Source organism: Callionymus lyra, chromosome 3 (genome assembly GCF_982586985.1).
Source record: "Callionymus lyra chromosome 3, fCalLyr1.hap1.1, whole genome shotgun sequence".
Taxonomy (NCBI): domain Eukaryota; kingdom Metazoa; phylum Chordata; class Actinopteri; order Syngnathiformes; family Callionymidae; genus Callionymus; species Callionymus lyra.
In genome coordinates this window covers 24,325,128-24,538,180 of record NC_141820.1, presented here as the reverse complement: position 1 = coordinate 24,538,180, position 213,053 = coordinate 24,325,128, and the positions used below count along the sequence as shown (strand labels likewise).

General features: G+C 40.5%; 20 protein-coding genes and 1 pseudogene across 25 annotated transcripts; 13 read left to right on the top strand and 8 right to left on the bottom strand.

Moving 5' to 3' along the window:
• The first annotated feature begins 2,494 nt into the window (after window positions 1-2,494).
• On the top strand, window positions 2,495-4,938 carry LOC148083978 (uncharacterized). Its single transcript, XM_087787232.1, has 7 exons — window positions 2,495-2,542; window positions 2,841-2,899; window positions 3,012-3,050; window positions 3,460-4,059; window positions 4,310-4,543; window positions 4,625-4,669; window positions 4,768-4,938. The coding sequence occupies exons 1-7, from the start codon at window positions 2,532-2,534 to the stop codon at window positions 4,779-4,781; spliced, it is 1,002 nt and encodes a 333-aa protein (XP_087643358.1). The 5' UTR covers window positions 2,495-2,531; the 3' UTR covers window positions 4,782-4,938.
• Window positions 4,939-6,427: 1,489 nt separating this feature from the next.
• LOC148083977 (uncharacterized) lies at window positions 6,428-9,356 on the top strand. The gene is made up of 10 exons (XM_087785852.1): window positions 6,428-6,443; window positions 6,947-7,089; window positions 7,658-7,690; window positions 7,781-7,840; window positions 7,899-8,354; window positions 8,418-8,777; window positions 8,852-8,887; window positions 8,948-8,983; window positions 9,112-9,156; window positions 9,223-9,356. The coding sequence occupies exons 1-10, from the start codon at window positions 6,433-6,435 to the stop codon at window positions 9,255-9,257; spliced, it is 1,215 nt and encodes a 404-aa protein (XP_087641978.1). The 5' UTR covers window positions 6,428-6,432; the 3' UTR covers window positions 9,258-9,356.
• Window positions 9,357-10,025: 669 nt separating this feature from the next.
• hsf1 (heat shock transcription factor 1) lies at window positions 10,026-12,870 on the bottom strand. Its single transcript, XM_087787229.1, has 12 exons — window positions 12,584-12,870; window positions 12,240-12,348; window positions 12,021-12,157; window positions 11,818-11,936; window positions 11,670-11,745; window positions 11,537-11,598; window positions 11,303-11,381; window positions 10,848-11,227; window positions 10,661-10,766; window positions 10,547-10,597; window positions 10,429-10,471; window positions 10,026-10,369 (listed from the first exon to the last, which is right to left on the bottom strand). The coding sequence occupies exons 1-12, from the start codon at window positions 12,731-12,733 to the stop codon at window positions 10,197-10,199; spliced, it is 1,485 nt and encodes a 494-aa protein (XP_087643355.1). The 5' UTR covers window positions 12,734-12,870; the 3' UTR covers window positions 10,026-10,196.
• A 32-nt stretch (window positions 12,871-12,902) lies between these two features.
• Window positions 12,903-17,243, top strand: bop1 (BOP1 ribosomal biogenesis factor). Its single transcript, XM_087787228.1, has 15 exons — window positions 12,903-13,063; window positions 13,454-13,648; window positions 13,715-13,869; window positions 13,937-14,054; window positions 14,266-14,367; window positions 14,440-14,649; window positions 14,930-15,091; window positions 15,169-15,249; window positions 15,444-15,513; window positions 15,592-15,724; window positions 15,844-16,027; window positions 16,086-16,377; window positions 16,461-16,545; window positions 16,616-16,723; window positions 16,919-17,243. Exons 1-15 carry the CDS (start codon window positions 12,944-12,946, stop codon window positions 17,070-17,072), a joined length of 2,169 nt encoding a protein of 722 aa, XP_087643354.1. The 5' UTR covers window positions 12,903-12,943; the 3' UTR covers window positions 17,073-17,243.
• Window positions 17,244-17,886: 643 nt separating this feature from the next.
• On the top strand, window positions 17,887-22,991 carry lrp12 (low density lipoprotein receptor-related protein 12). Its single transcript, XM_087787227.1, has 10 exons — window positions 17,887-18,509; window positions 18,619-18,648; window positions 18,865-19,003; window positions 19,080-19,282; window positions 19,356-19,609; window positions 19,681-20,055; window positions 20,805-21,071; window positions 21,151-21,353; window positions 21,415-21,547; window positions 22,008-22,991. Exons 1-10 carry the CDS (start codon window positions 18,446-18,448, stop codon window positions 22,710-22,712), a joined length of 2,373 nt encoding a protein of 790 aa, XP_087643353.1. The 5' UTR covers window positions 17,887-18,445; the 3' UTR covers window positions 22,713-22,991.
• A 77-nt stretch (window positions 22,992-23,068) lies between these two features.
• LOC148083973 (regulating synaptic membrane exocytosis protein 2-like) lies at window positions 23,069-28,566 on the bottom strand. The gene is made up of 20 exons (XM_087786056.1): window positions 28,375-28,566; window positions 28,185-28,284; window positions 27,987-28,110; window positions 27,881-27,915; window positions 27,769-27,812; window positions 27,080-27,210; window positions 26,735-26,885; window positions 26,575-26,677; window positions 26,220-26,412; window positions 26,099-26,143; window positions 25,958-26,026; window positions 24,985-25,874; window positions 24,811-24,860; window positions 24,665-24,765; window positions 24,418-24,590; window positions 23,995-24,130; window positions 23,711-23,823; window positions 23,540-23,641; window positions 23,334-23,473; window positions 23,069-23,251 (listed from the first exon to the last, which is right to left on the bottom strand). The coding sequence occupies exons 1-20, from the start codon at window positions 28,564-28,566 to the stop codon at window positions 23,069-23,071; spliced, it is 3,075 nt and encodes a 1,024-aa protein (XP_087642182.1).
• Window positions 28,567-29,946: 1,380 nt separating this feature from the next.
• Window positions 29,947-35,813, bottom strand: mindy1 (MINDY lysine 48 deubiquitinase 1). Its single transcript, XM_087787226.1, has 12 exons — window positions 35,698-35,813; window positions 34,448-34,745; window positions 34,213-34,365; window positions 33,255-33,427; window positions 33,121-33,178; window positions 32,992-33,056; window positions 32,770-32,928; window positions 32,489-32,591; window positions 32,275-32,417; window positions 32,025-32,210; window positions 30,850-31,005; window positions 29,947-30,775 (listed from the first exon to the last, which is right to left on the bottom strand). Exons 2-12 carry the CDS (start codon window positions 34,677-34,679, stop codon window positions 30,704-30,706), a joined length of 1,500 nt encoding a protein of 499 aa, XP_087643352.1. The 5' UTR covers window positions 34,680-34,745; window positions 35,698-35,813; the 3' UTR covers window positions 29,947-30,703.
• Window positions 35,814-36,103: 290 nt separating this feature from the next.
• Window positions 36,104-37,646, top strand: mllt11 (MLLT11 transcription factor 7 cofactor). Of its 2 annotated transcripts, none has more exons than XM_087785851.1 (4): window positions 36,104-36,194; window positions 36,430-36,511; window positions 37,026-37,193; window positions 37,268-37,646. In XM_087785851.1, the coding sequence occupies exons 3-4, from the start codon at window positions 37,029-37,031 to the stop codon at window positions 37,358-37,360; spliced, it is 258 nt and encodes an 85-aa protein (XP_087641977.1). In that variant the 5' UTR covers window positions 36,104-36,194; window positions 36,430-36,511; window positions 37,026-37,028; the 3' UTR covers window positions 37,361-37,646. The 2 variants fall into 2 exon arrangements, with proteins under 2 accessions (XP_087641977.1, XP_087641976.1); XM_087785850.1 differs by having other exon boundaries at window positions 36,107-36,194; window positions 37,265-37,646.
• Window positions 37,647-38,834: 1,188 nt separating this feature from the next.
• On the top strand, window positions 38,835-43,976 carry gabpb2a (GA binding protein transcription factor subunit beta 2a). Its single transcript, XM_087787225.1, has 8 exons — window positions 38,835-39,045; window positions 40,248-40,355; window positions 40,716-40,883; window positions 40,945-41,139; window positions 41,207-41,354; window positions 42,656-42,829; window positions 42,897-43,006; window positions 43,111-43,976. The coding sequence occupies exons 2-8, from the start codon at window positions 40,248-40,250 to the stop codon at window positions 43,414-43,416; spliced, it is 1,209 nt and encodes a 402-aa protein (XP_087643351.1). The 5' UTR covers window positions 38,835-39,045; the 3' UTR covers window positions 43,417-43,976.
• A 3,531-nt stretch (window positions 43,977-47,507) lies between these two features.
• On the bottom strand, window positions 47,508-51,568 carry plekho1a (pleckstrin homology domain containing O1a). 2 transcript variants are annotated; one of them, XM_087787224.1, is made up of 10 exons: window positions 51,374-51,568; window positions 51,155-51,304; window positions 50,565-50,705; window positions 50,311-50,415; window positions 50,137-50,238; window positions 49,720-50,025; window positions 49,566-49,648; window positions 49,335-49,491; window positions 49,170-49,264; window positions 47,508-49,076 (listed from the first exon to the last, which is right to left on the bottom strand). In XM_087787224.1, the coding sequence occupies exons 1-10, from the start codon at window positions 51,395-51,397 to the stop codon at window positions 48,590-48,592; spliced, it is 1,650 nt and encodes a 549-aa protein (XP_087643350.1). In that variant the 5' UTR covers window positions 51,398-51,568; the 3' UTR covers window positions 47,508-48,589. The 2 variants fall into 2 exon arrangements, with proteins under 2 accessions (XP_087643350.1, XP_087643349.1); XM_087787223.1 differs by having other exon boundaries at window positions 47,508-49,079; window positions 51,374-51,567.
• A 6,142-nt stretch (window positions 51,569-57,710) lies between these two features.
• Window positions 57,711-63,153, top strand: LOC148083968 (BOLA class I histocompatibility antigen, alpha chain BL3-6-like). The gene is made up of 11 exons (XM_087787222.1): window positions 57,711-57,880; window positions 58,882-59,151; window positions 59,256-59,534; window positions 59,657-59,929; window positions 60,024-60,164; window positions 61,561-61,590; window positions 61,784-61,822; window positions 62,006-62,032; window positions 62,196-62,240; window positions 62,347-62,373; window positions 62,458-63,153. The coding sequence occupies exons 1-11, from the start codon at window positions 57,826-57,828 to the stop codon at window positions 62,490-62,492; spliced, it is 1,221 nt and encodes a 406-aa protein (XP_087643348.1). The 5' UTR covers window positions 57,711-57,825; the 3' UTR covers window positions 62,493-63,153.
• Window positions 63,154-63,587: 434 nt separating this feature from the next.
• On the top strand, window positions 63,588-73,048 carry LOC148083967 (zinc fingers and homeoboxes protein 1-like). The gene is made up of 8 exons (XM_087787221.1): window positions 63,588-63,898; window positions 65,307-65,659; window positions 66,693-67,262; window positions 67,816-67,942; window positions 68,028-68,447; window positions 69,284-70,015; window positions 70,076-70,207; window positions 71,654-73,048. The coding sequence occupies exons 2-8, from the start codon at window positions 65,364-65,366 to the stop codon at window positions 71,984-71,986; spliced, it is 2,610 nt and encodes an 869-aa protein (XP_087643347.1). The 5' UTR covers window positions 63,588-63,898; window positions 65,307-65,363; the 3' UTR covers window positions 71,987-73,048.
• A 6,534-nt stretch (window positions 73,049-79,582) lies between these two features.
• Window positions 79,583-103,000, bottom strand: LOC148083966 (zinc fingers and homeoboxes protein 2-like). Of its 2 annotated transcripts, none has more exons than XM_087787220.1 (4): window positions 102,535-103,000; window positions 84,712-87,014; window positions 83,091-83,236; window positions 79,583-81,542 (listed from the first exon to the last, which is right to left on the bottom strand). In XM_087787220.1, exons 2-3 carry the CDS (start codon window positions 86,886-86,888, stop codon window positions 83,095-83,097), a joined length of 2,319 nt encoding a protein of 772 aa, XP_087643346.1. In that variant the 5' UTR covers window positions 86,889-87,014; window positions 102,535-103,000; the 3' UTR covers window positions 79,583-81,542; window positions 83,091-83,094. The 2 variants fall into 2 exon arrangements, with proteins under 2 accessions (XP_087643346.1, XP_087643345.1); XM_087787219.1 differs by having other exon boundaries at window positions 83,091-83,239; window positions 102,535-102,999.
• Window positions 103,001-104,547: 1,547 nt separating this feature from the next.
• LOC148083965 (uncharacterized) lies at window positions 104,548-106,108 on the top strand (annotated as a pseudogene).
• A 3,522-nt stretch (window positions 106,109-109,630) lies between these two features.
• LOC148083964 (collagen alpha-1(XIV) chain-like) lies at window positions 109,631-136,606 on the bottom strand. Of its 2 annotated transcripts, none has more exons than XM_087787216.1 (47): window positions 136,531-136,606; window positions 135,312-135,407; window positions 134,225-134,341; window positions 132,076-132,222; window positions 131,129-131,212; window positions 126,722-126,880; window positions 126,531-126,650; window positions 126,160-126,324; window positions 125,619-125,953; window positions 125,194-125,320; window positions 124,482-124,627; window positions 124,173-124,302; window positions 123,968-124,107; window positions 123,165-123,291; window positions 122,964-123,103; window positions 122,140-122,272; window positions 122,015-122,059; window positions 121,798-121,943; window positions 121,502-121,631; window positions 121,157-121,279; window positions 120,935-121,084; window positions 120,655-120,771; window positions 120,401-120,550; window positions 120,209-120,283; window positions 119,516-119,655; window positions 119,210-119,333; window positions 118,865-119,008; window positions 118,608-118,772; window positions 118,499-118,537; window positions 117,906-118,044; window positions 117,701-117,843; window positions 117,515-117,624; window positions 117,200-117,358; window positions 115,042-115,119; window positions 114,881-114,967; window positions 114,751-114,804; window positions 114,591-114,686; window positions 114,412-114,465; window positions 114,254-114,307; window positions 114,122-114,175; window positions 111,979-112,050; window positions 111,607-111,642; window positions 111,464-111,530; window positions 111,196-111,384; window positions 111,053-111,130; window positions 110,817-110,972; window positions 109,631-110,336 (listed from the first exon to the last, which is right to left on the bottom strand). In XM_087787216.1, the coding sequence occupies exons 2-47, from the start codon at window positions 135,385-135,387 to the stop codon at window positions 110,122-110,124; spliced, it is 5,535 nt and encodes a 1,844-aa protein (XP_087643342.1). In that variant the 5' UTR covers window positions 135,388-135,407; window positions 136,531-136,606; the 3' UTR covers window positions 109,631-110,121. The 2 variants fall into 2 exon arrangements, with proteins under 2 accessions (XP_087643342.1, XP_087643343.1); XM_087787217.1 differs by having other exon boundaries at window positions 132,076-132,219.
• A 2,272-nt stretch (window positions 136,607-138,878) lies between these two features.
• LOC148083963 (uncharacterized) lies at window positions 138,879-142,798 on the top strand. 2 transcript variants are annotated; one of them, XM_087785849.1, is made up of 4 exons: window positions 138,879-139,507; window positions 141,327-141,407; window positions 142,071-142,273; window positions 142,354-142,798. In XM_087785849.1, the coding sequence occupies exons 1-4, from the start codon at window positions 139,468-139,470 to the stop codon at window positions 142,399-142,401; spliced, it is 372 nt and encodes a 123-aa protein (XP_087641975.1). In that variant the 5' UTR covers window positions 138,879-139,467; the 3' UTR covers window positions 142,402-142,798. The 2 variants fall into 2 exon arrangements, with proteins under 2 accessions (XP_087641975.1, XP_087641974.1); XM_087785848.1 differs by having other exon boundaries at window positions 142,351-142,798.
• A 2,132-nt stretch (window positions 142,799-144,930) lies between these two features.
• On the bottom strand, window positions 144,931-150,299 carry cart4 (cocaine- and amphetamine-regulated transcript 4). The gene is made up of 5 exons (XM_087787215.1): window positions 148,947-150,299; window positions 147,579-147,751; window positions 147,377-147,514; window positions 145,685-145,765; window positions 144,931-145,518 (listed from the first exon to the last, which is right to left on the bottom strand). Exons 3-5 carry the CDS (start codon window positions 147,494-147,496, stop codon window positions 145,411-145,413), a joined length of 309 nt encoding a protein of 102 aa, XP_087643341.1. The 5' UTR covers window positions 147,497-147,514; window positions 147,579-147,751; window positions 148,947-150,299; the 3' UTR covers window positions 144,931-145,410.
• A 1,475-nt stretch (window positions 150,300-151,774) lies between these two features.
• On the bottom strand, window positions 151,775-160,344 carry pogza (pogo transposable element derived with ZNF domain a). The gene is made up of 24 exons (XM_087787214.1): window positions 160,218-160,344; window positions 159,354-159,460; window positions 159,222-159,279; window positions 159,012-159,152; window positions 158,434-158,547; window positions 158,276-158,361; window positions 158,081-158,203; window positions 157,700-157,950; window positions 157,335-157,480; window positions 156,980-157,080; window positions 156,763-156,909; window positions 156,337-156,471; window positions 156,069-156,141; window positions 155,897-155,990; window positions 155,652-155,798; window positions 155,515-155,574; window positions 155,309-155,418; window positions 154,532-154,589; window positions 154,124-154,286; window positions 153,643-154,050; window positions 153,266-153,565; window positions 153,009-153,203; window positions 152,796-152,926; window positions 151,775-151,970 (listed from the first exon to the last, which is right to left on the bottom strand). Exons 2-24 carry the CDS (start codon window positions 159,411-159,413, stop codon window positions 151,877-151,879), a joined length of 3,195 nt encoding a protein of 1,064 aa, XP_087643340.1. The 5' UTR covers window positions 159,414-159,460; window positions 160,218-160,344; the 3' UTR covers window positions 151,775-151,876.
• Window positions 160,345-165,016: 4,672 nt separating this feature from the next.
• enpp2l (ectonucleotide pyrophosphatase/phosphodiesterase 2-like) lies at window positions 165,017-188,030 on the top strand. The gene is made up of 25 exons (XM_087787213.1): window positions 165,017-165,165; window positions 168,069-168,174; window positions 168,260-168,409; window positions 168,698-168,823; window positions 170,232-170,292; window positions 170,407-170,504; window positions 170,576-170,655; window positions 171,719-171,838; window positions 172,054-172,109; window positions 175,772-175,837; window positions 175,933-176,005; window positions 176,076-176,184; window positions 176,512-176,637; window positions 176,713-176,744; window positions 177,166-177,293; window positions 177,397-177,475; window positions 177,567-177,654; window positions 177,769-177,935; window positions 178,001-178,061; window positions 182,348-182,487; window positions 183,534-183,675; window positions 183,777-183,854; window positions 184,542-184,674; window positions 186,114-186,264; window positions 187,692-188,030. Exons 1-25 carry the CDS (start codon window positions 165,148-165,150, stop codon window positions 187,860-187,862), a joined length of 2,559 nt encoding a protein of 852 aa, XP_087643339.1. The 5' UTR covers window positions 165,017-165,147; the 3' UTR covers window positions 187,863-188,030.
• Window positions 188,031-188,870: 840 nt separating this feature from the next.
• LOC148083959 (venom phosphodiesterase CdcPDE) lies at window positions 188,871-204,922 on the top strand. The gene is made up of 25 exons (XM_087787212.1): window positions 188,871-188,930; window positions 190,222-190,309; window positions 190,574-190,708; window positions 190,783-190,908; window positions 191,672-191,732; window positions 192,934-193,031; window positions 193,543-193,622; window positions 194,084-194,203; window positions 194,894-195,003; window positions 195,948-196,013; window positions 196,084-196,156; window positions 196,551-196,659; window positions 197,204-197,326; window positions 198,227-198,258; window positions 198,335-198,462; window positions 198,579-198,648; window positions 198,717-198,804; window positions 198,909-199,081; window positions 201,267-201,312; window positions 201,370-201,521; window positions 202,443-202,578; window positions 202,897-202,974; window positions 203,045-203,177; window positions 203,639-203,783; window positions 204,405-204,922. Exons 1-25 carry the CDS (start codon window positions 188,898-188,900, stop codon window positions 204,576-204,578), a joined length of 2,577 nt encoding a protein of 858 aa, XP_087643338.1. The 5' UTR covers window positions 188,871-188,897; the 3' UTR covers window positions 204,579-204,922.
• A 653-nt stretch (window positions 204,923-205,575) lies between these two features.
• tnfrsf11b (tumor necrosis factor receptor superfamily, member 11b) lies at window positions 205,576-207,852 on the top strand. The gene is made up of 3 exons (XM_087785847.1): window positions 205,576-206,264; window positions 206,434-206,616; window positions 207,300-207,852. Exons 1-3 carry the CDS (start codon window positions 205,862-205,864, stop codon window positions 207,605-207,607), a joined length of 894 nt encoding a protein of 297 aa, XP_087641973.1. The 5' UTR covers window positions 205,576-205,861; the 3' UTR covers window positions 207,608-207,852.
• The last annotated feature ends 5,201 nt before the right edge of the window (window positions 207,853-213,053 follow it).

Here is a 213,053-nt window from a genome sequence, read left to right as displayed (position 1 = left end):
AGTTGACATAATGACTGCTGCCATCTAGCGGGCAGATGTTTAATTGCAACACAAAGATGAAAAAACTTTCTAAAAGAAAATAGAATTATTTTACTCTATATACACGTTCATGCAATATAAACTGGTTGTTGAACCACATTTCATTTCTATCATTTCCTTTCTATCATAGTTCTGGATGGATTATATTTCAAGAAACTGTATATAGATTGAAATAACTCCATTATATATATATATATATATATATATATATAAACATTTTCTGCCACTGCCAGCTATCCCTGTTTCTCCAGGCGAGAGGTGGGAGACAGTCTGAACAGGACGACAGTCCGTCACAAGCACAAAAAGACACACAACCTTTCACACACACTCAAACAATTTCCAGAAGGAGACCTCCAGAGGGATCAATTAAGTTGTACCTCTCTATCAATCTATCTATCTATCTATCTATACCTACAGGCAATTTACCCAAGTTCCCAAACAACCTCTGTATGTTTTTGGACTGTGGGAGGAAACCATAGTGCCCGGAGTAAACCCACGCATCATGTGTAGAACATACAAACTCCACACAGAAAGATCACAAGTTGCTTATATATAAGATGTTTTTTTTATTATCTTAGAGATCTATACAGTGCTTTTGAATATAGATAATATATTGAGAAAAAATATAGCAATATTTAAGTGTGTCTATATTTTCTCAAACCTCTTATTATCCCACGTTGACATCATGGTGCCCCACACTGTGTCTTCTGTTTCACACATGTATTTAAAAAAAAAAGGTTGGACTGCAGAGGTTGTCTTCATTTTAAAGGTGATGTGATTCAGCACCAACTAAGACTCCACCTCTTCAATTATTTAACATTATAAATGATCCAGTTCTGGACCGTTCACAGTTATCTAATTGTTAGGATTAACTGTGGAATCCAGTCCGAGTGGTTCTTTAAATAGAAAACATGTATCACGGTGAAATGAGTTTCTTGATTCCTTAGTGCAGACTAAGATTAGATTAGATTAGATTAGATAAACTTTATTGATCCCTCTGAAGGTCTCCTTTGGGGAAATTGTTTCTCCAGCACACAGCAACACAGACGATAGATAAACAAGAACAAAGTGCAATAAGAAGAAAGTGCGAAAAAAGACTTGAGCTGCTGTGAAGCTGCAAAAGAGTCCAATCCATGTTGTGCCTTCAAAAACAACACATGCACATTTGAATTTAAGCAAAACAACTTTAGCTTTTTGAATGTGATTTGTCAACGTCTAGGAGAGATGCTTGCCTAGCCCAGCCGTGGACTTTCTCCATGCTGCATTTTAGTGTCGAGTCCACCTGTTTCTTTTTTCCAGGAGGTTTCTTTTTAAATACATAGTTATATAATTCAATATCTATCTCCACTTGTGGTTTCCTAACGTGTCAACTAACTTTATTAAAATTATCGTTTTTTTTGCAAATGGTTTTGCTAACCTCTAAATGAGCGTCCATTTTTAAATCAGCTGACTTAAACAAAGGACTGTATGAATCTCAAGAGCACACGTGCGTTTATGCCGCATTCCTACTCACTCTCAAGAAAATTTAGCTTTCTGTGGTAAAAAGACTAAATGTATATAAATGTACAGTATATGCTACCACTAAAAACAATAAGCTACAAACATCAAACAAGCATATCTGTAAATAGATGTTTTGAGGGATTAAACAATGTTTAAGTTGATACACAAATAAGAAAGAAACAGATTAAAAATTATGGATGAAAATGTCAAAATAAGAACCTTTTACTAGTGCTGAGTTTAAACATGAAAGGTTAATTAACTAGTATCTGCCAAAATCTGCCATAAATTGATCTAAATCAATTAAGCTATTGTTTAGAAAAGCTCCAAACTTTGTTATTGTGGCATATCAAACTGGATTGATAAATGAGAAAATAAAACAATAAAATGAAAGACAAATTCACAGACAAGTGTTCATGATCAAACAACGTTTACTTCAGGATGTGACAATTGTTAACTGTAATCAGTAATTGTAATAAATGCGATATTTTGACACCATTACATTTTGATTGTTATTCAAATTCAATAAGGTCAGTAGTCGAAGACCTTATATGAAGGTTTAAAGAAGAGTGTTAGAGTTGTATTTATTTAGCTATCTTTAAATCTACTTGCTCTTTATGCAAATGGTCGTCCCGTGTTTTTTTTCTCTTTGCTAAACAGCCAACTCTTATCTGCAAATTTCACTGTCGGAGTTGAGTCCATTTTGAAAGTGTAATACATTTTTGTTCTTGTAAAAAAATAAATTGAAATGTAAAATGTAATTGCATTCATTTACTGGAGCCATTATTTCTAATTGTACTCAATTAGAGTTGAAGAGACTCTAATGACAAAATAGCCCATGTAAATAAGACCCGTGGGCGGCGCTTGGGTGGCGGCGGTGCGGGAGGGGCCGGGGTCAGATGGGTATAAGAGTGTGTGTGTGCACCTGGTCAGGTAGAACGCTCTGTGGAACCCTCGCTGTCAGCCTCACCTCCCAGATCCTCACCTCCTTCACCATGTTGACAAGGTTTGTTCGATTTCTATTTCAGGACATATTTAATTTTTTTTAATGGTGTTCTTTTCTGAAAAAGTTCTGAGCTAAAACAAGATCTAGAATAATTAAAAATACAGGACGATTTCACAATAAGTTTCTACTTTGTTTTGTTTCCTTCTCAAATTACCTCGGAAAAAAACTGAACAAAGATCTTTATGTACTTCATTTACGAGATATAATTTTCTTCTTCCTCCATGTCTCTGGTTATTCACTCATTCATTTCCTGACTCGCTACATTTCTCCCCATTGTTTCAATAAACACTGTGTGCAGGTGTGTCCTTGTGTTGTTAGTGGTTGTCTTCGCTGGATCTTTGGCGGCGCCTTTCAATGGTGAGTCCTAACTTAAATTAGTGGTCAGGGCTCCTCCCCTTCTCGAGTCACCTGCCAACAATCCCCATTTGCATCGCATTAGTCCTGACTATCCTCTCTCTTTTTGATACAGATGCGCATCATGAGGCATCGCAGCAACAAGATGAACGAGGTAGAAGAACCACGTCTTCAATTCCAATATCAATGTTGTTTTTAATTTATTTCAACATAAACCACGTTTGTTTTTACACATCGATACCAACTATAAATATATACATAACTTTTGTTGTGTGTCAATCTAATTACTATAAATTCATGAACACATTTTATACACAAGGATACGTACACGCCTAGATACACAAACACGCAAGTAGTAGTTTAGAGAAATACATTAGGAAAGAAACATTTTTAAAATTTAACTTCACCTTTATTTGCTAAATATAAAAGGAGGTGAAATGGGTTAAACAAAGTGAACACGTTTCTGATATTTTAACAGACAAAAACGACTAGTCTTACTAATTTTTTACGTGTCCATTGATGATTCTTCCCTTTTCTCATCTCGTTTATCTTTTCAAATTCAGATTTGACTTCGCCACTAGATAATCCAGTTGAAGGAACCTCATCAACAGATACTGATACAGCGCCTTCAGACCCTGATACTCCAGATGTGGACTCCCAAGAAACGACACTGGAGAAGACTGAAGAGAACTCTCCAGAAGAAAAGGAAGAGTCTGCAGATGAACACTCCTCTGAAGAAGTGGAAGATGTCGTCGTTGAAACGTCCTCTGAGGATCAGAACGATTCTGTAGCCGAGGCCTCCGAAGAGGTATCAAAAGTGTCTCACGATAACGACTCCCCGGAAACACAAGAAGATTCCGCAGTCGTGGTTGACGAAGACATTGCAGATCGTTCTGCAGAACCAAACCAGGCGACTGATAAAGCCTCCGACGAATCCGCAGCATCAGCAGAGTCTACAGATATTTCCGATGGAAAAGCCGAGAATGAGTTGGATACGACTTCACATGAGGCTTCTTCAGAAGCGTCGTCATCCCATCAGGAGACTGAAGAGTCTCAGGAGTCCTCAAAACCTAACAGTTCCGACCAAGAAGACGCAGAGATTGAAGAGGACGTTTCGGTGGAAAGCCGTGAGGAAATGGAGCACCAAGAGGAGCTCACAGAAGGTGAGTCGGGCTTAAACACAGTATTTGTGTGGGGTCAGGTTCTGTCTGGGGACTAGTTACTCACTTGACAAAAATGTTTACCTGATTTCACGAATCTTTATAAGAAGAAAGACACAACATATAAACATGTTTTTGCATTTAGTCTTGTGATGCAAAAAGACGAAGGGAAAATTTGAATAAATCTAAATTGGTCAAATCAGCTGAATAAGCAGTCCTTTAAGGACACGCACTGACATGGTTGTCCTTTCAGAAATAGAATCCACAGAGGAGGACGAGGACGTCGTAACATTGACCGACCCGCCCTCGAACGAGGAGGTTGCAGAAGAGGCCAACTCCGTGGGCGAAGAGCACGCCGTCGACGAATCCGGGACAGAAACAGACCCAACAGGGACAGACACCGACGAGAACACCAGTGACGCCACCAATCCTGAAGAGATTCCCGCCGGCGGGGGCCAGTCTGCAGACCAGACGGACCAAGTGGATGGTAAGATTCTTCTTCGATGTCGTCCATTTCTAAAAAGCCACAAGCAAAGTTTCATTTTTCGTCATCATTCGTTTTTTTTAGGGCTACCCGTGGTGCAGGCTGAGCAGGTCGACACTGACCATGATGGTAAGCGCCAATAATGTGACCATGCCTTCAATGTGACCATGCCTTCAATGTGATGCCATCCATGTGACGCCCTCTCCATTTTTGCTTCCTCCATCCAGTCAATACTAATTGAAGGCTGCCTGCTGTAAGCCCCGCCCCTTTGCCTGCTGTCCTGGCTTGTCTGTGATTGGTTGAAATTGTTGGTTTCTTCCTGGCCTGCCCAAAGTCTGCTTGCTATCTAATGTGCAAATAATGAATGATGTTAATAAAGTTTGAATTCTGAGAAGAAACATGTCTTTTTTGTGTGAATAAAAAAACAAAGACAATTGAGAAGGAGAAGAAAATAATTCATTTGTAAACTACACAATGAAGTGGTGTGGCGCTCATAAGCCTCGACAAGATCGACGATGATACTCAAACACACATGAAACAAATCATCGCATTAAAATAAAGGTTTGCTTGAAGGTCTTCGGGGGAAACGTTTGATGAGCCAGTTCATGGACTTGCCATAACATCAAGAGTCAAACATCAGCAAAGAGGCCCTGTACCCATGCATTAAGTGCTGATACGTGATCCGACCCAGTCGGAACCCAAAGTTTCCAACAGCAACAATAGGCATATTGACTGTTACCATGGGCACCCAGGAAGTGAGGAGCTAGGGGGAGCTGGAGTTCGGTTACTTAAAAGGCTTGTATGCAGGATTTTGTTGCTCAGTTGAAACAGTTGGTTCTTTAACCCAGTCAGGGGTAATCTCTTTCCTGGACCTGCTCCCAGAACCTGATCCGCTTTCCTTCAGGAGCCATTTTTTAAGAAAAAAAAGACATTAATTAAAAACGTATATGTATGGCTTTACTCGTGTGTAGTAGTTCCTGTTTGTTAAGTTTGTAGCACTGATAACTTTAGCAAGGAATGTTGAGGGTTTGGATCCAAATATTATTTCTGACTAAACCCTTTTCAGGGCCTTTATCTTTGGTGCTTTACTTCTCAGGGGAAACCACTTTTGAGGAAAGATGCGGCCAAAATCTTGTGATGCAACAATTTGAGTTTCTTTGGTCGAAGCAGAACCACTTCCACAATGCCCGGTCACCGTTTAAAGAAGTGAAAGTACATTTTCTCTCAATGAGGAGAACCATTCAACTACATTGATAGAAGCGACAGTATTTACCAGGCCATCGGGAAAATTAGGTTCTGTAGGATCCGGATCTTGGGTCCGAGGAATGTTGGCGTCGTTGACGATCATCTTGAGTTTCTGGGAATCTATCCCCAGCACAAAGTGACACTGTCTCTGCCCGCTGACTTAGAACAAGAATCTGAAACTTTGGAGAGCAGGATTACCACAAATAATACTGCTACTTATAAGAAAACTAGTTCTACTGCTGTGACATCCGCTTTCATGCTACCTTCGCTAAAGCTTCTTCCTTTTAAACTCTTGAAGTCAATGCAGGTGTTGCCATAAGTTATAACTGCATAACAGATGTCATTGATGCATCTTACATCTGTACTAGAAGTCCTGTTATTATCACCTATAATACTTACACTCAAAGTTGTTTTGGAACTAATGACAATTAAAGACACATTTATTGGACAAGATCATGTCGCAATAGCCATAAATGAAGTAATACCAGTTGGCAAAATTATAGTAATATTATATTGATACCAATACTTCTGCTACCATTGATACTCCTCGCAGCAGCACCTCCTGCTGGCTCCTCCTCCTCCTCTCAGACAAATATAAAAACTCTGAGTTAGGAGAAAGTCTTCAGTTCAACAGTTCAACAAGAAGCATGTTACCACAGTGAGTACTTTTCAATACTACCAGAGAAAAAAAAACTATTATTTGTATTAATGTTCTTGATCTTTTTCTTCACTTCTGAGGGCAACATAGTATTATTACAACACATACTTTTCTACCTTTTCTGTACTTCTATCGTGTGCTTTAACAATTGCTGTTGATAATTACTAGCTAATAATGCTGTAATAATAATGTCAGGATGTGCTGTTTTAACTCAAATGTATGAATGTATTAGTATCAGTGGTTTTGACTTTCCAGCGTCATAAATTAAATGCAGTTAATCTATTATTTTTTAAGTGTGCGTTTATGAAAGAATCATGTTGTTTGTGGATAACATAAATGTTTTATTATGATGATGATTTTCATCACACCTGCTGTATTAATGCTCAATATGCAAAACAACCGTTTCTCTGAAAATCATACTCAAATCCCTACTCCACGTTTAACAGTTCAGGTAATATTTGCACAGCTACCCACACCTTGACAGAAGATGTTTTGATGAGCAGGAAGCTACTGATGGCGTCGGTCCTGGTTGCCATGGTAACGGCAGCTCATGCAGCTCCCATGGATGCAGAGCACGAGGAGGCGGAGACCACCGAGGAGGCCGAGCCCGTGGAGGAGGAGGGGCAGCTCTCGGAGGAAGAGGAGGGTACGACGCCCCCCGTGTTTATGAGGGCTTGTTTTATATGGGAATCCAAATAATACACAAACATTAATCCGATCTGTTTATTAAATGTATTCATCTTTTAAATGACCAAATTATATTACCTAATGATAACCCAAATTAGCATTTAGTTCATCTTTAACCTATACTTAATAAGGGCCTCTAAGACAAATACAAATCAATCCATCTGGTCAAAGGATGGGGAGAAGGTGACCCTCTCTTTCAGCTCTCCTCTGAAAGGAGACACACTTCCATTCCCTAGGAAACCGATTTCATTCTTTTGAATGCCTTTGCATCCTCAAACCAGACTGAAATAATAAAACTTCTTAATCAAAGTCCCATCTTAGCAAATCAGACATGAGTACGAAGTAAAAAAGGATGTTCTTACACTTTGCTATTTCAGGACCTCCTAGCCTACATCTAAACCATCCATCGGGGGCCCAAGAAAATGGCCCTACTGCTGGCGATTTAATAGCAGTTGTCATGCAGATTAAAGTCACCGTCCAGCATGATAAATTTACATAATTAGGAATTAAACTATGTTTTTTTTCAGATGAAGAGTCAGAGAGTGCGGATAGGATTTTGGGTGAGACCCATTAGAACCCCATTCCTAATCCTGCTCCCGACTTCAGAACCCACTTGAGACTGACCCGACTACTTCTTCCCTCCCAAACAGGACTCCACGGTGTCCAAAAAACCACAATGGCTGCAGTGGTACCTCCAGGAAGAGTCTCAGGTAAATCTGCCCCAAACCCAAGAGTCCTGAACCAGGAGCCTTATGTTCTGTTCTTTAGTCCAATTAGACTCCAATGGGCCGCAGGGAGCAGGACCTGGCCTTGAGACTGGTGGGAGAGTCATTGCCTCTGCTTCTGGTCATTCTGGAGGATCCTCTCTTTTTGCAGACACCTTAGGTCAGGGAGGATACTCAGGTTCTCCAGGTGCAGGTTCTGGAGCGCAGCAGGTATCAGGAAGTTCTGGGTCTGCTCCGGCTGGAAGTCTCCCAGGCCACCAAGGTTCTGTAGAAACTGGACCAAGTTCTGGAGATTCTGGAAGTGCTGTAGTTTCTGTGGGTCATGGAATACCAGGTGCTTTGGGAGGTCATAGTTCAGGAAGCAGTGGAAGTCCTCAAGGTCCTAGCTCAGGAGGCTTTATAAGTTCTGGAGGTCAAGAAGAATTTGAAGGGCCTGTTTCTGGTATGTCTGGGAATGGAGTCAAACTACTGAACGGTGGTGGAGCTCACGGTCAGTCAGGTAAACCGGTTCAGATAAAGTTGTCACCAGTTAGTTTCTAACATGTGCTCAATGATCTTTCAGGGAACCAGATGTTGGTGGAGAGTGTTACCGAGCAGGTCCTCCTCACCAACCCTGAGCCTCTCAACATAACGCCAGACCCTCACCATCTGGCAGAATTACAGAACTTTACCTCAGACCTCCAAAATATAACTTCTGGCCTCCACTTATACCAGGACCTCCAGAATGTAACACCTGACCTCAGCACGGATCTCAACCTCCAGTTTGCTACTCCAGACTTGCAGCATATGAGTCCTGAGCTGCGCAGAGAACCAGATCCTCAGAATGCCACTCCAGATGTTCGCAGAGACGTCAATGGCATCACCCCGGGCCCGTCTGACCCGTCACACACCGTGGGCACGAACGCCATCGGCACTGATGCCGGTAAGCCACGCCCTCTTCCAATATGATAGATTATGACTGACAGCTGTACACTTACTTTCAACTTCCTTTCTTAGCATTTGTGGATCCAACCGGAACCAGCCTCTACAACGGTAAGACCAGCCTCCAAGGGTAGATGTTTAGGACTCATTTGAACACAAATGTTGTCACAGGTGCAACAACAGGGTGGGATCCGACCAGGACAGCTGGTAAGTTACGACCCGCTTCACAGAGTTGAAGAGCTTTAACAGTTCTAGTGGACTGACACCACACACACACGTCCAGGTTCTGAACCCTTGTTGCTTCTGGTTCTTTTGGTTTTGCTTGTCCCCTGCAGGTCCAGTTACTGAACAGTACAACCCATCTGGTTCGGGTCCTGAAGGTGAGTCCCGGCACAGAGTCAGGTTTATAGCTCGGATTAGTCCCTTGACCCTCTGGAACGTTTCAGGTGCAGAAAATGTGGAACTGGAGGATTCCTGCTGACTTGCACGTCAAGCCACAGGTCCGATTTCTGCGATACCGGTTCGACTGCACCGACCAATCAGCTGCAGGAGAGTCGGATCCCTCTCACTAGTGCTAGACCCGACAGTGAGACCATTTTATCTGTGACGTTGACGATTTTTTGAATTTGTAAAATAAACCTGGATGACTTCATCAAACCTGTGTACATAATCATGTGTCTGTACCAGCAACATCTAAACATGAGTTGAATACTGACGCTGTCTCTTCTGCAGCTAATAAAGATTTGACAGAGCTTCTCTAATCGTGTGGTTGTTGAAAACAAGTTGATCTTCATCTATAGTCATGCTTTTAGAGTGCAGAATGAAAAATAAAGTTGAACATTCCCAACGAGTCTAGGTTGCTTTTAATGATGAGCATTTATTCTTCAGTGATTCATTGTTGGGTTCACTAGATTTCAATGGAATTATTTAGGAGTTTATAGCTGCTTTAAACAAGCTCATTAGGATCATAGTATCAAAAATATTGATTACCTAATATATTAAGATATTTTCAACATTGTTGTGCAAAAAATACGAATTATTGATATTTGTCAAATATGTATATTATATTTAATTAAATCATATTAAATGCAATTCTAAACCGTCTAGGGTTCTGACGAGATGATGAGGATGTGTTCAGAAATATTTTGCCAAACAAATCCATCCAATAATAGCATTCGTTTTAGTATATTTGTTTATTTCTAGTTAAATGTGTGTGAGAGTAGAGTAACGACACGGCCACATTTCTAAAAGCTTTTTTTAATCAATTTACCGTTGCCACAGAATTCATAAATATTTTCGACAAAAAATATAATCTTGAACAAAGTAGTGTGGACTCAGCTTTGCTGTCAATCACAAACATTTTAAAAGGCGTTATAAAAAACAAAACAAAAAAAAAAACTTATTGCCTTTGAGTCTGACATCAGAGGACAGAGTCCAGGGTGCTGTAGCCAAGAAGCAAAGCATCCTCATCCTCGTCATTAGAGGGCGCTCCTGCAGGGAAGAGCAGCTCTGGTTCCAGCTGCAGGTTAGCATCGCCCTCGAGGGAGCTGATTGGTTCAGCAGGTGTGTACTGCACTATCTGCCTCCCTTGACCTATCACAGAATATCGGTAAGTTTCCAGAAAAAGAATCTACACTGAAAGAAACATTCACCTGACAGATTGTCGTTTTCCTTTGGGGACGTGTCGGAAAGAAGCTGGAGAAGAAAAAGATGTGTTACCGAAATAAAAGCATGAGATAAGATGAGAAATATAAAACGCTCTTCGCCTACCGTTTCAAAATCAAAGTTCAAGTCTCCGGAGGATCCCAGGGTGCTGAAGAACTGAACAAGAGAGGGTTAGTGAAGGCAATGGTTCGTTCATAGGTCAACATTTTCTCTACTGACATCCATGATGGGGGACGTGTCGAATGACAGCGTCTGATTGTTCAAGATGTTCTGGAGGTTATCCAGCCCGCTGTCAATGGAACTCAGATGGTCCGACAGTTCAATCCTGGAGTAGAAAGTACACACAATTTTCCTAATTTAGCCTCTGGACAAGAATAATGAACATGCTTGTAGGAGCATAACTTACTTATCGATGCAGGCAACAGTCTGACACTTCTTGCCGGGGTTGGTTTGACAGTCTGGTACCCGGCTGGACTCTGGTTGAGGAGAGGTCATCAGAACCAAAGGTTCATCTTGTTTGGCCAAACTGGAAGGGCTCGGGTTGGAGGCGTGGTCACTCAGAGTCGAGGGTTGGGCCGGATGTTGGGCGATGGGGACCTCTTCCAGTAGAATGGAGTTGATGAGAGTAGTAGGGGAGAGGGGCGTGTCCACAAACACTGGCTCCGGCTCCACCTTCGGACATGGACCGACGTCCTCGTTTGCCTCTTCAGCAGTGGGTGAGCTCACGTCCGTGATGTCAGAAATGATTGGACCAGAGGTAAGAGCACCGTCGCCCAAGAGCAGAGCCTAGGAGAAAATTCAACTGCATAAACCAGACCAGCAGATGTCAGGTGGTTACAGTGAGCAGGACCAGGTGCGTACCTGTACGTTGTCCACTGAAAAAGGTCGGCTGTACTTGGGCAAAGAGTGGGCGTGGCTGGAGTCACTTAGCATCAAAGGGCTGAAGCACAACCATGTTTAGAATCATAAACTTTTATTGCCAGTGTAAACACAATATAGGATTTTCTTATGGTGACAGTACAGAATAAAGGAATGACATAATAATACAACACAAAATGTCTAAATGTTTCATCTTATAACTGATGTGTTACTCACAGTTTTCTCTTCACTCCGACAATTCGGTTGGACTGTACCAGTGACACCAAGAACTGGATCAGCTAAACCAGATGAGACACTTGGTTTAACTCTCTGTTGATGTACATTTCGATGAATGTGCTGCTGCGTCTACCTTGTTAACCAGTTTCTGCTGCTGCGAATGTTTCTGTCTCAGAGAGGCGACTTCTCTCCACAGAGCCTCATTCTCACTGCCACGGAGAGAAAGAAGAGACCGGTTCAGGTAAGGTTTTGGTTCTGGTTTAAGTAACGTCTGGTCTTACTGTTTCATTGTAACAATCTTGGAGTCAATGGTTTCCTGTTTTCCCTTTAGCATCTGCACGTCTGTTAAGATGCGAGACACTTCGTCTATCTTCATGTCGTCCGTCCTAGCTGGCAAAGGCTGTTACCATGGAGACAAAGCAACGTACACGTTGGTTAAAACTCCCAATTCAACACACGCAGACTTTAGAGTTTAGACGCCTACATTGTTGACCTTTCGCTTGATCAGCTCTAAAAGGTGCTGTTGACCACGCTGGAAGAACTGATGTTGGAACTCAGTGTCATCCCGTTCTGGTTTGAAGAGCCCACCCTGCTCCAGGTGGACCACCTTCCGGAACCCGTCTTAAGGTGGGAGGGTTACAGGAACAGTCAGTGGCTTGTACTGGAGGATTTTACTCCGGGTACTCCAGAAGGTTTTACTCACACATGTTCAGCTGCCTGACAAAGCTCGCCATGTTATTGTGTTTGAAGAACTTTGGCAGGACTTCTTTGGAGAAACGGGCCTGGTCCAGAACATGAAAACTGGTACCACTCTGAGAGGATAAACAAAAAAGTATGACAGAATGTGAAATTCATATCGCGAGAGGCGGTTTTCTGATCCGTTTAAACCGTTTTATGAGTTTAACGGAACCACGCTGGCAAAATAGATTTACTATCAAACACTATATTGAAGTCAGTAACAGTTTTAAAACGCGCGGATTGAAGATATTGACTCTTGATCACAGCACAGGAATGCATTCTGAACCGAGCTAAACTATATTTAACTACCAAACTCCAGCGGATCAGCTGGTCAGTGTCGGGGTCCTCCACCAGGGTCCAGAGCTTGGTGAGGAACGCAGGGACGGCGTTAGCTCCGCTGAGGACGGCGGGCCCGGGTGCGAGGGCCCCGGCCACACTCCCGGCGTCAACTTCCTCCATCAAGACCAACTCTCTGGGGCCAAAAAAAAAACAAAAACAAAAGAGAGTTTGCTCCAGATCACTTTGGGGGGGTTCTACTCTGATCCGGATCAACAACAAGTAACTGCGCAAAGAGGTTACGGAAGTTACGTCACGTCGTCAGAACGTTGCTTGAGCGTCACGTCGCGGCGCACTGCTGACGTCACCGCCGCGACCACACGTGCTACAACCATGGCGGACGTTGAGAGCAGCGGATCGCTCAACAAGAAAGTTTTGGAGAAGAAGAAGAGGAAAGCGGATGAAAAGGAGAAGCATGAACCGATTCTGGAGAAGGACCTGTGCCAGAATCTGGTAGGACGAGTCACGCTCGTCGATGGCCGCGGAACTAGCTAACTTGCTTACTGTTTACAGAATAGATTTTGACTATACCGTTAAAATAAGATGATTATTTTTCCTATTCAAAAGCTTACTTGACTGACAGACTGTCTGCACATTTCTTCTCATTAAAATGCAGAATGTTTATTGAACCTCGTCTTTTTTTGTGTGGTAGAGGTGAATTGATGTGTGCGTGCCAGTGGTTGCCATCTTTTACCTCCTATGCACATATTTTAGTTAGACAGTAGAATATACAATACTTGCACTCAACAAGTGCATATGCACAAGTATAACTTCCATGAAATAAGTAACGACACTTTGGACACACACGTGGCACTGTTGATAACGCAATGTTTTTCTTATTAGAACTTGGGCAGCGATGGTGATGATGAAGATGATGAAGACGAGGAAAGCGTATTCTCTGGCCTGGAGGACTCTGGGAGTGACAGCGTTACTGATGACGACAAAGATGATGATGATGATGATGATAAAGAGTCTGAGGTTGAAGGTACCAAGCCTGTCCTCCCAGATGAATACCAGCAGGACTCCTCAGATGAAGAGGTAAGGAGTTTGTGACGCACACGTTGTGTTCTTGGAATATGTGATAACGCTCACATCTTTCTCCAGGACATAAGAAACACGGTTGGAAACATTCCTATGGAGTGGTACAAAGACTACCCCCACATTGGGTATGACTTGGATGGCAAACGTATCCTCAAGCCCATTAGAAATAAGGATGAGTTGGACCAGTTCCTTGAGAAGATGGAGAACCCAGACTACTGGTGGGTCAAAACTTTTTTTTTTCTCCCGTGGTGTCTTTTCTAAACAAAGTTGTCTTGTCTTTTTTAGGAAAACTGTCCATGATAAGACCACAGATAGTGACATAGTGCTTTCAGAGGAGCAGGTGGATCTGGTGAAGCGACTGCAGAGGGGACATTTTGGAGATGTCAACTTCAATGAATATCAGGTATTATTAAAAAGATGCAGATTGAGAACTAAACCAGAGTCCAATTAACTTTTGTGAAATAAGTTGCTGTTTAATCTTCACTACCCCCCCGTCTTACTCATTTGTATATTTTAATTATTGTAGCTTTTGTTTGACTCACCTGAAAAGCCAGTTGTCTATCGTTGGGATTCTGTTCTCCTGCTCATGCGTTTGTTTCTGGACTTGTTTACAGCCCACCATTGAGTTCTTCAGCGGAGATCTGATGATCCACCCAGTCACCAACCGACCAGAAGACAAGCGAAGCTTCATTCCTTCACTTATAGAAAAAGAAAAGGTAACCCATGTTCATTTTCATCTTTCCAGGTGTCACTTATAAAATAAGTTTGTCTTTTTTCTTTTTGTTTAGGTCTCCAAGTTGGTTCATGCCATTAAAATGGGTTGGATCAAGCCTAGAAGAGTGGATACTGACAAGGATCGCTACTATGATCTCTGGGCAAATGAGGATTCCTCTATTTTGGCCAATCACAAGATGCACCTGCCTGCACCTAGAATGGCCCTACCAGGTCACATGGAGTCCTACAACCCCCCACCCGAGTACCTGCTGACAGAAGAGGAGGTACATATGGGAGCACATTAATAAAGTCACAAAGATACATCTGAATATGAGAAAAATGTTAAGTAAACTGAAATCTTAAACTCTCCCTTTCTGTGCAAATTCTAAATAACAATTATTCACATTAATTTGTTGCCCAAAACCATGTGCTCATATTTTCAGTAAAGTTTGAAATATGTCCATAGGGTTCTTATTAACGTTGATCTAAAATCTGTGAAGATTGAACTTTACTGTTTGGAAATGTCTTGCAATGATTGCCAACATTAATATTCTTGATTTACAGCGTCTGCTGTGGGAGCAGCAGGACCCGGAGGACAGGAAGATCCCCTTCCTGCCCAAGATGTACTCCAGCCTCCGTCAAGTCCCGGCGTATGCACGATTTATACATGAGCGATTCGAGCGCTGCCTTGACCTGTACCTGGCACCTCGACAAAGAAAGATGAGGGTAAAGAGTCAAACCAGACTGAAAAGTATCCATGGAGATTAGGGTGGAAACTCACATTCTTTCCGTGGCCCCTGCAGGTCAATGTGGACCCCGAAGATCTAATCCCCAAGCTGCCCCGGCCCAGAGACCTGCAGCCATTTCCCAGCACCCAGTCACTGGTACGCACACACTCTTAAGAATTTAGCTAAAACTTTCCACTACACATTCCATTCTTGGTAATTCTTTAATTAGTTCTCTAAGGATGCTTGTAGGAACTTTTACTCTGTGGCGTCAAACTGTTTTTAATCCTAAACGCATCTGACTTTTGTTCCGGGTTGTAAAATTGTTCTCCATCTCATGCTGACCTGCGCAGGTGTACAAGGGTCACACTGGGATGGTTCGTTCCATCAGTGTGTCCCCGTCCGGCCAGTGGCTTGCTTCAGGTAACCCTTTCCCTTGTTGATCTTTGGTTGAAGACTCCTGCATCAAATTATTTCTTAAACCTTCTTATTCTTTCCCAGGCAGTGATGACGGAACAGTACGGTTCTGGGAAGTGTCTACTGCTCGCTCTATGTTTGTGGTTAAAGTTGGTGGAACCGTGAAGTGTGTCGCCTGGAACCCTAACCCGACTCTGTCATTACTTGCTGTAGCAGTGTAAGTGTTATTATTTTAAATACTGCTTCTTTTCTATCACTTCTGGATTCTAAAATACAAATGTCAAGTTAACCATTTTGACACAAAGCTCATTGTCTGTTTATCTCTCACGAATATAGGGATTCCGAAGTTCTTATTTTGTTTCCAACTCTCGCTGACCGCCAAGTTCGTACCGCCACCGAACGTCTTCTAACCGCGTCTGATGACGCCGAGCCTTCTGAGCAAGTCCAACCTGTGGCCTGGACGGTGACTGAGGGGGACGACCTGGTGCAGAATATTCGTCTGAAACTTCAACACCCCAAAGTGAGCACAGACTTCAATGCTACAGGACTGGTATTAGTAATAACATTTGTTGTTCCAGGCTGTTACCAGGGTGACGTGGCATCCAAAAGGGGACTATTTTGCATCTGTTGTGCCGGATAGTTCGAGTCATCAGCAAGTCTTCCTGCACCAGCTGAGCCGGCAGCGAAGTCAAAACCCCTTTAGACGGAATCATGGCATGGTCCAGTGTGCGGTGTTCCACCCGTTAAGGCCCCACCTGCTGGTGGCCACGCAGCGCAACATCCGCATCTACAACCTTATCAAGCAAGAGTGCACAAAGAAGCTGCAGGCAAATGCCAAGTGGGTGTCCAGCCTGGCAGTCCATCCAACAGGTATCTTTGAGTCAATTATTAAGGGTATCAACTTATTCCGAGTGTTACCTTGAGTCATGCAAACCCCAATCACTGTCCCTTAGGTGATCACGTGATCTGTGGCAGCTATGACTGTCGTCTGAGTTGGTTCGATCTGGATTTGTCCACCACACCATACCGAATGTTGAAGTGAGTGTGATCATGGCTCTCATTCAATAATATTTTCTGTGATGAGCTAAATGTTTACTTGTGTGTTCAGGCACCACAAGAAGGCTGTGAGGGGCGTGGCCTATCACAGACAATACCCACTTTTTGCTTCTGCAAGTGATGACGGAACCGTTATTGTGTGTCATGGAACCGTTTACAAGTGAGTACTAGCTCTTCCACTAATGTGCACCTTCTGTGATAGTCCACTTTGGAGAGACTACATTTGGGGGATTTAATTTTACAGAAATTAATTACAAAAAGTTTAAGAATGGAAAATGTTACATTTTAAAAGTGTAAATAATTGATTTTTGACAAATGATTACGTTAGTGTAATTGTGAACTTCTCATCCAACAGTGACCTCCTCCAGAATCCGCTTATTGTTCCTGTCAAAGTTCTGCGAGGTCACGTGACAACAGAGCAACTGGGTGTGATGGACGTGACCTTTCATCCCACGCAGCCGTGGCTCTTCTCCTCTGGCGCTGATGCCACCATTCGTCTCTACACCTAGCACCCGCACCCTTCCTTTTGGCAGACTCGCTGTCAATAAAATGTTTCTTTTAAAGTGTTAACGTCTCCCAGAGTGTGCCAAGGTGCTTTCTTTGTGACTCTGAATCATCAACATTGATATATTTTCTTGCTTTTGACAAAATTATGTTAACCAAATAAATGTTATGGGATATTTTGAGTTTGTGAGATTTTGGTTCAAGAATTCCAATAGCCAAAGCATTTACCGTGTCCTTGAAACAGAAATGAATTTGCAAATGCATAATGATGTCCTCCCACAGTCCAAAAACACACAGAGGTTGATAGAGAACTTTGGGGCAATTGTCCATAAGTATGGGAGCGGGTATGAATGGTTGTCTGTCTGTGCGTGTCCTGTGACAGACTGGTATCCCTGCCTCTCGCCCTATGATACTGGGATAGGTTCCAGTCTCCCCGTAACCCCAACCCCGGGATAAAGCGGTAGACAAAGAAGGAATAATGATGTCTAACTACGTTTTTTCAAAAGTTCTATTTAAAAGAAATGGCTGGTTATCCATTTTGACACTAGTTTTGGGTTAAGTTTGGAGATCACAACCTGTCTCAAGACATCTCAATCCCAAGATGCAGACTTGTGAAGTAAAAGCGGTATACAATACATGGATGAGGTACCATTAGAGTACAGACAGTTGCATAATAAGTTCTATGTGGAACAACTTTACTTTAGTAACCACTTTATGGCGGGTTTTATGGTGTTAATGTACGAATAAACTCACTCATGAGATCATGCTTTTAGCCCTGCTGGCGTTTAATCTTTATTTCTCTTTAAGCGGTCAGTGGATCTTTGTAGGCAAATGCAGCAAAGTAGCATTTCCACCCTTTTCATGTCAGAGGTCAAAAGATTTTGCCTTACATTCACTGTTCTAGACCAATATGTTTTGTTTTTTTTATGTTATCTAACAATTTTGATTGCAAAACGTTTTGTATGTCTATAATTACTGCGTTTCCTTATTTCGTTTGAGTACATTTTAGATATTATACATGATCGACCCGCTGTTGTGGATAATTCTTCGTGAATGTTTATGTGGAAGCAGCTGAGTGTCCAGTGACGTCACGTGGGCTGGGCGGAGTTTGTCTCAGCATCTGTTGTTGTTCGGTGGCTAACAGCTAACCTGCTAACAGCTGCTTAGCAAGTCCGCTCGACATGTCCTCGCACGGACGGGATTAAAAAGAAAGTGTACGACGCTGTTAGGATGTGGCCCGGTTATAGTTGCTAAGACCAGGATTCCCCGTGGATCCAAGTCCCGGTATTGTCCGGGTTCTTTGTAGGCTTTCTTTGTTAGCTTCGTTAGCAGCTAGCCTGGCTACAGCGGAGTGTCCTGAGCGTCCTCCTCGGGAACAATGACTCCCTGTCCGGCGTTTCTGAGTGTCTCGCTGGGCTGTCGAATCATATTCGTCCTCGCAGGTTCGTGCTTTACGATTATCCAATAAATATATTATAAGATACCGTGTGTTGAATTGCAACATAATCCGCTGGGTTGCTGCTTCAATGTGTATTTCTTGTCTGTGCCCAGGATGCTTTTGCGTGTCCGCGGTCCCTAACGGTGAGTACCAGAGCTGGAACCAACATACTTTGTTTCTATACATTCCTTTACATCTCTCTGATGACGTCATGACCAAACCCCCCCGTTTACTTTACGTCCCATTTTATAGTTTACAGAGCACAACAGGATTACATATAATCAATTATTTATAATGCTCTGATGTCTGTGATATAGCCAGAGAAGGATTGATGCTCATATCATGTTATTGTGACATAGCTTGTGGTGAAGGTGGGGCAGAGCTGTTGCCGTCACCCAGTGGTGTCATCACCAGTCCCGGCTGGCCGCTCCACTATTCTCCACACCTGAACTGCAGTTGGAACATACGCGGTCTCCCTGGCGACACTGTCACCATCAGGTAAAAACTCTAGACTCCATGACGTGTCTGTTTTTTTCCTAACTCCAATCTAACGGCTTTACCCCTCACGTTACAGCTTCCAGGACTTCGACTTGCAACGTTCCCACCACTGTTCCGCCGACTTCCTGTCCATAGGGAGTGACCAGGACTCTGTAGGCGTCCGTTTATGTGGCCTGTCCCTGCCATTGCCATTTACATCGTCGCAAAACCTGGTGTGGATACGGTTTCACTCTGATAATGCTCTGACCGGGAAGGGGTTCCGTCTTTCTTACATCACCGGTAAGCACCAGGGAATCCAACTTGCTTCCGATAGTAATAAGAGGTAGTAACTGACGTTGATTGCTCACAACAGGTCCGGTTGAGGCGTCTGTCTGCGAGGGCGACCAGTTCCACTGTGCTAATGGAAAGTGTATTCCAGCATGGTGGCGCTGTAACAAAATGGACGAGTGCGGCGACGATTCTGATGAGACAGAGTGTGGCAACAATGCACCTCAGCTTTCTTTTCAGCCGTGTGGAAGAAACCAGTTCCCTTGTCTTTCCCGGTACACCCGCGTATACACCTGCCTGCCACAAAGCCTGCGCTGCGATGGCGCCATAGATTGTCAGGTGAGAACGATATCCTCGGTTACTTTTCAAGTGCTGTTTATCAACACACTGAACCTCTTATGTCTTTGCAGGACCTTGGTGATGAGATTGACTGTGACGTCCCTGCCTGTGGTGAACGCCTCAAGAACTTCTTCGGATCCTTCGCGTCTCCGAACTACCCGGATTTGTACCCACCAGGCAGCGACTGCACCTGGCAGATAGATACAGGCGACCGCCGTAGAGTCTTGCTGCGCTTTACCGACTTTAAGCTGGATGGAACTGGCGCTGGAGACTATGTGAAAGTGTACGACGGTCTTGAGGAGAACCCGCGTCGCTTGCTGCGTGTTCTCACTGCCTTTGATTCACGAACTACTCCTGTTCAAGTGGTTTCATCCTCTGGACGATTGCGGATCCACTTCTATGCAGACAAGATCAATGCAGCCAGAGGCTTCAACGCAACATATCAGGTCAGTGAGCTTCAAACCACCTGACAAATGAATGGTTTGGGCTTAACGTAGCACTGTGGAAGATATTTTATCTACAGTATCTATCTATATTTAGATTTTGAAGCCCCCGACTGGTCGAATAATATATAAGTGAAAAACAGAAGTCTTCCTGGCTTTTTTGTTTTTATTTCATTAGCCTGATTATTAGGGCTGTGTATTTGCAAGAATCTGGCATATTTCTATATTGTGGAACAAGGATACATTTGTAGTATAGTCCAAGTACTTGACTGTGGCTTTACAGAATTTACAGACTGTATCCTAACTGCTTTTATCCGTTTTGAAACCAAAATATGTCCAAACATCAGCTTTATAAGCTGCTGGAGTCGACTGTATCCTCTCGTCCTTCGTCACTGCCAGGATCTAGTCGGATTTCATTGTTCCTTAAGCCTCGGAGTACATAATGACTGCTGCCATCTGGCTGACGAAAGTTTAATAACAACACACAATAAACAAACAATGTGAAAATTTGCATTTTAACGGTCAATCAGCTAAACTAATTACTATGATTTGAAAGCCTAAACATGGGATTTAAAGAAAATGATACAGTGCTGTCAAATATTCATGTTTAAGTATATCGATATTTTGTAATTATTTTTCCTGCTCTCCTCAGTATAAAATATGTTTGTGTTCAAGTGCATTACTTAACTATCTCATCGTAAATGTACATTTTGGATATACAATTGGAATGACATATTTGGTCCGCGTTTCAGGTGGACGGGTTCTGTCTGCCCTGGGAGGTTCCATGTGGGGGCAGTTGGGGGTGCTACACCGAGCAACAGCGCTGTGATGGCTTCTGGCACTGCGCCAACGGACGGGATGAAGTCAACTGCTCCACCTGCCAGCCAGATGAGTACCCATGCTCCCGGAGTGGCGCCTGCTACCCACGATCAGACCGATGCAACTATCAAAATCGATGCCCCAACGGATCGGACGAGAAGAACTGCTTCTTTTGCCAGCCAGGGAACTTCCACTGCAAGGTGAACAAACGACCCCTGTTGACTGAGAGACTGGAGGATTCAAGTGATTTTTTGAGCTCAAATTGTTTGTGTCCCACAGAACAATCGCTGCGTATTCGAGTCCTGGGTGTGTGACGCACAGGACGACTGTGGCGACGGCAGCGACGAAGAGCACTGTCCAGTGCTGGTACCCACCCGTGTAGTCACAGCAGCAGTGATTGGGAGTCTGGTCTGCGGCCTCCTGCTGGTCGTAGCACTCGGCTGCACCTGTAAGCTCTATTCGCTGCGACTCTTCGAGCGCAGGTGAGTCCCATAAACAATATAAATGCTGCTTCAGAATCTGACTGGTTACCCCTCGTTGAAGGTCGTTCGAGACCCAGTTGTCTAGAGTGGAGGCGGAGCTACTAAGGAGGGAAGCACCACCTTCCTATGGTCAGCTGATTGCCCAAGGCCTGATCCCTCCTGTTGAGGATTTTCCTGTGTGCACAGGCAGCCAGGTATGTGCACGTGACAATTATTCAGTAGAGTTGTGTGACCTAACTTGTGACCCTGGCCCAAATCTGGCCAGCCAACTCATTTTATATAGACAAAATGCAATTTGTTTTGGAAGGACAACACACACACAGATAAATAAGATACATTAAGCTCCATTAAAAAAGAAAGAAAGACAATATAAAAATCATATATACCGTTTGTTTGGTCCACAACTTGGAATGATAAATGATTTCAGTCCTTTTAATGATTGAGTTTGACACCTCTGATTTAAGGTGAGTCTTTATTGTATATTTCGAATTGCCATTCTGTTTAGTTGTTTCTTAATGTTGTGAATTAAGATCTATATTCCTCCTGTTACTTTATTAATTAAGTTTATCTCCGGCATGTATTTTAAAATGTTTTTTATTAATTCCAATATCATTTTAATGTCCCTAAAATGGCTAACGTATCAATGGTCCGCAGGCATCTGTGCTGGAGAATCTCCGCCTGGCTGTCCGCTCTCAGCTCGGGTTCACGTCACTCCGTCTGCCGTCCTCTGGTCGCAGGGGCAGCAGTCACACCCTTTGGCCTCGCCTCTTCTCCCGGTCCCGCCGACCCACCCCACTGGCACTGGTATCGGCGGACCTGGATAACAGCAGTGGCTCCGCACCTCCGAGCCCAGACGACACCGATTCAGAAGCCGAGCTTTTGCGGGAACGTGGGGGAGCTGTAGGTGGTCTTCCCTCGAAAACGATGCCAATCCCTGAGCCCGACGCAGTCTCAGCCAGGAGTCAAGTCGTGCAGCAAATTCCTCCCCCTTCTGATGTCACAACAGTGGATCCTCAGGTTCAGTCTACATCCTCTCTGCAGCGTCTGGTCCAAAACCTGCAGCGCTTGGCCCGTCCGTGGACGCGCACTACTCCAGATCAGAACCAGCCCTGGCCCCGCCTTCAGCCTCTGGAGGACCTGGATGACGTGGAACTGTTGATTCCTGACTCAGCCCCGTCACCCGTCCTGGAGCCTCGTCCACCAAACCCCACAGGTCACGTCGCTCGTCACCGCGATGACGGTGGTCGCTGTGGTGGTCCTTGTGAACACTGTGGGATCGTGCACACTGCCCTCATCCCCGAGTCTTGCCGAGCTTCTGGTCCCAAGATGGAGGACGATGAGCAATTGCTAGCCTGCTAACTGCAGGCAGCATTCCAAAGATAGATGACTGATGCTTGCAATTCAATGAAAATGTGTCAAGGTCGAACGTGCTGCTAGCAAGTGTTTGTTCCCGATGTGACTCTTATATCTGTAACTTTTCCTACAAAAATGAAAGCTTTCAAGCTAACCGCTAGCTACAGCTAGCTCTGTGGACTTGTCAGTTTTGGTACGTGTACTTGTGTTTATTTATTGTTTTTCTTTGTTGTTGTGTTGCATGACAATGTCACATTTCAATAAAATGGCTGTCATGGAGACCAATATGGCTTGTACTTGTTGCTAACTAGCAAACATTTGTAGTTTAATTAGGTTGTTCTTCTCAAAATCACATGCCCCACTCAATTTGCTACTGTCTCTTTGTTAGCAAGTGCAGCAAGAGCCGGGTCCACCAGGGTTATGGCAGGGAAAAGTTTGAACCAGCCAATCACCATGACTGATAGATCCAAGTCGTCCAATAAGATCTGAGCGGAACCCATAAACGACTTGTGGTCCATCCGTCCATAGTCGCCCCAGACAATCACCTGTCACACAACGGCTCGTTGAATAAATTGACCCAACATAGCAAATAAGTTTTCAACAGTTGCACCCGTTTCCTATAGTTACCTGCAGCACTTTTCCTTCTGGAGACTCTTCAAACTGCAGCTGTTGTTGATACATAGGATCCAGTGACTTTCTTGCCAGGCGAGTCCGACGCTTTAGCAAACACTTTCCGTTGTCCAGAAGATAGACTTTGACGTAGGCAGCTGATGAAAACGCCATAATAATGTAACAGATGAAGGAGCAAGTGTGTGTCTGCTTGTGAGTTTTACCTGGTGTGTTTTTGTTGCCCTGTTTTCCAACCAAACCTCTGGCTCGCACAACTTCCACATCCAATCGCTCTTTCCGGAAAAGCATTCCAATTTGAATGTCACCTAAAGGTTACCAGTTTGAGGTTTGAAATGGAACGTCCTTTTTCTTAATATATTCTGGCGAGCACTCACCCATAGCTGGTGTAGCTAATGTCTGTCTTCCAGTGATCTGACCAGGCCCTAGACCATCCAAAAATCCATTAAACTGAGTGTCTGTTGACAGTTTGACTGCAGGGAAGATGAGTCTTAAGAGATGAACAAAATAAAATACAGATTACAATTCAGTGAAAGGTAAAGAATAATTTAAATAAGCCAAGTGGTTATGAATATGTGAATATATGTGCTGTTTGCCACTCCTGTTTAAAGATGCAGATCAGCGAGAACATTTCCCCTAAAAAAAACATTTATTTACTCACGCTCCAGGTTTGGGATCTTCTGCATCAGGGTCACGGCTTGGTTGCCTTGTGAAACGACCTTTAAAATCAATGGCAAGGCCTGTCTCAATGCTTCTTTGCACTGGCAGTCGCACCACTTTCTTCTTCTTCTCTTCATCTAAAGTGACACAAAGAGGCTTAGATGAGGTGGAAATGTGTGAGGGCTCACTGTTAACTGTACCATTGTACAAAGTAAGCATTAAGAAGTTTGTTCTATCCCTGCCCTAAACATTAGTGAAATCATCTTTACCGACAGACTTGAAAAATAATTTTGAAATTAGTAGTTACGCTGGTGTGATGTTCATAAAGGTTAATTATCTGGTTGAAACACAGGGATAGTGTAGCACATTACATGAGAATGAGGGTTGCAAAGGGCCCCCCCTAAGTCTTCCTGCTTATACCTACCTTCTGGATTGAGTTGTGAGGCGCTCTGGCTCTTCTTGCCCAGGCCGACCATGCCCATCATCTTGGCACTTAAGCTGGATCGTCGCTTCTTGTCGTCATCGTCATCGTCGTTGCGGCTCAGTGAGCAGATGTCTCCACCAACACTGGCGGCCTTGGTCAGCGTGGGTGCTTGTCTGCAAAGGACTCATACTGAGTACATCCATTATAATGTTGATATTTAAGTACAGGGTCAGAACCCAACTCTTACTTCACAGGTACTGGCCCTTCTTCACCGCCCTCTTCTACGGATTCAATACTGACTCCCTTTTGCAGTTTGGCTCCCTCACCGCCCACCTCTTCCTTGGACGCCTCCACATCGGACGCCTCCACATCGGGCGCCTCCACCTCGGACACCTGCACCTCTGTGGTTACTTCTACCTCTGAGGAGAACTGCTTGCTCTCAACTGAGTTCAAAAGAGGAACACATCCGGTGAGGTTTTTGGGTGTCATGGACTGTTTAAAGAAACTAGGTCTCACGAGGGACGGACGGATAAGAAAGCTTAAGGGGTTATAACTATATATACTTACTACTATCTTTCTTTATCTGATCCTCCCATGTGACTGAGCGTCGCCCTGTCTCCGATGGCTGCGGTAAGACATCTTCAGCAGGTGGGGGTGCGGGTGAAGGAGCGGGGCTTGGTTCAGGAATTGGTGATGGAACTGGTTCAGGGGGTAGAGTCACTGGTGTTGAAACAGATGGGCCTTGATTTGTTGAAGTGAGCTGAGCTTGACTTTGGGACATGGGAGAATGTTGCACCTGGACGTGCACCGTAGAGGCTTGTGGGGTGCATGTGGGCAGAGGGGCCGTATTTTCGACATGGACAGTAGGATGGGTTGTTTCCTGGATTTCTAGGGCAGGCGTTGATTGAGCGTGATTTTGTAAAGAAGGGGGAGTGGCCTGTGCTGTAGCGGTAGGGCGGGCAGTGGATTGGACCTGTGGTACAGGTGGTGATGTTACTTGTGAGGCTGGAGGAGAGGTGGTTTTATTTTGTGAAGGGATTTGGCCATTAACTATAGGAGCAGGGGGTTGTACTTGTGAGAAAGGAGGTGAAGTTACTTGGGGAACAGGAGGCATTGCGACAGGGACTTGTGTGGTTGGAGGAGGCGGGGCTTGTTGTTGTGACGCAAGTGGGTTAAGAGCCTTGACAAAATTAGAAATACATGAAGGGACTTGAAATTGAGGAGGTGCATATGCTGACTGGACTGGTGTGGCTTGGACAGGGGATGCTGGACATGATAAGACTTGTGTGGGTTCAGGTAAGTGTCTGTGAGGCTGGAGGAGATGTCCAGGAGGGGTCGGCCCGTCCACCCGGATAGCTGGTGGGATTGGAGAGTACCTTAGCGGAACTCTTGGTGATCTTGGAGGGATGATGGGTAACTGGCGCCCACGAGGGTGTGGCTCCGGTGAAGACCTGAAACTGGAGTGGTATTTGAAGATTGAGATTTCGAATCCCCTTCTGTTATTATAAATGGCTTCAAAATAAGAATCAAACAGACTGACCTGCAATCATCAACGCTGCCACTCCTCGTGTTTGTAGTCCAGTTACCATAGCCAGAACCACAAAGGCTTCTTCCAATGAAACGCATGTGGTTACTATGGGGTTTATAAACCTATCCTACCAGAAGTTCTAGTTTTCCTTACCTGTCGGGGGGTGCAAACGAGTCTGGAACCGCCCTTGAAAAAGCCCTGGATCAAGAAAGAAAACCACAGTTAAGCAGTTGAAACTATCAGGAACATAGAGAATCACATTTGAGACAGCAACCTGTCCAAGCTGTGGTAGTGTCCAGCATCTGATTGGGTCCTGTTTAGTCTGGACCCTTGAAGGACTCTAATAGCATCTTGGCGGTACAAGGGGTATAGTGGGTCATCAATTGGTAGTAAACCACTTTCAGAACCAGAGTACAAGACCTGATCCGGAACTGACACGGTTGAGTTCAGACGGCTCCTCCTGACACCTGTACAAAGATCATGGAACATGGTCATGAACCATAGATGCTTTCTTTACCCCTAAAAGTTATTTATTGCCTCATGTAACACAATCAGTTCATAATTGTGTGTAAATGAGCCTACATTCTGTCTGCATTCTGTGTGTTTTTCTGGTGTTTTACTTTGCTTACCGTGGATATTCCAGGGCTCTGATTCTCGTGTAGGGTTGATTTCTTTTAGCTGGTACCAGTGTGGGTGGTCATCTAGTAAGTGTGGGTCCAGCTGGATGAGAACCTGCAGACAACAATTAAGTACTCCTTCTAGTTACTTCTTTGTAGAGATACTACTCACGTCTCCCAGAAACTCTTCCTCGCGGACTCGAAGCTGGTCCCATACACTTATGTCCAGAGCTGCATCTCTAAGGTTAACCGGGCCAAAGATAAAGGTCTGGTTCCAACGTGGGTCAATAGACTTCTTCACAATTTTGGTCCGTCGTGGTTCTCTGCCATGATATAAAAAAAATCCAATGCAGGTAGGACAGTGGTGTTCATCCAATGGGTTATTTTGTTTTGTTGCTGCAGCGTTTTGTTTAAACCTTTTCATTCGTCAGTTGTCAGATAAGGATTGTTCTACGGTTGTTTTAGAGCAGATGGTGTAACTATCGTTATGAAGTAGTTTGTGTTTGGTTATAGTCACCTTGTCTCAGGATGAAGCTGGATCTGAACATAGAGATTCCGTGGCCGTTCGTCTTCACGGATAGGAAGCTCTTTGGCGCCAAGAACAGTGACGATAAGCTGATGACCCGGGGTCTGGTACCAGAGTCTAATCTGCATGTGTATGTGCAGAAAATTAGAACAAGGAACACCCCCCCCATTCCGTGTTAGGATCAATCGATGAACCAGTTCAATTTTCGCCTTGTATCTTTGAATAAAATCAGATGTAACAGACATTTTAAAAACATTTCCCTCATGCGATATTTCCCCGACCCAGAATTATTTCCCCTTTTCACATTGTCACTGGATCCAAGGGCAGATTAATTTATTTTTACCACAGACACAGACAACATGCACTCTATTTAATACATAATCCAAAGATTTATTTTGAAATCTTTTATTAAAATTACACAAAATGTTTGATTAGTTTTAGATTTACCAAATATTGATTCTAGTCTAATCAAAATAAAAGTGTCGAGAGTCAATAAACTGTCTTGACATGAGAAAAATATTGACAATGTTTTGGGGAAAAATGACTAAACTGTATATGGATTCTGTCAATTACATAGAAACATGCATATGGTCATTCACAGCAGTTTAACTAACAGTTTGGACCACACTTGAAAGCCACCGGTTTTATAGAACGACACATTAGATCTTCTAAACATTTACCTGGATCCTCGGGACTGGTCCTCTTCTTGAAGCAGGGAATGAACCTGTATGCACACATATTGTATTTAGGTTTGTGCAAGTGTGTTTGTGTGTGTTCACAAGATGGACCTACTGGAGTAAAGCTGGCCGTTGGGAGAAGGTGAAGACCTGGAACACATGCACAATCATTGAGATTATGGCCAAAAAAGAGCCGCACAATCAGTAAATGCTTATCACACCTGATTGGTCGAGATACCAGAAGATCCACTTGTGGTTCTGCTTTGGATTCCATGATGATGTCAAAGACCTGCCTGAAGGTGGCACCTTGGAGAGCTTGTCCATTCCACTCCAACACCTGATCTCCTGTAAATAAAAGGGAGATCATCATCAAACCTTTCTCAAATTTTCAGCTGAATGAAAGTTTAAAAGGGTCTTACCTGGTCTCAGGTGACCCACGGTGTCAGCTACACTTCCACGCTTCACCTGAGTAATAATGGCACAGAGGGTCCCGTACTCGCTCCTCCTCCCGCCAATCACCTGACAACACAGCCACAGGTCTTAACTCTGCCCAGGTATTTGACAAACTGACGGACCACATTACAAAACCTATGTTACACAAAAACCCACCTTCAGTCCCAGCAGCGCCCCAACATCGTCAGCTCCACTCCTGGACCTCTTGTTCAGGAGGATTCGACCAATCAGATGTTGACTGTCCATGGAGGGCTGCCAAGAGACTGAGTCTGGGCAGGTGGGGGCGGGGCTCGGTGTGGGCGTGGTCTCCCTGGTCCAGGACGTGTCGTCCCACATTCGCTGTTCCATGTCACTCTGGAACCAACAACACAATTGTAACAGCAACTAAGGTTATAAAACAGCCTGTAAATGAATAGTATGATGAGTCTATTTGGTACATTTTTGTACCAAGTCTTTACTGATTTTAAATGATTTAGAAACTTTTGTCTAGAAATATCTACCTTATAGATGTGGTATTTATGCGAATCCTCAGTCCATCATCCGATCATTACTCTGATCCCCCAACGTACACCAGAGTCTTCCTCATCACCAACCAGCTCACCAAAGAAAATAGTTTTCTAGGCCTTTACAGAGTTTCTTTCGGTCTATCTGTGATTTCCAGTTGACTCTTGAGGCCATAAGGAGTCACTTGAATTATCCCAAAGTCCAAAATCAACATGACCAGGCAGTCAAGATGACAAAGCGGTCGAGCAGAGTAAAAATAAAATCCCACAGGTGGTCGGCGTTTGACAAGAATCCTCCACAAGCATTGAATTGTCGTCACACTCTACCTGATCTTCCAAACAAACCGTTAGAAGTTTCTCCAGCCACGTGACTAATCTCTTAATCAGATTATTGGGAGGGAGGGAAAGGACATGTCTTAAATTAACCTGTCGCGATGACACGTTAAATCCAGTGGGCTGCAACACTTTGTTAAATCTCTTTTCTTCTTTTCTTTTCATTCTCAAAAAGACGATTGTTTGTCCATTATTTGAGGTCATAATTAGAGAAAAAGATGTTTCAAGAAAAAAAAGATTTGTTGACTTTCACTTTTGATATTTCTCAAATTTAAAATTAGGTTTCTTTTTGCATTTTCAAAAAGCACCTTGTTTCACTAGGAACTTTTTTAACTTTCTTTTTTAGTTAAGATTGAGGTGCATCTTCTGATTGGCCAAAGCCAATGAGTGACATCATGATCTTATATGACGCAGGAGGATCTACTTAGAGGATTTGTTGTCCAGAGAAAATGAAGCTCAAAGTGTGCGTCTTCCTTCTTCTAACCATCACCTGGCTGTGTGTCCAAGTCCTTGGCAGACCACCAACTGATCAGAGTCCATTAGAAGTTCCACAGCGGACCAACCTCTCACCCCCATCCCTAGTCTGGGCCGATCAGAGACTTCCAGGACTCTGTCGTCGGTTGAAGAGACGACGAGTGACCATCCTGGTAAGAACTTCTATTTCAGTTGAACATCAGGCTCAGAGACTGTTTAACTCTGCCTGTAGCGACTCAATCAGATCAGCACAGATTAGGATTATGTAGAGATTATCCGACATGAAGATTACCAATATGAATATTAGAGATGAAACATGCAGCCGCACATAGACTGACAACCCCACCTTTCCACATGTAGTTTTCAGTCTGTTCGCTGGTCAGTTTATAAAGGTTAAAGAAGTTCAAACAAGAAATAGTTTTGATGTAGAATATCTTTAATTATTTCACATACATGCATTAAATCTTTTGTACTAAACTCTCGGAGTGTATATGTGAAAGGCACAGAGTGTTGTTGAGCATGAGTTTACCTATTTATTTTTATTCTAATCTTGTAGTGTCACTTGGAGAAGTTCTGCTGGCGCGGAGACATCGGTCGCAGCAGCTCTGGTCACGTCTGCAGATGTCCTCGAGGATCACGATGTACAAGTTTCTTCGTCAAGAGTCTTTGAGATATAATTTTAGTGTTTCCAGGTTCTTGCTATGCTAGCTCGACATCAGTAGAATTAGCTCTGTGACAGAAGCAGACATTTAACATTAAATCACTTACCACTATTTCCAGTTTTCTCTTTTATTAGATCAATAAAAATAAAAATCCCCCCTTCTGATGATAGCATGAAGCATAAGTTAAGACAATATTTCTCCAAGGTGAACAAAAGCAGCTTTGGTCTCAAGAGATTTGAATGAATGACGTTTCAGTCACATTTTAAAATCTTAAAACAGTATAACTTGTGAGTGGGTTCAGTAACGGGACATGTACAGAAGCTGGATGTAACTGGCAGCACGAGAATCAAAACAGTAATAGCCCTTTAAAAAACAAATGTAAGGCCGGCAACGGAAAACATGATGTGATTAAAAACAGGATAGTGAACTATAGGGTGCATGTGTCAGTCCATGACCGATTATGATCATGACAATCAGCTTCCAATAAGTGTGAGCCAGAGAAATAAAACGCATCTACAATAAGTTACATTCTGAATCTTTTTCTCGCCTCCGGGCTCCTCTGGGTTGTGATGGCTGAGCCCTCGCCTGGAAACAAACCAAACACTATTAACAGACTGAAGGTTTAAATGTTGTCTGACCAGCAAGATGCAGGTTATTACCTGCTGTTCAGCCGGCAAAGGGTTTTGCTGCTGTGGCTGCTGTGGCTGCTGCTGCTGGTACTCCTGCTGCTGGAGCTGACGGGCCAAGTCCAAATCCGTGAGGTTGCCCGACTCCGGGTCTTGCTGCTGTTGCAGGGACATGGCCACCAGGTAGTCCTGGAGCAAACACAATGGTTATCGAAGACTGAAAATATAGTTCATGGCTGTGTACATTGGTAAAACGGCGTAACTGCGGCGTCATGGAAACTATTCCTTGCCACGAATGTTTGTTTACACTTGGCTGTAAAACAAGATAAAGGCTCTCGTTGGGTTGGTTTCCTCTTTTATCTTCCTTGTAACTTAAAAAAAAAAAATTCCTTAGTAGAGCCTCGCCATAACGCGGTTCATCTTAACAGGTCTCGCAGATTTTCTTTTTTAGCACATACTTCATATTTAAATATATTGTAGAAAGCTGCAGTCAGGGAACAGATACAATTTTCATTGTATACTCCATTACAAAAAGGTTATTAAGTGGGATGCACTAATTACCAACCTTACTAACACTAAGTAAGTAAGTAAGGAATGGTTATTTTTAAAGTGCCTTTCTGGACCAGGGTCACAAAGCGCTTTAACAATACACAGATAAAACTATATTCTATAAAAGGCTAACCCACATAAGAAAAAGGAGAACCAGAAAATAAGGGAAAAGCCTGCACAAACAAAACAGTGAACTCCCATGATGCCCTACTACACACTGATCCATTTATGGTTTGCTACAATACTGTATTTAAATTCAACATCCGTGTTGATATGTCCAAAGGGATGGACAGGAGATTGCTGGGCAGCAGTAAACGGTTGGGGTCACCTTAGGTTGAGTGAGGGTTGTTAAGAAGGCTGGCACCTCATATGGAATGTTTAAATTAGATTTTCTTTAATGTGGTTTTAAGAATGAAACCCTCTAAAAATAAACAAGGGACAATTGTATTTCATATGAACACCGTCTCTGACCCACTGTTCGGTGGTCACATGGACACACACGGACTCTCCTGGTAGGTGGTCGAGACAAAGTTACGAAGTCAAGAACATCGCTAAAGTAGCTAATAAGCTAGTTCTACTGCATGGAGTAAAAGATGGCTTTTCAAATCAATAGTCACAGAAGATATAAATAAAAAAGAATAAAGTGCAGCTCTGAGCACCTGCTGGATCTGGCGCTGTGTGTTGCTGGAGTCTGGTGTGACCGGGGTGAGCCTCTGCTGGGGGTGACACAGTCTGAAGTTGCAGTCACAGAAGTTCCCGTCTCCTTCCAGGTTGTGTAGCGACTCCCAAACCAGCTGCTGCTGGTCCAGGAAACCCTGGTCGGTCACCAGCAGGTACAGGTGTCCCTGAAGATCCCCCATATTAACACGTTTGTTTTTCTAACATCTTTAACAAAGCATTTTGAAAAACCTTATGCTTGATCATGGTACTGAAATGGTTGTTTCTGAAGAACACGGAGATCTCGTCTTCTTTCACCGTCGAGTTGAGTTCACACAAACCGTGGTATGACAGCTGAGTGGCCGTGGACTCCAGGAACTGCTCTGCCACCAAACCTGGACACACATGCAAATAAGACATCTATTTATGCAATGTGTGTGTATGTGTGTGTGTATGTGTGTTTTACCTTCACCAACTAGGCTACTGTCTTCAGAATGTTTGCAATCGATAATTTTCTCCACCAACTGATTGTAGCTGAGTTTTCCCACGGACGCCACAGTCTCTACATTCTTCACACAGAAAAACACATATATAAGCCACAAATTATTGTTGTGTGTTGGAAAGCATATTGTCTTCTTCAAATCAACATTAAAACAAAGTTGACTAAAAATAGTGCACATTCAGACCTAATCGTCTCAATAACTGTTATATTATATTATCATAAAGGAGTGTGTGTGTGTGTGTCACCTGTGGATCCACCAGCCAGCCGTGGTAAAGTGGGATGTCTAACAAGTCAAAAACGATACACTCAGGTGTGTATTCGAAGTCAGTCACTCCAGTGAAGCGAACGTTCACATCCAGGCCGGTGGACAACTTGGGCAGGACTGCCATGACGTCACTAACGTTCTTCACACAGAAACACATCTTTAGAAAACATTCAAAAGCGTATACAAGTGTTTGTGAGTTCACCTGTTGAAAGTTCAGTTCCATCCCTTCAGCCTCTTCTCGTGGTGCCACAGACAAAACACACTCTCCTATAAGACAGACACGAACAATGTTTCAGAACCCAGCCGTGGCTCGTGAATCAGATGAGCTCACCCAAGTGGGTCATCAGGTCCTCTGTGGTGACTACTTCAGTCTTGGCGGGAAGACTTGCCTGAACACAGACAATGACTTTCAAACTTTACAGAATAAAACAAGTCATTGTCAACATCAGGCTTGAATTTTCTCACCTTCCATCGCAAGAAGAGAGTGTTCATGATGGCCAGCAGGGGGCAGGGACCGTTCTGACTCTGTGTGATGATGGGTGTTTTCTTCTCCTTCCAGGTGATCCACTTCACCAGGTAGTACGCAGGTTGTGAACTCTGCTCTGATGTAAAGGCACTTCGGTGGTCAACTGAGGGTCCTGGTAGTTGAAAAATCCGTTATAGAGAGGTTTAAAAAATAAATGTGTAGGCTCCCTTTACATGTCATGCCTTTTATAAATACAAATACAAACAAGACACAGACACGATGCGATTTGATACATTTGGAAAATAAATATTGAAAACCTAACAAACAACTTCATCAGATGAAAACATTTTGGATATTTTAGTTTCAATTCAATTCAATTTGATTCTTGTGTCTTATCATAACAAAGTTATCTCAAGACACTTTATAGTTGAAGTAAGACTATAGTTGATTAAGGAAAAACAGATCCCAGCAATTCAACAATGAGCAAGTTTCATTTACATGCATTTCAAAAATCTTTTCTCATGAGAGGTTTCAAAATGTTTTAAATTAAATTAGATTGGTGGATCAACTTCTGGAAAGATTATACAGAGGGGTCAGGAAAATTGACTTTTTCCCCAAATGTTCTAATGGTCTTAACATTGACTCTAATAATACACGGTAGGTGAACAATACAGGAACTGTCACTAAACCAAATATATAAATAGAAAGTTGGTACTTTATTTTTCCTTTGGAAAGGATTTTTATAGTAAATTAGAATTACAATTGATGCACAGCAGACAAAGGAAGAGCAAACAGATTGGTCAAAGCATAAATAGAAAAAAGAGCAGTTTACACTCAAGTCCAAATTGTTACCAGAAACCACTAAGTTTGTAACCAGTCTCATCTCCTCCATTACTTCCTCCATAAAAAATGATCACATCAAATCCTGTGAAGTTATGGATTATATTTCTAACCCACCAGCAATTTCATGTTCAGGCATGGAAGCAGCTTCTGGTGTTGCGATGTTTTCCTTGAAGTTTTCATCGGTGACCACGTCAGCTGGGGGGTCCAGGCAGAGCATAGATTCTGCCGAGTCCGGATGGCCTCCCTCCTTTGCACCAGAGTCTACTTCTACACAACCAGATTATAGCATATTAGTGGTCAACAAATGATAAACTATTTCAATGTTTCAATATCAACTGTGATCCCTCACCCAGCTGCCTCACACCATCCTCCGCCGTGTCCACACCTTCACCCTTGTCATCATCTCCTGTGGTGGTCAGCTTTTTCTCTTCACTGAAATCACTTTTCCTCTCCTCCACAATGGACTCTTCCTCATGTTGGGCATCAGTGGGCAAAGACGCCTCGTCAGTTAGTGTGACCAGAACATCTTTATCACAGCTAACCTCGACGGGAGAGTCATCGCGGGCTGCTGGTGTGGACATCTTTAATGGACACCGTGGTTCGGAGAAGAGGTCAGAACGGAGAGCTTTTCATGGTTAGCTCTCCTCCTGTGAAAGTCAGAGGACAATGATTAAAGTGACTCATGACACTCACTGAGAAACCTGCAAGTACAACAGAGAGGTCGTACAGATCTTAGTTTAACAACGGATAAACCAGCATCTTGCCAACAGTGTGCAAAAGGTCAACTGATCAGAATACTAGAAACTTCATAAGCCTAAACTTTAACTTCACTTTCCACCACGTGATGTAAATAAAGCCAACTTGCAGCCATGCTATATCTATTCTCTGATCCCTCTGAAGTAAAAAGGTATCAAGTGAGCAACTTGAATGTTTAAGAAAATGCATCAGTTTTATTATTTTTTATTATTACATTATTACCATTTGCTTTAACTGTTGCATTGCACTTTTAAGTTGCCTATTTTAGAAACCAGCCTTTAGCCAAACAAGTTCATTCTACCTTAGCAAAGTTAGCAGGCACGACAATATGAGAAGATTCACGTTGATCCTGAGGTGACAGACATACTGGGGGACCCCCTGGTACCGACACGGGTCACTACGGAAGCCCAAAGTTCCACCTGCCAAACGCAAACTCCGCCCACCAGGGAACACAAACAACTGCTTATGACGTCACGGTCCGACAACTCCGAAACTAGTTATTAGCGACATATAAACATGAACTCTGATTTAATGTTTCAAACACCAAAACCAATGATCGACTCCATGGTTGAATGTTCTGTTCGCAGGTGGATTTATAAGCTGGACTCGCTCTGGCTGTCGCTTCAGAAACATGTTTTTTTCAACCACAAAAACAAGGATAACAGGGAGATACAGGTGAAGGGGTTCGTGCGGATCCAAGCGGGACCGATCTTAGATGTTAGGAAAAAGGACACGTTTTCTGTATTTTGTCCCGAAACATTTCATATTTATACGTTAAAACAAAACATGTACATTCGCATTTGTTAAAATGCTGCGAGGAAGAAACACACGCCGTTGTCTCACCTCACAGGGAACATCCATCAGCAGTGACTGGAGTAGCGAATAGAAATACAATGTCAAACGAAATCTTGAGACTTTAAACTAAAGGACTTTGAAATGACGTATCACGTGACTCAGGAAGACCACTAATCACTTCCGGTAGCGGAACGGTCAGATACTAGAAAAAAATAAAATAATGTAAAATAAATTGACGAACAGTTCCAATAGGATTTATTTATTATTAACGTATTTAACTGAAACAAATAATATATTAATAATATGCGAAAATTCGTTTCACCTGTAAGTCAGCGCCTTTCTTCCTCTAGGTGGCGCTTGACCGCAAACGATAAAGCGACTTCATAGCGACTCTCCTTTTAAGTGTTGCGCAACTCCAACCCAGCATTGTCCATGTCACTGTACACGTCACGAACAACATTGCCGTAATCATTTAAAGAAGTATATACAACCGTAAGAAAGTAGACATTCGAACATCACTCGATGCTTTCACGGGTTTCTATCAGGTAGGTTTTTTAAGTTCAAGTGGTCAATACGGATTGAAAATAGATCATTGATATATTACCACAATAACACGTAATACGTTCAATTTTTTATTTGAGCTATGTATCAATTCTTAAATACTCTTATTATTATTATTATTGAAATTGTTCACCTAAAATGTAAATAATTTATTGTTTCCGGCCCATCCTCCTTTATTTTGAAATTACTCCCCGGAAACGTCTGATGTCTTCTTCATAGTCTTGACAGGAGCCCGTTCCACCCACTGGTATCCACCTGCAGCAGCTGAACCCAAATCAACAAAGCCCTTCGATACGACCAGGTAAAATCGTCTTTCTGTTTATTCCATACACATTAATAGTAAACGTATGTTCAACGTTGACACAATAAAAGGGCAACCGTTACCGCGGCCCAGTTTCTAACTGGTTAATGTATTCGCTTCTCTATTAAAATTGTGAACAAATATGATTAAAGTCACATCGTGACGACGTCTTCCTACATTTCACAAACCCCCATTTTAATTGTTACTCCATGTATCTGCTGTGAAACCGGCTCCTTGGCATCGTTGCTGGTCTCTGGGCCACGCCTCACCCTAAGCCGGCCGGTTCTTAGAAATAAAGAAAAACAGAAGAAATACGTTTTTAGAAAACCGCGTAAAAGGCCAGAGTTTGATGCAGAACCGGCACATTTAAAATAGCTGAGACGAGATTTCCAGGGAGCTAGGTGTTTATTTTAACCAGCTATGACCCACTTTCTATAAACACACTGCGACTCAGAATAAAAGTATCCAAGGCTGAAATAAAAGCTCAGAATAACCATCGATGTCTCCTCCTCAGCTCATGATGCAGAGATCCAGCAGTCAGTATGATTCTTTCCTGTTCTGGCGTCAACCCATCGCAGAGCTGGACCTGTCCGAGCTGGAGGATGTGGCTCTGACTGCAGCACCGGCCAGCAGCTGCAGCAAGGGTCAGGATAAGATGTACAGTCTGAGGAGCTGTTACAAGGTGAGCAATAGGATTGAGATGGAAGGGCTACTAATATGAGCGAGTGAATGACGTGTCGAAAATGATTCCAGCAGGACGAGCTTGCTCAGTTTTCTTCATTCAATTACTGGCGAGCTCCCATCGCAGACGTGGACTTGCTGCTCGCTGACCTGAACCTGCTCCTGTGAATCGTCGACGCCACATGTTATAGTTCCAGACGCCAATCAAATTAATTTATTTAAGTTTTTGTGTGCCTTTTATTTATGTCTTTGAGCTGCGCTCACTCATAGCATATTTCATGATGAAACCCATGTGGGAAACTGTTGCTATTTTGTTTTTTTTGTGACATTTAATTCAGATTCCCGGTCTGTTCATACACTGCTGGTAGCATCGATGGCTAAAGGTTTTGCTGAGTTGATGGTGACAAGTGACCCGCCATGAATGTTTAAAACACAATAAAGTCTAAATCTCTGATTATGGTGTGTTTGATACTCTGTAGTACATTACATATACTATATTTAACATTACATATCCTTATATTTTGTTGTGAAATAACATATCTGAAGCTGGGACACATCACCTATTGAAGGACTTTAAAAACGGAGTCATTGACTTTGCCCAAAGAATGAGGTGCTTAACTTCATGATCAGACTTGTATTTGTTATGGTTTAATGTTGTTGCAACTGGTTCTTCATCAGAAGTGTCCAGAAGCATCCTTTTTTTTCTTTTTTTTTTACCATGAAATGAAAGGGTTATAATTAAAAATGGAAACATACTACCAAAAACCTGATCCAATTCAAAAGTTATTTCTGCAACAAATATTGGAACTGGGTCTAATTTTATGTGATGAGACAAATTGATATAAATTAATCAAATTAAAAAAAAAAAAAAGTTTTACTGTGGGACAACCATTGCTTTATTTTGAATGGACAAATGATCGGTTACTGCACAGTAAATAATTTCACATTAAATAAACTGTTGAACTGGTGGATTTCTCTAACCACCATATGCGAAAATGTGTATGCTTTTAACCTTATTCGTTTTTAGTATTTATGGAGGTATATAAGTGTCATCAGAATATTAAATGGTTATATTTAACTTTTCAAAGTTGTTAAATCAATAAAAAGCATTGGATTGTTTTTTTTTTGTTTAACTATCAAATTATTGTTTTTTAAAGTTATTTTTATCACATTTATATTGAACAGTAGAATTAGTTTTTTAATTAATTGAATTCAATAATTTGTAAATTGAAAGGTTTTCCATTTTTCAACAGTTTGATATTCTTATTCCAATTTAATTTATATAATATGCCAATTGTTTTATTCAATTAAATAATTGAACGTTACAATATGCAAATTATTGAATTCCATTTCATTTTATTAAAATAAAAACAAAATTCAAACTTTCAAATTATTAAATTCAACGGTTCAATAAAAATATTAATCCTTTTAATATACATTATTTCTATATAGAGTTTGAACGTTTAAAATGTGAATTTAATATTCAATAATCTGATATACTACCATAAATATTCCCAGCAAGGTTTTTCCTAGTTTTCCTTGCGGATAATTGTCAAGCATGATCTGCCAGCATCTTGTACACGGTTGGATTCCGGTTTTATTTTGAAGCCATGTCTGACTTCCGGGAATACAACAGCCTCCGAAGTCTAACTCACAGCAAAAACAAGCAGTGGAGCCAGACATGCAGAAGTGGAGTTGAACCTTCACACTTTTTTTCCGCAAAGTGACCCATTTTCTCCATTTTCTCCCCATTGTGGAATAACAACAAAGACTCGGTACCGATTTTTTTCATCTTTTAGCCGCTAGTTGCTAACACAAGTGAAGCGGCGCCGAAATAATCAAAACTGGAGGCGGTAAGTTTTCAACACATTTACACGAATAAATGAAATCGTATCCACGAATAAACGCAAGATTTCAGCCATAAGTGGTCGAGTAAACTTGACTTGGTTACTCGAGACCAAGTGAAGCGGTTAGACTGCGCGCCTGAACTAACCGGATGTGGAAGTAGTTTTTTCTCCGAGTGTAAAATAGGACATTTCTTACTGACTTCCCCCGGAAAAACCAACAACTTAATATCAAACAGCTTCCTGTCGGCCCTACTGTATACAAATGTCAAGTGTTCGCCGTGTTCTGGTGGACATCGGTCGTGGTTATGGTCAACGTGGCACATGGCGGACTCTTTTCTGTCCATGAAGCTGAAAATGGCTCCTGGGCCGCGGCCTGTCCGTTAGCTTGTTAGCTTGTCATGCTAACTTGCTATTATCCGCGCTTGTTTAATTTCTCTTTTCGGCTTCGTCTTGGTTAAACTTGGTAAAAACAAACGTTTCTAGCACAGGACCTGTCCTCTTTGTATGTTTGGAATATATGTTTGTCAAAGACGAAAAACAAACAAAACATATGATATGTTCATGTTTAACTCGGAGATGTGTTGATTTAACTTTTGTGTTTATAAACAACTGACTGGTTTTATAGGATCCGGTTCCAAGCTTGTGTCTAATAAACATATGGGAACTTCATGTGGCTGAGGCTCTAAACAAAAACAAATCACAAGTTGAGAGTTTGACCACAAATCTCTGTCTCATCTTAATGCCTACAATGACGTCTCTAAATGCATGTTTGCTGCATGTAAGAGTTGTTTATGGGTGACAAGTCTCTTCTTGTAGGACAGCAAGAGTCAACTGTTGTTCCTCCTGTTCTTTTCAATTCATGCATTTACAGATAAAGTCAGAAAATATGTCAACGTATAATCCTGAATTTATCATTCAGTGTTGAGGGCAAACCTTCATGCATTCAGGACGATATAAGAAGCAACAATTGTTTGTAATGGACATACACACTAACCAATTCTCATGCGGCTATTCTGGTATGTTTTGTTAGTATGACAATCAATTCTATTTGGGTTTAATTGGAACCGACCATGGCCACATTATCTGAGAGGATAATTCATTTCTTGCTTGGATAAATCTTACACTTGCTTACTTGTATCAATGTCAGCATCAATATATCAAATGTTTTGATTGCCATCTGATACATGTCTCATGAACTTGACCATTAGATGTCGCTGGTGGACCTGGGCAAGCGTCTGCTGGAAGCTGCACGCAAAGGTCAAGATGATGAGGTCAGAAACTTAATGGCCAATGGTGCCCCGTTCACGACAGATTGGGTGAGTCTACAAAATGGTATTATTCGAAAATGTACTAAAATAGCAATGAGGCCAAGGATACGTCTGCCAAGGAATTAATTGCACATTATGAAGTCGGATCAATGAAATAATCTTGAACGTTTCAAGAAGTTGTGGTTGAAAAGGGAATTCTCTGACTGACGTACAATAGTGGATCTGACATAATCTAAAGTGGTTGAAGTTCTAGTGATTATATGCTTTTTAAAATGTCCCTTTTTCAATTTATCCTAAAATGTAATTTAAATAAAGATATACTGTACATCTTAACATGTTCATTATGATGTTGATCCACAACTTCCAGGGCTGCCATGGCAACAGCTCTAACATGTTTGATGTTCACAGTTGGGTACGTCTCCACTCCACCTGGCGGCGCAGCACGGTCACTACTCCACTGCCGATGTTCTGCTCAGAGCCGGCGTCAGCAGAGACGCTCGCACCAAAGTCGACCGAACACCGCTGCACATGGCAGCGGCCGAAGGTCACACCGTCATCGTGGAGTTGCTTGTCCGAGTAAGAGGTTCACGAACGCACACGGTCGTTGACAGTTCACTGACCCGTTGTTGCGCCGCAGAGTGGCGCCGACATCAACGCCAAGGACATGTTGAAGATGACGGCTCTGCATTGGGCCGCGCAGCACGGCCATCACGGCGTGGTGGAAACTCTCATCAAGCACGGCGCGGACGTGCACGCGCTCAGTAAGTTTGACAAGACGGCGTTCGACATCTCCGTGGACATCCAGAACACTGAGCTAATGCTCATGCTGCAGGTGAGACCCCCGATCTCTGCTGCCCGTGGACGGACCCGTGTTCACCGTGTTTGTGCTTCTGGTGTAGGAGGGAATGCAGAACCAGGTTAACATGAATCAAGTCAGTGTGAACGTGGACTCCAGCAACAACCAGCCGCAGTTCATTATCCAGGGACTTCCAGCTATCCAGGGCGGCGTGGTCAACCTGGCAGACTTGCTCTCAAAAAGCAACTCTGGTATGTTCACTCACTCAACGATGAACACACACATGCACACTCACTCATTGATGAACACACACATGCACACTCACTCATCGATGCATACACACATGCACACTCACTCATCGATGAACACACACATGCACACTCACTCATCGATGCATACACACATGCACACTCACTCATTGATGAACACACACATGCACACTCACTCATCGATGCATACACACATGCACACTCACTCATCGATGAACACACACATGCACACTCACTCATCGATGCATACACACATGCACAATCACTTATCGATGCACACATACACGCACGCACTCATTGATACATACACGCAGGTACACGCATTCACACACAAACTCGAACTCATCAATGCGTTCAGTTACACACACGTTTATCCAAGCCCGGCCGCACACACACACTTATCGATGCATGCATGCATAAATGCACACACACTCATCAATGCATAGATGCACGCACACACACACGCACGCATGCATACACTAAACCATACATACACGCAAGCTTACAAACACACACTCATTGATGCATACATATACACACACATGCACACTCATCAATGCATAGATGCGTGCACGCATTCACACAAACACACACACATTTATCTGTGCATTAACACACACTCATCAATGCATAGATGCGTGCACGCATTCACACAAACACACACACATTTATCTGTGCATTAACACACACTCATCAATGCTCATATGTTTGCTTAAATAAGGGCTTCTGTTTTTTTTATTATTAGAAACTGACACAAAATATCAAACTCTCAGTTATTTATCAACATATTTAGACATTTATAAAGAAAAAAGACATAAACAATGTCTTCAACTTAACTTAGTTTTATGTGTTTAAAGAATTTAAATTCTTCTGTCATTAAGGTTCAAAATGTTGTTATAGTGCCACCAAACAATACTTAATTGAAAGGATATGCGTTAAATAAATATTTAATTTAGAAAATAAATTAGAAATTGGAATTAGAATATAAAACTGTCATGTGTAAAAAAAAAAAAAAAGAAAAAAGGATCAGTTCTTATGAAAATACACAATTATGGAAATAATCTTTTCAATAAAAACTGACATTTTAACGAAAAGATTCAAAGTTTCAACATTTTAATGTTAAATTTAATAATGAAATATTGTAAATGCACTGATATACTTCCATACAGACCGATCCGGGTGTTCTTTAGATGTTAAATGTTTTCCAATGATTGGAGTTTCACTGTTTTAAATGCACATTAACCAAGTGTGTATGTGTGTGTGTGTGTGTGTGTGTGTTCTAGGAGAGTCGGAAGAGGCGATGGCAGCGAATGCTTTGGACTCCAACATTCAACATGCAGTGGTCAACGAAGGGGGTCAGAGGGTCATCACTATTGTCACCGACCAGCACGGCAACCTGCAGACCACTGGTGGGATGAGTCAGCCATTTTTTGTGACCATGCAGCACGGACAGCAAAGTATGACACACAGCAACAAACACACACACAGGGTTCTTATTTCTGGTCTGTGTGTGGGTGTAAACAGTGCTAGCAGTACCAGCTAACACAGTGACGGAGGAAGTGGTGACGGAGGAAGGACCGCCCTCGAGAAAAAGGAAACTGGAAACAAACAATCACAGCGAAGCCGGAGAGACGGTATGTAGCTCCACCTAGTTAGAGTTAACTCACACCCTCCGTGTCTGGACTGTCATTTGACGTGTGGTTTAGAAAGCCGGACATTAAATGGTGTTTATTTGCAGGAGCTGCTGCAGCGTCAGTTGAACGAGGCCAACAGGAAGGCGCAAGAGTACCGTCAGCAGCTTATGAGGAAGGAGCAGGAGGCGGAGCAGTACCGGATGAAGCTAGAGGCCATGAGTCAGAGCCGGGTCAAGAACGGAACCTCCGCGGTCAGCCCGGAGGAGGTGGTGGGCGGAGAGGAGGAAGACGGCCAGGTGGAGGATGGAGAGATGGTGGTCCTCCAGGAAGGGGGCATCATCATGGAAGGCGAGGAGGGTCACGTGACTCTGGTAGAGGCGGCCTCAGAAGCGGCGGAAGTCAACTCCTAACACACAGGAGGCGCCGTTGGCCATCGCGGTGGTCAGGAGGAGCGCTGGACTTTCTATCACATTAACTCTTTTTTTATTGTATCTGCGACAAACATCCGAATTAACTCCAAAATGTCTCCAGCTGGAATATCTTTGTGTGAACACATGAGCTCAAGTCCCATTCCAAACGTCCGTCATTTCTTGAATCAGCTACTCTGTCTAGTGTTTGTTACGTTGTCATACTCCTCCCTCCGAGCCCTTTTCTTTATTTTCACATTTATTTTACAGTCTTGTTACGCTGAAGTCTTGAAATGGACGGGCATGCAAGTTCACACATTTGAATCCTCTGTTCACTTTGACTTCTTCTCATCATGAATTTTTGTATTATTTTCCAAACTTTCCGACACTACAGCAATATCTCTCCGACTTTTGTGTTCTTATCAGTATTCAGCTGAGTCATGTGATCAGGAGCTCCACATGGGGATTGTGAAAGTTTGAGTTTTTACTCCGCAGTGACAACAGGAGATTGTGTACGTTTTCATAAACAAAATGTGTAAATAAACTAAATGACTTCTTTCGTAGATCTTTGGTTGTGTCCGACATGCTGTTTTTTTCACTCCTGCTTATCTTTCTTTCAGCTCATCAACTGTCAATATTTTTTTTTCTTCCTTTCAGCAGGTTTCCATAACTTTGCACATGAAGGACAGAAGGTAGGACCATGTAAGATTTGAAGTGTGACTATAATGAAAATGTAATTGGTTTTATTTTTAATACATGTGCAGGGAAATCTAAGAATTTTTTTTAAAAAAAGAAAGAGGTTTATGTTTTATGAAGTTAAAGTTAATTTATAAGTAACAAATGTTAACTTGGAGACGAATATAATCAAAACTTTTAACTATTTTGAAAAAAAGCCTGAAATAATGTGACTAATAGGATCTGTCAATGCCTTGTTTAATATCATAAAATGGGAAGTGCAAAACAAATACAAAAAGTCTTGAAAGAAAGGTTAGTTGTTTCTGCAGTTTTTACATTTTTTTACGTGTGTAAAATTACATTCAAGATTTTTTTTAATTTTATTTACCAGCATAATTGAAAGTTTTTATTGTCAGTCCTTCTAAATCTGATCTCTTGCTGCTCCTGCGCTGCTCTGTAGACCAGCGTTATTGAATTGTAATTTCTGCACCAGCCATACATGAGCCTTTGAGCAAACACTTGCCCTGTAGAGGGCGACACGGACTAATTCATGCACTTCGGCTCCTACGATCCAAAAAGAGGGATTTGCCCAGATTATTTTACTTAGATTAGCACTGAGATTCATTTTGAGATTCTGTCTCTAAAGTGGTCTATTGCTGTACTTTAATCTATGAACAAGAAAACAGCTTTTTAAATTTTAATTCATGCGCCTCTACATGTAGGTTCCTGTTCACCCAGTTCATGGTTATCCAGGTGGTTCCAAAGTGAGTCAAATGGAGTGTGTAGAGTTCTAGGAAGACATTTTACCTCATATCCGAGAGGTTTCTTCAGTTTCAGCTGCAACTGGAGAAACTTCATGGAATACACAGTTGAAAATATATACTTTAAAAGATCAAGACACATAAGACCATAAGGAGTTCCAGAGAATCAAGGAAAAGTCTGCACAAATAAAAAGGTCTTAAGATGTTTCTTGAAGGACTCAGTAGATCCATCAAACACAGAGAGAGAGAGGAGGACCTTTCCAAAGCTTAGGAGCAACAGTCTGGAAGTATTTCTCTCCTCTGGTCCGTAAGCGTGTTCAGGAACCATCAGTAGATTCTTAACCACAGACCTCAAAGCCTGAGCTGGGGTGTAAGGCTGGATCAGATCACTGATGTAAGAAGGAGTCTGACCATGAATGGTTCTGAAAGTAAGAACCATATTTTTTTTATTTATTCTGAAAGAAACTGGCAGAACAAATGCAGAGTTTTAAGGATTGGGGAAATGTGAGTTCTTCTACTAGAGCAGGTCAGAATTCTCGCTGCAGAGTTTTGTATTAACTGCAGGTGAGACAGCTCCTTCTTGTTGAGACATGAAAATAAACTGTTACAATAGTCCAGACAAGATGACACTGATGCATGGATTACAAGCTCCAGATGTGATGGGAAGTTCTTCTCAAGCAACACTATATGATAGGTAGACAGACAGACAGACAGACACCAATTTGTCCAACAGCAATGACACATCCGTCCAAACAAAAATCCATAAATACATGTAAAAAAACAACAATTAAATAAATACATAAATACAATGTATGGCAGATACGAAATTAAATAAAACATGAATAATGAATAGAAATTATAGTGTTAATGGCCTATCAAAGCACTCTAGCAAATGTTCTGAACCTGAATGACATCATCTTTTGTTCGCATGATGATTTTAAGACCTGTCCGAGAGGGAGGGCGGGAGAAAAAGGGAGGGAGAGAAATATTGATGCTAGAGTGAGCTAGTCATGAGAGAGACGGTGCGTTTTGATGAGAGTGAAGTTGAAGGAGAGAAAGTGAGAGGATGAAGGATGATTTGTCGTTTTGGATGTGATCATGTTGAGTTTCTGCTCTCTGGGTTTGAGTGGCACATCATGAGCATATATCGCAGGCATTTAGAGAGTCCCAGCTCTTTGATACATTTTCCTGATGGACTCAATTTTCATAAAATTTCTAATTTATGACTTTTCCGTTTCTTTGTAATGACAAAAAAAAAATGTTTTCACCATATCTGAAACTAGCCTGAAGGAACTTTGGGTTGATAATCTGGACTTCTTCAGTGAAGAACTGGAAGACATTTTAAAAATTCAGGAGAGTGACTTCGATTTGGCGTCATTTTGGTTTAAGCCAAGTGTTGTTTTTTTTATACAGCAACACTTTAACTCACAGAACTTCCCCTTAACTCCCAGCATGTGGTGAAGACATTTTAAATATTATTTGACTACAGCACCACAGTTGTAGTTGACACTGCAGCAACGTACTTACATGGTGGGTTTGGTGTCAGCGAGAGACACATTTTGAATGAGTAGTGTTATGAGAGTATGAGTTCACGTTATTTAAAAGGAACTACTCTGACTGTGAGAGAAGTAAATAGCCTAAATGTGACGGGAAAACGAATGTAAGAAAATAGAAAAGTTTGATTTTATATTTCCAAAAATTTGTATAAAAATGAAACTAATAGAATAAAAAACGTTTTTTTTTCTAAATGGGGGGAAAGTCCTTTTCATAAAAAGTAGAGTTGTATTAAGAGTTAGCTCAATATTAAATACCTAATCAAAGGCTTAGCTGTCAGGAAAATGTTCACCTCTGACCTCCTTAGGCCTCACTTTTCCCATGTCTGGTCCCGGAAGTCCCCTGCCCATCACCCATAGTAGCTGGGAATTAAGCATAATTACTAAATAAGAAATTATCCTGTTATGGCCCCCACAACCTCACTTACCACGGTGGCCCTTATTTTGGTCGTTCGCCCCCTTTAGCCGAACCTAGCTTAGTTAAGTGTGGCTGAAAATGTTTTTTTTTAAGATTTGTCAACATCATCTTTTGATTATGTTAGTCTGATGCAGGTCACATGACTTAACTATGAATAATTTCTGCGTCTGATGCTGTAGTTGTTCCCATGTTTTATTAACACGCACGCTCACACAGCAGGATTAGTTTGGGGGAGGAGTGGCGGGGGGGTGACTCAGAGCCCGGCAGCATTTTGTCCACGACCTCGTTTATCTTCAAAATTCTCGGTGCACTAGACTTATTCTTGAATATCCGTGCACCACATGAAGTTGTCGACTTGAACCCTCCAGCGTGACATCATGCGTGTCGTTTCACCTAGTGATGCTTTCGCCAGAGACGTGTCCTGATGTCATCTGTACCCCCCCCTCGGATGCTATGATGTCATCGGCGTTATCAGGGGTTCACATAATGTTGCTCGCTGATCAACACACGCACTTACACACTGCGAGCAGGCGTGTGTAATGGAGCGGCGATGGTGATGATGTGACCTACATCTGCTCTTCATCATCACAGCTCACTGAGAGCAGGGGGGCGGGGGAGGTTAGAGAGAGGATTGGGGAGGAAAGTGTAGCTCTCTAGTCGCATTAAAATAAAAAATCCAGGCAGAAGATACATATATTCGCAGTGTTTTAATGAGACACGTTAAAACAGAAATAATCTCACGTTGGTTTTTGTGTCGAGAAGAGAACAAGCAGTTGTTTTATGTTTACCGGCAGTCAACAACACAAACGTCTAAAAAAGTGCATCAGCAGAAACAACTAAACATTGAAATCACAAAACAAACTCGGTGCTTCTTTTTAAACAAGGATGGACGAGTGAAGCTGAAAAAACCTCTCAGCTCTTCCATGAAACACAAATGAAGGATTCTTTTTGGAAACATATTGCAAGTGAAAATTAATCCACACCATTTTCTCCCTCACAGTTTCTAGTCTTAAGAAATCAGTGTTTTTTATTCAAGTGATAAAACGGAAACGTTGACTTCTCATAAACTCCCTGATTTCATTTTTTTTTTTGTTCATACAAAAACTGCTACTGTCAGATAACGTCACACGTTCATGCACAAACACACATTAGCAGTAACAAACGCACAACGCCAGTGCCATTCAGGCCGTTGTGTCATCAACACACAGTGATTGTGTCAAATGTAAATTTTTCCTTCGTGAAAAAGTTTTCTTAAAAAGATTCCGACCTGAAAACCTTTAGTCGTTACAAAATGTTTTCCCCCGAACAGGGCAGCAGTGAGCGGGCGCTGGTTTAGTGCAAAGACTTCTGGGTAAAAAAAACACTCAATCATTGCTGGCTTTAGTTGAGTCTACAAAGTAGACATGTAGAGTACAAAATTTGATTTGGTACGTATCCAAAATAGTAATCAATAATCACGTGACCAGAGATTTAATGTAAGAGAATTATACGAGTGGAAGTCGAAGAAAAAAACAAAGTCAAAGATGATTGCACGTCCACAGAGGCTCATTAAAACGCGATTTACAAAGACATGCTAATAAAAGGAAGCACTAAATTGGAAGTAGCGATTGCAGTTCTCTAAGCTATTGCTCTTTTCCACTGCGAAGCAGGTGGACATCTTGGCGCCTCATCCTGGATGATCTAGGAGATGCTGGTGTTGAAGTCAGTGCTCGGACAGTAACTCACGTTAGGATTGCAACATTTTGGCTTTTTTCAAGTATGTTTTGTCGTCACGGAGTCCCGGACTCGTCCTCCTCGTGCGACGTGGAAGACTGCGGCGTGTCGTCCGCCTTCGCCATTTTCTCGTATGTTCTCCGCCGCTGCCGCCGCAGCGTCTGACTCTGCAGCTCCTTCACTTCCTGCAGCACTTCCTGCGCTTCCTTCCACGACGACACCGCCTCCACCAGCAGGCGCTCCGCCTCGGCGCGTTTCTTCTCCACGTCCTCGCAAGAAGAAACCTTCTCTTCCGCGGACGTCTTGTTCGGATCGCCGTTCTCCAGACCCTCGTCCTCCGCGTTGTAGCGATGAGTGCCGAGCAGAGGCGAGCGAACGACGTCGGTGTTCCTCGCCCCCGAGACGTCCGTCAGTCGAGGCGAGTGGCTGATTTTGCCGGCGGGTGACCTGGAACCGTGGGAGCGATTCCTCTTGACTTTGGAACAGGGAGAGTCTCTGAGACGCGGGGAATCGCTGCTCCGACTCCGCGAGGAACCTGAAGATCTGCTGCAAAGATTAGGACGAAATGTTTCTTTGGTCAACTGCCCAAAAGACAACGAATAGTTAAGTCGGAAGCGAAAGGAAAATGGCCAATACCTGGAATACGGTGAGGTGGCGCCTTTGAGCTGGTTGAGTCGCGGCGAGTCGGCGCTCTTGTGGAACTCTCTCTCCGACTTGGCCTTCTGTAATTCCTGTCAACCGCAGTCGTCTTTTAAACAGCTTCTGAATCGTCCACGAGGAACAACAAGGATTGGTTGGTACCTGCAGACGCATCTCCTCCAGCAGCTCCTGCGCCCGCTGCATCCGCTGGGCGATGAGACTCTGCAGCTGACCGACCGGCTGCACGGATCCCGCCGCCTCCTCCTCGGTGGCACATCGGCGCAGAGCGGAGCGCAGTTCGGAGCGTATCATCGCGGGTCTAGTCGGCAAGAACGACGATCAACAACGACAGAGACCAGAGGTAACAACAAGGTGACTGTTCAGAGCGTGTACCTGGACTTAAGGACCTGGTCCAGAGACGAACAGCGTCCCCTGGCTTGCATGTTGGATTTCTTCCCCGGCTGCGGCGTTCTGAACTAAAAATGCCACAATTCGGGACATCAAGATATTAATCATTCAGAACAATCATTTGCAAACGGAACCGTACCTGTCCCGGTTGGACCTTGTTCACCTTCGATACTTCCATGTGAGAATATTTCCCAAAGAAACGCTCACTTCCTCTGGGCAGACTTCCGGTCTTGACCTTAGGCTCCTTGGCCTTGGCCTGCAGCTTGGAGACGTCGGTTCCGGCCCTCTGACGACCCCCGACTTGCAGACATCCGACCTCCGCGATTTGGCCACACGACCCGCCCTTCTGTCCGGAATTGGTCTCCCAGAATTCCTGCATGTCGTCGTAGTCGAGGAAGCAGCCGTCTTCCTCTGCGACCAGATCCAGGGTCGAGGAGGCAGAGACCTGCGTTAAATTGACCGTTTATCATTTCTCGTCTTCATGATAACATCAAAATCTCAACCATGTGGGACTCAAACCGAAAACGAGTGACGACAAAACATAGATTTTTTTTACCGCCGACGTCAAGTGTCCACGTGTCGGCAGGCGGCGTCCTTGAGGAATCTTAGCTCTGTCTCTGGTGGGATGGACCAGCACGTTGTCCTGCTCAACAGTCACCTGGAAGAAGCAACCGTCAGACATTCACGTGGCATAATATGAGGAAAACAAATGGACAGAAACTGGCGGAACCTCATCGAACACTCGGTTCTTCGCCTTGACGATGCCGATGTTGATCGCGTTGATCCACAACTCCTTCTCCTCCGGACTCACAGCCAGGAACACCAGGTTCGGAACCTGTCGACGAGCAAACGCGACAATGAGTTGCTGCAAGGTTGTGTTTGTATTATTATTTATCCGTCTCAGCTTCAGCTTTGACTGCGAACATTTGCTTTTATTAGGGGTTTTCCCAGCATGTACATGTGAGGAAAGCGAGTCCCACCGACCTTGTTTCCTCGCTGTCTGCAACGAAGCACAGTGAAGCGACTGTGGTTCTTTTTACTGCGACTCTTTGCCTTGCGAAGCTCCTCGGAACGCTCGTAGTCCGCCAAATCGAAGACTTCTTGCGCCGCCTTCTCTTCTCGCACCTTTAAACAAAAATGATTTAAGATGCACCATATGGGGATAGTCCCCCCAAAAATCAAACTTCTGCTTAAAAATATAGACTTATTTCATTTTTTTTCAAAAACAATTTGACAGACGAGCGCCACAGAGGTAATTGTTTTTCAAGTGTGTCTTTTTGGATGAAGAACAGTGAGGTCACGTGAACATACATTTCACCCTATAACTCCAAAAAGGAACAGAATATAATCCCAAACCCTAGTCCACATGAGGGTGAGACATTTTTGAAAACCAAAACAGGGAAAGGGAAAAACAGGGGAGATGTTTCTATTCTTAGAAAAATAGGTCATGTGTATGTAAGACTTTACATAACAGAGCTCACGTTACAAACACTCTCATGTATTTACATGACGTGTCTGATAGTTCATGTTCCGCCATCACACCTGATGGCGTCGCTGTTCGAGCGCGTGTGTACCTCCTTGTTCGACAGGTACAGGTGATCTCCTCTCAGCGCCACATAGCGGCTCCTCCACAGCTCCCGGAAGATCCCACGACCACAGAACTTCCGGACCCATCCCGCCTTCTCTGGCTGTGGACCGGCTGGTGTCCCCGAGTCCGGGATTCCCTTTTATTTAGAACCAAAAAAACAGGTGAGCGACGGCCTGGTACCCCCCCCCCCCCTCCATCATCTTACCCTTCTGCTCTGGCTCTTCCTCATCCTGGTCCTCCGGAGCTCCCCTGGTCCTGGTCCTTCCTCCTCACGACGCGGTTCTCATCCTCCTCCTCCTCGTCCTCCACTTCTGCCTCTTCCACCTCCGCGCGCGTTTGACAGATGCTCCTAGCCCCGCGAGCGCGCACCCACGCGCACTTTAACCTATATTCCTGCGGCGCGTGCCACCCTCGCGCACACGCTTCTGGAAGCGATGTGATTTATGGGGTTTGGTGATAGCGCCATCTGCCGGTACGCGCACGCGCATCCAGCCTCTGAATAATTAACGACAACAAGCAAATGATTGAAATATTAATGAATATTTTTTTAAAGGATAAAACAATAGTGATTGAATGAGATCTGCAGATGGTTATTATCGAAACATGAAAGTATATATTTTATTGAGTATTGTTTCGATTGTTTAAGCGCTTTGTGACCTTGGTCTGGAAAAGCGCTATATAAATACAAATTACTTAACTTACTTACGTACCATGCAATGGACATAAATGGACGAAATTGAAGGTAACAATTCCCTCAGTGCTCAGTAAAATGTCTAGTCTCAGTGTGTCAGGAAACTCTACCCAGAGTCACCATGACATTGAGAACATTGTGGAGTAACAGTTGCACCACTCAACTCAAAAGACTGTTAACAGAAGTAGTCATGCTCCCAGGTATACTCGGGGAGACACGTAAGTTAAAATAGGATTCTAGACGATTAAAGGAGAAATGGCGTTCATCAAAAAAAAGATGAATTCTACCAGGTGTGGCAAGATGAGTTAAAATTATACAAGGCAGCTCTTAGGAAAGCCAGAGCCAGCTATTACTAATCACTTATAGGAGCAAATAAGAATAACCCCAAGTTCTTATTCAGCACTGTAGCCATCAGTCCGTTGAGCAGTCTATCCCTCCTCATCTCAGTAGCAGTGACTTCATGAACTTTTTGAATGAAAAAATAATAACTATTAGAGGAAAGATTTAAGACCTACTAGATTCTTCTAATACAACCTATGCAGCTTCACCGGACACAGACACTAAAACTGATATATATTTTGACTCCTTTTTTCCAGTGAGTCCTCGACAGTTAGTCCCTGATTGTTTCCTCCTCAAAGTCCACAACAATGTCTTCCGGATCCTACATAGCACATTCATACTTGACATTATTAACTTGTCAATGACATCAGGCTATGTGCCTCAGATTTGTAAGGTGTTGCAGTAATTAAACCTCTGCTTAAAAACCCCACTCTTGATCCAGAGGTTCTCACTAACTATAGGTCGATCTCTAATCTTCAATTTGAGATGTTTCAGTCTGGTTTTAGGGAACACCACAGCACAGAGACCGCCCTGGTAAAAGTTAGTAACGACCTGCTGATGGCCTCTGATCAGGGCCATGTTTCAGTTCTTGTTCTTCTAGATCTGAGTGCTGCATTTGACACTGTCGACCACCAAATCCTTCTAGAGAGGCTAGAAAACCATATAGGCATACGTGGAACTGCTCTTAACTGTTTTAAATCTTATCTGTCAGATAGAACGCACTATGAACATGTCAACCACCTCTCATCGACACACACTAAGGTCAGCTATGGTGTCCCACAAGGTTCTGTTCTTGGTCCTATCACCTCCTATTCACAATCTATATGCTCCCACTAGGGGACTTGATCAGAAGACACTCTATAAACTTTCACCGTTATGCTGATATCAAGTCCTGGATGATCTAAAACTTCCTTTTACTGAACTCGGAAAAAACTGAGGTTCTACTAGTTGGCCCACAACATCTCAGACAATCGTTAACTAATGATTTAGATTTACATAATGGACTTGCTCCTGCTACTAGCACCACTGTAAAGAATCTGGGTGTCTGCTTTGACAAGGACTTGTCATTTAACTCACACATAAAACAAATCTCACGGAAAAATCAGGCATTTCCTTCCTTTAGATGCTGCTGAGAAGCTCATCCATGCTTTTGTTACGTCCAGGCTGGACTATTGTAACTCTCCTCTATCAGGATGTTCTAAAAAGTCTCTCAGAACTCTTCGGCTGATTCAGAACTCTGCAGCTCAAGGCGCGAACACATTTCCCCTGTGCTGTCCTCTTTACATTGGCTTCCAGTAGAATTTATAATACAGTTTAAAATCCTTCTCTTAACCTATAAAACCTTACATGGCCTAACACCAACATACATTAAAGATCTAATCCAAAATTACCAACCCTCTATGACTTTAGGATCCTTAAACTCAGATCTATTAGTTAAACCACAAATGTAGATTTGGAGCCAGGGCCTTCAGTTTTCAAGCCGCTCTGCTGTTGAACCAACTACCGGCTTCAGTCCGGAGGGCAGACACCCTCTCTATGTTGTAACAATCTTAAAACCTTACTTTTCGATAAAGCCTATAATTAGGACTGAGTCGGTCTCTGCCTGAATCAGCCCTTTTTGCTTTTCTTAAGCTGCTTTAGGCTTAGACTGCTGTAGGAGTTTAAGAAACCGAGCTCTGTATATCCTTCCTTTTATGCATTACATTCATCATCTGTGCAGTTTAAACCCACACTTTTTATTTCTCTCCCTAAGATGGAGGGATCCACCTCCAGAGCTGCTGCTGAACCAGGACCTCCACCACATCATCGGACCCAGAGTTCTCTCCAGCACCTCCATGGACTCATCTATATTCTACTCTTTCCTCTCACTGTATCCTCCCTCATTCCTCTCTCCATCCATCCTTCCTCCCAGCTGGTCACAGTAGGAGGCTGTCAACAATGAGTCTGGTTCTGCTCGAGGTTTCTGCCTTCTAAAAGAAAGTTTTTTCCACGCCAACGCCACACTGAGCTTTACTCATTATTGAGTTGCTGGGATTCGTTTTTCCTTTCTTCACTATAGTCTTACTTAAACTGTAAAGTGTCTTGAGATAACTTTGTTATGATAAGACACTTTAAATAGAATTGAATTTAAATGCAAACATTAGGGATCATACATTACATGCAGAAAAATAAAGAAGGCCCAGACAGTTCTCAATTAAGAGAACTAAGCGGCTACTTAAGGCTCCCCAATTCCTTATAATTAATAATTCAAATAAAAAGTCATTTGGAAAAAAAGTTCTTATCAGGCATGACTGAACATTTTCATCTTCTGGGTCTGAATATGCATAATTTTTATTAATGTTTAATAATGTTTCTACTATGGCTGTCAGGATTAATGCATTAATACATGTGATTTAGCCAAAAAAAAACCTGCCCAAACCTCTGTTCCTCTAGAATGGGAAACTAGCGGAAATTGATCAGCTGCATAAGTGACTTTTGATGCTCCTCAAATGAATATATGCTTAAAAAAAGTTATGGGAATAAAAGGGTTTAACAATTTTAAAGTGAGGTAGTTTTTAGACAGTATTTACGGCAAGAAATCAATCTATCTATCTCAATACAATACATTTTTAAACTAGTTTCACTAGTTTCTATGTAAGTTTCATATGCCAAAACAGTTAATAACCGTTAATAATGTTGTAATATTATATGAAATAAAGTGTGTCATCTATAGTATAAGCAGCAGCTGATTTGTGTTTAATTAAACAGTTAATAACAGTTAATAAAGTCATAATATTATATGAAATAAAGTGTGTTATCTATAGTACAAGCAGCAGCTGATTTGTGTTTAATTAAACAGTTAATAACAGTTAATAACGTCATAATATTATATGAAATAAAGTGTGTTATCTATAGTACAAGCAGCAGCTGATTTGTGTTTAATTAAACAGTTAATAACAGTTAATAACATCATAATATTATATGAAATAAAGTGTGTTATCTATAGTATAAGCAGCAGCTGATTTGTGTTTAATTAAACAGTTAATAACAGTTACTAACGTCATAATATTAGATGAAATAAAGTGTGTTATCTATAGTACAAGCAGCAGCTGATTTGTGTTTAATTAAACAGTTAATAACAGTTACTAACGTCATAATATTAGATGAAATAAAGTGTGTTATCTATAGTATGAGCAGCAGCTGATTTGTGTTTAATTAAATACAGTCCACACAAAGTCACAGATTGCTGGTTAAGTGACAGCGTGATCTATTGTCAAACTATAAAACTGATTTTGTAAAGAAATGTGTGTATTAGTCGTACTATTATCTTAATTCAAATGATAAGATCTTGAATGTTTTTGTCTCACATTTGCATATTTTTTCTTCATTTCTTTTCTTTCTTGACCCTCCGATCAATAAAATAAAAGTATATTTGAATTAAATACCTTCATAAAACATTGGAGAAACTCAAAACTTGGATTATATTCATTTTTTTAAATTCATATTTCTGATGTCTTCACAGCCTGTCAAACTGAATTTTTAAATTTATTTTCAATAAAATGCATTTATGATTATTCTCCGTTTGTCTATGAATAATTTTTATCTTTTACTGTCATAAATTATGACATATAAATATTATCATTACACCACAGCCCCTCGTGTATAATGCACATTCATCAGAAACTTTAATTAAAACCCAAAACCCCTGTATCCTTTCATTAAAACATTCCAATGATAAAGACAACTGCCAGGATAGCAACCATGTGTGCAGACAGACGATCAGAGAGGAAGCTGCTATATTTATCCCATCCTTTGTCTCTTCAATTCTTCCCACTCAGTTCGTAGACTGGAAAGTTGATGCCGATGTTGTCGCCAACGGTAATTGGACTATGATTGGACACAATAATTAGAAGTGATTAGGAACACGAGAGCGAGTGGCTTCGCTTCCGCCCCAAGATTCTCTGACCTTGGTGACCGTCTGTCGGTCTACAACACGACCTCAAATGTTTAAACTTCCCTTCACTTGTATCTTAGTATTAAGGGAGAGTCGAGACATTGAAAAATATCTCACCTTTCCAGGGGATACATTGTTAAAGTTTAATTTGAACTTGAACCTATAGTCACTGCAATCCTGGTCCAGGTGAGCATGTGGCGCATCATTGCCATGACCACAGACGCTCCTCCTCAGAAGCATCTTAACGAAGACCCGTCAAGTTGTAACAAGGATGCAATTATCCTGATAGAGGTGATGTGTTTCTCCCCTGGAAGAATGAAGGTTAAGCACAAATGACGCCACTGACCCGCCAGCCAATGACCGTAGGGGACGCGGGTGGTCAAAAGAAACGAAGCAGCGACCCACTAGCCAAGAGTCGCACTAAAACATCTTGAGGTCCCAAAGAAGGTAAGAATCTGAATTTTACCCATTTGTCTGTCAATTGGGAGGAAATTGAAAGATTTTACCTTTGTCATATTTCTTTGTAATTCCGTGTGTAGAAGTGAGACTTGAGTGTTTGTTGTCACCATGTGGTTTTTAATCGTAGCAATGGCATTTTTCAAATTGTTTTTTTAAGCACAATGTGCAGATCAGAAATGTCACCCGGAGAAGCACACACAAATACACAAAGTCAACAGACCCAGACAAACAATCAAAAATACAGAAAAAGAACAAGATCCAGATTCCGGGTCTGGATAGAGAGTCACACTGTAGACCACCTGAGGAAACTATTACAAACAAGCAGCAGGACAAACTATTGAAATCTCAAAGTATCACAGCAAACATCTGAGTCTCACTTCTCAATTTTGTTTCCTCAACGTCCACCAGATGAGACTCCCTCTTCGGCCTGGCTGCTCCCACCTCACCCGTCTCGCCTTCGCTGTCCTCTGCATCGCTCTGTCAAGGGTCTCGCCTTTCCCCCACTCGCTGGAGGAGACCCAGAAAGACATTTTACAAATCAGGGTGGCCGTGAAATCCCCCGAGGAGCCCGAGTCCTGGGAGCTCAAGCGCCAGGAGGAGCTGCGAGAGGACAACAACCAATCCTGGGAGGAAGAGCCATTTTCCAGGGCCCAGAGGGGTGAATCTCGCCCTCTCATGCCCTTCTCCCAGGACATCATGTTCTACCAGGGAGTTGGGGAAGGACTGGGCGGTGGGATGAGAAAAGAAGCCCTCACCTCCATAGCAGGAGGACTACAGGCGGTCGACCGGGAGAAAGGGGGGTTCGGATTTCGCTTCGGAAGGAAGATCGAAGTGGAAGAGTGAAGTCTCCGTCAGCCATACGGTAGCTGTAAGCTAAAATAATAATGTACGCGTTTGTCATAAACAAACTATTTGTATTTATAAAAATGTAAATAAATGAATTGTTGACATGAGGTCCTGTGTTTGAATATGTCTTCAGATTACAGAGAAGCAAAAAAACACCTGACAAAGTGAGTCTTAACGTGTATTTTGGTGTGTCGAAGTTAATAGAAATCTGATCAATCTTCTTAGTTTGGTGGGAGTGTCGAGGTTGAGAAGTCATTCCCACTGTCAGCTCTCAGCTCTGATCTCAGTCAGTGACCAGGAAGGAGGTCTGACGCATGCGGCGGTTGAATCTTTAGAGCGTTTCTCCTGACACGGAATTTAAGAAAACAATCGAGAAACGTCTATTACGATGAGGATTTCGGCGATTTTTCTCCTGTTTGGAACCATCGGGATGTTAAATGGCGGTATGTTGTTTTTTTTTTTTTTTTAAGAAAAATGGCGTCAAAACAAAAGTGAAAGTAAATAAAACTCGCGTCGATCGAGCTCAATATGTGTTCGTTAACTATCCTTTAAACTTCGAAAAAGACTGAAAAATAGTTAAAACATGTTTAAGGTTTTAAGGTGAACAAATGTTTCCTTATGGCATCTGGACAATCTGGTCTGGTGTCTGAACAGGAAATACTGTTGTGTTGCCAAGTTCCGCGTTTTCAGCAGTGGCGCAGTTTAGAATTGATAGTTACATATTCATCCAATTCAACATAAACAGCAATAGAATTTCATTTCAGTTCAGTTTATTTAAAAGGACGTTTTTGTAGATCAATTTAATAAATAAATAAAAAGTTAAACTGGTTAAATGTGGATGTGAATATTCGTGAAGCCTCTTTAAACAATAGACGTTTCCAGTTTTTGGTGATCAAACGAAAATTATTTCAGCTTTGTTTTACATTTTTCCAAGACATACTTTATATATAAAAAAAAAAAAACGTTTTTACTCTGCAGTTAAACCATCCAAAATTATTATTTTCATATTTGTTTTATTAATACATAGATAATATCATTGGGAATTTGAAAAAGTTACGCCTTGTGTTCCAGTGAGTTGACCTTTATCATTTATTGGTGTGCATAGTCCAAATCTAAGAATATTTGACCAAATAAAATTCAACAATGTGGCAAACTTGACGCTGCCTGTAAATTATATTATAGAAAAAAATAAAAAGATAATGTTCAAATTGAAATCAATCACTGAGTATGTTTATCTTTATTTATTACTGAACAAGGTCTAAATTCAACGTTTCTGATCTCTTCAGATATGGCTCAGATAACTTAATGAAAACCTGAAAACCAACTAACAGTTGAATAGAAAGAAATGGAAAACTAAATAGTTGAGTAGAAAAACAGAGACTTGCTTCATGTCAACATCATCGTCCAGTGAAGTGAAGGGTCAATAATAAGGTCTGTTCGACAGAGATACGATCGCTCAGGTACATCTACACGGCGCTCTCTGATGGGGGGCCTTCACAGTTCCCGAACTTCATTGCCATGGGCCTTCTGGACCACAGACAGATCGACTACTTTGACATCAGAGGCAAGACCAAGGTTTGGAAGAAACAGTGGATGCTGGATAATCTTGGACAAGACTACTTTGACAAAGGTACTGAATCCCGAAGTAACAAGATGCAGTGGTTCAAAGTCAACCTGGATATCCTGATTGATCGACTTCATCAAAATAACTCGGGTAGGTCTCGTTCATATCCACTGACAGGAACGTTTGATCCCTTCTCTGTCTCCTCTTTAAGTACGTGAAGAGAAAAGTTGATTTAACCTTTTATTGTTGGACAGATTCCCACATCCTGCAGTGGCAGCACGGCTGTGTTGTTGACCTGCAGCCAGATGGAAAACCACACTTTATCAAAGGTATCGATAGATACAGTTATGATGAACACGACTTCCTGGCCTATGACAGTGGTGACAAGAAGTGGTATTCAACTATGAACGCTGGATTGCAAACCAAAGATAAATGGAACAGAGTACCAGATCTGATTCATTACACCAACAACTACCTGATGAATGAGTGCACAGACTGGCTGATCAAGTTCATTTCTTATGAAGTCAGAGAAGGTAATTTATTTCTCTTGATTTACTTCTCTTCTTCGCATGCTGACCTTCAACCTTTGACACATTTTCTCTTGAGTATAATATCCTGGTCTTTTGGTTATCTACCATGTGTTCTTCCTTCTTAGACAAACCTGAACTTCACATATTCTCAAAGAAATCTGTCAAGGACACAAACCACGTGCTAACATGTTTAGCGACGGGCCTGCCCTCCCAACACATCACTCTGAAGTTGAGACGAAATGGCAGAGTTCTGGAAACTTCGGATGGATTGGAAGAACATGCTTTTCTCCCAAATCATGATGAAACCTTTCAGAAACGAGTCTACGTGGAGGTTTCTCGCACAGACAAAAGTTCATTCAGCTGTCATGTGTCAGAGCTAAAGCTCGACACGGAATGGGGTGAGGTGTTGACTCGACTTTCTTTATGATGTGTGAACTTTTTGCTCTTGTTGGTATTTAAATTGAGTAATTGTGTATTTTATAAATTGTGTAGACGGGAAGCTTCCATCAGAGAACTCCAACATTGGCATCATAGTTGGTGCTGTGATCGCTCTGCTCATCATGGTTGCTTTAATGGCTGGTGGTGTTGTGTGTTTAAAGAGAAGAACACCAGGAGAACGAGTGATGATTACAGGTAAACCTACTCCATATTTCCCTTTTTTTCCTATTGTCACATTTCTCTCTTAAGACATCCTAATGAGTGATCTCGATTTCCTTTTGTTTTGTCACATAACTCTTGTGAATTCATGTTGTTGGTCAAGAGCAGGGGTGGACAATCTGGTCTAAGGTTTTTTTTAGTCAGACTGACAGTCAACCAGTTAAAGATTGATCAATGTTACGATCTTATATAACTTGACACATGACGGTTGTAAACTGAAGTTCAGATTTAATTGCACAGATTTCGATGTGCAATTAAATCAGTGTCACAGTCCAGTACTGCTGATAGTTGTGCCAAATGTAATTGCTACCCCCAGATTCTGTGGTTCAATGTTCATCTTCAGAAATGACAAATAGTTTAAATAGTCATCACATGGCCCTTCAGTCTGACAGACTATATAACAATTTGAAGCAAGGTGTGTGTTTAGCCCTCCAGCAATGTCTAGACATCCTTATCTTCTTAGGAGCACTGCCTAGAGGCTCACTTTAGTAAAGGTTCAGTTATTATTATTTTTTTTTGTGGTAAATGATTATTGAAGACATATTCGTTGTTCAAAACATACTTTACATATTACACTTGTGGACTCATGGGGTTTAAACATGTGCATTTAAAGCTTTTTTTTATTATAATTTCTTCTTCTGTGTGAACTTTGACCCTTGATTGTTGTAAATATTTGTTGATTCAAATTATTTTTGCAGACACATACTCTAGTATAATATGGACTCACAGTGGGGAAGGGTGACGTAATGATTACATGCTTTATTTCCCTATGTAATACTATTCTAGTTTTGTATTGGAAAATACTCTGTATCTCTATAGGAAACATTTTAAGGCAATGATTGGTTGGTGGAAATGTAGGAGCAACACTTAATAATTATGAATCAAATAATACATTTGAGTAAAAACATGTGAAAAAAATATGTTAACCTGACAGTGGCATTACAGGACCAGTTGTACTTGTTTTGATCTGTAGAAGGCTTTATTTGTGTTTCATTGTACCATTTCAAAAATCATTTAAGGTAAGGTAAGGTAAAACTTTATTGATCCCTCAGTGTTCAATTTATTGTGATTAATATTTATTCCTACTTTGCCAACAAGTAGATTCCTTTTAATTATTAAACTTTTTTATTTTATTTCAGTTTTTGACTGTGATGCAAAATATTAAATATATATTAATATATATGTAATGATTATGTTTTTATTATTATTAGTATGTTAAATCCTAATCATAATAATCATAATAAATTATATTATGATCAATAATAATAATTATTGATTATCTTTCTTGTGTCAATTCTTGTGTCATCTGCTGCAATTGCGTGAACTCATCTTAGATCGTTCCAAATTAATGTTGACTTAATTTTTTTTTCAGTTCCACCAAATGTGGAGCCTGACGAAGAGGGTGAGTGATGTTTTTTTTAAATCTGGTATTATATTTGGTGCCGCAGAATTGTTGCCTTGGTTTTGTTTCTATATTGCTTATTTTGTGTGTTTTTTTGTGTCTTTATATTATTCTGTACTGGCACCACAAAAATGTTGTTTTACAAAACTGGACACAAAAGTTTCTGATTCCGAATCTGAAAATGTTTTTTCAGTTCCGTGTTTGGATCTGAAAGAGATTGTTGATGAGACCGGTAAATATTAATTTAATTATTATGTTTTTACTATTATTATGATGGTCAATTGTTCATTTTACTAGCATAAATAATCATTGACTAATAAATAGATAAATTCTTCTCATCTGTTGGGGGGGAGGGAGTGAACTTTGAACCCTTGATTTTTGTAAATGTATAATTAAAAATGTATTGTTTCCCCAGACCAACACAAAGAGCCCATCGATGAAGGTTTGTAAGGTTCTTTTATTATTTAAGTATAAAATAAATTCATAGCTGTTAACAGTGACTTCATGAATACATGATTTATAGCTCCTATGATGGTCGAGTGTTTAGTGGAAATGTAGGTTGTATTCTCATTTATAATCTTAGCACAACTTTTTTTAATCTGCAGGATATCCTGGAGTGTCTGATAAAAGCAGCGTGGGTTCCTCATCTGGTGAGTATCACCGTCTCCACTCAGTGCTACGAAAAGTCTTTTTCATTTAAAAAATAATATCAGAACAATTACCCTGAAAATAAACACTTGATTATTTACTTTGCAGCGTCTATGTCGAGTGAGAATGGCTCACGTAAGTACATGCATGCGATAACAAACGTACATATTACACTTTTTAATCTTGGACTAATGGGTTTTAAAATTTGCTTTTCCAAAGACCATTCTTCGACTGACAGCGGAACAGGAAAATGAAAGATGCAGGCTTTTCCCTCGTTTGGGGGCACCAGTGTTTTTCTCGGTATTAATTGATCTTTTAAGTGTATTTTTTTTAATTGATTGTTTAAGCGCTTTGTGACCCTGGTCTAGAAAAGCGCTATATAAATATAAATTACTTACTTATATTTAGGAGAATTGGTTATAATTTTCTTTAAAACCAACACTGGTAACTTTTTCCTGATATAGACAAGGCCATGAAAAACATGGAACATACTCTGTGTGTTGTAACAGAAATGCTATAAAATCATGATATTATGATTAAATATGATACATAAATAAAATGAAGGCATGTGTTTTCTGCTGTTTGTCACGGTGGTTTAGTACAGTATATGGTGTTGCAGTGATTATATAGGCAATGCATTTGTGCTTGTGTGTAAGAGTGTGAGTCGAGCTAGAGTCAACGGTGTTGTCCAACATTAATGACAAGTTCATTCTCCCACAGATAATGTCGGTTTGTTAAGTAGGTTTAAGGTTTTGTTATGAAGCTGCAGATTATGTGTTTTGTTTAAACATCATTATATCTTTCTCTCTCTCTGGTGTTTCATTCGTTTTTTCTATATTGGTTATTTTGTGTGTTATGTTATATCATTTGTTTATTCTGTACTGCCACCATAAATAAACAACATTTGTTTTGTCACTGGCAATAAAAGTTTCTGTAGGCGCTGTAGAAATAATCATTACTTACTTACTAAAATCAGACATGTGTATTATATAAAGTAAGATTTTGTATTTTGACGAATGAAGTCATCTAATTTCTTAAAAATCTAAAATTTAAATAAAACTTAAAAAAACAACAACTTTTATTTACTTTAGTGGGGGCTGTTCTAGTACTATTGACAAATAAAAACAAATCATATTGGAAACCAAGATTAAACTTCAATTCAAATACGCGTTAAGCAACAATTATTCATCATAAATTAAATCAATAATACGTGGTCACAATATTATTATTAATTTAAAATTGCTGTTCTATTGCCGTATAAACAGGACGTGACGTAAGGCTTCACGTGAAGAAAGAAGTCACGTCACTTGATTTTTTTTTCCTCTTCTTTCCCTTTTCCGTACTTTACTTTGAAAATATCTAACCGGATGAGATTCAACAATTGACTAATATTGATGCTATTAAGATGTTAGTTCTTCCATAATAATCGGTTTAGTGTAAAACAGTCTTGCGTCGGCGGTGAAGGAGAGAATGAAGCGGGACCGGATGTCGGCTGGAGGCCTGTAGAGGCTGCAGACCTCCGCCGCCGTGCGGATCCTCGGTGGGTGAAGACGGTAAGACTGTGAGTCCGCCATCGAGCCAAGCACCAGCGGGCCAAAGACCGAGTGAGAGACACGGTGTCTGGTCCCACGATGCGCGGAAACTCCAGGGTGTTGTTCAGGTAAACAAACGTCTTGCTCTGGTTGTTAGCAGCGTTAGCTAGTGCAGCTGCGGTGAGTGTTGTCGCCCCAGTGTCTCACTCACGGGGCGACAACACTACCTGGACCGCGATTTAGATTTAAGTTCTAAGTGCTGTTCACTCTTAGAGTCATTCCTGGTCAGAACATTATCTCTGATACCTCACGACATTTTACCAACCGAACCTGTCATCGTCAGGAAATGACAGATGTGATACCAGAACAAAACGAGCCACTTCCCACAAAATAAGGCCTTTGGATTTTCATGTCTTTCAAGCCCCTGTCATTTATTTGCGATTATTTTTTATATATTTTCCCCTCAGTTTTAAGAACCTTTCTACATTGTCTCAAGGTGCACAGAAATGTTTTTAGTTTCTGTTTGCAGTGTGAACTTGAGACCATCATTCGTATTGAGGTCATTTAGTCTGGCTCCTCATCCCTAAGTCTGAAGCCATAGTTGTTCACTATAAACCAATGTAAAGATGACTCCTCATCCAGCTGTCAACCAAATATTTGCCTTGGACACTTTTATTCCCTGGCTTTTAACACAGCGTGAGACTCGGTAGCGTTTTTTAGTGCCTTTTACTTGTTTTATTCGGTATAGTTTAATCCTAGTGTTTTTAACCGTGCTTATTTTAGTGATATTTTTATGTTCCTGTACAGCACTTTCTATCAACCGCTGTTGTTTTTTTAAGTGCTTTATAAATAAAGTTGAGTAAGTTGAATAGAGTTGGTCCAATATAGAAGATAATTTAGAATTTGTCTTTGTCTGAGATGGATTGATATTCAAGTCAATAACTGAATTTGGATTAAGATCGAACATGGGCAGACATGTTGATAACGAAATTAAAAAGCTAAATTTTTCAAAACTTGTGGAATAAATCCTTTAGAATTTCAATCGAATGAAGAATAATTTACGATGAGTCACTCGAAAATGAAAATCTTTCTAAACGTTTATTAGGGGAGTCTTGCGTGAATACATCTGATGGTTGCATATTACAATTTAAATGTATATTTATTATTGATTTCAACATCACAATCACGTTTTTATTTTCAGGATTTATTTATGTTTCCTTTAAAGAATTTTGATGTAAAGTTAAGAATGATTATTCTATAACAACAAAGCTTTTATAATATTTTATATAAATTGAAATAACAATTGTAGCTTATTTAGCTTTGTTATAAAATGTTGCGGAATAACGCCATATTTTTCTCTTTTTTTGGCGGGGGGGGGATTTTGTTCCTTCTTTCTATCAGCTTGATGGATCCTTACATAATGTTGCCTCGAGGAAAATAAACTGCCCACCTCTGAACTAGAGATTGCATTTGTTTTGAATACAATCCTGTTAAAAAATCCTGTAGAAGATTATTTTTTCCTTTCTCTTTCTTCAGAAAGTGAGGTGTAACTTAGGTGTGGGCCCCTGTGAGGTTGTTCTACGGCAAGGAAACATGGCTAGCAGGAGGAAGTCGAGCACGCCATGCATGGTCCTGCCCGCTCAGGAGGCGGTGGAAGAAGCGGCGATGGGCAGCGACACGGACGAGGCCATGCAGGTGTCTCACAGCGACGAGGTGGAGCTGAAGCGCTTCGTGGAAGTGAGCTCGGTGGAGGGAGGCTACGAGTGCAAGTACTGCAGCTTCAGGACGTCCGACCTGAACCTGTTCACCACCCATGTGGACGACGAGCATCCCGACATGGTCAACAACACCTCGTACGTCTGTGTACAGTGTGACTTTCACACCAAAAGGTATGTCTCCGTCTTTGTAATTGCTCCTAACAGAAGCATCCAGACAAATGTCAAGTCGCTCTCATTTTAAAACAAACAAATAAATACAGGATGAGGGACCAGGACTCATTCTCTGAATAAACACTTTGTGACTTCATTAGTAGGGTTGGGGCGTCAAGAAATAAATGTATCCTTTTAGATATGCTTTGTTAGACATCAACATCTTGCATTTGTGAATTGGAAAACATTAACAATTTCCTTATCTGATTTATGAGTTTAAAATATTGTATTATATGATTTTTAGTCATGGTAAACTTTCTACTTTCTTCAAATCTCACCAAAAATTATATAATGCATCCGCTAGATATGAAATGAATAATTTACCCTCAGATTTCTTGTCCAATACTGCCCAGCCCTACATGGAGGCCCCAGCTTCTTCGGATTATTTTTCTATCAAATTTAAAAGTCTAAAAACATTGAATTATTTAAATTAGGATATCAAACTCATTCATTTAGAAAATATTTAAATCTATTAATTGAATAATGACAATTTTTTTTTCAAACTATTCGATATACAAATAAAAAAATAACGACAAAAGTAAAAAAGTTTCAAAGTTTTTTCATTCATGTCCAACATGTTGCAGTGCAAACCTCTAGTGATCAATGATGTATTCACAGGGTTTTGTAAGTAAGTAAGTAAGTAATTTTTATTTATATAGTGCTTTTCCAGACCAGGGTCACAAAGCGCTTAAACAATCAAAACAATATTCAATAAAGTATATACTTTAAAGATCAAGATAAAACTGATAACACAACAGGAGTTCCAGAAAAGCCTGAACAAATAGAAACGTCTTAAGATGTTTCTTGAAGGAGTCAGTAGATCATCAAACACACAGAGAGATGAAGATCGTTCCAAAGCTTAGGAGCAACAGCCTGGAAGGATTTCTCTCCTCTGGTCCTGCACCGTGTGCGAGGAACCATCAGTAGATTCTGATCCACAGACCACACAGACTTTGTGTTGACTTATTGTTCAAATGTTGTTGTCGTCCTGCAGTTACGACACTCTTCAGGCCCACAACACTCGCCTACACCCAGGCAAGGAAAACTTCACTCGCACCTTGGTGAGGCGAAACAACGAGACCGTTTTCCAGCAGACTCTCCCCGAGCTCGCTCCGGACGTCAAACTGGAGGGTGACGAGGACGACGCCTCCTCCCGCGGCATAGCTCTCAGCAAGACGCCCATCATGCGGACTAAAAGCCGACTCGAGGTCAAGAAGTTTGTCGGGTTCCACCATCTGGAAGCTGCTGACGTCATCAAATTGGAGAGCGACGAGGAGAACGAGGAGAACATGGAGCCGCCGTCACTGTCGCCGGCCCCTATAGCCACCCCCCCACCTGTAGTGCAGGCGGCCCCCCCGAGCTTGATGGTGAACAGCGGCAACATTCTGCAGGTGAAAGGAAGTGCCGGCGGCGTGCTGTCTCCTGGGACGCTGGCGCAGGTGTTGTCGGCGCTGCAGCAGCAGCAGAGCAGCACTCAGACTCAGCTGCTCATCCCCATCAGCAGCATTCCCACCTACAACTCCGCCATGGACAACAACGTCCTTCTGGTCAGCGCCTACAACAGGTAAGGACCGTGTATTGGCAAGAGACGATGCGATATCACCATACTGTAGGAACGAGGATATATTTGTAATATTGTCGAGTACTTGACTCTGGTGTCGCAGAATTTACAGACCACATGACTCTTGACGAAGTCGCAACTTTTAGAATTTGTTTTGAGACAAAAATATGTCCAAACATCAGCTTTAAAAGCTGCTGCGACTGTATCCCCTTGTCCTCAGTCATTTCTTGGATCTTGCGGGATTTCATTGTTCTTAAAGCTGCAGAGGACATGATGAGTGGCATCTATTTGCTACACAAACATGTTTTTTGTTTTATATCGATACAGAGTTGACTGTATCCTCTTGTCCTCAGTCATCGCGGGGATAAAACTAACGTTTTTTTTTTTTAATATGGATACAGTGCTGTAAATATTGCCTTTTTCAGTGTATCAGTAGTTTGTGACTCACCTAAGCAGAATCAAAATGTAATTTGTGTTACACTTTTGTGAGTTGCATGAAGTCTATCAAGCCACCTCAAGCTATCTCAGGTTCACCTGAAAACTATGCTGTGCGCAGATTTCCGTACCCATCGGTTTCGGAGATCTTGGGATTGTCGTCGCAGACCAAGTTCACTGAGGAGCAGATCAAAGTCTGGTTTTCGGCCCAGCGTCTGAAACGTGGAGTCAGTTGGACTCCGGAGGAGGTGAGAGTTTTTAACACGACACACGCCATACGTGTTCGGAAAAACCGGCCCACAACATTTTTTTTTTGTTCGTCCGATCCCGCAGGTGGACGAGGCTCGCAAGAAGAATCGTAACGGGTCCGTGCAGCAAAGTGCCTCCACGACCATCACAGTCATTCCCGCCAGCATGGCTTCCGCCAACGGCAGCAGCCTCCCGTCCATCTTCCAGACGTGCCAGATCGTGGGCCAGCCCGGGCTCGTGCTGACACAAGTACCACCCGGTGGCGGCGGCAGCGTACCCATCGCCTCACCCATCACCTTGGCGGTGGCTAACGTCTCAGGAAACGTGGCGAAAGCCGCCGAACCCCTGCCCGCGGAATCCAAGATGGAAACGTCCGCCACCGCGCCTCTGAGCTTCAATGGTCCGTTGAAGCCGAAGAAGTCGAAGGAGCAGCTCGCTGTGCTGAAGGCCAGCTACGGCCGGAGACAGTTCGCCACTGACGCCGAGATCTCACGACTCATGCAGGTGACTTTGCTCTATTACATTGTTTTTTCTGGTCTCTCGTCTATTACGGGGGTTACCTTCTGAAATCCCCCCCAGATTCAACAAAAAAAAGTTCCCAAATTGTCGTCAACATTTTCCACATTCTGGCACAGTTTATTATCTCAGAAACCTCTATTTTAACGACTTGACGTTATTAATACTTACAATAACTAAATAGATAATGAGCAACATTTATTCAGCAGCATTTATTTAAGGTTGCAAATGTAAAATTGTATGTGAAGAGCCATCCCTCTTAATTCTCTCAGTAACGTTGACTGGATCAGCACCTACAATGCTTTGCCGCCCAGCCCACCAAACGCAGCTGCCGATTACTTTTGACATGGAAAAATATTGAAATACAGTGTTGAAGCAACCAAGCGGCCGCCACTCAATGGAGCAGAATGTAGAAAGGCATCATGGGAGGTTATCTTAATTATGGTGGCAATAGACAGGAAGTGCTTCAGGTAAACACGGCAAGTGTTTCCAGATCGCACACGATCTACTGCCTACTCTTATAGAACTTGCAATGTTTATCTGGAGAACTTAAAACTTCTGCTAAAAACTAGCTTTAAATAAAGATGGATTCATTTTTGTCTGTAACTCTAACAAGGAACTGATGACTCGTAAATACTCCAGACCCTTAGTATTGAATATCACGTTGACAAAACACAAGGTGTTTCACTCTTCCTGGCTGCAGCTGATAAGCAGTATAGTACCAATATTTTATAGTATATATATATATATTTTAAATTCCACTCATTGATCATTCACTTTTAATACAATTCAGAACAATTCATCTACTGTGTTTTTACAATCAGGTGACTAAACTGTCCAAGCGTGCCATCAAGAAGTGGTTCAGTGACACGCGCTACAACCAAAGGAGTGCCAAGGAACACCAGCAGGGTGCGCTACTGACCACCAGCCCGTCCGGCAGGCGCGGCCGAAGCCCCTGCGGCCCCTTCAACGAGAACTCCGCGCCCGGCACCATCGTCATCGACTCGAGCGACGACGCCAGCGACTCCCCGCCCACCGCTTCCGCCGCCGCCGTTGCCGCCGCCGCCGCTCCCGGCCTCCCTCGGCTGAAGGTCCGACACGCCTTTCCCGACTTCACGCCCCAGAGGTTCAAGGAGAAGACGGCCGAGCAGCTCATGCTCCTGGAGGCCAGCTACCGCCAGTGCGACACGCCGCCCGACGACGAGCTGAGCCGCCTGCGGGTGGCGACCAAACTCACCAGGCGGGAGGTGGACGCGTGGTTCATCGAGCGGCGCAAAGTAAGTCAACACGGCGCCGCCGAAGCCGAGGGCGAGAGTCCGACGACGCCTCCCGTCGCCTCGGCCAACAACAAGAAGATCCCGAAGAAGACGACGGAGCAGCTTCACGTGCTCAAGAAGGCGTTCGTGCGGACGCAGTGGCCGACGGCGGAGGAGTACGACAAGCTGGTGGAGGACAGCGGGCTGCAGAGGTCCGACATCGTCAACTGGTTCGGGGACACGCGCTACGCTTGCAAGAACAGCAGCCTGAAGTGGTACTACCTCTACCAGAGCGGGAAGGTGAGCAGTCCCCCGCCCGACCGCCCGGCCGGCGCCGCTCTAACGGCTCTCAACACACAGGTGGACGAGGCGCTGAATGGCGGCGGGCGAGTGCAGAAGAAAGGAAGGAAGAGGTTCAGAGGATGGTCGAGGAGGACGAGACGCCAAAATCCTAGCAAAGGGTCACCACAGGGGGGCGCCACCCCAATCAAGGTCGGTGGTTCAACGATGAAATTCAAAGAAGCTTTTTACTAAACGGTAGCACTTGTCGTCTCTCTGAGACGTTTTTATTGCTTTACGTTGTTTTCTTTTTTCAAGATTTAAACTAATAAATCCTATGTTGTGTTTACAACACTGGCAAAAAAAGTTTCTGGTTAGTGTTTAACAAGACTACTACTAACCAATTTCCCGAAGGAGATCTCCAGACGGTTTGATAAAGTCAATCTATCCAAGTCTCAGTGAAGATTTTTACACTAGCGGAGGAGGACATAGATAAATTCAGATTAGGGGTAAACAATTTAGGGGGAAATTTAATTGGGATTATTTATTTAGTTATTTCTAACCAATATTATGATTTCTATTCAGTATGTGTTTGTTCATTTATATATAAATTTGTTTCAATAAATTGTATTTTTTTAACTTTAGAACTGTAAAAATACCCGAAATGGACAATGTAACAAACAATTATAAATACCACAGAACTCCTGTTATTAACTAGTCAGAAAATAGAGGAACAAAAACAGGAACAAAGTTTTGTCTACATCAATGGAATATATAAAGCATTTAAAAAAAAGCAAAAGACAACTTCTGTGTTTTAAACAATTATTCTGTTCAGATCCAGAAACGTACTGTATATTCCACGAAACACTGTATCATGTTTTCAGGAAAAATTGTCTTTTTTTGTAACTTGTCTTTAAAAACTAACTTAGGTTTTTGTAAATTTTGTCTCTTAAAAACTTCTATGATGTTTGAACTGTCTCTCATAACCAGAATGTATTAAAACTAAGGGCACAAACTTTCTTCTATCACAGTAAACTTTATTTTACAGGGATTCATCTTGTTGCTTAGAGAAGTACACTAGTCTTGCTGTTTTTAAATTCAGACGGGATACACTGCCACCTACTGGATGTAGACTGAAACTTTTTTTAAAACGTCTTCTTATTTGACTAACAAAACCCAAAACGAAGAATAAAGAAATTAAATAAAACACAAAGCACTGCACTTTGCATTCAGTATGATACATCCTCTTATGAATGTTGGTGCCTTGAATAGATGTGACAAGTATTTTTGAAATATTCTATAAATGAATGTTAAAATCTTTGTCCTTCTTTTTCTTAACTTAATTCGTATAGAGTTTGAGTTCAAGCCAAGGGTTCTTTGAGAGACTGCAGCACAAGTTGAGCTAAGAAAGTACATTAAAATGAGAGACTACGACACAAACACATATTTATTATCATTTATTGATGTATCCATTTGTTTTTCATTTCCCCACATCAAATTTTTGCATGCATCACAGGACTATTTTCTGAAGATAAGTTCAACTTCTTATAGAATCTAGTGATAATTATAAACTTGTCATTCAGGGGAGAGTCTGAAGAGAGTGTGTTGAACCTCCTCCACCTGTCACTTTAAATAACTGTGTGGCTGATGTGGTTTCAGGTGAAGTCGGGTCGCGACTTTTTGAAGGACTACTACCTCAAACACGGGAGTCTGAACGAGAAGGACCTGGACGACCTTGTTGCCAAGTCCAGCATGAGCTACGAGCAGGTGAGGGACTGGTTCAGAACCACGCAGCAGCGAGCCGAGGAGGGGAAGGAGCCCTTCACTGACCAAGAGGTGGAGGAGCAGGAGGAGTTGGTGGAGCCAGAGGAAGAAGAAGAAGAGGAAGAGGAGGAAGTGGAGGAAGATCAGGATCAAGAGGAGGAAGAGCCAACAGCAGCCGAGGATCCAGGTCCTTCAGAGTCCGAGGAGGTCATGGAGGAGGGGACATGATGGATGAGCGAGTTTCTAAACAATGACATTTACCAAAAACTTTTAAAAGAAATCTTCTGTGTAACTCTGCCAGTGACATGGGCGGCTCCATTACTGCGGTTGAGAAAGGACGACTTTTCTTTTTTGCGCTGACGCCTGGCCTTTTTCATACTTTTGCAGTCTCTTGCCTGTTTTGGTAAGTTTTATATGAAAAATATTTCAAAAAGACGAGCGACAGTTTCTCTGCCTTGCTGAAATATTTGCAGTTACAGTTGTGTAAATGACTTCAATTTGTGCGGTCTTGTTTTTGATACCTTTTTATTAACATTGTCAAACAATCGTTATTTTGTACAAGCTTGTTGCGGAAGTGGAATGTTGAGGAAAATTTCCAGAATATTTCAGAGCGCATCGTGAATGGACTGAACTGAGCGTTTACCTCACAGAGACGACAGTTTTACCTCAAGACTGTGAGCACGAAGACGTGACGATGTACGCTGAAACTTCACTGCTGTTACATGCGTATCAAATATGCGTGGCTTGTGTTTTTAAAGGAGAAGATGACGCCATTATTGGATGTAAACTAAATGCCTACAAGTCTTTTTAATGACGACGTTCTTCTTTCCAGTCAGTGAAGAAGCAGTGAAACCTACTGCATTAAGTACATGTACAAGTACATTAATACATTTCATCAAGACTGGATTTACGTAGTGAAACAAGTAAAAGTTGATCATGTGGAAGTTATACATAAGAAGTTATACAACATATTCGCTTCATAATGTTTTCGTCCTGGACTCTGGTTAATCAGAAATTCAAACGCTTTAGGTTTGTTTTTTTGAGGACAGTTTTCTTGCTGAAGTGGTGATGCAACAATGTTACTTGTATTTCTCATACACATGACTCTGAACATCTGCTGACGACGACAGCACAAATTTCTAAAATACGGGTAAAGGTTTGGCTTTTCACCAAAATACGACCCTTTCACATATTTTCGCCGGCACGGATCACGAGCCGTATTCCTATTTATTTATTATTTCTGTGCTTTGTGTTTGTCTGCGATCAGAAAAATAAAAAGACAGTACGTTTGATGGTTTTCATTTTTTCCTAATCATAAATATTTTGACTTGCAAGAATGTTACTTTATGAAAACTTACCGGGGCTTGCAGGTGTGGACAAAATGTGTTCATCTCTGGGGTGTTTCACAAAACGGTTCCATTTAACGAGCTCTCGATAAACCAAAAATATGGCAAATTGTAGTTAACTGGATGGAAAAGTGAGGTCAATTACATAGCTTGTGTAATGTAGCTGTTATTCTACGCCTTTTCGTAGTTTTGATCAAGAAAGTCCCACAAGTAATTGGTACCAAACAGATGAATTAAAGTACATTTTAAAACGATATTCTCCTTAAATTATTAAAATAATGCCCCTTGTATTCGTTTAAACGGTAATTTATCTCAAGATCTGAATTTTTATGAGTGAAACAGCAGGTAGTACAAAGTTGAGACGTGTAATCTAGCTTTAACAAAGACACTGTTTCTTAAAGCATCTCCAGATATTTCTCCTAGACTCCTACAGGAGCCAAGGTTGCAAGTAGTTCCAGAGCAGTTTGATTTTGATTTTGAATTTTCTATTTTTTTGGTCGATGCGATCAAAAAATAAATCTTGCCATCCTGTAAAACAGATTTATTTATTTTTTAAATGTCAAATGAAGGCAAGTTATAACTCGCTCTTTAACTTTATTATGGTTTTAAGATTATGAGACTAAAAAAATTGTAAGCGCCTGGAAAATAATGAAGGCAAGCGTGGGTCAAACATACTGTAACCAAACACTAACCCACGGAAACTTCTAGGAATCTAGGGCCTCAAAAGTCAATGGCTCAGAGCCAGGAATGACATTTTGTTGACGCTGTTCTAACTTCTGCCGGCAGGTGGCAGCGCTGCCTCACACCTCGCGCTCATGGCTCGTGATGGTAAAGATTCCTTTTGCAAAATAAGATAAATGATTACAGAATCTATTTATTACGTCTCCCTCATTTCTATTTACGTTGTCATATGATCTTCTGTCAGCATCTATGCGTGTGTGTGTGTGTGTGTGTAGTGTAAACATGCGTGTGTGTTGCGGGGTCATTCTGAGGACAGCGCTGCCCCCCCCCCCCTCTCTCTCTTTAGGCATCTGACTTCACCAGCTGCACGCAACCCACTTTACCACCGACACACACACCATACACACACATTCTCTCGGGCTCTCACACACTACATTCTCATCGTCAGAGTCTCTGAAGTCCATTTGATTGACAGACGAAAGTGTTTACCTTTCTGGCCTGTGGCTCTGGCTCATGGCTCTCCCAGGCCTTTCAGAAAGTGGGTCTCGGAGTCGATGCATTTGATAAACATCAGGTCATTTTTCTTTTCAAACCGTGTGTGAGAATTATTATCACAGCAACCCTCCCTCAAGTCTTTCAGCAGAAGCAGCAGCAGGCGACTCTTACACCAGTGACGTGCGGTTCATGGTTGCTGAGACTCCTTTAGCCTCAGATCTACAAGTAGATAAACCCAAAAGGGAAACTTATTCAATCGACTCCTGGTTATTTCATATCTCATCAGCATTCTTCACACACATATGAAGTTTAAAAAATATATGATTTCATTAATAATTTCTCAACTAGTCTGTATTGAATTGTTGTGATATTTTGTGGGATATTATTCTACATCCTCTAGATCTATGGCATTCATTGATTATGGATACATACTGATTCATAGCTTTATATACGTCATCTTTGACATTGACATAAGAGTCATAGCTGAAATATTGTGTTTAAATTATCGATTTATTTTAAATGATGCGTTCAAAATCTTTTAAAATCACATATTTAATGATCTGAGACCTTTCAATTGGTTGAAAATCTAAATTTGTTTTAAACAAATGGATATGAAAGGATGAATGAACTAATAAATAATTGACAAAGGATTAGCAAACGTGGATTTAAACAGTATAGAGTATGACTGTGATAATAAAGGATGACAAGGAAGACGCAACTGAATCAATGATTTAAATGTTTTATTGAAAGTCAAGCGTTTATTTCCTCCTATTAAATGGCGTTTGGGGAGTTTAGCGAGAACGCTCCAGATTGAATGCCCGGGTAACGATACGATATATTGTGGTATTTTCAAGTACTTGGCTCTGGTGTTGCAGAATTTACAGACCACATGACTCTTGATGAAGTCGTAACTGCTTTCATTTGTTTTGAAACCAAAATATGTCCAAACATCAGCTTTAAAAGCTGCTGGAGTCAACTGTATCCCCTTGTCCTCAGTCATTGTTGGGATCTTGCGGGATTTCATTGTTTTTAAAGCTGCAGAGGACATGATGAGTGCCATCTCTCAGTGTAAACAATTTCCCGAAGGAGACATCCTGAGGGATCAATAAAGTTTTACCTTACCTTACCTTACCTTATCTATTTGCTACACAAAAATGTTTTTTGTTTTATATCGATACAGTTCTATTGTTGCCTACTCCCATCAGTATGTGTGAATGGCTGTCAAAGCGCTTTGTGACCCTGGTCTAGAACGGCACTATATAAATAGACATTATTATTATTATTATTATATAAATACAGTATCATGAAAATATATGATATTTAAGTGTATAGATCTTTTCTCAGCCTCACCCTTAGAGTTTGTGGAGTGAATATAGTACTTAAAAAGCATATTTTGTCTGGAGTAAAAATCATACTCATACTGTCACTTAAATAAAAAAAAAGTCTTCTTACACGCTCAAAATCTGTCAATGTTTTCTCAGATTTATGCCACGAATGAAACAGTGTAGATTTTCAGCCACTTCATCAAGAGCTGCTCCAACAATATTGACAGGACCAGAGTTAAGAAGAAATGACACAAATAACTCATTAAGCTCACGAAAAATACATCTCATCTCTGGCCAAGAGTTAAGCCGTTTGAGTCATGGACATTTTTTGGACACCATCTCGTTTTTTTAGTGCATGTCAACGTCACATACAGGCCTGACCTTATTTTAAAGTATGTTTTCTTGTAACTTTGGCTAGTTTGCTGCGTTCAAAAACCTCGGAAATAGATTTAAAAAAAAAGGAATGTTTATGCTCAATTTGGAAATGACAACGTTGTTAGTAGCCGACCAATCAGGAAGCTGTATTTCCAGGTGTAAGGATGGGGGTCAGGTGGCACTTCCTCCGCCAGAGGCTCTGTAAGTGGTCGACTGAGTGACAGAAGCAAGTTGATCGCGAACGATCGCGACATGATGAGGAGAAAAGGAGGCGCGAAGAGATGTTTGTCTAGCGTTGAGCTAATGTGCAGAAGCCAAAGAAAGACAGGGGTCACATGACGGCGGCACGAGTGCGACAAAGTGAGGCTTCATCTTTTTGAGAGCTGAATATATGAATGACAAACATCCCTGACGCCCTTCCATCCAGCGGCACTCCAGGTTCTCCACCAACCAATCGCCACTTAACTGGGTCGAGTCGTCGAACCCACTGAGTTGAAGGATCTCCTTCACGTCGCAAACGTCTGTCTGCCATTAACTCCGTGTTGCAGGATGTTTAACTCGCTGGAAAAGAGAAACACATTGTTGTGTGTCGCTCACATCTGTGCTCAGGCTGTTACAAACACACACACACACATACACACACACACATCATCAATCATGAATCTGTCAGACAATTATCACTCGGACCTCCTCCCTCCTCTCCTCACTCCTCCTCCTCTCCTGCTCTGACAGTAGGTCACATGACGCCTGTCACTTTACGTCCTTCATCGTGTCGTTCTTACAGTAAAATACCAGCAGATGTGTTTTTTTTGAGACACATTTTTGTCATTTACAGCAAAGGAAATATATTGATACTGTTATTTGACAGTTAAGAAATGTTCTTAGTTCAACAAATTACTGTAAAAATGTAATCTTTACATGTAAAAAACAATGTTTTATCTAATCATTTAAGTTAAAGTAAAAAGAAATGGTAAAAGAACACAAGTTTATTTTTTAATAGTGTATTCTTTTCATGTTATCAATCCATTTTTATATATATATTATATGATACATCTGCAACATTAACCCCTCATTAACCCTTGTGTTGGGTAAAGGTGACCCGGAGGCCCAAAAACAAATGTGTTTGAAGTATCCCTTGTGTTACCACCGCGTCACTTTGACCCAGAGACAACACAAGGGAAAGACATGGAAAAATCTGAAAAATCCATGTTTCTGATTCAAATGCTTATCTCAAATTCAATTATTATTTTTATTTTATTGAAATGACCCTGATATAAGTCAGAAAATGACTTTAGACTGAGCATATATTTATTTATTTCAGATACAAAAACAAGGAACTTGTTATGATGGTAGTCGACCTAGTAAGAAACAATAAAAAAATGTAAAATTCAACTCAATTCATGAGTTCTTGACCACAATACTCTCCAAGAACGGCGACGACGACGCGCATCACGGAGGACACGGCCCGTGATTTGGATCAGTGTCGGGGCAGGCGGCCACATCAAAGTGATGCTTATCATCAAACACTTGAGGTCTCAGCTCATAATAAATTCTTGTGATTTCTTTGGAAACGGCACCAGAAATAGGAGTCCTGGGCGACCGCGGGCGCTCGACTTGTGAAAGCAGCCGGACAAAGAACGCACTGTCAGCACAAGTGTGTGATGAGACCTGAACTGACTCCACACATCTCAGGATTGATAGTCACTGCAAGTTGGAAGAAAAATAATCATTAATTAGCTTTTAATACTGAAAACCATGATCTAAATACTGATACTAACTAACTAAACTAAGAGTTGTTAACCAGGGCTCTCAAAAAGCAAGGATGGTAACTATGGCAACTAAGGATGTTGCCGGGTTGTTCCTTGAACTATATATCTTTTCTCTTTGAGTTCCTTCTCCTGTCAATCCTTCAATATAATGGGTGAATTTTTAAGATTTTATTTTTATTTTTTAAATAATTTAATCTAATAATCTGTATATTGAAAGGTTAATTGAGTATTTAAAAAATATATACATTATTTTTATATCTATCTATCTTCTTATATAGTTGGATTTTCTAATTCCACTGTGGCAGTATTATACAAACATTTGTATATTGAATATTAACAGCTATACATTAAAACATTTTGAATTTCAAAGATTTATTTTTGAACGATCGGGATGACAATATCATACTCTATGTGTATAATACTGTATTTATTTTGAAAATATTAGATTTTATTTTTAATTCAATGACTTAAAAAAAAAAGAAAGAGTTGTGTCTTCAGCCCGAACTGAACCGAAACGTGACAGTTGTGATGTCAGCAGGAGGATCAAGAAAGTCCAGGCTTTTATCTACCCAGAAACCTCCTTCAGGTGAATACTAAGGCGTTCCCCTGGCAACAGACTGATCCAGTCTCTCCGGCATGTCCTGGGGCCTCCTCCTGGACCCAGAGAGCCTCACCGTTGAGGCGTCCTCACATCAACTTGTTTCACCTGACGTGGACGAGCGAGAGGGAACGGACTTCACAGCATTCAAGACAAAAGGATAAAAAAAAAAAAAAACATTTTTTTTAATAGAAATGTTGTGCCAGTAAACACTCGAACAATCACATGCTCACGCGACATCCTTGTGTTTGTTGTTCATAGACCGTCGGTGGGAGTGAGATCAGGTAATAATTATGTCGTGTGAAATTAGATAATTTGTGTGAGGAACATTTGAGGTGTGAAAAATGACACTTCTCTGTGTGAGTTCAGCAGACACGTCTTGAGAACGTTCACCTGTTTGGTTACACGTGACGCGGCTCTGGAGCGCCGCCTGGACTTCATGCTGGGCAACTAGAACCTGTGTTTGTGATTGAAGTCCATGACGGACTTCTGTCTCGTGAGCGAGTGTCGAAGCAATTCAATTTTTATGGATGTGAACGTACTTCTAACAATGATTATTTTATACATTCAATTCTTTTAACTTTTTTAATATAATATTTTTTTTTTACTTGAATATATAGACATTGGATTCCTTACACTGACATGTCTTACATATTATTTTTACACTGAATTTATATTTATATATATATATCACCTTTTACAGAGGCACCATCGAGAGCATCCTGTCGAGCTGCATCACTGTGTGGTACGGCGCCTGCACCGTTTCCTGCCGCAAGACGCTGCAGCGCCCCTCCTGGACACATCTATAACAACCGCATCACCAGCAAGGACATCAGGATCACTGGTGACCCCACTCACCCGTCCCACAGCCTCTTCAGCCTGCTGTGAGAAGACTCAACTCCCTCCCTGTCCTACCATCTTGCACTACCTGTGCTTTAAATTTGTTTTTTTGTTTATATTCTGTTTATTAGTTGATTATTTAAGTTTGTTGATTATTTATTTCATTTTTTTTAATGTCTTAATGTATTCATGTTTTGCATCGTGGGTCAGAGAAGACCACAATTTCATTTATGCTGTATGTCTTAATTGACGTATTGAAAAAAAAAAAGTGCTTGAAATTTGACTTTTTTTTTCAAATTCCAGTGTTGATGGTGTAAAGATTTAGCGTTAGACATTTTTATAAATGGAACACATTTACTTTTATACATGTAAAACAAATAAAACACACACACACACACGCTTTGACCTTTATTTTATTGAAATAGAGCGACACCAACAGGTCGTTGAGACAACTGCGAGACACACAAACTGAAAACTGTTCCAGGAAAAGCTATTTTTCGCGTGGAACAGCGTTTCCGCGAGTGAGCGCAGGCTGGTTGAACGTAGCAGAAGAAGCAGAATGCTAACTGGCCTCAAACGCCTTCTTTTCTTTGCGTTAGAATTGTTGTAATTTTTTCCGTAGATGACCATTGGAGTGTGAACGTCAACGTAAATCAGCGGTTGAGGCTAGCGTTGCTAGTTTGTAAATACATTTTGGATAAATGTTATAAACTCTGACCAGGACATAACAGCAGCAGAAGCGACATAAACACGCTAATATTGAGCTATTTTTCATCACTTTGTGTCGGAATTCAAATAAGTTTCACGCCAACATGGTTAACTCGAGTAGTTGGAAATCTTTTCTCTGCGAGACCTGGACGACTTGGTCAAAAACACTCGATTCAGGTCCATTGACAACAGAAAGTCGTCCAAACATTCATGTCTGCCCTCATTTAACTTCTTTTTTTTTTTAACAAGAACCTGCTGATCTCACAGGATCTTCTCTCCCACGCTAGGTCCGACATCGAAGCACCTGAGACCCCGACATGTGGGGGGGCGCTCTTGCACATTCATGTTTCCTTGTTCCATCGCTAAGTCAGTTCCTGATGTTTACGAAAAACGTGGGGCACTTTGGTCAACACTTACATGGACTACACAAATAAAGTCGACAAACTTTATACTTAAAAACTTTTCGAGTGAAACTGGTTTGAAGCCGACACATTATGTACAACATTGTATTACCTGTGTAGTGGTTACGGAGCGACAGAGCAAGAAAAAAGAAGGAGAAATGAAGAGTCAAAGCCGTCGGCGGCCATCTTGAACTGGTTTCCCAAATCTTTTGTTGCTTTTTTTTTTTTTTTTTAGAACTAAAAAATATAAAAGCGTTGGACATCTCTCTTAGTAGGCACTTTTCTACCAGCAGGCGGCGTGTACAGTGCCTTTTTTTTTTTTTTTTTTTTAACTGTTGTCATTTATTTTTTTTAATAAACATGTGGTTAAAAACACAGTTCTGCAAATTTGCAACAGTTTTGCAACATCCAGAAGAGTTCAGGAAAAATAAACGCCATCTTCCTGGTTTGGCAGTGGCTTAGGAGGACGAGGAGGGAATCAAATTTCTTTTTTTTTTTTTTCTTCGTTGCCATCATTTACAAGTGCATATTTTTACAGTAGAGAAACGAGACCAAACACAAGTTTGTATTTACAACCAGACGTTTTTCTGTGGCTTTGGCACTCGGCGTTCATCCATTAGTCTCCGAGGCAACGCAGTTCACGCACACAACATCTGGAATTGAAATATAGTTTGTGAATCTGGTGCCACGAAACACCCCTCCAGCGTCTCCACGGAGTGAGGGACGGTCAGAGAGTTTTAGCAAAGAAGCCCAGACCTCCCTGTCCTGAGAAACCTTCAGCTCTCACACTGAGAGTCTTGTTAATCTGGGTTTAAATACTAGTTTTCTACTCAAGCTTTATGGGACCAGAAGCAGATCAGAGGGATATCATTCTCCTCATTATAGTTGGTCACACAAAAGTTTGGAGCTTAATACACGTGCAGCTAATAATATAAAATATATTTGGGTGCTGGCGCGAAGACGTGGTGGGGCTGGTGAGTCAATCCTTTAAACACATCTCTGTGCTGGACTTCATTTGAATTTTGGGAAAGATCCAACATGAACGGTGACCTCAATCAGGATCAGCCATGTTTGAACAGAGACTTTTCTTCATCAACCATTTGAACATTATTATCAGATGTTGTGTGCGTGACCTGGGAAGCGACAATCATGAAAATGTCTTCTCTTTTTTTTTTTTTTTTTTTAAATCTTGACAACAAAAAGCGTTTTCCTTCCACTTCAGCGTCTCTGCAACCGCGATGGTGACCTGCAGGGGGCGAGAGAGCAAAGACAAGGAAAGGTTGATTTAAACAGGAGGGAGATGTTTGTATTTTTGTCTTCAATTGATCTCTTTCCACACTGTGTTGGGATTGAGTGTTTGTCGGCCACACGAGAAAGGAGAGCATTGTTCGTCTTTCTCTTTCAGTGCTTAAGCTGCAGTTCTATGAGAGGACAGTGTTCTTCCACCAACTTCTGCCTTCATAGTCAGATTTATTTTCTATGAATTTATATCGATATATATATATATATTTTTTCTACACATTTTAATTTTTTTCCTTTCTTATCTCAAATTAAATTGAACCCATGTTTTAACTCTCTCTCTCTCTCTCTCATTTCCTTCCTATATATTTCGAATCAAACTCTACCCATCTTTATCAATATAGATAAATATCATTTTTCATATATATATATATATATATATATATATATATATATATTTTTTTTTTTTCTTCTTAAAATACATCTCAAATCAAATTCTATAAAAAGAAAGTACAAGATGAAAATCTAAGTGTAAAGATAAAGAACATTCTAAGTCTAAAGTTAAAGAACATAATTAATTAAATTAAGTTATTTATTTGGGGCAGGAGTGGAGTGAAAGTATCATGATGTTCTGTTCCATGTTAATCTTTGTATCCTTTGTCTTTGTTATTTTTCATTGATCCATGTTCTTTATCTTTATTTTAAGACTTAGATTGTATCATCTTGTTCTTTCTCTTTATTTCTATTTGTTCTTGTTCTTATTTTATTTTGATTATTTTTTATGAAAAACTGTGTATTTGCTGTGGCTAATTTGGAAAAAAACAATTTCCCGAAGGAGACCTCCGGAGGGATCAATAAAGTTCTACCTAACCTAACCTAATACATTTATTTTTGTTTTGTTTTAGCATTTGAAATATGAATGATAGCAATGAGATTCTGAAGAATCCATTGAAATCGATGAATCCGTTTTAAGGTATTTTTCACTTCCCGTGAAAAAATAAAATAGGACTGAAGATGTGCTAATGCTAAAATGCTAACCCTCAAATTCAAATAAACCACTCCAGATAGATCAACAAAAGTATAGTAAAGTACTTTAGCATTTGTCTTTTCCATCTCATCAAGATTTAGAATTTACATTAGGAATAATTAACATACTAATGAACAAACTAAACTGCGGCAACGATGTCAGACAGTCACGTGTTTAATTAATCCAGCAGAAATTAAGCAGGAACAGAACCAGAGATTCACATTCAATTGAATTGATGTCACACGATCACAGGCGTGCTTTAGGCAAATTCCTGGTGGGAACACAGTGAGCCTCTGCTGCGAGGGTGCAGGCAGCGCCAGGGAAACTTTGCACTCTACCAACCCATGCTCAGTCAACCAGGCCACGCACACAATAGCATGTTTATGCGTGACGTGTGAGTGTTAATGAGGAATCATGCGAGATGGTCTGGTTCGGCTGTAGATGCGTGTCCTGGTCTGTGCACGTGGCTCTGACTTCGTGTTGCCGAACAGATGGATTTTTTTTAAAGTTCAGTCGTTAATGTCTCACCGTTTCAGCCCATCAGCCTCGCCGATGCCTCCTCCGCCATCTTGTTGTCTCTCTGCGGCTGCAGCTCGCGTCCACGCTGCCACGGTCCGTCCTCGGGCCAGTTGACCGGCGCGCCGCCGTTCTGTCCGCCTTCCTGCTGCCGCGGCCTGCTGAACCAATCACAGCCTTACACTCCCCACACAGACACTTTTGTTCGCCTGAAACTAAAAATAATGTCTGAGGAAAACTGTCAATCAATTTTGACAAACAAAAAATCATCTTCAAAAAATGTATTTTCTTAAACATCAGAAGCCTCTGTGGTGCGTTTCAAAGCTTCAGCCCCGGGGGGCGCTCTCCTGGGAACTACAGCAGGCTCACACAAATACTCTGTGTTCACTTGAAGTGAGAGGAAACTAAACATTTACTGTCTTCCAGGAAGTTTCATGATATTGCAACGAAAAAATAAAATATGACATCTGTATGTTAGTTAAAGTGGAAATTACAAATCTCACTGTATTTCAGTACAAACAAACGAAGTAATGAGAATTTAAAAAATATATTAAAACTTTTTTTTTTTTTTTTCAGAATTTCAGCACCTTTCAGCAATCGTATGGTGCCTGAGCTTACTCTCTTCACTTGCTTGATACTTGATAAGATGGTGTAAAACATTTTAGGTGTTAACTTCACTTTTCATTAAAGTTCACGTCTAGAAACCTGATTCGTGGCTGTAGGTTTTGGTTAAATTTGGGGTTCAGTTCTAAAAAAATTTAAGCCAAAGGAAGAATTTTGCTGTAACTTCCAAAGAATCATATCATTTCAGAACACTTGAAAAAAACATCAATCACCTCTTGGCGTTCACTTAAACCAAACCAGGAGACGAGCCAGTGTACACATCCACAGTGTAGTGCACTTCACAGGCAGCTTGAAGGTTATGTTTTTTTAGGACTTGAGATACAATTTCCATAAAGATCCGTCTACATCAGACCTGGGGAATGTTTGGCCCGGGGCCACAGGCGTCCCTTTGACTGTATTTATGCAGCACCACATAAGAAACAAGTATGATACCTTTCATTTAGAAATGCATGTAGAGCAAAACAAACTATTTTATTTTGTATTTGTTGAATTAAACATTCAACAGATAACATGTTTTTTTCTATTTTTCAGTTTTTGCTTTTGTAAATATTCCTAAAAAAGATTATATGGATTACAGTTAAATAACAACTTCAATTTATGTCTATTAAACTTTTAAATATATTGTCACGGTATAACTAGACTTGATTGTTTTATTTAATTACATTTTGGTTAAGGTTTCGTCCCTTTTTTCATCTACAATCACGGTGTATAATGTGGCCCCTGAAAAAATGTTAATGCCTACCCTTTATACATCATCAAGCTGCCGCCGCTGCTGAATATTAATCAAAGTTAATACTTGATACTCTTTATAAAATTGAATTAAAAATGATTCATCGCCTCAATGAAGATTGAATAATTTGAAAACGTGACTGAAAAAATTAAAACTAAAATGAATTTTGTCTCAATGGCAAGATATATGGAAAAAAATTATTTTGGAGTTAATGTTTTATTAAATTTCTAACCCTCTTTTGTATCCGATTGATCGCGTTGAGACAATGCTTGTTCATACCTCGACAAGCGGTGAAGATCGTCATGCTGCTGGTCGCTGAGGTTGTTGGCTCGCTGCTCCATCAGCCAGCCAAGCTCCACCTCCAGGACTTTGTTGTTAGCCGTTAGCCCTCCATTGTGATTTGATATGCGTCCTCGGTTCACGCCAAAATTGTTGAACATTTCCATTCGACTATTGTACCAGCGGCTGATTTCTATGCTCATTGTTCCCATCTGAGCATTGGGTTGGCTGCACTCTTCATGTGATGGCCACCGACCAAAGTCGTCCTTAAACAGTGGTGGGAAACGGTTCTCAGGAGACACACAGTAAGAGTTGTTGTTGGGGGCCGAGTCTCTGATGATGGCAGGTGGACTTTGATGACAAACCACGCCATTGCTAGTGTTCCTGTTAAACGCTAGGGATTGATAATCCTGATGTTTCTTGGAACCCATTGAGTTAAGAAGGGCCAACTCAAGATTGTCACGCAACGCTCGCCTCTCCACGAACCAGCTGGTTATCTCCTGTTGAGATAACCTTAAGGTGCTTACCATTTTCTCAACTTCGTTGTGTGTGGGGAAACTATTCCTTAAAAAGTTTTCCTCCAAGATTTTGAGTTGTTCAGCAGACTTTCCTTTCAATCTTTCTAGCAGCGGAAACTGTGTCAAAACAGGCGCTTTTGATGGGAAATCAAGTTTGGTTACGGCTGTAACTTCTTCACCTTTTTGAGAGTTGGACATTATCTCTGTGGAGCGTTTGCCATTAATACGAGCTCCATTACAGTCAGCGAGTGGCATTAGAATTCCTCGTGGAACACTTGCTTTTAGGTTGACACCGTTGTTGTCTTTGTTGCGTGGAATGTTAACAGTTTGAGTCTTTGCCAATGTTGACTGAATGACAGCCGGTCTTGTCATTTGTGGAGCGGCGACGGCAGGAAGTTGCTCTTTTGGAGCATCACGAGGGACGAGAAAACAGTTCTGAAAAGATGGAGCGAATATGGGAAGGGGGGCAATCATTGGCCGAGTCAATGATTCTGGAAAGACCATGGAGGGCATCGACAGCACCGGCTTACTTTTGTTCCCCATTGATGACAGGCTCTTGACTTTGGCTGCCGAAGACTGAACTGTCCCATTGGGTAAGGGTCGATCTTTTGGAGGAGGTGGAGGCGGAGGAGCCATTAATAATTTGGCATCACCAGGGTTTGGGGCAACTGCCATCACCGGCCGTTTTGAATCAGGACCAAGGGGTGGGCTCATAGGAAGAGACCTTTTAAGACACTGGTTGCTCACACGATGGGACGATGAACATCTGACTGCTGGTGACGCTTCACCACTGGTGGAAAGGACAGTATACGTCTGATGCGCTTGAGGTATTGTTCCATTAAACATCTTCTTCCTGGCTTCTTCCACCTCTTCAGGCGACCAGGTGATGCCTTGTTTTAGCCGCTGAGTGGTGAACCAAATCCGGATCTGCTCCTCTGGGTGCTTGGAAGAGGCAGTTAGCCACGACAGCTCAGCATGTGTTGGGTACGGAAACTTGTTAAAAGACGAAATCAATGTTAGATTCTCGTCGAGGGATGGGTTGTACTGGACTGTGTTTAACGGGACAGCTACTTTCGGAATGGTGCTGATATTTGGTGGACGCTGAAGCGTTGGTGTCACATGATCCATATTGGAATCTGGGATGATGACCGTTCCGTTGATGTTCAGCGCCGTGACATGATCATTCTGGGTAGGATTGTTGATGATTGTCTGTTCTAAAACTGTGCTACTGTCCTTCAGAACCCGTTTAAACTTGAAGTCGCTGTGTCCCGGGTGCTTGGTCTTGTTGTGGTCTGTGAGGGAATCAAACTTATTGGTGTCAAAATGACAGACTGTGCAGCGATACAATGGGTTAAGAATGACGTTAGGGTGGTCAGAATCTACGTGCTCCTTGAAGTTTGTCAGGTTACTGGTGGTGAATGGGCAGTATTTGCACTGGAAGCCTGTGGGATGGTTCTTGTCTGATTGGTCACCAAGTTTGCCATCAGATTGCACCGCGTCAATATTTGGCACTTCAGTGTTTGACTCCTGGTTCAGAAGATTTGGGTTCTCATGTGGAAGATCTGGATCTGAAGCACCAGACTGCTCAGTCAGCTGCTCCATCGGGTCACCGGTCAACAGAACCATACAGGGAGTCGAAGACTTTCTTCTATTAGACATGGTTGAAGATTTTTGGAGTGTGAATCTCACGGGTGAGAGTGACCCAGTAGGTGGTGCCGGAGCAGTGTTTCTCCCTCATCAGCAGTGCTTTGTTCCAAATGTGACGTCATGAGAGGACATCCATAGCTGGAAGATAAGAAGTGTCGGAGAAAAATAAGTAAGTGTTTCCAAACCATTTGGAGTCATGACACATATTTGATGTTAGAACAATCACACGGAACACCGCCAAACAAACTTTCACGGAGCAGATTCGCCGACGACAAGTGGTCGTTTAAACAAAATAGACAAGAAGATCGAAGCCCAATGCGTGCTATAGCACCACAGTTGATGAATCTGACACACGCGCAGATAGATGTGTAGTTTACATAGTCCGGTGCGCCAGTAATAATTGCAATGTTTAAGCAACGCTAGCACCAAAGGTTTCCACTTTGGGGCTAGCATCTGTGGCGCACGAGAAAGTGGAGTCAGCGTGACGAAAACAGATACAGTTGCCGTGAATGTAGACTCTTAGAGTACCAATAGTACAATGGCGAAATAGGAAAGATTTCCACGGCACAGTGGTTGGCAATCCCAGATCTAAACTATACTTATCAGTACGGTTTGTTGTAGAGGTGGAAGACGGACAGTGGAAGACAAGGAGTAACCATGTCGCTATCGGCCAGTTAGGTGTCTTGCCGTGAAAAAGAATGAAAACAAAATATCAACGTAATATATCCACCATCTTTAAAGTGTGTGATCTCACCCGTACTGATTTGACGAATGAGGAAACGCGGTACTCACCATATAAATCTCAAAAGAGGTTTATATAAATAGTTCATTCAATGAGGTCCCACAAAAGAAGGCAAAATCACTTTTTAAAACTGTAAAAAAAAAGACTATCACTCTTTAAACTTTAAAAGTAAGTTTGTTAATAAAATAGGAGATGTTTTTCATTATCAGCCAAGTTATGCAATCGATAATTTCCTACCTGGTCTCGAAAAGCACTATATAAATAAATATTACTTACTTACTATTAAGTAAGTAAGTAATTCGTTTTTTATAGAGCGCTTTTCTAGACAATAAACAATCAAAAGAATACCCAATAAAAAATATACATAAAAGGTCAAGACAACATCGAGACACACAAGAATCAGTAGCTACATATTAGTTCATAATAAGTTTGATTTTCTTTTAAAAAAATCTATCGATATTTCCTCAATGGCTTTTACATTTTGTCGGATTGACTTTAAATTGTCAGAGAGCATAACAAGTCGTTGATGTTCTAAAGTGAATCCTGTACATTACTGATGTAATTTTTGACCATGTGTCAGCATGTAGCTCTGGTTCAGGGATGCCATCTTTGGTCCAGAAAGTACTGTTGCTCAAAGCAAAAACTTGTTCAGTATTTAGAACGGCTGTTATAAAAGGTACTCGTTTCAGACTTGACTAACAAACATTTCCTTCAATTCAATTTTTCAACTTTAGGCTTCTGGAAAGAAGACAACGGATCAGTTTTTAATTTAATTTCCATATTTTTCTATTTTATTTGGATGCTTAAAAGCGGCTCATGAGTGTTTGATCAGAGCGGAGACTCTGTGGGATGAACCTCTTCAGAACCTGACAGTAGGAGTTGAAGTTTATTAAAAAGTCGGGGTTTAAAGACAAAACATCAGAGCGGGACATTCACAGGATTACTACGCATGGACGGCGTCACACCGACGACACCGTTGACAGACGTTACTGCTAAAATGGCGAGCAGTCGAGTGGAACGTCGCCTGACACTGGAGAAGAAAGTGAAACAAGCAGAACAAGGTGCTGGAACACACACGACACTTTAAGGCTAGAAATAAAAACTGGCAGGAAAAATTGAAATTAATTCAACAGCTAATTAGCGTTAGCAAGCTGTTAATTTGTCCCCCGAGTTACAGAGACTTGGACTTGAATTGTCGTCTGATCCGATGCTCGTTTGTCGTCCAATCACACGATGGAAAATGATCACGGGCCACTTTTCACTGCCGTCCATCAGCGCTGCACATTATTTATAAAAAATATTGAAATATTAATGATTGGAACGAGCATCACTGGACTTCAGGAAATTAAACTCGTCCAGCCGTCACAGAGTTTTGCATAGTTCTAGGAAAACAAACTTTCTACTCTAGGAAATTGAAAATGTGAATTTTCAGGTTTTAATTTGGGAGTTGAAACAAGGCATAACTTTGAATCGTCCTGCAGGATCTTATCAACCCAGTAATTGGCTGCTGGTTCAGACGTGCGCCAGCATCCTCTCACTATATCTTCACATGATTTCCATGTCCTAAAGCTGCTTCTCATGAAGACTGACAAGTGGAGCTAATGTATTAGATTTACTTGACATCACCTCCAGTGACCAAGCGCACTCCTTTCTCCAGCTTGAAACATCAACCAGGTATTCTGCCTTAAAGGCAACTTCAGATTACATCTTTAAATGAATCTTTGAACTATATATTGGTTTATCTGCCCCCTTCATGTTGAACATATTGTATCTTATACTGGATTCTACAAACAAGAAGGATCTTCAGTACTGCACAGAGTCCCTCTCAAATCTTTCTTCGTCGAGTGGTTCTACTCTAGATCTGCAGCCTCTTCCCAGAAGAAGAGCATCAATCGTGGACTGGATCTTTGGCTGTAAAGGGCCCTTGTTGGTGGTGGGATGCTCCCAACAGCTCTTGTCTGTGCAGACCACCAAAACCATCCCGACTCTCTCCTGCCAGACCGAATAAGTCTGTTTAGCAGGATAAAAAATAAAATAAATAAGAATTTTTAATATTCTAGGGTGAAACTCTATTTGTAACTTACAGCCGATAAATCAGTAAAAAAAAAGAGAAGTAAATACAGATGAATATATTTGGGGCTTCAGCCCCCCCCCCAGATCCCCCTAAAAAAATAAAAAAATACAAAGACTCATTAAAAAGTGAAGGAGAAGAAGGAGGGGAGTGGCGCTTCCCTTCCACTGTGTTACCACAGCAACAGCAGAGACAGCAAGGAGGTGTTCTGTCATCTCAGCGCAGACGCCGAATATTAACCAGGACCCGAACACTCAGGTGCTAATTAACAGGAGTGTGTGTGTGTGTGTGTGTGTGTGTGTGTGTGTGTGTGTGTGTAAGTCACATTGGTATCACTCCTGCCACTAAAAACACACTTTAAACACTAATCAAGTTTATCATCCCCATCATCATCATCATCATCATCTTCATCATTATATTACCCATTAAACCATCAGCATCCTAGAGCCTCCATCACAACCATCATCATCCGAACCAAACCAACACAAGCGTCGCTACACTCTTCGCTCGCACACAAACAAAAAGGGGGATCGTTGGAAAAGAATTTGGAGGTTTCTCTCCAGGAGTTGTGCGCGAATGCATTTAAATCTCATCAGTTCTGCACAGAGACAACGCACGTGATCAGATTAGAAACGTTACTGACGCACACACAGCGCCGTGGATGGTTAAACACATCGCACAGCAAATGTGTGTGTGTGTGTGCTTTCATTAATTCTCGTGCAGACACCTCTCAAATCAGTTCAGGGAAACAGAAGGTTTGAGAATTCGGGTCGGACAGGTGGGCAAGTCCGCGAATTCAGCGAGTGCGCCACCCATGTTCTTCAGAACTATTAAACAAATTCTTCAACGCGTTAAGATTAATTACATCAAAAATAAAACAAATGAAATGACCACAAGAAGCATGAAATAAAACGACTGAACTGAGGGAGCGTGAGGGGTGAGTAGGGGGCTCTGGAACAAGTTACAGTACATACGCAACAATGACCCAGATGTAGCTGGAGGTTTGTCAATAAAGTATTTTTTGCCCTGAAACACCAGACACAAAGATACAAGTTAAGGATCCTAAACCGTACTTATTTTGTCCTGGTATCTGTATGAACATTTTTTATTGTTATTTGTTGTGAATTCTTTGTAATTAAAGCAAATCTGAGTCAATTAAATATTGTGTGTGTGTGTGTGTGTGTGTGTGTGTGTGTGTGTGTGTGTGTGTGTGTGTGTGTGTGTGTGTAATATTGGGGCGAGTGGGGTACTACTCTCTTCCTTCAGCGACCATGGAACTTGGTGCGTTGCCATGGAAACAGCCCAAACTGCACCAGAGGAGTGATTAGGAGGGACAGGGAAGAGTGTGCGTGTATCCAAACACAATCGCATTTCCTTGGGTGAAAAAAACCCCCCAAAAAACAGGCCGACATGATTAAAAACAAAATAAAATTGAAAATTTCAGCGTCCACTTACTTTATCTCTTTTTGCCATGTGTGGCTATTTGGATCAAATTGCAATACAAGCTTCAATTTTTCTCACCATTTGTAAAATACGGCATCAATAATTTGATGACTTTTGAATATTGCAAACACTCCAAACTTTCACTGGGTGGTCCAACTTAAAGGCAACTAACTATGGAGCATCTGATTTCACTTCTGTTGCAGGTTTCAGCATTAATTATCCTGAACTTAAATCATCTTTGACATACCGAGGCAGAAAAGTATTTTTATATGATGATCAACACAAGAATTCATTGTCTGGAAGTCAGTTTTTTGTTTGAAGGAGAAAACCAATCATGTATATTAAATCATGGTCTGCGGGAAAATGTGTTCGCTGAACGAAAACTGTAGGAAACGTCTCGAAGTTGATTTAATGCAAAACATTCCGCACTTGGTTTCTTTTGTGGCATCGACCGAAATGCTTTGTCTACGGTCTCAAGTTTCGATAATCACGTGTGAAATTTGGGTAATTTTCCCTAATAAAAACCGTTGACACAGGCAGGAAACATAATACTGATTTGACAATTAATAGTGTTACTTCGCTCTGGAAATGTGTTTATTTTTCTGTTACAAAACAGATGGAAGTGGAAATTTACCAAAGCTGCACATTTTAACTTAAGGTTTTTTACTATAAGTAATGTATTTCCTTTTTGTTAGAAACCTTATTCAAGTATCATCGAGAAAAGGAATCGGTAAAGTGACACTTTTTATGGCTGTTCTTCGGGTGCTGAAACAACAGCATCTCAATCCTGCTCCACTACCTCCGGTCTGTTATATTACTGGTCAACATATTTCAACTTTTAAGAAAATACAAATTATTTTTCACCCCAAGTTCCATCTGGATACAGGAAGGTTTTAAAAAACAGTATACAGTATAAAAAATAAATCAACTTTCTTGTGACTCTGACGGCATAAATGTGCTATTCTGGTTTAGTCTAAATTGTATTTAAGCTGCTAGATAAGATCGTGCTCTAGAGAGTCTGAAACATGCCTCTGGTGGACGACTGGTTACGACTCCGAGTCCGAGGTTGGGTAACTTCCTTTTTGCCGTGAGCTACCAAAACTCTTGAAATTTGGAGGTCGTTGTATTAATTGGATGCTGTGTCTTTTTTTCGAAGTTGTGTTCACTCTCCTAACTTCTCTCCCAAAAAGTCTGGTCTTTTGTTTAAGGTTGTTTCAGAATTAACGTCACCAGGTGTGTATGTGTTAAAATAAAGTGTGTGAAAGAACAAAATGGTGACAAAGACGCAGAGAGAAAGTCTCAGTGTGAAGGACAAAATGTACTGCCAAACTATTTCCTCTGCTTGGCTGCAGGCAGTGTGTGTCTGTCTGTGCACGCACTCACACACACACACACACTCAAACACACATTATAGTCATGTGACTTTATTAGTTGTTCATCAGTGAAACACAAAGTTGTTGAGAGGGAATTCCACAATGTAGTTGGTGAAAAAAAAAAAAAGGGACAAAAAGTGATTGGTTCGTTGGAAAATCAATCTGATTTTTCTGACCATTTGTCAGGTCAGTCACCTCCCGCGTCAAATCTGACACATGCACTAATGATTTACATGCACAATCATTAGTTCCAAGTCCACTTGAAGGTTCTGCTTTTATGGCAAGAACAGAACCTCCAGTCATCGGTGATAAAAAACATATTAAAAACACAAGATGCAACAAATGTACAACTCACAGCAGGACAGATATTCACATCAACCACAGATCTTGAATGGAAACATTTGAACAAAAACCATCTTCACACTCGAGCGTGTCAGGTGACAACCATGGAGGTATCAGGTGACACCTGCCGAGGTATCAGGTGAGCGGGATCACAGTTTTGGATCGGGGGGGTTTGACAATCTCCTCCACACTTTGCAAGAGACAGAGCATAGATAAGTGATGCAACCTTCTGCAACCTGTGTGCGTCCGTCCACCGCTGTGTGTATTTAAATTATTTAGGTGACGCAACAGCCATGAAAATGTGTATGTTGATATTCAGTGTGCGTCTCAGATCAGCAAGATACGAGTGTACGACCTCAAATGGATCTTTTGCGTGCAAAATGGTGGTGTGAATATCCCACACTTCCTGTTTGTGGACATACTGTCTCATGTCTCCTCCATGTGCTCTTGGTTAAGAATCCATTTCTATCAGATTCCAAATGTTCCATCAACAGAATCAAAAACATATGTGAAGTAGGAGCAGCTCATGTAGATTCATCGTACTTGAAGGATTCATTGTTGACTCATAAAACGTTTATTCCAGAAGGCTTTTGGAGCCTCACGTTAGGTGGGAGGGTTGTCGGGTGAGGACCCGACTGGAGGGGTGAGAAAATATTGATACTCCGATACACCCAAATATTTTTTTCACCAGAATGATGAATCAATATTCCAAAGCACGGTATCGATTTCTGGCTTTCAAACCTTATTGTTATATGTTATGACTTTGTCTTTTTTTTTTGTTGCATTTTTTCTTTTCTTTTCTTGCTTATTATTATTATTATTATTCCGGCTGCTAAAGCTAGCAGCTAAAGCCATAATAAATCAACAAGATTCTTGTTAATCAAGCAATAACTGGGGACAAGAGGATACAGTCGACTCCAGGAGCTTTTAACACTGATGTTTGGTCATATTTTGATTTCAAAACGTGGTCTGTAAAATCTGCAACACCAAAGTACTCAACAATACTACAAATAAATCCTACAGTATCACAATATATCACATTGTTGTCCCTGTATCATTATACGTACCGTATTACCGACTACCGGATATCAATTAATTTACGATTAATCGTGATAGAAAGCTCCTGAATACAGTTATAAAATCATGAGCCAAGGTGAATAATATAACAAATTCCAAACATGGGTGTTGTGTCGGGCTGAAGCGATCAATTTTCTGGCCGATTTATTAGCCATTTTTTGATGACATCCTGATCGGTGATCAAAGGTGAAACATTGTTGTCAAGATTTCTTTAAATTCATCCCAATGAATTTTGGTGCTACTAGGATGCTAACCAAGCAAAAGCTAGATGTAGCGAACTACAAGCAATAATATTGCTAAACCTCTTATAAACTGAAAAAACAAAAGCAATTACTCTAAAATAAGTTTATTTGTTTTAGATGAGCATCACGTTTGTGTGTCCCTGTACTGACAGCTATTGGAAGTTATCCGCACCACTTTTTGTACTTTAAGTTATTTATATTAACACTTTGAGTTTTGTATTGTTTATGTATTTCACTTTAAAAGTTGCAATTTTCATTGTTTTTTATTAAATAGGTTCATGTGATTAATTAAAAAAAAAGAGTGACTTATTAGCGTACCTTAGTTTTAGGGAATAAAAGTTAAAGACTCTCAAAAATAAAGCAATTGGTATCGGGCCCAAAAATTGCTGATTGATATTCCCTGTTGTTGGAAGTACAAAGGTAATACTTTGCTGAGAAAGAGGGGAACACATCCTCCTGTTCATCGACCCAACTTTGTCTGGCAAAGTAAAAGTGATTAAATACACAGTAACTGGATTAATTAACATCAATGTTTTCCTACCTGTTCCCAAGTTAATTAAATGTTAGCGTGTCATTAGCCGTGTTCAGCCTTGGTTTTCGGCGCTACGTGACAAATGACATGGCATCCATCTATTTCCTTATGTAAACATGGCTTCAGTTTGATTGCCTTTTTTTGTAGGCAGACTGTTTCGGCGCCGGTGTGCTGGAACCTGAACGTTAGGTTGTGTACTAACTTTACACACTCATGGTGTTGTGAAATCAATAAGCACATAATCACCGTGATTATCATTCCCTAGAGATGATCCGTCAGAATTGTTTTCACGTCAAACTTCTCTAAACCTCCATGAATATTTGTTCCCTCGCTCAAAAACTGTGACAGGTTCTGTGCAGGATCTTCACTCATCAGTTTAATGTTGAAGCAAGAAGAACGGCTCGTGTTGTCATCGAAGAACCGGTCAAAAGACTGTCTCCATGTCTGCATTATGTCCAACAAGTTCTGCGATGAGACTCTAAATTCATGGCCGTCCCCTTTCAGTTCTGGACCTGAATCTTCAGTTTTGGGGATCCATCCAAAAAAACGCTGAGGCAGTTTAGCGGCTTGGCGTCGGGCCGAGTGTTTGGATGATCCAGCAGCGAGGCCGAGTCCCGGCGCCGGGAACAGATTGAGACTCAGCAGGAGACAAACTCAAATGCACTCCTGCGCTGGCGCAGACACACCTGCTACATTTGGACTGAACTTTTTTTAAACATTTTTTTTTAATCAGTTTTTCAATAGAATATTTTGTTATGGATTTTTCTCCAATTTGTAATTTTGTCAAAATGAAGACAGAAATGTCCAGGAATCTGTATGAAAAATTGCAGCATAATTTCAATCGTAAAATGTACTTTATTTGCATTTCTAGTACGCAAATGTTACACCGAAGGGGAGGACAAATGAGAACACTCATCTAATGATTATTACACAATTAAAATAATTAAAGTAAACACAAACAGAACCTTATGTGTTTGTCTTACACTCCTTTACCGGTTATGACAGATCTTTTGATGATAGCGAACCAATAAGGTGCATATCGTCTATGATTCACAGATTTTTTTGAGGACCTCATTCAAGCATCACTGATATTCCAACTTTGTTAGAACCTTATTGCTTTGTCAACGCCTGATCCGATCTGAATCAACGCTCGCTGTTTGCTGCAGCGGCTTCAACATCGCAGTCACGCTCCAGTTTGGAGCAGCCGGGAGCAGGAATAAATGAACATTTCACTTTTTGTTATTCGGACACCGGCCAGATTATCCGTGACTTTTTTTGTTAGAATTGTGACCAAAGCCGTACCAGAGCTCATAACCAGGACAAGGAAGTAATAAAAAACGCACACACATGGAGTTGTGTTCAGGGGTGTAACTCTGGGGAGACATCACAACCGGAGTTTTAATCACACCACGAGTGAAAATTGTGTGCGATCTTTATTTGTGAGAGAATTGCTTCGCGGATGCTTTTGCCATGATGGGAGGGTAAAATATGTCGCTGAGTCTGTACATAAATGTTTGTGTATGAAGGCTGGACCATGTGTGTGTGTGCGCAAGGTGTGTGTCCCTGAAGGGAATCTTTGTATTTGTAATGTTTAATTACCTTCAATGACTTGCATTTCATTATTATCCGCCCTTATCCTCGACAGGTGACTGTTGGCAAGAATCTGGCGTATAAATATATACTGTTATACTAAAATATATATATTAAGGCTGCATGATATTGGAACTAGTGCAATGTTCGATATTGGCGTCTTAAATTGCGATATCAATATGAATGCGATATTTTTTTCTTTCAACTAAAAATGTAGCTGCGTGCACGCGCCTGTGCACGATTACTGTAGGGGAGTTCCGGGGGTTTGGATCAGGAAAACGATGCAATATTCCCCTTTCATTTATTTCCGCGCTTCGGTGCCGACATGATCGGAGAGTAGCGCTCTTAAGTTAGTCTTAAGTCTTACTTCCGTTTATATACTGAGACGTGCCGGCAAGACGCGTTGCCATAGCAACCGAGTTTAGCAAGCTGGGTAGCACAGCTGACAGACAGACGACATGTAAACGACAACGAGACATAGAAGTACAAATTGACAACTTTACCGAACGAGACACTGATCGGTCAAAGTGCGCATTTAAGAAATACTTGATTTATACAATAAAAAAGTGATAAATTATCGCAACAAAAATGTGTCCAAACATCAGCTTTTAAAGCTGCAAGAGTCAACTGTATCCTCTCGTCCTCAGTCGGTAAAAATTTCCAATTTAATTAAAAAAAAAGGCCCATTGCCATGATTTGCATGATTTTATCTTCCCTTTAGTGCTGGAGGATGTAATGAGTGCTGCCAACTAGTGGCCAGAAGTTTAATTACAACACAAAAACAAATGTAAAGGCCTTGACACACTGGCCGACTGAAAACCGGAAATGCTCTGGGACCAGTCGAGAACGGTCAGTGTATTCACCCGTTGAACGAAAGATAAAATAAAACTACGAAGACATTTCAACAATATTGTGTATCACTATTAGCACAAAATGACCATGAATAAGACACAGGGATAATGCACAAGTGTTGAGATGAAGGTGACTCGCATGAAAGGTTGCATGTGAACAACAATTCAAGATATTAACGTAAATGAGTTCATGGAGCAGGTGGTGATGAGATGTGTTCAAATGTTATGATAATGTAGCTGGATGCATGTGAATCATTCACATGATAATATTGGTGTGAATTTTCGATAAAAGTGTAGTTTCATCCATCGCTGCTTGTTCACAACAGTCACTTCCGTTTCATTGTCCTGCACTGATTCGCTAGCTAAACCTAGCAATCGACCAATCAGATTGACCATTGAGCCAGACTCACGACTCCAGACGGAACGTGTGCACTCTCCTCTTTTTCCGTCCGACTAGGACGGCGACTCCCGACTGGGGGTGACACACCAAAGGGACTCGGGGCGACGACTGCCTGACGGTGCCAGACGCCCGATCATCGGCGCGGTGTGTCAAGGCCTTTAAAGCGTTGGTTGAGCCAAAATTAATTTCCTACTCCCCCTCATGTCAACAAGGGTTGGGATACCCTTCATCCCTTCCTTTTTAGAGTTTAATTAATATCAATTTTGATGTAGCGACTGGAGCTCAATTGTCTTCTTCTTCATCTTCGTCCAAAAGAGGGTGAGTAGAATCTTGGGTGTAACTATCACTTTAAGGCGAAAAAAAAAATAGAAAAAAAACATTTTTATACAGACTTACGTAAATTAACCTTTCAATAACTATAGTAGAAACTAAACATAATTTAGAGGGAAAAAAAAATTATACAATACATTTTTTAATTAAATCCAAATCAAACTAGATCTGTACAGTGCTGTTGAATATCCACACAGTTTTGTGAAAACAACATTGAGATATTAAGGTGTAACTATATTTTCTTTCACCCATATTAACCTAGCCACAGCTCCCCCTGGCCAAACCTTGCCTATTCCTCCCCACTTGCACCCCCTCATCATCCTCCCCATCATCACTGGTACTTGGCAGGAAGCAGCTGTGACGGTGCTGATCCGTTTTCCATTTAAGTGGGAACTACACAGCAGCATATTTTGATGTTTCTACCTGGCTCGATACGGATCCAACTGAAACAGGGTTTTATCACTGAGGGGAACAAGACAAACTGAGGGTAGAAAGACTTGAGTGAAGTACTCAGTCCCTGCAGCTTTTTGGGCAAACGCATTTGCACGTATTTTTTTGCCAATAGAGTTTTACCTATTTACACTCAAACTTTAACATTCGAGACCATACTTGTCCAAGTGAAACAGGGTGATATCACCGAGAGGAAATTGACTGATAAAGAAGAAGAGTGAAATCTAAGCAAATATAAAACAGTGGAAATGTTAAAAGATATTTAAATGATAAACAGGTACGTGTCGCCATGCCCAAAGACATGCGGTCACTCGGTGCATTTTGGCTGCGGCAAGAATGAATTTGCCTCACAACCTGTTGCACCACGAAAGAAAAGCCCACAAGCTGGAGATAAAAAGGGGGTCACAGGTACATTTGTCCTGATGAAGATTCTACTTTCACTCCAGTTGCTCCTACTCGGATTGCAAGGAGGAGCTACTCATTCAGTGCTATGATGCCCCGCCTACTTTATATACCACCCAATCACAGTCTATTTCAAGGTTTGGGAACAACTGCACACACACGCATATAAGCTGCCAATCAGGGCACAGGATCAGTGGTCAGCCGACTGTCAACCAATGAGAGACCCACAAAGCTGGCGAGGTTCTGGTCTCGACCCCTCTCTACCCCCCCTTCTCCCAATTCTTGGACCTGATTTACATTCCTGCTGTTCCACAGACTCTGGTTCTGGATCAGTGTTAGGGTTCAAAAGGTAAAGTGTAGGATTGTGGGAAAGATGTTGAGGGAGGATGAGGGCAGTCGGAACACTGATACCTGTAGTTACGGCTGGACCTCACCGGGGTTCTACTGTAGCGCCACCACTCCTGTCACTATGAGGACCATTGTAAACTTTGGATTTGGGGTCGCAGGGTTCGGAAGTAAAACAGAATATCATTCAAGTTACAGAGACTGTTCTCTCCAATTCACCATCTCTCATTCTCAAATTACCATTTTATTGTAAAAGTATTTTTTCTTCTAGTTTTTTTTTTTTTCTTGACAGCTAGTTGCTGTCAAGAAACCATTAGATAGTCTTTTTTTTTCTTTACTTTAACTCTCTCTCCATTCCCCCTGTTGCAAAGTACTGGATAATTAACAGTGAATTACAATAAAATGGTTCTGGTGGAGAAAGTCGGAATTCAAACTTCAGTTTATTTGCATGAAAAAACAAAATAATGATTCTGGTTTGGTTTGGTGCAGGATATGTGTACCGTGTTTGGAAAAGGGTTGCAATACATGTTTGGTATAAAATATTGACAAAGTGTAGAAGTAGCAATAAATACTAAAATAGATGTAATCGTAGTTATAATCTGACGACATTAACTTACTCTACCCATTAGGTCCTTCTTGTCCCAATTCCCCAAAAATCTCGCCGGACAAAATCTCGTGTCTCAAGAGGTTTAAGTTTGCTGGTGCCCCGTCTAATCTCCCATGTGAACAGCGAGTACCACTCAGCCAAATGTCAGTTGTAGAAGCGAGACTCTGAAAATGTGTCGCTGCACGAAAGTCATTATTGCTGAACAGGTAGGAGAATAGACAATCACACACCAGAGGGAACTGAACCAGAGAGGTTTTTTTCCTTTAGTACAACAGAATGAAAAAAGGTAGAATTTGTACCTCAAACTTTTCAGAGCCATAGCAACAGACACAATTATATTTTAAAAAGACATCAAAAAGCCCAAATCTACCTCTTACCATATTTTAAAACAATCATTGTTGATAAAAAAAATTAAACTGTAACCGTATAATAGAACCTGTTGAACCTGCAACTTTAAGATAACCGCAAAGTGTATTATATTAAATCATGCGGAGTCATTACACAAAACAAGCCAGAACATTCACAATTTATTTTCTGTTCCATTCCAACACCAACATCGACAACAAAGAAAAATGATTATTATTTTCTGAATCACTAGGTGGTACCTAAAAATCTCACGCAGAAAGGTGTACGCTGACATGTGAACAAAAGAAAGAAAGAGAGAAGCTTTTGGATACAAGCATGCAAACTCTTAATTGGCTGCTATCAGACGGCATGTTAAAAACCTCCACTGTGACCCCCTTAGCCCCCCGAGGAGGTTGGGGCTTTTTAATGGGCTTTTAATTTGGTAACCTGATCAGATGAAAAGATTTAGGTCCATTTTGCCATAATAATTTTTTTTTCCCCTTGTCTGGAATCAGCGGTGAGTCACGAGTCACTGAAGAACAATTACAACAATAATAATCAGAAATAAATGGTCGGGGTTTTTTTTCTCTGCTGTCAACATTTTCCTTACAAATCTCTCTAATATAAATATTAATAAGCAGTTACTAAACATTTATCCTCTAAATGTTTTGGTTTCCCTTCAGCGAGACAAATGCAACAAAAAAAAAAAGGCTTCTTTATTTGCACGACATGTGGGTTTGTGTAAATGTGTGTTTGTGTGCGAGTATGGAGCATAAAATCAATTTCGAACAAACAAAACATTTTTGACCAATGAAAGGAATTGAAAACCAACATGTAGCTGTTGTATTCCGACCCACATGCAACGTTTCTCTCACCCCGGTGAATCATACACAACCATCCACACAAACAGACTTTTCTCAGTGACACACCCACACATTCTCTATTTTATACTGCACCACTATGTGTTTGACATGGCAAAAAAATGTGTGAAGTTGTGAGTTACTAATACAAAAACACACACACACACACACACACACACACACACACACACACACAACAAAAGGTGTGTGTGCTGTGAAACAAGTTCAAAAGAAAATTCCTTGTTGTGAATTATATATTAATTACAGTGATACATATTTTAAGCAACAACACTTATTATTAGATGAAATTAAAAAGAATAAAACTGTAACACAAACCAATTCTAAAACCTAAATGAATCCGAGAAACTAGAACCTTATTGAAATAGACACTGACCTCGAACCGCTTGCATAAAATGCTGACTGAAGATCGGCCGGATCCTTCCAGTACATTCACGTCTTCGAAGGTGCGTGACATGACGAGTGTGTATATTTTTGGGACACGAAGTGATACGTGTGTAACCGAACATGAAATGTGCTTTTGTTTGAAGTTGGGACACCGTGAGGTTAATGTGAATGTGATTTTATATTTTACATGAAACTTTTTAATAATATTTGCAATAACACAAAAATACTGTGGGTAGCATTAGATTCATTTTTATGTATATTCAACGTTTTTGGAGTTAGTTTTTAGAACGTGACTGTACACCGTAAAAACAGCAAGATAATATGTAGTGAAAACTCAATATAAATTCACTAAATGATAGTAAATCATGCTATATTTCTATTAACAAGAAGGGGATTGAGTTATAGTTTTCATTTTGGATATTTAATGAATATTAATGTCATCTAATTATTTTAACAGAACACGTTTCCACTGGTGACGCTTCTTTAAAAAAAAAAAATCCCGGTTATCCAATAAAAACAAAAAATAGGACAAAACGACGCAAGTGAAGTGAGAACAATCAAAATATACGGATTTATTTCCAAATCGTTTGAGTAAATCGGATCTTTTAAGGACAGCTTGTGAGCAGCACCGGTGTGTTGCTCGCTGCTGTCACCTCAGATGACCCAGCAGCCAGACTCGGCGTCTGCTAGCTCGCCCCGGATTGAACCGGGAGCCCGGGCGCGAGGAACCAGACACACACACGCATTTTCTGGCAAGAAACACGTTACATTTGACTGCGAAAGAGAAAATATAAAAAGTACTTGGCCCAGAAATAGACGGTGCTACTGGCGGAGTGGGAAGGGAAGAAGGAGGGGGGTGAAGCTAACGCGGTATAGCCGGGAGAAGCTAACGCAGGAGTGGGCAGCTCACCCGGGCTGCTGGGTGTCCGCGGCGGGGCTACAAGCTAACTCGAACCAACACCAACTATTTACTCGCGGCGGGCTTCTGTTAAAGTTGTATCCAATATTGAATCTTTTTTAAAAAAAATATCTAAGAAACAACTAAGAAAACACAATTTTAAGTTGCCCGACAAACGGAGTCCAAAAGTGCCTCTCGAGGTAGTTCGGTTCGGCCGAAAGGGGGGGAAGAGGGCGAGGAGGATGGAGGGTCCGGAGAGAGGGGGGAACCGGGACCGCAGCTCTGTCAACTTCTCCCAAAAAGAAGGGGGGAAGACGGTGCAGAATATGAAGAAGTTTCGCTTGTTTTCCTACCTGTTAGCGCTGTCCGGAGCCGCTGAAGTGAAAGTGCTTCCCGGGAGGCGGAGCGGCGGCGGCGCGTGTGAGCGCGTGTGAGCGCTGCCTCGGTACAGACCGGAGCATCAGAACCTGAAGACCGGGGAGAGGAAAAGCTGCTCGCTCTGCTCAGAGGGGGGTCGACGACAAAAACCACATGATCTTTTACGTCAGCTAGATTTGCATAGGATGCCTGGATTTTTTCAGGTGACGTGAGGATGCAAGAAGTTTTTTTTTTTTTTTCTTTTTTTTTTTTTCAGTGGTACCGGAACCGGGACACGGACCCTTGCTGGAACAGTGACCCGACGAATCCCCGGTCCCTCGTCTGACCCCCGGCACTAGACCCAAGAAAAAAAAAACATGCACTGCCCTCCCGTTTTTTAAAATTGTAACGTTTCTCCCTCGTGGCAGAAGATGTTTATTAATCCAATAATTAAAAAGCAGAAAATGCATCGATGGCAAAATATCACGAGATGGAAAAGCGAACAAAAAATAAAACAATAAAAAAAAGCGGCTTTCATGGGGAACCCAGCTCTTCTACAACACAGATGAGAACACTCGTGAATATTTTAATACATTTTAAACACGCGTTAATACGTTATGAGAGTGAAACAAAAACAAGGATTGAACCAGACACTTAGGACTTTAACACCTGTTTCCATCCTTGACTTCAACCAGCATCCTGGACCTGCGACAGGTTTCTTAAGTGTATCATATTCGACAGATGTGTCACTAAAACTCTACTCCTGTTCCACAAAATTTACATTGACATGGAGCAGAGATTTACCGTAGTACTGTCGTGGAGCGGCACCTGCTGGTCACACCAAGAAACATCAATAGAGCCTTTGTAGCTTGACCTTTGACCCCTTACAGCGCCATCATCTTCCAAATTTTCAATTTCCCCGACGCCCTTTTCTATACATATATGACAAAAACTCTCTATTGAGTTGAGAAACGGGTTGTTTTACGCGATTATTTGACGTATATCCTCCGAATAATATAATATATAAATAATATAATGGATAGATCATCCTTGTGCCTTTGCAAGAGCAATTAAAATTCCGCTCAATTCCTATATTAAAACAAGGTAGATGCCCTATTCTATCTTAAAGTGCGTAATATGTATGTGCAGCAGGAGTTGGAACTCTTTAAAAGGAAAGCAAAAAATAAATAGAAACTGGTCCAAGTTTTTTTTTTTCAAATGAACATTTCCACTGAGCTGAAGATTGAAACAGTGCATCTCTGGTTAAGGTAACTGTGGGCGGATTGTTCACCTCTGCTCCTGTGGGTTTCTTACAGGTCATCTAATAACAGATGAATGTTTGAATAAATTGACATGACCTGAACTCACCTCTCACACACGGGAGAAGAAAATGAAAGGCAGAATTCATATTTTTAATTATCATCCCCCTTTTATAAAGTGGCTGGCTTTGTGTCGTAAAGAATAAACCTAACATTTTCAAATTCAATAACATTTTTTTAAGAATAAGAAGAAATCATTTACAAAAACAATTAAACAAGCCATATTCATTCAGTTGCGTGTTCGCTGGAAGTCACGACGTTGCAAAGCCACAGTTGTCGAGAGCAGGAAGTGACGTCAGCACTGGTGGAAAAATCTGGCATGCGTGTGGCATTCAGACTGGTGTATCCAGAATGTTCCGGCAGCTGATGTTGCCCGGCAACTGAACCAGCTGCAGCAAATGAAAAGAGTTTTGGCCAAAATCACCTAGCAACTGAAGTTTCCCCCCTGAGTCTCTCTGCAATCATGAGGAGGTGCCACCTCAGTTTCAGGCGGAGGAAAAACATTCTGCTCCACCAAAACCATCCAAGCCTTTGGATAAAGGCAGATGCTACTTTTTACTTTTTAGGAACCCTTCAGAACCTCTCTATGTCCGCTCATTGACAGATGAAGGTGACCAAGTTGAGAATTTTGTAGAAAACAAAAAACCCCAACATATTTTGATGATAAAATTATTACAGCTTCAGCCACAGATGGCCCTCATAAACCCACAACTATCCTCCGTGGATTTTGCTCTGAGGGAGCCTACCTGGATAGAGGTTTGTGAGGTGGAGAAAGAAGCAAGGACTGTTTCAGCCCCAGGCCCTAGTGGCTGCCCACAACTCCTTCGTTGCCTGTGGAAGATCCTGAGGGTGAACTGGCGCAGGGGAAAAGTTGCCAACCAGTGGAGGTTTGCTGAGGGTGTGTGGATCCCTAAGGAAGAGGACTCCAGGGCCATCATACAGTTTTGAACCATCTCACTGCTTAGTGTCAAAGGCAAGATTTTCTTCAGTATCTAGTCACGACAACTAACGGAGTTCCTTCTGAAAAGTTACATAGACACATCAGTTCAAAAGGGTGGAATCCCTGGAGTGCCTGGCTGCTTGGAACATGCTGGTGTGGTAACACAACTCAACAGGGCTCGATCTCGCTTATGTGTATGGCTCCATCCCACACATTGCCCTCCATCGACATCTGAGCAGAGTCTCAGACCTTATTCTGGAGGACTACAGTAACTTCAGGCTAAGAGTCACCACTGGATCAGGTACATCAGATTGGCAACGGCTTGAGAAAGGTATTAAAACCGGCCGCATCATCTTAGTCATCCTGTTCGCCTTCGCCATGTACATGATGGTCAAGTCGGTGGAGGTAGAGTGCAGGGGCCCCTTGAAAACATCAGGAGTAGGCCAGACCCCCAATTAGAGCCTTCATGGATGACCTGACTGTCACCACCACATCCGTACTAGGCAGCAGCTGGATTCTCCAAGGCCTAGAGAAGCTCATCAGTTGGTCGAGAATGAGTTGTAAGCCAGCAAAATCAAGGTCTCTAGGGCTCAAGCGAGGAAAAGTAGTGGATAGATTCTGCTTCTCACTGTCTGGGGCCACCATCCCAACCATCACAGAAAAGCCAGTTAAGAGCCTGGGGAAGTACTTGGACTGCAGCCTCAAAGACTGTGCCTCAGTCCAAAGAACCAGCAAAGAGGACTTGAGGACTGGCTTAGCCGGGTTTACAAAACTGGTCTGCCAGTGAGGTTCAAAGCCTGGATTTACCAGCACTCCATCCTGCCCCGGATCCTCTGCTAGAGTACGCAGTACAGATAACAGTCAAGGACGTGGAGAGAAGGATCAGCAGCTACCTGCGAAGATGGCTTGGTCTACCCTGCAGCCTAAGCAGCTCTGCTCTGTATGGCACCAGCAACTTCCTGCAGCTCCCAATCAGCATCCTCACTGAAGAGTCCATGGTGTCCAGAACACGGGAAACATTGCAGTACAGAGAATCCAGAGACCCTAAGGGGGCATCAGCTGGTATCCAGGTGCGAACAGGCCGTAAGTGGAGTGCAGCTAAAGCTCTAGACTAACTGAGTCTCAGGTTAGGCAGAAGGCATTGTCAACGGTAAGGAGCGCCAACATCTGATCCAGGAGGAAGTGTGGGCAGGCATGGAGGAAGTAAGACCCAGCAGGATGGGGGGAATGGGGCAGCAAGGAGCATGGACTGAATGGGAGAAGGTTCTGCAACGGAAAATCACCTGTTCCAAAATCACATTAGGTTTTTAGTCCAGGCTGTTTATGATGTCCTTCCAAGCCCTGCAACCATCCTGTCCCCTCTGCTCAAGGTTGGGCTCCCTTGAACACCTACTCTGTACATTCAATTAGATTCCATTTTATTTAAATTGTCAAAACATTGCACAGTTTAAATAACACTATGTAAGAGAAGAGAAAGGAAAAAGTGGTGAGAAAAAACCTTTTAAAACGGCAGAAACCTTGTGTAGAACAAGACTCAATGTGAACCGTTATCTGCTATTACCCTGGTTAAGAGAGGGGGATGGATGGAGATGAAGAGAGGGAGAAGAGAACAGTGAAGAGGGAGCATTATGAATATAAGTACAGCAAAAGTAAGTAAGTAAGTATATAGCGCTTTTCCAGACCAGGGTCACAAAGCGCTTAATCAATCAAAACAATACTCAATAAAATATATACTTAAAAGGTCAAGACAACACCAAGACCACCACGGGAGTCTCAGAGAATCAAGGAAAAGCCTGAACGAATAAAAACGTCTTAAAATGTTTCTTGAAGGAGTCAGTAGATCATCAAACACAGAGAGAGAGGAAGATCGTTCCAAAGCTTAGGAGCAACAGCCTGGAAGGATTTCTCTCCTCTGGTCCTGAACCGTGTGAGAGGAACCATAAGTAGATTCTGATCCACAGACCTCAGAGCCCAAGCTGGGGTGTAAGTCTGGATCAGATCACTGATGTAAGGAGGAGCCTGACCATGAATAGATCTGAAAGTAAGAACCAGCATTTTAAAGTCGATCCTGAAAAGGATGAATTTAAATTAATTCAAGGACTAAAAAAAGTTTGAAATGCATAACCTTTACTATTTTTGAAAACCATGCACTGCCTCAAATTTAAATATGCAAATTAATCTTATTTGAGGTGAAAATAAAAACCCTTTTTTCATTTTTTTGGAAGAACCTAAAAATAAAAAGTATCAGTATTTTGTTCTGACCTGAAATCTTTTCAGCGACCAATCAAAGTTTTTGGGGATCGTTTCATCTCTGGGGGTCACAGAACCTGCGTGACAGAACACACCGGTTCTGGTAAAAATAACCTCCCTGCCCAGCAGGGGGCACTTCAGTGGGCGTCAGTCAATTCACCGTTTAATGTCACAAATGACACACGCACGCAGGCGCACGTGCTCCGGGACAGACAGACAGAGTGTTGAATGAACAGATGGCGGAAGAAGAGAAAACAAATAAACGCTACAAAAGCTCAAATAACTGAGGGGTCTGCATAATAAAGTAGTCGGAGACAGAAGCTCTCGGGGGAAGCGATGATCAGACGCTTTAATCTCAGAGTCAAACCACTGACTGCACCTTTAATGTCGTTTCAAGTGACGATGAAAACGCCGTCAAACAATTGACGCTCGTCAGACTGTGACATCATCGCCCCGGACCCCCGGCTTCTAAAGAGTCCCGGAATAGACGCAGACCAGACGCTCTTGTCCCGTCTGAAGACAAATGTGAAGTGACTTGAAAGTGAAGGGAGACGCGTCAGGTAACCTGCTCCTGTCACTCCCAGAGGTGTGGGTGGGAGGAGAGGGATGGAGGGAGGGAGGGAGGGAGGAGGAGGAGAGATGTTTTACTCTCAGCACCAGTTTTAATTTTCTTTTATGACATCTGAAACATGATGCATGGTGCAGTGGAGGATCCATCCACACATGAAGATACATGAACTATTGCTTCTGACTCTCGCGGTCTTTACTCAGGAATGCTGTCAGGTAGACTGACTTCCTGTCGTCAATCTTGACAGCAGTTTATTACATGTGAGGAGCAGGAACCAATCAGAAATCTGGATTTCAGTCTTACGAGGACGGTTTATATGCAAAATGTTTTTTTGTTTTTTTGTGTGTGTGTGTGAGCCAGACTGAGAGGAACAACAAGAGAAACACTAAAGTGTGCTCCTGTTGAGCTATTCAATCTTATGATAGCCTCATAAAATTATTTGAATAAGAAGAAGCTTTGTGAATTAAGATTTCAATATTGTCTGTGAACTAATTAGAAAATAAATTCTGCATTTGAATTGTTGAAATGGATGACTGTATCATATAAGAAGTGGACAGAAGGAGAAATAATTTAAGCTTTTCTAAAATATACATTAACAAATACGTATAATAAATCATATATATGTGAATGTACTTAAAGGAACTATGGGCAGAACCTTTGATTGTGTAGAGAGACAGATAAAATATTTTAAAAAGGTCTAAAGTATAAGGTCTAAGGTATAAAGTATAAAAAATTAGGTTAGGTTAGGTTAGGTTAGGTAGAACTTTATTGATCCCTCAGGAGGTCTCCTTCGGGAAATTGTTTTTTTCCACAGCAAATACAGCAATTTTTCATAAAAAATAATCCAAATAAAATAAGAACAAGAACAAAGAGAAATAAAGAGAAAGAACAAGATGATACAATCCAAGTCTAAAGATAAAGATAAAGAACATAGATCAAAGAAAAATAACAAAGACAAAGGATACAAAGATAAACATATTATAATATATATTGATTTACTTTTCAAAATTATATTTAACGACTAAAATTTAAATTGTATATATTAATAGCTGTGTGGAAAGAAGTAAAGACACAAACAAACATTAAAAGATCATTTAGTTGTGCGGGTTTTCAGTGTTTTTTGCAATCATTTGCCCAGACCAGAGTGAAAGCACAGCTTCACAGGACAGTAAAGAGAGCTGCCATGATGTACGTTTTGAAGTCAAAAGCACTGATACAAACAAAAGAATTGGAGTTAGATGAGTCAGATTTAAAGATGCTGAGGTTTTCATTTGGAGTGACTAGAAAGGACACAATTAGCAATGATTATATCAAAGTAAAAGTTAAGGTGGATGAGAAAGTAGGGGTCCCTGAGATGGTTTTGGACTCGTCGTGTTGCTAGACGTGACAGAAAAAGAACGTTAGAAGCATCAGGGCAAAGTCAGTTTTTCTTGGGTAATGTTATTAAAAAAGTGAGAAGAAAAGGTGATCACATTAAGTCCTTAACGTTGTCCAACCCCCTGACATATCAAGCAGAATTCTATACGTTCACCTTAAACCTTTCAAACAGCTGATAGACGCAGGTAAGACACCACGTTACACTAGAATTACGTCTCTGGAAAGTTTTGTGACAGAATGCAGAGACTGAGAAACTGCGACTGCGAGTACAAACAAGAAGCGACACTGGAGGGTTATCAACTGTCACAGGTGATGAATGCGAACAGGAAGTGACATCAAAGGTTAATATAACATGAGTGCAGTGGTAAAGACGTTACTCGAGGGAGCCGGCGTCATGTGACCCGTCAGTGTGGCAGGAATGTAAAGCAGCTTCCTTTGTTGTCAATCAAACGACATCAGAGACTTTGAGGATGAAAAAGTGTCGCGTCCCGCTGCTCGCGAGGTTAATGTGATGTAAACATTCAGACAGATCGACGGAGGGGGAATGTTTGAGTGTGCCTTTGATGGGCGGCGGAGATGAGAAGAATTTACACTCTTGAGTATATCGTTTGTTTTATTTTTGCATGAGAATTCAGTGGAAAGCAAAAATAAATAACTTCTGTTGTTGATCAAATGGGAGTTTTTACACAAATCGAGAACATTTAAAATATATACTCTTGAAAAATCGACCATAAAACTCTCCATTTGTAGTTTACTATTGCGTTATATTATTGATGATCTTCCATTATTACATGGCTTCATATCGCACCATGAAATAATAATTAAAATCTGTTCCTGTTGTTGTTCATCTTCGATAAAATTATGATCATCATTTCTGCTGTTATTCACTCACAAACATCCTTTTACAAGTACTTTTATAAAAAAAACCAGTCAAAAACAATCACTTTGAAGCACAAACCAAGACAACAAAAGGGTAAACAAATATACAAATACCCATTTAAAACACAAATTAAAAAGACAAGTCATCATTGATGACTTCAAATTGTTCATTAGAATTTGTCCACATTTGGACAGTCCAAAAAATGGCTCCAGGCAACCAATCGGAAGCGGCTCTTCCTGGCTCAGCTGACTAGCTCCGCCCCTTTATGCTCTCTTGAACATCGCCCTCTGGTGTCAGACCGCGTCTTTGGCGGTAAACCCCGGGCGACCTCGACTCCACGTCGTCCACGGTGGGATCCTCGGGCTCCACCGGTCGAGGCGCTGGATAGTTGGGCTGGTAGTAGCGATACGGGTCGTCCTCTTCAACTTCTCCGTAGTTCTGGAAGACGTTTGACGGCAATTGGACTGCAGGGGAAAGCGGCAGCATCAGTGATGTCACTGTCATCTGTGTAATCTGAGCGAGGCAGTGATGTCCCAAGACAGAGGCTGAACAGCTTAGATGAATTAAATAAAGTAAACGATAATTAGCCTAGCATAAATATGCTATACGTGCAGAGTGTAAAGTTCTAAAGCTAATTCTATTTATTGTCATTGTTTCAAACTGGTGCCTTTTGGGTCATATCCATATTCATATAAAAATAGTTATTTTTGATTAGGAATATAGATAATCTATCTCTGTCTTACAAAAGTAAGTAAGTAAGTAATATTTATTTATATAGCGCTTTTCGGACCAGGGTCACAAAGCGCTTAAACAATCAAAACAATACTCAAAAAAGTACATACTTTAAAGATCAAGATAATACTGAGAACACAACAGGAAAAATGTCCAAAAAAAAAAACAGCTTGTATGTCAGAAGATCCGAAGTGGAAACACTAACTACGTACCTCCAACATTGTAGCCCATACATGAGTTCTGGTCGCAGTAGCCTGGTGGACCGCTGGGGCCAATGGGTCCTGGTACTCCAGGCCGACCAGGCGCTCCGGGATTTCCGGGTCTTCCGGACGACCCTTGGTTCCCAGGTCTGCCTTGCCCCGTGGGACCTGTGAGAAGAAAGTTGACAACATGAACCGGGAGTCCATCCGACTTCTAAAAAACAGTCAAAGTCATCGATCGTTGTTACCTGGAGGTCCGGCTGGTCCCCGCGGACCTTGGACGCCGACACCAGGGGATCCTTTCTCGCCCTTTTCACCGAGCTGACCTGTAGAGGTAGAGTGGTTGAGATGGACCAGCGTGGAGCAGCTACTCCCTCTGTGGGCGACTCACCTCTTTCCCCAGGTTGTCCATTCAGTCCATTCTGTCCTGGGAATCCAGGTCTGCCCGGAGGACCTTGCTCTCCCTGTGGCCCTGGAGATCCGTTGCGCCCCGCTTCTCCTGGAGGACCGGGTACAGTACGGATGGACACCGGGGGACTTGGAGCCTGGTTGAGGATGGAATTGTAGCGGGCCAGGTGAGCTAAAGATGAAGAAGACAAGGACAGTGAGAACACAGACTAAGATCGTCTCAACACAGAACACAGGGTTTGGAGACTGACTTTGGATCAGCTGCTCGCAGACTTGCCGCGCGATGGCCTGGACTGACGCTGTCGACTGGAGGTCGCCCTGCACAGAAACACAAACACAATTTACATTTCCATCATGTAAAATATTTCTAAAATGTCTGATGAAAGCTTCTTACTCGTTCTCCTCGCTCTCCTTTGCTTCCTAGTGGACCCTGTGAAAACATCACTGCCAAAATTACTGAGGTTTTAATTAAAAAACCTTCAAGAATTTTGTTTTCACAGCCTTGAAAATCAATTTATTTCTTGTTATTTTTTTTTTTTAAACATACTCACAAACAACAGGAGCTTGCGATGTTCTTTATCAGTTTTATTCATTAAGCCTTTTCAATTTGAGTGCAATCATTTAGTTTTGGTGAACGCTGGCGCCAGTCGCCATGGCAACAGACCGTAAAATTGATGTGTTGCAAATGCAGCTAATAAATATCCACAATCACAAAAATGTCTCACAATCAGCTCGCATTGATCGCAGATAAGAGGTTTGCACTCACCGGGGGTCCCAGTTCTCCTTGCTTCCCCGATGGACCCGTGTTACCAGGTGAGCCTGGTGCCCCTGGACCCCCCTGAAGACAAAGTAAATGACCTTAACAGATCATTTTGGATTGGCAAGAAATGGAGACTTTTGTTTCAGGCAAGATGTGAGCGTGTTGAGGAGATGTCGGCAGTCTCAATCACACAAGGGGCCAACATCCTTAAACCGTCTTACGTCGTGGGCCACAAACGCTTATGATGAAAAGCGTCTTCAACAGGAAGTGGTAGTAAGGGTTGGGATTTTGTTTTCCATTCATTGAGGCTTGATATATCCCCAGTATCTATGTGTTTGTCCTCCTCCCGCAAACACCATTCATTCATTCATTTTCTATGACATCAGTTTCCTTTGATTGGAACGCTTGAAATTGTTAATACATTTCTGTGCCTTTATCTTAAACAGTGTCTTTAGGTCAAAATATCAACATAAACATGAATCTAGTTTGCTTTGAGCTAATCATCTGGTTCGGCTGCATTGAGTGTCTCTAAGGGATGGATTTTCCCCCGGGGACTGTAGTTTGACACTTGCACTGTACTATTGCAAAATAGGAATCAGAATAAAACATGTTTTCATTCTGGATTCTCGCTTGTTTAATCTCAGGAGATTGAAGGAGAAAAAGAAACCCTAATTTAAATCTCCAGCCATCACATTGTTGGAGAACCCACTCCAGGAGAGCAATAAATAAATCATATAAAAAGCCTACATTTCATACAAAAAAAGTTAGTTATTGCATAATACCCAATCATGTGTTATCTCAGGGCTAAGCCGATCTCAGTGTCAATTTGACCCAGAGGCCATGTTTTCATGAAAACAAGAAAATAACTGCCAATCAGTTGTATTCCCTTGCTTCATAATAAAGCTAAAAATAAATGAATAAAAATGAAATGCTCAGCAAGATTTATCTTTCACTTAGACACATAATAGGTTAAGATTTATTTTGAGAACACAACACACAAGCATTAATTAATTAATTTCTTCGTTGTTAACTGTTAAAAGGGCTGGGCAGTTTTGAATCGCAATTAGTTTGATAATGATAACATTTTATATTCAAAAGAAGTGTAAAGTGCCCTTCTATTAGAAGGTTCTTCTGCCATATAGTGCCGTGGCATTAATATTACCCAATTCATTTGGAAAAATAGAAAATCTACCACCAAAATCCTGAGACACAATCGTAACATTTTAAGAGACGATTTCTGAGGAAACAGCAGAATCTCTGAACAAAAGGTTCAGCTATAACCAGAAGAAGAGACTTGTTACAAACCACCACATTAATTTTCTCTGCGAGCCACGAAGTTGGCGCATCTCCAGTGCAGTGAATGACAGGAATGAATGAAGTTTTACTTCACATTCAGAGGCAGATAAAAAGACTCTTTAAAGTATACTCATCATTGTGTGATATTTAATTTACTGAATGCACTTGGCAACGCAGGAACACATCAACGGATCGGTTTTAAAAAAGCCAAAAATGAACAAGCAAGACAAACACAAAGGAAGAATTCTTGCAAACCAGAGTTTTTATTGTCAGAAAGACTTTTTATTTATATTTTATTTTTATTATTATGAATAATCGTCTGTATTGCTGAGTCTAATTGGAAAAACAATTTCCCTAAGGAGACCTCCTGAGGAATCAATAAAGTTCTACCTAACCTAAGAAAATAACTTTCGAGTTTGTCCATTTCCCCAAAAAAAGATTCCCAAAAGCAAGATATGAAATTTAAATAATGCAGGGAATGGCAGCATTAAAAAATAAGTCAATTATTTATTATAGCGTTCCGATATGGTCAGTCCAAGATCATCGGGGAAATATATTAATCAACAATTTATGATCTTACAGCCTGATTTTCATTAATTCAGACCTTCAAATCCAGATCTCCTGGTTTCTTGTTTCTTCATCAAATCTATCAATAGTAATCTATTACACACATTACAAAACAATTATTGAGCAACACAACATATAAACCTTGATTATAAGATCATAAAAAAAAAAACGGGGCATTGTTCTCTTAAAATGTATCAAAATGTGTCCACAAATGTTAAAAGCCACAGAATGCATACATACATGAACGTACACACATTATTTCAGATCCACATGTTTGTTTACTCACGATAACACCTGGAGATCCAGGTCTGCCAGAAGGTCCATCCTTGCCTGGTAACCCCTACCAAGAAAATAACATTTTGCATCATTCTTCAACAGTATATCAGTTGAGGACTTGAGGCTCGCATGTGCCACTCACTCTGGGTCCTGCACCTCCATCTCTGCCTGCTGGTCCGGGGCGACCAGTGATACCCTGCAGGTGAGAACAGGTAAGACAGATTAATTGTTAACATGACAGAAATGTCCTCTTGTTATTATGATATATAATTATATTAGTGTTAATCTGATAATATCGACCTGAAGTCCTTGTTGTCCAGTTTCACCCTTCTGGCCCCTCTCTCCTGGAGCCCCCTGCAGGTCAAAGAAAGAACTGTCAGAAATGTAAGAATCGATATTAGCTCAAATATTTAGCGAAATCATTTTGAATTCAAAACAGTTTTGTTAGATGAAACATTTTAAAAGGTGTGAAAATGTACTGGTTGTCCAATTATAGAGCGTCCACTGGGTCCCGGTGGTCCTGGTGCTCCTTGAGGTCCAGGTACACCAGGATCTCCGACAGAACCAGTCCCACCCTGAATCGGTATAATAACAGAATCAGCGTTTCTTCCTTTTCGACGTCTAAACCATATGATTTACCACTGGGCCAGGCTCTCCGCGATCTCCTCGGGCTCCCCGGATCCCAGGTCCACCCTGATGGATAAGAACGAACAGGATCTGAGGTTTGTTGTTGTGTATGTTTGAAACTGTTTGTTAAAGTGATACTGACTGGCGGTCCAGCAGAACCAGGGGGTCCTTTACTATCCTGGGTGCAGGTGCAAGATTTCGGCAGAGCTGGACACTCCTCCTCTTTTCTCTGTTTAACACAGACAATGAATCAATGAAGTCGTTGCGCTCAGCTGCCGAGGAAACACGGCAAAACCGTCTCACCAGTCCCGGGAGTTCGCAGCACTTGTCTCGGCCGGCCCAAGAGGTACTGCACACAATGTCAAAGTTCTGGAGCTGGAACTGAATGAGTGAAAACAGAATAATTTACTTCTTCTCAGTCCACATGTCTTTTGTTTCAAATGCTTTAAAAGTTTTAAAGAGATAATATGCAAGATTGAAAACGTTGTTACTGGCTCCACCTAGTGTCAATACAGCATAACTGATGTGTCCTGGAGATAAAGGTCCTTGTTGTGTCCGTTTCTGGACTTTCTGGTTACTTCAAAATAATTAATAATAATTTGCAAAATGATTTGCCAACAGGTTAAACAAACATAATCTTAGTTGTTTCATTGTTTCACTGTGAACTGGGTTATAAAGTTGCCAATTGTTGAATTGTTGTTCAAAAGATTTTGATCGAGTCAAATGTCATTATTTAGTTTTAGTTCTTTTATTGTTAGGGATTTTGTAATAATGTGGATAAGGCTTCTACTGTATATGCACATCCAAGAGCTGCAGTTCTAACTAATCGAGGGGCAGGGCAGGGTACTTGGTGGTATGCTTTGAGAATCTTGTAAAACCGATTTGAGCTGAACCCTTGATTTCAGTTATCAAAATTGGTCCCTCAGTTAATAAACCATCGTTGTATGCAGACGATATCCTTATATTCATCTCAGAACCACTGCCCTCTTTCCCGGCACTAAACAGGATCATAGGTGCATTACATATCTAGCTATCTACAAAGTCAACTAGACGAAATCTGAAGCCTTACCAATAACTCGACATAATACGAGGTCTTTTTTCAGGGTAACATGACTTGGCCAAGCGATGAGATCACTTTCCCACCAAGATTAACAGAACTTGAAAAGGTTAATAGATGTATTTATTTATTTCAGGGCCTTCTCATTAGTATCCCTAACAATTGGATGTATTTGGCATGTTGTGTATTACACGTCTGTGATATGGTAAACGACCACCATTAAATGTAAACTTATTTTTGTTATTTAGACTCACATGCATTTGCATGAACCCTTAATTATAAATTGATTAAAAAAACTCTTTCTTTTGGAAACAATGGGTGGAAAATTTCAACAATTTAACCCCCTACAGCAGACATTTTTAGAGATATCTTTTCTATGTTTTAATTACAACATTTTCCCTGTCAGACCTTTGGTTCCACTCTCCATGGTGCTGAAAGTTTCCAGCACTGGTCACAGGGCTTCAAAATACTATGCCATGCTGCTAAATAACTTAGTGCCAGAAGGACCTTGGAAGAAAGATTTGAATAAAATCTTTGAGGCAGAATGGGACAGTTATTTAAAGAATCTTAAAAAAGGTATCAGGAGAGCTAGAGACGAAAGACTGGCAAGATTTAAAAGTACTAAAAGGATTTACTGCTCACCATCAAGGCTACACAGAGTGGGTTTAAGAAACAGTCCCAACTGTTGAGATGTGGAAATTGTGGTCATCAAATTATAAAAATATTTAATTAGTAATTAAAGATGACTATCCTTTCAGTCCACATCTATTTATATTGGTTGATGCACGTCCATGAGAGGCTCTTCAGTCAGAGTGGCTGCAAACTTCTCTAATGTTGAGAAGGAAACTCATTGTTACTCAGTGGAAAACCAACCCTTTACTGCCACTTACATTATTGCTCTCCATGCTGGGAGTTGCTGCAGCCTTTGAACGTCTCTCTTACAGACTCATCAACCAGTGAGAAAAATACAAGTGCAGATTGGAAAGCTACTTATGTTCATTAACCCCCCCCCCCTTATCTAGCTCAGGTACTAGAATTGAGAGAAAAGACTAATTTGTCAGAAATATCACCAGTGACTGTTTGCTCATTTACGCTCAACATCTGCCTGTTATTATTATAATCGTGATCCTTTATTTCAATTTCTTATTTTCATTAAAATTCTTGATATTTTAACAGTTTATGGAAAACTTTACTTGGTTTTGTGCCAAAATCTCAAATACAAAATGTTCCGAAAGGGATTATTGATTTTTTTTTTTCCTTTTTCTTTCTCCTTTTTTATTGTCTGTCATCATTATTTTGTAAAGATCCTTTTGGTTTGCTTTAAAAAATAATAGTTATCTCCTATAAATGAATCAAAGAGTTTTATTTGAGAAGTATTTGTGAGTATTCGCTCGTGTTGCTCACCGGTGCAGAATTGTCCTTGTTCCCTCTGGACCGGACCATGCGTCCCAAAACCTCAACACCATCGGTGCTAATGTTTCCTGCGGCGTTGATAGATTTGTCCGTGACACTCTGACAGTCGATGGCGATGCTGGCGCTGGTTTTGCTGACTGTAATGTGGAGCTGTGACGATGACAGCATCAAGAAAGGTTTATTGATTGTTTGCTGTCATTATGGTTCCTTTTCTAATACGTCACAAATCATTCTTTCTCTGAATACGAAATATAAAAATTATTAATTGAACAGATTGATATTGAATAAGTAGTGCATCTATCAGACCTTGTGGAAACTTCCATGGAAAAGCTTCCGAATCTCTGGACCTTCAAATGTGACGGTCTGGAACTCGCCCTTGTAGTCGTTGTTAAAGAAGGTCAGTGTTTTTCCTCCGTCTGCGGGACGATAAAAAAAACATCAGAGTGTGCGGCAAACACACAACAGAACCTTCTCCCTTGGGTCGTCACACACTGTCCAAGATCACGCCCACCAGCGGTTCACTGTTGCGGTCCAGGATTTCCCAAAGAGCGAAGGGTTCGGCTGGAGTCTCGGGAAGAAGTCGGAACAGCAGGGAGATGGTGAAGTCAGAGGGCAGACCCTCGGGGTGGAGATACCTATCCGGGCCAGAAAGAAGAGCCAGATGAGTCAAGACCAAACATCCAGACGACCAGTATACCTGGTGGGTTGAGACAGCAGAGCGTCAGGGTGCAGCAGGTAACTGGGAAAAGTATTAAAGCTTCCAGGAACCAGAGAGACGCCAGGTTTGGCTCGGTACTGATCCTCCACCAGACCAAACATTTCCATCATCCTGAAGCCTAAACGCAGATGAACAAGGACCAGAGCCAGAGGAAGACAAGTCATTACTGGAAGTCTAACAATGATATCAACGAGGATACAAAATATTACACAAACAGAAACGACAAATCCCTATTTTTGAGTATAAAAGGTTTGAGATATAAATTCCCCGCTTTTTACCACGAAAAGTCCAGCCAATTTTTTATTAAAAATGAGAAGCTATGTCCTTTTTTGATTCAATACAAATAAAACCCATCCATTTTAAAATTGAACTGTGCTACGCCCCTTCAACGTAAAACATATCAATTAGTCACGTCCGCTTCATTAAAAACTATGAAGCCACGCCCTTTTAAATGTCTGGCGTTTTTCATTCAAGACCCTTTTAAATACAAGTCAGATAAGTCCCGCCTCTTTTTGATGAACAACTGATAAGTGGGGGTACCTGATATCAAACACATCTTACGTGGTACTCACCTGGTGTGCTGCTGCCACTCATGGGAACGGAAGGACAAGCTGAAAAACATAGAAAGGTCATGACATCTTCCAGACGACATCCAGACGACTTTAATATCTTCAGACTCACTGGCTGTTGCAGCTTCACACACGAACGTCACCAGTTTCTCTTCAATCTTCTTAAAAGCGTCAAAATCGTCCACAAAGAAAACGTGGCGGTTGCTGGGTTTGCTAGCGATGCTAACTAGCTCCCCGTAGTCGGCGTCCGCAAAACCGATGGCGAACACGATGAAACCTGAAATGATTCATTTGAAATGATTCAATGTGACTCTTATGATGGTAAATAATACGTTTATTACAATTAATGATGAATAAATCCAGCCTGACCTTCCATCTGCATCTCCCTGGAGACCTTGGTGACATCATCCTGCGACCGTCCATCTGTCAGCACCACCAAAACATTGGGGATCCCTCTCCGCACTCCACCTTCTACTGTGAAGATCTTTTCCTTCATGTGCCGGATCGCTGCCCCTATTTTGGATCAGAACACAGCAGAGATATTGAGAAGATTAGATTCTTGTCATAACTATAAATGCACAATCATGAGGGAATTGTTTCGAAGTCCACATTTTAAGCCCTGAACTTCTATCCGGGTCCTGTGTTCAGACTGAGGATGACTCTCCTCCCTTCTGGGTCAGAACCAGCTGGAGTTAAATGAATACATGGACTCGCCAGTCTTGGTGTTTCCTCCCTTGTAGGAGATCCCGTTGATCGCGTCCAGCAGCTGTTGCTTGTCCTTGTAGGAATTCAACTTGAACTCTGTGCGAGCGTCGTCACTGAACTGAGCCATCGCCACCTGTCAGTCACAGAAGATCAGAAAAATCCATATTTGACTGAGGAATGAAGGAATAATGTCAGTCAAACTCACAAATGGACTGAGGCAATATAACAAAATAAATAAAAGGTGAAAGATTTAAGTTATTCGTATCAGTTTCTCAGCTTCCTGTGGGTCATCCATTATTTACAAGAAGCTCTGACCTGAGTTCCACCTGGTCCGATTTGGTCGAGCGAGCCAGTGGTGCTGTACAGGAAGTTGATGATCTTCAGAAAGTTGTCATCTCCGATGCTCCAGGATCCATCGATGAGGAACGCCAGGTCTGCTTTAGCTGCTCTACACACTGCAGATGGACAGAAGGATGGACGGATGGGCCGGTAGGAATACAGACATAGAGACAGACAGACAGACACAAAGGCAGACATACAGACGGAGACACAGATAGAGAGATAGACAAAAGTACAGACAGACAGGGGAAAAGACAGACAGAAATGCAGATAGATAGAGATAGAGAAACAAGGAAAGACAGACAGACAGACACAAAGAAAAAAGACAGACAGATACAAAAAGCAAAGAGACACAAAGATAGACAGACAAAAAGTAGGACAGACAGACAGGCAGGCAGACAGACAGGGTGAAAAACAGACAGAAAAAAGGACAAACACAAATACAAACACAAGGACAGACAGACGGACAGGCAGAAAAAAAGACAAACACAAATACAGACAGACAGTCAGAAAAAAAAGACAAAAACAAATACAGACACAAGGACAGACAGACGGACAGATGGACAGACGGACAGACAGACGGACAGACAGACAGACGGACAGACGGACAGACAAACGGACAGACGGATAGACGGACAGACGGACAGACAGACAGACGCGAAGAATCACCTTCTTTGGCAGCTGGGATTGTGGGTAATGGAGTCGTAGTCGGTGGTTTAGTTGGAGCTGGTGTTGGAGCAGGAACTGTCGTCGCAGACAAAAACAAAAACAAACAAATCATGACCACTGCAGTCAATACAATAGTGCATTCAAATCTCTTGTTCTGTCGTTCTGATAAAGTTTGTAAGCATTCGTACGCACAGGTTTTCTCCACCACAGTAGCGGTTGGACCTTCGGTGCCGTCCGGCAACTGAGCGACCACGCTGACCTTGTATCTGCTGTCTGCCGTCAGTTTGTTGAAACAGTGACGGCTGGTTCCTCCGCCCAACCTCACCTCCTGCTTCTGACCATCTGTGACCAAACCAGAGTGCGACGATATCATCAACAGGTGCCTGATCCAGTAACGCTAGTTCTTCATCATGACACGAAAATGCATTTTTTTAACATCAACTCACTCCGGAGTGACTCTATAGCGACCCTGTAGGTGGAAGCATGTCGGTGCGTCTGCCACTGGACGCACAGAGAGCTGGTCCTCACCTGGTAGCTGCTCAGGTTGTTGACGCCCATAAACACTGCGATGAGAAAGAGGCGTGTCATGACCCGGAAAATAACATTTATTCTTTCGAAATATAACTACACGACTACTTAGAAATAAATAATAGATATAAATATCTTATTGTATAGTTTAAGGTCTAATCATTTTTATTATCTTCCAAACCTCAGAGTGTAGCTTACAAGTTTTGGCCCGTCCAGTCAGCGGGTCGCTGGACCCAGTGGTGTACGAGGCGATGACCTTCACGCTGTACTCTGTCCCGCTCAGCAGGTTGACTATGAGCATGGTGTTGATGTCTTCGCCCACAAAGGTCTCCAAAGCCGAGCCCGGAGCTGAAGGGAAGTCGTGGATTCGAGATCGAGTGCAGACGACTTTAAGTGGGGGATTTATTTTGGGTCACTCACCAGAAACCGGCTGATATACCACCCGGTAGCCCATGGTGGGAGCAGGAGGAATGTCCCAACTGATGCGGAAACGGTTGTACCACTCCTCGGACACTCGCAGGTTTCTTGGTGCAGAAAGAGGAACTGAACACAGAAAGACAAATGATGTTCGCAGTAACAACAAACATGTAATTGTTTCTCTTCCTGAGCAGTTATGTGAACTTGATGGTCCACGATTCTTATCTTCCTGCTACGTCGCTATGGTTACCGACACCCTGTGACATCATGACCCTTGATGGCGCATTGTGGGATCGACATGACTGTGACATTCTACATAATTTAACAAGATAGATGTCAAATACTGACGTGTTCTTCCGGTCATTCTGGCCGCCTGTCCTTCTCCCTCCTGGTAAACCGGCGTCACAGACACACGGTACTCTGTGTCGGACAGCAGCGGCTGCAGGATGACGCTGCTCTGTCCGGCGGGCACGATCATCTGGACGGCACGTTCACAAACACACGTTTATGGGTCAAAAATCATTAACATTTTGATCTAGAACAGGGGGTTTCAAAGTCAATCAGACTAAACTCTCTCTAGCTTTTTTGATCCCAAACACATTGATTTTGGCTCCATACGTATTAGCTCATCTGTCAAATCTCACCGACTCAGGGGCTCGGGCACCGTTGGCGCTGGCATAGCTCAGGAGAAAATGTTGAAGGTTCCAGGGGTTGATGGGCCGCCATGACACCTGCATACTCGAGGTCGTCTCCTCGTTGATTCTCAGGCCCTTCAGCGGTTCAAGAGGAGCTGGAGGCCCCGAGAGCCGGTCGGTCAGAGGTGGAGCTTTCAAATGTTTGTCAGACTCATATCAATCTTACCTGTGACGACGGCAGGCCTGGGTGCAGCTGTTACCACGATGTCGACTGAGAAAGAAAAAGAAAAAAAATAAAGAAATGTCGGGGATTGTCCTTACATGACAAATTGTTAGAGAGTCCAGACATACTAGTGGATTCTACCAAGACGACCTCATCGCTCTCGATGTCGTTGTTGTAGATGGCGGCAAGGAGAACCTCGTACTCTGTTGAAGACCGCAGACCGCTGATCAGATAACTGTTGATAGTCCCGTCCACCAGAACCTGCAGACACAAAGACACAACGCTTGACACTTTCACTCTGTGGTTTCAAACTCCGTCAGTCAAGAGGCAAAAACTCTTATAACATATTTTATAAAGTCAGGGAAAAGTTTAAAATCAAATAAAATTAAGCTATATTTATTGTTTAATAGCTGCTGTACTTTTGATTTTAACTGATGTAAAAGCACTTGTTTTCGAAAATGATAAAAGCTGTGCTTTCTTGTGCTGTGCTAAAAGCTATAAAAGCTAAAAGGTGGACGAAAAAAGGTACAACAAAAATCCTATAGTCATATTTAGAGACAAGTCATGAATTATAGCATTAAATATAAATAAATAAAAAGTTTTAACATTATCTTTCCCCTTATGAGGGCCACATAAATACAGTCAAAGGGCCACATGTCTGTATGTAAAGTAACAGGAAGTATGATTACGATATTATTCTATACTTGGAAGCGTAATATATCTATATTTTTTATTTGTGTTTGTCCTCCACTTTAAAACAATCACCAAGTAAATTCCTTTCTTAATCCTCAATTATACTGTTATCAGAAGTCTCTCTATGATTTTCTTGGTTCCTTATCTTATCTTCAACAATGGCAACCTTTAAGGTCATAATACCAACATGAACATTAATATACTTTGATTCAAGCGACACGCTCAATAGTTCTGGGTGAGCATGTTACCAGGAACCGACCTCCTGGCTGTCGCCTCCGTCCGTCGGGGTCCAGATGAGTCGATACAGAACCACATCCGAGGCTGGGTGCTGCCAAGACACTTGGAAGCTGTCAGTGGTGACGTCGCTGGTCCTCAAGCCCAGCGGGTCGGGGACGATCACTGAGGGCGTCAATGAGAGGTCAGCAATATGTCGGCGGTGGATTGAACACGTCAAACTCACGTGTGGTGAAGCTGTCGGTGGCCGGGTCGGCTTGTCCCTCGTCGTACATGGCAAACACACCCACCGTGTACTCGGTCAGCGCCGTCAGGTTTTGGAGCAACCAGGTGGCGCTGGGGCCGATGTCCACCTGAGATCACATGACCTGTTATACATTCTCTCCTGTATTGAAGGAGATCTGTTCCATCAGATTGAATGGTTGAATTTAAAGTTTTAAATGTTGAAACTGTGTTGGTTTTTTTTTCCTTGAAGTATTTCTATTTAAACATTTTATTCTTGATGATGATGATTCTAATTATGAATGATTAATGATAATAATTAAATATTACTAATTCAATATGAATTATGAATATGTGTTTGTACCGAGGTTCTTTATTAAATTCAAAAGGATTACAATTAAAAAATATTGAATGAAGAAGACTTATTTTTCAATTATTGGAATAAGGATATTCAACTCGAAAAAAAAAAACACCAAAGAAAAAAGATATGATTAATAACTTATATTTATATAGGAATTTTCTTTTTTCAATTATTTAAAAATAGAACACAAAATGATTGTGTATATTGAATTAAATGATTTACATGATAATATCATTTTCAAATAATTGAAGTATTGAAGTATTTCAAAATATAATTCAATGCTTAAGAACATTTCATTAAAACAAGTTTCAACATTCTATATGTTAAATGCAACCACTCAATATTGGTGGCATTTATATACTTTAACACTCCATCACCTTAAACTTAAACTTGGATGTTGTTTTCTGGTTAATCTGAGTTATTTTTTCGGATCCGTCTCCTCTCACCTCAGTGGGCTCCACTCCATCCGTGGGCACGTACATGATGCGATATCCAATCACGTTCCTCGATGCTGGATCCCAGCTGAGTCGGGCAGAGCTGTGGTCCACGTCGGAGAAGCGCAGGTTCCTCGCGGGGACCAAAGGAACTGCGGCAGGAAAATATATAAATGTAGTGTATGTTGATGCAGACAAGCGCGTGTGCGACACTTACGTGTGGTCTGCTGACTGGTCATTGGGTCACTTGCTTCTTCTCCGTAGAGAGCGTAGACGGTCACCGTGTACTCAGTGATCGGAGTTAGACCTTCAAGTTCCACTTGATTTACAGAGCTGTCCACCTTCACCTGTTCACACACACACACACACACACACACACACACACACACACACACACACACACACACACACACACACACACACACACACACACACACACACAAACACACACACACACACAAAGTTTAATAACACAACTATACTTTGTGAAAGTCTTTAGCAGTGTATCCTGTCTATGTCTACGAACCTCCTTCTCATCTGCGGGGTCCCCCTCAGTCAGAGGGGCGTAGAGGATCATGTACCCGGAGGCCCCGAGCGCGGTTCTCCAGCGCACCCTCATGGTGCTGTGGGTGACGTCGTACAGGTCCAGCTGGTTGACGGTAGGCAGCGCCACTGTGTGGTGAAATGAAGAAGTTCAGGAGAAGCTCGGACGAGACTTGGTGGGCAATTAAATATTCTCAAGGTTAATTCTCGGTTAAATACTATAACTGATGTAATTGTCCAACAAAGTGAGCGAAGAAGAGACAAAATATGATGGAAAAACTTAAAGAAAAAACAAGCACAAATTATTGTCAAAAATTATTTAAAAAAAAAAAGGCTTTGAAAACACTATATAAAACTAACTAAGCCAATAAAATATTTATTAAAACTTTCATTAAATAAAAACAACAACCTATACAAAACCTTTTTTTCTAAATATCTCAATATTAATTCTAACACATTTGAGGGGCAAGAAATAGTCATCAAAAAGACAAAAGAAAAGAGGCTAATATCTTAAAAACAAAGCACTTACGCAAGTTGTTTTTATAGTTAATAAAATAATTTAAAAAAATTAAAATTGTAAGCCACACTGTCAGAGACATTTTGTATTTGTTCTACGGATCAATTATACTCTGACATAATAAATACAGTCACAGGGCCAGGCCCCAGCGGATCAGCAGGTATTTCCAAAAACTTACAGGTGGTGGCGCTCCCTCTCAGGGCTTCACTGGCTGAGCTACTGTAGACTGCAAACACAGCCACTTGATACTCCGTGAGAGAGTTTAGATAGTTCAGCTCCACGCTGTTCTCTCCTCCGTCCACCACCTGGTGGCGCAATAGGTGACAGTTTAACATTTAAGATTTTGACGAAAACATTTCAACATTTGATTTTCACAGGTTTTTACTTGTTCACTTCTCTACTTTTTCACATTAGCATCCTCAGAATCAGAAAGCACTTATGGCTATTTCGGTAAAAAGTTTATTAGAGGATATTATTAAACAGAATTAATTAAATTATATAAAATAAATTGTTACCCTACATTAAAGTGTAAATAAATAAAAAATAAATAATAAACAACATTGGAAATGACTGATTCTGATTTTTTATCTCAAACACTCTCACCTTCTCGTCAGGTTGCCCTCCACTGGACGGGTAGTAGACCACTCTGTACTTCTGTACTTGGCCTGCAGGATGGGTCCAGGTCACACGGAAGCTGCGAGCTGTGATCTCGGAGGTCAAAAGGTCGCTCGGGGGTGCCACTTGACCGAGCTGAGGGCTGATGTCTGGCGTTCCCGTGTCCCGATTATTCCACCGGTGCTGCACTCGCTCACAGATGGTTCTGGTGAGACCTTCCACGATGTTGCTCATGACATTGAAGTCGGCAACGTTGTAGACGTGAGACTCTTCGGGTGGAGACGCAATCGCTCGCAGCTCGTTCTCATCTGCGTTCTTCACACCTACAGAGGTCAAGTTATCTCCATTAAACAATGTTGCACCTCTGCATGTTGATTTTAACCTCTTATTTACATTTAAAATGACAGTCATGTGAATCATCATAACACCAAATTCAACCATAATGTATTGTATTAATCTAAAGATAATTTTAGTTAAAATTGTTATTATTTTAACATGGATTTGAATGAAGGATGTTGGTTTAACGTACCGATGGCAAAAAGCTCAATCCCAGAGTCTCTCAGGCTCTGAGCAGGTGGGATGACGTCATCTTGTGATTTACCATCAGTGATCAGAATTCCTATTTTGGGAATTCCGCTTCTGGATCCTGATTCGGGTTTGAAACTGTTATCTTGGATAAAAGTCAGCGCCAAGCCTATGAAAAAAAAAAATCATATGCTCGGTTAAGACGACCTCTAGTGGTAAGACTCGTGATTACAACCAAGTAAATCATGAGGACCGTTCTTCCAACGATACAAAAATCAAGAAAATATAAACTTATAAACTAAGAAATAAAAACACATCATTTTCAATTAAAGTTTAAATGATAATAACATTTTTATGAAAACATTTTTTTGTCACCAGTCAGTGTGTTTCCTCCTTTGTACGGCAAATTCTTAACAGCTTCAATCACAGACTCTTTAGTTCCATGAGTATTGAGGTGCCACTCGATCCGAGGGTCTCCACTGTACTGAGCCAGACCTGAACACACACATGCTTTTATTATATATTTTCAGAATAACTTGAATAAATATGTGAGGTGAAAAACACACCTATCCTGATCTGATCCAGCTCCACGGAGAAGGCCTTCACCAAGTTCTCCAGGAAAGTCCGAACCAGCCTGAAGTTGATGCGGCCGATGCTCCACGATCCGTCCACCAGGATGACGACGTCAGCGATGGCTGCCGTCCGGCACATGAACGCTTCTTCAGCTGGAGAGAAACATTTGCACAAATATTTTCTTTAAAACACTGAACATTGTCTGACACAAAGGTGGCCAAGGAGCAACAAAGTCAGAATTTCCTTTCACAAAAATTGTTCCTATTGTGCTCTTTACATGAAACGCCTCTAGTATTGAAAATACATGTTATTAATTCACCTTTAAATCTATCTGTGATGAGTTTAATGTTCGACACAGAACATGACATTAATCTATTCAACATGCTGCAATTTTAAACGTGTTTATTTTCTGCCTCAGGGCAAGACCTTCAGCCAGAGAACAACAGCGCCCCCTCACGTCTCTCTCCTAAAACGGACGTTCTTGTGATGTTTTACAAACACCACTGTGACATAAGATTGGTGAAGTTTGATCTTGTTCATTGGGCCGAACTTAAAGACGCAAGTGACAGACAAGAATCCGTCAGCGTGGGGCGCTGTTCTTTCATCTGGTCAACTGTCTACATTTCAAGAAATCTTCATCATATGGATCATTACATCAAGTTCAAGCATGTTCTATCGAGGAGGGTATCATGTGTGTTTGTGTGCATGCATGCCTGTGTAGGTGTGAGTGTCTCCTTAGCAATGGACCATTACATTCATTCGATGACAGGAAGTGAAAGTGTAACTGCACAAGTCTGTACACTGTTTGGAATTCAAACCCACAAGATAGCACACACACACACACACACACACACACACACACACACACACACACACACACACACACACACACACACACACACACACACACACACACACACACACACACACACACACACCCCCACACACACACCCCCCCACACACACACACATACAGTTGATGATAGACATTAATGCCAGTGAAGGCCGTGACTTCATGATCGGACATGAATGCATCTGCATGTTGATTCATTAATAAGCCTCAGCAGTTCCTCAAACACGTATTTAAAGACTAAGTTTGGGTCAACAGGACGAGGAGCTGTGTAACTAGGATGACTGTCTCCAGGGGAAGGTGTTATGTTGCAGTGATTTATTTGGCACTGAAGTTGTATCAAGGAGCACGGAACGATGCCAAACATTCTTGTTTTTGTTTCACATACCAGCTGGTTTGTTGGAAAGAGAAACAGAACCACCTATTCATACCAGCATGAAGAGACAATGAACTAGATATTTGTCACATGTCCACCCAAAACAAACACTCACAATTCTATATTTAATCTGAACAAATCTAAATTGATTCTTATTTAAATTAAATGTGTTGCTATGACCAGGCACAAATAGCTTCTCCACTGGCTTGGGAATGTCTAATAAAGGTGTTTCGCCCACGAAAAACAAAGAATCAATGACACAATAATCATTCACAACCTTTGGTATTCTTTTCAAAGTATAAACATCAAAAGTTGAAATGTTTAAACTGCTGAACACGCTCTTTAATGATCCCAAAAAAATGAAGAAAATTGAAAAGTGAACCAATCTGGCGTGTACAGAGCATACTTGTAGAACAGTGACTTACATAATAGGTTTTGATCCTTTAAATAAAAAAAATGCTTGTATAAGCAACTTTTCCAGGGACAATGTTAATAACCTGAACACTGTATTTTAAAAATATTAATTTGTAATTGTATTAAGTTATATAAGTTGTTGTAAAATATAATGGAAATGTATTTTAATAAAACCATGAGATGAGGAAGATAATTTACGGATAATCCATGTTTAATTTAATAAAAAACATGAGTAAAATAATAATAATAGCTACAAACATGTGTCACTCCTCGTAAATAAAGCTTAAAAGTGTTTTGACTCTAAGTCAAAGTTGAAGTGATCAGAGTAGATGGGAGTAGCAGGGGTGGGGGGGATCACCTGCTCCGTCTCAGGTGAGCTAATACTCCTGGAGGCGCCTCGCTGACAGCTTTACCTGTGCTCAGCTAATTTACACAACAGGAGGGTCAAAGGTTAAACTGCCTCCAAGTCCAGTTACTCTTCATCTGAAGATTCTAGAAGTTTCTGACTGGAAGAAACAACATGTGCAACTGAAAGTGAGTTTTCTTTACTGATAACTCTGTCATAATGATGTCATCATCACTTATGTAGGTCATTGAGGTGATGAGTTCATTTATCAATACATCAGTTCATAGAGAATGTTGCACTGAACTTATAGCCACTCACGTACCTCAACACTTTAAACCTCAGGAGGATTTCAAAACTGACACATCATTATCAAGCGTGAACACAACCTTCACCAAATCATCACAGTTGACCTTTTAAAGACCTACACACTCTACCTCCTGCATGACCTTCAAACATGACATTCACATAATCTTCTACACGATCATCAGAAGAAAAAAACGCCAACCCAACCTTGCTCTTGACCTACTAAACCGTGCATGACCGCGGGCTAACTTGTGTTGCCTGATAATGACACGTAACAACATTATGTAATTTAATAAAACACTCTGCAGGTCCCGATATGCACTGCAGCAGCTGAAGAAACTGCTTGACAACACGTGTTTTTTAGAGATACCGTGCAGAGTTAAAAAGTGAAACTGCTTTGCTGAGGAATTTGGCCCATCTGCGAACTGATGATGTAAGTCAGGTGGGTTTAAGAGGCTCCGCCCCCGCCCGTCAACAATCTGGATCAGGACATGGTATTAAGGTGCTGTTGAGCAGCAGCAGGTCGGTACCTGCTGCTGGAATGTAGAAGGAGAATCCTTGTGAAGGTTCAGCAGCAGGTGAAGTGGACCAAGTACAGATGGTTCCAGGTTTGGACCTGGACACGGAAACTCTACTAGAAACATCAAGCGCAAAACTCAACTCAAATTTCTGATTCAAGATGGATTCACACCTGGTTCAAAGTCGTTAAAGACACATTTGATGAAAATAAAGTGGCTCAGGACAAAATTATATCCAGACGACTAAAAAAAAAATGTTACCTTCAAGAGGAGAAACAAAAACAAAGTCTGGTCTGAAGAAAAACTATGAAGGATGACCAGCGATTTAAAGCAGGAAAACAGTCTTTAACCCTTGTGTTATCTCAGGGTCAATGTGACCCGAAGGCCTTAAAACAGTCTTTTTTTAAAATGTTTTTAGGTGAACGACCTTCACCATTATATATGTATTTCCGGGGGCCAGGAAGGTCGTTCACCTTCAGCCAGTAGCAACACAAGGAATATCACAAACACATTTGTTTTCGGGCCTTCGGGTCACATTGACCCTGAGATACCACAAAAAGGAAAAAAAACAGAAGACAAATTCTATGAATTTGAGAATGATCCATTGGTCTTGTCCGAAAGTAAACTAAAGATTTGTTCTTTTACTAAACACAAATAAATGCAATGGAAAGGTTTGAGGTTCAGCACATGGAAACACTTTGGAACTTTGCCCGGACCACTGAAACTGTACTTGTAGAATCTGAATCATCCTTATGTCACGCTGGAAAATAGATAAACATCTGACAACTGCTCTGCTGTCATGATAAATAAACACGTTCCATCATGTATCCCCTTTTCCAAGAGATAAATGAGGAAGAAAGTCACGAGTGAGTCGTGAGCTTTCCTTGCAAGTTGATCAGGCGCAAACGCGATTTCTGAATTTTCTGATTTTAACCGACTCCTCCATCTTGGCTGAACTTCTGAGCCGAAAATCCCGACAACACTTTAGTTGCCCAGTCAAGCTCCAGAAAATCTGGGGATTGTTGGCACGAATCATAACACTAATGACATATGAGCACTGCGAGGGTGCTATTGCCACACCTTGGAAGGAGATGGTACTGCATCTAAATACACTTTTACAGTTCAAATAATGCTGGGGTGTGTCTGTGTGTGTGCGCTTTTGTGCACCTGGTTTGTTGTGTGCACTTCATTCTCAAGTATTTACACTGAGATTTTCATGGTGTGATGTTTGGAAGAAAATTTTGAATCGATCCGCAGTAGTTAACCACTAGATGTCACTAGACTTTACACCGGTTAAGTCCTTGAGAAGCGGGATATAGAACCGTCCTAGCTGTCAATCATCAGTGCGAGGAGCTGACAGAGGAATTCAGCAAGTGCAGACATGGAGCTGCCGCCGGGAACACTGGCGTTCCAGAGAGAGAGCAGGAAGTCCACACTCACTCGTGGGGAATTTAATTGCTTTGAAATTGTTTCCATGATATGAGATAACAAAAATCAATTGACTTAAAATGAGAGAAACATTTATAAAAAAAATGTTGGTTTATATTTCCAAAATCTAGTGACTACAAGATTAGGAAGGCAAAGTTTGAGTACCTTCTATGATCTCGTTGCTCTCTGGAGCGACGCCGCCATCTTGTCCCTCCTGTGACTCCACTCTTTCCCCTCCTGATCTCTGGGCTGGAAAAAAAAGATTTGAATTTAGAAAATAAAACTGGACTGAGATATTTTTAAGTGAATCAGTTTCAATGTGTCCAAAATAAACATTTGTAGATCTGTTTTTACAAGTGTATTTGTATGAGCTTGAGTTGTCTACTTAGAGAAGGTCGTGTCTGAGCAGCTGTCTTTGTTCCTGGATCAGAGCGACATCCATGAGAAGTTTCAGTCTGGCTTCTGCAAACATCACTCTACGGAGACTTACTGAAAGTGTCCAGTGACATCATGATGTCGGCTGATTCAGGTAAATACACTGTTATGGTTCTCTTGGATCTGAGGGTGTGGACTGTCTGGGTCTGCATTACAATTGTTCTCCTCATACCTTTCTGGGCGCAGTTTTAGTGTATCTGCCAATCAAATGAGGTCTGAATCAGCAGATCTGTTGTGTGGAGTCCCTCAAGGTTCTGTTCTGGGTCCTTTATTGTTTTTGCTGTACTTGATTCCCCTGGTTAAAATCATTCAGAGATGGCCTGATGTTTCTTATCACATTTTTGCTGATGACATCCAGCTCTACTGCTCTTTTGATCCAACTGAGCCCCAGAGGCTGAACATCTTAGTCAATTGTTTGCTAGAAATCAAACAATGGCTGAGTGAAAACACTTTACAGCTAAATGTGGACAAAACTGAAACTCTGGTTATTGCTCCTGGTGATAAGGTTCCAGGGTTGAGTCAGTACTTGGGTGACTTAGGTCAGTCTGTCAAACTGAGCCTGAGAAACATGGGTGTTGTATTTGACAAAGACATGTCTCTAGTTCAACACTGCAGAAAACTGACCAGAAACGCAATGTTTTTTCCTGAGAAACCACAAAAGAAAAGAAAAAAATCACCTTCCACTTTGGCATGAAGCGGTTTGCTCTCCTGACCCCCGCCGGCGGTGAAAATGTAAAAGTCGTAATCTATTGTCGTGTCAAAGTTGTCGATGAGCAGTTTAGACTCTTCCTTCGACACCTCCACCTCGGTCTGCTCCGAGTCTGCTGAAGGGAAGAAAAGATGGTGAAAGAGACAAGGAAGACGAATATCATGGGGCAGAAGACAACCGGTGCTGGGGATGGCCTGGTATTGGTCCAACCTTTATTAGGTCAATACTTGAGAAGCTGTCTTGAACTTGGGACTAAACGAGAATTGTGTGTTTAAAACAGGGCAGATAACAATGACATGGTTTAAAAAAAGGTGTGGCGGACTCTGGTCTGTCTTAGTCGTGTCCAAACTTATTCATCTTGGAAGTCTTCTACGTGTCTGGGTGTTTGTCCTGGATGCCAACGATGGGATGGATGTTGACACAATGTTGGGGAAAACAGTTTTCCTGCAGAGGATGATGATGGAGACAACAATGAAAGGGCGGAGTAGGTGGATGACAGAGGGAGTGGTGGGAATGATGGATGGGTGTAGACCAGGAGTTTTAAACTCAATCACACAAGGGGCTGAAATCGGTTCCGATGTCCAAGTCGTGGTGAGAAACAATGACAAATGATGCAAGGAAACAGTAAGATAAGTGGACGAAAGACATCAACGGTGAAACATTAGGAAGCATAAACAGACAGTTAACTGACATACTCTGTCAAACAGACACAATTTAGCCCCAATTTTGTCATCAGTGTCAAAGTAAATTGCAAAAAAAGGCAAAACCATCAGTAGGTAAGAAACTAGGATAAAGACCACGGCTCTTAGATGTTAATTAAAATTCCAGCAGAAAACCCCAAGTTTGGGCAGGTGGGGTGTGTGTGGTCCTTGGTTCAGGTAAAAAGCCACATAAAAAAAGATCTTCAGCCTCAGGACAAACCTGTGACTACATTTTTTACATTTTTTGCTCCAAAACTGTAAAGTCTCACTTCTGCAAAAGGATGAATCGAGGTGAGCTCTGTAATTTTCTCTCCCTTCACTTTCCTTACATCGGAGACTTCTGCTGTAATTACTGGCGTGGACTTGGACTTGCGCTGGAGCAGGATGCGGTCTTGACTCTGACTGACTGAGAGTCGCACCATCAGACAAGACTGAACATGATCCTTCACAGAGTAGATCTGATGTTTTCACACCTCTGGACATCAATAAGACATTTATAAAGTTGAGAGTGTTAGCTCCAGACTCACTTTAAATCCAGACTTGGTCATCAGTATGTGTCTGTTTGTACAACACTTTCAATCCATTGAAATATTTACATTAGAAAATGTGCTTAAGCCCCGCCCACAAAATTGGTCAAGCACCGAGGTTTGTCATAAATCCCGGAAGTCGCCACCTCCAAGGGACTTGTTGTATAAACAAAGCGGGGCATGTTTACAGCTGGCAGGAGGAGGAGTGAAGACCATTATTATGTCATAATGGCTCTCGTAACCTCTCGTTTGCCCAGATTTCACTAACAACAAGCAACAACTTCCAAACATTGTCAAGATGAGGGACTTAGTGCATCTTGGAGAGGAAGACTTCAACATTTGAAACATGTGAGTCAGTCAGGAGACTGACCCTTGAACGCCCCAAAAGACGTTTCTAAATTGAAACTTCCAAACCATAAAAACTAAGGTTCCTCGTACGTGCCACGTAGAAATGTCGTCCCTAAGCAAAGCAGTGTGCATGTACAGTAGTCTATGACAAGTTTCAGTATTGTTTGTTGCTGTTTTGTCACTAAGAGTAAAATAAACTCTGGTTGGTTGACGTGTTTGCTTGTTAAAGCTGCGACACTTCTCCGGCTGTTCACAGTCCAACTCTACTGGCGTCTTTGAGAGATCAGACATCCAGAGAAACCATCAAGGATGTTGTCATTACATCTCACATCTACTGCAAATCTTCCCTTAATCCCACAACAAAAGAGTCTGGAGTAGATCAAACAGTCTTCCTGGAGAGAGAGTGAGACAGGTGGATCTGACTTGCTGTGGCTATGCTAGAGAATGAGGTGATAAGATGGACAGGAAGAGGAAAGATGAGGGAACATAATAAAGATCAAAGACATAATGTTTGTTAGTGTTTTATTAAAACCAGTTCTACCTGCTTCATTGGTGTAGATGACTCTGTAGTTGTCGAAATCTCCTCTGGGTTCCTTCCACGACACGAGCAGCTGAGTCGGACTCAGGACTTTGGTGCGGAATCTTTTGGGCGGCAACACTGGAATGCACGTGAAAATTGTGTTCACTCATGCAGATTAAAATCTACAGATGTTTTTACAATGGTGGGATGTAAACACAGGAGACTGGGTCAATTCAAGAGTGAAATGGGTCAGTTCATAGGTCAACCATGTCTAAGTGGTCTGAGCTTTGGCCTGTAGGGCAAATGGAAATTTGGAGGTCGTGTGAGGTCAATGAGAATTTCTCCACCCAAATGTTTTGGTTACAAAGGATGGTTCGATGGTTCAATGGATGGATTGTTTAATTGATGGATAGATAGATGGATGGTTCGAGCGATGTTTCGATGGATGGATGGATGGATGGATGGACGGATGGATGGATGGATGGATGGATGGATGGATGGCTCTGGGCCAGAGACAACACAAGTGATACCACAAACACATTTTTTTTAACGGGCCTTTGGGTCACCTTGACCCTGCGATAACACAGAGGTTAATCATTGGAAGGCAAAGCATCTGCAGGGTTGATGATTAAATACATACGTGCACTTTATAACCTCTGTATACGTCCCTCAAAACAAATTCATGTCACAATGTTCATCAGATTTCTTCTGTTTGCTTCATATTTTTGGTGTCCTGTATTAGCATGAAATTTAATTTCAAGACATTTTACGGACACATAAAACGGTCTGGAAAACCCAACTTGGCCCACATAGTTGGATCTTATATTTATTTGTTGGTTGCTGTTCCTAACATTGAATAAAATCAATGAATATTGGCCTAGTGAGGTATAAAAACTATTATTCCTGAGTCACAATCCAGGAGAAAAGTGAGATTTGTTCTCACATTTCATAAAAATAAGTGAGGAGCTGCAGCACCAGTCTTTGTATCATCTGATGACAACTTGACCATAAAGTGACTAAATCTGATCCTGTTTATTTATCTGTTGTATTGATGACAGCTCACTGGGACCCCTGGTGGCTCTCAAGTGTAGCTACAGGAGAAACTTACATTGTCCTGTGACGATCTGAACCATCAGGCAGAAGAAGCAGAGAAAGCTGAGACTGGACCAGACCTGGACCTGCATCCTGAGTCCAGCAGGTCAACCTGAGACAGACAATAATAACAGATATGAAACGAGGAACTATCGTCTGAACAACTGGACCTGCAGGCAGGAGGGGACGTTGTGCTTGAACCTGCTTGTTCTGGTCAAACCACATGTGGCACAGTCACACAGACCACTGGTCTATTTAGATGCCTTCACTAGTCTGCTTTTTAAACGCCTGTATAGGGTCTAAATAAAAACTTCCTGGATAAAAACCTTCATTTCTCCCTCGGTTTCCGCACAAGAACCAAATGAACCACAATTATATTTGAGTTTGTTTCTTCGCTGCCAGATAAATTTAAATGTCTGTGGGTGTGGTTTGGTCCAAAGTTACGAACTCTGGCTGCCAGGGGAAGTAAAAAAAAAAGGTTAGTTTATAGAAACAAATCTGCCTGGAGTTTACAGTTCCTCATGTCCAACAAAGAAGCATGCATGGACTAGAAGCTGTGTCGCCATGACGACTTTTATTTTTTACGATTTAGAGGCACTTTTAAGTGTTGCACTGTAATTTCAGGTGAGGTAACGTTGACAGGCAGGAATAATTAAATGGTGTAAAAGAGAAGGGATGAGTATCAGCACCAATATAGTTGAGAAATCGCGGTGCAGCTTTATCACTTTAAGTGAGTTCATCAACAAGTTCGATTAGAACTTCTTATTTATTTATATTATATTTATGTGTCTCTATAGCTGTGAACATGTATAGTAAAAAAGGTTAATGCAAATTAAAAATATATATCTTTTTTAAGTAAATAAATACAAACGAATAATCCATTTTTTTGACTTTTATATTTCTCTACAAAATTCGTGGCAGCAATTGTTAGTTAAAAATGTGATTTGGAAGCTAAAATGCTAATGAAATCACAGTAACGATTTTTGTTAAAAACAACTAGAAAACTAATAATACTTTGAATCCAAAACAACAAAAAGATTTATTATCCTACATGAACTAACAATTTTACTAATAATACCATTTAAACAATCCGTTTTAAATGTAACTTGTCTTTTTTCTTCCAACAGTCAAAGTTTGCTAAAGTTAAGATTGAGCGCAGGTGTGCACATGCGCACTGAAGAGCAGTACAAGTTAGTCTTTATTTAACTATATATTGGATTAAAAAATATTTGTACCTTCTGGATACGGATGTCCTTTGGCTCCTGGCACCTTTAGAGACCGTCAGAAGCAAACCGCACTCCTGGGAGCGACTTCAAGCACGAACTGGTGGAAAAGCTCAACTTTTCCACACCTGCCGGTTCTGGAATCACCTTTCAAAATAAGACAACGCCTTAAAAATTAAATCAAGATGTGTATACATAAATTTAAAAAAAATACAGTACAGGGAAAATAAACCAAAATAAAAACAAATTGGTCTCTTTGCGAAACAAAAAAACCTGAATCATAATACAGGTAAACATGATGGTAAATATCTGAATAATCAATGTCAATTTTTGTATTATACATTGAATATTGTGAGTCATTTAATCGAATGTTCTTTTTGTTTTCTTGTTCTGTTATAGTTTTTTGTTCTCATCAAATGTGAGTAATTATATATATAAAAAACTATCATCTTTGTTACAATGTTAGGAAAGATTCTAATAAAAAACTAAAACAACTTCTATTTATTGTCATCGTCATTTATTGTGAAAATATTCCGTCAATTTTCCTATCCAGTCAAACTTGACTTCTGTGTGAGTCTGGACTTGCGGGTGTGATGGGTGTGACGCGCCTCAGCCTCCCTGCAGCTATCATTCCTGATCCCGCCCGACACCCGGGAACACGGCAGGAAGATGGCGGACAGGTGACCTGGACTCCACCAACCTTTTGTGTAAGAGATATTAAATCCTGGAATCTCAAATTGTTGTTATGTTGTGATTCATCACCGCGACGGTTCAATTTGGCTAAATGACTATAAACGGGACGCGCTTTTCGATTAACAAGCTCATAGCTCCCCCTGCTGGTCAAACAAGTTATAATCAATACTCACCGAAAATGCGAGGAATTGATCAGAATTAGAAACTTGTAGTGTGTTGCGAACACAACCCAGGATTTATTTTGTGGTAACATTACAGAATAAAATAATTAAATTATATAAAATTAGTTAATAAAATAATAAAAATACGTTGCCATTAAATGGTAAAAAAAGAAATCAAAATTATCTAAATAATCACAGGAAAGAGTATCTAACGGTCTGAAACAAGGGAGTTAGATTACATATCATAAGAGGCCATTATAGACTGTGGAGGTTATGAGGAGCTTTCAAGCCAAAAAGAAAGAAAGAAAGGACATTGAAGGAGAACCTTAATACGAAGGGGGAAAACTAACAAAAAAAAGTGTAAATGTTTTAAATAAAATCATCATTCAGGTTTTATTGAATACTTTTATTTAAGTAAAATGGGATGAGAAATATTCTCATCCCATACAATCTCAAAAATACAAGTAAAGAGAAAACCATAATCAAATGAAGCAATAAAATCAATACTTATAAAGTTATAGTCAGACCTTTTTTTCTTACCACATTTCTTCTGATGACATCCAGCTCTACTGCTCTTTTGATCCAACTGAGCCCCAGAAGCTGAACATCTTAGTCAATTGTTTGCTAGAAGTCAAACAATGTCTGAGTGAAAACACTTTACAGCTAAATGTGGACAAAACTGAAACTCTGGTTATTGCTCCTGATGATAAGGTTCCAGGGTTGAGTCAGTACTTGGGTGACTTAGGTCAGTCTGTCAAACTGAGCCTGAGAAACCTGGGTGTTGTATTTGACAAAGACATGTCTCTAGTTCAACACTGCAGAAAACTGACCAGAAACTGTTTCCTTCAACTGAGAAAAATCTCTAAACTTAGAAAAATGTTGTCACAACATGATCTGGAGCTTGTAATCCATGCGTTTGTTTCTTCTTGCCTGGACTATTGTAACAGTTTATTTTTATGTCTTAACAAGAAGGATCTGTCTCGCCTGCAGTTGATTCAGAACTCTGCAGCGAGAATTCTGACCCGCTCTAGTAGAAGAACTCACATTTATCAGATCCTTAGAACTCTTCACTGGCTTCCAGATTCTTTCAGGATCAAATTTAAAATTCTGGTTCTTACTTTCAGATCTATTCATGGTCAGGCTCCTCCTTACCTCACTGATCTGATCCAGCCTTACAGCCCAGCTCGGGCTCTGAGGTCTGTGGATCAGAATCTACTTATGGTTCCTGAACACGGTTCAGGACCAGAGGAGAGAAATCCTTCCAGGCTGTTGCTGCTAAGCTTTGGAACAATCTTTTTCTCCCTCTGTGTTTGATGGATCTACTGACTCCTTCAAGAAACATCTTAAGACATTTTTATTGGTTCAGGCTTTTCCTTGATTCTCTGTGACTCCAGTGTTTGTCTTACGTGTCTTGGCCTTTTAAGCATATATTTTATTGGGTATTGTTTTGATTGTTTAAACGCTTTGTGACCCTGGTCTGGAAAAGACCACACTCGTATTGCCTGTTGCTTGTTTATGTAAACACACCCACTAGGATATGGAAACACTTTATAAGTTGATCACAAATGAGTGTGTAGGTTGAAAGTGCTTCTGCTAACATGACTCTCACGATAACACATCCTGGTTCAAAGGTGTCATCGTCCAGGTTTCTCTGGACGCGTCTTGTCTCTCGTGGGAAAGTGTTCTGGGGAAGAAGGGAGAGAAGAAATGTTTTCCAGTCATCTTTCCGGTGTGAAGGCTCCGTTAAGGTGGGCCGGCATCTGCTTACAATCACATCATCCTCCGGCAGCGCTCTCGGAACTCCTGGTCTCAGGCTCAGAGGTTCTGACAGGACAAGACTGTTCTGTTCAGACCTAAATCAAAGCAGAACTCCAGAGGTTCTGATCCACGCTCTGACTCAAAAAAAAAAAAAAAAAAAACTTGGCCGGGGATCTGGGTCTCCCACTCCCCTGCTCTCACGCTCCAGCTCTCTCCCGCTTCGCTCTCCTCCCCCTCCTCACCTCCCCTGGTCTCTCCTGCTCCAGTGTCTCCCTGACACACATCAGGCCACTCTGTCCTCCTGCTTCTCCAACTGTTGCTCCAAACTTTCCTGACCATGTTCACAGCTCTGCTGCTGTTTTCAGTGCTGCTGCTCGGTGAGTCCTCATTGTTGTGTGTGTGTGTGTGTGTGTGTGCGTGTGTGTGTGTGTGTATGTGTGTGTATGTGTGTGTATCTGTCACATGGTTTTCATCACTGTTAAGTCCTGTAAGAGATCCGCGATGACACACTTCCTGTTGTAATAATTGACAACTACCCCAGTTTACATCACTGGAGCTCAAGTGTGCTTGTGTGAGTCTGTGTCTTTGCTTCTACTTGTTTAGTATTTTAACATATTATTTAACATATATATATATATTTTATCTGAGTATAATCAGAGTGTTCATTCAACTGTGTGCTTTTTCTGTGTGCATGCATGTGTGTGCTTGTGTGTATGTTTGTGTTTGATGATGATAATACCCTAATCATGTGTATATATTTTTGTTTGTATGTCTATGTGTGAACCGGTGTGTGTTTCACTTTGTTTCTTTATGTGTTTGTATTTTTGTCGGTGTGTGTGTGTGTGCTTGTGCGTGTTTCTTTGTCTGTTTGTGCATGTGTATTACAGTGTGTGTTTGTGCATGTTTCAATGTGTGTTTTTGTTTGTTGTATGTATGTGTGTTTGTGTGTGTGTTTATTTGTTTTAGTGAATGCATGATTAGTAAGTGAGTGAGTTTTCATTCAAATGTGTGTTTTTTTGTGTACATGCATGTGTGCGCTTGGGTGTGTGTATGCTTGTGTTTGATGATGATAATACCCTAATTGTGAGTGTGTATATTTTTGTTGTGTGAAGCCGTGTGTGTTTCACTGTGTTTCTTTGTGTGTTTGTATTTTTTTCGATGTGTGTGTGTGGTTATGCGTGTTTCTGTGTCTGTGTATTACAGTGTGTGTTTGAGCATGTTTCAATGTGTGTTTTTGTTTGTGCGTGTGTGTTTGTGGGTCTCTTTGTGTTTCGATGTCTCTTTTTTGTGTGTTTGTAGGTGTTTGTTTCTTATATTTGTTTTAGTGAATGCATGATTAGTTAGTGAGTGAGTTTTCATTCAAATGTTGTGTGTTGTGAGCGTGTGTGTGACCTGATCATGTTTTGTCTTTATTTAAGGAGATATATATGTGTGTTTGTGAATATTTTGTTCATTTGCGTGATTATGCATTATCATATTATTATTAATCTTCATTACCTGTTTATTTGTGTATCTTTTTCGTGTGTTTGTCTTTTTTTTATGTTTTCAAATTAGTTTTTGTGCGTTTTATCATAGGTGCATGTTTATTTAGTATATAATTGTGCGTGACCCGATTGTTAGTGTTCATTCAAGTGTGGGTTTATACGAATGTGTTTGTTTTTTGTGAGTGTCCCTTCAATCGTGTGTGTGTGTTTGTGTAAGTACAATTGTGTGTGTGAGTGTGTGGGACCTGAACGTAAGGTCATGTTAGCCTTCATTCAAGCGTGTGCCGAAAACTAACAGTGAGGATATAACGTTACAACGTTCTCTTCCTCACATGTTTGTGTTGTTTTAGCTCTGCCGCGGTCATGTGATCTGCAGCCACAGCTTCCAACATGGGAGGAAACAGGAAGTGAAGCAGCTGTTTGATGGGTCCTCCAGCTGTTTCAGCACTACATTCAAAAAAATGATTCCCATCAGAATCTCTCTGATTATCTTCTCCTTTTCCTGTGTCTATTTTGAGTAATGACTTGAACATCAAGGTCGTGACCTCTCCATGCCCTCCATGTTTTTTTTATATATATATATTTATTTTTTTTGTGGGAAAAATTAGGAGCCACTTAATGAAGCCACCAAGGACCTCCTAGACAAGTGAAGCATGTGAACAGCCAGTGGACGGTTGGAAGTTTTTGACTGATGATGTCACATCTTCTTCAGGCTCTCGAGGTCAAGACTACGAAGAGGTCACGCCGGCCGCCGAGCACGACTACGACCCATCTATTGAAATTCAATTTTTCAGTAAGCAACATGTTTGTCTCTAAGAACTGTGTGTTAACTAATGCAAACAAAGTTAAAGATGTATTTCTGGACTTGACTGTGAGAAAACTGGGATTAGGATCATCACCTCTAAAGTTAAGGCTCTCAGCAGGAAAAACATTAAGAATTGGGTTGAGATAACGGTGTTGATGATGTTACCTAACACGGGTCGAATATGATGTTCAATCTCAACTATCAATATGATGGTTGTTTCTACTCTAAACTCCGGGTTAGGACTGATCCATAGTTTTGACTCGTGTATCAATGGTGTTCACTTAAAGCTGGCCTTCTTCAAGCCAGTACGGGTACATCGCAATCTTAGGGATTAGGAGGTCAAGGACCAGCTGGAGAGGTGATATCTCGCTCTTGCTTGAGAACTTCGCACCATTCCTCAGCGAGAGCAGGAGTGGAACGATGGGACAATGGCACGTTTGAAAGTATGTTTATAGTTGACAAATGTGTCTTAGTTAAGAATGTAAAAGGTTAATATATCATTTTGTTAGACAGATCCGTGTCCGGAGCCGGTACCAAACGTATCAGTTATTTATACTGAGTATGATAAGAAGAGAGAGCGTGTGAGTCAGTAAATGGGACTCAAGAAGCCTCCTGATTGGACGGCTCTTTGATTGTGGGCGGATCTTACAGGCAACACGAGCAGCGACGATCTGGACCAGTTCCTGGAAGAGAGGGAAGGTTTATTCACATCCGAGGAGGAGGAGGAGGAGGAGGAGGAGGAGGACGGGAGGATGGATGAAGAGGATGTGGTGGTGAAGAAGGATGAAGAGAAGAATGAGGAGGATGTCTCGGAGGAAATGAGAAACCACACAGTTTCTCTGCATAGTTTCCTGGTGAGTCCAGATCCAGCACTTCTCCTGGTTTTCCTTTATTTCGAATTACAACTTCACTTGCATGATTGTCGTTTCAGCAGTCAACACACATCTGGATCCTGATCGTTCTTCTTCAACACACACTCTGACACACACACACTGGTAGCAAACACACAGAAACAGACATTGAGTCTGGCACACTAGGAAGCCTCTGACACACCCATAATCCCACACTGATGAAGACACACATGAAAGATGTTGACCCACAGCGACGCGGTTGGACGTCACCATCCATGGAGGATGTTCGGGAACATCTGCACATCACTCCGGGATCACAGGACCATAGTTTGGAGATAAATATAAATTTATGAATATAAATAGAATATTTTAGTTTCAGTTTCAATGTATTTCCTACTTCTTGGAATATTTATTGTAACTTTAAAGTTGAAGGAAAGCTTCCAAAAAGAAAACATCCTGGTTGTATTTATCTTGGATTTGAACCAGGCACCTCACTGTGGCAACACATACCAGAATAAGTCTTGTACATTTTCCTTTTAATAAACAAAGACAAAATAAACAAACACGTGGTATGTTTATGTGCTTGCTTCTCTGAAAGAAAAATAATATGAAATGGAAAAACTTGGGAATTCCCTCTTGGTCACGAGTGTTAAAATCTTTGTGCACTTCATGCAACTGTTTATTTACCAAACAGTTTTCTTCAGGGAGTATAGAATTCCCATCAACCTCAGTTTTAATGTTATTTTAAATCTCTGAATACTTCTTGACATCCATAGTCTCTGTTCCTTTTCTTATCTTCACAGGTCACCGTAACCACGTGAACATTCATTTACTTTGATTTGAAGTAAACCATCAGACTTCCCGCATATAATGACTCGGTGTTCCAGAAATAAAAAAAAACAAAAGGGTTTCAAAAAGTCACTCAAATAAAAAAGGTGTATTTTATCCCATGTATGTAAAGATGTTAAGATAAGTGGCACTTTCAACAAAAGAAAAATAAAACATCAAAGAAGCGAGGAGATTAAATAAAGAGCCGACTAAAGCAGATTCATCAACAAGCAGAAAGACTGAGTGGACTTACTTACATTTCAGCTGCTTCGTGTCTGAGAAAAACACACAGAGACTGAAGGTTTTATCTGCTGACTGATTTAGATGAACTGAGTCCAGTCCATGCGGAGCAGCGTGAGACTGCAGAATTCGTCACAGAATTGTCACAGTATAACCACACCGGGTCAAAATCTGTTATCCTTATGATTGACTTTGACTCATTTAATACCTTTACTTTAAATCTGTATGAAATAATTGTCAAAAGAAAACTTTGGTTTTAAAACTGTCATGACCTCAATGTGAGGTCAGTTTATGTATAAGTGTATATATATATAAAATTTAAAAAATATATATTTTATTCGAGGTGTTTATATGGTTATTTAATTTTTGACAACCAAACACAGTCAAAAATTCATAATCTTGGACATAAAACACATTGACACATAAACGAGGTCTAAAAATTTCTCCAATCCTTAAAACTCTTCAATGGCTGCCAGTTTCTTTCAGGATCAACTTTAAAATTCTGGTTCTTACTTTCCGAACTATTCATGGTTTATTCCAGCCTTACACCCCAGCTCTGAGGTCTGTGGATCAGAATCTACTGATGGTTCCTCACACTGACTCACACAGTTAAAAAATGTATAATCTTGGACATAAAGCATACATTATCTCATGCTTCGCTGTCAGTGATTTATTATAGTGAACAACCTTTTACACAAAGAGCATCAGAGCAGTTTCTTTCTTTCACTCAGCGTTATCATTGTTTTCTTTTGTAAGTCTGTTATGTTAAAAGTTTGTCCTGCTGATTCAAATTGAGCCTTCGACTTTAGAGGCGACATTTGGAAAGTGTGTGTGTGTGTATTTTGTGTATAATTCCATGTCTTATCTCTAAATGTCGCCTTGCGTCAGCAATACAAAGGTTCCCTGGATCCACAAACCGATTGGACGATGAATAGAGAGAGTGGTGCGGCAAACAAAACAATGTGGAACGATAGAACCGTGGCATGGACTACATGGTGAGGAGATCACGGGGCAGACCTGGTACCAGATGGCAGAACGTGACCAGAGGGACGGACCAGAAATCCGAGAGCTAATGTAACCGAAGACCAGATGGTGGGTTGAGACCAGTCGATGGACCCGTGATCAGATCTAGTGAAAACCACGAGGCTGATGACGTCACAGTGGAGCAGCTGCTTCTAAGACTAATGACTACTAGGTCTCTGAGCGACGGTTATTTTGAGGAGGGGGCCTCTGGGAACATCAGTTCCGTCAGCCGTTAATCCAGAATGATCGACTGGTCAAGTCATCTTTAACTGGTGATCGGTCGGGGAACAAACATTCATTAGTGAGTGATGGTCGTGACAGGTGAGAGACGACCCCCCCCCCCCCCCCCCCCCCCCACTGTGGATGTAGTGGGCAGAGGTGTATGTGCAGAGAATATGATAACTGATAACAGTTAATAACAAATGACAAAAGATCAGGATTAAAAGCATTAAAACGTATGTAATTATTTGATTAAATCTGTTTTTGTGGATGTGAAAACACCAGCTCATTCAATAAGGGAGTGAAAATTATTAAAACCCTGTCAGAGGTTGAGATTAATAACCAAAAGGTGTCATTTGAAGATTTTTATTACACAAAATACTTAGACTTTACAGAGGAACATGCATCACTGAAAGTGTACTTCTGAGGAGACTCTTGAAAACAAACTTAAAATCTGTTGAATTTCTATCGTTAGAAAAAAAAAAAAAGTTTAATATGAATATGCAGTAAATCTCATGTGGGAGAGCAAACATACACACAACTGATTTAATGTCACGACAAATTCACAAAATTTAGGCTGAATTCATGCTTTACTTTATGTCGACTTATCTTGGAATTTCTTGAAAGTGTTTTTTTTAATTTTTACTTCCTGTTTTAATTGAAACGTACTATAATTGACAGGTGATCAACACTCCCCTCTAGTGGCTGATTTGGTGAAGTGGTGAGTTGACACAGATGGTAAAGAAATTTGCGACGTTAGCTCGTGACGTTTTTCACCACGTGAAGGAGCTTCGTTTCAAAGTTGACCTCTGACCCCCGGTCAAAAGAGTTCAGTAGCAGCGCAGGAAGAAGGTGTTGCACGCCGTCCCCCGCAGACAGTCGCACAGGCGGCCGATCCTGGGCCCGTGTTTCATGGCGCACCTCTCGCCCACGTCACACTGACCACAACACACACCACAGTGAGACACACAGCAACACTTCTGTGAAGAAGACACTATCCTAATATCCATCTATATGTATGTGTTTCACAAGTGTTGAACTTTGACAAAGAGAAAAAAAAGGTGTATTATTCCGACATTTAAATTGTTGACGTCACGTTCTCACCCGAGGAATGACGCTGGCTTTCTTCTCCACTGAGAGTCCGACACCATCGTCCTCTTCCAGAAAGTTCTGCAGAGCGTCAGTCTGAAGACACACAAGATAGTGGTCATAATGTAATGGCAGGTGGGTTTATGTTGTGGAATTAACGTAAAAATCAAGTGTAGATTAAACAGGATTAACCCTCATGTGTGTCAGAAGACGATCATTAATCCAGAGATCATCGTCCGGAAATGTAATTAACGCACACACACATTCACACACACACACAGACTAGTGTCCGTCACCACAACGTGCACGTGAAAAGGTCAATAATCAGATGATTGCTTCTCATTTGAACGTTGGCGGCGACATCATCGTGACCTTTCACAGCCTTCATCTGAGCACACAGAGACAAATGAAGAGACTCTGAACTTTGCTCTGTCAATCGTTGGCGACCTTTGACTCTTTGGTGTGATGGACACAACAATCGACTTGTTGCCGACTTCATTAGATGCTGTGACACTTAATTGGAGGAAACTCAACTGACGCACTTTGTTTTCCACCGTATTTAGAGTCGATTCACCTGCTGGTTATTTTTACCTCTAGCACATGTCTTGACAATATCAAGACACACATTAATCGTCAACCTTTTAAACAGCCAGAAAAATGTCATTAACGTCATTTTCAAGGACAGACCTTCAGAATAATAACATTCAAAAATAAATTACCCTGATTGGAAAAAAAAAAAAAAAATTCAAAAGGGTCCTCCTGCTCCCTCAATTGAATGGAAATTAAAATTGTTGTCTTTTCTACACGTTTCCTCGTATCTCTTGTTCCTTCGAAGTTCAAGAGTTAAATGTCAGCTAATGTGAAAACTCTCCTGACTCACTCCCATGAAGTATTTTTCTCCAAGATGCAGTAAGTCCTTCATCATTACCATGTTTTAAAGTTATTACTTTATAAAATTCTGAATTCTGAAATCTCGGCAAACAAGAAGTTACGAGAGTGGACATCAGTCCAACATCTATTTAAGACACACTTAAATGAACACATTAGTTGACCTTTAATGGATTACAAAAAAGAAATTCCCATAGCACTGATTTAGCCTGTTTATCTACAGCAAGAGTGTATGTTATTGTTATTTTACTAGTCTACAGGTCTTAAAAAATATAAATATACTAAATATACACCATAAAATCATATTGACGTGTCAAGAATTTGACTCAAATGTTACTTGGGAGAAAATCTGGTATTTTTTCAAAATAAAACAATCGAATTTTAGCAATTACAGATGCCTAACCAGAGATAAATGTAATTAAACGAAAAAATGTTTATACGAGAAATGCAACATTTTCTTTAAAATATAAATTACGACATTGGTTGGTATTTGTCACCGATTCATTATTATTTACTTCTCGTCAAAATTAATTATGAAGTATACATTTGACTTATTAGAAATGGTACCTTCAAATATTTGTAAAAACTTTTTATTTGTATTCAACAAATGATGATGTAATCAAATATTGTATTCGTTTCTATGAGTCCCATTAGTAAACTTTTATTTTTGGGAAATCTGAAAATAAATAAGAATTATTCTCTGATAACTTAGGTTGAATTTTGGAGAACATTGTTGACTTTTTTTTTAAAACCTGAAACTCTCTTAAACACTGTTTTCGCTCATAATTTAAAAAATAAAGTGAAAGTCATGGAACTCACCAGTTGCTGGGTGGTCATGCCCACAAAGGGCTGGTCAGGTGACCTTTGACCCTGACAGAATGAGGTCAGAATGGACAGGCAGATGGACAAGTAGACAACCACTCGGACGGTCTCCATCATCCACTTGTTCGTCGTCACCTGAGGAATACATTTCAGAACTATTCTTCGCTGGCATCCCACAATAATAAGAAGTTCAACTCACAAGGATCTGCTTCAGCTCTTCTCACGTGGATCCTCAGGTCTGCTGGTCTGGGGTCTGTGCTGCCTCTCCTCCTCCCGCCCGAGCATTTATGCTGCCGCCTCTGCGTCACGTCTGATCCGCCTCATCAATATTCAGCAGGTCTGAGTGGACGTGTCGTCGACCTGCGTCTGCGTCTGACCTCATGAACCAGGGATCACGTGAATGACGACAGATGAAAAGTTAGTTGCACCTCAGACAAGCTTTTTTCCTGTAGTTATTGATCGAGAAACACATTCATTCTTGAATCTGTAGCAGAACTCCGACAGCTTAGACTCTTTCTGTACACCCAACTTCTTTTGTAAACAAAACACTTGCAGTTGCAGCAGTTCATTGATGTCGCAGTTACACTGTTCTAACAGCAGAGGGAGCCAGAAGCTATTAATTTATTCTTACGTATTGCAGCTTTTATCATGTCCATCTATTATGAGAGGACCTTCTGTTTTTTAACTTAAATATTTTGAACAAACACACATGCTAGAAACATTTAGGGTAATGACCCAGCTACTCAGGGCAACATCGGAGGGGGAGCCATTGAAATGTCTCATGTATTAATAGAGACAGACGGCCACTCACTGACATTAACATATAAAAAGGTAAATAAAAATATATTTTCAGTTTAAAACTGTTAAATCAAAACTAAATCAAACAATGATTAAACGACGCAAAATTGGTGGGAATTTTTTTAGGTACTTTTCTAACACTAGTTTTTTTTTTTTAATCGTGCGTATTGCGGCTTTAACAAAGTCTGTCCATTATACAAAGCAAGGAGCTTCTGATTAAAACCAAAAATATGTTTTTATATAAACATACATGCTAGAAACATTTAAGTTAACGTCCCAGCTACTAAGGGCAACATAGGGGGGTAAAAGTTGGAAATGTGTCCGTAAGTACACTGCAACTCAAAGACATAATAATGTAGATGAAAAATATATATTTGACTTTAATCAAATAATGATAAAAAGAATTAAGGAGAAACAACTTTGGGGAAAAAATGTTATTAAGGTTCGATTCTAACTCTAGGGGGAGCCAAAAACAATTAGTTTAATCTTGCGTATTACGGTTTTAATATTGTCTGTCCATTGCTCCAAGCAAGGAGCTTCTGAAAAACATTTCTAAACAATGTGAGAAACTTTAAGTGTAATGTCCCAGCTACTTGGGGCGACAGCTGGGGGACACCTTAGACTCCAAGTCGTTTATTTGGACTACAGGAAAAATTGGAGTCCTTAGAGGAAAAACCTGCAACCTTCCCACTGTGAACCTCATGATTCGAAATGTTAAACGAGGATAGAAGCGAAAAGAGTGATGATGTCATGAGACAAATGCCAACACCTTGTTATCAGTCCTGTCTTCAGACTCAAACGTTCCCTCCATCCTCAGGGACTCGGATCCGTCCACGTCTGTTCGTCACATCTCCGGCGTCGCCGTCACACCGAGGACATTCATCACAAGCTCATCAGACGTTCGGTGGGCTCAGAGCGAGTCCAGGGGTCACCGTGGCGACGGATGTCATCACACAAGAGTCGTAACTACGTCAGTGGAAACGTAAACTTTGACATGTTTTTTTAAGACCTTCAGTCTGTAGGAAGAAGAGAGGTTCGGGGATGAGTCATAGTGATAATATAAAGACCTGTCAGTCAACTGACCTCAACATCCAACTGGTCTGCTAGAAAAGTTGTTTCAAGTCATGTTTTTTAATCATTTTTATTTTTTTTAAATTATAAATCTGTAATCTTTAATTTCCTTCCTCTTGGTCCTGCTTTTTCAGACACAAACATTTTCAAAGCATTGTCTTCAGTGGACGAGTTGATAGAGAAAGTTAAATAACAAAAAAAGAAGAATAGAAATTTATAAACTAAAATTTCAAACTAAATTTGAACATTATTAAAACAAGTTAGACAGTGAAATTTAAAAGAGGTTTTACACAACCATCAATTAACTTTTAATTCATTTTCTTCTTCTCCAAACCGTCATTTTAGTGGCTAAACTAAACAACAATTTTCTTAAGCAGCCGTTTGTCTCATCGGTCAACGTCCACTATAGTTTTCTATACATGGACATGGCTGCAGGGCCAAACACGTGAACACGACCAGGGTCGGACCACGATGACAGTCGTCTCCTCACACTCCCTCACAACAGTGGAGGTCAAAGTCACTAAATATTCAGGAGCCAGACGAGACGAGCGACGACGACCTTCAACTGTCGTGTCCGCAAGAAATACGATTGTGGTCTTTTCAGAGAAAAAAAAAGAAAAAAAAAAAGCTGTCGTCAGACACCGACATGAACGTGGACCCTGATGATAAGGTGGACGAGGACTTGTTATATGACTAATCAGCTCAGTTTATTCAAGGAAGATCATGAATGACTGCAACTGTATGAAGGTTCGAGTGGTAAATGTGGAAGAATATCAGAGATACCAGGATATTGAAGGGTTGAATTTAACATTTGAAATGTTAACTGTTGAAAATGATTTGTTTTTTGAATAACTGGATTTAATCATTTCTATATTAAAAGGTTAAATTCGTTTTTATTTAGGTAAATACATTGTGTATTAAAAATACATTTTCTAATTTCAATACTTTCGCCTTTTAAGTCTATATACATATTGTTAATCTAAACTGTTCAATAAAAACGAATTCAAACTTTCAATACAGACATGATTGAATTAAATGTTTCAATAAAAAAACCAATTAACCCTTAAATATACAAAGGATTGACTTAAATTATTTAATAAAAACAAATTGAACCTTTCAACATACAAATGATTCAGACATTTTTTTTTATTACATGCTAGCTAATAATTTAAGAGTTTGAACATTTGAAATGTTCAATTCAAAGACTGATATAATTTTAAAGTAATCGAGCTCATCTTTCCAGGGTGTCCCTTCTCTCTCACACCCTCTAGCTGCGCCCAGACCTGCTTAAGCAGAAGAATAATCCTATTGAGGTAGTTGTGGGTTTGATCTCATCACGTCATCTTTGTGTTTGAGTGATGGATGTGATGAGTTAGCAAATGATGAATTGACTTTGTAGTTCTGACACGAGTTGTTTAAGAACGTCCTGATTGAAATGACGAGATTCCTCGTCAGTCCAGTCTCTGCTGGACTGGTTCTTAGAATACGAGCTGCAGACGCGGCGGATGTTTCCGTTTAATTGCTGACCTTCAGCTGACGATATGAAGAGTCTGTGGAAAGAAAGTAATTACAAACCGTTATGTTATCAGCCCGGAGCAGGGACCCTCTGAAGGTCCCACATCAAACGCACCTATAACATGCCGACCTATGTCACGTGACACATGTTCCCCATGGCGTGCTGGCCCTTTAAGAAGCCGATATTAAAATACCAGACGTGACGTGCGACCATGGCTTTTTCGGAAATGCGATGCTAACAAATGGAGGAAAAAATTAGATGAAACAGAAAATAACCTTCATCTATGGAAGCATATGAGTGACATTAAATGTTAGATGGTTAAACTTTTTTAATTGTTTTAATTGAAAGTATTTTTATTGTTTTTTTTTTCAATAACTAATTTCAATAATGTTTGTATTCAAAAATAATTCGTAATTTAATTAAACAATCATATTCCTTCTTTTTTTTCCTAATATATTTTGATTCCAATCATTTAAAAATGAGTTTTCTAAATTCAATATTTTTAATTTGACATTGTTTTATATTCTTTATAAAATATAATATATTAAGTATCACCAGGCAATCGTGTACCAAGCTACTTTTCAGCCATTATTATTCCAACATCTTGTACAGCAAAAAACCCAAATTCAACCATTGAATATTCCGAAGGCGCTGATGTACTTCCATAATAATCTGAGTTTGCATTGTTAGTAACCATTCTAAACACAATTATAACAAACTCTGCCGAGTCTCACATGGATCGGACCCTCTGCTGGTGGACGACAGCTCGGATCACCATCACATCATTGACACCTGTCAATCACACGCTGACACAGGAACCAGAAATATGACCCAAGAGCTGGAGGCCGTAGACTCACGCTGGTGTGGGGGACGGCAGCAGCAGCATGGAACCTCTCAAGTGTTAGATTTTCACAATAAATGAATCATCGCCAACGCTTTGTCCCAGCCAACCAGGGTAGAAGCTCACTTGTATGACTCACGCGGACAAGAAGCACATATATATCTTGAAGTAGTTTCTTACAAAAGCAGTTCATTTGAATCACTGAGGGTTCCTTCAGAGCTTCGACGTGTTACGTGTAACCACTAACTCCACCAGAAGCAGTCTGGACGCTCTACTTGCACAGAGTGTCCGTCAGAGTCTGGACCAGCAGAGCCGCCTCTGCAGACTCAGTGTTGGGCTGAAGCTGACACACCTCAGCAAAAGACCTGGGAGAGAAAGAGTCACATGTCACGTCACCAGATCAATGACAGTTTGGATTAACTTGGATTAAATGAAAGTGCAACAAAAGCCAGTTTCCCGCATGTGATCACGTGATCAGAGCGATCTCCACAAAAAACACACTTAAGTTAATGCAGTATCACATGAGGACATGATTTGTTAACAAAATACTTTTATTCTATAAATATAATAAGAATATGCATGTGTTGCACAGATGAGCCTCACATTTTAATGAAGCACAGAGATGATTAGACAATCTTCATCATCATCATCATCATCACTACTCAGAGCTTTCAGTTACTGATTTGCAGTTTTAAACAAGCCTATGAACGTAGTATTTGTTGTCTATAAACCCGTATGTAAAAATATAAACATTTACACCGGTTACAACAGTGTGTGATTTATGTCAGGTTATACAGTTTAAATCTATGTTTTCATTTGCGTTTTTTTTCAGAGAAAAGAATCACATTCATTCAAGAAGGTCAACGGCTGGAGACACCAAGTTCTGTTGACAATTTCAAGTTGAAACTGCTGTTCATATAACGTCTTCTGTCTATGGCAGGTCGGAGATGAACATCAGGCCTATGACTGCAGCAGCGACAGCTTGCAACAGTACGATCGTGACAACAACTCTGAACGCATTAAACGAGTCTGTGTAGTGAAAAAGGTTTGGGGGACTGCTGTTGTAAAGTCCTCAGACAATACTACAAATACATCCTTGTAACTACACTATTGCAATATGTGGCATATATTGTATCGTTAACCCTGTATCATGATCGTAATGTATCACCAGAGACGATGCAAAAACGAACCTGGACAGGAAGTGTTTCTGGGCTCTGAGGATTGATGTGACTTCACTCAGCCAGCATGTCATTGTCTGAGCCAGCTGGTCCAGACTGAGGCTCTCTAGACCACGTTGGCCCTGCAACTGAGTCCAACGAGCCTGAACAAATCACACGGATCAGCATCAGAGAGACGGCCACAGGTCAGAACCAGACAGACCGACATGGTGCTGTTTGTCTCACCTGCAGGAAATCTTTGAGCACTGGCATCACGCACACAGCAAGCGGCTGTCCAAGGGAGCTGCAGGACTGAGGCAAGAAGAGCGTCTCTGTGGACAATTCAGAGAGTTCACTCTGGAACTTTTCAGTCTGGTGATGGCGATGGGTGTCGAGGATGAGCAGAGACTGAGGATTAGCTGCTGCGTGATGTCGCCACACCTGCAGAAAGAAACGGTGAAGAAATGCAATTTAAAGAGGAGAGAGGAGCGAGCCAACCCAACCTGGTTGGTCCAGATGCTGAGGCGGTCCTGTTCAAGGGATCCCGGGGGTACAGCTTGCAGCAGCACATTGTTTGGGAATCCTTTGGGCAGGCGAGGTTGGTTTCCCCGGAAGAAGAGCAGAGGTGTGAAGAAGGTTCCGTCCGCCAGGCCTGACAACACCACCTCAAACAGAGGCAGCTCGGCGGGCAAACCCACAAGGTGGAAGTTTGACAAAGTACAGTGCTGGTCTCCCATATGGATGAAGATGGGGAGTTCATCCATGAAGCCAACACAACCTGGACTCAGAGAACCTATCTCCACCTGCAGTCGGAACACACAGTGATAAGATTCAGAACACTTGATGGAGAACGACGACGAAAGACACAGGTGATTCTGACCTTGGCACAGAGCGACTGGATAAAGTGAGATCCCTCATCCATGACACTCTGAGGCAACAGGCACTTTCTGTGATTGTGGAGATCCAAGCGGTGATACAGCAGGAAGTCCACAGTCCAAGAGAAGCAATCCATCACAGGAATGTCTGTATCACCCAATGCCACCTTGGCCTCCTCCAGGATCAGAGATTGGCTGACATGGAGCTGCTGCTCCCACATACCTAGCAGCCACAGCAACAGCTTCTCTGTGTCCCAGTGCCATCTGCAGGCCAACTCCTTTTTCCTCTTCGCCGTCCACTTCCGGATCTGAATCGGAGGCCAGTTGAAGAGCTGCGAAGCCTGAGGGATGCCGTTGCAGAGGGAGAAGAGGATCACCGAAAGCTCGTACATCGTCTGACTGACACCGTTGCCCTGTGGAAGACACCCGCACGGATGTGAGTAAAAGCGGGGAGAAATATTGTCCATGTTGTCCTACAATACTCACTATCCGAGGTTTCGTAGCACCTTTGAACCTGATGGTCATGGCAGGGCGGGAGGAGAAAGACAAGGAAGTGTGGAGTGTAACCGATAGTTTAGATGAGAGCTGCTGAGGTGACACAAGCTCAATGGGGACGAAGGAACCTCGACATGATGACTTCCGAGAGATGCTGATGAGGAAACAGATGTTTACACATTATTTTTTACGCAGTCTTGTAATTATCATTTATTCACGTTTCTTGCTTTTTCATATATATATATATATATATATATATATATATATATAATTTTTTTTTTTTTTTAGAAATCCCCACCCAACAACTACATAGGTATTGATGAAATACAGTATTTTAACCAGGTTCCATTTGTTGTATCATATAATTTAGACATCATTTACCTCTGTAATGTCATTTACCTGCCAGCCAGGTCATCCTCCATTTCACTTAGTCTCCGTTTCATATAAACATTCGGCTCTAAAGAGGGAAAAAGACAAAGAATCTTAATAAGACCACCGGGTGAATAGTGGCTCTAGGAGCACTCAAGTGGCCAAAAGGTAAGTAAGGAAGGTAAAAAGGGGTGTAAAAATAAAATAAATAAAGGTATATTCAAGCAATGATCGCAAAATCAAACTATGTCGGCCTAAAGCCAGATGGTGTAAAGAAGGTCAAATATAATGCTCCTTTAACACAGTTCAACACTGAATAGTTTTTTCATTAAATATATTTTTCACTCAGTTCTGTGTCTCTGAGGAGCTTAGTACGCTGATGTGCTCAGGAAAGAGAATCTATTTTTCTCTGCCAGCAAAGTTGCTTTTGTAAGTTGTTGCAACATAGTTTAAAATCTGTATTTATTCTTTAAACATCTCAAAAAAGCAAATACTACAATTTTGACTGAATGCACAAGTATGTCATTTAAAGTACAGACGTGCTGCTGAGTCAAACACATTTAATGTAAATGACCTTATCTGGCTCCTTCCGGAGACAAATTTTAATAAAGTTTATTTTTAATTTAAAAAAAAAATAATAAGATGCCAGAATAATATAATTAATAAAAAATAGGATTAAAAATAAAAGCATGGCATTTAATATCATCTTCATTATTCTGTGTCAGTGCGTCCCGAGTGGTATTGAACTTCTCAAGTCTTTAAAAGTTATTTTATTCTTGTACAAAACTGACTGCTTCAGTGTGTTACCTGGGTTTGTGATACAGGAGTGTTCCTCTTCCTCAAGCAGGTGGTTTGCCATCACGTCTCCTCTCCATGTTTGAAAGGAGCAAACTCCACACATCAGTTTCTTTTTAAGCCTGAGATGCAGACACAAGTGTAAAGGTTTGTTGGTGACACTTTTAAAATAGACAACAAAAAGCTGCTTAGGTACATCTCAGGATAGATTCATGTACCTGGGTGGAGACTGGAATATGGTGCAGTATTGGGAATATTTCTTAGCATGAGAGTGATTGCTGCATGGACACAACAAGAATACATTGTCATCAGAAGTTTTTGATATAATACTTGACAAAGCATTTATGAGACTTACTTGATCATGTGATTAGCGTACGCTCTGGAGCAGCACGTGGTGAAGTCGCACAATGAGCAGTGGACCACTGACGGGAAGTGAGAGGTGAAGTCATAAACACTGTTCAGACACTCGACGCAGCAGTGACACGTATCATAGTCGTCCTCGCTGAACCAGGAAAAGCAGAACAGATGACTATTAAATATTCAGATTCTCTTAACCACTTCAAAACTTATAAAAAATAAACTGCTGGATGCTTTGTTTACCCTTTGATCTCGAAGTTTAGAAAAAGAGACCTTGACCGGAACTCCTTCCTTTGTTCTTTGTTTTCTGCTATAGAAACTTTTTCCTCAACATACACTCCCTGACAGAAAACAAAAAGATAAATTAACTTTACATACATTTAAAAAATAACTTTTATCAGTTTTAGTTGATCACTTGCCTCCGTCTGATCCAGCAGTGTCCTGTGAGCATTGCTTCCTGATCTCCTGGAGTAAACTCTGACACTAATCTGCACACAGACAAACTCAGGTTCAATTCAGTGACACATTCAGTACCATTTAACCACAAGAGTTTCCAAATTGAAAGCAGAAAAGTTTGATGATATAATCATATTATCAATGCTATGATGTCAGTGTTCTTTATTTTCAAATGTTTTATTATGTAAAAAAAAATATTTCAGTTTGCGTCAAGAGCAAATACATACCTTGGTTCCTGTTTTGAGTGTGGCCAAATGAGTGGGTTTGATAGATGCGCAGTGGTGAACCAGTTTGTGTGCGATCCTGTCATTTACGTAGAGAAAGTGTAGACGACACTGGTCACAGCTCAAAAGGCTTTTTTTCTGAAAATGAAAAAAATACATTGGCAAGAAGAACAAGTCATTACCGAGGGCAATATAAAGAATATATGCGACAAAATAGAACACTATCTGTTTTAAAGTTTTCTCACAAAAGTTTTCCAATTATATTTAGGTACAATGGGACCTGAACTTAAACACTCTAACTACCCAAACGTAATCAAATGCATTGGTGGGTGTGTTTAGAGTAGACGACAGTGACAAAAATGCTTTTCAGGTGGTTTTATTTAGTATTTAGTATTAGGTATTTTAATCATTGATGGTGACAGTTAATACCTGGTGTCTGATGAAGTGCCGCTGGTAGCAGGAGCTACTGTGCAGGACTCTCAGACAGTACTGACACAGTAGGTGTTTTGTGTTTGCATGAAACCTCTCAAAATGAAACCAGACGTCCAAGAAGAACGATGACCTGAAGTTACATACCTGTAGCAAACCACACAAAAATCTTAGAGATATTTTGATCGTCAGATGTATTACATTGAGTGAGTTAGACCTGGCAGACATAGGGCATCTCTCCTGGTTCATGTGTTGTCTTCATGTGATGCAGGAAGTTTCCTTCACTGTCAAACACCAGTTCACAGATCTTACACTTAACTGTGGAGAAAAACATTTTATTACTACGTTGTCTTTTCTGCGTCTAAATTTCGAACTGAACCGAAAAATTAAAAAAAATTAAAGGCGTGTTAGTGTTAGTCAGTTCATATTTTCATCCATTTATTTTCCACCACTTTCATTTTTTAATCAAAGCCAGAAGTACAAACACTGCCAGCTTAGAAAAGAATAAGAACTTATATCCAGTTATTTAAATTATATGCAACAAAGACATAAAATACAATTATGAGATTTACCTGGACATGGGTGGTTCAAGTGAACATCGTTCAGATGGCCTTTTAGCTTTAACGGAGTATGAAACCGACGCAAGCAGTAAGAACATGATGAAATGGCTTCTGATACTGCTGACTTAGTGGCATGCTTCTTCATGTGTGACATCAACCTGTGACAAAATAAATGTTTAGGAAGATAATTTGACAGAAAATTTAAAAATGTATATATATCGCAAGGTTAAACTTAGATGGTGTTATAGTGAATTCAAAAATGATATTTAAACTTGGCTTTTGATCATTACTAATACCTATTGACAGTTACATATGATATGAAAAAATAATTAAAGGTTCCTACAAACTATTAACCGATATGCATCTGTGGGACTTACTCAATGTTGCTGGACAACATCTGGTAACAGATGATGCATTTATACGTTCCTGTGTGCTGTGATGCAACATCTGATGTGGGGCCGCCACTAGAATTGTAATAGTAATCATCCACTGTGGTTACAAGCTTGCTTTCGGGCATCAGAGGCAGATCTTTTAAGCCTTCAATGACATCTATGGATGAGAAGGGGTCTGCCTCAATCGGGACCACCTCGGACATTTTGACAGACTTTTGGACAGGAGATACGGTGGACTGGAGGAGACAAAATAAATGGAGGGTATTGCCACTGGGAGAATGTTTGTTACAAATAAATTCTAGAATGCACAATTAAAAAACTGTAACATGTTGTCTTGAGGTCATGGGTGTCTGAAACTTGCGATACCTTCCTGCTGTTTTTAAAATCTCCAGAGGACTTCTTTCTCTTCTTCCGCCTTTCTCTGGAAGACTGCTCCAGTTTCATCTTCTTAAGCTCATTTAGGCTCTGTGTTATGAATGGACTGCAGCGCTAAACAGGAGGGTTGAAAGAGTGAAACCACTTAAAAGTCACACTTATATCTTGAAATTAAATCTTACTTACACACATGAACCCACGAAGCTCTTTGACAACTTTGAACGACGACATGCAAACACCACACTTCGAAGGAGGGATGTGACTGAGTTGACCTGAACACACAAGACGGATCAAGGGTTACAAGCAGTAATAGAATAATTTCTGCATGAAAAGTAACTCTTTACCTCTATGAAATCTCTTGGTTGCTTCTATGGGTGTGTTGTCACGTTTAGTAGAAGTATTGACATTCAAGTCAAGGTCATTCAATACTTTTTTGGCTGCTAGACCTGAGAAGACACCTGAAACAAAGAAGAAAAAACAATCAGGAAAATGCTTTAGTTTCTAAATAATTTCATTTATCAACTGACCTACAGATCTTCTAAATCATCTGAGAATCATATGTAAATGTTTTAGTGTAAAATATGATTTATTTAGGGTTTAGTATTTTTTTTCCCCAAGGCATAACATTAAATATATTTTTTGATTATTACATATATTAACTTATTTACTTTGAAGCTTTTTAATCATAAATCATTCAATTTTCTCTGACTTACACCTGAGAAATGAAGTTTAACAAAAATTGTTTTTCTTTTCCAACACTGATAATACTTGACATTTAGCTACCTATAAGATGATTGTGCGAAATCAAAAAACCTGCTTCTTTCTTATAAAACAGCTTGAATTTTAAAAACCGAAGAGATGGTGACAAACAGAAGTAACTGATATGGTAACTAAGTTGATAACTGAATTGGTGTTACTGTACCTGAGATAACTGGAACACTGACAGGCTCAGGTGCTGCTTCACTGACATCTTCACTTGGTTCCTTTTTAATGTGCTGGACTGTGGTGAAACCAGTGGCTGAACCAGGTGGATGACAATTGAGCTTAAATTCTTTAGTGCCATCTAGACAAGGAAAATATAATTTCAAACATTTATTTTTAACCAATGTAAATTTACAATAAATAAACTTACGTCCATTAAATGTAACCGCTCGCCCATTAATGGCAAAGCTCAGTGGCGCTCCTGTTGACTGAATAAAAAAGTAGCATAGTATTCATAATGTAGTTCTGGAAAAGTGCATAATACTATTATGTTTACAATTACCTTGAGTGGAAAACTGCTTCCACACGTCTTTAGGTCCCCAGGCTTAAAAGGAGGTGGCATGGTCCCGACTTCCTTGACAGCTGAGTGCTCCTCTTCTCCCTGAAAAGCTAACAACACGGTCTGTCATTCAGGTGATTTGGAAATGACGCCTTCCAAGCCATGGTTTATACAACTCTCCTACTTCTTCTCATTGTGGACAGGCATTTAACACATTGGTGATGTTTGAGTGTTTAACTGTTGTATGTACCACACATTTTTAAACTGTGAAAACAATTATATATCTTACTTTCACTTGACACAGATGAAATAATCTCTACAGAGCTTTACATGACGCTTATATCCTGCCTTCCTTATAAGCAAACAAAACATCATTAGACTTAAAAACGTGAGACAGACAACACATGTCTATCACACGGAGGCAATAAAATGAAGTAATTTTGGTATATTTTACAAATGTTAAAATCTTTCATAACAATGACAACACTGTGATAGAACAATACTACAACAATAAACTACGTACATAGTTGCTCAAAAACATAATATAGTCAAGTTTTAACTTTATACACTACATGTTCTAACGTGGCAAGAGTTGTCTGACAATTTAATAAACAAAACTCAATCAGCTTAAGGATTGTTTGTGTAAACAAATCCGTATTGTAACACTAAATGTTGGATATATTTCAAACGCGAAGATTGCAGTTAGTACTTTTCAAAATGTATTTCCAATTGTGATATACCAAAAGAAATGGAAACTTATACGTCACCCTGCTAAGCTACTTTAGCTTACCCTAGCCAATGCTAGCCTAATGTGTTTACTGACATCTAAAGTTGTTGTTGTTTTTAAGTAACGGGAAATGTACTTACCTTGAATACGTAAAACAAACGTGTCATATATTCATGTCGCTATAAAAACGGAACAAATAAGTTATATTTCTAGAAAGAAAAGAGTAAAGGACGAAGCTAATGAAACGTGCAGCATTAGCACCCAGCGCGCTGTGTGTACAATTTCCGTATCCTTCCGCCAACCTGACGACAGGGCGGAGGGATATTAGTCAATCCAACGAAAGAAATAGCTTAAAAAGTGTTAATTTGCTTTTGCGTTGAATATATAATCAGCGATTATATTAAGTTCAACCAAAACACGCAATATCTACTGAAAATCAAGTAAATAACGAAAAAGTGGCCGATAAACAAGCGTAGTTAGCAAATGTTAGCACATGTGGCTAAGAGCTAACCACGACAGCTAATGCAAGAGGATAAATAGTATTTCAGAAACTATATTAACAAGTCTTTTATTGCTGTGTGAACTAATTCTTAAGTTAAAATATGACACGTATTTTGTTAAAATAACGGGGGAAAACCTGAAGCTGCTTTAAAGGCTCATGGATAGCTTGATAAAATTCAAGTTGTATATAAGCCGCAGTTAAGAAAGTTAAAAACCTCTGCAAATGAGTTTAACATGTGACTTTCATGTTAAGATTTAATTATTAAGGTAGTAAAAACTTTAAATTAACAGATACAAACTGAACAACAAGGCCTCTTCAAACAATGTCACTTCACCTTATGATGACCATGTATTTTCAATTTTGTCGTCAGACATCAACACAATAAAAAATTAAACCAGAACTCGTGAAATATCTATTGTGGAAGTTAATCTAGATCCACTGATTTAAGTTCTTAACTTTAAGGAAAATACAACCGAAATATACATCACATTTGATTGAAACTCATGCCAAATGGGCCATATTTGGTGCACCAAGTCATTCTATCTGGGCCGCGAATGGCTGTCTTGAATCAAAGTAGATTTATGTTTGTATTGATAATATTATCTATAAAGATGCCAATATTTAAAAGAAGCTAAGAAATATATCTTATCGGTGTCAGAAATTATACAAAGGCTTTGATTTTTTTCCCCAAAGTAAAAACGATTAAAAGGAATATACTTGGATGTTGTGTGATTCAGTTTGATATACAGGTTTGAGTTTCTATTAGTGAGTATAGGTTTGAGTATTGTATACAGATTATTTTCAAAAAATGTCTCTTAAAACACTGCATTTAATTTAAGCCTACCTGCAAAGTCTTGACAAATATTTTAATTTGACATAATTCCTGTCAAGAATCTGGGAACTAAATCAGTTAGTTGAAGCAAAACCAGTCCAGTCTGTGTATTTTTGCAAATGCGTACATTTTTAGCAAAGCGGTTTGTGGCTTATCTAACCTCTACCATTTGCCCAAATGGATGATAAGCCTTGTATCATTCCCATTATCTTAAGTATTCATACACGTACATAGCAATGGTTAACAAATGGTTAACAGGTACAACTAAGTGCTGATAAATCTTGCATAGTGTTGACAATAGAATAAAAAACATTTATTCTTGGAGGACCAATATTTCTCTATTATCTCTGTGTTTGTCTCCAAATTTTCTTCAACATAATCTTTACCGTTACTGGCCTGTGTATAATTGTTGAAAGTAATAATCTATGTACCTTATCTTATATTAATCACTGGCATCATTATAGGTCACTTTATCAACATGAACATTAATCTACTTTGATATGAGCCAAACCTCCAGCGGGCAACATAAAATGACTTGGGGGGGCCAGATTTGGCCCCCGGGCTATTTGCTTTTAGAGAAAGATGCTGCTCATAACTCGTAATCCCTAGAGTCAAGGGTTATTTTCCTGCAGCTCCTGTCGCAAACATATCCCCTAGGAAAAGCAGTGAGGGATCTGAAACGTACTTGTTATCTCGCTTTAGAACAATTTTAACGGAGGAACAGTATGTAGTGTGTGTGCTTTGATAAAGTTGGCCCCGCGTGGATGGTTTGAGTGAATCTGTGTGTTTGAGACAAATATGAACTTTGTCCAAAGTACATAACAGCTTCTGTATTATGTTGCACAAATGTTCTTTGAGTAAAGTGACTCAATCTCCAGGGGTCAAGCGGTCGATGTCTGAGGCTTGTAAGTGGACGAACTGAACACTAGGGGTCACTAGATTTGAATAAATAAAATATGTAAGAGCGGCGACAAACTTGATTTTTATTTATTTTATGTGCCTTAAAAAAAAAGAGTGGGTGATATTAAAAAAAAAGAAAAGACTTACTTATTAATACTTAATTACAAAATGAGAGTTAATTTATCTAGCTGACCAGCCTAAGTCACTTTGCGGTGGAATAAACATGTTTTATCTTTGTATGTATTTGAAGGTAAGAATCTAAATTATGTTAATATTGAGCCAGATTGAAAATATATTGAATATATTGTATATATCGCATTATTGCAAAGTGTTAATGGCAGCTGTTTAATAAACGTTCTTTCCAAGCTAATGTTTACTTCCTGTGTGTCTTTGTTCAGCCAGTGAGACGCCTGAAGACGTCAACACACGATGTGACCCTGCAGTATCTCCGTCTACCTTCATCAGACACCGATTATCTGGAGATTGTGGATGAAAAGCACAGAAAGCTGACGTTTCTTTTCACGTCGCTGCTTTTCCAAACACATCAGGCTTCTCTCGCTGACAGTCTGATCTCTGCCCGGAACATTTTGTTCTTGGGGGAGACAAAGTGCTTTTGAAAAATTATCTCTGCTTCCTCCTCTGGACTTTGGAGATCCTCATCTTACCAGGACCACACACACTTGAGTGGCGAGACGTGCGCCGACATGCTCCTGTGTGTGCATGTAGGGGTGCACGTGTCCATGCGATGGTTTCAAACTCACTCTCAACTCTAAGCAAAGATTACCTGCCGTCACCTTTGCAGCATGCTGGTTGGCTGCCTACTGCTGGTCACCTGAGGCCAGGCTTAGTCCCTGACTCCAGTTTCACTGCACCTGGTCTCTGTGTCCCAGGGAGTCAAAGGTCAGCAGGAGCTGTCAACCAGCCTGAATGGAAACTGACCTGTTTGAAAATGTTGAAACAAACTAACAGGATTTGACAGAACTACTTCATACGTGGGAGTCTACTCCAGGGAGACCTCTAGGTTGTCCATACTGGGTAGTGGGTCTTGTTTGACTGGACTCATGGTGTACAATGTCTTGTGTTCCATTTCATCTCTTCAGAATTATCAGAAGATTTCACGTTGAGGTTGACTGTTAGCACACTGTGGTATGCACTCCATTTAAGACACAACACTTTTTTTCTAAATATTTTATATTATATTGATTTGAAAAAGTCCTGAATTTTAAAATGAAAAAAGATAATTTTCTTATTAAGCAAGAAACATACAAAAGTCAAATTTTAGAGAAAGAGGTACAAGGTGGTCAATTTCAACTTGGAATAACTGCCGCAAGCAGTGTTATCGAGTAGCTGAGCTAGCGAGTATACAAAACCCTTCACTTCAATTTCAATTTCAAATTTGAGAAAAAATCCCAATCTATTTGGTGTGGTATAGGGGTGTGAGGTAAAGGATAACAGACCCTGTCTTACTGACTGCTTCAGGCCTTGGCTCCAGCAAGGCATTTGTTGATGCCATCTGCTGTCTATGATGAAACTTAACGAAACAGCGTTTAAATAACGTAAGCTTCACGTAATGTTATTTAAAACTGCAGGATGTGCACAAATCCTTGGGATTCAGAACAATAACAATTAACCCGGAGTAATTTTGATAACCAAATCAATGGAAATGTTCATAATAGGAATAGGTGCAAATTCTATTTAGAATTATCTGTGCTGAGTGAAATTGTCTATTTTCTTAAGGATAAAAGATGACATTATATGTAGACTTTTATTTACAATGACATTGAAACATGTATTATGTCTGCACAACACTTCAATTAACAGTCTTTACACATTTAAACACCATCCTACCAGTTTCATAAAACGACCCAATTAACAGTTTGATTAAAAAAAAATATATATATATATATATGCATGTTTAATCTGACCCTGTACAGTTCCAGGGAATCACGTTACAATGTTGGACCTCCTTAGGGTTAGGGTAACGATAAGGGCAAGGGCAAGGAAATTGTATTTTATGGTTTATGTGGTCAAGATGCTGGTATTGTTTCCACCCAAGACTTGATTGTAACAATGGCAAGAGGGGTCTCTTCAAACATAAGGATATGATCAGATTAAACCGATCACAAGACATTTATTATCAACACAACTTAGTTTGGTTACCGTGACCTCAAGTACATCTTCTATGTCAAAACAGGAGGTTGAAACATGAAGCCTTGATAGTCTTAAATGTACGGAACAACTGGTCATAAAAAGTCTTTCTTCATCAGGGATGGTGAAGCACATCAAAGTTCTCATCCTCGTTGGATCACAGTTGAAGGAGGTACAAGAGATTTCAACCTCATTGATCCAAGGATTTGTTGCATTCTTTACAAATGGTTGAGATTCATGATTAATGTGATCTGGACTTTTGGGGTTCATGCTCTTTTTGTTTGGGGTGTTGTTTTATTTAAGTGACCTTTAACCAGCAGAGGGCGATGGATGCGAGTCAAGGCGCACAAATAAACTAATACAATAAGATAATTTAACATGTGTGTGTGCGTGTGTGTGCATGTGGGGGTGTGTGTGCGTGTGTGTGTGTTTGCGTGTGTGTGGTTCCTCAAACCGATGGTACATTGTGTCAGAGACCTGCTGTCACTGTTACACCATTACCTCATGCCCATTGGACCTAGACCACTGTGGTGTGTGTCTATCTGTGAGTGTGTGTGATTTTGTGTGAGTGTGTGTTTGTGCAGAGTGGGGCGAGAGAGAGAGAGAGAGAGAGAAATCCCGGCTCATCGAACTTTTCTTTCCTTCCTGGCGTCTTCATTAGTCCAGAGTTGAAACTGGGACTTGGATCATGCTCGTGGACACTCTGGTACGGTAAGACTGTGATAGTTTGCTTTCGTTTTGCCTCCTTTTTTTGTTTAACTAAACGAGCTCACGTTGAAGAATCGATCCGCGTGTGCACTTTGACTGGCATCAATACAGACACGGGTGTCTCTGGACACATTTATGAGACTGAGGATGATGATGATGGTGATGATGAAGATCTTGCTGTTGGCATCCAAACGGTTGTTTGCTATCAAATTTGAAAATGCGTTAGGAAACCTAATCTGAATTTGAATGAGAGAATTGTGATTTGTATCGAACAACAAACATCGATCCAGTTGGATAGCAAAGGTGTGTGACGCTGAGGCTGCAGGATATATAAACTTCAATAAGTAAAGAATACATTACAGTGTGGTGTTCAATTTATAAACTTCAAAACTTTGTCATCAAATGGTTTTACTTGTTTTCCTGCTTTATTTTACATTCGTTTACATTTCAATTTAAATCATATAAACATTTCAAACGTTTTTTTTTTGTTGTGATTTTCCAATAAAGTTAGATATTTATTTCAGCAGCAGTCTCGGGTGTATTCTCGAGATGGGTTGAAAGGAAAAACATCATTCAATTTAATTTTTTATAATATTTACAAGTATTTGGTTTTTATCAGATGGGGTTCGCTTAAATTAATTTTAATATTAAATGTTTTTTGTCATTATTTTACTTTTATCACACAATCATATATGTGGACTGTACACCAGTCTACTAACATGTATGCAAAGCTTACGTAGAGGCCTCTTCTTTTCATAAGGATGTGGGAAGCTTTCATTTTCATCTTTAATTGATCTTTAATGGTTTAATAGCAGCACGTCGATCAAACGGAGAAGGAATAAATAGGGAAAGTGGACGAGTGCAGACACTGATCAATAATTTTGTAATCTAACCAAAATTGGGTCAAAAAAAATAGTTTAAATCCACGTGAAAAAATGAAATCCTGTTAAGTCCGTGTTATGACGTTGACCGATTTTTTAAAAGTCTGATCTGCAATATGGTTCACACCAGCCGGTTTAAGCTCTTCTACAATTTTTAGAGGTTCGACTTTACTATTGTTGGACAGCGAAAAGAGACAAAGTCTCATATCTGCTCCTCATACAACTGATTGCTTAAATGACCATTGACCTTTAACCTCCAGCTGCAGTGTGTGACCGCGGGTTACAATAAGAGAAAAGAGCTGTAGGTTTTTAGGACAGTAGCTTGTCTGGTTTTTGTTGTGATGATAAACAGTTCCTCTGTCCTTGATGTACAAAAACTGATCCAGATCTCAGGCGTGAGGCTTTTAAAACACAACAGCACATAACTCCAGTTTGTTTTTAAGATCTTTGCGATAACTTTTAAAGCCTGTCTCTTTATAGCGTCTGGATACAGTATAGAATAGCTGTGCCCCTACAAACCAGCCAGGTGGGGACACTGCTGGTAGCTTGGAACAGTCTACCTGAAGATATAAGAAATACGATCTGTACCTCTCTCACTGAAATGCCTCTGAAAAAAGTATTTGTATGAATTCCTGTTTACATTCTTGTTTACATGCTTTTCTCCTTCATCCACACACATACATATATATACATGCTTTTGTGTTTGTTTTTTGAATTAGAAGGTAAGTATACATATGTTCAGTCCTGACTGTATTATTATGATCAACTTTATATTTTGAATGTGTTGAGACAATGGTCCAAGGTTATGACATCTTACACACACAAGTCTTATTGGCGAAATACAAAGTGAAAAAAAGACTAATTTTGAGGTTAATGTTTTCATTTCTGTCATAGTCAATGCAGAATGAATGCAGATTATTTCCCTATAAGATAATGTTAGCATTTAGAGAAGCACACACTGTTGTTAATGTTATCCATCTTAATATGACTTCTGTTCAAGATTCCAAAACATTTCTGCATGCAAACCAAGATTTTTCATTGCAACATTAAGTTTTATCCAAAAGTCAATGCATGCTTGAGAGTAAGAGATTCATTTTTGTCTTGGAGCTTGACTAATCTTCACCTCTATATCAGAAGAACATCTTTGAGTAGACTTTTTCTTGTATTGTCATCTGCTTTTATGGCAGATGCTGTGAGTCAGATTTCCTTGTGGGGTTTCTCAACATGCTTCTATAGTTTGGTTTGTCAAGCATGGTTTACATCCCATCTCCAGATGGTACCACATGCAAGACCCACTTTCTATGATGATAGATAAGATGTAGTAAAAAAAGTTGTGGAGATATCAGAGGCAAAATTTGGCAGATACAGAAATTTGTTATGAAATTCATAGGTACACAAATCTTGATCTGAGCTTTCTGTTTGTACCTAAACCCACCACCTGTGACAACATCACATTCTGTGTCAACCTGGTTGTTTGTGTCAGTTACCAAGTAGCTCGTAGCTAGCTAGCAAGCACGAAATGGAAAAATGTCTGAGGGAAAAAGACCAAAGAAGCAGGAAGCCTTGCCGTGGAAGATTTTGCTGCATCTCATAGTCTTCTGCAAACATCTAGTTGCTTTACAGCAAAACAAAAAATGGCAATGAAAACGCTTAAAATTTTCTTTAGAAAAAAGAAAAAAGAAATATAGGAAATACAGTCTTTTGCTGAGTTTGCTCTCTTTTGATTTGCACTGTGTGAAGCATTTGCTGTGTTTTGCAAACTTCTTGTTTTATTTTATGATATAAGTCAGAGGTATGTCAAACTTGAGGCAATGATTCCCATACTCTGGACCACTGCGTTTAATCACTCCAGTAAAACAAACCCCAATTTACCCATTTATAATACATCTAATAAGAAATATACAGAATCTTTCTACGGCCTATAAATGTACCTTTTTTTTTCACTCAACGAAAGGTTCAGAATCCAGAACGTCAGTGAAACCCTCAACATTCTCAATGACTCTTTTGTTTTTGTTACTAGGTGGTGTCGGCTCTGTGCCTGCTGGCCTGTCAGGTAGGCCGAGCGTACGTGTTTCAAGCTGGTGGGTCTGCAGATGGAGGGGACAACCCACCCCCTCACACAATAGGTGAGGGAGAGAAACACTCTTTGTTAAAAGGTTTTAGTTAAAGGGATGTTTATCATTAAATGCAGACTTTCCTTTCTCTGCTCAGCGGTGTCAGAGTGGGTGAGCTCGGCCGGCTCCTGCAAAGGCAGATGTTTTGAGTTGGAAGAAGCCAAACCTCCAGGATGCAGATGCGACAATCTGTGTAAAACCTACTACAGCTGCTGCTCAGACTTTGACCTACATTGTCTGAAAACAGGTACCAGAACCTTCTCCTCTCCATCATGTGACTTTAACCGAAATAATTTCCCTTAATAATAAAAAGTCCTCAGGAAATTTAAAGACGAATGACGCTCAAAAACAACTGTAGCAGAGTCGTTCAGTTGAGCAGGTCCGGGGGCAGGAGATTTTTCCAGGATCTCCCAGCGAGTGTTAATGTTCTGCCTTGCTAGTGACGCACAGCCTTGTTCCTCACTTGGTGTGATAATCGCAGGGACTGTAATGTTGTGAACGTCACGGCAGCTCTCTAATGATTCTTTGTTCTCAGCGGGAGGCTTCGAGTGCACGAAGGACCGCTGCGGCGAGGTTAGGAACGAGGATCACGCCTGCCACTGCTCTGAGGACTGTCTCAGCCGAGGCGACTGCTGCTCCAACTACAAGTCCATCTGTAAAGGTACACATGAGGTATTTCCTCCTCAACACCTGGGAACACACACTGAGGCCGGTGCTGACGAAGGATTTTTAAATCGTATGAAATTTATTTTTTAGTGTAGGGTAGTAGCGTCCACACAGAGAAACACCTTTTATGGTATTTCTGTATTGCGCAAAATAATTGTAAATTATAAATATAATTTAAATGTTATCAAAATATAATAATTATATTATTATTACTCAAACCCCTAGCAATACATTTGTATAATAATGTATATTTATATAAATATATATATATATATATATTATATATATATATATATATATATATATACATATCCACAGTGGAAATAAGAAACACTTCTATTTCATGAGGAAATGTAGAACTATTCATATTAAGAATTCTGTAGACAAATATGTTGACTTCTATTTCAACTTAAAATGCATCTAATGTGAAAACCCAACTCTCTGTGACTTGCTCACATGTTTCAAATGTTTAAGTCTTCCTCTCCAAGATGCAGTAAGTCTCTCATCATGACCATGTTTTGAACTAGTTACTTTATAATTTTGTCCCCAGAGCGTAGTCCATTATGATGTAATACTGGCTTCACTCCAGCCAGCTTTAATCACGCCCCGCTTTGATTATACAACAAGTCCCTTGGAGTTTTCCTGGATGTGTTGTCAGAGGGCGGGGCCTAAGCAAATCTTGTAATGTAAATATTTCAACTGTTCCAGTGCACTCTTGTACATAAAGAAATTGGACGACAAACTCCCTTTAAGACAATAAATAAGACAGTTTAATTTATTCCAATGATGTCGCCAAAGGCACCAATTAGATCTCTTATTCAGAATTCTTCACCGTTCGGTTTTCTTTAATTATCCTGGAAAAAGATATTTCATTGTCTGAGACTCATCCCAACATACATACTTTAAAGTCTGATTTTCTATTGATTCTGCGCTTGCAGTCGTGAACTTTACCGTAGCAGCTCATGTAAACAAAGCAGCACTCATATTTGTAGAACCGGGTTTATTTGACAGTGAGAATGGTTGAAAAACAAAGTGGGTGGGACATAGAAGGTTGAGGGACGTTGAACTTTAGAATATATAATGTTTAGCAATCATCAGCCAGAATATATTCCAGTTCAAATAAATCCGGGGGACCAGTTCAATATGTTGTAAAATATGATTTAATTGTGTAGACACATGCAACATGTGCATATGACAAACAATTATTGTGAAATTAACAAAATACTTACACTGAAAAAATTAAATCATTTTTAGTTTATTAGTATATAAGAGTTGATGCTCGAGATATTGTTTAATGTGGTGGGTAAAAGTTCCACGAGGAAAGCTCAACTCTCACGGCCTGTCACAGTCGATTTATTCAGAGTCATCTGAGACGTTGACTTCTTGAGTGGTTTTCTCTGCAGGCGAGACTTCGTGGGTCCATGGAGGTTGTGAGGAGATCAAGAGTGCTGAGTGTCCAGCAGGGTGAGTCGCAACCTTTAGTTTGTTTGAATGTTCATACGTTATGTTTGACTGCGGAGGAATCAGGCCATGTTGACTCAGAAGTGATTTTAAGATGTGCTTGTATATTTATTTCAGCTTCATCCGTCCTCCGCTCATCATGCTCTCCCTGGATGGATTCCGGGCCTCCTACTTGAAGAAAGGCCAGTCAGTCATTCCTAACATTTATAAGCTGCGTAAGTCTTCCACACCTGCTCACTTCTGTATCATGACCCATTCACTAGATAAGGTCTACTTTTCTTCTCAGGAACATGTGGAACAACCGCGCCGTATATAAGACCTGTCTACCCTTCAAAGACTTTCCCAAATTTATACACACTCGCCACGGTGAGTGAATCCTCAAGACCGATGATACCAGGAGTTCTTTAGTACTGTCACGTCAGTAAACGCTTGTGTTCTCATTTGCTACCAAACGTTAATGGTTTTGAAGGTCATAATTTAAACGGTATGTATTATTTTATCGGTTGGACTGACATGTTGTACAAAGACATAGACAGAAAAAAAATGGTTCGGGTTAGAGTGACAAATTGTGGCTTTAAGGTAACTCAGGTGGTGACCCTGATGTACTAATTTGATATATTTCTGCGATTTTCCATAATATAAATATTTGTCAGGGTCTCAAATAGCATTTCATACAGAGATGATGCATGAGGAGGCTGTCAGAAAAGTCAACTTCTTAAAGGTTATGTTTCTTTCTGCGTTTATCTGTCAGCTTATAATTTAAAATTATAAATACATTTCAGTCACATTTTCAGGAGACAGGACAAGGATCAGATATTAAAAAAAGGTGGCACTGTTCCAGGTTAACACCTGAATGTTGAGTTCAAACCTCTTTTTTTTGCTTCGATTCCACTGGGCTTTGAGTGGGCACATCTGCCTCTGCCACCTTGAGCTTATTTCTGTTTGTTTTGTTTTAATATCAATGCTAGTTCAAGTGCTAAACATAAATCAAAAATATACTTCCTCTTCCAAGGAATTAAGTTCACATGACCTTTTCATTCAGCTTCTTCTCTATTCATACTTGCAAATCAATACAACAATGTAACTCATACGTTTTGATCTTTAAGATGTGTGTTGTTTTTAACTTAGTTAAAAAATAAGCCATTCAAGAGTCCTTAAATATCTACTCAGCCTTTTAAAACAATTTTCTGCAAACACAACAGTCTTAAAGTCATCATAGTGCATCATAAAACCTACAGAAAAAACAGCTAAATCTAGTTTCACTAAAATACATTCATAAGTATTTCCTTTACCAACAAAACCAAAAAAGTCTCTCTGCCACCCCTTGGCGGAGGTAATAAACAAAGGGAATTTTAGTAATATTTGGTGAAAATTAAAAAATATGTGGTAATGAGCTGCTAATAGAATCTTTTGTCTGGTTCTTTTTCAGGGCCTCTACCCAGAATCCCATGGGATTGTAGGGAACACTATGCATGACCCAGTGTTCAATGCCACCTTCAATCTGCGTACTAGGGAGAAGCTGAACCATCGCTGGTGGGGCGGACAGCCGGTGAGTAAAGACATGACCGTTTCAATAAAAAAGGATAAGCAGCATGTACAAACAATGAAATTCATGGGAACAGTCAAGAAAATTAGCTTTTGAGATTCAATATTTCTTGACGTGTTTCCGCACAAGCTTTTCTACTTTGTCGTTATCAACCTCTCTGGTCTTTATGTCTTATTTTTCTAAATTCTTTTACTGACAAATCCATTATTTTATTGTAGATCTGGATCACTGCTGAGGAACAAGGAGTGAAAGCTGCCACTTTCTTCTGGCCTTGGTACTTAAGTCAGTACTGGAATTCTTCTGGAACTGAACATAAAACTGTTGTTAATGATGATAATGTGCTGATAATGATCAATGAAGATGATGATAACATTGTTAATGATGATGATAACATTGTTGATGATGATGATGATGAAGATAACATTGTTGATGATAATGAGGATGATGATAACATTGTTGATGATGATGAGGATGACATTGATGTTGTTGATGATGATGATGATGATAATGATGGTGATGATGATGATGATGATGATGATGATGATGATGATGGTGATGATGATGATGATGATGATGATGATGATGATGATGATGATGGTGATGAAGATGATGATAACATTGTTGATGATTATGATGATCACATTGATGTTGTTGATGATGATGATGATGATGTTGTTGATGATGATGATAATCACATTGATGTTGTTGATGAAGAGGAGCCTGACCATGAATAGATCTGAGAGTAAGAACAAGAATTTTAAAGTTGATCCTGAAAGAAACTGGCAGCCAATGAAGAGTTTTAAGGATCAGAGAAATGTGAGTTCTTCTACTAGAGCGGGTCAGAATTCTTGCTGCAGAGTTTTGTATCAACTGCAGGTAGACAGCTCCTTCTTGCTAAGACATGAAAACAAACTATTCCAGATTATGTTTCTCAGGCTCAGTTTGACAGACTGACCTAAATCACCCAAGTACTGACTCAACCCTGGAACCTTATCATCAGGAGCAATCACCATAGTTTCAGTTTTGTCTATATTGAGCTGCAAAGTGTTTTCACTCAGCCATTGTTTGATTTCTAGCAAACAATTGACTAAGCTGTTCAGCCTCTGGGGCTCAGTTGGATCAAAAGAGCAGTAGAGCTGGATGTCATCAGCAAAAATGGGGTAAGAAATATCAGGAAATCTCTGAATGTTTAACCAGGGGAATCAAGTACAGCAAAAACAATAAAGGACCCAGAACAGAACCTTGAGGGACTCCACACAACAGATCCGCTGATTTAGACCTCATTTGATTGGCAGATACACTGAAACTGCGGCCAGAAAGGTATGACGAGAAAAACTGTAACACAGACCCAGATAGTCCCACTTCATCCCTCAGTCTTCTCAGCAGGATCTGGTGAACAACTGTGTCAAAGGCTGAGGACAGATCCAAGAGAACCAGAACAGTGTATTGACCCGAGTCAGCCGACATCATGATGTCACTGGACACTTTCAATAAAGCTGTCTCCGTAGAGTGATGTTTGCGGAAGCCAGACTGAAACTTCTCATGATGAAGATGATGACATTGATGTTGTTGATGATGATAATGATGATGATTATAACAATGGTGTTGATGATGATGATAACATTGTTGATGATGATGACATTGATGTTGTTGATGATGATAACATTGATGTTGTTGATGATGATAATGGTGCCGATGATAATGGTGTTGATGATGATGATAACATTGATGTTGATGATGATGATAACATTGTTGATGATGATGACGATGACATTGATGTTGTTGAAGATGATAATGGTGCTGATGACAATGGTGTTGATGATGATGATAACATTGATGTTGATGATGATGATAACATTGTTGATGATGATGATGATGACATTGATGTTGTTGATGATGACATTGATGTTGTCGATGATGATAATTCTGATGATGACATTGATAATGACGATGATGATCACATTGATGTTGTTGATGATGATAATGATGGTGATGATGATTATAACATTGATGATGATGATAATGGCATTTCTGTTGATGATTATGATACGTTGATGATGATGATGACATTGATGTTGTTGATGATGACATTGATGTTGATGATGATTATAACATTGATGATGATGACATTGATGTTGTCGATGATGATAATGGTGCTGATGACAATGGTGTTGATGGCGATGGTGACATTGATGTTGTCGATGATGATAATGCTGATGATGAAATTGATAATGACGATGATTATAACATTGATGATGATGATAATGACATTTCTGTGGATGATTATGATACGTTGATGATGATGATGACATTGATGTTGTTGATGATGACATTGATGTTGATGATGATTATAACATTGATGATAATGACATTGATGTTGTCGATGATGATAATGATGATGATGACAATGGTGTTGATGATGATGGTAACATTATTAATGATGTTGATGACAATGGTGTTGATGATGATGATAACATTGTTGATTGTAATGATAACATTGTTGATGATAATGATGATAACATTGTTGATGATAATGATGATGATAACATTGTTGATGATAATGATGATGATAACATTGTGGATGATAAGTTTAATGATGATAACATTGTTGATGATGATTATGATAACATTGTCGATGATAATGATGATGATTACATTGTGGATGATTAGTTTAATGATGATAACATTGTTGATGATGATGATGATAACATTGTTGATGATAATGATGATGATGATAACATTTTTGATGATGATGATGATGATAACATTGTTGATGATGATGACATTGGTGTTGATGATGATGATAATTGGCTGGTGTTGATGATGACATTGGTGTTGATAGTGATGATGATGACATTGATGTTGTCTATTAACGATGATGACTCTGGTGTTGATGATGATAATGATGGCATTGGTGTTAAAGATAAAGACATTGGTGTTGATTATGATGATAAAATTGTTCATGATTATGATGATGAGGATGATGATGATGATGATGATGAATATAATGTTAAATGTTGTTAAAGTTAAAATCTTCAACGAGCTCCACTTTGATTTAATCTTGTGGAACTTTAATTAATTATAATTCAGTGGACATTCTAATGATCCAAGGTAAAATGTCATCTTTAAAATAATGTTGAAATTTTTCAGGATCAGACATGTTTTCAAGACCATTGAAGACGTCACATTGGGATACATTTACTACCAGCTCATGAAATCTTTTTTTCTTCCTTTGCTTACCTCAGATCACCCTCAAGAGAAATCTTACTCTCAAGCTTGAATTGATTTCTCAGACCCAAAACTATTACTCTTACAATATTATATTTACTTTATGAAAGATCAAATATAGCAAATGAAAACATGGTGGCATGGACCAAAAATGATTCATGTAATTCCTGGATGTTTTGATCCTTGCTACATTTGTCATTTTCAATAAAGTCTAGATGAAATACTATTTGTTAGAACCTTGAGCAGATAAACAACTCAACACATCTTTTAATATTGTTTTAATGTATTACATTATAATCAGTTTCTTTCATAACAGTCAAGCAGATTTCAAGCTTGCTGCTGCTCTATGGAGTAATTACAGTGGGTTTGGGCACAGTGAGGTATCATGACCTCATCCCCGCGAGGACACAGACAATAGAGACTCTGAGACTCAGTGAACAGGGACGATGTCACACGGTTCTTCTGACTCTGGTCCAGATCACACGATATCGTTCTCCCTATGGATCAGTAGATTTGAACTATGTTTCCACTAGAAGGTTAAGAAAAGTATTAAAAAGTAATAAAGTTTCAAGTATGTTTTTTAACAGTTTTGTTTCACTTGAAGTTTATCAGAAAGGTATTTGTTTGAAGCGTCAGTTGATTTGTAAACAATTTTTTGAACTTTGAGTTCTTTGTCACTAAATTGGTGATGTTTGTGTGATTATTCAGGGTGATTCAGCTGGAGAGGAGGATTTTGACCATCCTGCGCTGGTTGCTTCTGCCTGATGATGAGCGGTAAGGCAAACTGGCATTGTCTCCTCGAGTCAAATGACTCGTAAAGGCATACTAAAGAAGTAAATAACACTATATTTTTAATGTGATTCATGAAGGCCGTACGTGTTCGCCGTCCACTCGGAGCAGCCGGACACTTTCGGACATCGACTGGGACCACTGAGCAGTGAGGTGAGTCAGGGTCCCATCAGTTGGTCGAGGGCATCTATTTAAACGTTGTGTTATTCTGGACATTCGTCAGCTGGACAATCCTCTGAGGGAGATTGACAACATCATCGGTCAGCTGATGAACGGCCTGAAGCAAATGAACCTGCACCGCTGCGTCAACGTCATCATTGTAGGAGACCACGGTACGAAAAGAACCGGGATTATGTTGGAGTTACCACCCTGACTCTGACATGCATTCTATCTCAAAAGTAATGAGTTTAGAATAAAGAAGACTGACTGTCAGATGTTATAAATCATATTAAAAAAAAACAGGTATTTAACATTACTGAATCAAAATGAACAAGAAGGAAGAGGACCAAGGACATAGCCTTGGGGGACACCATAGTGCAGAAGTGGTGCAGTTATTGATGTGGCTTCATAGTTTTCTGATATGACCTGATCAAGAAGTGGAAAGAATATAAAATCTGAGACATAGTTGCTGCTCTCAAACTTTCTCTCGTGTCCTGCAGGTATGGAGGAGGCTCACTGCGATTGCACCGAGTTTCTCAGCAATTACCCTCTGAACATTGACGAAATCAACCTCATCCCCGGCTCGCTGGGCCGAGTACGCCCCCGCGATCCCAAGTCCACCACATGTGAGATGAAACACTGCAGCCTACGTTATTCGTTAAAAAAAATCCTTTTTTCCTTTAATCCTTTTCCACTCTCAGATGATCCAAAAGTCGTCGTTGCAAACCTCACGGTGAGAATCTTACCGTTTAAATGCACAAGTCTCTCTTTTGTTTGACACGGTGGATGCCACAGAAAGTAACAAATGATATTTACTGACATTACTTTTATTCATGATTTCTTTTATGGATATAAAATCCCAATAGGAATGCTTTGATACGATTTAATACCAGTGGGTTGATGAGGTCTCCTGATATAACTGATGAGGTATTAGGATACAGTGACTTCATTTTGAAAGGCCACTAGATGGCACTGTCAGTTGCCATGTTTCATTGAATTAGTAGATCAGAGTTAGCGATTACAAAGCAGAGAGTGCCATCTAGTGGACTTTCAAATATACTGTATCGTGATACCTCATCAACTGTTTCACACGGTCAAGTCCTTCAAAAATAATTATTTAATATTATTATAGCAAAATCTTTTCCACGTTTCAGTGTAAATTGCCGACGCAGCATTTCAAGCCCTACCTAAAGCAGCATTTACCCAAGAGGCTTCACTACGCCAACAACAGGCGGATTGAGGACGTTCACCTGCTGATGGAGAGGAAGTGGCACGTGGCCAGGTAAGATATCCTTCACTAGGTTATTCTTTTCTTATGTGCACAGTGAGTGTCATGACCTCAACAAAAATAACTTCCTCCTGTTTCAAACCGACGCCATGTTCAGAAAAATGCCAGAAAAACTGAGGTCGAGGTGTGGATTTTTTGGTGACCACGGCTTCGACAACAAGATCAACAGCATGAGGGTGTGTGTGTTTTTTGTTAGCAAAACTCATAAAAGTTTTCAAGAATTTCTGCACCTTGGTTGATGTAAAATTTTGTTCACTTGTTTTCTAGACGATCTTCGTTGGTCACGGTCCAAGTTTCAAGTTCCGGAAACAAGTGCCTGAGTTTGAAAACATAGAACTCTACAACGTGATGTGTGGTGAGACTCAAATTAAATATATAGTCAATGATTGCAACATTATTTTGATTTGTGATTGAACCTCGCTGCCAAACTGGGTGCTAGGCTAAATCTCACCAAATCTCCCTCCCTCAGACCTGCTGGGCCTGAAACCAGCTCCTAACAACGGCACCTACGGCAGCCTGAACGACATGCTGAAGGAGCCGGTGTTTCACCCCAACATGTCCGAAGAGGTCTCAGCTCCGTCCCCTAACTCGGAGGTGAACTTGACCGACGATCTGGGCTGCAGCTGCGAAGAAGAGGTCAGTGAACGAGTGGCTCAACATGATGATGCAACCTTTTTAAACTACATTTTATTTTTCGACAGAACAAAGTGGAAGAAATCCTGGAGCCCTTCAGTCCTTCGCTTGATGACGTCTACACCTACAGTAGGTCTCTCTGTCTCACTCACGGGCTGGTGAAGCTTCATGAAGCACTGTCCTCTATTCTCATGGAACACTAGATCACACTGTCTTCAAAAAAGGATTATATTGAAATATTACACTGTTTGAATCCAATAGCGCCACCTTCTGAGCTCTAGAAATGAAGACACTGCTTTACTAAGCTTCATCTTCCGCTGTCATTTTGAGTTTTCTCAATGAATCATCCTTGAACTTAGTCTTAGTCTATCCTTCAGAAACTTCTCCATGGTTTGTTCTTTAATGTAAGTAAGTAAGTAAGTAAGTAATATTTATTTATATAGCGCTTTTCGAGACCAGGGTCACAAAGCGCTTAGACAATCAAAACAAAACTCAAAAAAGTACATACTTTAAAGATCAAGATAATACTGAGAACAACACATGAGTTCGAGAAATTCAAGGAAAAGCCTGAACAAATAGAAACGTCTTAAGGTGTTTCTTAAAGGAGTCATGTGTCTTTCTTCAAATCCCAGTTCATTTATTTACCAAGATTTTTTTTCAACCTCTCTCCCTCTCAGCTCCATTACTAATAAATCCTTTATTCTTAATGATCTTTTCACAAGAGTTAATTTGGATTTATTATGTCTTTCTGAGACTTGGCAGAGAGAGGAAGAGTTTATTCATCTGAACGAACTCTGTCCAGTAGGGAGCGCTGTCCTGGGGAAGCCTCGCCTCTCTGGTCGTGGGGGAGGTCTTGCTACTGTTTTTAGGGAGAGTTGTTCTTGCAAAGTGATTCAGACACAGGAATTCACTTCTTTTGAATCTCAGATGATCTTGGTTGGTTCTACAAGACCTTTCTATTGTGTGTCAATCTACCGCTCGCCTGGTCCTGCGGCGGTGTTCTTGAAAGACTTTAGTGACTTCTTATCTTCCATTATTCAGATGGAATCTGTTTTATTCTTGGAGACTTTAATCTTCATGTTGATGACGTCACATCTTGTTCTGCTAAAGAACTTTTAACTTTAACTGAAGCCTTTAATTTTGAGCAACACGTTTCTGAACCCACTCATCAAAAAGGCCACATTTTAGACTTAGTTTTTACTCTTGGCCTGGACATTTCTAATGTATCTGTACATGATGTCCATCTGAGTGATCATTCTCTTGTCTTGTTTAACCTGGACTTCATCCCTGAACCTAAGCCTTTGAAAGTTAGGTCTCAGAGGCGTGTCATCTCAGCCGATACTGCAGACAGTTTTTCTGCTATGTTAGACCGTCTTTCCTTTGATGACTGCCCAGATGTGGACAGTTTGATTCACTGTTTCACTGGTCATTGTGTTGAAATACTGGATCAAGTGGCACCTGTTAAATCGAACTTGAAAATTCAGAAAAAACGGTGCCCTTGGACAAATGAAGATCTCCTGAGTCTGAAGAGACTTTGTCGAAAGACTGAGCGTCTCTGGAAGTCTACTAAACTTGAGGTGCACAGACTTCACCTCAGGGATCTGTTGACTTCTTACAATGAGATGGTAGAAACTGCTAGATCTGATTACATCAGAAAACTGGTAGCAGCAAATAGGAAAAACCCCAAAGTTTTGTTTGACACAATTAATTCTCTTGTGTCTCCTGCTCCTCAAATCACGCCTGTCTTCTGTGAAGCTGACAGCAATGCATTGTTGAGATTTTTCATTGACAAAATTAAATTGATTAAAGAGAAAATCTCTCCCCCTTTGTTTGGAACCCCTACTGTTTCTGAGCCCCTCTCCTCCTCTTGGTCCTCCTTCACTGCTGTATCTTTGGGTGATATTTCGGCACTAGTGAACAAGATGACACCCTCCTCTTGCTCAGATGACGTCCTTCCTTGTAGGCTTTTTATCAAAGTATTTGATGTAATTGGCCCCTGGGTTACCAATATGGTGAACCTCTCCCTTTCCACAGGGGTTTTTCCCAATGCATTTAAACATGCCATTTTGGAGCCTCTGCTCAAAAAAACAGGCTTAGACCCAACTGACCTCAGTAATTTCAGGCCTATTTCTAAGCTCCCTTTCTTGTCCAAGATCTTGGAGAAGGTGGTGTCTGAGCAGCTGTCTTTGTTCCTGGATCAGAGCGACATCCATGAGAAGTTACAGTCTGGCTTCCGTAAACATCACTCTACGGAGACAGCTTTATTGAAAGTGTCCAGTGACATCATGATGTCGGCTGACTCGGGTAAATTCACTGTTCTGGTGCTCTTGGATCTGTCCTCAGCCTTTGACACAGTTGATCACCAGATCCTGCTGAGAAGACTAAGGGATGAAGTGGGACTGTCTGGGTCTGTGTTAGAATGGTTCTAATCTTACCTTTCTGGGCGCAGTTTTAGTGTATCTGCCAATCAAATGAGGTCTGAATCGGCAGATCTGTTGTGTGGAGTCCCTCAAGGTTCTGTTCTGGGTCCTTTATTGTTTTTGCTGTACTTGATTCCCCTTGGTAAAATCATTCAGAGATTTCCAGATGTTTCTTATCACATTTTTGCTGATGACATCCAGCTCTACTGCTCTTTTGACCCAACTGAGCCCCAAAGGCTGAACAGCTTAGTCAATTGTTTGCTAGAAATCAAACAATGGCTGAGTGAAAACACTTTACAGCTAAATGTGGACAAAACTGAAACTCTGGTGATTGCTCCTGATGATAAGATTCCAGGGTTGAGTCAGTACTTGGGTGACTTAGGTCAGTCTGTCAAACTGAGCCTGAGAAACCTGGGTGTTGTATTTGATAAAGACATGTCTCTTGTTCGACATTGCAGAAAACTGACCAGAAACTGTTTCCTTCAACTGAGAAAAATCTCTAAACTTAGGAAAATGTTGTCGGAACATGATCTGGAGCTTGTAATCCATGCGTTTGTTTCTTCTCGTCTGGACTATTGTAACAGTTTGTTTTCATGTCTTAACAAGAAGGATCTGTCTCGTCTGCAGTTGATTCAGAACTCTGCAGCGAGAATTCTGACCCGCTCAAGTAGGAGAACTCACATTTCTCCGATCCTTAAAACTCTTCACTGGCTTACAGTTTCTTTCAGGATCAACTTTAAAATTCTAGTTCTTACTTTCAGATCTATTCATGGTCAGGCTCCTCCTTACATCACTGATCTGATCCAGCCTTACACCCCAGCTCGGGCTCTGAGGTCTGTGGATCAGAATCTACTTATGGTTCCTCGCACACGGCTCAAGACCAGAGGAGAGAAATCTTTTCAGGCTGTTGCTCCTAAGCTTTGGAACGATCTTCCTCTCTCTTTGCACTTGATGGAGTCTACTGACTCCTTTAAGAAACACCTTAAGACGTTTCTATTTGTTCAGGCTTTTCCTTGAATTTCTCGAACTCCTGTGTTGTTCTCAGTATTATCTTGATCTTTAAAGTATGTACTTTTTTGAGTATTGTTTTGATTGTCTAAGCGCTTTGTGACCCTGGTCTCGAAAAGCGCTATATAGATAAATATTACTTACTTACTTACTTACTTAACAGCAACCAATCACAGCTGTCGATAACTATTAACATGGCAACATGGACCTAGAATTTATTATTTAATATTATTATTTATTATTTATTTAGAATAGAGTATTGTAGCAACCAATCAGTCGTCACTAAATAGAGCAGTACGTAAAAAGGCATTAAGTTAATCTGGTGACCAAATAAACCGCCTGTTTGTAACAGAGTTAAAAAATAGAATCTTTGTCATTCCTGACTTAAGCTTGATACATTATATTAAAATTTTCGGTAACGTTTGCAAACAAAAGTAATAAGCAAGACTTGGAAGGTGAACTGTGATATAGCGAGGGACCCATATATTTCAATTGTTGGAGGCTTGCTATAACTATATAGTCTCTGTGTTTGTCCTTCATTAAACGATCACCAAGCAAATTTCTTGTCCTAAACCCATATTCTTTGTTACTGTATATTTGTCTTAAATATTAGCATCTTTATAGGTCAAGATATCAACATTAGAATTAATACAATATGAGCAAACCATCTGGTGGACCCCATTAAATATATTGGTGGGCCAGATTTGGCCCCCTGGCTTTAGGTGGTGCCTTTTTCGGTAGGCTGAAGTCTATCCCATCTAGCTAGGGCAACAGAGACGCTGGGCAAAATGTACAGACTGAAATGGAAAAGTTCTCAAGAGAGACACTAGAGGGCGGACAAACCTCACACGTTAAAGAAACTTGCAGAAGATTATTCCAAGGATGTTTTAGATTATGAGAATAACACAAGAATATTAATGGACAGAGGCAACAGAACAATAAATCCGATGAATGTATGAACCTACGCCTGTGTGTGTGTTCCTGCAGACAGCACACACCTGCCGTTCGGTCGACCAGCAGTGATGTTCGAGGCCGACTACACGTTACTTCATCACGTGGAGTTCATCAGTGGATACAGCAAAGAGCTTGCAATGGCCCTGTGGACTTCATACACACTTCCTCCACAGGTTCCAGATTTACTACCTAAGTGTAACAGTATTTTGGTCTCTGCTTGACGTATGGAGTAGCGGAAACAGAAGCAGTTTATTAGTTTTATACAAGTCACTTTTGTTCCACCATCATGTTTTCCTTCGACAGCATCATAAAGTTGGTCCCGCTGACGTGACGCACATGCTGTAAATGTTTATATCTGCGTGTTAACATGCTCTGTGGGGCAGCGGGGGGGTAGTTAACGGGGAACCTGAGGTGGATTTACAAGGTGCTGTTGGTCACGCACTGAACACGAATCCCTTCATAACAGAGATGAAAATGAAGTCTGTGGTTTTAACGTTAAATCAAGATTGATAAATGTTGTTATGGTGTGTTAGAAAGCATTTTGTGATCTAATTGGAGCTGTTGCTGTACACATATAATGTTCATTGAAGGTCAGTCATCCTCCTGAGACATAGAGAAGAGCTTTGGATGGAACTAATGAAGGTTGTTCCTCCAGGCCAGCAGCCATTTGTTCCATTAGAGCACAACCTTTTTTTTACACTGAGGACCACTTTAATGTGGACATTATGTTCACGGACTAACCTTCAGAAAATAACAGTAAAAATTAATAGTTTTTGTTTGACTTATTTTCTCTAGTTTATATGTTTATTTTTTTAGTTAACTTGCCTGAAACGAGAGTCTTGACGTGTCAAGAATCACAGGTTAAATATAATAATCGGATCTTTTTTTTTTTTTCAAACATAAGACCTTTCAGACAGTAATAATCAATTGAATAAAATAATATGAACACCACATTGGATTAGAGTGCTTATTCAATTTCTTTGTGAGATGAGATGTAAGAGTACATAATTAACAGCGTTAACTACTACCACTCTATCAGATTCATTCAAATAATATGATTGAAATAAAAATAAATAAATAAAATACAATAAGTTCTAATAAAATACGGACAGTATCATGGCATATAAATAATAAATAATTATTTAAAATAAGATAAAATACATTAACTTTAAGTATTTTGTATGGAACCACATTTAAAAGCAGCTTATCTTCACCACAGGAGAACTCAACACCAGTCCCGGAGGTGAGCGGCGGAGGCCAATGTGTGCGTCTGGACTCTCGAGTGTCAGCTGACGGGAGTCAGAGCTGCAGAGGCTATGCCCAAAATAGTGAACTCACATACGGCTTCCTCTTTCCACCAGGTGAGGAATACACTTCGAGTCTTTTCTTGCAGTAATGACTTCACTCAGAGTTGAGTTTGCTACATAACTGCTGCTGAATCTATGTGCTTGTGGGTTTGCAGAGCTGGCTTCTTCTCCGGAGTCCAAATTTGACGCTTCACTCATCACCAACACGGTTCCCATGTACCCCGCCTTCAAGAGTGAGTGACAACAGCTCCTCCAGGAGTAAAGCTATTAATATGGGCCCAGGAGAATCAAATGATACTTTATAGAAATACTTAGCTAAGTCATGATGAGATACTAGAGATTTGGAATTAAGAAAGAAAGAGTTGTGCAATGAGAGCCAAGTGACCATCTTTTCCCTTTTGTAGAACATGTTAGATTTGGAATTATGGGACATGTTTATATATGCAAATGTATGGGAAATCATGTAAGCTTCATGCTTCATGTAAGCGCAAAAATCCCTGAATGACAAACATAAGGTATATTAAGAATCAGGTGTTTTCAAATTAATAGCTCATCATATGAACATTTTATTGAGGCCTGTTAAGGAATGGCTGAAAAAACTTGTTGAATCTTGATCAGAATCTCATGTAAAATGTGTAATTTCGGGGAGGTCACATACTTGGTGTGGTTAAAAACAATTAAAGCCAGGTTCTGTGGTAACCACACACGTTTGACAAAGCTCTGTTTGCTTGGATTCGTCACCAGTCAGACCGGGAGGTCGGGACATGCCGACACTGATTGTCTCGACAGACAATGAACTTTTGTCAGTGCGGAACAAAGTGCTCATTATTCCTGACAGTCTGCGCTTATCTATAGTTGTCTTTCTCTCGAGTGTCATCAAAAGAAACAAAAACAAATCCTGCTTTTTAAATTTGTGTTAGGATTGTGGAGTTACCTCCAGGGGACACTGCTGAGGCGCTACGCTGAGGAGAACAATGGAGTCAATGTTTTGGTTGGACCCATTTTTGACTCCAACTACGACGGACTTCGGGACACAACACTGAGTGTAAAGCAGTAAGTAGGACACATGTCGTGAAGACAAAGAAAATACAATAAAATTACTAAGTAAAATAGTTGCTGAAAAACTAATATTAAAGTGAAGGGGCGCCATCTAATGTGTTCTGAAGACATTATGAAGCGTCATTGGCCACTAACTTACTAAAGAAAAGTAGTTTGACGTGTTCAGTTTTATTCTTGTAATCCTGCTTCTTACAATTAAGCAACCATCTTCTATTTTCCAATGTCTATTTATATTAAGGAGATCTCCCTGCTTATTACAATATGTGGGTTGAAACATCCAAATGTATTTCCAGCCGATTATATTTCAGGCCAGGAGTCTCCCCAGAACCTCAGTGCTCAGGTATCCTAAGCGCCAGTCATGCCACAAAATCAAAGGCGGTTTGAGTGGCCAGTAAATGGAGTGGGGGCAGCAACTAGATGTTGATCTGAAAGGTATCCTCGAAGTTACTAAAGTTCCTAATTTGAAGGAGATCCCAACAGTGGTCAGCTGCCAGAAACAACTCAGTCCCTGGACCCTATGTTGTACTATACCTGCTGTACAAGAGTCAGGCCTGAACTGTTTGTGGAAGATCCTTATCGTGATCTGGAGGACCCACCTGACAGTGGAGAGCCGGAGAGAGACCAGTTTAGGCTACCACCTATGAAGGCTACCATCTAGCCTTGTCTAGACGATCCAAGCAGGTCGCTCTACAAATATTAATCACTTACCAACCGGTACTTACTTACTAATGTTCGACTCGACGGTGCCCTGGTAGGCCGTTAGAGAAAAAGAGGGAGAACGACAGAATAGGCTTCTTGTGGAAGTCACTCTGCAAGGCCTACACTGTCCTGAGAATCGTGGGCTCACGCAGGGAAAGATTTCGGTACAGCTTCTGAGGCTGATGAGAGAGCCTCAGGATGGCTGAACTAAACTGTGTCACAAGATGTATTCAACAATAAAAGAATAATTAAACAAAATTATAATAAACTTATCTTTTTCCTATTGCTTATTGGTTCATGGAGTTGATGACAAGAATAGGAACAAGAACAGTCGCAGTAATGACGACATTCAGGTTTGGGGCCTCCCTTGATTCTAGCCATACAAGTTCTGCCTCAGACACAAATGAAACCAACATTTCCACTCTATGTCTTTGCTCTGCTTATCTTATCTCAGTCTTGATCCCTGTAGTCAAAACTTGATTTTTATTATGACGTTAGTAAGAATAGTTTTTCAGGTGGAACAAGCTAGAGCTCTAGAGATAAGGTATGCGACTGAGTACAAGCGGTGAAAAGCAGCCGTGAGCTTACACCCAGACAGGAACATCAACATTATTCTTTAAGCATTACAAATGACACCAGAGTAACAAGAACATTATTGAGCCAAAGACAAACTATTTCTTCAGCTTTTATTTCTCTCATGATTGTAGATGATAATGTTCTGATGTTCTGGCCAGGTCCACTGAGTCTCTGCCAGTCCCCTCTCACTTCTACACGGTGGTGACCAGCTGCCAGGAGGTCAACCAGACGCTGGAAGAATGTGAAGGAGGACTCAAGGTTTTCTCCTTCATTGTTCCTCATCGGGAAGACAACAGCGAGACTTGCATTGTGAGTACAGGCCGGTAGGGGGAGCATTGTGACAACTCCAGTAAATACACAGCAGGAAGTTTGAATCTCTGCTTTGACGTGTTTTTCCCCCTTGATTGATGCTATCATATGATACTACATTCATTTCCTCCTTCCTTTATTAGTTTAAGTTTTTATTTCATTTCCCACTTCCCACCTGCATTTTATTATTTTCTCCAATCGTTCTTTTTCCTCTATTTTCTCATCTAAAGTTGGCTTTGACTTTTTTAACATTTGCTTCTCTTTCCTACCATTCCTACTTCTCCCATCTTACTCCATAATCTCCCCCCTCTTTGTATCGTTACACTTCCCTTCGTTGTCTCTGTCTACCTTTTAGTCCTTCCTTTCAAGTCCGTCCTCCAATTTGATTTGTCCTTCCAGTCATTATCTTTTGTCAATCCAAAAATCAATTCATTTTAATCGTTAATGTGTCTTTTCCTGTCTATCTTTTTTTTTTTGCCTTAAACATTATCTTTGTCCTTTAATTCGTTTATCTTCCTTCACATGTTCTTTCTTTTTACTCCTGCCTATTAATTAGTTATTTCCCTTTTTAGCCTTTTTCATTGATTATCTTCCCTGTCTTCTCTCCATTATTTGGTCTCCATGGTTTCTAAATCCTTGGGTTGCATATTTCTAACAGCAGCTGTATTTCTTCGTTTCTCTAAGCCGACCGTAGACAATCAAAATATTTTGTTTCGGTCATAGAGTAGAAATTGTAAACAATGAAGAAGTGTGAGTCAGTGGTTCAAATTCAGACATTCTTTGTTATGGAGAATTGATGCAGGGTGTGTAAATTATTAAGGATCAGTCAGGGAACATCTGTCATGAGTGATCTGAAAAGATGATCTGGTCACACGAGAGCTGCCCTGATGTTTGGTGAGTCATTTAGACTAAAGGTGAGGAAATCATTAATTATTATATCTGAGTAACAACTTGTGTCAAGATGTTTGGATACAGTTGGCATGTAAGACAAATAATCCTGAAAATACTTGTGATAAATGAAGATCTCTAGGGATTAGGTGACACGAGATATGCTGAGACAAGCTAAGGCAAACTTTGAGAGGAAATGCCAAGAGTTAATGATGAATATGTGTTTAATAAGATTAAGTAATATGCTGACTAGGCAAATGAATTATCAAGGTATAGTGGCAATAAAAATCAGTTCTCGTTTCCTCTGTGTGAACTTACCTGGCCATCACCTGACTATCTACTTATATATGTTTATGGCACTCTTGAGGTTGTAACCTTTCGCTCTTTTAGCACTTTATGTTATCTTGAAGTCATGTGATTCAGAGTATTCATTAGACATCGAAGGGCAGTTTTGGTGGGCGCCATAGGCAGACGCAAGCTAAAAATGTAAAGACTCAGATGCAAAAAGTTACCGACAACTCTTTTTTTTTTGTCTTCAGAACTCAGAGGCTGAGTCCAAGTGGGTGGAAGATCTGTTGAAGGTTCACACCGCCAGAGTTCGAGACGTTGAGATCCTGACGGGCCTGGACATTTACCGCTCCACCAACCAGACCTACATAAACACCTTGCGGCTGAAAACCTTCCTGCAGACATTTGAGAGCGACGACTAAAATGGGGATGAGGGAGGCAGAAGAAATGTTCCTTCTTGAAAGATGAAGATGCTTTAGCGCCTTGTGTAACTGTTGAGACCACAGCAGCGAGTTTAGCTCAGCCACGCTCACACAATGTACCGTTTACTGTAACTGCACCATTAAAGATGTTTGATAGATCCACCCAGACCTCAGCCTCCTTGAATGTCTTCTCACCTGAAAATGTAGCTTCTTCACCATCACAATAAAAAGAGAACCTTGTTGAGTTAAGTCAGGCACCTTTCTAAAGGGCAACTGATGTAAAAATCATACTCTCCCGACTCACTCACATATTTCAAATGTTGAATTCGAACGAGAGGTTACGAGAGCGGAGTTCATTGTGACATAATATTGGCTTCACTCCTCCTAAAGCCAGCTGTAATCACGTCCGCTTTGTTTATACAACGAGTCACTTGCAGTTGGAGACTTCCGGGATAGATGACTCACAGTGACGAACCCTGGTGTTTGACCAATCACACCAGAGTGGGTGTGGTTATGGTAAACAAGATTTCATCTACATATAAACACTGTGGGCGGGGATGATTTCAGTGGGCGGGGCTTAAGCACATTTTCTAATGTATTTATTTGAATGAAAAGAGAGTTTTGTACAAACAGACACATACTGATGATACAATAGAGGTGCAAGATCACTTTAGGAGACACTTAAATCCACACATTAGCTCTTTAAGGTGTTTCCTAGATGTGTCCCTTGAGGTACTTCTGGCATGTCCATCTGTCCATGGTCAACCCAACAACATGGTGGAGAAAGTATGTTCTGAAGCTTGGAAAGAAAGAAGTTCTTTTTTAACAGCTAAGTACTGATTTTAATTTTAATTAAACGATTAGCTTCATCTGCTTGATATCAAACAGCATCTAATGATGAGAGAGAAACGTGAGGTTATCTTCCGGTTACAGTAATCAGTCACTTATCAGCCTTTTCTGGTCCAGAGGTCACGGTGCGATAGCTACTTCACCCCCCCATACGTCTGTCACATATCTCAGAGAGTTGGTGCGAGTATGCAGCTGCCTCCGCAAAGGCGAAAGATTCTCGTAAGTTTTGTGTTTTTGTTTCCGAAAGTTTGATAAAGTTTGTTTTTAGAGCTGTGCAAAATAGCTAATGGTCAGGATGTGTTTTTATCCTCTCCTGATAAGGCAGTGTGTTTGTTGACTTTGCACTTATACTGCAAGAACAGACTGTTTTACCAACCTTCCATCGCATAGTCGTTATTGTAAACTCACCACCACACACACATCTGTGTTGATTGTGGCTGACAGTTGTACAACATCATGAATATCCGACATAAACACTTAATTCTGGGGATCCCAGTAATAGTTGGAAAGGATAGACTTTGCGATAGATCTTTCAGTAATTCATAATATGATCCAAGCTTAATCAGTTTGATGGAATCGTCGTGTAGAGGGAAAAAATCTTGCACCTCACTTTTTAATAATCTGATGACAACAGATAGTTAACAGAAAAAAAGGTAGACCAAAGAAAAATTACCTTATTTAATTTTTTTTCCAAAACAAACCAAAAAACCTTTTTGACCTTATGTATTAATTAATTATATTTATTCCACCATTCTAACATCTCTATCAACCACAGTTGAAATTTTGATTTGAATCTGAACTGAACTCATTAGTTTAGGAACCAGTTTGTTGACATCTTGGCCTTTTAGTCACAAAACAGTAGCTTGCTTTTGTAGATGTTGATAACCTTGGATATAGGCTCAAGCCATCAAATGAATCTTGTGAACTGCTTACAAACTTTTGGTTTGGATCATACGTTAAACAAACCAGTATATTATGCAAAAAAGCTGCTTAAAGGATGTAAAAACAGTTTCCAAAAAGATGGACATTTTTAAACACATAAATATAGTTTTACTTAGAATGAAGATGAAGCATTCCGGTATATTCAGCTATCTGTTGATGACCATCTTCAACCTCATGTTTTTTCAGAAACAAATCATCAGTAAATATTCCTTGGAATTGCTCACTCAAGTGACAAAAATGTTTTTGTAGAGCAGGAACTCTCAGATTGGAGAGCACATGTTTCCACAAGGCAACCTCTCTGAGTCCTCGCCCGAGTCCTGTTTGTTGAAAGGGAAATGGTTAAGAATTAATCGGGAAACCGCTGATAAAGATGAAGTCATCTGACCTGACTGTATTTCTTTGTTCTTATCAGGAAATGAATATATTTCAGAGGAAATTAAAAATGATGGTATCAAAATGATTTAATCCCTCCATCCATCCACCCATAAAGAGTCTTGTTCACTGATACATTTACTTCCCTTACTGTGGTTTGTTTTTACATTGAATTTGTTGTTGTATATTGTTTCAGATCGGCCTCTTGGCTGTTGCAATAGTCACGATCATCCTCGGTCTTGGACTCGGTCTTGGACTGGACCTTCAGAGATGCCGTAACAAAGGTATTTAATTTTTGCTTCAGATCACATAATGTTGACACACAATAGTTGAGCTAACACTCATCCATTAATAACTTCAAGATTAAAGTAAATAATTACCTGGCGCTCATGACTTGAAGCAATAACAAAGACTTTTATGGTATCAAGAGGCATGTATCAGCTCTTAAAAAAGAATTTGCGTCTTAAGTGTCTGAATCATTGGTTTTTATCTGCCTTGTGTGTCTTATCTCTTCAACATCGAAAACTGAGAGTTTATCACTATTTCAGTGGAACCACAGACCTCCTGCGCCAACAGATGCTATCAACCCTTCAATGGAAACCCTGGGGACTGCAGGTGCGATGAGAACTGCCAATCTCTCGGCAACTGTTGCTTCGACTACAAAGACATCTGTGTTGAACCAAGTGAGATCATTTCCTTTGAGGATATGTATTGAACTGCCTCCAATTGTCTGAGTAATGCTATTACTCACTTGCAGCCGAGCAGTGGGAATGCAGCAGGCTGCGATGCGGTGAGACCCGACTGACCAAAAGCAAGTGTCACTGCTCCGATGACTGTCGCTCCAAAGGAGACTGTTGCACAAACTACCAAAGCCTGTGCCATGGTAAGACTGAAGGGCTCCATTGTCAGGAAGTAGAGTTGAATGATTCCATTCACAAAGTTAATAGTATTAAGACGTTCTGAAACGGCAACTAATGTGTTGATTTAAGTGTGTCTTAAATCGATGTTGGACTCTATTGTATCATCAGTATATGTCGGTTTGAACAGAACTCTCTTGTCATTGAAATATTTACATTAGAAAATGTGCTTAAGCCCCGCCCACTGAAAACACTTGAGCATAGCCACACCCACTCTGCTGTGATTGATTTGTCACCGCGCATTATTAATTCAGGAAGTGTCCACCTCAAAGGGACTCATTGTATAAACAAGATGGAGTAAAGCCATTATTACATTATAATGGTCTACGCTCTCGTAACCTATAGTTTGCCCAGATTTCAGATGGGGTAGAACTTTATAAAGTAATAGGTTTTAAACATGGTCATGAGGAGGGACTTACTACATCTTGGAGAGGAAGACTTCAACATTTGAAGCATGTGAGTGAGTCAGTAGAGTTGGGTTTTCATATTAGTTGACCTTTAAATGTATGCAAGAAATAATTTTTCTTGAGAGTGAATCATAAGTGGATCAAGATTTCCCACTGCTGATTCAAGGTTTAGACATCTACTGATGATGAATCTGCAACACCTTCTCTTTTATGAACAGTAATCCCTCCAAGCACTTGATTGACTACCAGGCTGTTTCCATCATATTCCAGATGCTGCAGATGATTCAAACATTGTGATGGTAAATCTTCTTTTGAACTTCAGGACAGTCCGAGTGGGTGGATGACGAATGTGATGACTTATCACAACCGGCGTGCCCAAAAGGGTAAGAATTGATTGTTCATCTGTGGGTACTTTGTCGGTTTTGTCATTGTCATCTTTGTCACCTATAATTACATAGGAGTGGAAGGTCAAGGTTTGACTGCAGCCGAGCCTTAAGCCCAGCCGGCGATGTATGTGTAGCAGTCGCCGTTGTCATGGGACAGGAGGGTGGTCAATGGGCGCAATGTGGTTATAAGTTTAGGGACAGAAGACGAGGATGATAGTTGCCGATCAAAGAAGCAAGAAAGGTTGAGGAACCAACAGGTGGAATAAATTGAGAAACTTGGGGGAACAAACTCCCCATTAATAACATACTCATAATGGCACTTCACCTTGAATAAAATAATGGAAAAATATGACAATTCTTTATTTTTATTTTATATTTTGTATCACGCTATGGTTAGCCTATTCGATACACTGCTGAAATAGATTCTTTATTAAAGTATTTATAAAATTACCTGTAATGTAAAGGCACAGCATTATATTGCAAGATATTTTGTTAAAGGTCAACTAATGTTAAAACCCAACTCTCCTGACTCACTGACATGTTTCAAATGTTGAAGTCTTCCTCTCCAAGATGCAGTAAGTCTCTCATCATGACCACGTTTTGAACTTATTACTTTATAAAGTTCTCCCCAGTCTGAAATCTCGGCGAACGAGATGTTATGAGAGCGAAGTCCATAAGGACGTAATAATGGCTTTACCATTGTGTTGTGTTTTCAGTGGGCAAGGCTTAAGCACATTTTCTAATGTGAATATTTCAATGATAAGAGAGTTTTGTACAAACAGACGCATACTGATGAGTACAATAGAGTTGAGTGAGGTGGAACTATAAAGGCCCCAGTGTTTAAATCTTTTTTTTTTTACCAAAGAAATGTGTGCTGTGTTTTATTTTTTAATGAATATGAGAACAAAGTTGAATTGTGAATTGCTGATTGAATCTTTAAAAGAACAAGATAGGTTTCTCAGTTTAATAGATTTATGTTTCTATGCACTTGAGGAAAAAGTCCAATGGAGTGCATATAAATGTGTTATCACAGGAGTCATGTCAGGACACATGCTTGCTGACAAACACTTGCTTATAGTGAGAAGTTACATAAAGGTCTGATAAAAAAAGAAAAGATGAAAAGATTTCCAGATACGCTATCAGATAAAGCCAATAATTACTTGAGATGAAATTGTGTAATCAGTTTGCGTTGTTGCAGCTTTAAGCAACAACCTCTGCTCCTGGTGTCATTGGATGGACTGAAAGCCGAATACCTGCAGACCTGGAACCGCCTGATGCCGGTTCTGGATAAACTGAGTCAGTGCACTTGTTATTTGTACAGTTGTATAACCTCATACCTGATGTTTTCAGGATAAAATAAAAGAGCTTAGAACATACATTATGTAAAAAATGTGAGTAAAAAAACATCAACATTGCTACTATGTTAAGAATCCCAGCTTGTTATCAAGACTTCTAAAGTCACCACTAAAGCAAATAGCAATATTGATTTAATTGAGGATTTCGGTAGCTACAGCGCTAATTTCAAAAGTTAATATGTAATAAAGTAAACTGTAAGTCTGTCCTAGTGACACGTTATAGTGAAAATAGACGAGTGACTGCGTACAATCTCCAACACTCACAAACCTGTTTTAATCTGCACATATAGTCTTAGTAAACCAGTGCAAAACTCTGTGGTTCAAGCCACTAAAATTGTAGCATGTGTGCATATTCTTACGAAGTTAGCCTTCAGAGTAGCAACAAAGCCACAATGCTAAGAGAGTAACTGATCTACACCCCCAACTTCTTACCCTGTTTACCTTCTCTCCAGAGACGTGCGGGACCTCCACTTCATACATGAAGTCAGCTTTTCCAACAAAGACTTTTCCAAACCACTACACCATTGTCACGGTAACCACACCAGATATACAAATCAATCATCTACAGAGCTGAGATTGTGGAGTCACGGCTGTGTGTTTGGATTTATTCACTCCACTGTTTGATTCCCTCTTTCACTCAACTGTTTTCTGTATCGCTTCGCTGTGCTTCAGTTGACCCTTTAACTACAAAACACAACCAATCAGAGACGAGCGTCAGGTGTTTGTTTCTACTTTTTTTGCATCATCCATAATCGCACCAGTCTTTTGTAAGTAACCAAGAACAGAACCATGAGATGGACATTCAAGAAACGCAGGAGATCAAAGAGGCCGTAAAATGTCTGGATTAGAAAAAAGACGTTATGGCTGTTGTTATCCCAGATTAGAATAAACTTTGTATTCCTGATAAATGAGTCACAGTAAATAATTCTGTCATCAAAAGTTTCCCTGTTATTCCCAGGAGATCTAACTTTCTTTTCCTCGTCTTCTTCTCAGGGTCTTTACCCAGAGTCCAACGGTTTGATTGACAACAGCATGTACGACCCAGTCCTGGACGCGTCCTTCAGCCTCAGCAATCAGGAAAAAGACAACCCAGCCTGGTACCAAGGACAACCTGTGAGTCTTCCTTCGGCAAGATGATTTGATTTACTGTCTTACTTATAAATGAATGCATTTCGTTTTCGAGATTTGTTTTTAGCGCCCCCAAGAGTTAGAAATGTGTAATAGCAATACTGTGATAACTGCTCCACATGTAAGTAATATATATTTATATAGCGCTTTTCAAGACCATGTGTGTTTGTTTAGAATATAGGAACAACTTGTTAGGTCTGTTTCCTGTTTTATCTGACTAGAAAGAAATACAAGAACTTTATCAGTATTTTGACACGTTTGTGTAAAACAATAGGTCACTTGGAAGACCATGAAGGCTCGCCTGACTAAGAATCTAAGGAAAGAATTAGTGTTTATAACCAAACCAACTAATATAATTACGTTATACTGTATATGAAATAGTTTTTATTGCAGCCATCTAGTACTGGTTGTAGGTATACTGCTTGTGACCGAGTATATTCCACTATCTTTTATTTAATACTTTTCTAGACCTATGTATTGTTATATAACATGCTCACATTACCTTGATTTTTTTGTATTAAAAAAATTGGGATAAAACTTTTGTCTAATCAAATGTTGTATAATCTCAATGGAGTTTTATTTCGCCAAATGTTTTACAGTGTGTGCAGCATGGAAGCACTTTTTAAAATGAGGTTCTTTCTGACTAATATCGACACTGTGGGATTTCTGCTTCAGGTCTGGCACACTGCTAAGTATCAGGGACTGAAGTCCGGGACTTTCTTCTGGCCCGGGTCGGATGTCAAGATCAACGGCAGCTTCCCCAACATCTACCGTCCGTACGATGGGTAAGCTGATGGAAAACGGAGGGACTAAAATGACATTTCAAAATATTCAGCTCACGATACGTCAAGATATATTTCAATACACTTTTTTGAATTATTTTAAGGGAAACTGAATTTTAGTTGAATACACAGAACTGAAAGCCAAAAGCTTTCATCGGCTGTATTCTATCCTCTCGTCCTCAGTCAACACTCGGATCTCATTAGATTTCATTGTCCCTTTAGCTACAGAGGATGTAATGAATGCTGCCATCTAGTGATCGGAGGTTTAATAGCAACCCGATAATAAACAAAGGCTGTGAATATCTGCACGTCAATTGTATATAAAAAATAGATCAAATTATTTTACTTTACACACACACTTTATTATAAATATAAACCGTAAAAGAGTTTAAGGAAAATCACAATGTCGATATTAAGATAACAGATTTTTCATCTAATACTAACAAGCAATTTATATTTATCTGATAATTGTTAATTTTTCTTGGATTCCCTCAGTCGATTTTTTCAGGAAAAGCTTGTTTGAAAAGAGCAGGGGTTTTTTTTTACATCTCATATATGTCATTGGCGTGACTCACCACCAGCACTCACTGGTTTCATAACAAGTCAAATTTAAATGAGCGAAAGAACATGCAACTTGTAGCATTTCTGTAATTGAACAAAAACACTGCTTACATTTAGAGTAACCTATTATTATAATGCCGTTACTGTTTCAACTCTTGCAGTGGTGTCACATGTATAATGGTTTCCACTGGAAGGCCAAAAATAGATATATTCATTATAGACATAACGATGGAATTTTGCCGCGGGCAACTACTGTGACGGGACTCGTTCAGACAAAACGCACTGAAACAAGATTACATGAACTTAGACACACTTCGTCATTCCTTTTCTTTGTTTTGCTCATTGAGGGTTTTCCAGAAAGAATAACCCTCCTGGTGATGTTTCAGGAAGGTTCCATTTGAGGAACGAGTCTTCACGGTGTTAAAGTGGCTCCAGCTGCCAGATGATGAAAGGTCTGCCTCGTCATTTGGTGATCTACCCACAACCAGTATAATGAACATTCAAATGTTTTTTCTGTTTAAGGCCTGATTTCTACACACTGTATATTGAGGAACCAGACAAATCAGGCCATCGTTTTGGTCCAGTCAGTGGAGGGGTAAGTAAATAATAATAATAGTAATAACAATAATAATAACAAAACAATAAAAATGCAACAGCATTATTATTTGGCATTTTTCTGAAAATAGTTTTTCTAAAAATAAAATCCCTCTGAGTTCATTACAGATGTTTATGACATAACAATATTTGTTTGGATTATAAATGAAGATATTACGTCTGAAGTCCGTCTACATTTCTATAGATAAACAAATGAATTATCAGAAGGAAATTACAGTGTCAGGATTTTTTTTGGTTGGGTAGCCAACTTTATCAGGACTTTCCTTTATTGTATAATTTATTCAGGTGCCTGAACCCGTTTCCCTACGAGTTCTGACCTTTGCACACACTGGTATGAGTCAGTGATTGGCTGTCTTCTCTTCTTCGTCCACCAGGTGGTGCAGGCGATTCTGATGGTTGACAAACTCATTCGTCAGCTCATGAATGGTCTCAAGATGATTGATCTTCATCGCTGCGTCAATATTATTATATCGGCCGACCACGGTAAATGTTGCATTTTAGTTTAGATTATTAGTAATGTGTTTTTTAAATTCTATTTCATTCTTTTTTTAATTTTGGAAAACCAAGATTTGTTAAAAATAATAATAAACGATAAAGAAAAATAGATTGCAACCAGGTACTTTAAGTACCCCCCAACAAAACACGTTTCATTATGAAAGACAAACAAACGTTAATATCTTTAATTTTTTTTCTTATAATTATTATTAAAAATATATAAATATTTTGCAAGACAAATGGTGACAAAAAGTAATTAAAAAGGTTTTTTCATGGAATGTAGGATAGATTGAAACATTATTGGAAACAATAAAAAAACAACAACAAGAATAGCGATGACACTACTGTTACGTGCAGGGTAGTGAATCAAATATAGATTTATTTTTTAAATTATACATATTTAACAAAATAACCTCAAACATTAGGATAACAATCAAATATACAATGTCAATAAAGATATCCTCTGTTGCCATGACATCCAATCCCGATCAAGCATGTTTAATAAAATTAAATAAACATACTTGTGCAACAGGAATGGAGGAGACCAGTTGCGAGAGGAAGGAAGTCCTGCAAGATCTGATCGGGGATATCAGCAAACTTTGGGTCACTGAAGGGGTGTTTGGACGAATCCGGGCAAAGAACAAAGATGAAGTTGGTGAGCATGAGTGCAACAAAACATTTGTGTTAAAATACTTTTGTACAAGACAATTAAATAAAACATTTTGACGAAACTTATTAAAGAAATAAACTTGAATGCAACAATTAATAATCGCTTTAAAGGGTTGTAGTTTGGATTTTCTTCTAATGCGTGTTTAATAAACACCAATCACTTGCTGTTGCTGCTCAACGGTCAAGTGGTGTTGTTGACGTTAGCTGTTACTAGGGCGTGTTGCTATTGTTGAGCCTGCCAATGTTGTAAGAGGTGCGGGTTTGCTATCGCACTGAACCGAGTATGAGCATGCATAACAAGCATAAGTGTTTATTTCCACAACACAGAAAAATACTCACCAGAGAAGTAACATTTGGGTGCATGAAGTGAGTCAGTGCATTGTTGCACTAGGCAACTGTTGTGTTTCAGGTAGTCAAGTGCTTGAATTGACAAGTTTGGACAGAAGCATGAATGAAAGCAGCCAATCACATTAATGAATTATAATTATTTTTTTGTGGAACATTTAATACTCCAATTGTCTTGCAAATTTCATTAACATTCTTACTTTTTAATGACAATAAGAAAGAAACTTTATAAACTATTTTAAGTCAAGTGTGGATCAATGAAATCATAAATCATAAACTTGACTGAGCCTCGATGTTCTACATTCCTGAGGTCTGCTTTACCTTCAGTCTCTTCCCTCGCACCTCCTTCACAGGTTTACTCCTCCAGCTCATCTGTGGATTCCTTTCCACTGGTCTACCACTCCTTGTGGCAGACTTTCTTCTTTTAAAAAGGCTTTGATATTCTCATTAAACTTAAGCCGCTGACTAAAGCTGCTGAAAATTTTTGTGATTGAGTGATTGATACTCCTGTTGTTAACTGATACTGTTGCTCTCCTCACAGTTGACTGGGCTGAACTGGTAGCAAACATGACAGTAAGTTGGTCACCTTTGTGCTTTAAAAAAAAAGTTTTTCCTGATTAAAAACGTCACACTTCCTTGGTAACTCCAGTGCAAACGTCCGGGCCAGAAGATTGCACCGTACCTTAAGTCCAATCTCCCGAAGCGTCTGCACTTTGCCAACAATCGCCGAATCGAAGAGGTGAATGTTCTGGTCACTCCCAGGTGGCAGTTTGAGAGGTGAGTCCAGCCTTTTCTCTGATCATGTCATAATATAAATATGTTAGCTTAACAGTTGTATGAGAAAATATTGTACAGTGTTTGTCAATGATTCAAACCTGCTCTGTGTCTTTCAGACAGCCTGGTTCCCTGACGTTCTGCTCAAGTGGTGCTCATGGCTACGACAACGATGTAGAAAGCATGAACGTGAGAACTCTGATTTGGTCTCTGTCTGCAAGAAGCAAACGTGTAAACTTACTTTATTTGTTTCCAAGGCAATGTTCCTGAGCTACGGACCCAAGTTCATGAACAGAACAGAAGTCGAGCCGTTCTCCAACATCGAGCTCTACAACCTCATGTGTGGTGAGTCGTTCGCACTTGTATTCGTCAAATGGTGACAGGAGTAGGATATGAGAATGCGCATCAATTAAGTCTGTGAAGTAATCATTTCCATCCATCCTTGACAGACATTCTGCAGATTTCTCCCGTCGACAACAACGGGACTCATGGCAGCTTGAACCACATGCTGCGAAAACCTTTCTTTACCCCCGCGCCCCCTGCAGAGCAGAGCACACCACTGCAGTGTCCCCTCCAGAGCCTAAATCCCCCAGACAATCTGGGATGTTCCTGTGCCGCTCTTGTAAGTTTGATGTACACTGCATCATACATGAGATATTAACATCAGAGTGGACAGATGCTCCACAGATAGCTTGATGAGAGGCATTCAAGAAATTTCATCCTGCATTACAGGTCTATTTTATGACCTCTATAACAATTAATTAGGTTCAAATATATTTGAAACTGAAAATTGTTTGAAATACAATAATGCAAGTTTTAATTTCAATGTAAATATAATATGATTTTGCACAATTAAAATTGTTTAAACAGGAACATGGACCTTATGTCATCAATATATTCCATATGTATTGACTGTTTACCCATCAAACTATACACAGAAAAGTGATATTTATTAAATAATATCTGGATTTTTTTTACATGCATGATGTAAATCAATCTTTACATATCACCATGTCCCGTTATGAAGACCCTGATTATATTTTTATATCATGACAGACTGCAGATTCCAACACTCGAACCCTTGCTGTAGCCAAGTTCTCAATAAAAGCAAAATCCTACACAATTTGATATTAGTTGAAATTGTTGCTAGATACCATAACATGAAACTAAACTTAAAGAACTAAAATAGATCACTTAAAATCTGCTTAGCTGCCTAGCGTAGCTAGTTGTTATTCTGAGGTGGGTTTAACCCCCTGTAAACTCTGGTATTTGGGTTAAAGCTGAGAACATTGTATGTTCCTCATGGTTTTAGCCTGGTGCTACCATTTCTCTCAAACAGTACAAAACAATTCCTGCGTCTATGTGCTTTGTGATACACCATCGCCAGTTGTGCGTGTCTCTGTGCTAGACCGCCACCCAAGCTGTGGAACTAATATTAACTAGTGTTAGGATCCACAAGCCCTGACATGGTTACCCTGGTCTGCACTTTCAAAATATCTTTGGTAGCTCCAGAGAGCCAAGATTCAGCAACTGAGGTTCACATAAGGTTCACACAAGCAAACAACTTTTGTGTATAAAATGTCTTAAAAGGAATTTTGTAGGGAGGATATGTGTCAGGTGTTCACCAAAGCAGAGCCATGTGAGTTGACTTGAGCATCAACAAAGTCTAGACAGATTTTACTCACCTAGAGTGACTTACAGCTGCACAAGGTACTCTTCACACGGTAATCCTTCCAGACCCTTCATTAGTAATGAAAGAAATCCTACAACAGGATGAGACAACAAAAGTCAATTCAAATCTAAAAGGAATATATTTAAATAACAAATCATTTTATATCTTGTCCTGAACACAGTTGCACCTTATATTTTTAATTGTTTAACATATATGACACAATATATTAACAACTGAAACTGAACTTAAGTTATTTTGGTCCATTACCGATGAGCTATATCCCACTACAAAAAGAAATCCAAAGCTCTGGCAGCGTATCAAACCTTTTGAATTGAACCTGTTTCTACAGAGATCTAGAGTAATCTGCTGTGATTAGAAAGTGGGACTTTCCAGCTATGATGAGGTACCACTTGCACAGATGTTCTGTGACATAAATCCATGTCATGGGGTTGGTATTCTTTGGGAATTTCTTCAGTGGGATTACTCAGATTTTGACAAAACCAGAGTTAAAATTACTTGATGAAAACTGAAACTGGGCTGAAATGACATTTGGCACAGTAGAACCAGCAAACTGAGACAATGAATTTAAATTTAACTACTAATTATTTGACATATTTACAATAACAAAACTTTTCCTTTGATTATTCAGTTTAACTCTTAATCAATGAGTGCAATTCCAGGCAGGTTTTCATTACCTGTGTGGTAGGACTGAGCATCATGGGGGGTTTTCTCACTTCTCCGACTAGCGTTCCAACTTTTAAGGCATTTTAAACCTTTTTCTCCAACTTAAAAGTGTAAAGTCTCACTGGGATCTAGTGGTGATTAATGCTAGGTCTGGGCTGTTTAGCCTTTCACTGTGGCCTAGTATGATTTTAAAATGGTGGTGTAGATGTGCAATTATCTTAATTCAGAGGCTTTACTTAGTGGACACATAATCATAGTGTCGACATTCCAACAGGCTTTATTATTAGAAGCTGTAACTTGGAATTCACAAAAGCGCTTGTGTATTTTAGTTCAGGAAGTTCCCGGGCCCTAAACTCTTCCAGTAAAAAGTCCGGTGTTCTCTTTATTCCTTTCCTTCTTGTACTCCAGTTGGAAACACAAAGCGTTAACAGTCTGATTTTGATCATTTCAGACGAATAACTCCATCAACGAACGCCTGAATCTCAGCCTGACAGAAGGTAAGAGACCGCAATAATGTCCAGATGACTGTGTATCTGAGAGCTATTCTCGTCCAGTGGTTACTGCAGAGGCGAAGCACCTAACCTTAGGTCGCCCACGACTGCTGCAGAACAACCACAACTACTGCATCCTAAACCACCACGGATTCATCAGCGCCTACAGTCACAGAAACAAAATGCCTTTGTGGACCTCCTTCAGCCTGGACAAGGTACGTACAAGAAGAAGGGTTGAAGGGCGAAGAAACGTGTTCAAGCTGGCTGGAATGGGTGGAGAAACGTGTCAGGGGTAATGTGTGATTAAAGAGTATCAGCCAGAATGAAAGGAACGATATACGAGACAGTGCAGAGAACAGTGATGCTGTATGGTCTAGAGACAGTGGCACTGAGGAAAAGGCAGGAAGCAGAGATGTTGTTGAGGTTCTCTTTGGGAGTGACGAAGATGGATAGGATCAGAAATGAGTCAATCAGAGGAACAGCACATGTTAGATGTTTTGGAGATAAGGTCAGAGAGGCCAGAATGAGATGGTTTAGTCATGTACAGTGGAGGGATAGTGAGTATGTTGGTAGAAGGATGCTGGGGTTGGAACTGCCAGGCAGGAGGTCTAGACGAAGACCAAAGAAAAGTTTTATGGATGTAGGGAAAGAGGACATGATGTTGGTTGGTGGGAGAGGGGGATACAGAGAACAAGGTTAGATTGAGGAGGTTGTTTCGCTGTGGCGACCCCAGAAGGGAGCAGCCGAAGGAAAGAGAATAAGAACTGAATGATTTCACTGATTCAGACCTGAAAGAAAGTCAATGGAAATAAGAAAGAAGGATTAAACAAAAAAAGAAAAAGGCACATGAAAAATTGTAAATTCCCAAAGCTATCACTCACCAACCCACCAGTTATTTCCCATAATAATGAATGGTAAACTTGCTTTCATGATCCAACGTAGGAGTTTATTTTAGGAGTGGATTGTGATCATTGCAGTTAAGAACAGTATATGCAGCACATGAAGTTGGTATCTTCTTTTCTTTATGATATTGATTTTTTCTCTCTCAAAATCGATCACTACTTTGTTAATAAATTCCTGCTTTACTTGCTGATGAAATGGATCCACTGCATCTCAGGACTCTCCTCTCTCTGCAGTTGGGTTTGGATCCACTACCTCCACTAATCCAGAACTGTTTAAGGCCAGACGTTAGACTTCCACCGTCTCAGAGTCCAAAATGCGATGAGTACAGTAGTGCCCGAAATCTGACGCACGCCTTCCTTTACCCGCCAAGTAAGACTCGTCATGGTTTATAAAGAGATTTCTGCTGTAGCACTGTGTTCCATGGGTTCAGGGTGGATGAGTTCTAGAGAAGTGTTGTGCAAAGAACAACATACAAAGGCTTCTTTGACTCCTGACTCTAGTAGTCTTTTCAGTCCTTCATGAGATCATGTCCTCCAAACAACTTCAGCTCTGTCAAACTAATATTTGAAAACTTCAAACTTCATCTCCGTTTTTACAGAAGCTCATATTTATTATTTTAGATACTTTGATTGGATCTGTGCAAATTATCATGGATTTGTTTTTTCTGATGAAAAACTGTCTTTATAGATCTGAACGCGCCGGGTGATCAGCAGTTTGACGCCCTCCTGACCAGTAACCTGGTACCAATGTACCCGCAGTTCAAGAGTAAGTCCTCGAACCCTCCTCTGTGTTAGCCACCTGTCTCATTTTATTCCCCCTGTCTCTCACCCCTCAGAGGTCTGGGACCACTTCCACAACTCACTGCTCCAGAAATATGCTTCAATATTCAAGAACCTCAACGTTCTGGCCGGTCCAGCTTTCGACTACAATTACGACGGACGAGCTGACTCTCCAGAGCAGATCCTTCAGTGAGCTGCCTTGAGCCCATTTACATTCATATTTATAGTATATACTGTTCATTAAAGAGTGTGTTAAACTAGTGGCATCTCAGGTCAGGACATATACATGTATTGCAAGTGATCTCATTTTTGATGAAAGTTCAATTTGTTCTTGGCCACCTCTTTTACAATGTGTGTCCTATGGGTTTGACAGAAATAGAAGTCCCAAGTATATGTGGCGAGTCTGAGGAGAAACACAGCCATGACCATTAACACACTTCTTTTAATGGTCACGTATCTGCTGCTATGGTGGACTTAGGGTTTTATATCAACTGTTTTAACAAAACCTTAAAACCCAGCGCTACATAATGAGCTCCCAAAATAAAATCACTTCTTCTGGATGTTTCATTCGCCCATTTCTAGCTCTGGCTGACAAAATAAAACATACAACATGCCTTACTTACATCAAATCTGACTTATCTCTGTTGCAGGTTTGTCTCAGGAACCAACATTCCGATTCCAACTCATTTCTTTATCGTGCTGACGAGCTGTGAGAAGCCTCTCGCCAGTTGTTCAGACCTGAAGTCTATCTCCTTCCTGCTTCCTCACCGACCGGACAACTCAGAGATTTGCATTGTGAGTTTCCGCCAAATCTTCCTACCGTGCTACTTTGCCCCAGAGGTTTGTAGCCCAAGCCAAGTGTCGAGAAGGAAGGAGGAAAGTCCTTGCTTACCAGAATTACAAAGAGTGGCAACAAGTCATAGGTCTTTAAAAAAAATCCTCTAGCACAATATCAACAAGCACTTAATTACTATCACGTTAACTTGAGTTCTTGTAGGTTAGGTAACGCAAAAGATTCCATCGTACGTCAAAGTCTGTTTGACCAAAATTATGTGATATTAACACAAAGAATCCTGGCTTTGGATCTAGGCTATATTTTATCCTGGACTTGATGACAAGGAGCACAGGGGGTGTAATATTTTTTCCAAGGCGAGACTGAGAAAATTACTAGTTTCAAGACTTGGCTACGAAATAAGTCGCTTTTAGGGGGGTTAGCCGCAAGTCAGTGTCTTTTTGTTGTATGAGTATTCCATCTCACCGTTTGTCACATACCTCCCCAAGATGGCTACAGTGAGTAATTAAATATATAAGTCAACTTGAGCCCTTTGAGTCATGTAGTGTGTAATCTCCATAAACTACTTTTGTCAGGTTGGCTGAATCATGGCGTGTAATGATACCTCTGACCTGTTTCTACAGAACATGGAACCAGAGTCCCAGTGGGTGGAAGATCACATGTGGTTTCACCAGTGCCGGGTCCGTGACGTGGAATGGATCACCGGACTAGACTTTTACCAGGCTAGCACTGAACCCCATAGTGAGCTGTTGCGGATGAAGACCCGGCCCACTGTCGCCTTCGGTCCAAAACCCTGAACATATTATGTAGCGCTGTGATGATTTTAAAACTTGTTTGATCAGCTGCTGAATTATTTATTTTTTGTCATTGACGTTGAACGTTTTAGATTCTAAGCAGATGTGGGTTTTTTTTGTACAAAAATGATAGTTTTCATCTTATTGTAGTTCGTATGGTTCAAAGGCTGAAGACATTCCTACCTCGCCACAATCTAGCATTCTCTCCTGCCTTTTGATCTTGAAACAAAGTGTCATGGTCTTTCATTGATGGATCAATTCCTCAACAAACTTTGTTTAAAGAATTTCTCTGTGATTGTGATTCCATTATTTGAAATGACTTCCAGCTATTAAACCAAATAAATCCATTTTTGGTTCTTTCATTTTGTCTCAAAAGTATAAAAGTAAAGATGTTTCCCGTTAGAGTTGATCAAACGAGATCTGTGAAATTGTTTTTTTTTTTTTTTACCAGTTTCACACTTTTAAAGAATCTCCCTCACCTTTGGACACCTGAAAAGAGCAACGAAACTCAGATGATGCGTTCTGTGCAACAAATCTTATTTCAGCAAACAGGTTTTTTTTAATACATTTTCTTTTCGCTTTAATTTCGAAAAAAGATAGTTTTTTGTAATACATTTTAAATAATAATGGGAGTTCAAGTGTAAATCTGTTTCACAATTACCATTAAATGTATACATTTAACATGACAATTATCAGATATGTCTTATATTATGAAATATGGAACTTTATAACGATCCTGTCATATTAAATAATATGCAGGTTTTTGTTTTAATTTCGTTCGCATCCATTATAAGACGCATTAATAATCTGATCCGATAAATGACGATGTTGTCATTGTTGACATTGTTGTTTTTACGTTTGTCTTGGAACGTTGTCAACAAATCTTACTGACGTCACCAATCGAAAATAAATAGGGGGAGAACTATGAGTGGAATCATCCTCCTCCTCCTCCATGCGCTCAAGGTGAGGACAAATCTCACGAGATCTCAGAGAGCTCTCGCACATTTGACATCGAGACAGGCGCGTGTTGGTTGTGCGTTAGAATCCGTTGGGACTTTTATTCGATCTATCGTGGAACATATAGTCCGTTTCTGGGATGTTTTTTTTTCTTTTACAATTATTGACAATGGGACTCAATCTGGTTTGGACACTAAATTATATAGACGATTATTTAAAAAAAAACAAAACTTAAAGTTTAATGTGAACTACATCCCTCCAGTACTCTCTTAAGTTTACCTTGATGTCTAGTTTTATGTCTCCTCTCTGATGACAAGTTTTGTCTTCAGATGCTGAAGTCGTCGATATCGATCCTGGTGCTTCTGGCTCTCGGTCTCCGTCCAGGTCTGGCTCACCCCCCCAGGAAAGGGAACACCTTCACGGTTCTGGATCCGACCACGAACCGGCTGCTGGAGTGCGACAGCTGTCCCCCGGGGACTCACCTGCACTCGAAGTGCACGGCGACCCAGACGACCCGGTGCTCTCCGTGTCCCCGGGGCTCGTACACCGAGCTCTGGAACAGCATCTCTGAGTGTCTCCGCTGCCGAGCCTGCGACTGGAACCAGGCGCAGGAGACCGAGTGCAGGTCCGACCGCGACCGCCGGTGTCGGTGTCAGACTGGATACTACCTGGAGGACGAGGATTGTCTCCCGCACAGGAAGTGTCCCAGCGGGGAGGGCGTCCTCCACAAAGGTATTTACCACATTAAGAACCAGGTCTACATCCACATAAATGTCCACCATGGACACGGTCTTATTTTACCGCCATTTTCTCGTTAAACCTTCGTTTGTTATCAACAATTATTTCACTCGTGAAGTAAATAAGAAGGTGTTGCTCAAGACTAACGCGGTGACCTCTCCAGGAACACCGGACGCAGACACCGAGTGCCACACTTGTCCGAACGGGACGTTTTCGGACCAGAACTCTGCGGTACAAGCGTGTATAGAGTACCAGCGCTGTGGCTCAGCGGGGATGCAGCGACTCCTGCCGGGCACCAGGTGGCATGACAACATCTGTGTCAGTTGCAGCGATAACCGATCACTAGGTAATGATAACAGTAACTATAATAATATACTAGGAAACGAACTTAAGATTTTTCCTTGGAAGTGGGTGTTGGTTTGAAGTGCTAGTGTATTTTCTTTGAAGGGATAGTTTACCAGAGATTCTGTTTTCACTCTCACAGGCAGAAACGTATGTTCATATGATTTTTCTTATTCCAACCAAACACAGAGCTTTAATACAAGAGGGACATTACAGACGAGGTGTATGGATCTATTTTAATGTTTTCTGGTTTGTCCTTTTGGATTAAGAAAAGTGAATAGACATACATTTCTGCCTGTAACCCAAAAGAATAATTAGATTACAAAATGTATTCAAATTATTGTTTAAAATTTTACCAACCTTAGTCAACATGAGATTAAATTTGTATTTGGTTTTACTATAGTGATGATTAACTATTGTGTTATCTCAGGGTCAAGGTGACCTGAAGGCCCGAAAGAGCGAGCCCAGAGACAACATAAGGGATACTACAAACTTCGGGACACCTTGACCCAGAGATAACACAAGAGTTAAAAAAACGATAACGATTAACAGTTCTAGTCTTGATAGAAAATGTAAATGAAGCAACCATTTTTTACACCAAACCCAAAGAATCTTTACAGATATACTCAAATAACTGCCATTACTTTTTTTTTGTATCTGATTGTATGATCTTGCATTGTCCTGTAGAAGCGGTGGTTCATCTCAGAGGAATCCTGCCTGTGTTCTTCACCCACCATAGAATCCCTCATCGTATGCTGCGACTCATCTTCAACCAGCTGCAATCTATGAGCGACCAGACACCTCAGACTCCTTCTACTGAGCGGAGTTATTCCAATATTCAAGACAGGATAAACACCTGGGTGTTGTCTGCTAGACCAGCCCGGCTCGAGGAACTTCCAGAGGTCATTTCAAAGGCGGGAGCGAAACATACTGCACAGAGACTTCGGATGAAGCTGAAGCAGATAAAAGAAAATCTGAAAAACATTTGTGTGTAAAAACAAGCTGGACAAGTGTTCGATCGTTTGATAGCTGTGCGGACACAGACATCCATGAAGTTAATGCACTAGAAATGATCAGACAAGATGGGACTCAACTGTTGATTGTTTGATTAGGTTTACAAAAGTATTGTTACTTTAAAATGAAAGTAACAGTATTTTATTGTGTGTTTCATTTTGTATAGTTTGACATGTTTTTTTTTAACAAAAACGGCATCACAATATTGTGTTTACAACACTGGCAATAAAATATTGTGTTTTTAATGAAAAGTGTTTAATACTTTATAAGTCTCACCAGTACAACAGCCATTTTATTTGTGTTATGACCGATACACATGTGTAACAAAAGTTACAACAAATTACATTTTTCCTCCTTCGGACCAAAAACGTCTTCACAGGTCATGGCATTATAACAGTTGAGCAAAATAAAGTGGCATAAAAATACTAGAAAAGGTAAAACTGACAACAAGAATAGAAACAAAACTTAGAAAAAAGGCTCGGGTGCAAACACTTGTGCTCTAAAGAAAGTCACAGACACAGTGCACACACAGAATGGAAACCCATCACAAAAATAAAACAGGGACAGAGTAAAACAATACCAACAGAACTATCACAATTGATGACGAAATGCGAACACATGTACGTGAGGAACGTGAGAAACGCCTAAGAACTTTGCTCCTAGTGTTACGTTACTTTATCTGAGCCAAGAGTGGATCAAATAATTTATTGTGCTGGGTATTCCCATCTGTCAGGTGACAGTGACAGGCTGCTCCATTACATGCTTTGATCACCTGTGTTGTTGGCTTCTCACCTGGTGACTCATCGCGTCATGAGTCATGAGGTATTGCGAAAGATCTTCTCTCACTAACGTCACTTTATTTACATTTTTTAAATAGTTTTTGTATTAACACGTGAATACCATGATTCATATTTGGAAAATTTGAACAACATCATACTTAATTACACGGACAGACACACAAAATTATTATAAAGAGCATCAACAACAGTACCGGGAACAACATCTGACGCATTAATGAATTATTTAAAAAATATTCCGTTCATTGAAGAAGAAAAACTATTTAATGAAATTCAAAATAAGACTGGTCACAACTGACATGCTGGGCTAGAAACAGGAATAACACATTGTACAGTATGATGACAAGAATAAAACAAAAAAACAAAAAACACAGACATAATTGAAAATATATTATATTTCAATCCTTCAACCACTCAGAGCTGCATTAAGAATTATGCTATTTTTTTTTTTTAAAAGAAAGTGAAAACTTGCCTAACTTAAGTCTTGTGATGAACAATGATAAAGAAGAGAATGGCAAATATTTGTATTACTCTAAGGAGTATGTTACGTGTGTCTTATGGGAGCTTTTGGTTTTGTTTAGTGTGAAGGCATTTGTTTAAGGTTGCTTTGGTTTCATTTTGACCTTAATGGCATGCCTGGGTGGCATTGCTGTCATTCAGAAGCTGAACTAACAATGCAAGACAGTCATGTGAATGGAACCCAGTCTGTTGAAGGGGTTTCGTCTCGCTCATTAGAAAGGTTTTAGTTTCTTTTAAACTATTACGACCTAAATTTGTTGGTCTTATTTAACTACAAAACTATCTTATCTACATCCTCATTTCACTTGTTAGATTGACTAGTATTTAATCATGTTAAATGCATATTTTTTTTATACTTTATAGAACCTTAAAGGCAATTGTTAAGTGACAACAAATGAAGATTGATCAATTGATAGAAACATAAATGTTGGCAGATCAATTTCAGATGGGTGTCATACAATTTACATTCAACACGAAGTTTAGTTCAGCCAAAATAATTCCAAATTGAGCAAAATTACACAAAACAAATTCATATCCAGAGCTGGAATTGAACCCAAAACCTCTAAGCCACAAGAAATGAGGTCGACAACTAGATTTATATGACTGGAGATTACCTCGACAGCTGCTCCTCCCCTCCGATGTCCAGGGGAATAAAACAACACCTGCTTTTTATGAAGTCCATTATAATCGCCGCGCAAACCAGTCATATGTCAGCAGAGTGAATACAAGGAGTACAGCTGAGAAACTCAGTGTGATGAAGGACGAGTAGATCCTGTGGGTCCTGACTGTTTTTGGTCTATTAGCTGGGTGGTAATTGGGCAATAGTAATTCACTTAAGAGGGAACAGGGATGAAGGTGGAGAACTTCAAGCAACCTTGGACTGCTGCTCAGGAAAGGGGGGTGTTAAATATGTATGTAAGGACCTCAAACATATCAGCAGAACAACCTTTTAGCACTCCCCCTCCTGGGGTCCAGTAATTTTCCAGGGGGTTAATATTCACTAGTAAATATTCCCCTGCATCAGCCACCCTTGAGTCTGGTGCATGAAGATGTGGATGGGTCCTAAAAAGGGGCATCGAAGTAGTCAAGTGCACCAGGGAGGTTAGTGTAAAAGGACAGTGTGTATCTCTCCGTTTATAGTCCGTCATGCACTTTATGGCTTTGCACATGCTCTGAGGTTCAATAATTGAGAAACTACCTTGAATTCTCACAGCATAAATTCTTTATCCGCACACTTGGAGATGAAGCCATAACAGAAGAGGACGGTTTTCCCCTCCTGTTTAGTGGCATCTTTGAATATCTTTGCACCAGAAGCAGTTCCGAAGCATGGAGCCGAAATTATACAATATAATCAGAAATACTGATGTGCGGGCGAGGGATGGCTCTGTATGTATTTTGTATATACGTAAGTTTATACCGGCTCTAAGTGTTCTCTCTATAGTAGGTAGCGTCCCATGCTAAAGGAAAACCCAGTTGGCTTTGGAGTACCCTGAAACCACATGAAAAGCCTTTGGATGTTTTAAGGGATTTCCAATTGAGCCTACAACATTTACTTTCTTATTCACCCTATGAATGTTTTGCCTTGACAGCTTGTCTTTTGCACTGAGGGACACTGAGCATCATATTATCAGTGTCTGTTTCGATTTGTTGTTTTCTTCTCTCATTCCCCTGATAAGGAACAGAAACCAGGAGGGGTCAGGTAATGCATTAACAAGATTTTACAAATCATGTAAAATCCCCCTGTTGTTTAACCTTTCAGTCCCCAAGTTATCCTACGTAACATGTTTTGCCAATTTTTCCAGGAAGTGAGACGCTTCAGAGTAATCATTGTTTGAGTCATTAAGTGTCCCATGAGTGTGAACTATCGACCTGACGGTAAATAGTTGTCTTTCCCCCTCGGGGTTCCAGAAAAGAAAGTGGCTCTGATGTAATCAATGGCCTGAAATCTACCCTCAAGGGACAAAAGGAAGTTATGGATTTATGCAACAGAAGGAATTTTCTATTTTAAAAAAGACAAACATGTGCCTGCATGTGGCTTCCTCAAGTGACGTCGCCTTATATCATGTCATAAAAACGATCGTGGATAAGGCCTGATGTTTCTATGAGATGTTCAAGATAAGGATGTCCCTTGTCCACCAGAGACACACAGTAGATTAACAAGGGCTGGGTATTATGCTTCAGATCTATACATCACTGGGGTGGCAGCACTAGTGAGTTAACAAGATGGCCGCGACATTCATCCGCGCACCATCAAGAGATTCATTCTTCTGACAATTGATCCTATAAAATTGGTATCTAAAAAAAAATCAGGAGCCGGTATTGAAGTGAAGATATAGGAACTGTTATTGAAAATGTTGCGATCCATACCCAGCTCTAAGAGCAACTGTATATTGAGAATGAAATTGAGGTCCCATGTTGGTTTTATGGAGGTTTCACAGTAGGAGATAACAAGAGGACACAGGGCATGAGTTCACCATTGTGGTATTTAGAACTCTAGAATGTCACAATATAAAATAAACTTAGGAGAAGTAAACATAAATGTATTGATACTGAGGTAAGAGACCACCTTAAATATAGACTCACTTTATGTTAATGCGAAAGTTCATGTTTTTCCCAAATCTTAGCTTTTCCCGCTAATAGCAACATCAGAGTTAAGCTAACATTCAATTACGTCAGCTTGATTATAAACAAAAATAACTACCAACTTACTTCTCCTGCTTTCTTTTCACAATAAATACATAGAAAGAGTTTAATATGTGATAACACACTCTCATTATCTAGACTTTAGCAACAGTTATGTTCTGCATTCAAAATAATAGCATTAGAATGTTTGTCGAACATACTCTGAACGTCAGGCGTGACATGGATTAAACAACGAGTCCCTCTAGTGGCGATTTGTGGTTGGTGCATTATTTGCCTATTTAACTGGTCATGAAGCTTAAAAACTTAAACATATCCATCCATCGTCATCCGCTTATCTTCAAGAAACATCACGTTTTTATTTGTTCAGGCTTTTCCTTGATTTTCTGGAACTCCTGTTGTTTTATCAATTTTATCTTGACCTTTAAAATACTGTATATACTTTATTGAATTTTGTTTCGATTGTTTAGGCGCTTTGTGACCCTGGTCTGGAAAAGCGCTATATAAATAAAAATGACTTACTTACTTACTTACTTATCTGTCTCAGGGTCGCGGTGGCAGCAGCTTCAACAGGGAGCGCCAAACGCCCTTCTCCCGAGCAACAACAGCCTGTGCCAGTAAAGAGATATAATCTCTGCACCTGGTTGGTCCTGGGTCGACCCCTCGGTCTCCTCCCAGATGGAGGCTCCTGGAACACTTCCAAAGGGCCTGGCTACTGGTCCAGGTGTGGGTCCCTGTGTCGCTCCGGACAGGATAAATCAATTCCATCATGCAATTCAATTTCAATTCAATTTTATTTAAAGTGTCTTATCATAACAAAGTTATCTCAAGACACTATACAGTTGAAGTAAGACTATAGTTGATTAAGGAAAAACCGATCCCAGCAATTCAACAATCATTATCAATCAACACATCGTTCATATTAATGGAGTCGATTTTGGACCATACTTAGTCTGACCTCTTATCAGGGACCTGTTTGCCATGGGCACCCCTACCTAGTCACTCAGTACCAGGTTCCCGGCAACATAGCTTCCTGAATCATTGGGATACACAAACTCTCCCACCACGGTAGGGTGATGGTCCTTGCAGGAGACGTAAACATATTTTGATCCTAAATAAGAGTGGTTTAATTTAATATATAGTTTAAATAGGATAATTAATTGGATAAAATGATAGTGTAAGAAATTGTATTGGGAGCATTAAATGTTTTTGATATAGTATATATGGCTTATCAAGTCAAGTCAAGTTATTTTATTGTCAAATATGCATGTATTGAGACATACAGCATAAATGAAATTGTGGTCCTCTCTGACCCACGATGCAAAACATTAAAGACATTAAACAATCAAAACAATTAAATAATAACAGTTAAAGACTTAAACAGACATTAATTAAAACATTCAAGAAAATAAATAAGAATAAATAACCAACAAAATGAAATAAATAATCAACAAACTTAAATAATCAACTA

Coding starts and splice junctions, on each gene's coding strand:
- mllt11 (XM_087785850.1), top strand. CDS start 37,029: ATGATGCAGAGATCCAGCAGTCAGTATGATTCTTTCCTGTTCTGGCGT. Junction 37,194..37,264: donor GTCTGAGGAGCTGTTACAAG/GTGAGCAATAGG, acceptor AAATGATTCCAG/CAGGACGAGCTTGCTCAGTT.
- LOC148083964 (XM_087787216.1), bottom strand. CDS start 135,387: ATGCAGGTCCAGGTCTGGTCCAGTCTCAGCTTTCTCTGCTTCTTCTGC. Junction 118,538..118,607: donor GTGTGAAGCTGCAACAGCCA/GTGAGTCTGAAG, acceptor TATGTTTTTCAG/CTTGTCCTTCCGTTCCCATG. Junction 115,120..117,199: donor ACAAGGACAATTCTGCACCG/GTGAGCAACACG, acceptor TCACTCATTCAG/TTCCAGCTCCAGAACTTTGA.
- bop1 (XM_087787228.1), top strand. CDS start 12,944: ATGGCGGACGTTGAGAGCAGCGGATCGCTCAACAAGAAAGTTTTGGAG. Junction 13,870..13,936: donor ATGGAGAACCCAGACTACTG/GTGGGTCAAAAC, acceptor TGTCTTTTTTAG/GAAAACTGTCCATGATAAGA. Junction 16,546..16,615: donor ACACCATACCGAATGTTGAA/GTGAGTGTGATC, acceptor TTGTGTGTTCAG/GCACCACAAGAAGGCTGTGA.
- lrp12 (XM_087787227.1), top strand. CDS start 18,446: ATGACTCCCTGTCCGGCGTTTCTGAGTGTCTCGCTGGGCTGTCGAATC. Junction 18,649..18,864: donor CGTGTCCGCGGTCCCTAACG/GTGAGTACCAGA, acceptor ATTGTGACATAG/CTTGTGGTGAAGGTGGGGCA. Junction 21,548..22,007: donor CTGTGTGCACAGGCAGCCAG/GTATGTGCACGT, acceptor AATGGTCCGCAG/GCATCTGTGCTGGAGAATCT.
- LOC148083967 (XM_087787221.1), top strand. CDS start 65,364: ATGGCTAGCAGGAGGAAGTCGAGCACGCCATGCATGGTCCTGCCCGCT. Junction 65,660..66,692: donor TGTGACTTTCACACCAAAAG/GTATGTCTCCGT, acceptor GTCGTCCTGCAG/TTACGACACTCTTCAGGCCC. Junction 70,016..70,075: donor ACCTCTACCAGAGCGGGAAG/GTGAGCAGTCCC, acceptor CTCAACACACAG/GTGGACGAGGCGCTGAATGG.
- LOC148083978 (XM_087787232.1), top strand. Junction 3,051..3,459: donor GCAGCAACAAGATGAACGAG/GTAGAAGAACCA, acceptor TTTCAAATTCAG/ATTTGACTTCGCCACTAGAT. Junction 4,060..4,309: donor CCAAGAGGAGCTCACAGAAG/GTGAGTCGGGCT, acceptor TTGTCCTTTCAG/AAATAGAATCCACAGAGGAG.
- cart4 (XM_087787215.1), bottom strand. CDS start 147,496: ATGATGGAGACCGTCCGAGTGGTTGTCTACTTGTCCATCTGCCTGTCC. Junction 145,766..147,376: donor GCATGACCACCCAGCAACTG/GTGAGTTCCATG, acceptor GTGTGTCTTCAG/ACTGACGCTCTGCAGAACTT. Junction 145,519..145,684: donor AAGCCAGCGTCATTCCTCGG/GTGAGAACGTGA, acceptor TGTTGTGGTCAG/TGTGACGTGGGCGAGAGGTG.
- pogza (XM_087787214.1), bottom strand. CDS start 159,413: ATGCCACCTCCTTTTAAGCCTGGGGACCTAAAGACGTGTGGAAGCAGT. Junction 156,910..156,979: donor AGATGCCCTATGTCTGCCAG/GTCTAACTCACT, acceptor GGTTTGCTACAG/GTATGTAACTTCAGGTCATC. Junction 151,971..152,795: donor CAGAAACACTTCCTGTCCAG/GTTCGTTTTTGC, acceptor TTTCTCTCCCAG/GTCTTTTGCTGAGGTGTGTC.
- LOC148083977 (XM_087785852.1), top strand. Junction 7,841..7,898: donor ACCTCCAGGAAGAGTCTCAG/GTAAATCTGCCC, acceptor TCTGTTCTTTAG/TCCAATTAGACTCCAATGGG. Junction 8,355..8,417: donor TGGAGCTCACGGTCAGTCAG/GTAAACCGGTTC, acceptor ATGATCTTTCAG/GGAACCAGATGTTGGTGGAG.
- LOC148083959 (XM_087787212.1), top strand. CDS start 188,898: ATGCAGCTGCCTCCGCAAAGGCGAAAGATTCTC. Junction 197,327..198,226: donor AAAGAACAAAGATGAAGTTG/GTGAGCATGAGT, acceptor CTCTCCTCACAG/TTGACTGGGCTGAACTGGTA. Junction 202,579..202,896: donor CGCCTTCCTTTACCCGCCAA/GTAAGACTCGTC, acceptor CTGTCTTTATAG/ATCTGAACGCGCCGGGTGAT.
- plekho1a (XM_087787223.1), bottom strand. CDS start 51,397: ATGAGGAAGAGCCAGAGCAGAAGG. Junction 49,649..49,719: donor ACAAGGTCCAACCGGGACAG/GTACGGTTCCGT, acceptor TGGCATTTTTAG/TTCAGAACGCCGCAGCCGGG. Junction 49,265..49,334: donor TGGAGGAGATGCGTCTGCAG/GTACCAACCAAT, acceptor TGCGGTTGACAG/GAATTACAGAAGGCCAAGTC.
- LOC148083973 (XM_087786056.1), bottom strand. CDS start 28,566: ATGGAACAGCGAATGTGGGACGACACGTCCTGGACCAGGGAGACCACG. Junction 28,111..28,184: donor CGTGGGTCACCTGAGACCAG/GTAAGACCCTTT, acceptor TTTTATTTACAG/GAGATCAGGTGTTGGAGTGG. Junction 23,474..23,539: donor GGGCAACAAAAACACACCAG/GTAAAACTCACA, acceptor CGTTTTCATCAG/CTGCCTACGTCAAAGTCTAT.
- enpp2l (XM_087787213.1), top strand. Junction 178,062..182,347: donor TGATGACGTCTACACCTACA/GTAGGTCTCTCT, acceptor GTGTTCCTGCAG/ACAGCACACACCTGCCGTTC. Junction 184,675..186,113: donor ACAACACTGAGTGTAAAGCA/GTAAGTAGGACA, acceptor TGTTCTGGCCAG/GTCCACTGAGTCTCTGCCAG.
- LOC148083968 (XM_087787222.1), top strand. CDS start 57,826: ATGAGGATTTCGGCGATTTTTCTCCTGTTTGGAACCATCGGGATGTTA. Junction 60,165..61,560: donor AGAACGAGTGATGATTACAG/GTAAACCTACTC, acceptor TTTTTTTTTCAG/TTCCACCAAATGTGGAGCCT. Junction 61,591..61,783: donor TGTGGAGCCTGACGAAGAGG/GTGAGTGATGTT, acceptor ATGTTTTTTCAG/TTCCGTGTTTGGATCTGAAA.
- mindy1 (XM_087787226.1), bottom strand. CDS start 34,679: ATGTCCACACCAGCAGCCCGCGATGACTCTCCCGTCGAGGTTAGCTGT. Junction 34,366..34,447: donor GGATGGTGTGAGGCAGCTGG/GTGAGGGATCAC, acceptor CTGGTTGTGTAG/AAGTAGACTCTGGTGCAAAG. Junction 32,418..32,488: donor CAGTAGCCTAGTTGGTGAAG/GTAAAACACACA, acceptor ATGTGTGTCCAG/GTTTGGTGGCAGAGCAGTTC.
- gabpb2a (XM_087787225.1), top strand. CDS start 40,248: ATGTCGCTGGTGGACCTGGGCAAGCGTCTGCTGGAAGCTGCACGCAAA. Junction 40,884..40,944: donor TCGTGGAGTTGCTTGTCCGA/GTAAGAGGTTCA, acceptor GTTGCGCCGCAG/AGTGGCGCCGACATCAACGC. Junction 41,140..41,206: donor AGCTAATGCTCATGCTGCAG/GTGAGACCCCCG, acceptor CTTCTGGTGTAG/GAGGGAATGCAGAACCAGGT.
- LOC148083963 (XM_087785848.1), top strand. CDS start 139,468: ATGTTCACAGCTCTGCTGCTGTTTTCAGTGCTGCTGCTCG. Junction 139,508..141,326: donor GTTTTCAGTGCTGCTGCTCG/GTGAGTCCTCAT, acceptor CATCTTCTTCAG/GCTCTCGAGGTCAAGACTAC. Junction 141,408..142,070: donor TATTGAAATTCAATTTTTCA/GTAAGCAACATG, acceptor CGGATCTTACAG/GCAACACGAGCAGCGACGAT.
- tnfrsf11b (XM_087785847.1), top strand. CDS start 205,862: ATGCTGAAGTCGTCGATATCGATCCTGGTGCTTCTGGCTCTCGGTCTC. Junction 206,265..206,433: donor GGAGGGCGTCCTCCACAAAG/GTATTTACCACA, acceptor TGACCTCTCCAG/GAACACCGGACGCAGACACC. Junction 206,617..207,299: donor CAGCGATAACCGATCACTAG/GTAATGATAACA, acceptor ATTGTCCTGTAG/AAGCGGTGGTTCATCTCAGA.
- hsf1 (XM_087787229.1), bottom strand. CDS start 12,733: ATGGAGGAAGTTGACGCCGGGAGTGTGGCCGGGGCCCTCGCACCCGGG. Junction 11,746..11,817: donor AAGATTGTTACAATGAAACA/GTAAGACCAGAC, acceptor TCTCCGTGGCAG/TGAGAATGAGGCTCTGTGGA. Junction 10,767..10,847: donor ACTGTTGCCTGCATCGATAA/GTAAGTTATGCT, acceptor TTTCTACTCCAG/GATTGAACTGTCGGACCATC.
- LOC148083966 (XM_087787219.1), bottom strand. CDS start 86,888: ATGTCTAATAGAAGAAAGTCTTCGACTCCCTGTATGGTTCTGTTGACC. Junction 83,240..84,711: donor GATCTTCACCGCTTGTCGAG/GTATGAACAAGC, acceptor TGATTGGTTCAG/CAGGCCGCGGCAGCAGGAAG.